This window comes from Scatophagus argus, chromosome 2, assembly GCF_020382885.2.
Source record: "Scatophagus argus isolate fScaArg1 chromosome 2, fScaArg1.pri, whole genome shotgun sequence".
Classification (NCBI taxonomy): Eukaryota; Metazoa; Chordata; class Actinopteri; family Scatophagidae; genus Scatophagus; species Scatophagus argus.
In genome coordinates, this window is record NC_058494.1 from 15,758,334 (window position 1) to 15,986,530 (window position 228,197).

The 228,197-nt window shown below is 41.3% G+C and overlaps 16 protein-coding genes across 33 annotated transcripts; 9 read left to right on the plus strand and 7 right to left on the minus strand.

Annotated features, from left to right (window-relative positions):
* Positions 1-2,421: 2,421 nt before the first annotated feature.
* wdr19 (WD repeat domain 19) lies at positions 2,422-16,412 on the plus strand. The gene is made up of 36 exons (XM_046413493.1): positions 2,422-2,566; positions 3,585-3,676; positions 3,784-3,849; positions 3,955-4,080; positions 4,209-4,324; positions 4,426-4,541; positions 4,803-4,883; positions 5,019-5,131; positions 5,219-5,392; positions 5,474-5,544; positions 5,636-5,808; positions 6,586-6,706; positions 6,798-6,904; positions 7,016-7,132; positions 7,417-7,572; positions 7,980-8,127; positions 8,526-8,739; positions 9,166-9,325; positions 9,445-9,555; positions 9,681-9,790; positions 9,893-9,950; positions 10,376-10,522; positions 10,642-10,724; positions 10,813-10,896; positions 10,977-11,123; positions 11,727-11,851; positions 12,021-12,130; positions 12,231-12,299; positions 12,392-12,469; positions 13,607-13,703; positions 13,806-13,930; positions 14,206-14,287; positions 14,400-14,550; positions 14,684-14,807; positions 14,917-14,993; positions 15,817-16,412. Exons 1-36 carry the CDS (start codon positions 2,561-2,563, stop codon positions 15,929-15,931), a joined length of 4,050 nt encoding a protein of 1,349 aa, XP_046269449.1. The 5' UTR covers positions 2,422-2,560; the 3' UTR covers positions 15,932-16,412.
* A 676-nt stretch (positions 16,413-17,088) lies between these two features.
* rfc1 (replication factor C (activator 1) 1) lies at positions 17,089-25,840 on the minus strand. 3 transcript variants are annotated; one of them, XM_046413519.1, is made up of 23 exons: positions 25,688-25,840; positions 25,120-25,278; positions 24,948-25,023; positions 24,561-24,677; positions 24,095-24,387; positions 23,835-23,909; positions 23,387-23,464; positions 22,937-23,305; positions 22,637-22,750; positions 22,373-22,552; positions 22,045-22,149; positions 21,209-21,626; positions 20,924-21,036; positions 20,661-20,775; positions 20,108-20,196; positions 19,808-19,945; positions 19,471-19,566; positions 19,115-19,368; positions 18,831-18,948; positions 18,436-18,581; positions 18,132-18,345; positions 17,788-17,973; positions 17,089-17,683 (listed from the first exon to the last, which is right to left on the minus strand). In XM_046413519.1, exons 1-23 carry the CDS (start codon positions 25,691-25,693, stop codon positions 17,588-17,590), a joined length of 3,555 nt encoding a protein of 1,184 aa, XP_046269475.1. In that variant the 5' UTR covers positions 25,694-25,840; the 3' UTR covers positions 17,089-17,587. The 3 variants fall into 3 exon arrangements, with proteins under 3 accessions (XP_046269475.1, XP_046269466.1, XP_046269459.1); XM_046413510.1 differs by having other exon boundaries at positions 17,089-17,680; positions 20,924-21,039; XM_046413503.1 differs by having other exon boundaries at positions 20,924-21,039.
* Positions 25,841-30,729: 4,889 nt separating this feature from the next.
* LOC124072286 (type-2 ice-structuring protein-like) lies at positions 30,730-33,240 on the plus strand. The gene is made up of 6 exons (XM_046413572.1): positions 30,730-30,825; positions 30,959-31,020; positions 31,702-31,853; positions 31,965-32,090; positions 32,415-32,523; positions 32,888-33,240. The coding sequence occupies exons 2-6, from the start codon at positions 30,960-30,962 to the stop codon at positions 32,956-32,958; spliced, it is 519 nt and encodes a 172-aa protein (XP_046269528.1). The 5' UTR covers positions 30,730-30,825; position 30,959; the 3' UTR covers positions 32,959-33,240.
* A 1,662-nt stretch (positions 33,241-34,902) lies between these two features.
* Positions 34,903-39,466, minus strand: rpl9 (ribosomal protein L9). The gene is made up of 8 exons (XM_046413559.1): positions 39,442-39,466; positions 38,736-38,782; positions 38,490-38,605; positions 37,649-37,744; positions 37,299-37,431; positions 36,707-36,787; positions 35,476-35,606; positions 34,903-35,065 (listed from the first exon to the last, which is right to left on the minus strand). The coding sequence occupies exons 2-7, from the start codon at positions 38,779-38,781 to the stop codon at positions 35,500-35,502; spliced, it is 579 nt and encodes a 192-aa protein (XP_046269515.1). The 5' UTR covers position 38,782; positions 39,442-39,466; the 3' UTR covers positions 34,903-35,065; positions 35,476-35,499.
* A 563-nt stretch (positions 39,467-40,029) lies between these two features.
* lias (lipoic acid synthetase) lies at positions 40,030-46,418 on the plus strand. Its single transcript, XM_046413545.1, has 11 exons — positions 40,030-40,306; positions 40,574-40,749; positions 41,081-41,174; positions 41,930-42,010; positions 42,348-42,504; positions 42,748-42,805; positions 42,900-43,028; positions 44,045-44,190; positions 44,282-44,352; positions 44,471-44,582; positions 45,574-46,418. Exons 1-11 carry the CDS (start codon positions 40,223-40,225, stop codon positions 45,633-45,635), a joined length of 1,170 nt encoding a protein of 389 aa, XP_046269501.1. The 5' UTR covers positions 40,030-40,222; the 3' UTR covers positions 45,636-46,418.
* A 7-nt stretch (positions 46,419-46,425) lies between these two features.
* On the minus strand, positions 46,426-53,395 carry ugdh (UDP-glucose 6-dehydrogenase). The gene is made up of 12 exons (XM_046413532.1): positions 53,136-53,395; positions 51,711-51,872; positions 51,184-51,285; positions 50,870-51,070; positions 50,596-50,793; positions 48,792-48,939; positions 48,582-48,676; positions 48,354-48,484; positions 47,961-48,100; positions 47,409-47,500; positions 47,206-47,316; positions 46,426-47,087 (listed from the first exon to the last, which is right to left on the minus strand). Exons 2-12 carry the CDS (start codon positions 51,870-51,872, stop codon positions 46,977-46,979), a joined length of 1,491 nt encoding a protein of 496 aa, XP_046269488.1. The 5' UTR covers positions 53,136-53,395; the 3' UTR covers positions 46,426-46,976.
* Positions 53,396-54,721: 1,326 nt separating this feature from the next.
* On the minus strand, positions 54,722-60,227 carry map9 (microtubule-associated protein 9). Its single transcript, XM_046413685.1, has 13 exons — positions 59,785-60,227; positions 59,602-59,692; positions 58,384-58,887; positions 58,138-58,310; positions 57,932-58,040; positions 57,774-57,841; positions 57,599-57,660; positions 57,310-57,472; positions 56,588-56,674; positions 56,327-56,488; positions 56,095-56,240; positions 55,312-55,447; positions 54,722-55,201 (listed from the first exon to the last, which is right to left on the minus strand). Exons 1-13 carry the CDS (start codon positions 59,854-59,856, stop codon positions 55,082-55,084), a joined length of 1,893 nt encoding a protein of 630 aa, XP_046269641.1. The 5' UTR covers positions 59,857-60,227; the 3' UTR covers positions 54,722-55,081.
* A 405-nt stretch (positions 60,228-60,632) lies between these two features.
* Positions 60,633-66,109, minus strand: smim14 (small integral membrane protein 14). 2 transcript variants are annotated; one of them, XM_046413756.1, is made up of 5 exons: positions 65,942-66,109; positions 64,393-64,484; positions 63,501-63,549; positions 63,227-63,381; positions 60,633-62,726 (listed from the first exon to the last, which is right to left on the minus strand). In XM_046413756.1, the coding sequence occupies exons 2-5, from the start codon at positions 64,465-64,467 to the stop codon at positions 62,688-62,690; spliced, it is 318 nt and encodes a 105-aa protein (XP_046269712.1). In that variant the 5' UTR covers positions 64,468-64,484; positions 65,942-66,109; the 3' UTR covers positions 60,633-62,687. The 2 variants fall into 2 exon arrangements, with proteins under 2 accessions (XP_046269712.1, XP_046269702.1); XM_046413746.1 differs by having other exon boundaries at positions 64,393-64,488; positions 65,942-66,108.
* A 1,468-nt stretch (positions 66,110-67,577) lies between these two features.
* On the plus strand, positions 67,578-73,637 carry ube2kb (ubiquitin-conjugating enzyme E2Kb (UBC1 homolog, yeast)). Of its 2 annotated transcripts, none has more exons than XM_046413699.1 (7): positions 67,578-67,866; positions 68,762-68,855; positions 68,959-69,017; positions 69,989-70,071; positions 70,196-70,295; positions 70,485-70,613; positions 71,316-73,637. In XM_046413699.1, the coding sequence occupies exons 1-7, from the start codon at positions 67,804-67,806 to the stop codon at positions 71,388-71,390; spliced, it is 603 nt and encodes a 200-aa protein (XP_046269655.1). In that variant the 5' UTR covers positions 67,578-67,803; the 3' UTR covers positions 71,391-73,637. The 2 variants fall into 2 exon arrangements, with proteins under 2 accessions (XP_046269655.1, XP_046269665.1); XM_046413709.1 differs by lacking the exon at positions 67,578-67,866 and adding an exon at positions 68,091-68,243.
* Positions 73,638-74,450: 813 nt separating this feature from the next.
* On the minus strand, positions 74,451-96,504 carry pds5a (PDS5 cohesin associated factor A). Of its 8 annotated transcripts, none has more exons than XM_046413637.1 (34): positions 96,391-96,504; positions 94,114-94,266; positions 88,333-88,536; positions 87,927-88,013; positions 87,743-87,840; positions 87,441-87,567; positions 86,775-86,855; positions 86,487-86,627; positions 85,649-85,764; positions 84,970-85,064; positions 84,711-84,856; positions 84,426-84,577; positions 84,149-84,262; positions 83,815-83,896; positions 83,659-83,707; positions 83,348-83,487; positions 82,890-83,005; positions 82,235-82,340; positions 81,875-82,035; positions 81,463-81,586; positions 81,126-81,284; positions 80,942-81,010; positions 80,620-80,756; positions 80,151-80,274; positions 79,523-79,727; positions 78,906-79,020; positions 78,601-78,733; positions 77,793-77,912; positions 77,462-77,524; positions 76,902-77,056; positions 76,714-76,795; positions 76,360-76,613; positions 75,887-76,151; positions 74,451-74,843 (listed from the first exon to the last, which is right to left on the minus strand). In XM_046413637.1, exons 2-34 carry the CDS (start codon positions 94,225-94,227, stop codon positions 74,805-74,807), a joined length of 4,173 nt encoding a protein of 1,390 aa, XP_046269593.1. In that variant the 5' UTR covers positions 94,228-94,266; positions 96,391-96,504; the 3' UTR covers positions 74,451-74,804. The 8 variants fall into 8 exon arrangements, with proteins under 8 accessions (XP_046269593.1, XP_046269584.1, XP_046269621.1 ...); XM_046413628.1 differs by lacking the exon at positions 96,391-96,504 and adding an exon at positions 95,873-96,003; XM_046413665.1 differs by lacking the exon at positions 96,391-96,504 and adding an exon at positions 95,198-95,352 and having other exon boundaries at positions 76,902-77,053.
* On the plus strand, positions 96,075-115,211 carry n4bp2 (NEDD4 binding protein 2). Of its 3 annotated transcripts, XR_006845471.1 has the most exons (18): positions 96,075-96,546; positions 97,327-98,320; positions 99,023-99,147; positions 99,343-99,431; positions 99,608-99,684; positions 99,846-99,986; positions 100,351-103,112; positions 103,564-103,649; positions 103,964-104,009; positions 104,195-104,418; positions 104,533-104,657; positions 104,775-104,901; positions 105,020-105,193; positions 105,376-105,544; positions 106,193-106,316; positions 106,407-107,094; positions 112,002-112,004; positions 115,200-115,211. XR_006845471.1 is itself a non-coding variant. In XM_046413585.1 (16 exons), the coding sequence occupies exons 1-16, from the start codon at positions 96,294-96,296 to the stop codon at positions 106,450-106,452; spliced, it is 5,562 nt and encodes a 1,853-aa protein (XP_046269541.1). In that variant the 5' UTR covers positions 96,075-96,293; the 3' UTR covers positions 106,453-107,939. The 3 variants fall into 3 exon arrangements, 2 of the variants coding, with proteins under 2 accessions (XP_046269541.1, XP_046269555.1); XM_046413585.1 differs by lacking the exons at positions 112,002-112,004; positions 115,200-115,211 and having other exon boundaries at positions 106,407-107,939; XM_046413599.1 differs by lacking the exons at positions 112,002-112,004; positions 115,200-115,211 and having other exon boundaries at positions 96,076-96,546; positions 105,023-105,193; positions 106,407-107,939.
* On the plus strand, positions 108,843-112,850 carry rhoh (ras homolog family member H). 2 transcript variants are annotated; one of them, XM_046413721.1, is made up of 2 exons: positions 108,843-109,153; positions 110,393-112,850. In XM_046413721.1, the coding sequence occupies exon 2, from the start codon at positions 110,874-110,876 to the stop codon at positions 111,459-111,461; it is 588 nt and encodes a 195-aa protein (XP_046269677.1). In that variant the 5' UTR covers positions 108,843-109,153; positions 110,393-110,873; the 3' UTR covers positions 111,462-112,850. The 2 variants fall into 2 exon arrangements, with proteins under 2 accessions (XP_046269677.1, XP_046269687.1); XM_046413731.1 differs by having other exon boundaries at positions 110,396-112,850.
* Positions 115,212-117,350: 2,139 nt separating the features above from the next.
* On the plus strand, positions 117,351-121,662 carry chrna9a (cholinergic receptor, nicotinic, alpha 9a). Its single transcript, XM_046378569.1, has 7 exons — positions 117,351-117,396; positions 117,512-117,699; positions 118,742-118,896; positions 119,046-119,226; positions 119,308-119,659; positions 119,924-120,525; positions 120,647-121,662. The coding sequence occupies exons 1-7, from the start codon at positions 117,351-117,353 to the stop codon at positions 120,815-120,817; spliced, it is 1,695 nt and encodes a 564-aa protein (XP_046234525.1). The 3' UTR covers positions 120,818-121,662.
* A 7,386-nt stretch (positions 121,663-129,048) lies between these two features.
* On the plus strand, positions 129,049-133,208 carry LOC124072363 (D(1) dopamine receptor-like). The gene has a single exon (XM_046413770.1). It carries the CDS (start codon positions 129,531-129,533, stop codon positions 130,896-130,898), a length of 1,368 nt encoding a protein of 455 aa, XP_046269726.1. The 5' UTR covers positions 129,049-129,530; the 3' UTR covers positions 130,899-133,208.
* A 4,142-nt stretch (positions 133,209-137,350) lies between these two features.
* LOC124072398 (intelectin-like) lies at positions 137,351-142,696 on the plus strand. The gene is made up of 8 exons (XM_046413809.1): positions 137,351-137,505; positions 138,508-138,600; positions 138,714-138,833; positions 138,951-139,198; positions 140,040-140,198; positions 141,043-141,160; positions 141,358-141,464; positions 141,564-142,696. The coding sequence occupies exons 2-8, from the start codon at positions 138,510-138,512 to the stop codon at positions 141,705-141,707; spliced, it is 987 nt and encodes a 328-aa protein (XP_046269765.1). The 5' UTR covers positions 137,351-137,505; positions 138,508-138,509; the 3' UTR covers positions 141,708-142,696.
* Positions 142,541-225,330, minus strand: slit2 (slit homolog 2 (Drosophila)). 4 transcript variants are annotated; one of them, XM_046413801.1, is made up of 38 exons: positions 224,346-225,330; positions 223,379-223,450; positions 221,796-221,867; positions 215,282-215,353; positions 174,194-174,265; positions 173,116-173,187; positions 172,162-172,233; positions 171,744-171,907; positions 171,155-171,293; positions 169,733-169,804; positions 169,463-169,534; positions 166,969-167,040; positions 166,559-166,702; positions 166,006-166,169; positions 165,652-165,675; positions 162,377-162,527; positions 162,139-162,213; positions 161,763-161,906; positions 161,362-161,505; positions 161,104-161,270; positions 160,860-160,992; positions 159,632-159,700; positions 159,238-159,309; positions 158,425-158,496; positions 158,189-158,260; positions 156,228-156,391; positions 154,847-154,971; positions 154,488-154,585; positions 152,821-152,960; positions 149,883-149,976; positions 149,475-149,612; positions 148,169-148,409; positions 147,741-147,871; positions 147,478-147,632; positions 146,382-146,721; positions 146,047-146,261; positions 145,732-145,775; positions 145,334-145,573 (listed from the first exon to the last, which is right to left on the minus strand). In XM_046413801.1, exons 1-38 carry the CDS (start codon positions 224,552-224,554, stop codon positions 145,481-145,483), a joined length of 4,569 nt encoding a protein of 1,522 aa, XP_046269757.1. In that variant the 5' UTR covers positions 224,555-225,330; the 3' UTR covers positions 145,334-145,480. The 4 variants fall into 4 exon arrangements, with proteins under 4 accessions (XP_046269739.1, XP_046269750.1, XP_046269744.1 ...); XM_046413783.1 differs by lacking the exon at positions 145,732-145,775 and having other exon boundaries at positions 142,541-145,573; positions 224,346-225,329; XM_046413794.1 differs by lacking the exons at positions 145,732-145,775; positions 159,238-159,309 and having other exon boundaries at positions 142,541-145,573; positions 224,346-225,329.
* Between the last annotated feature and the right edge of the window lie 2,867 nt (positions 225,331-228,197).

The following is a 228,197-nucleotide window of genomic DNA, read 5'->3' on the forward strand; positions in this document are numbered from 1 at the left end:
CAGTGAGGAATGTTGGTGTTGCGCAGCTGGCACTTCATTCCATCTCCCAGGTTTGTGTGGCAGATATAAGCCATCATCTTTCTTTCAAAGCTTGAAAAACAGGCGCAGAAGGTGCTGGGTCATCTCTGCTGTTTGTTAGTGAAGACATAACACAATCAAAAGGAACAGCTGACCTTGATTTATTTCAGAAGAACAGAAATATAGTGCAGTGAGCAGGTTTAGCATTGAGTTGGAGAACCTGAAGGTGATGAAAGATCATCATTGATTGCTTAAAGGTCAACTGAAAGAATAGAAGATGGGACAGGGCAGATGTTTGTAAGTCCTAAAAAATTGTACAAGGTTGCCATCTATTAGATCCATGGTGGAAGTACATCGTATAAGAATCACAGAATTTACTGTCCGGGCTGCTATTGTAACCTGCTGTCATATAATTAGTAATGTTGTGTGGACAAAGTATGATTTCCAGTAATTAGACTATCAGACAAACAGAATATACATATATAAAAATAAAGGCAGTGCTAAAGACAGTATCCTTCTTTTCCTTAGTATATTAAAAACTCAAGAAATGTAAGAGTTTTATGTCACCCGACAACTTAAAAATAGATAAAAACATGAGACTTTATTTGTAGAAATTTCTCACATAGCTTCTAAAATTTTAAGCAACCTCAGTAATATCACGTTTCTGTAATTTGAATTATTTTATATTGCCTGTGTAATGCAAAAAAAAGTTATAATCTACCACACTATCAGTCCATCACTTTTCAGTTTTTATCTGATAACTGCAAGTATAAATGTAACCTTTGTGTATTGTAAATATTAGGCTAAAGCAGAAGTATCAGGAGCCAGTGTTGTGGCATGAGACTTCAGTGACAGATGAATAAAGATGGTGAGAATTATTTTATAGAGAAAGCGAAACTTGAAAGCAGAATGGTTATGATTTTCACAGTGACCAAACACCAGCTGGCGTGCTTTATTTTACTCTACGCAAACAAAGACAAATTGTTTAGCAGGTGTGAAGACTTTGGGGTTTGTACTATATGCGACCCAATGCGCTTTGCATATGCTGTCCCTTGTGCAAGACAGAAACAGCGTAGCTTCTTTGGGTAAACAAGGTTTAGTGAACAGCTCCCTTCTCCCACGGCCCGCAAACAAAACCTCAAGCAGGTGACATCTGGTTGTGGTTATCCATTGTTTCTGTCATCACTGTCTTTAACTACACATACACCAAGAAACAGAACTATAATAAGTACTGGAGTTAATATACTAAACACTTGTTTACCTAGAGGCAATGTAGAGTAGCCAATTAATGTGCATGTTTTTGTGATTGTGGGAGGAAGCTGGAGTACCTGGAGAAAACCCATGCAGGCACAGGGAGAACATGCAAACTCCACACAGAAGGGCCCAGACCGGGATTCAGACCTGGAACCCTCTTGCTGTGAGGCGACAGTGCTAACCGCTGCACCACCTTGCTGCCCTATCTTCTGCTACTTCAGCTTCATAATGTGTTAAGTGTAATCCCCCTGTGGAAAGATTCCTCGTCCATAATTAAAGTCAACATGATTTTCTGGCAGTATCTCATGTTGTTGACTGATCACGTCGCTCAACATCACAATGAAAATATCAGATCAGGCTTTTTTACAGCTGATGTTCTAACTTGTCATGGTAGGAAAAGCATGGCTGCTACTGATAACATTAAAGGAGACAGTGTGACAGTATGCCAGCATGCACAGCACAGGAATTCAGCCGTCATTCATTTTATTCTTTACACCTTTGCTTTTTCTACTACAAGATGTCACAATGTCTTTTGTGGAAAAAGACACAGTCAGAGTATTAAATTTCACTGCCATTTCACAAGTACATTCACACCAGTTTCTGCAGGTCTTTAGACTATCGGATGACGTCCGAGCAAACTCCACACAGAAAGGCCTCACTTGGCTGGCGGTTTTGAACTCAGATCCTCCTCGCTGTGAAGTGACAGCGCTGATTGCTGCATAACACTGAAAAAATATATTTTCTCTTTCCCATTGGTTCAGTTATGTGTTTATTGTCTCACAAAGGAAATTGGACAGCATGCAGAATGGAAAAAACAGACTCAAAAGGGACTCATCCAACAATAAACAGAATAAATGCAGTCCTATGCTGTTAAAGGACTGCTTACATGAAGATACCTTATTCTGTTGTTTATTTATTTGCTTATTTGTTCAGGTTTCTGTAGCATGTTGTAAGAACAACGATTTTGCAGATGATGTATGTATGTGAGTTAAAATTCAAGATAGGCTGATGCTAGATATTATGATATGACTTTATTTATAGCTACTAATAACATGCAATATACAAAATAAACCTTATTCCTTCACATCAAACATCTTTAAAACTTCTGGTTTTTCCCTCAGCTCTGGTTTGAAGGCACCTAATTGGCTGACGGCTGTTGCTATGACATCCCCGTAGCTTCTGCAGACGCTTCAGAGTGAAGCATTGTGGGATACACACAACAGTCGTGTCGAAGATGCTTTGAACAGCAAAGAACGATTTAAAGTTTGAATTAATAAAGACCCTTAAGATGAAGGTTGGTACCGGTGCATTAATTTAAAATGCCGGCATTACTTCCTGTTTTGCGGTTCCGATGTCGAGTTTTATCGTTTGAAATGGCTTCAGCCAGCGAGCTAACCTAATTGTTTGCTAACGTTAGCTTCATTTAGGCAACTTGTGGAAACGAAGTTGTTGTAATGTTTAGCTTTTGCGCTGGTAACGCTGGTTAAACCAGCTGTCTGGTTAACTGTAGCATAAACTCATTTCTACAACCGAATTGCTTTTTACGTGCGTTAACGATCGTTTTTTCTAACTCGCGTGCGATGACAAGATGCAGCGTTTGGCTAGCTGAAGTCCTAACGTCTTAACACAGTTTGGTGCAATGTGGCAGCCTTCATTTTTCCTTCAACTGAGACAGTGTTAGCTGTGGTAGCTGCTCGTCGATGAAACGTTTTAAAATATTAGACAGTTAAACTAAAATTAATTTCAGCGTCGTAAAAATAATTTAGTTTATCGATCCAGATACATTTTGTTGGACACCTGTTGCAGATAACGCACTGTTTTGGAAAGTCTGGTTACTGACTTCTATTAAGAAAGAAAATGAACAAACCGGAAAGCAAAGAAGATTATAAACAGGCATCTATGCAAATGGTTAAACGTGTGGAAACGGTCTAAATTGACTTTGAGCCTCTAGAATGGATCAAACTCCAAAAGTACTAGATCCTATAGTGCAACTTAAAACTGTTTATCATTAGATCTGTCCTGCCTATTAATGCCCACCTCTTTCAAACTCCAGACCCCCTGTTCCTGTTAGACCTCCATGCCCTAAAGTCATGTTCTCAGACTTGGGGAAAAAAGGTCCTCCCTACCCACAGAAGATAATAAACAACTGCTGCTGTGCAATTTTCCTCCTAAATACTAAATTCAATTAGATGTGTGAAATTGATTGACACTCAAAAAAACAAAAAAAAACAGATAAAAAGATGGTCTGATGATCATGATGTGCTACTTTTTCCAAATAAAACCCACTTAAAAAGTAGTCTTTGTGTCCACAGAACATTTTCATCCTCAGTGACAAAGCCTGGGCGGGTTCTGTCCTGCTGTACAAGTGGCAGAAAACTCTTGGAAATTATATCGCTGTTGCAGGGTGAGTAAACTCTTGTGGTCAGAAATGTAATTTGAAGAAAACTGTGTAATAATAGCAATTTAGATCAGTACATGACTTAAAATGTACATGATATTCTGACCGTACAGGCAGGACAACTCAGTGAAAATATTTGATCGACATGGACACAAGTGGACTGAAGTCAGCCTTCCAGGGTAAGTTTAAAACAAAATGATTGGCTCCAGTTTAGTTTAATCAGCAAGATTTAGATGATTTCCACTCCTCATTCAGAAGTTACTTTCTACTTTTTCTTCCCCCAGACGCTGTGTGGGAATGGACTGGGATAAAGATGGGGATATTTTGGCAGTGATAGCTGCAAAATCCAGTTCCATATACCTCTGGGATGCCAGTGTCAATAAAACATCCCAGATAGACAGTGGCATGAGGTGTGACGGGCGTGCAGCAACAGAACAACATAACAGAGCTCAGATTTTTAGATGGCAGTTGCTATGAAGCACTTGTTAATCACTTCAAATAATCTGGGTTTGTTTCTCACCATTGTTGGTTTCATCAGAGATCAGATGTCTTTCATCCTGTGGTCAAAGACAGGCCCGCTGTTGGCAGTGGGAACAGCCAAAGGAAACCTGTTGATTTACAATCAGCAGACCTCACGGAAGATTCCTGTACTGGGTAATGCACAAAAAAACAACCATACAGATACTTGCTGATGCTTTTGTTTGTTTTTAGTAACTTACATTGATTGCCTCTCCCTCTCTGTCCACAAATGCCAGGTAAACATACCAAAAAGATCACCTGTGGGAGCTGGAGTACTCAAAATCTATTGGCTCTGGGAAGTGATGACAACACTCTGAGCATCAGCAACCATGAGGGGGACACCGTGAGACAGGTAGCCACACATGCACAGGAGTGTATAAACACACCGGCATTACAACCATGCTACCTTGTTAAGACACGTAACTTTTCAGGTTTAACGTTGGATTATAAAGGCCACATCTGCTTAATTGTCCAGTTCACTCACCTTACAAACAGACGAAAGTACTAAAAGTGATATAAGCTAAGATGCTTTTAAAATAACAGGATAGCCAACACTATCAGGAAGTAGAGGATTAAAAACAAGATCCAGTGTACCTTTCTTTTCTTTTGCCAGACAACGCTTCGTGGTGAACCTGCTGAGATTTTCTTTTCAGTGATGAAGACGGATGAAAGGTCGACTCAAGGAGAGAACACTGTGAGTTTGTGTGTTTTCTGTTGGTTTTCATCAGCTTCATTAGTACACATTCGTCTTTTGCATACTGTATTCAATTTTTCACACATCTATTATTACATGTCCACATATTAGTGTTGAGTTGTTTTGACCCTTCAGGTCAGTCTGTCTGTGGACAAGAAGATACTGATGCTTTTCAACATCAACGACCCTGAAAACCGGATAGAGCTGACCTTCCAGCGGCACTATGGAAACATTGTGTCCTACCGCTGGTACTGCACATGGTCACACATTAGCAGAGCACTGGTACTGTCATGACAGTGAGACGTTTGTACTAACGTTAGGTCTCTCTTTTCAAGGTATGGTGATGGGTACATACTGATTGGCTTCTCCCATGGGTATTTTGTGGTTATTTCCACTCACATCAAAGAGATTGGGCAGGAGCTGTACCAGGCTCACAACCACAAAGATAGTCTCAACAGTGTGGCCATTTCACCAGTATTAAACAAGGCAGCTTCCTGTGGGGACAACAGGTACACACTTTCAAAAGAAACAGCACAACCATTCCTTTTTACTTGTTCTTTTAAACAAAACCCTGCTGTTTCTTGTTGCAGCATAAAGATCCATGAGCTGTCTGAGCTCAAAGATATCAGCAATGTAGTTCGGCTGGATGATGAGACGAAAGGTGAGACGGTTCTCTTTTCTAACTTTCCTGTCAGGGGGCCATGTTGAACACAACACTTCTTACTTATCTGCCTTTCACTCTCCTCCTCCAGGTCTGGACCAGTTAAGCTGGACAGATGACGGCCAGCTGTTGGCAGTTTCCACACAGAAAGGGACACTTCATGTCTTCCTGACCAAACTGCCCATCCTGGGTGACAGCTTTGGTACACGGCTGGCCTACCTCACCTCCCTGCTGGAGGTCACTGTGTCCAACCAGGTGGAGGGGGTGAGGGCACACACACACACACACTTTATAAACCTATAAAACTTTCTTAGAGATGTAATGTAACAACACAACGACAGAATAATAATAAGGATTCAGAAAAGATCCACCAAGGCAGCAGAGTGTTTTAAGTTATTTAAAGGCATATCATAGATAGTAAATGAAGAGAAGGAGCAAGTGAATCAGATAGATAACACATTATTTTCTGATTGTTTCAGAGCTGTTACGTTCTAAAGCACAAACCAACACACCCACACCTCCACCACCTCACAGCCCTGCAGGAAGGCCCCACACTGCCAGATTTGGTTTGAATTCGGCCAAGGCCGCAGACTTCAACCTCTGCGCTGTTTACCTCCCTGTTCAGTGCGTGCGTGTGTGTGTCGTTCATCCCTGACCTCCACCAGCTCTCACAAACAGAGTCTTGACCTCACACTGATATTAGCTGTGGGCTACACACCACTGCCCAAAGGCTGATGCCCAGGAGCATCATCAGCACAGCAAAGTAGTAAGAAAATAAGACAGTACAGACAGGGTAGGATCTCTGCAGATACAGACACAGCGACTCTTTTCTAATGGCTTACAAATGATGGTTGAGAGGGATTACTTTGGTATGAGTTTATACATTACTAGTAGCAATAAATTCCTGCACATTGAGACAAGATGAGCGAGCTCAGGACTGAGGTGGTGGGAGGAGAGATTGAAGAGAAATGAGAGTAGGAGAGACAATGTGAGAGCAGATTCAGTAGATTCAGTCTCTCTTCGATGCTCTGTGTTCATCAGGAGAGTCCTGTGGCCATAGAAGTGGAAGTGGAGCCTACTTTCATTGCGATGGGACCGTACCATGTGGCTGTGGGAATGAACAACAGAGCCTGGTTCTACGCCTTGGTAGACCAAGAGCCTGGTCAGTGTAATTTGATAACCATGTTGTGTTTTGTGTTGATATTTAATTGTGGATGAACAACTATCACTAAACTTTTTTGTTTGTCACTCAGGTTATAACAAGCTCAAGGACATTGAGTATTTGGGGACAATAGCCAGCATGTGCCTTAACTCAGACTACGCAGCAGCGCTGTTTGAGGGAAAAGTGCAGCTGCACATGGTGAGTCGTCTGTGTGTCTTTTGTTTCTCTTTTTATCGACCGGTGAACGAGGATTGAGCAGACTTCACCCGTTACTGTGGGTTTTTTTTTTGTCTGTGTGCATATGTTCAGATCGAAGGCAAAGATCAGGAGGAGAAGAAGCAGATGAAGTTGTTTCCAGACGATGACAGAAAAGGTCGTATCCTTTGCCACGCCCTCTCTGCTGACTTCCTCTACTACGGCACTGACGTACGTTTTAGCAGGACGTGAGGATACATGATTCAGTTTAAGTCACGTTTTCTTTGTAGCCTGTGTGAATGCAACTTTCTCCTGATGCTAGTTTAAATTTTTTTTTTGCTCATTTATCATGCTCAGAGTCTTTGTGGAGAGTCTCTCTACTGCTGGTGCATTCCGTCCCTGCTTCCCTCACACTCTTCTGTGTTATCTCATTTCATTATCTTCCGCCCTCTTGTTTCCCTTTATGTCTCTCTTCTTCTCATAGAAGTTTTGTTTTGTCTCTGTCTGTTTCTCAGTCAGGTAATGTGGTGTGTGTGTTGGTGGAGGATTGGGAGACTGTGAGCAACTACAGCCACTCGGTTGGTGTGAGGAAGGTGTTTCCCGACCTAAATGGCACACGGTTGGTTTTCATCGATAACAAGAATGCCGGCTTCCTGCTCTCCCCTGCCAACGTCAGTATATAATGTTACCCGACACTTCCATGCATGCTTACTGCTGAACACATACACACAGTGTACTGTGAGTGATAAAACATCACTCAAATGCTAAGACAAGACATGAATGGCTGTAGGGGGTTGAGTTTCTTTAAATGCACTGTGTGTAGATTGTGTGGGCTGGGATCCACATAAAAACAAAAGACATAAGGTGCATTTTGTGCAAAAACAGAACTCAGAAAACTCTCACAGAGCCTAACCCTGATGTGTGTTTCAGACTATACTGTGCTGGGTACCTGAAAGTGAGGGAACTGGAAAGTCCTTGAATTTGATATTTAAGAAGGCGCAGGAACCCTGATGAGAATTCAGTTAACAAAGGTCTGTGTGTGTGTGTGTCTGTGTGTGTGTCTATGTCTCCAATCCAGGCAACAGAATCCTGCTTTGAGCTGCCCAACTTCTCTCCCACCATCACAGGAGTGCTGTGGGACAACTGGCATGCTGACAGAGGAGTGTTTGTGGCTTATGACGATGACAAGATCTATACCTACGCTCTGCATAAAACCACTATATACGGTAGGGTGACGACTCACCATCACACACACACACACATGCACTCTTACTTGTCTGACATTTAACTCAAGCATAATAAACAGACAAACAAATAAAACTCTCAGATGCCGCTATGGTAAATCAAATGTGTGCTCTCCATGATGTGCAAGAAAACATGACATGAGTGTTTTCATACTAGGACATTAGTTTTTAAGTTTTGCATTGTAACATGAAAATCAACAAAATAAACAGTACACAATACAATAATCAGGATTCTGTAACTCTTAAAGTACTCCTGCTACTGAAAGCCTGTGATAGAAAAGTAAGCAAGAGATTACAAGACTGTTATTTCAGACTTTTATTTCCTTCTCTCCTTCTCTCCCTCTCTCCCTCTTTCTCTCTCTCTTTCTCTGGCTGCTCAGGCCCTCAGGTCGTGTTCGTGGGGAGCACCGCACTCCTCTTTTCCCAGAAGCCTTTGCTCTTGTACAATGGGGAGCTGACTTGTCAGACAGCGAGCGGCAAGACCAGCGAAGTGCCTCTGAGCACACACTCCTTCCTCAAACTCTGCACTGGCACAGCGACAGTCTCACCACCGGAGCTCAGCAAGCAGCTCGCTCAGGCACTCATGCTCAAGAGGTCAGACATGCCGAAGACGCTGACAGTGTGTAAAACAGATCTGAGTATACTTGGTTTGTCAGTCTGATCTGCGTTTAGTTTCGTCAGGTGCAGCTGTTAATGGTGCATATGGGTACACCGACACTGCAAATGGACAGTTATGGGATTTTTAAGTGTTAGCTATTGTTGATATCAAGCAGCATGATAATATCAAGATTCTCCATTGCTAAAAGATTAATCAGTTTTCATTAACAAAGTGTTTTAAGACTGTGGAAAAAAGACAACATACCAGGAAAGAAAAACTAAACAAACAGACAAAAAAAATAAATATAGATAATAAATTTATATAAAGAATACAAGAAAATACTACACTACCTTTCACTCAGGTGAGTATTTTATTATAATGTATAGAACGGAAACAAAATTTGTGTGTGTTTTCCTGTCCAGGTTCCATGAAGCCTGGGATCTATGTAAGCTTGCAGGTAGCACCACAGACTGGGCAGAGTTAGGCAAAGCCTGTCTGGTCCACATGGAGGTCGAGCTGGCCATCCAGGTCTACCGCATGAGTGGCAATGTGGGCATGGTCCTGTCACTGCAGGGCATCCAGGTACAGCTCGAACAGACGACAGCTCTCTCCCACTTGAGAACAGACATTGTTTTAGTCTAATTTGACCTTTCTGTTACACCCTCCACCCCTCTCTCTCTCTCTATCGTTCTGTCCTTCAGGGTATAGAGGACATGAATTTACGGGCAGGACATTTGGCCATGTTTCTAAGTGACTACAACCTGGCCCAGGACCTCTATTTGTCCTCGAGCTGCCCAATTGCTGCCCTGGAGGTAAAAACATGCATACCAATTTAAGGATAGTAAGTTTATGTCTGTTTAAAAGAGCGGGGCTGATCACTTGTGTCTACTATCACCTAGTAGGAAATAAAACAGTTCCATACCGTACTGTGTTTTAGATGAGGAGAGACTTGTTGCATTGGGACAGTGCTCTTATGTTAGCCAAGAGGTTAGCAGAGGACCAGATTCCCTTTATATCCAAAGAATATGCTGTCCATCTGGAGTTTATGTAAGCACACACACACACACACACACACACACACACACACCATTCAGTAGACTTTATCCTGCTCCATTCTGCATTCAAACCTCTCTGTGTTTCTCTTTGTAGTGGAGACTATGTGAATGCTCTGGGACACTATGAAAAAGGCATGACCCACAATAATAAAGTAAGTGCAACATGCTTGATGTCAGCCTTCTACCGTGATGACAGTACTGGACATATGAAACTGTGATCATGACAAGTCTTGACAGTTTAGTTTTTCCTCTGTATTGTCCCTTCACTATCTGTTTTATCCCCCAATTTTTATCAATAATTTCACTGAGGTGCTTGCTTTAAATGTGATTTGCCTGCAAAAACAAATGTGCTTATTTGTGCTGATGTGCTGTAGTTTTCATTAACATTGTCATGAAGGTACTTGGTTCTTCATGACTGCTGTAGGACAAAGAGTCATAGCTTCACCACTGATGATATGTCTCATCTTGCTGGGCACACAAATCACCTCCATCTAGTATTTATAAGTAATGGCAGGTCAAGTCTATGTTTAATGTCTGGCGCGTCCTGACTGAAATTCCTCATTTCCACCGTGTTCAGTTCCAGGAGCATGACGAAGCGTGTCAGGCAGGCGTAGCCAGGATGTCCATCAGGATGGGTGACATCAGGAGAGGAGCCTCCCAAGCAATTCAGCACCCAAGCAGAGTCCTAAAGAAGGAATGTGGAGCCATACTGGAGAGTATGAAGGTAGATGATCACCTTACGTTTTATCGTGGGTCTTTCTGGAGCAATTATCTGAGCCTCAGCCAGTGGCTTTGAACGTGTTTTTGTTCATGTCCTACTCTGTTCTCATTTCTCTCTTAAAGCAATTCTCCGAAGCTGCTCAGCTTTATGAAAAAGGCCAGTACTATGACAAGGCTGCATCGGTCTACATTCGTTGCAAGAACTGGTGAGACAAACACCAACACACACAAACACTTGGACCTGCAAATTTCTCTCCTCCTTTACACGATGCTTTATTTTTATTCCGTGCTCAGGGCGAAGGTGGGAGAGCTGCTCCCACATGTGTCCTCTCCTAAGATCCACCTGCAATACGCCAAGGCCAAGGAGGCGGACGGCAAGTAGGTTCTTACGTTCAATCACATTGAAGGTAGTGAAGTGATTAAAGGAGAAGATGACGTACCTGTACTGTGTGCATCAGGTATGAGGAAGCCGCGCGGGCCTATGAGAGCGCCAAAGACTGGGACAATGTGATCCGCGTGCTGCTGGACCACCTGAACAACCCGGAGGATGCTGTTCGCATCGTCAGGGAGACACAGAGCATTGATGGAGCAAAAATGGTTGCCAGGTAGGACACAAAACCAGAACCAAGACATTTTATTTTCATTGTCTGCCCCAGTTGAGGTGATTAAACATTGACTGGATCTTAAATCAAAGTGGATACTTTAACTAATTTGATCTGTGACTCCTTGATCTTTTGTCAGTGGTGACAGATTGTGTTAAAAAATTAAGCACATTATCATTATTACTTTTTTTTTAAACCACATTCTGGTGCTGAGTGACTAACAATCATTTCCACTACTTATTAATCAAAGGCATATTTTTTTATTAACTGTTTAGGCTGTAAATTTTGCATGAGGTGATGTTTTCAAATTGCTTCTTTTGTCTGACCCAAAGTCTAAAACCCAACAGGGCAAAGATATTCAATTTACAATGACAACAAAGAAAAGACGGAAATTATCCCATCTGAGAACGTGCAACAAGCAAATGTTGACTTTTTTTTTATCGATAAATGACTTCAATGATTACTCAGTTATTTGTGTTGTTATTTATTTATTTCCTGATGAACAATGGCTCAACTATACCTTTAAACTCCAGTTCTTTTCCTTTTACTGCCTTTTTCCATTTATGCACTAAGCCTTTAACACACTCGTGTTTGTGCGTGTCTCAGATTCTTCCTGAGGTTGAACGATTACAGCTCAGCCATCCACTTCCTGGTTCTGTCTCAGTGCAACGATGAAGCTTTCCAGCTGGCGCAGCAGCACGGCCAGATGGAGGTCTACGCAGACATCATCGGTCAGTCCGAGTGTGAAAGTGTTTTACAGTGTGAAACGACCATTCTGAACTGGTCCAACTTTATTTTCAGTTGCTGTATTGGCTAGTGATTATCTGGCAGTGCTTTTCCGATGGAAGTGTTTGCAAGTTAAATTTTAATTGCGTGACTCCTGTGGTGTGTGTTCACCAGGCCCTGAGGCGAGGCAGGAGGACTACCAGAGCATTGCTCTCTACTTTGCAGGAGAGAAGAAACACCTGCAAGCTGGCAAGTTTTTCCAGAAGTGTGGGCAGTACAGCAGAGTAAGAACATCATTTTTTAAACAATAAAAACAGTGATTGACATTGACTCACTCCGACCAGTTTCTCAGTCTCTTCTTTCTCTCTGTCCACCGTCTCTCAGGCCCTGAACCACTTCCTAAAGTGTCCTAACACCGAGGACAACCTGGCTGTCGAGATGGCCATAGAGACGGTGAGTGTGTCCAGTGAATATTCCAGCGTGCGCACTAACTGATGACACCATCCAGTTAAGTGTTTTTGATTTTGTGTGTGTGTGTGTTACAGGTGGGTCAAGCCAAGGACGTTTCTCTGACTAATCAGCTGATAGATTACCTGATGGGAGAGAGCGACGGCATGCCCAAGGTAATCAATACTCTGGAGCCTCATCTCACTCTCTCATTTGCCTCAGTGGATATCAACACGATTTTGTTGTGATATATCCAGTATTAAAACGTCCTTTTATGTGTTTTTGTCTTAAATGTATTCACCACTCATTCTCCCTCTCGATGCCTCTCCTTCTCCTTGTCCGGTGTGTGTGCAGTGTCTCTCAGCGAGTAGCCTCGTCAGTGAGACTGACACTGCAGTTACTTGATAAGCAGTCATCGCAAAGAAAAACACGTTGCAAAAATGTGATGTCACACATTGCCATCCACCAATCAAGATTTTGCAACATTTACGTCCAAATATGATGACAGTAATTGTGGGGTTGTTATGTTATGTTGCCAGTAAACACACACAGTCCAGAAGTAGCAGATTATCTGAGTTTTAGAGGGTTAAATTGTTAAATTATCAATCAACTTAACTTTGACTTCAATTTTTTCTTAATTAGTTCCAAGAACAGACAAAAGTATCAGGACGGGGCTGTTTCCCGGGGGTTGGACTGGGCCACTTACTTCCAGTGATGAAATGAAAATCTTAAAACTTCAGCATACCAAGACATTTTGGACTATTCGAATTGGCAAAAATCCCCACAGAAACACTGCAAAATTGTGTCATTGTTATTGGTGTCATGAAGTGTCCCAACACTTTTGTCTATATAGTGTACTTGCTGTGATAGAAAAAGCATGTGGTTTCCAGGGTCTTTAAGGCATGACAGTGTTAAACATCAGATGAAATACTGTAAACATGGTTGTTTGTGTGTCAGGATTTTCTAAGTTTGGCTGATTTAAAGGGAAGGTGGGCATCATTTTGTCAGTCAGTCTCTTTTTTATTTCCTTGGAAGTTTGCTTGATATTTCGTGTTTTTTTTTTGTTTTGTTTTTATTTTGTTCCAGCATCACTGCTTTTGATTTCCTGTGCATTTGCTAAAGTGCAGTTCACACTCTCCCGTTGCAGCGTATGTCTGCACACCAAAAGAAGTTCCTGTTTGTGACCTTAAATCGGACAGAAATTACACACAGAATGTGGTCACAAACTGAATGAAAGCACAGCCGCATTTCACCCTGTGAATTCATGAATATGAATATGACCCGATGATGGTTGATTGACCTTTCTTTCCCAGGATGCCAAGTACCTGTTCCGTCTGTATATGGCGCTGCAGCAGTACAGGGAAGCCGCTCGCACCGCCATCATCATCGCCAGAGAAGAGCAGTGCGCGGGTACCGGCATACTCACACAAACGTTAACCAAATAGGTGTGTACCGAAGCTTTTGGAATTAATGTGTATTATGTTTGTTTGTTTTTGCATGTTACTCCATCAGGTAATTACCGTAACGCCCACGATGTGCTGTTCAGCATGTACACAGAGCTGCAGGCCCAGAAGATTAAAATCCCTGCTGAGATGGCCACCAATCTGATGATCCTCCACTCATACCTGTTGGTCAAGGTCTGTACAGATGAAATCTTTCACACACACATGCACACGCACGTAATTTGTGTGGTGGTGCTGAATTGCTTTGTATTTTTCTGAGACATTTCTTAGACATTGTAGACAGATGACAGGAAATGAGGAAAGGGGCAGGACGCTAAGTGTGGGATTAAATGTATTAACCTGTAATTAGCTTGTGATTATCAAGGCATTAGTGAGCAAACCAACTGCTTGTCTGATAGTGAAGCAGCAGCTGATGCTGATGTTACTGTTACTTATGCTTTGTCATGTAGATCCACGTAAAGAGGGGAGACCACTTGAAAGCGGCTCGCATGCTCATTCGTGTCAGCAACAATATCAGCAAGTTTCCCACTCGTGAGTCCGCGTAGAGAATTCACCTTTTTCACAACGGGGCAAAAAAATTTAAGTGGGGCTTAAATACTGCTGAGTCTCATCACTGTTTATGTGTGTGTGTGTGTGTGTGTAGATGTTGTTCCCATACTAACTTCAGCCGTTATCGAATGTCACCGTGCTGGATTAAAGAACTCAGCCTTCAGCTTTGCCGCCATGCTGATGAGACCAGAGTACCGTAATGAGATAAACCCAACATACAGGAAGAAGATCGAGGCTATGGTTCGGTGAGTCCACGCTTCCTGTTTGGTCTCTTTTTCTTTTTACTTTTTCCTCCTGCGAACATTTTTCAAACTCCCTCCTTCCACACACATGTTCTTCATCCTCTCCTTCACACTTCATTTGATTCCTCATCCACAGACGTCCAGATACATCAGAACTGGAGGAGGAAACTACTCCATGTCCCTTCTGTGGCTTTCAGCTACCGCAGAACGAACTGCTGTGTATCTCCTGCAAGAACAATCTGCCCTACTGCATTGCCACGGTACAGACACATGATTACAGACTCATTCAAACACACACTGTATTACTTTTTAACAGAATAGTTTCCCCGAATTTGATCTTTGTAACTTTTTTTGGGGGGGTTTTCTCAGGGTCGTCATATGCTGAAAGAAGACTGGTCTTTGTGTCCACATTGTGAATTTCCTGCTCTCTACTCACAGCTCACTCTGTAAGTGAAGAATGCATAAACATACACCAGCTGTAGCTTTCAGGTGGTTATATAAACTGAATTGCAGCGTAGATTGACACACAACAGACTGAGTGTTCGTAACCCGAAAATCACTACCAGCTTACGGTCCTTTTTAATCGGGCTGATACAGAGTACGCTTTTTTCCATCTTCGCCAGCTTGCACGCTTAATTGGCTACTCTACATTGCCCCTAGGTGTGAGTGTTGTCTGTCTTTGTGTGTCTGCCCTGAGATTGGCTGGCGACCAGTCCAGGGTGTACCCCGCCTTTGGCCCATAGTCAGCTGGGTTAGGCTCCAGCCCCTAGCGACCCTGACGGATAAGCGGTATAGAAAATGGATGGATGGATGGATAGTTACTAATTTTTATAGAATGTTTATAGGATTAGTTTGACATTTTGGTCAACGCGCTTATTGGCTTTCTTGCTAAGAGTTTGTCGAGAAGATTTAAAACCTACCAGTAAATCAGCGGTCCTGACAGTAAACTGGCAACTAATTCCTAAACTAACAGCGAAATCACAGCTTATCGCTTTCATATAAGTTATAAACAATCAAGCCAGCAGTCCAGTCCAGTCTTTTTTGCAGCTTCATATTTTATGTACGGCAGTGAGAGCTATCAATCATCTCATCTGACTCAGACAAAAATCAAGTGTGCATTCTCTAAAAGGTCATATTAGAGAACAGGGAAGCAGGCAAACAGAAGAGCCCAGACCTGGACTCGAACCCAGGACCCTCTTGCTGTGAGGCCCCCTTCGTCTTATTCAGTGTCATGTTCACAAATCTACACTGAACTGTTTGTGTGTCCAGGTTATTGGAGACGGAGACGGTGTGTCCCATGTGCTCGGAGACTCTGAGTGTCAAACAGGTGAAGAAGGTCTCTGATTGTTCTTCATACCTGCAGGCTGATGAACTGGATCAGTGAAGGAAAGAAAAATCACATGTACATAAATGTCATGTCAGTCCAGTTACAGATTTTCTATTTGTTTAAGTATGTATTGTCAGTGTGTGTGTGTATATATATATATATCTATATCTATAGATATATGTATATAGATGTAGATATATATGTATATAATTTGATGTTTTCTTTTAGTTTTGTAAGATGTGAAAATTAATTACATTAGTGAACTTTAAAGATGCTTGATATGCCATCAACCAAAATACACTAAATAATATCAAAGAATATATATTTAGTTCAAATGTTCTGTTTCTATTCATTAGTTTAGTTATTTTCTAGCTCCTGTGTGTTTTTCGATTAACAACATTGTAAGTGGAGTAGCTGAAGATGCTGAACATACAGTAATATTTCTGTCAAAGAAAAGTAAAACAGAAAATCAGGATGTGTTCATCTCTGCAGGTTACTGTCTTGTAAAACTATTTTATAATACATTTATTTTATTATTTTTTGTCTATTGTTCAATTCTTTTGTGCACTCAAAGATCTCAAGAACCATCTCATCTGCAGCGACAAGCTGTGTTGTTTGCTTTTCGCTGTGCAGATTGCGAGCTTTTTTGGTTGACTTAAGTTTTGGGACTGAAAGAACATCTCTGGCAACTGTGAAACCATCTGCTAATGAAGAGTTATAAGTGGATCTTGGGGTGAGTTTGTTTTGTCAACTACTGTTAAAGTAATATTTAATGTTTTAAGTCTAAAGAACAGAACTGCATGGAGAGCAACTTACCTGTAAAGTGCTGAACCTTGATATTTTAGTCCATTTCGGGTACTTGTTGGTGATGATTTTATTTAGCGCTGAAACAATGAATCATGTATTTAATTGTTAGTCATTTTTCAAGCCAAAAAGGTGACAGGAAAAACTGGTAGGATTTTGTGCTTCTGTAAATGGATTATATTTGGGTTTCTGAATGTTGGTGAGACAAAATGCAAAATTTGAGCTTTTGGTTCTTTCAGATATTTCATAGACCAAATGATTTTAAAAAATATTATCTGCTAATATCTCTGACTATTTAGTGACAGTTTGTCTGACAGTTTGAACATGATACAAATCTTACAAAACCCCCTAAACTACTTTATCCTTTCTTATAGAGCAAAAAAAAGAAAGAAAAAAAAGTTCACTAACACTCATGAGCAAGACATTTCTCTTTTAATCCTCATGAAATTTTTACAAAATTGCAATTTACAGAACATCAGTGCTAACCGTAGAACTAAAGCATTTCTGTCGTAACAAAAAGTAACAGTCTCTTACATCACATTATTTACAGCCTCAACGCCTCACAATCGCACACTGATGACAGAAGTAATGCACTACACTCACTACAGGGGTGTACAGACATGATAACGGATGGAATGAGCAGATACTATGCATCATTTGTTCAATGGAGATGCTCTGATGAAAACATGACGAGATGTTAAAAAAGGGAGGAAAGATATTTCTCACTCAAGTGTGGTTCGAGTCAAGCGTTTGGACTAGGGACAGACAGACAGATGAGTTACCTGCAGAGGTTAGGACAAGTTTCACTATTTTGTGATGCTCATTAAAGGATCGTTGCAAGTGCAGAGAAAAAGATTACAGTCTGTGGGGGTTGGGGGAGGCAGTTTGTCTTCCTCCCCTGGTCATCGGTTATTTCTTTCCTTTGCCTGTCCCCTTGCCTTTGCCCTTTCCAGAATCTGTCTTCTTCTCCTTCTTTGACACCTTGGTGTCTTTGGTTTTCTTCTGCTGCGGGGGGAGGGACGACAGGACAAAAAGAGCTCAGTAAGAAAATACTTACAGCATGCATCACGTGGGTTTGCACATTGTTATCCTGACTTAAATGCCCTTACTTTGATCATGGCGTCGGTTTTGAGGCCATCCCCCTCATCCTCAGACTCCTGCACTTCGTTGTCCACGTCCTCGTTTCCCAACTCTGACTCCGCCCCGCCACCACGCCGGCTCTTCTTCACTGCTTGCAGGGAGTACGGCGTCAGGTGAACTTCTTTGTTGTAGGTCCGTGTGAACGCTGCCTTCACCTGGGAGGAGACGACAGCAGAGGAGTCAAAATTCACTGAACGTCAAAGACAAAAATCAACATATTTTATGTTGTAAAATCTGATGAACGCTGACTGATGATGATTTCCAAACACTGTCTCTAAAACAAAAATTATTCCCCCTTCCATTTCCCGCTGACCTTAGAGTCCAGTTTGGAATAGGGGTCGGGCTGTCCGCCCCAGATGCTGATCTCCATGATGCTGTCCACGTCCTCCTTGATGAGCTGGTAGTCATCCAGCAGCTGCACAGCTTCAGCGGCGCCCTCCGCACCGTGCCTCTGAAGTGGGCTCAGCAGCGCCTGCCGCAGGTAGTGCAGGTAGTCAAGGTTCACCGCCTGTCTGCTGCTCATTGTCCTGCAGGAGCCAAACAAATAAAACAATCAAGTGTGATTTTTGGTTATGCTTATGTAAACGGTTAAAAGGCAGTGATAGAGGACTACTCACCTTAAACCCATGTGTGAAGCCAGCTCCTGGACGATGCGGGAATGTTTACTGGTGGAGGAGTTCTTGCCGAGCCAACTGGGAAAGTTGGGGAACTGACTCATGTAGCCTCTCATGAGCTCGCCTGGCAGCACGCTGGCATAGATGGCCTGCGTGAGCACGAACAGACCAGCACAAAGAAAATCACTGATGAGTGAGTGTGTATTTAAATATATTGGGTTATTCCAAGAATAAGGCTGCAATATGGCCCGAGTGTGCCTTGACTATAATTAACACGGAGAGAACATTTTAAGAAGTTAACGTGTTAATGTGACGCCTTTGGTTAGTCGACCTGCTGTACCTTGACTTACAATGATAACACAACCTTCATTTCTTAGGTGCGTGTGTGAGTGTGTTACCTGGGTGGGCAGCAGCGACCAGTTCTGTCTAGAGCGGATCTGTCTGTCCACCAGGTCTCCGTCAGAGATGGAGTCAGCCGTCTTGCTGAGCAGCACCAGGTGGGACTTCAGATTACCACTGTGAGAAGAGAGACTGTTCAGTTCAGAGAGTGGTAATAATATGCCCACTTGTTTAGTTTTCTTGTCTGTGTGCTACCGCAGCTCCAGCTGGGAGGCAGTTGGCTTAGCTTAGCTTAGCATAGCACAGATACTGGAAACAAGTGGAAGCAGCTAGCCTCTCTCACCCGGCAGCCGCTGGACGAACATATGGGTAATTCTCTTGGACAAAGAGCGGCGCTAGCGAGTAGTCGTGGAAGAAGAGGTCCGACTTATCGATGAGGCTCATGTGGGCGGTCTCCTCCCCTGCAGCAAACACCTTCCTACAAACATCAAACGGCCCCATTTTCAAGTCCTTGCGAGCTTTGGCCGCATCAGACTTGCACTGGTCGTACGACATCACTTTGTCTTTGGCCGACCACATGCTCAGGTTGTGCATCACCTGGAGATGAAACGTGCAAGATGAGAGAGAAGGTGGTGAATGAACAAACAAAAAAAAACCCTCAGTACAAACGGACTTTAGCATTACTTCATCTGACTTTACCTGTCGGACATCCTGATTGGAGGCCAGGATAATTTCCTGGAGAGCTGGGGGTGGGATCTTGATTCCCTCTTTGAAAGCGATGGACATCATGGCTCCCTGAATAAAAGGAAGAAAAAAAAAATTCAATTTAATACTAACAGACAGACAGCAGTTTGCTGTGATGTGTCATTATTACTGAGTGTCCTCACAGTGCATTAACACTATGATTCTTAATATTGCCAGCTTGTTATCAGCCATTATTGAAATTCTTTACATGTATTAACTAAATGCATTCAGCATCTATGTGGGTCTTGTATCCTTCAGTATTTGGCATTTTATTTGAACCTTGTGTGTGTACCTTGATCTGTTCCACTCGCGGCCTCTGGAAGCGCAGATCGAAGCAGTAGTTGGCCAGTGATCTGATCTTCATGTGGTTACGATCGTTGCACATGCAGATGATGGGAATCTTTGAATTTTTGATCAGGCCGATCATCTCCTACAGGATGCAAATGGTGGGAGGTCAGTATCGAGAAAACGTGACGTATCAGTCAACCCACTGTCACTCTCATCTTCAGTATTCCTCTGAAATTAATTTTTTTCTTTAAACATTACTATTCTGGTCAGACTCCTGTATACTATTTTTTTCCTTTTACTTCACCTGGATTCCTCCGCGGTCCTCATTGCCAGCCATCCCATCAACTTCATCCATGATCAGCACGTGTTTACTGCTCACTGTCTGAGATGTGCCTACGAAACAGTTACACATACCACATAGTATTCACTTTACTCCTGGATGAACAGCAGGCCATGTTAATTCTCCATCTATCTGATGTCACTCAGGCAGAAAATGTTCCTGACTCATGAAGTGAGTGAGTATTCACGTTATATTTAATCACATTTGCAGACTTCCCTCCTCTCTTTTCAAAGAATACTTTGAGTCCTTTCATTTTTCTGCCAACCTCGTGGCTTGAATGTGCTCCCGTTGTGGTTTTTGTTCATTGTTGTTATTTTTTTACCATCTTAAACTCGGGGAAAAATATTAGAAGGCTGCTTCACAAGAACAAGTGCAATGCTGTTTGGTGAACACATCAAACTCAAAATATGTCCTGAAGCTGCTTCACAATAAAAACCTTCCAGTGATTTTTCTTTTCTTGAGAAACAAGTGGCAGATTAAAATGTGTACAAGACGGAAACACAGAGAGGGGGATCACCTTTGTAGAAGTTCTCGATGCTGGTGTTGTTAAGCGACTCGGCGACCACCTCCTTCAGGCTGTTTTTGCTGCGAGTACAGCTGGCGTTCAACTCCACGTAGCTGAAGCCCAACTCCTGCAGGGGGACACATGAACGCAGCGGACAGTTTTAGACAGGAAATCAAAACGCTCAAGTTGAAGACATTATTCGTCCAAAATGGGAGTCACAAGTCCTGAAATATATAAGAATAAAACACTGACTGAGACTCTGCTTTCAGACTGACCTCACAGACCAGGGCAGCTGTGGTGGTCTTGCCGACCCCTGGAGGTCCAGAGAGCAGAGCAGCTTTGTATCCTGATCCATCGTCTTTCCCTCCTCCAAACTTACCAAACCTTGCTGCTGCACAGTAAGAACCAGGACAAAGCACACACTCTTCAAACACATATACTGTACATTTGCTTTAGAGCTGAACATTCACTGAAGCAAAATGAGCTCTGGTATCTTAGTTTTTATCATCACTCTGAATTCTGCTCAAACCCTCAAAATACAAACAAAAACTAGCTGCAACCTGGTGCCTTGGATGTGCTCCCGCTGTGGTTTTTGTGCCAGTTCTGCAGCCAACGCAGCAACTTATTGGCACAGCTCTGGTCTCCCTGCTGCCCAATCACAGTCTTCAGAGAGCGTGGGCGGTACTTGTCCACCCACAGCAGACTGGCACCCTCTTCAGTTGGCAATGGAGTTGATGGCCCAGAGGTTGACGGTGAAGAAGTGCAGGAAAGGCCCAGCTCCCTCCGGGCTGTGTGACGTGAGCGTCTGCCAGATGGAGTGCCGCCATCTCTGGCACCGTGGCCTTGAGCTAGGCCGGTCTTTGACGGGCTGGGGGTGTGGGGGGATGTGGAATTACCCTTGGAGGGAGACATTTTCTGGGCTGTGGGGGTGCTCTTTGACGTCTTACTGGGGGGAGTCCTGGTCTTTGAGGCTTTGCTCTAAAATAAACAAACAAACAAACAAATAAATAAAATTCCAGAAAAGATATGAAACATGATTGCGTTTCTTTCCATGTAGCCAATCAAGTGATTTCCATTGTGAACTATATTAACAGTAACATCAACCCTGCCACAGGCAGTCAGTGAGACTAACAGCAGAAAGAGACACAACATAAGAGCCTCAACACTTAAATCTCCTAAATTTCTGATGCACATTCAAATACGAACGCATTGCTTTCTTCTTCGTATAATAATAAAAATATTAAAAATACATTTGAAAAATCATTTTGCAAAAAAAGGCATAATTCCAGATAGATTTTAAAAAGTTTTTGACAATTTCTGTGTTAAAATTAAACGACCACCACTCATGAAATGACTTTGTTGACAGCATGATTTAAGTAAAAATGTGCGAGCTGACCTCAGCCTCTGCAGCGATCTCGTATTTGGACTTCTTTCCTGGTGTGGTTCTAACCAGCTCCAACAGACCATCCTCATCCAGGATCTTGGTACCCAAACTCTCCGCCTGAGTATAAAGGCAATTGTAAAAATAAACATACCGCTTTCGATGGGTAGACAGAAACAAATGGTACAGACAAGAGGCAGGGAGATACAGAAAGAGGTAAACATGTCTCAAATTTTTCAAAGTTTTCATATGATTACAAAGCCATCCACAGATCAGCATCTCATCAATCACACATATTTTCTTCTCTGGCTCTTAATTTGTTAGGATGGATCAGGTTGGTCACCTTCTCGAGCTTTGAGGCGCCGCTGTCTCTGCCCTGCACCAGGTAGGTGGTCTTCTTGCTGATGTTGGTCGTCACCTTGCCTCCATAGCGCTCGATGAGGGACTTGGCATCATCTCTTTCCATGGACTCCAGGACCCCCGTGATCACAAACACACAGCCCTCCAAACAGTTCTCTTCACCCTGACAGGAAGACACACAGACAGTCAGTGATTTAGAGCGACACAAGATGGTGGTCAGCTAAACGATGGATTTTCTCAGTGTTACCTGAGGGATTTCCTTTGAGCCCAGAGCTCGCGGTCCATCTCTGTTGAGAAAGTTCCTGAAAGCTGAAGCGTTGACCTTCTTCTTCTCTGCGTCATCAGGACTCGTACTTGTGCTCTGATTGAGAGGCAAAAAGTACATTTTTAACTTGTTCTTAAAAGCGTTTTACTTCATGTGGTGTGTTCATGCTTTTATCATTAGTTTAACTGCTCCTCTCACAGACAAATATACTGATTGAAAATGTCCATTACGACACTACCAGGATGTATTTTGACGGACAGAAAAGGAATCTACTGCACTCACCTCTGGTTTCTTTGGAGAGGTTTTAACTCTGGTGGGTGTGCTTCCTGTTTTGGGAGTGAACTTCTTGTCTGAGCTCAACGAAGCAAGTGGCTCCTTTTTGGGTGAGATTTTCATTTTTGCAGGTGAATCTGGTGTTTTGCTCTTTAGCCCGTTGCCTCTCTCTTCATCCTTTTTCTTCATCATGGCCAGTTTGGAGCTGGTTTTGACAGGAACAGGGTTCTTCTTAGGCGATGGACTAATCACATCCTCCGAAGTGCTGCCCTTTCGATTGGTCTTTGACGGACTGCTTGTGCTGCCAGCCCCAGAGTCTGAACTATTCTTTTTGGGAGACGTGGTAGGGACTGTTTTTTCATCAGAGCCTTTACGGGCCTGTTTGAGGACACATACGCAAAATATATTTACCTCAATCTTAGTGCTGTCGTTGTTGTTGCTGTTGTTGCGTTTAATTACCTTCTTTGCTTGAGGCTCCTCCTCCAGCATGGCCAGTGTTCTGGCAAACTCCTCATCCTCATGGATCTGCTTCTCCAGCTGAGAGAAGTCAGAGTGAGGAGGCAAAAGCATGAGAATGGGAAAGCAGAGGGAAACAGGTAAATTTTGTCACCCTTTCATTTTACATCCAATTATTCAAGCAAATATTATATCATCATCCAAAAGATAAACAATAATTTTCAAAACATTTCTGCAATCTGGAGACAAACTTTCAAGGTCCTTTACTTTTGCAGGGCTTTTATGACTTTCTGCATAAAATTAAGCATAAACATCTTCTACATAAAAGTGACAGGAGAGATGAACTAATTATCAAAAAAAGTTGCCAAACAGAATTTTCTGCCAATCCCTCACAGATTAATCAACTAATAGTTTCCGCTGCAATTACTAGTGCAATGAACAAGCAGTCTACCTCCATGTCCTCATCCAGCTGCAGCGCTTTGGCAATTTGCTCATCACTCATCAGGTCATCTGTGTCCTGAGTCGGCTGAGGAGAAGACGAGTGTTTATGAAGTTAGTCTGCTGTAAAAGGATCCATTTCAGTGAAGAGATTGTGAGTGATAATCAGATAACCCATAATCTTGACGGTTTGGATAAAAAAGCAGTACGTGAGAAGAACAAGACAGTTTGAAGAGAAGAAGTAAAAGCAGGAAAGAATTCATCAGTACTCACAGCTTTTCGCTTTGTGCTGGCTACGAGCTTCTTATCTGAGCGCTGAACAGTCGCATTGCCAAAGTAGTCCAAAACTGAGGTGGGAGTTTGTTTGGGCTGAGGAGGCGACTTAGGGGTGACAGGAGACTTAATTGCAGTTTTGCTCTGTGTGGAAGAGGGTTTCATAGGAGACTTCAACCCCTCTTTAGCTCCTGAGTGACAACTCTGTGCATCTGACTTTGTGGGTTTGGCTGTGCCATTATGCTTGGGTTTGGAGACCTTCTTCAAGGACTGAAAGTTGTCACTGTCTGAATCTACAACAAAACAGATAAATATGGTATCAACATACATTTACCATGAATGTCTGTGAAAAAAGATCACTCCTCATCATAAAGGTGCACTCATCTTCTTACAACTGCATCTCAGTCTCCCCTAATGTTTAACATGACTATCTGCCAAGCTGTATGACTGCAGTATGACCCATCACCTGTTTCAGAGACATACAGCACAGGATCTTTTTTGGGAGGTGGCTCTGTCTTGCTCATCTTGTGTTTCTCTTTGGCAGATTTCTTTGACTTCCTCACTAGCTCCTCATCCTCAGAGTCTGGAGGGACACAGAAACAAGACGTGCTCTTAAGAAAACATGCAGGGAGGACAAAGAGCAACACGTCACGCTGTCGATCAAAGCGGATCAAACAGTTGTCAGTTTGTGCCTCTCACACAGTGAATCGCTTTCTTGTCTCTGTAAAAATAAATTCTGGGAAATGTCTGAAAAGCCACAGGGTTGTTTAACAACAGATGTTATTCCTATTCTACTTTTCTAACCTGGACTGCGTGTCAAAGGGCAAGTAGAGGAGCACAAAATCATACAGACCTGATTCTATGACTGCATGCTTCTTTCGTTTTTTGTCACTATCCTTGCGTTTCTCTTCAGGTTTGGAGCTTTTGACCTGAAGCATATAAACCACAATAAAACCTGATGAATAAGATGAAGAAACAGTCAGAAGAATCACTACAACAAAGAGGGCATGACACCATTCCCTTGCCTTGACAGTCTCCTTCTTTTTCTTTTTTTCTTCCTCGTCTGAAGAGAGAGGATTCTTCTTCTTCTTCTTCTTCTCTTCCTCTATTTTGATGCCTCCATTTGGGGATGGTTTCTGCCCGGCAGGCTTGGCTGAAGTCGGTTGAAAGAACCGCCTGATGTCCTGCGTGCACAGACAACAAGAGCAAGCTATGTTAACCTAATTAGTAAATTGCAGCAAGACTGATTGTGGTTGAAAATAATCGACATTGCAATGTTATAGAGAATGCAAACTGATCCGAAAATGCCACATTCTGACATTGATTTTTTTTTCAGGAAAATGTGCGGCATTTGGTGAAATTTCGAGGACAAAACTGCAGGTTAATGTCAAGTATTAAACGATAACAGAGCAAAAGTCGCTGATAAAGTGTTCTCGTAAGTTTTCACTCTTTAGCTGTAGCTAACACTGCGCACTTGATGTGGGTTTCAAGTGCACCGCGCAGATTCAACAAGATGATTATTTAATTTTTGCTTAACCATTTTGTTCATATTGAGAGCTCGCGTTCAGAGCTGGAAAACAGTTTGTAACGTACCATCATGAACAGGTCTTCTCGCAACTTGGGGTCAGGTTAGTTGTCAGAAAAGTAATGAAATCCTTCAACTGCTTGGCGCGAAGCAGGATTCTGTTGTCGCCTGGAGATGACGCACGACCGGGAGTTGCTGGGACGTATCGGGACGTATACGTCGTCTGCGTCACTCGGGGTGCGAGGAGTTCATTTTTAAAAACAATTTAACTTGTACAAAAAGGGAATAACAAACATGAGTATATGATGTAGAAGAAAAAGAATAAAGCGAAGAATAGTAGCGACTCAAGTAAGTGAGAATATCAAAAGATAAATATGTAGGAATATGTTAAATAAAAAAATACATACAAGAGACAATAACATTTTTTATATCAGTGCACTATTTTTGGTGTTTATGTTCTTCACTATAAGATATTGCTTAAACTTCAACAACAAATCGAATAAATATTAACTAAAAGAAATGTGCCCGTTAGACCTCTTGGATGTTTCATATATTGCATGTTTATTCACTGGGAAAAGGTCATTGAGATTACAAAGGGGCAGCTCGCCATGCAACATAAAGCAAATAGGTAGGAAAACATATAAGACGGACTTGGATGAGTTAGATAAAATATGAGAACATTTAAGAATCACAAAACACAGGTCAAAAGGATAATGTAAAAATAATGATTATAACATCAATAAATATATCACACTATATACCATGAAAAAGAACAGGACAATAAATCTGATATATTATGATCCCTAGACTTCCCAGTGAAAATTTCAAATTATTAAGATTGAGCAAGATAGTTTCCAGATTATTTTTGCAATAGGTTAGGCAATCCATAGCCTAATATTTTATTTTTAAGGGCATCCAGTTCCGTATTGTTCTAAATACTGAATACTAAAATACTAAATGCTGAAGTTCCCATTATAGAAGCATGAAGGAATACAAGTGTGTCATTCATTCTTGAAACTCTCTTGTGGAAAAAAATCATTACTGGATACATATCACATTAAGAAAGTGGGAGCTTCATTGTTTAACAGGTATGTTGAGAGATTGGATAATGACACTGATTTGTACATTCAATTTGAGTCCCGATATTCCATTATATTATTTGTTATATTATTCTAGACATTGATTATATAACCTTGTAAATTTTAAAAAGATATTGTGTAATATAGTGTCCATTTGACCACTATTAAACTAAAGTAAAACAAATTGTGACTCACTGGACAATCTGTCTTTCTCTATAGCCAAGTCCAGAGTAGCAGTAATAGTATACCATTAATTAAATGCATTAATTATAATGCAAGTTATATGTAGCTTTGATCACAAATTTATAGGAAATAGCATCACATACCATTAATACACTATAATGCTATCGTCCATCACTACGTAATCAATTGTTTTCAAGACTAAAATTGCTTTCATGCTTTGAGAAATAAGAGAACACCATTTCTGACACTTTGGTAAATCTTGTTTTTTTTTGGTAAAAAGTCTGATAGAGCATTAAATCACATGTAGTTTTTTTCAAAACTACTTTCAAATACCTCCCTCACAATATTTGCAGGGGAAATATTTGCACAGTCAAACATTCAAGGTTCAAGGTTTTTTTAATGTGTCATCATACAATACAGGATTGCTCACTGAAATGCAGTTTAAAAAGAAAAGATAGTTACATATATACATAAATACATATCTTCATCATGTCATATCTTAAAGAGTTGATAGTACCCTAATATCCCACGAGAACTTTACATTCCCAAGATGCAGAATTACTTGTGGTTCCTAGAATCTTCAAAAGTAGATCAGGAACCAGAGCCTTTAGTTATCAAGGTTCTCTACTGCGGAACCATCTTCCGATTTCGGTCCGGTAGGGGATCCTCTCTATGTTTAAGGGTAGACGTAAAATTTTCCTTTTTGATAAAGCTTATAGTTAGGGCTGGCCCTGGCTGACCCCTAGTTATGCTGCTATAGGCTTAGACTGTCGGGGGATCTCCCACGATGCACTGAGCTCTTTCTTCCTCTCCCTGTTCTTCAGCACACATTTATGTCCCATTAATGCATATTACTAACTCAATTTCTTCCCCGGAGTCCTTGTGCTTTCTCGTCTCACAGGTTCCCATGGATCGTGGTTGGTCCTCCTGCCGTCCTGCTTGAAACTACTACTGTTTAGTCATAATCTATTTTAATTCTACTCTACTTTACTACTCTGTACAGCTACTACCATTATTGTTGTTTCTACTATTGTTATCATAATCACCACAGTAACTTCTATATACTTCATCATCATCATTATCTAAAGGTCCAATATTTCTGGTAGTATTGCTGTTGCTACCCATCTCTGTTTGTGTGCTTCTTCTTTCACCCCCCAACCACTTCTCAATTTCTCCCCCTCCCTCTCTCTCCCTCTTTCTCTCTCTCAACCCAACCAATCAAAGCCGATGGCCGTCCATCTTGAGCCAGTGTCCGCTCCAAGGTTTCTCGATAAGGTAGTTTTTCCTTGCCACTGTCGCCAAGTGCTTGCTCATTGGGGAATGTTGGGTTCTCTGTATCACAAATTTAATTAGTTAGTTTAATTAAGTAGAGTTTGGTCTAGACCTGCTCTAATTGGAAAGTGTCATGAGATAACTTTTGTTGTGATTTTGCTCTATATAAATAAACTGGATTGAATAAAATACACATAAAAATATGATATGTGTAATATCAGTGTAATAAATCTTTTGTGGTGAGAATAGAAGGGCTATGTGATAGTTAAATTGAGGGTAATGCAAAAGGTAGTTGTGTAGTAATGTTCAAAAACCAACCAGCACCTGTGAAGAATTTCAGCATCTCCATTTATCATGAACAAACAGGCCTTTTAGAACAGGCATCCCTTCCACAATGTTCATGACTAGTTACAGTGCATCCGGAAAGTATTCACGCAAAAATTCAAGCAAACTTGTTTCACTTTGTCAGTATTTTGTGTAGAATATTGAGGGAGAAATTTAATTTAATCCATTTTTGAATGAGACTGTAACATGTGGAAATGTGGAAAAAGCAAAGCGGTCTGAATACTTTCCGGATGCAGTGTACTTAACTACACTACCACAAAAACTTTTTAGCTAAAATTCTTCATCTGGTGGTTCTATTATGATAATCGTTACGTACAGCTGTTGTATAACTGCTACAACTATGATTTTAGTATGAATCTGTAAACTTTAACTAAATACTGATGTCAGTATGCTAACATGCTCAAAATGCCAACGCTAACAATGCTGATCTTTAGCTTAATTTAGCATATTAGCATGCTAACATTAGCTAACAAGAGCTGAACATTAAGTGCTGCCATAGCTGGTGGAAGTATTTTGTCATAAGCTGTAGCACTGGAATCCATGATACAGCTCTGTGATCCAAATCTGATGTGACGCCGGCCCTAGATGAAAAATCATGAGTCCCTCAGGTTGAAGGAGCACATTATGGAAATATATCCATTAGGTATCCTCAAGATGACACTACAGGAAAATCAAGGGGATCACCAAAGACAAGGTTTTTGATTATCATGCAGAAACTGCTTTTTTTAATGGTAGGAACTTCAACATGAACATAACATGGATTTGCCTTGGGTACTTTCACTGTCACCCTTTAGTCAGACTTTTCTCTATCAACTGTGGGCTGTCTTCATGTCATTTCCAATAAGCATGAACTTTGAGGTTGTATCAGTGAACAAAATTATTGATTTCAGAGCAAGAAATCAACCTTTATCACATGTCAGTGTCATTGAACTGGATTGCAGATAAGGTAGATTTACATTTTGGTTTTATATCCCAGTGTACCCAGTGAGCCAATGAAATGATTCTGCTGCTTGTGGTAAAAGGTAGTAACTGGTGGAGGAATAAGAAAGTCAGACCTTTGAAATTAGACCATCAAGTTTAAATACAAGACACGTTCATTTGGGTCATTCACTCTGGTTCAGCTTCTCCTCCCTCCTCTTATCGCCCATTTCATCCATCCATTTTCTATACCGCTTATCCGTCAGGGTCGCGGGGGAGCTGGAGCCTATCCCAGCTGACTACGGGCGAGAGGTAGGGTACACCCAGGACTGGTCGCCAGTCAATTGCAGGGCCAACACACAAAGACAAACAACCACACACTCTCACACTCACACCTAGGGGCAATTTAGAGTAGCCAATTAACCTAATGTGCATGTTTTTGGTATTGTGGGAGGAAGCCGGAGAACCCGGAGAAAACCCACGCAGGCACAGGGAGAACATGCAAAACTCCACATAGAAGGGCCCAGACCGGGATTCAAACCTGGAACCCTCTTGCTATGAGGCAACAGTGCTAACCACTGCACCACCATGCCGCCCTCGTGCATTTCACTGATCACTAATCACCACTTCATTAACCCGGTTACTTTAACTGATTAGAATTTATAAACTAGACCATTTCCCCGTTCACCATGTTGCAAAGATTTGATAGACTTTTTGTCTCACTTTCTGCCAGTTAATGCACTCAGTGGTACTCAATACATTGCACTGATACATTCATCAACCTATTAAATAAATAACATTACACCAACTTTAAAGCTGAGCCTCTGCTGAAAAGCAATGCATGAATAGATACATTTTATGGTAGAAAACAGGCAGTAATGTCGACATGGCACAGGCTGCAACAGACCACTGTCTGTTGCAGCTGATATGCAATTTGAAGAAAAAAACACTTGTGTAAAAAGTTTAACAATGTTATCTGGTATAATAATTTTTACTACAATGTATGCAAGCTGAGAATGGCTGTGCAATGGATTTTAAATGCTGTTATATCGAGAGAGAAAACAAATTTTGTTACATTGAGATAACAACATATAATAATTTATAATAACCAAATAATATTTTTTATTATTCCATTAATACCTAGCAGTGTCAGTAGTTCTCCTGTGCCAAGGAACATTTAATGGACCTCAAATATTAAATTAAATCAACATTGTGAAAGGAAACTGCGTAATGTGGTGCCCTTTGAGACTATTCAAATTAACACAGTGACAACAATAAAAAATCAATGAGTGCATAGCCTTGTGAAATGCAAGCCACCATATAAATAGCTGGTCTTTCTCAAACGATCCACACAGGAAGGCAGAGGCAACAGGCTGACGGCTTTAAGAAAGAAGATATTTCTCCAGCAGGTTTGTTCTCAGCCTTTTTTCCTTCATTTTTAAACTTTTTTTCTTCTTCCTTGCTTTCTTTGTCCAAAGAGATTTTATCTTTTATTTTCTTGTTAAAAACAATCATCTTAAACATTTGCACCATCTCTTCCAGGATGCTGTCTGTGTCTCTACTTGTTTGTGCCTTGTTGGCTCTGTCTAATGCTCAGAGTGATGGTGAGTCTCCATACATTTTTTTTGTTTGGCAAGTCGTAAGCAAACACGATTTATTTGTGTCGCACTTCACAGAAAAGCAAAAAACACTGAAACCATATATTGTACACATTATGAGATGTGATACATCTATCATATTCTGTTGTGTCCTACAAAGGCTAAACCAAGGAATAACAATATCGATCAAAATATGAATATAATAGGAATCTGGCATTTGAAATTATATACATATATATTTAAAAATATATATATAAGCCCAATGCCAATAAAAGCTCTATAAAACATAAATAATACAGAATGTGATCATTTTTTAATCTTTTGTTTACTCAGTGAAAACAGGAGACAATATTTCATGTTTTACTTCACGAACATCATCGATTTTTGTAAATATGTACGTATTCTAGATTTGATGACCGCAGCTCGTTTCAAACAAGTTTGGATAGGGGCGACAAAAGGCTACGATAGTTGTGAAATGCTCAAAAAACACTTGGTTAATTGGTAAACGGTTAAAGTATCGTCTCTGACTCTTCATACTTTGTTTACTTTGTTAATTTTAGGCAAGCAACGATAATCAAATAAAACAGAAAAACAACAAAACAAGATTAATTGCGATAAATAAGACCGGTTATGATTGGAAATGGTTTTCTGCATTCAGACGTTCTCCACTCTTCTGTTTTTCCTCAGACAACATATCTGCCAATGAAACCATAATTGCACCAATTGGTGTAGAACCTATCGTCAAACTGGCGGGAACAAACTGTCCTCTAAATTGGGTGTTATACCAAGGTCGCTGTTTCCTTTTTGTTCCAACACAAATGCATTGGGCCAAGGCTCAGGTAACAGGGAACATATGAAGTCATATTGGTTTAACTGTTCCGGTAATACCGACTTGCATGCTTTGTTAACTGACATCCTCCCCTGACTCTACATATAAATCTCCACTACAGGAAAACTGTCTGAAACAAAAAGGAACGCTTGCATCGATACACAACCTTGATGAGTACCAGTTTATTCAGCAGCTGACAACTGCGGAACACCTACAAACATGGGTCGGGGGCTCGGACTGCCAAGAGGTAATATTTCACTACACAAGATTTTCCATCCATACCGCTATACCGCTTATCCGTCAGGGTTGCGGGGGGGGGGGGTCAATCGCAAGGCTGACACACAAAGACAAACAACCACACACTCTCACACCTAGGGGCAATTTAGAGTAGCCAATTAACCTAACATGCATGTTTTTGGTATTGTGGGAGGAAGGCACGCAGGCACAGGGAGAACATGCAAACCACTGCACCACCGTGCCGCCCTTACGCAAGATTTTAAGAAATAGAATGAAAATAATGTTTATCATGTGCAATTTTATCATAAGTACATATGTTTTCTCTGTCTTCTAGGAAGGACTGTGGTTCTGGATTGATAGTACACATTACGATTATAACCTTTGGTGTCCAGGACAGCCTGATAATAGCCTAGACCAGTGCTGTTTACAGATCAATACTGGAGGTAAATCACAATACATTACTGTGCTTAAGAGCATACTTTTAGTGATGTTTTTGTACATTTTGTAAATTAACTCTGCAGTGTGGAACTTTTCTCTTCTTCCTCTGGTGAGAGTAATCATATAAATACTGTTGATGTTTTTGGTGATGCCATAGACTCCTTCAGCATAAGTGATGAAGGGAGGTGTGCTAGCACACATGGCTCTGTTTAGATTAATTGTGTCAGAATCAGATCTTCTTTGGACTTATCCTGAGATCAATACCTTTGCATTTCATTTTAATGACTGGTTCTTTCAGTTCATATGTAGCTTTTTTTCAGTATTGGTTTGTGTAGAACTGACTGGCTTCTGTGTGTTTTGTGTTTACAGGTGGCAAATGCTGGGATGATGTACCTTGCAAGTCTTTGAATCCATCTATCTGTGTCATGCCAGCCAATTAAATCTGGAGCTGACACGGAGGCATGCACAACCATCAACCACACAAGCAGTTTGTGTGTGTGCATATTTACCTCTGCTTGTGTCAACAGCCTGACATAGAGCCTGAAGGTTCAATATCAAACAGCACATCTTTAATTCTGTGCTATTGTTGCAACTGCACAAGGGATGAAATGACAAGTGAATTACAGAGGAGCTGGAGAGCCTTCTAGTGCTTTTAATTAGAAGAGATGACTCTAGTCACTTATGTCTTGTGTCAAAATAAAAGGATGAAGCATGGAAACAAACTGGTCTGTGAGTGTCTACTGTCCACCAAGACAAATAACAAATCATACTGATATTGATCAGTTATAATGTTTACCACTTTCATCATCTTCGTTTAGTGTGTTAGTGTAACGTCTAAGACTGGTAAATGCCTGGAAGTAATATTTAAACTGAGACACACACACTAGAAACACAGTGGATTAAAAATATAAACTACCTTAAATAAATATATATACATATACACACAGTATATGCCTATAATGTCCAATAGTAAAATAATACGTAAAAAGTGATAACATGATTTAAGATAAAAGCCACAGGTTTCTCTTGGCACACCTGACACAGTTTTCACTTGCATGGACACCTCTATGGACATCATGTTGAGTGTTCCAGTGAACAGCAACCAAATGCAAACGTAACAATCAGAAGCAGCTCCAGACTGTTATATCTGTGAGGGAACAGGCCATTCCTGGCCAAGAAACTGCTTGTCAGCCATTTGTCCCTTAATTGGTGAGCCTCCAAAAATGGGGGTGGGTGTATACAAATGGCTGTAATTCCTTAATGGTTAAAATCCATGTAGTGGTATACAGAGACCAAATGATAAAAAAAAACAAACGTATACTCATTCCAGTATATATGGACCTAAGTGTACCTGGAGAGTACAATGTCATTCGATTTGTTTGAATGCAGAATAGGGACACTGTAGGATTAATATATAATTCAGATATCTGAATGCTGACCATGAAGACACTGTCATCAACTTCAGTTTCTTTAGAGAACAAATTGCCATTTCAAATACAGCTAATTAATTTAATTAACTGTTAATCTCATTAAGTTTAATTAAAAAAACATTCATCTTGTGGCCTTCACATGAACAACAGTAGGATAAATGATCTCAAAGCCGTACAAAGATTCTCTTACATAAATCTCAGATACTGATCTGAAATTCAAACATGTCTAACCAATGATTTGTACAGCACAGCATAGGATTAAACTGATTTTGAAGTTAACAGCAGCTAAACTAATGAGAGCAACTTCATGTTAAATCACATGAAGTGTGGAGACCCATGTTTAAAATGATCAGGACTGAGCAGAAATAAAACATGTAACCAAGAAATTGCAAAATAAAACATTTTCATTTCATTCTTATTTCTATGGTTATAGTTTCTAAAGGCTAATTTCAAATTGAAGTAGTCATTATCTCAAAACCTACCCACCAGTACTTCTTAATCTATCCAATAACAATTTTTTTTTATCCATTCAAAACAAACTACCATTTCATGGGATGAATTTGTCAATATTGCTTCACTAAACAATTAACTTCCTGAAGCCTCAGCTGGTTGCCTGGTAACCACCTCCAAGTCACGTGGCACTAAAGTGACAGTGGAGCATCAATTTTTTGCCAGAAAGCAAAGATTATGCCCCAAGATGTTGAACTGCTCTCTAAACATCGTTTCATTAAACTTTCCTACAAAAATCAACCAAGATAAATAGGCAGCAGTTAGATGGTAACAATTGCTTCATTATGAACAAGCAGAATCAAACATTCAACAAAGACAACACAAAGTGTAAACAAAGCAATGACCTCTAATCTTAACTTTTATTTCGAATCCAATTTAACTTTAGCTTAATTTTGTATCTGAAGCTAAGTGAGTAAAAAGATAATAAAGGAATCACATGACAGATTAACTGGAAAGGTTGGTAGTTTTATTGGTCATATCAGGACATGGTGAAACATTTATTCAACTTCTTGTTCCACTGCAGTGGTCTTCTCACTGACGTAGATGCCATCCAGGAACTTCCTGATGTCCTTCTTTCTGACCGTGGTGGCCTGTTGGATCAAGGCCGCTGAAAAGGAGTAGAAGATCCAAACGTTAAGGGAGAGAACTGACAGGCAGTGGAACAACAACAATGAAAATATGTAAGCACAAAATGCTACATTGCTGAGGCCTGACAGCATTGCTCGTGTCATGGAGCCTGAGACTTGTTCCAAATACATCAAAATAACTAAGATTTAACAACTCAAATTTTAGTTACATGCTCTGGTTAATGCTCAATTAGGACATTAAAATGATGTCAAAAGGAGGAAGGAAAAGAAAGAGGAATTTTGTTGTTAACCACTCTGTGTAGTCCCAAAACCACATAACACTGAAAGACGTGTTTACATTGGAAAAAGAAATAACAAGCAAAAACAAAAAAAAAAAAAAAGAGAGAAAACAGATAGGCAAACAAAGGACGCTTCGACGGCATTGTCTAACCTCTACGAGTGCAGATGTTAACTTTTACTGATCCGGTTCCACTACTGTTCCCTTCTCAGACACGTAAATACCGTCCAAGAACTTTCTGATATCCTTATTTTTGACTGTGGTGGCCTGTTGGATCAGAGCAGCTGGAACAGAGAGAAGTTGGGATGATAAACAACACGTCACATCACATACAGGATCACAACAGAGAAGGTGGGCGGAGGGATGAACACTGACAGATATGGTGCACACAGGAAGTACTAACATGGTTACAGCACAGTTGACGGTGTTTTGTACAACAACGTCCAGTTTAGAGAATAAAAGGTGCAGCACATTAAAGATAACTGAAGTCATTGGGGTGCCTGTCTGAGGAGGGGTGAGATGATAAACTTCCAAACGTATAACGTCTGGACATCTTTGCTTTTCCCTGGTGAAATAATTAGTTAGTTTTGACTCTTCAGCTCCTTAAAGTTATTTAAAGTTATTGCTCAGAGTGCTCACAAATCAGCACATGTAACATTTGAGAGGAGACTGCAAGTTGATTTTATTCTACAATAAACTACAATAAGACAACAAATATTAGGGAGCCACTGACTTCAGTCATCTTTGCATTCAACCACTGAATAGTGAATACTAATAGTATTGGAATTAACCTAATATCATCATATACATTTCAAGTCACACAAAGAAGTGGCTGCAATTTTCTGCATCACAATATTTAAGACTTATCAATGACAAAGCTACCAGCAGACACTACTGGTAATGAGGAATACTATTACTTCATATGGCTGGAAAAGGATACTATCCAGCCATATAATGGCAGAAACATGTCAATGAACTCATTGCGACAGTTTGAGGAAAAATCTGTAAAAGGAGGTGCTACAGGATCTGACAGGATTAGCTACAACACCAAAAGACCGATATAAAACTAAACAGAGACTGTAATCAGCAGACTGTTGCAGGAACGTCTACAGGGAGGTGCCAGCCCTCTGCCAATCACATGTCACCAACAGATTTCATGATGTGTGTTTACTTTGACAGAATGGGAAATTATTTTACATCAAGCTGAATCCCCGAACTGAACTGATTATATCCCACTGTTGAGGCAATGACCAACAACCGTACGTGCGAGTTCAACCACTGGGAAGGATTTCAGCACTGACAGTGTTACGAATCCTTCGACTCCAACGTGATGAAAAACGACAGCCATGTAGAACAGCTGGAGAGACAAAGGTGCACAGCATACCTGAGTTTGACACCAGCTCAATGTCGTTACCCTCCAGGATCAGCTCGTCCTTCTGGGCAGCTGAGACTGAACAGTTAACACCTGGGAGACAGAGGGGAGAAAGAGTGATCTTCAACATCAATAACAGTGAGATAAAATTACTTCTACAGCACACTTAAACCTGAGGACAAGATAAAAGTGCATCTCAGTGTCGGATGGTGGAGGAGCTGCTGTGAAAAACGCATTATTTCTGTCCTCCACAGGTTGAAATATAACAAACAAGCTTTTGAAATAAATCACCATGGGCTGGGGCAAATTTTAAGCAATTAATCGAGAAATTAATCTGCAGCCCTATTTAGTTCACTGGTTTAGACCAAAACAGACAGCCCCATTTGGTTATTTTACACCAAAGCTCAAATAAACTGAAAAATAATAATACTCGTATACCAACACAGAAGTATTGAAAGATACAGAAGTATCAGTATTCCCCACCTCTACTGACAACAGCTAAATTTAGTCCCTCCCTTATTACATCTCAAAAGCTTGAATCTTACAGAAAATAAATACAATATTGTTCTCATAACTACAATATTTCCAACACTTGCAGACTCACCATTTCTCATTCGGACACGGCGGATGTACTTCTCGCCCAGGAAGTTCCTGATCTCCACCATAGTTCCATTCTCCTGAATGACGACGTTAATGGGGAAATGGGCGTACACAGAACGCATTTTGTACCGGAAACCCTGCAGTCAGAGGCGAGAGGGGCAATGAGGCGAACCGTGAAGGCAAACAAAATCCTTTTGTTCTACCAACAATAACCAACTGTACAGCTTAAAACCACACAACAGAAATCATGACTACAAAATATTCTAACTGCACCTCATAAAGGCTGGGCCCGGAGCCCGTTACAGCACCTTGACACTGGAATAATAAGTCACTCAATAATGAGTGTAATCTCACCAAAGTGACCCCCTTGATCATGTTCTGGACGTGGCTGCAGATGGTGCGGACTGTGGCCAGCTCCTTCCTGTTTCCCCACCATTTATCCACACGGAGCTGAAGAACACACAGGCACAGCAGCTCACATCATTTTCAAATTGAAACAACTACCGTATAAGTTCATTACCAGAAAAGGAATCAACATCAATGATTTAGTTAATTACCGAACAAATTAGCAAAACAAATCTTTAGCTTATTGGCTTGTTCCAGCCTGTTTTAGATTTTAAAATCATTTTACAGTAATTAACGAGCCGATTTCAGAATGAAGACACGCTTCTGTCTGAAAAACACTGTCTACATTAATCCATCTCTTGGTTGAGAGTGTTTAGAACTCATTTAAAAGAACATCCGTAATATACTATAATATACTGCTAAAACACTATTTTATTTTGAAGCAGCAATTTGCTGACTGTAAGCTACTTCTTTCATAAACTTTTATAGCCCGATTAATTAGTATATTAGGGCTATTTTCCATCTTCCTTGCGACGGTATAAACTTTCAATCCACAGAATGTATCAAAATGTACAAATCAACAGCTATGCTTAAGCCGCAATCAATATAAATGAGGGACTGAATTTTTATGTGTGCGTGTTACAGGAGAACGATCAAAGAACACTCCTTTCTCCATCAGTTTGATGGCTTGTCTAATTTTTAAATGGATTATCGCGGGAATGATTCGAGCATACCGCCTTGCCGTATTTGAACCCGCCTTCACATTATACCACCAACATTAACTGTAGAATTTTTCACAGTACAAAATATTTTGCATCACTTCAGGCAAATATGCCTTGCTCTTCCTTACCTTCTTCTGTTTCTTGCCCAGAAGGGAGAGCTCCAGGTTGATGTGGTTGAACTCCCTGACGAGTTTGCCACGGGGCCCCTTGACAATCACTGTCCGCCCCTTCAACCTCACCTCGACTGTGCCACCAAGCAGCAAAAGAACAAAACAAAAAAAAAAAGAACCACACAGAAGGTAAGCTACCATGCTCCTCACAAGTTACAGACTGCCTCAAAATGACCCTGTCTGCAAAAATCACAAGTTTCTTACCATTGTCGGGGATGTCAACAGTCTGACTGCTGAGAATGGTCTTCATTCTATAAAGAGACAAAAACAGTATGTGCTTAATGCTCTGAAGCTTGAATGCATCCCTTAAAACCTGAAAGCTTTACTTCCCAGAGTTACAAGGCTCTTAAGATTAGGTTAAAGGGGACAGAGTAATAACTCTCACTGGCATGCCATATTGTACATGAAACAGCTACAGTGTAACGTTTGGTCTTCTGTTTAAATGGGTTTCTGACTAACATGAGAACACTGTAAAATTCAGTGTCTGGCATGAGCAAATGAGCACAGCCACACTGCATTGTAGTACCTAGCATTTGAGCTAATGCTAACGGAGATCTACGTGAGACCGAAGTTGCTCATATGGGTCACTAAAGAGCAATTTCTGAAAAAGCATAGTATATGTGATTAAGAGCTGAAACAATACCAACACTATACTTAACAACACATAATGCTCAAACCGCTGCGGCCTCCAGAACGAACTGAGCCCCAACGTCAGGCCTGAGACAGCGGAATGTATGGCAAAACAAATAATATATTTCCTAGCTAACCTTAAATAACGTAAAAATGCAGCTTATGTAGTGAAACACAACACTGTCCATATCCGACAGTTCAAAATTAAGTCAAAAACATGTTAAACTGACACAGATGGAGTTAGATGAAACCTAGTGAACAATTTTTCAGCTATCCTCACCTCGCCGGTAGCAGAGGAAAGGAGGAAGGAAGGACGTCACGACGCAGTTGTAGAGCACGTATGCGTCGTCATCAGGCATTACTAGACAAATGAGGAGTTTTATGACGATCACAAAATTTATGTGGTAAAGGATGGTTACATTCATGACTGAAATTTAGAAATTAGCAAAACATTTTAGGTATAAAAGAGGGAACGAAATACCAACCAGCATACAGACGTTGTTTACTGTCTAGTGATTAAGTTTCCCTTCCATAAACTCTGCTGCGTTCACATCAGCTCTCGAAATTGACATGTTCTTCCGAATCGAAGAAATCCTGAAATGTTGACAGCTGTCTCTCTTAGTGAAAAAAATCTACAGGAATATGAAAAAAACATAATTTCTCCAAAGTCACCGTCGAAAGTCTTCATTATGTAGAAAATGGGTTTAGACATTATTAACATTTGATTTAATTTGTTGAATAGTAATGTGTTGCCTTGTTTTTCTTGTCTGCTACTCTTTAAGCTGCCACCTTGGCTGGGACATATTTGCACATGGGTTTATAACCTCATTAGGTCTCACCGTATTAAATGCTGAAGGAAAAAAAAAGATAGAAACTATAACATTTAAATTAATATTTAGCGTATTTAGCCCGTGTTGGAATGAGAACCGAACGCCCCAAGTCGAAAAACACGAGGTTTTCATATTTTCCCATTCTGCTGATATTACGTGAATGCAACACCAGACCGAAGCAGCCGCTTGTCGAGATTTATTGCCAATGACGGTCGCCTGCTAGCTAAAGTCATGGCGCTGCTTAAACAAAGTTGTTGTGTGTCTGGTCGGTTCTTCACAAACCACCTATGGCTGAGTCCCCGATGCATCCCACATGTGAGTATTTCCAGGTACTGCTCAGGTATTTTCCCGATTACAAACACTGACGGTATGGGTAATCTAGTACCGGCTACCGTCAGCTATCACCTAGTCACGGGCCTTGAATTGTCTGTTGTTTTGTAATTCGGCTCTTGAGACAGTTGGGCCGTCTATAATTTCTCAAATAAGTGATGTGGTGCACGGACTCGTAAAACTCGTGACAGTGTGACTGTACGAGGAGACACTGAAAGCACCTGAACTAACCATCAGTCCTTTCCCGTACAGGGTTACGCCAACAGTCTGACAACCGTGGCGAAATCCTCGTCAGACCGCGCTGACAGAAAGAGGGAGCTTCTGAGTGATGACGGGCCCGATCTACAGGACTTCATTTCAGGGGAACTGTCGGAGAAAACCAAGTGGGCAGAGTACAGAGGGAGGCTGAAGAGAGAGAAAGGAGAGAGGTAGGACAGGAAAGATATTGCAGATGTTGTAAACAGGACCGAGAAAGTGGGGAATTTCAGTTCTTGGAAGTATAAGTAAAAACCTGTGGTCTGTGAGTGTGGGGTGTTTATCAGAAGGGTCCAAAGACCAGATCAGACAAAACCTTATCTACCAGACTGTATAGAGCTTAATTATCCTAAGGGTCAAGGTGTCCTTGCTGTCACATTTTTAAGGGAAATGGTTAGAAGTGACATGCAAACCAGAACCTCTTAAATCTTGTGTGATGTTTTTGGGCTGCATATATATTTTGAGAATATATTTTCATTTTTGCTGCTGCTGTTTTTGTGACAGGCTGCGGCTTCCCCCATGGCTGAAGACGGAGATTCCCATAGGAAAAAACTACAACAGGCTGAAGAACACACTGAGAGACCTCAACCTGCACACCGTAAGTTAAAGGAAAAGTTCAAAGAAAAAGCTTGCCTGAGTGGAGAAACATAGTTAATGAAGATAATTCAAACAGTTGGAGAGAGTGATATGTTTTGGGTCAGCGGTCCTCTTTGATGGATGGGTCACTGGAAGTCAATTCAGCGTTCACAAACTTCTTTTGTGGTTATCAAATCATAAACATTAATACATGTTGGGTGGGATAGTGCACAAGAAAAAATACATAACATTATTAAATCCTAATTTATAAAAAATAAAAATGTTAGGGTAAATTAGGAAAATGTTTTTAGAAGAATTCCACTCTCACAGACTTGTATAATCTATGAGCCTTCAAACAGCCTTGATTCTGTTCTGGAGGCTTGTGGTGGGTAAAAACCTTACTAAGACACTATTTCTGTCTCCCATTTGCTTTAACTCAGCTTAACTGCATGTCTGTGAGTGCATATATGTCAGTGACTGTAAAGTAACTTAACTGCTTTGTGGCTATTTAGGAGTGAAAATGTAAAATTTAATGAATGATGAACTCTGATTACATCCTTATTCTGTCTTTAAAATACAGTGACTCCAGTCATTTAGTGAGCTTCACCTTGGCTTCACCTACTGCTTGTCTCTAATACAGACAAGACAACAGTTTTGCCTCAGATATCTATCCAATAACAAACTCAAACTCAAATGTATAAAATGTCCAGTAAACACTTCTGAGACTGAATGAATCCTGTGTGATTTTTTTTTCTGCACTTGTCTGTTTTTCCTCAGGTGTGTGAGGAAGCCAGGTGTCCTAACATTGGGGAGTGTTGGGGAGGAGGAGAGTATGCCACAGCCACAGCCACCATCATGGTAAGTCTTGTGGCGTGCTGTGACTCTGTGATGCAGCTGAATTCGCTGACAGTTATAAACAAACACAGACGTTTGAAACAGAAGCACTTTGATATCACCTTTGTACGTCCAGCGCATGTGTACATGTCTTCACGAGCTAATATCTTCCAACAAAAAGAAGAAATCAGTCATGTTTATTGTTTCAATACTTACACTCAATAACACTGCACCTGGTGTCTGTGCATCAGTACCAGACAGTAGAACGTCCAATAATAAATGCTATTGTGGATTATTTGTTCCGGTTCTACGACACAGATATAGCTATGGTTTTTCTCTCTCTTTCTCTCTTTGCATGTAGCTAATGGGGGACACATGTACCCGTGGATGCAGATTCTGCTCTGTAAAGACAGCCCGTCAGCCCCCACCTCTGGACCCAGATGAGCCCTACAACACAGCCAAGGCAATCGCTGCCTGGGGGCTGGACTACGTGGTTCTCACCTCAGTTGACAGAGACGGTAAAGGATTTCTAACTCAGTGTATCTCCTTAACTCCTTCCAGGTGCAACTTTACACTATTGCTTGCATTGCTTGATTTTTATAAGGCAAAAAGACTTGTCTGACTCAGATAGAGGCCCCCTTCCCCTCCTCCTTTCAGTACACAGCGTTTCCCAAGAATATGAATCTCCAAATATTGAAAATAACAGCTATGTCAGCAGTGATGGCCTGCTGAAATGTCACTTTCCTTCCTTTACTTTGCAGATGTTGCTGATGGAGGGGCTGAGCACTTTGCAAAGACAGTCTCTACCCTGAAGGAAAGGTATTATCTCCCTTTCCTTCTGTATTTATTAGGTGTTTTTATCTTAGTTTTGGAGCAAAGTGAATAAATGAGCACTTGTATCATCCTCATCTAGAGACCCTCACATCCTGGTTGAATGTCTGACCCCTGATTTTCGAGGCGACCTGACAGCAGTAGAGAAGATCGCCCTCTCAGGGTTAGATGTTTATGCCCACAATGTGGAGACTGTGCGAGCACTGCAAAGGTAATGACTGCCACTTAATATATCTCTGTATTTTACTAGCTTCTCAATATGTTGGCGTTAATTCTTGAGCTTTGATAAGATAATAAAAGTGAGAAGCCATGTATCTAACTTTTTTTTCAACATGAATGCCTCAAATCCATCAGTTCTTCAGTTCGATGTCGGTGGCCTCTAATCAGCCTTCAAATCAAGGAATGACATGGGATATTTCTTGTACAGGTTTCAATTAAAAAGGACAGCAATATACACATTTACCAGCAGGTGGAACAAGAGAGCCATTAGCTGATAGTGTAAATGTTAAGCTGTGTTTCCACCAAAGTGCTTTTGTTATAGTACCCTTGGAAACTGTGCATAACCAATAATTAAGGTACCTAAAACCTAGATCTGTTTCTGCTCTCCCACTGCAGACCACACTCTTAAACATAGGCGGGTTTGTTACACTTTTCCAGCGGATGGGAAAAAACAGATGAGACATTTCTTGGTCTTGAGAAGCTGCAGTGTTTATTAACTGCCACACTGCCTACAGCCCTCTGTAAGCTACATTACGGGCAGAAGGACGACATACAAACTGCTCACGTTTTCTTCTGTTCTGTTCCCATTCACTTTTCGGCTGCTTGCTTCTCAGTCTCGCTCGCAGAGGAAAAAAAGGCTGCAGGCAGCCAGACTGAAGACTGCTGAAAATACAGGAGATCGAGCACAGACGACAAGTCGGCTCTGGTTGTCCTGATCAAGCCATCAGTGGTGTATTGCGTGTTAGCTCTGCCTTTTTGGTAACCGAATGGAGTAGCCTTTTGACGTTTGATAATGGAAATGAAAATATTCTATTGTGTAACAAACTGAACTGAACCGAACCAGCTTCCTTGGTGGAAACAAGACTTTAGATTGGCTGCAAAACGGGAACACAGGGGAGATCTTGTCGCACACGCTCTGCTTTTCTGTTAATCTGGGTGTATGTTTTCAGTATAGGAGTATATTCACCTTTTGATAATTTGATTTCTGTCTGTCCCATCTGTTTGCAGACAGGTGCGTGACCCCAGAGCGAACTTTGACCAGTCTCTGAGCGTCCTGAAGCATGCGAAAAAAGTCAAACCCACTGTGCTCACCAAGACGTCCATCATGCTGGGACTGGGAGAGACTGACCAGCAGATACTTGACGCCTTAACTGGTGTGTACTCTCGCCAGTCACATGTAGACGTACTTGCAAAAAACTTTGTACAACAATTTCCTGACCACGCTGTTGTGGTGATGTGTTGCAGAGCTGCGTGAGGCAGGAGTGGACTGTCTAACGCTGGGTCAGTACATGCAACCCACCAAACGCCACCTAAAGGTAAGGATGTTGCACAGTGTGGAGTATGAATTCTGTTATTGGGGCAACAGTGCTGCACAAGAAAAAATGCACATTTGCTAAATGAATGCACACTGTGAAAATGTGTGTTTGGGTTTAGGTGGAGGAATACGTCACTCCAGAGAAGTTTGCCCACTGGGAGAAAGTTGGAAACGATATGGGCTTTGTTTACACTGCCAGTGGGCCACTGGTGCGATCCTCTTACAAAGCGGGTGAGAAATGTGTCGTCCTGTGCAGTTTGAACAGGCACATTTTATGAATAGCCTTTATTCCAGCGACATACAGCACTGCTTTATTTTACAGTTTGAGCACATTTTAGATGGAAACTCATTAAAAGTGACTCAGCGCAAATAGTACAACAGCAAGTTCAAAGGTCACTTCACCCATATTGGAATACAACAACTTGAAAAAATATATTTTCCCACTAACCCATCATGATAGTTAGACGTGGATGTTTTTAGGGGTTTTCTGTTCGGGTTTTAAGATGTTTGCCACCACCAGCGCCATGTGGTTTAGGTGAATAGAATTTTGTTCATTTGAAAATTCTGTAGCAGTAACATGTTTTGAGTGTCCAGGATGCCCTGATAATACACACAGAACTCACTGTCAAGAGTTGACATGGTAGTTGTTTCAGCAGAAAGTAGTGTCAAAGAAAATGACGTCTGTGTGTGAGTGACAATGCCATTTTCACTTCTACGAACTTATGACTGAAATCGCAGATATTGAAATGAAAAGGATTTGTGCAGCTATGATTGCACTTGAGGTAAACATACTGTGTGTGTTTTTGTAATTTCGGTGAACTGACCCTTTAAATTCTTAAATTAAATTCTTAAGCATATATGAAGAGTTCAGTTTTCTCACAGTACCCTCTCAAGCGCACAATGGCAATGTGAAAACACAACATGGAATAAGAGTCAGGATATTGTAAAGATATCGATGAGGTGTGGAACACACGGCTGTAGTTGGAGCTTTTTAATAAGGTGCCGAGGCTACAAGTCTGAACACAACATGTCATCTCTATCAGAGTAAGAACAGGCAGTGAACATGTTCAGATAGAGCTAATGCTGCTTTTGTCTGTTTAAAAGTTGATATACATCATTAAACAGAATAGAAAACATAATAGACAGACAAATATCCTCATTAAGTTCTTATGGGTCAGAGAAAATCTATGTTTCTAACTGATTCTGTCTTTTCTCTTTACAGGCGAGTACTTTTTGAAGAATCTACTGAAGAAGAGAAAAGAAGAAGTCACCGTAGCAGAGTGAAAAGCACCAGAGCAATGTCTAACTCAACCATAACCATACAGATGTCCAGTCACAGCTTTAATCCTGTAGCTGTAGCACAGGAGACACATTTAACATATATCAGCGATAAGCGGTATTTTAGAGAGAGGATCAAAGAGAACAAGCAGCAGGGGGAGGCTGGCAGATATTTAGATAACATGAGCGCAGACTATGCCCAGATAGTCATGCCAGCAGAAAATACAACCTGGTGTTGGCAATTGAACTGCTGGAATTTGCACCTCAGGGGAAGGGGGGGCTTCATCCGCCATGAACTCCCTCCCCTCAGGGCCTCTAGACCTCAGGTGAAGAGCTACTGACCTTTTAATCACAAGCTCTGTTTATGAGCTCTTTGATGTCTGCTGCTTCATGACTGGTGATTTAATGGAGCAAGATCTTTTATTTTTGTTCTGAGGGTTTTTGCAGAGGCTGCAAGGTGAAATTATGTATGACAGGAAAACAAAAAAAATCTATGGTTGCCGAAGACTTGTAACACTGTCAGATGGTCTGTTCTGTTACTTAAGAAAAAGTATAATTTGAGCCCAAAGTCTTTCTTTCATCACGTACAGAAATATTTATGACATATCCGTTCCAATTTCGGCTCAAACTAACCCTTTATTAACGCAATAAAATTGACATTTTACACCAAGAAAGACAAGAAAGATGAGCGTTTGTTTTACACGCTGATTGTATATAGACAAAACAAATCCTTTAAATGTACACATATATATAAATATATATATTAAATAAAAATTGATCTCATCAGCCCACATGGTTTAATTCTTGTACCACTTTTATTTTTTTTCCCTTGACAGGAACAAGTTAAGGACACACATCACATTTTATTGCATTGCCGATTTTTAGTAAACAAGTCACTGATGCGAAAGACAAATACAGATCAACATACAGTAAGATGATTTATAAAAATATTTTAAAAAATAGTATAAAAATTTCCAATAATACTTGATTATACAGTAAATACTGTAAAGGGCACATGTATGATTGGTTGACAAATGCTGCTTGACATTTAAGTGTATAAAATTAACTGTTTCTGTGTCTGGAATGGTTTAATCGCTAAACTTCTTCTGCCATAGTCATCATTCATGAGTCACATTCACACAATTTTGGACTGAAGGCTCAACTTATTCCTCTCCTCCAAACTACTGCAGGGAAGCAATTAGTCACACCGTTTGGCCTTTCTGACCACTGGGCGTGTTCCAACAGCGGAGGGGGGTGGACCCAAATTAAATGTTTCACCAGCAATAAGAAGGCTGAGAGAGGAATGTGTTGCATGTGTGTGTGGGGGAAGCCAAAGTTTCAGACTTTTTAGACTTTGGCTTTCTTAATGGGGGGGTCATTAGCAGGGATGCGAGGACAAACAGCTGCTGGAGTGTAGGGGATTCTCGTTGTGGTCACTTTCTTACCGATGGTCTCGATCTGCAGACAGAAAAAGCAGCCAAATTACAAAAGCTGAATGGCAGTTGTTCTCAGTTTACAAAAATATTCATTTAGGTTTTAATACGAGATGTGTACAGTGTGTTTTCCGTTTGCTCACCTGGAAGCCGATGTTCTGGAGGTGAGGGTGGAGGTGGTCAAGCACCCTGCGACCATCAAATATAAAGGCCGGCTTCAACATCTTCGTGTAAATCTTTTCATAGTCCAGTTCCTATGGTGGAATTAGAGGGGTATAACTTAAAGGGTTTTTTATTTATCCCTGACATGAAGGAATTTAAAGGAGAGTGGAAAAAAATGTGCTACCTTGAACATGTCCCACTCAGTGCAGATGACCAGTGCATGAGCACTCTGGCAGGCCTCATAAGGATCTGAGGACACAGTCACCAGCTCCGACACTTAGGAGAGAAAAAAACAAGTCGGTCAGTGAAGAGTCAGAAGCTCTCATCTCAGCAAGTGTTCGCTGCAGCTTAACATTCAAGAGAAACATGAGCCAAGTGTTTGATTTCAAATTTTGCAAAAGCAGTCAAAACTGACTGGGGAAAAACTGGGAAATAATTGGGCTTCTTTAAATGTGGCAACACTGAATGTGCCACATGTTCAACATGAACAACTTCTATCCACAGCTGCAACTAACTTTGTCAGAAAACAGTAAAGTTTATAGACAGCTTAGAAAACCAGCAAACATTCACCATTTAAGGAGCTGGACAGTGTTTTTATCTTTTGGTATTTTCCCTAAAAATAATTTCATTGTTAATTATCAAAACAATTTAATTATTTTTTAAAAACTTTGCCAGCTTTTCGAGCTTTACAACCTGCATTGTGAACCTTGGTACATGTACACACACACACACACACCTCTTTCAGGGTTGTCCTCTGAGATGCTGGGCTGAGAGAGGTCATAAATGATTTGTTCCTTAAGAACTTTTGGGTCATAGATGAACAGCTTGGCTCCCTCGTCCATCAGATATTTAGAGATGTAGATACTGGACGACTCCCTGAAATCGTGACACAAACATACTAAGCTCATCTCTAATCAAGGCCATAGTTCACCTCAGTATGTCCAAAGGTGACAAACAATGACACTGCAAGTTCTCTATGCACAAAGACCATACTCAGTGGTTCAAAGAGCTTGAGGCTTCTTGTGCAGAATGGTGCCAGTATGATGGTTAACATAAAGTTGATGAAAACAAATATAAAAGACATGTTTTTACAGCTGTGTTTAAATGAACAACATCAAATGAGACCAACCTTGTGTCACCAGTGTCTTTTTTGAAGGAGAAGCCCAACAGAGCAATCTTTTTACCAGTGACAGTATTGAAGAGGCAGTCAATAATCCTGCAGGCAAACCGCCGCCTTTGGTACTCGTTCATGTCTATAACCTGACGAAATGACAAACAGAGATCGAGAGCCAGGTGAATATGGTGAGCGGTAGACCCTCACAGGGAGAGAACAACGAGTTGCTATGCGGTCACTCACCTGCTGCCAGTAGGAGGCTACCTCGGGCAGGTTCAGGGCCTCACACAGGTACACCAAATTCAGCACGTCCTTCTGGAAACAGCTTCCACCAAAACCTGACCAGGGTGTCAGAGAAGCACAGAGACTGAAGGCAACAGTTCAAGTGTGTTTTAACTGATGTAAAATCTACACAAAGGCTCACTCCAAACATCTTTGGGATGCGTTTCGTACCTACGCTGGCTTTGAGAAACTTGCTGCCTATTCTCTGGTCCATACCAATTGCCTTGGCTACCTCCTCCACATCGGCCCCGGTGGCCTCGCACAGAGCGCTGATACTGTTGATGCTGCTGATTCGCTGTGCCAGGAATGCATTGGCTGCCTACACAAACACACACCATATTTTTCTGTGAAAGACAGTATTCAAGACATCTACAAAACAGTAAAGATAACTCAAAGGAAACAATAAGACGTGATGTGTTGTGATTAGTTGTTCAAGGGAAAAGGAACTGCCAACTATTCTGGTAACCAATCATTTCAGTCCTTCTTTAATCACACAAACATTTGCTGGTTCAAGTTTCTCAAATATCAGTTTGATACTTTTTATCATTATTTATGGACTATAGCACAACAGTCAATATATGGATATCATTATTTGCAGGCCTTGAAAGTATGATTTTTTTTAAACATAAATGCAGAAGATCAAAACAATCTTAATACTCTCGCCTTAGATTTTTGAATGAATTGTGTCCAAGATAAATAGTGCATGGGACATTTTACAGCGTAATTATCGACTTGTCAATGAACCAGTGCTGATATACTGTTTCCACAAAGTTTCCAAACCATTTTAAACATCAAATTCAAGGACTTTTCAAAGGTTTTCCAGTCCCAGTTCCCTCAGACTGAGCGTGGCAGCAAGTCTGAGACACGGATCAAGGTTAATTACTGTTACAACACTGAAAAGTTTTATAATGAGAACTAGTTTCACAGAAGATCACAGACAATAATTAAAAAGATAGAAAGGCTTGAATGAGTGAGCATTTCTCAATTGTGCTCTGTTAAAGAAAAGCCCATCTTTGTAAATGTGTAAATGTTCTCACGTGCTCGTCGTAACCTGCAACATCTGACTTGGATCACATTTTTGGATATTGTTGTATGATGCAGGCTATGTAAGATCTCCCTTATTTTTACCTCAGCAGTCCACTAAAATCTGTTTTTGGGAAAATCTGAGGCCAGAAATGAGCAGTTGCAGAATTGTTACTCATATTCGATCCACGAGACCTAATATAAAAGTTTGTTCTGATTTGTTTGTAAGGCATGGACACTACTGCACTGCTGGTGTTTTGATTTAACAAGGCCATGTTAACTGGTGATTTTTGGCCAAATGCGTCCGTGGTTGCGATAGATGTGTGGTGGTTACTGGTAGTTATTTACAGCTATGACAACTGTTGAAATTATGAACAACAGAAATTGCTCCTAAATGTACATTAATAAAATAATTAGTAATTAGTTAATAACAATAAGTGAATAACCGTCCAGTACCGCTGGTGCCTGTTTGCAAGATTAGCGATGTTTAAGCAACCAGTCCACTAATCGTGTACATCTCTAGCATAGACATCTTTATTAAACAACACTGTTGTTTCTTCACATTGTGTTGATAACATCAGCTCACTGTTTTCAAGTGTTTGAAGCTAAAATTCTGGCCATATCTTGCAAAGTGCACCTTTAAAGCATCATTTTATTGGCCTGTGATATTGGCTGAAATGTTCACTTCTGGCCAATGCCAACATTCCACTTTAAACCTTTATGAGCCATTTCCAAATACATGCCAATATCATCATGCATCTCCAGTTGGCAGAGCTCTGTCATGGACTGTTGGTTAGATTAAACAAGCAATTTAAATATGTGATCATGAAATTTTATAAACTGTGAACTAATTTTCTTATATTTTATTACCTTTTATAATAAAACAATTCATTAATTAAATAATAATCGGTAAATTAATTTAAAATGAAACGATGAAAATAATTACACTCACCAGTTTGGAAAGCTCGGACGACCATGTGTTGGTGGTGATAATTCGTGCTTTGGGTACCCAGTGTTCGTAGACGGCACACAGTGCTCTGATTGCTCTTTGACCTTCAGGTGTTTCATCTCCACCAATCAGGACGCGATCTGGCTCCTTCAGGTCCCGCACTGCGGTTCCCTCTGCAAGGAACTCTGGGTTGGACAGCACCTGAAGCAACAGCATGACTTCAGAAACTTGCAATAAAACAGATAACAGAGTTTCATTCTTAGACAGTGATACACACTTGTAGGTTGAGGCTGGGCTTGGTGTTGGCATCAAATATTCGTCTAATGCTCTCAGCAGCTCGAACCGGGACTGTGCTCTTTTCTGTGACAATCTTGTAGCCATCAGACACCTCCACGATGCGCCGAGCACAGGCCTCAATGAACTTAAGGTCAGCAGCACGACCCTTGCCCATTCCATAGGTCTTGGTTGGGGTGTTCACCTATGGAGCAAATATAACTGTTCTAATGAACTTATGCCATGAATTTATTTCTTTATATGGTCAAACAGCAGGAACTGCGTGTCAGTATGTGTGTGTGTAACTGATGGACTCACAGATATAAAGACAAGGTCTGCATCCCTGATGGCTGAGTCTATGTCTGTAGAGAAAAACAAATTTCTCCCTCTGCATGATTCAACCACCTCTTTCAGACCCGGCTGGAAAAACAAGACAGGGTGGGTGTGTCAGGGAATGCATACGTTTCACAAATGTAACGCACGCACGTTCAACATGACAGGCCGTGATTAACCCTTTAACACTGGCTGGAATGACGTAACTCCTTGTGGTTAGGGTTGACGAAAAGAAGTTGCAACATGGAGCAGTCTGGAACTAATTAGTGCTTCCTTCAGCCCATGAAGGAGTATTGCTCAGAGGGTTGCCTAGCTACATCTTTTGTTTAGACACTATTATTGAATTGACCTAAACAAACTGACCACTCCTTTTTGTGGATCTCGAAGGTGAAATAAGAATGTAGGGGGAAAAAAACACTATGATTCTAGTTAGAAGTTAATCAGAAATAATACAAATAACCCCGCTCTAATACTTTAAGCTTGCTTTCTTTGAATAAGGACACAGATATTACCTCATATATGGGCAGAGTGTCTGAGTTCCAGGCTTTGATGCGAGACTCGTTGATATCCACAACGGTCACTGTGATCTCTGGACACATGTGGGCAATCACACTGCATGTTGGGCCTCCTACATACCCAGCACCAATGCAACAAATCCTCTTTATCTGAAACATCTGCAAAATGTAGAAAGAAAGAATGGGGAAACCCTCCTCCCCACACACAAAGCATTAGAGAGTGGACCAACTGGAGGAACAACTGTGACCAACATACATACTGAGTAGGACATTCTTACAACTTAAAATTCTTGTCATTGCCTTAAGGTAAGAAAATTATGTAACAATGACACTGCTACTTGATTACTTTAAACCTTATTTGACTTTTCTGTAATGACAGTTATCAGCCAAATTATATAACTGATACAGATATATCTGCAGTACTCCAGTATCAGCTGATGCATCAGCCTGACTGACTTATTGGTCTACCTCTGCTCTGAATATACTGCCCTGTGCAGATAAACTCTACATTAAAACTTTTCCCATCCATCAGTCCTAATATTTGATGATTCTAAAAACTCAACTTTAACGGCATAACTTACATTTTCTGATTTGCTTCCATTAGAGTTAGTCTGGTTTCTTGACATTGTAAACCAGTCCACTTGCAAAGACCTTAAACCTCATTGAAAAATAGTTGGAATCTAGTTTGATCATCAATGAATTGTTTTATTCGTTTTTCAAGAACAAATGCCAGACTTTTACTTGCATCATCTTCTCAATTATGAAGATTTGATGCCTCTCTGAGACTTAACATTAGCTTTAGGTTTTTATTTGAATAGTTCTGATTGGCTTTTGGTTGTGAAAACAACTGGCAGCTTAAGGGATAAAGAAAATAATCTGTGGCTTTCAGTGCATTTCCAAAGATCTGGCCACATATATCATGGTGCTGTAAAGTGTATTTAAAATGTCACTTTAAAAATGTTATCTCGAGTGTTTTTACTACGACAAGCAAAACTCTTTTCAAAAAAGTTTGGTTTCTCTCTCACACTTTATCTTCTGAATCATCTACATCATCTTGATCTGGTCTTCTCATGCAATGAGTCACCAATTCAGCAGGGTTACACTACCAGTCGCACCGTTATACCCTGGTAAGAAATAAAGAGCCTTTCATTGCAACTGAGCCACGTCCAACCTTAGCGGAGATGAAAAGCGACCCTTTATCCCAGATACCTTTCAGCTAGTTCACGTTAGCTGTGCTAAGTTTGTCAGGTAAGGTTACACATTAACAGGACCGTAACAACACTAGATTACCTCTTCACACTCTTCTACTCTTCCCACTAAGTGAGCGGGCTAAACACAAGAAAGAAACGGAATGGATGTCTATGTTTGAATGGATGTTTGATAGTCTATCTAGCTAGCAACGGTTAGCTAATGTTACATTACCTCTGCCAACTCGACAGCCACTGAACTCCGGGAATGCGCAGATAATGTTAGCTCTTCTGTTAAATGTGTCTTGTCGAAACAGTCGTCGCTTCCTGAGCCGCTACGATAACTTAGAAATATCTTAAACTAACAATTAAACCAGTTCTCGACGAACAGACTCGCATCAACAGCGTTTCTCTTAGAACTTTTTCTAGAGTACCTCTACCTAAATAGAGGCACTTCTCCCAAGGTACCGTCCCATTCTTCATGACATCAAGCAGCGGGGGACATGCTTCCGGTGTGATATTTTCACAGTAAAGGCACCACACACGTCATTTGGTGTCCTCGTTAATGTACTGTGCATGGAGCCTTTCCCGGTTTACAGAGTGTACAAAAGTAAAAACAAAAAAAAAAACAGAAGTGGTCTTTCTAACTATCAAAATGTGTAAATATAATCAGGAAAGCGTACTCAAAGTATTAAAATCAAAAGTACTAACTGCAGAAAAATGATCCCATGTGACAGTTAAACTATTATATATCATTAGATTATTTTTCCTGATGCATTAATGCACAAGAATTTGTAGCTGGTTGAGGTGAAGCTCATTTCTGTTTTGTATCAGCCTGATTATTTTCACTGTGAAAACAAAGTTTTAGCCCCAAGTGATGCCTTTGCAATGATTGTTTTGTCCAATCGATAGTACAAAATTATAAACTATCCAGGATAAATTAAAATAAATAAATGGAAAAGCAGCACGTCACCACATTTGAGAAGCTGGAACCATGAAATGTTGTTGTTAACAAAATGATTGTCCAAACAGTTGCCAATTAATCTTATATCAACCGACTAACTGTTTCATTGGCTTATCTGTTAAATTGTACTTACTGCAAGGTAGTAATTTATAACAAAATATTTTTGTGAGCTCTTTTCATGTTTTCTATGCAAAAATCTGAGTGCATGATACCATAATTTTTTGTTCTAAAATTTGCCTCTTAAAATGTTCTGCTCTTATGGAAAATTGTACTCATATATTCTTAGATACTTGTGTCAAAATGCTTTGCCTTCAGTGGAGTTAAAAAGCATTGGCAGAGATAGTAGGAGCTGAATATTTTCCCAAGTTTGTGGGAGAGTCTTTTATTAGATAATAGAGTACAAGTAAGCCTAATAGCAGACCATAAACAAAGGCCTCAATGGCACTAACTCATTAAGATAATTAGGTTTCACTGTGTTTAAGTCGTAAAGACAAAATGCGTCTGTCTGCAGGAACTTGTTTAAAATGTCGTCTTCATTCTTGTGAGAAATCAGTTTACTATACTGGTGTATCACACTTTTAAAGACTACTTTTTAAAATTCTGAATAAATGTTTTGGATTAGGGAAGACATACAATAAAAACAGAAAGAATTGACATGTAAAATAATTTTTAAATTATATGTTTAAATAATAACAATTAAATAAAAAATTGAAATGTTTTCCATTAAATAAGTGCTTAACATCAACAGATCAGGCTCAAAGTTGGTCTGTTGTTATGGAAGTTTGTGTAATCTAAAGACAAGAATAAACTTTGTGTGGAAATCAACTGCAGTTCAAAAATAAAAATTCACACTTTAATTATATTTTACACCAGTACCTTTTCTTGTTGCTGCTTTATTCTAATGTATAACACAGTAAGAAGAGACCACACATTTTTTTAAAGGGTTTAGTTATTGCGTAAGTGTTTGAAATTGACATGTCACCATGTCACTTGAACACAACATCTTCTAAACGTACTGCAGCATTTTACAAAAAAGCACACAAATGTAAACTTAAACCAGAGCGGGTGGCTAATACAAAACCTGACAAAAATATAAAATTTAACATTAACTGTGCTTAAAACTCATTTTGGACACACCAAACAGTACCAAACTCATAACTTCTAAAGTAACATACAACCCAAAGACATTCTGCGGGTGGTATGTTATATTACAAATGTTATTTTTGAAATGGTATAGTTTTATTAGGAGGGCTCCATGGTGGAGGTGGACTGTCTCTGAGTATCGCCCGTATTCGCTGTTCTTCTTTTTGTCTCTTCCACTCTAAATCTTTCCGGGCCTGTTTGAAAAAGGAAAACCAGTAACAACAGATACAAACTCTTCAAGATGCTTTCACTATAAACACTTATTTTCTTCTCAGAAAACTTAAAAACAAATAGTTGTACTTACAAGCCAGTTTTCATACATCTCTAAAGACATTTTATCTCTCTCTTCCTTCATGTATCGCTCCTCTTCTGCTTTGTTTTTTCTTGCTTTGCGCTCCATTGTGACTTTTTCATTCACAACATCTTTCTTCTTTTCACACCTTCATCATTTCAAGAGAAAAAAGTAACAACAGTTTTAGATGAGAGTTAGTTCACTGTTTAAAGATTTTGTGATGGAGATATAGGTGCTGAAACACGGTTAAACGTTCAATTGGGACTACCATCTAGAGGCAGATAACTTGAACAGCTCTGTTAGATGTTGAACAAACTGTTGAGCAGATATTTGAAACACAAAACGTGAAAATGTGTGCATTTCACTTCAAAATCATAAGTTAATACTGAAATACAGTGAGACAATTTTATGAAGCAATGTACACAAATATGTGTCCAGTGCTGCCCTCTAGCCTCTAAAGATAATACTGTTCTATACAGGTACCATGAATCTCCTTTTAGATTAAATTAGATCTGACTGTTTTCTTTGTTTTAATTTGTTTTTTTTTCCTCAGACACGCCAGATGTGCACAAGCAGGCAAAAGCGGAAAAGAAAGGAAAAAAAGAAAAAAGTAAAATGAAATTACTGGGAAAATCTCTGATCCTGCTTTCAATTTCAATAATTGAAATCAAATTCTCATTTAGATCAAATTTCAATTTAGAAATAAAATTATGACACCTGAGGGGTTAATAAGTGTAAGGAAAGGAAAATTTAAGTTAAGGAAAGTTAGGGAAAAACTCAGCGATTTATACTCACCAGTTAGAAAAGGCAGATTTGCTGTCTTTCTTTCTTTCTTCCTCCTTTTCTTGCTTTTTTGCCTGAAGTTTACTTTCAGCTTCTCTTCGTTTTCTGTACTTTTCTTCGAGTAAATGATCATTCTCACGTTTCCATCTTTCAAACACCTGTAAAGGTTTATATCACTGTTTAACATTACATCCTCCCACAGCGAAGCGCTTATTGTATCTTTCTGAATGATGCATCGGTATACCTGTTGAGCAGATTGTCTTTTTTCTTCCTTCTCTTCAACTGCTCTTTGCTCTTTTCTGATCATATCTTGCTTTTCTTTGGCTTTTGCTTTGAGACTCTCCGCTTTCTTTTCTTTCCAAGCCTCGTATGATGCAACGGCATCTTCCTTTTTAGCTTCTTCTTCCTATTTGTTTTAAAGGCAAGATGACAAACAGCACATATGTTAAATCAACAGACATTTTCTCATTTACTGCATTTCAAATTTGCATAAAATATTGTTCACCCTTTTCTTTTTTTCTTTCAGGATTTCCTCTTTCTTCTTCAGCTTCATGTTCTCTCTTGACTTTTCCTTTTTTTTCTGAAGCCATTCCTGTTTGGAGCACATGTAAGCAAGCAGGGATTTTAGTTGACTGAGGACGCTCTGTCTGATACTCTGAAGACCTCTAATTACGTGCTTTTATTTAAGTAAGCAAGGTTTAAAATGCATGACTTTTACTTTATTTCCATGGCGTAGCATTTATACTTTTACTTAAGTAAAGGGCAGCAATACTTCTTTCACCACTGCTAACCTCCCTTTAAATGTTTTACTTCATTACATCAATACAAAGTTTGAAGTCCAAATTTGCTGTTCCTAATACCTGATAATAATGCCATACATTTTAACTATAATATTGTAACACAGAACATTATAAATTGGGCATTTAACAGGGTGGCAGAAGTCACATTCTAATTATATTAAGTATATTCGATGTATGTTGTTGTTATGTTATGTTATGTTTACATGCTTAAATTAATATCAGAGTCTGAATCAACAAGCATTGAAGGGTTTAGTGCTCCTGTAGCTAGTGCTTAGGAGAACCGCGCATCCAGCAGAGAACACAGAACACAGAACACAGGGAAACCACTGTCAGGTTCTTTAACTGGAGAAATGGTGCTTTCCTCCACTCAGCTGTTTACATCCTGCATGACACAACACAGACAACACAGGCACTTTATCACACTAACCTGATAAACAGCAGCTCTGAGTGAATCTGCTGCTTGTGGCTGAGACTCCTGTAGAGAGATTTTACCATCCAGAACTTTGAGAGATCCCAAATACTTTGATTCCACTTTCCTGGAGCACACACTCTGAGGTCTGTGAGAGGTCTTCGAGTGAGAGCTTGATGTCCTAATTTAAATAAAATAATTGGAAATTGTGATGAGCATTTTTCAGTTTTCTGACACGTTATAGACTAAATGAGTAATTTAATTATCATGAATCGATGAGATGAAAACTGCAGCCTTATTTACCAACCTAGTCTCAAATGATTTTTCATGGACTCGAGAGTGTTGATCTGAGTGATCTCCCGAGTCTTGCTGAAAGAAAACATTACACACATTTACTAAGATTAAAAATAATGAAAAAAAGAGGCAGAGCATATCTAACATGAGACTAATTAGCACAGTCACTCCTGATAGGAACGACTTACATTAAACTCTTCAAATGATGTGGAGTACTTTCTCCCCTGCTCTTTGCTGTCATCAGAAATAAAGCCATCTAAAACAATAAATTAAATAATAAGAGGATTAAAGAATTAAAAATAGAATAAAACAACATGTTTATGGTACTGAACATGCCAGTTGTTACCTCTGGATCCAGAATCAATTGTGGACTTGGTGAAGAGCTGTGACTGTTCGCTTTTGCTTACAGAGAGTTCGCTGAGGCTACGTGAAACTGCGTGACCTTCATCTGTCCACTGCATGATGAAACAACGTAACACACATGTGCTCCAATCAGAGAACGTTTCTTTGAATACACAAGCACAGAGACACATGTGGGCTGCAGCTTCTTACAGTGATGTTGCTGGATGTGTCAGTGGAGAGGGGTATGGATGCAGATGATGTCTGAGGCCTGCTGAGATCCTGAGATTCAGCGTCTTCAGCTATCTTCTCTGCAGTGTGAAGGTTCAGTCCAAGAGTCCTTTGCCTGGGTTTCGGTCTGGGTGGCTCCCTCTCGCTGGCACCATCTAAATGATAAGAGGTAATTAGTAACATGGAATGTGCCTGTTTTGACTTGTACATGAAACACTGAAAACTGACCTGCTGAGGATGTGTGTTTGAGTTCAGTTGCTGTTAACTGTAGAGTATGGGAGCTTTCTTCCAGAACAGCATTATTCTTATCTTCAGCACCAGGGGGTTCCATAACACGGTTGTCAGATGGCAAAGGTAAAGGCATTTCCAGGAAAGTATCTTCTGATGTTTGGTATGACAGAGATTTACTTGTGCTCTCTCCCCCATTACTGTTTTTAAATTGCGTGTTATCCTGACTGACATTTGTGGAGTGCTGTGAGGAAAATGAGTTATTATAATCACTGTGGTGACTGACAGAAGAATCAGGCGGTTCGTTTTCACGTGATTCTGATGCTGTGGTGTCTTCCGAGGGAAAGCTGATTCTTTGGGTTTTCAGAAATGAAACTCTCTTTGTTCTACTATGTTTGCCTTCATCGTCAGAAATCTCAAAGTTGTTGACTTTTGCTTTACTCTTCCCAGCCTTAAATGCGCTGGCCTTCTTTTTTCTTGATTTGAGGAGTTCATTCAAAAAATCTGTGAAAACAGAAAGTGACAAGTAACTGACAATATAGAACTGAAAATTAAACTGCATCTGCATCACATCACGGACTATAAGGACACCACAGCAGAGATCACCAACACAACCATCACCCTGCCTCAAAAGCTCAACCAATTTTATGCCTGCTTTGAGACCTCCAACAGCACATACACACACCTACAGACTGTTAAATAGTTGAAGCACTTACTGGCGCCAACATCACCCTGGATAGCCCTCCTCCACACGCCCACACACACACACACACACACTACTATACTGCAACCAAACTACATCTAAAGTGTGTCTTACATAGACTCCACAAGACCATAAATGTGCACTGCTGTCTATTGCACTATTATACGCCACCCTACATTATACTTACCACTGGAACCACTGGTAGTACACATTCTGCACCACACTGCCTTCTCTTGTACATATCATGTAAGTATCTTAAATTATTCTATTTGTTTTACTTTAATTTTCTACCTCTAGCGGCATTCACATTGGAAAGCAAAGGAAGAATTTCATTGTGCAAAGAACTTGTTTCTTTACTGTGCATATGACAATAAATGCTTTGAATCTTGAATCATCACTGGACACGGATATGCGTAATACACACCATTATTACAATGTAAACAAAGGCACCAAGGGAGCAAACATCTCGTGTGCAGTCTGATCTAGCAAGATATTTTGATGTCCTGCTACCTTACCATCCTCATCTTCATTGAAGTCATCGGAGTACGAGTAGTGGTCTGTTTTTGTTTTGCTTGCCCTGGCAGAAATAGCAGCCTGAAGTTCATCCTACGACAAAAAACTTAGGTTGAAATGACACTTGAAGAAAGCTGAAATAGCGTAATATAGCAATTCAATCACTCACTCCAGACAACTTTTACCTGAAATGTTGTCCTTCTCGACGTTTTCGGGCTTTTCGTGTAAGCCAGTGTCATGAAGTCCTGATTTGTCATTCTGTCAACTATTAACACTTTCCTGCGGTTGTATTTACTAGCATGCTAGCTAGCGTTCGCTAAGTTCAAAGTAACAAGCTTAGCAACTGAGCTTCCTCTGCTTCCTTTATCGCTACTTCAACAGTATGCAAAGCTCCATTGCCACACGATCGCTGTCTAGTTCAATAAATACTGTACAGTTAAATTTTACTAATTATGCAATACCTAAAGGCACACGAGAAAGCTACAATGGGCTAGCGGACTTGTTGACGGTAACCCAGGGAAACGTGGAAGGCATTTCCGTTTCGCCACTGCGCATGCTCAAGGGATTACCCAGAGTACATCAGGCCCGATTTGCGGCAAACAAAAAATATCAGATGATTTTATTTGACCAGCGGAATCCTGTTGAACTCTAAACGTTTGAGCTTACTGACGACACTGAACATTTCAGTGTAAAATAAACAGACACACACACACACACAATATGTAGTATATTTAACCAGATTTTTAAAGGTGCACTTTTTTCCTGAGGGACTGAATACTGCCAGAATGTAAGACACCGATTTATACAGTACTTATACTATATTTGTACTGACTCGAATGGTATATGCAGCATGCCTTAGATGAGGAAAGATTTTTTTCCAATACATTATAAGTGTCCCTCATGTCTTCTACTTACGTAAAAATATAAATACCACAATTACATCTACTCAATTACAAGTTAAAGTAATTGCAACGCTACAGAAATGCCTTCGTGAATGCTAGAACGCTTACAGTAAAACACAGGCAGGCAGAAAGAAGACTGAATTCTTTTTATTTTTTGTTTTGTTATAAGAAAAGTGCATAGTTGAAGCCCTTTTTCTCTTTGACAGTAACAGTGTAATTCAAGGTCTCTCCATCTCACCAGAGAGTCGACTTGTACATCTCAACAATGTAGTTGGCTTCCCCATTAATTGTGCAGCACTAATTACAGTTTGTTTTACCCTTTCCTTCCTTATGTCACCTCCCTGCCATCTCCCAAACAAGTCTAGAAAGACAAACAAAAATCTGTTGATACGGAAATGAGCCAGCAGCAAAAGACTGTCGGGATGAACTCGGCCCACAGTTGTTACAGATCACATCCAGAATCCTACTTCTTACACCATATATTTAAGAAATTCCTTCATATTAAGACTAATTCATGTTATTTCTGATATCACAGGAATGTACCCTGGAACACAAACCAAGAAACATTTTAAAAGCCTTGTTTCAACACATTACAAATTTTTTACAGGACCTCAAATATTGCTGTTCCCTAATTTGGAATGAGCATTGAAGCCAAGAGCTATGAATTCACATTGGCACTGTTTGAAAAGTCATTTCTGCGTTCAAATACTATTCACTGGATTGACATATTCTCATACAGAAGTTGTGAAGTAGAAAACTTTGGGTTGCTCCATATCAATTACAGACTGCTGTGATTCTCAGTAAGAATAGAAGAGGCCATCATTCAGACAACTGAAGTTTAGTACAGCACACCACAAGAAAAGTGCTACTAAAATATTAATGTCTACTAATATATAATTAGTTTTTTCTTCTTTTCCACAAAACAAATACAGCACATGTAATCTTAATATGATTAAAATTTTTTGCTTTACTGAGTATATTGTTTCACAATGACCACACTTGTTCTACCCTCTATGTGTACCTGCAATTCAGCTCATTTCACAAAGTTCCAATGACTGCATTTAACTGTCAAACGGCTGAGATCCTTCACTGTCATCTTAATCACCGACACCACAGTAACCAGACACACTGTTACATAAAGGGACAGAGATATAGTTAATGTAAGAGGACATTAGTATTTGCTGGCTGAGGGGAGTATGTCATCTAATTGAGGACTGGGCGTAAACACACAAGAGAAATTCACAGCATTAAAACCAGTTTGTCATGTTTTGTACACCAAATCCTAATAAAGAATATAACCATATAAATTCATTAAATGTAATCAGTCTAGTAATAGTTTTTAATATGCTATTAAAACATTGTGTGATATGACATCATTAATGGCACTGCTTAGAGCTGTAAAGTGTACAGAGTGGAATGCTGAGGAGTCTGAACAGAACCCGCCACCAGTCATTACCCCGCAAGCACTTGAACAAGACATTTAACTGCCCAGCGGGGATCTCTGTGCTGCCCCCCCTCTGTTCTCCTTCAAAGTATTTGACACATTACTTCATTTTGAGCTCCTTGTCTGAGATCCAGATCAGTCAGTGCCAGAGCTGGGATCAGGGACTGACTCACAACAATAACAGACATTCTGATTAAAAACATAAGAGCTCAGCTGGTATGATATCGAGCTAACATGGTTGGCCAATGTTATCAGTCAAAAGTGGCTCATTACAAATGTATCAGTGTATATATCTGCACATGAACAAAATATGATTTTCTCTACTTATTTAATTAAACTTTTGCATTTGAGGAAAAATTGTGTTTTGTTATAGTTATTAAGTTTCTCATCCCCTGGTCAAAAGTCTTCGTTAGGTATCCTGCTTCGGTCTATATCTCTGTCAATGTAACCAAAGCTGAAAAATAGATGCCAAAATTCTTTATGTTGTTTGTTTTTGTAAAAATAATAATATTGATCTTTATATTATCTGATTTTTTGCACCTTCAAAATATCATATCTGTATTGGCCTAATCAATCCAGTATCAGTTGAGTTCCATTCAGAAGAATCATAACAGGGAAAAAAAGCAAAAGACATTTGAAAAGAGGTTGACAGGGAGATGGCACTGTCCTGGTCACTATAACTAGCTAACTCTGCAGCTCCAGTCAGAGCAGGTGGGGGAGTGCTGGCTCGGCGGTTTCACTGCTAGTCAACAGGCGGTACTGGAGGTTCTCTTCCATCACTCTACAAACCGAGACAGAAAGATATTGTTTTTACACGAGAAGAAAAGTGAACCGTCTTGATGAAGGTCCATCATTAAGGTAACACCTGTGCTGTTCCTATTGTGACAAGTGAAAATGTCTGCTGTGGAAAATGCTTTAAAAGAACACAACAGCAGTAACATTATGTAGAAACGGGAAAAAAAAAATTAACCGCAGCTTGGTAGTGACGGCACATTCAGCCTATAAAAATAAATGATACATGATGAGAGCAATGTTCTTCACTCACAACCTCAACAAGCTCAAAGTCTATGGTAATAAAAGATCCATGATTGTATACTTTATGGGCTCAGTACCAATATAGCTAAAAATATTGCTTTTTTCTTTTTACTCATGCAAAACTGATTTTAAGTAAATTAACTCCAACTTTGTGGTAAATTGTCATGCCAAACAAAGGCAGGGCGGTACTGTATTAATAATTTAAAATGTTACTGTTATATAGATGATAGAGTGATCAGTACTGACATTGTGGGGTCCAGGAGATTTGCCTGTGGGACGGGGACCCCTGAGACTGGATGGGCGGAACAGGAACAGAAGCAGAGCCAGCACTATCCATCCCATCACGACCATGGGGAACGTCAGGTCACCTCCTCCGTCAACTGAACTGCTCGGGCCTGGCACTGAAAACAAACATCTTTGCACTTCACACATGTAATCTGTTCTAATGTTTTTGATTTGAGTGTAGCCATGCTTCCACACAATAGGACAAAACCATAAGGTCTAATGTGGTCATACATACATTCTTGGGGGCAGTCTGTGTCTGTGCAGTAGGACTGTGAATGCCTGAGCTGAAAGAGAATTCACAAAAGGAACAAATTAGAAGAGAAGGAAATACATTCGTATTCATTCTTCCAATGACAGATTACATATTTACTCTGGTCACCACCTCCCTCATTTAGAGAGGCAGAAAGTACAATTGATCATAAACACACTGCAGGAAAAAACTTCACCCATTAACAGCTTCCTGTTACAGCACATATTCACACACACACAAATGTCCCCACCTGAGCTCTGCCTGCCTCCTAAAATATACTGTACAATTCTGAATGGCAAATGGTGTGCAAATTCCTCTGTTATTTGGACAACAGCCTTTCCCACTGCAAGCGAATCAGAAAATCCCTAGGGCGGCTTCGAGCTCTGAGCTAGCTGCAGCTCGTCATGCAAGTTACACCTGAGGACAAAGAGCCAATGAAACCGAGAAACTAAAAGTACTAATTAAAAGTAATTACAAGCTGTATTCTTTACTTAATGTACATTCTCTTGATAATTTTGATCTCATCCTTCACAGCACACTTTACATTAAGAAGACCCAGAGAATATTTATATATACAGTACACACAGGGAAGTGACAGCTCACAGCGCAACAGAGCGTGACGTCTGTGCATGGCAGAACTGATAGACTCTCAAGACAAACACCAAGCAGGAACCAGGATATGCTGGCTCAATTTCCTTCTCTACAGAATTTTGTTTCCAACATTAATCTCTGCATCCTTCTCTTTCAGGAGATATTTTTACTTTAAGTTGCATACTTGGAATACTTTAACCTATACTTGTTCCTTGGCTCTGTTAAAATCAAGTCTGCCTCTTAAGATTTCAAGTTATGGCGAAAGCCTCTCACCTCCACGACTTACCAGGTTGATGAGACGCCTCATAGCATATTCATGGTTGCAGATGCACTCGCAAGGGTCAAAGCCTCCTTCTGCCATTTCTCACCAGACGGTGTCTACCTTGTAACAAGACATAAAGGATTGCATGCAACTAGGGTGTTCATAAACAAGTGTGAACAACCTAACGCTGCCTCTTGTCAGTGCTGTGCTCTATTGTTGTTTCACATTCACACACAGACTGAAGGGAGGGGACTGCTCAGTTAAGGACTGTCAGCAGACAGTGGCTGTATTATCTTGCTGTTTCCAATCTAGGTGTAAAGTAAGGCAGGACATGCTAAAATTAATATTATTAATAAAAGTTAACTGAAAAATATTTGTGTGTTTGTTTTATTAACAATATACAGAATACTTTCTGTGAGCTAATTCTGGAGCTGTCCATGCATTTTTGACATGCAAAGTCTAAAATGGATTATGTTTATGATGCACCTGTCTTTAACATATCACTAATTAGAAATGTCATTAGCTAAGAAGCAGTTAAGAACACGCCACTGACTTGGTCCACAAATGCAAGAACTGACTGGTTGAGATCATCATGAGAGGCTGAAAGCAAGCCGCTATTTCTCTGAAGAATACTGACACTCTTACAGAATTTACCGAAAGGAAAAAAATATTATCAAATGGTTTGGCATGCAGACCAGGCTTGCATTTGCTGTGAGACAAACATATGATCAAATACAAAGATGTCTGCCACATGTTAGAAGTCATTCAGGTCTATATCAGTATACTAGATACTGACTTCTGCAATACAAAACCCTAAATTTGTTTTTCTTTAAAGAATGATTACCAACATATGCACAAAGCAGTACGACTGAACAGTACAAACTGTTACCATTGCAAAAGACATAACTTTTGTGCTTTTTGCACATTTCTGTTTTTGTCTTGTCTTCGTACTGTGTAAGTCTTGTCCTGACAACTCATGTTCTCATTTTGCATCTTATGCCGAATGTCACCATTTCAACAACAAGACGAACATGTTTTAATCGACCTGTGTGGCTACCTAAAGCCATTAGTAATGTCAGAATTCTTACAGTAAAGTAACAATCCCTCTGCTAGTCCTCAAAATGCCAAAATACATTATGTTGAATACATTTTCAACATAAACACATGTTGAAAAATAAGACTGTCGATGCACAGCAACTCAGCACTGCCATACGACATATACACTTACAAACTGACTCAGTTCAAACTCACTTATACAGTATCAAAGCATGTACACGTTACATTTTGCAAGGCTGTCTGCCTATATATTTTTGGAATGACAAACAAACCAAGTGGACGGCTCATTTCGACCCTTCTGAGGGTTACTATCATCATTTTGAATAAACCAACCCTTGAGTTCTGCATTCACACAATATTGTTCCCCAAACAATTTAGCTTAGATTAGCAACTTGCTAACCTTGTCAGCAAGCCAGCCAACCGAGAAAAAACTCAAAGCGGCTGTCTTTCGACCGATAATGATCAACATATGATTGCAGACAGATGTGGCAGCAAACGACATCGAAGGACGACTTACTTGAGCTTTGCTAATGTTGAAAAAACGTTAAATATCTCCAATTGCTCCGGGCTGCACTGCTGCTCTGCTGTTGCGCTCGACTAAGCCTGCAGACACATCAACCTTCCGTCTGTTTTGTTTGTGGCACGTGAGCTAGCCAAACTTGCGTTTCTTCACGGCTGGCATCCGGGGAACTCATGAAGGTATGGGGAGGGTATAGGGCCCTTTAAACGTCTCTCATTGGTCCAAATATTTGATAAACATGCCTTCAAACCAATCAAACGGAGAAAGATGATAACATCTGGATAGTAAACAAACAGTCGAGCGACTTAACGTCGAGAGAGAGTTTTAACATCTGTACAGTTGAGAAAGTAAATATACTGCGCTAAAATATAACTGAGTACATTTACTGTACATTTACAAATACTGTAATTCAAAAGCACAATAGGCTACCTCAAAATGGCACTTATTATTTCTAAGTGCACTTACTTTCTACTTATACTTCAGAAGAGAACAGAGGGAAATAGGACTATACAGTGTGCCAGACGTTTTATATACATATCTGAACATTCGTTTAATTTACTGCCATACATAATAGTTCACAATTCACCTGAGCACTGTCTTCTCGGAGGAGAAGTACTGGTTTAATGGAATGGAAATCTAATGAAAATCTCATGAAACCCTAAAAAAACAATATTCTAACTATTAAAATAAAAGTTCAAAATTTTAAGTAAAAGTACCAAAAGTATCAACCGCCTTTCAGAGTATTATTATATTACTGGATCATTATTACTGATGCATCAATGTGTACATTAAAGTAACTATTCATTGTTGTATCTGAAGGAGATCATTCTGTTGGGGAGATCACCTTTAATGAACCTTTTTTTAATGTAAAAACCTGCAAAGCATTAACTATAGGGGTTAGATGAATATAGTGAATTAAAAAGCACAACATTTCTCTCAGAAATGTCACAAAATGTACTACAAAAAATCCCTTAGGTTAATCAAAATGTTTGCCATTCAATCAAGGGAAAACCTGACAGCTTCCTTTCCACCCTTTTATGTCACTGCTGGTAAGAGATGAAAACAATTTAACTGGCAGTTGGCGTCTAAGCCATGAAAACAATTAAAATGTCAAGTCATGAAATGTTCAGGTTAGACTGAAACACCAGAGATAGTTAACATCTGTGCACCATATAGCTGAAGTGTCAGCTGGAAGGGCTGTGTAAGGAGTAACTGCTGATGAAATGTCAGTAAGACATCTGAGCTGAAGTGCCAGACATTGAAAGGTGTGCACTGTTAATAGATAAAAGTCAGATGGCATGCAAGCACAGATGAATACAGAGTAAAAATGTGACGAACTTGACAGCTTTCTTCCCTTGCTTTTTCATTTTGCACCATAATTTAAATGTAAAAACAATGTGAATCCCAGTAACATATGGCAGTCAGATGTAAAATCCTTTAAGTAAATGAAAGTACTAGTTACCAGTGCTAGAAATCAGGTGTGTTCAGCACATGGTGAGAAATGCCCTGAAAGCAAGTTTAAGCAGAACATGAACCCATGTACTAGAGCTCATAAATGAAAGTTCCAGTTTCTACTCCATTTAGCTGCCCTCTGTGTGTGTATGTTCTGGACTGACTGACGCTGTGCGTTGGCTGGCAGGCACGCACGCAGGCAGGCAGGCAGGCAGGCAGGCAGTCGACAGAAGCGGTGAGCTGCTTCTGAAAGTGAAAAGAAGAGGTAGACGGTGAAAGTCAAAGGAGGGCTTCATAACTGTTAAAAAAAAAAAGCACCGCGCAGGCAGTCCCCATACTGACATACAACATAGGTAGAAAGGCCCCGGGTCTTGCTTCAAGGCAGCAGCAGTTCAGCAGATACAGCCATGGCTAACATCGCGGTCCAACGGATCAAGCGGGAGTTCAAAGAAGTTCTCAAAAGCGAAGAGGTGTGGTAACAATACTGGCTATTGTTTTTACTTCGATCCAGCTCGTTTTTCTTAACGTTTCAACCCAGATTAAATGTAAAGTCTCTGTAAGCCGTTATGACAGTGACCAAATTTACCTCTGCTAACGTCAGGTCCCAGTCTCGTGTTGCAATAGGTCAGGCCTAACCAGGAGAACTTTAGCTAGCTTTAGCTTGATATCAGTGTCTGGTCGAACCTCTCCTGTTGTGTCAGGTGGGTGTGTTCAGGAAACACCGGGGATTCAGCTGTGTCAACTGAAGGGCCCTCTGTTTTTAACAAACAATACCGCATAGCTTTGGTTAACTGCCCAGTTAAAATTAATGAACTTTGTATGGGCTGTAGCATACACCTCACACAAGGTACCCTAGCTGTTCGCTAGCATAAATTAGTTACTGACAGTCAGGGTTAGCAGTTTTTAGCTCGCTAACGGTTACGATGTTTTGATATCTCATCCACAGTTAGCATTAGCCTGTGTTGTTTTGCTATATCGTTGTCATTCATCAATACATTTGATAAACCTCACGGAGCTATCGGTTTAAATATGAAAGGATTTCGATCATGTAAACTGTTTATTTTGTCATCCTACTATCTGTCAAGCCTTGTTATTGAGGGTTTGTTGTTAACTTTTGTTAGCTTGGCTCTACTACCAAGCTATCTGTGTAGCTAACGTACGTAAATTACCTAACGCTTCCTGTAAAACTATTTTTTCAGTTTTTAACTGAAAATGTTAACAGCCATCATGTCTGGGGCTTCACATTTGGCAAATAAAGTTTGTGGTTTGGTACTTGACAGACACATGTCAAGACGTAGACTGACAGCTGTATCCATAAAACAAGGCAGTAGTCATTGTGTCTCTGTCGCTTGTCTTAACCCACAGACAAGTAAAAACCAGATAAAAGTAGATTTGGTGGATGAGAACTTCACAGAGCTGAGAGGGGAGATAGCAGGACCTCCAGATACACCATATGAAGGTATGTTCACTCACCTCTGTTATTATAACCTAACAAAATATTTGGTACAGGGCTTTGTAATTTGTCATGTTAAACCATTTTGCTGTATCTCTTTCTTTCCAAGGTGGTAGATATCAACTTGAAATAAAAATCCCAGAAACCTATCCTTTTAACCCACCAAAGGTAAATGCTTCATTGTCTCCCATCTGGTACTTGTCTTATGTCTTTGCCGCTTTCTCACTCTTTGGTACATTTATGTACATACTGTTATCCTGGTTAGCATTGTGGTTTTGGAATAAACACCATATTGGGGTTTCAGAATTCATAATGTTCATAATTCAGCTCTGAGGAGCTGAATATGGTCGCTGACGCCCTCTAATTGAAAGTTGTGGCCTGTAAACTCTGTAATCAGGTTTTTGATTCATGTCAGCCACAGGTCTGCCCTCAGCTCTAGTTTCATGTCAGTTTGTCTGTAAAGGAAAAAAATATTGTGGTAAATGATAGAGTGATGGTCTAAATGCCAAAATAGAAGAGAAAGTCTGATACTGATAAAATCAACAGAGTTCTGAGAAGTTGAGGAATCAGAGATGTATGTGCACACAGATGATCACAAACCATTATACTGTCAGACTCATTTAATACAGGGAGCTGAATCTTGATTTTGGATGTAAACATTATATCCAGAACATAGCGGCGATAGACAGTAATCTTATGTTGCATTATCAATGTGTAGACCGTTATATGTTGAGAAACTGCTGATGGATAAAAACCAGACAGGAATGTCTATTAGTGGTTTATGTAGTGGATTACATACTTAACAAGTGAAATGCTTGGTTCAAAAATCATATTAAAAAAATCCAGTATTGACACAAAGCAGCTCAGTTCTGCTCGTTGAGGACGTAGTGTCCTCCCAGAGATGTTAACGAGATGGTAACACATTATAAACAGTATGACAAAGTCTTTTGATGGCAGACAAATTTGTGTCATCTTATGATATATATTATCCTCAGTGTGCCCAGGCCTGCCCAAATATGATTAAAACAAGGATACAGCCTACAACCAGAATACAAGTGCATGTGAACTCAGTCCTTGCTTTCATTTTTTCGTATAATATCACTTTTATCCACATAACCTTACACACCTGTGTTTCTTAGGTGCGTTTCATCACTAAGATCTGGCACCCTAATATCAGTTCTGTGACGGGAGCAATATGTCTGGACATTTTAAAAGACCAGTGGTGAGTGAGACATATCTGAACTCGGTGACTCATTATATTCAATGTTCCATTATGTCACCGCTGTCTCAAAAAAGTAAAAACACTGACCACTTATCTACTCCAACTTTTAATCTGTCTCACCCAGGGCAGCTGCTATGACCCTGCGGACGGTGCTGTTGTCTCTACAGGCTCTTCTTGCTGCAGCAGAACCAGATGATCCACAGGATGCAGTAGTAGCAAACCAGGTGAGAAAGATGTTGGTGTGTTTTAGTGAAGTAATACTTCCTGTCTTGTATTCAGTAGAATAATTTTTGGTAACAATGTTTATTTTTGGTCGTATGTGTCATTGGTCTGTAGACCATCACACTGTTGGCTGATTTTTATTAAGGTATATTTTGGCTGTACTTACTGAGGTTTCTCTCTGCATCCCTCAGTATAAGCAGAACCCAGAAATGTTCAAACAGACCGCAAGGCTGTGGTCTCATGTCTATGCAGGCGCTCCTGTTTCCAGTCCCGACTACACACGCAAAATAGACAAACTCTGTGCCATGGGCTTTGATAAGGTCAGAACCAATTTTTGTTTTTGTGGTATCATAACGTTTGTACAGCAATTTGAACATGCACGGATGGTGTGGGACGTTAGAGTTTGAGAGTGTGGTTGTTTGACAGTATAGCTGAAATGGTAAGTCAGTGAAGTGATGACTTGGTCAAAAGAAAATTTATCCCTTGAGTAATTTTTCAGCAAAAGATTTTCTGCTTTCAGCTTGTTAATCTTCAACTTCATCACAAACTGGAGTGCTGTTAAACTGAATATCAAACTCAGCAATGATGATAATAATAATAATAATAATAATAATAATAATACTCATATAATCTGGAGCTGAAGTGGCCACTCGAAGTAATTGATAAATAAACATGAAACCGAAACTAACCTATACAACAACATAAAGAAAATGTAGGTGGAAGCGATTTTTAGTTTTTGAGCTGATCCTTTTCCCTCGCAGTCAGTATTTCCTGTTGAGAAGTTGAGTGTTGGAGGCTGTGCAGCCATTGGCCACAATCAGAGCCAGCAACCAGTTCCACCGATACAAACAGTTCATCCATGATTAATTGGCCAGTCCAGTTAGGCGGTCGATCATATTCAATGTTCATAATAGCATACGTATCTTTTGTTTAAAAAAAAATATTTCTTTGAATTTGTGTTAACTTGATGTTGGAAATGATGCACGGATTGTGATATGTTTCAATTTCCCCCTTGCTTACAGAATGCAGTAATAGCAGCCTTGTCTTCAAAATCTTGGGATGTGGAAACAGCGACAGAGCTGCTCCTCAGCAACTGAAATCCATCCAGGTGTGAGGAACCCAAACTCCCTTCATCATAGCATCAGCTCCTCCCCGGCAGCATTCCACCATTGCCTTTTGTTACACAGACAACAGCCCATTCACCACAGCAGTACGAGCCTTCTTTTCTAATAAGTTTTCTTGCTACAAATTCAACACCAGTATTCACCACAGGCGCCAATATGCACACCACCCTGTTGCCTGTCTGACCCCATCTGTCAAGTCTTTTCTGCCATTAACTCAAAATGTGTAAGCTTGTAATAAGCCACCAAAAACTTAAGATCGCTCATCTTGTCTTCCGTGCCTGCTCTGTAGTCATATTGGCTCTGAAACTTTTTGCAGTTGCAATTGCCTGGTGGATTTTCCAGGGTAAAATGTAAAAGAAATCCAGCATACTGTTCTCACAGTACATCACCATTTACTCCCCTTAGCAACCAGTTGGACCTTATGGCAGATAATTCTCTTTTATGGACATGAAATACTATAGGTCCAACTGGACTAAAGTAACTTGAACGGAAAGTGTTCTGTATGAGCGGTGTGAAGGATTTTTCATTAACAGTTTATCATAGACACTTCAATCACCTGCAGATGTTTGGATGTGCATGATTTTTTTTCTGTATGTAGAATTAGAAAAGCTCACAGGCATCCTAAAACATCTGCACATATGCACAGAAGGAAAAAGAGTTGTGTGTAAATAAGATGATGTGTGTAAATTTGAAAATACAACGGGGATATACTTTTTTTCTTACATGGCATTGTAAAACAAATTATTTTAAATATAATCTATAAGCCTAGTTTACAATTCTATGGAGAGATATCTTTTTATTCTTTTGTGATCCATGAGCAATGCCTCTGAATGGCCTTTTGTTTTCATTTCTCTTTTAAGAGTGTTGTTTAGGGGGTGGCATAGCCAAAATCCGGCCTTAATGGCATAGGAGGTGACAGCCAGCTCAGGCCCCTGAAGGTCATTACATGCAATCTTTACTGCTACACCACAATCTTACCTTGTGTTTTTCATTGTCCTTGCATGTTCTATGCTGCCTTTATTTTATTTGGCCAAATGATGTGGTGATGGGGTGTCTGTTTGCTTTAACGTCCCTTCAGATGTGTGGAACTCGCAGGACTATTTTCTGCGACCTGCGTAAAGGGACGTTCGGCAAGCCACTTAACCACACCCAGTTTGGCTTGATATCTGAAGGGAAACGAAGCCTTTCCTGTTGATTTGATGGGTTATGTTGCTGGAAATTTTTCTGAACAGATTTGACTGTTCTGACATGTGATCCTGAATGTTGTTAAGGAGTTTTAGTTTGCAATGCTGTGGTTTTGTTTTTCACACTCATTTCAGAGCAATCAGTTTCAACCATATACATGCAGAGTTTTGAGCCACGGGTTAAGGATCTGTTTACCCTCTCAGTCCTGATGTTGATCATTATGAGGAGGAACTTTATCATAAACGGTTGATCCAATGCAGCACTACTCAGTCCAGACTTTGGCTATAGAGAGAGAGCGAGAGCGAGATGTAGGTGATCTCTGTTCCCACACATGCTTTTCTACACAGCCAAATAAGATGCTCATTGAGGTTGTCTTTCAATGATGTCTTGTGAGTAGCGCAAGAGGCTGGAACTCCTCTGTAATCCTACCAAGCAGATAGCAGGCCTGCACAGTGTTTTCACACATTTTGATTTTAGGTACATGGACTGTAAAGAAATACTTAGCGTAAGTGGGGTGTTGCAGGATCCTCACACATGGCCTTTTTTTTTTGTTAATAAACCATATTTCTTTTGCTTGCCCTCCAGCTCAGTTCATTAACAACACAGTGGAATATTACAGTACTACATGGGAATTATTGTGCACCCTCTACACTGACAGTGAACAGTTTCTAGCCAGAGCCAAAAAAAGAAGTTCATAGTCAGGTAGAGAGCACACACCATCTCCTTTACTTGTAAATAGTCAGGTTCTTGACAAAGAGCCATCTCGTTATCACTAGAGTGCACCATTGATGGCTGGATCTATATTTTGTAAGAAAAATAAAGGACAAAAAAAACAACCCCCCTGTTCTCACCATGTACAATATTGCACGATAACGAAGCATTAAAAAAAAAAAAAGTGGGGGGGGCTGTTGCATTGTTTGGATTGAGACTTATTTTCCTTTTGTTTCCTTGGAAGCAAGCATCAGCAGTATAAAAAGCATGGTTATTTATTGTGACAGTGTCATGTTTCTTTGATTAAAAAAAAGTGGAAAATTGGGTTTGCTTTTTGTTATGTCTCAGCTTTTGAAAACTGCACTTCATAAACATGGTGATCAAGACAAATGCACTGCAAAGTAACATCTAAAAGCATTTATTTTCTGGAAAAAGAATTAAATATGATGAGCATAGGCATACTTCAACTACATCAACACAACCCACAAGGTTTCCACTCACTCAATGCTTAAAAACCAGGCTTTACCCAACAAATAACTGACAATAGTACAAAAAATATAATTGTAAAAGATGAACAAAAACCTGAACACATAATTGTATAGTAATATATCATTTATGCATTCCAAACTGAAGTACTGTTTCAGACTTCAGCAGTAAAAAAAAAAAGTTAATTCAAACCCAGCACTCCTGACCGAGCGTCAGAGGCACTGACCGGACTAGAGGATGAGGCAGCAACAGAGCTTGGAGCACAGTGTCCATAAACTGTTCTGACACCTTAAATTTGTCCTTTAAAACACTCGAAATAAATCAAAAAGGCCTTCAATAGCATTACAGTTGGCAGTTATGAAGCCACTGTGTGTTTCTCTCTGGCCTTGTGATGCTACAACCAAGCTAAAGCATCTAAACATACCTAAGTTTATAAAATTTTAAGTGCAGGTACATCTGTCAAATGTACAAGTTCTTATGCTATGATGTTATCATATTTTAACCATTTACTGTAGCTCTTAATGGTCTTGGGTATTCAAAAGTTTAACCGTGGAAATCCCATGGGTATTTCAAAAATGCAGTGAAACTGGTGAGCACAAAATAAAAATACTGATGACACACAAAAGGAGGAAGAGGTCAGGACACATACAGTCGGATTTTTCCCAGGGAATTTAATAAGCAACAATCATAACCAGATTAAAACGTTTGTAAAATGTCCATCCTGTTTTTTTTTTTCTTAAAAATGGCTCCACAAAAGAAGCAAAGAGCAACAAACACAAAGGGGAAAAAAAATAACATTTCTGGAGTAAGACCTACATACAATGAGCTTCAAATCATGACTATAAGGTATTTAAAACCTTCTAGGGTGTCAGTGGTGTGTGTTGCATTTGTGTGTACATGTGTGTGTTTTAAGAAAGGTCCATAATGTGTCCAGGAAAGCTTTAGAGTCAGAGGAGCGCTGTGCGTAGGGGTTGGAAGGTAGAAGGAAGAGTCTGGCCCATTTCTCTACAGTCTTGATTTCACCTTTACTGGTTTCCTCTTTACCTGAAAGACAACACAGCTTGGACTCAGGTGAAAAGAACAAAAATCAGGCTGACATTAACCCAAGTAGACCATCCTAACACAGAATGACCACCGGACACTGATGTAATTTTCTGTGGCTTGTTGCTTAAAGAATAGGAAACGTAAATGTGACGAAAACTTTCATCTTAAGGTTATGTTTTCTGTGAGATGTGTACCTAATAGCAGCAAACTGTAGCTGCAGATGTCTGTGGAAACTAAAAGGAGAAGCGTATATATACACTGAAAGTAAAGATTGAAATAAAAAAAAAAATAAAATAAACAAGTCCAGAACTCAATAAGAAAAACAGTACATACAATATACTGCAAGTAAACTGAAATCAATGTAATATGTATCTTTTGTCTATGGTTGTGTGATGACTGACACAAACTGCTTAGTATAAATCCTGTTAAGGGCTCAAAATTAGCATGTGTGGGTGATTTTGGAATCCACCAGCCCCATGTGGCAGGTGGACAAAAATGTTCATTTTCAACCCTGTTCTGTAATTATTCAGTTTAGGAAAAATACAATCCCAAGTGAAATCTTGTGCAGAAAAACTGATGTGGCTTTGTGTTGTACTGAAAACTCCAAGTCCTACATTTTTAAAATCTATAGCTTTCACGTGGGGCACTGCAGATCTTTGCACATCCTGTAAAATTGTGGAACTGATCTTTTTTTTCTTCCCATTTTTAAGTATATGTCCCTAAACTATTACACATACATTTCCCAGAATGCAACTCCCCAAAGTGAGTTTGTAATGCAGGTTGTCGGCTAAGAATTTGTCATGTCCAAGCCAAAACATCACACTTGACATCATCACTGTTGTTTTCTCAGACTCTCTTTAGAAAGCCCTCTTTTAGAGCCACGAGACGTTAGACGACACTTTATGTGTGATACCATTTTCATGCTTGTATCAAGTCTGTTCAGGGGCGTACACATGGGTGTACACACACAATTCCCCGAAACCAGTTTGGCCTTGTAGTGGGATGAGCTGTACTTAAAGACATACTGAACTAAATCAACTCACTGTTAACTTCTCTGCCTCGTCTCCACTCTTGCGCTCTCCCTGCCTGCCAGAGGGAAGTGCCCTCCTTGTACAAATGGTACCTCCCTGGAGGTATTTCTCTCTGTCCTTCCTGCCACAGATAACCGCCTCTGGACTGGACTCAAGCTCCATCTCAATGTCGCCATCGCTGCCCAGGAGGAGGGCACCTATCCCTACAGCTTTCCCTGTCTGCTCTCCATACTCAGACTTTCTTACTTTTTGATTCTCTCTGCTTACAATCTGCCACCTGAAAAGAAGAAACAAAGTTGACACGTGAAGGGGGATGGGATTTCTGTGCAATCGTGGGATCAGGGTGTGTTCATTTTAAGAGATGTGCTACAAAGTTAAAGAGCCACTTGTCAAACCTTTTCTTATTAATTTCCTTTTTCATCATTTATTCGGCAAAGCTACGATAAGCCAAGCTTATTTTTCCCTTCCCTCAGCTCGTCTCTCACCTCTGCAAGTCAATCTGTCTCTTTGACCCTTCATCGTTCTGCTGCTGCTTTGACATCTTGCTGTTCGTTGACTCTGCTGATGGGTTGGAGCTGGGGTCAGCTGCTCTCTTCCTGCCTCTACCGGCTCCACCCCCCGTCGGTGCCTCTTTTTCAGCCGCTGCAGGTGCAGCAGCAGCTTTAGGAGGGCGGCCGCGTCGTTTGACAGGTGATGCTTCTGTCTCGGCGTCAGTGGTCGCATTCTGACTTGCCTCCACCTGTGTGGGACAGTTGGGGAAAGCTTAGTTAAGGTAACTCTGCTCAGCGCTGCAGTATGTGCAGTCCCAGCTGACGTCTGGTTGTCCTGTTTGAGTTTACCTTCTTGACCTCGTCATTCTTGATGACCGGGTTCTCGTTGTTTTCCTGGGCTCGGCTCTCTGATGAGTCAGTGGCATCATTGCTGTTAATACAAGAAACGTTAAAAAAAATCCCTCAGCTGATAGAGGAATCATTTTTCTTTGTGTGTATGCACGTGTGAGCGAGTGAGTGTGTGTGTGTGCCTGTACCTGTTCTTGTTGATGGCTGAGGAGCTCAGTGGGGAAGAGTTGGTGCTGGTGTTACTGACTGTGTCTGAGGCTGTGGTGGTCTTGGTGAAGATCCTCCTCCCTGGCACCGTCAGAGGTTTGTTCACAGCTGCCAACACTGGAGCTGGTTTAGGCTGCTTAAAGAAAGGTGGGGGGGGGGTTGGAGGGTGTAGTTTTTAGACTGGTAAGCATTTGATAGTTGAGAGTCCCGGCAATTATGTTGTTGGTAAAACCAATCGGTGATTAGGACTCAATTTATCAATCTGTCCCCACTCCGCAGCTCCTTTGAACTTAACTATCCTTATGACAACTTGATGCTACAAATAGTCAATCAGTTATCAGTTAGTCGACCTTTTCTGACATTTCCGAGACTAAAAGATTTGTGGATTAATCGTGAAAATAACGGCCAGATTCTTTCAGAATGAAAAATAATTGTTTTAGCAGTATTAAGCTATAATGTGGATTGCTTAGTAAAAGAGAGCAATTTGGAGCAGTGCTCCTATTCACAACGTTCATGAAAGCATCGAGTGTTTTGCACGTACCTTTCCAGTCAGCAGCATTTGTCTCATCTCTGTCGTCAGATATTCTTTATCATTTTTGAAGTCCTGTTGGATAGAAGAAACGTCAGAAATCTTTGATTGGCATAAACTGCTAAACACAAACATCAACCACAAAAAGTTGTGATTTTGGCTTTGATCACACAAGTGTGAGCGAATACAAGTCGTTCTTATGAAGACTTTGAAATGGTCAGTGTTGTGAGGCCTCTTTTTTGCAAGGGGAAAGTCAGGGTTGTCTGACAGGCATTTGTTTTCAAATAATTATAATAATCATTCTTATTTTTAGGTGTTAGGTTTGTGTGCGTGTGTTTATTGCCTTGTCTTGTATGAGGAAGAACTTGGAAGGTAGGACAGGGTCTTTCGGAGAATCCAGATGACATGCAGTGCTCTTGTTGGCGATAACGAAGAGAGCAACATCACAGACAATGTACAGCTTCTGTAACCACAACAACATGAGACACACATCATTAGATAATGTTGAGAATGATGTTTGATAATTTGACGGGGCCCAGCAAGTTCTTATTGTTTTTGCTTCCAGACTGCCTTCCCATGAACATACACTCGCCATATTCCTCACAGTCTGTATATGATCAAAAAAATGGGAAACTCTGATGCTGGTGGTGCTATAGCTGTCATATAGTGTTCAAAATGTCAAACATTATTATTATAACCCATATGTGCTACAGATAAGCAAAAAATCAAATTTTATGTTTTACAGTTATACATCATCTTCTCTACTAGGATTTCATTTTGGTTGTTTATCCCTCTTTTTTCCCTGTTAGCTCAGGCACAATAATCATACAGTATGTCACAGCGTAGTGTCAAATCTGTTTCCCATTTGCAACCCTCCACATAGGGGTAAATAATTTTTGAAATTTAAAAACATAATGCACACCAGGAACAGAGCTGTTGGCTTTGCTATTAGTCCTAAAGTTCCGTTTGTAAGAATGAATGGAAGGTGTTTTTGCTTCATGCTCGCCGACCAGGCAGCACAGGCAGTAGCAGAGCTGAAACAATGTCTGTCTAAATGAAGTTCGGTCAACATGTTATGTCTGCAACCCTCAACTGGGAAATTTAAAAGGCAGCTAACGGTAATTAGCAGTTATATGTGTGTGTGTGTGTACCTCATTGGCCTTTGCATCATCAGGACATTGTGCATCCTTGGTCTGTTTGATGTTCTCTACCATCTTCCTAAGAAAGGCATGACTGTTGTTCTCATTCTTGGTCATCAGCACTTCCAGCATGAACCACAGACACCTACGCACATGAGCACAGGTACAGTAAAACAGGCTGCATGTCACTGCTTTAGTTATCACCACGAGTCCAGAGTATAAAATATATCTCTTAGAAAACTGACAAAAAAAAAAGAATATGAATATGAATATATATCAAATCCATGAAACCAAAAATACAGTACGTCAACACTCACTCTTTGATGTCTTTGAGCTGTTCATATTCATGTGGTTTTGTGAAGTCTGGGTCATGGGCCAGCAGGTGGATCATATAAGGGACAACATACTCAGGAAGGAGGGAGACAAGTTTTTCTGAGGGAAGAGAAAAAATGAATGTTTCCATCATCTGTTTTTTATGGACATTTTCAATTTGCCAGTCAAGAAGCATGAAAACATCAAAATATTGCATCAAAGTGCAATGGAAATAGTAAATAAATGCTGACAGATATGAAAAGTGACTTAAACATCCACCGAGTCTCAGATTCCAAAGCAGATGAAAACAGATGTGGTCTGATGAGGAGACAGTTACCTTCCTCAAATTACTACATGCAATAAATGCAATATTCAACATGTCACCAGTTAACAGCACCTGACTGGAGAAGTAGCTCCACTCACTCCTAATATGAGCGCAACAACAGAATCAGGCATTAATCTGCGTTGTATTTTGCAGATTTTCTCAATAATCCTGTTAATCCTGCTTTTAATCGAAACTGACTTTTGTGATCTGTCATAGCGTGAACTGTTGTCCAATAATAAAACACAAAAGCAGCCATGTGTAATCATGACGTTTCAGCATGATGGGCTGAACACTGACCCTGAGCGAGTGGGTTTTGTTTGATGTACTCTCTGCGGACGGAGATGTTCTTGAGGAGGCACTGTCGGGCGTGGGCGCGGCGCTCCTTCACCGGGTCTTTGGCACACAGGGCGAAGACGGCCAGGTACTCCAGGGGCAGCAGCAGTTTGACGAGAGCCAAATGTAACTTCTGAGCAAAGATCTGACGAACCTGGTAGCACTCGTCCTGTACAAAAGAATGGACAGACTCGCAGTCAAACTCAAGTCAAACGATTCCATCATACAAGAGAGAGAAGAAGACTATCAGCACTGACAAAAGGAAATATTTTCTTTTATTCATATAACACATAGCAAATGCATCTGACACGTAAACATTTGTACTCATTCTGTATACACAGACCACAACAGGCCTTTTTCACAGCAGACACTGTGGTTTAAGACTGTATGGAAAGTAGATGTTATTAAAAATATTAATGAGTAAATGTCAGTGATCCAAGATGCACAATACTAGGACCTCAGAGCAGCTAAATGGAATTCAGCCATCATTAAATTTTATTACACACTCCTGTGCTTCTCCTATTGTGACATGTCAACATGTCCGGTGTTAAAAAAGGCTTTAAAAAAAAGGTGACATAAATGTGAGACTGACATTGATAACGAGGCCGCAGAGCTGAAACTGTTCAGGTGTGATGATGTCATGGTAACAGGGCTCCTGGGCCAACTTCATTATGGCTCCACCTGCGGCCAGCCTCAGACGAGACATGTCTGACTTACTGCGAGGAGGAAGAAATAACAAAAGGGACAGAGGGACAGGAAATAAGACGGAAAGATAAAATAAAACAAAATCAATTTACATCTGGCTGATTTGTTCCCTCGTTGCATCAGTGAATCAGTGATAAATGATCAATTAACTTAAACCACTGTTCAACACAACTTGTTTTTCTAAAGAGCTGTTAACTTTTACTACTAAAGCTCCACATTTCAGAATGAATTAATTCTTAATTGTGCTCACCAGGCAACAAGCTAAGATGTCCATAGTTTGTTGTTTCTCTCTGGAACATCCCTACTCGATCTAAATACTCTACCAGATCTACTGTGACCTTTAACTCATGCGTTACCTGATCTTCTTCTGCTCTGTGAGGTCTCCCTCACTGACCAGCATGGCTGACAGCAGCCGCAAGGTGGAGTTTGCCGACTTGGATTGGTTGTTCTTCATTCCTAGTAACCAACGCACTAGCAGCTTGATGGCCTGCACCTACGGGAATAGGAAGAGTATGAACAATTAGAAAACGTGAGGTCCTTCCATATTTACAACATATCGTTCTTGTTTTATTAGAAATTGTCAAACAAGAGCCAAATCTTTGATTGTAGATGTGCACCTGTGACGTATAAATGTGAAATCAGTGTCTAGTAAAAATGAGTGATGCGTTTGCCTCTTACTTTAGCTAGGACCTCAGGTGAAACTTCCTCGTCAGTAGTCCACAGCTTCCCATTCTTGTTTCCAACCGACTGAGACACAAAGACACATAATAGTCACATATGTACTCTTTGCATGCAAAAATACAAAAGTGTGAAATTAAACGTGCAAATATCTGTTTTTGTACACAGTTTTATATCCACACACCCTGTCATTCATGAGCAAGTCCTTGACAATGAAATTAGCCACAATGGACTTCATTGGTGAAGCAAACTGATCTGGAGCCAGCATGGAGATGTGGCCCAGGGACACAAGTGGCGTGATGAGCTGCTCTGGGACGTCTGCATTCAGACTACGTGACAGAGGCTGGGAGTGAAAGAGAAAAAAAAAGAAAAAAGAACTTGAGTGCTTCCACGCAAAGAAATATCAACAACAGAGGATAACAACAGGAGACAAGAAATTATGGACATTTTAAGTTAAAAAAAAACAACAAAAAAACACACACTCTTTATACTACGAGGCACATCCCTGAATGGCCCTTTACCTCAAAGATCTGTGCCAACTGCACTTCCTTGTTGTTAAAGATGGCATGGATACAGTGAACAGCCTGCTTGGCCTGATGAGGAGTTCCCCGCTTGGCTTTCTGATGCAGGATGGGAATCAGAGTCCTGATGGACACATAAGAACAGACTTTAGAAAGACTTACACTGATTGATTATGAATAATTGTTCCTGTCATTCAATCCAGATGTGGACTGGTATGGCTGATGCCAAACTGACTATAGTCTTTCTGGCTAGGCTCTCTTCCTTGCCCAGTATTTTTCTCATATTTGGATGCAGAATCTCCTTTCTCTGTAGATTAATGAAGCAGCGCATAAGAATCAGAGTACTGTCCTATAGAATGTCTGTTGTTGGAATTCATTACTTGCACTCAAAAGTAAATAATTTCCCTCTTACGATCTTATCTGTTGTAGCTCTGTCTCGATCTTCTGTCCTGTGTTTCTGAATATCTGGATGGCTGCCTCGGCCACTTTTTCATCCTCCATCTTCAAACACTGAAGCAGAGACTCGTAGGTTTCTGCTGAGTGAAACGCTGTGGGGTGGGTGAACGACAGGACCTGGAGGGAGTGAAACAGTGAAATCATTTACTTTCTCACCTTGATTTGTTCATTAATCCTATTACTTGTGTGAAAGTTCACAGTCCAGTATTTTGTACATTTAAAACTGTTTGCACCTTATCAAACACATGTTATTCTGGGTATTTTCCCCCCATTTATTACAGAATGCTTGTTGCGATGCTATGTACATGCTATGTACCTTGAGTAGTTCCAGGCCAGAGCGAATGGCTGTATCAGGGGTAACGCCCTCCTCATCGTCATCAGCCGTGCCCTCAATAGACTTGTTCAGCAGCTTCACCAGAGCACTATAAGATAAACATTATAAATTATAACAATCCCCATGTGTGGTAGACAACAAACTGAAACGGTTTTAGACACCTCAAAATACAATTTCATGCATAAAACATAAGAAAAAAAACATCATGCTGCATAACTTTTGCATTAGAAGTCATTCAGCACACGTGTTTCCTCTCTCATGGTGTTTTTCCATAAAGCAGAAAGGGTTAAATCCGTTTCTTGTCTAATGCCTGCAGCTTCACCTCACCACCATTAGGTGTCTCAGTGAATGAGAAAAGCCTGCTTATGTATTACACAATGGCACAGGAAGCTTCATGTGCTCAATGTGACTCCATCACTGAGAGAGTGGAACACAGACTGCTGGTCTGAGAAAAAGACACTTAAATCTAATAGAACATGATTTACAATCCAAATTCATCCCTCTCAACTTGAGCCAAAATTTACTTTTATCAATTTTATTGGTATTATATTTTAATTTCAAGTTGTGCTCATATTCGTAATTTGCTTTACCCAACCATAATACTTGGTGTGTTGAACACATCAGGACTTTTTCTGACCTGATGGCCTCAGAGTCAATGTGGACAGGGGCGATGCGCTCCAACAGGAATTTAACCATCTCCAGAAACGGGTTGGTGGGCTGTTTAGGGAACGTCAACTTCCGAGTGATCTCCCTCTGCACACAGTACAAACAGCATTTAAACATACTACCATTAATAAAGACATTCTGATAGTACAATGTCCTTTGTTGGAATAAAAACAACTATCTTTTAAGTGACAGCACCCTGAAAATATAAAATGAACCATTTTCACTGACACTGAATAAACAAACAGTTCTCTGAGATTTAAAGCAGAGCGCTTTTTGACTGTGGCCACAGCACTGAGCTTTCAATGTGTTTTTGTGGCCCCATGTTAGCACATATGTATGTGTTACAGATCAGATCGAGTGCGAGAAGCAGACTGGCAGTCTGTATCTGAGGGTGTATGCTAAATGGACGAGTGTTCAGTATTCTCTCACCACACAGAGCTCAGCCTGTTTGCAGGAGCAGGTCGGGCTGATGAGCATCTCCAGCTGGACTCTGAGTTTCTCGTCCTCACCGAGAACCTGGTTGAACTTCTTCATGAAGTCCTGGGCCTTTCCAGCATCTGGCAAATTCTCTGTAAGCATAAAGCCCAAGTAAATTAAGATTTCAGTCACATTAAGCAGGGTGATCTTTTACATTTTGAAGAAATGGGTTGAAAAAAAAAAAAAAAAAAAAAAAAAAAAAAAAAAAAATATATATATATATATATATATATATATATATATATATGTGCTTTCTAACTTACTGGCAATACTCATCAGCTTCCCAAACATAGCTGTGTTATTGGCCTCAGACTACAAGGGGAAAGAGTGAAAATAATATCATGGATATGTCAGGACATTATCATCAGAACACATAGAGCAGGTCGTTATTTTTGTAGGCTCAGTGTGTGTCAACTCACCACTGGCAGTTTGTGCAGGTCCAGCAGCTCTTTGACGAGTCCTCTGAGCATGTTCTGACACTTCCACATCTCATTCAGGGCCCTGAAGACATCAATTAAACCAAGAGAGAGAATGCACCAGTCAGACAAGAGGAGGCGAAAACACAGGGGGGCGATCAATATGCTCTCCTTGTGATATGTACTTGTTAACCTAGTAGTGTTGTCTGAAGCTAAGATGTTGTATTTTCCAGAGAAGTGTGTTTATAAGCAAATGAGAAGAAGTCATTATCCATATGCGCAATCTAAAAATGTGTGTTTTTGCTCAGGAGAGCTAATTTATTGCAAATTTACTGACTTGACAGCATTTGTGTCCAAGCAGGCATACAGATAGTACAGACACTTCATCTTCTCCTCCGTGTCAAGACTGTGAGGGACCATGTACTGAGCAAAGATCTTCTCAACTAATAACCTAGAAAAAGAAGGGGAGAGTTTACATGAACTATGTGAAAATGGACAGCATGGAGCAACAAAGACATCCACAATTATTTTACTACATTAATAACCTTGAAATTTGTTTACAGTAATTCCATCTAGAGAAGACTCAAGATTTTTATGTCTGTGTGTATTCTCACTTGTCGTCGATGCTGTTCTGATAGTAGATGTGCAGCAGTTTGTCTTTGATCCAGCTGATCTTCTGGGCAGACTCTTTCCCAGCTTCATGGTGCAGACAGTATTTCTTATATAGCTGAGCCAGGCCCATCATGGCCTCCTTACGCACACGCCACTGAAAAGGGGGGAGGGGGGGAGACGAAAAACAGACCAGAGAGGACAGATTTAAACGGATATGAGGAAAGTCAAATTACATTTCTTGAAGTTTGAAGAAAGAAACCTGATGTATGATTGTGCATATGTCTCACCCTCTTGTCTAAGGTCCTTTCCCGTACAAAGCCCAGCAGCTGGTCATTGACCAAGTTGAGGTCTTTCTTCCCGGCATTGATGATGGTGACGATGACATCATGACGAATGGCTTCCTCTGGGTCGTGGGAACGCACTTTCAGGTACTCTGATTGAATAATAAAGAGAAAGGTGTGTAAGCCACATTTTTGTTTGGAGGATAACAGGAGACTCATGAAGAATAAGTGAGACAGCGAAATTAAAACACAAGCGAAAGCCCACCTGTGAGGTCTCTGGCAAGATCTGGATGGTTCATGAGGCAGTGGCTAGCAAACTTTACACACTCTAGCCTGACTGGGACATGGATGTCATTGAACCTGGAGAAAAACATCAGTTATAATTAATGAGATAAGCTGAATTATGCATCATACACTGAGAAATCAGGTGAGCAATCAAGTGATCGACTGAGGTATAAAAAAGTGCAAATAAACTATGCAAATGTTTCACTTGAATACTACTGTTAAGATGTCTTCTGCACTGCTAATTCAGTACTGTACTGTTCACCTGAACTGATTTTCCATTATAAAATTATCTTACAATTAGCAGAACTCAAAACTTAACTGGGCCTTGCTCGCTTTTATCTTCATAGACATTGAACCAGATGTGATTCCTGTGCTTTGTTTTACTGTTTCAAGTGAGAACTCGTATACCTAGGGCCATCTACATCTCAATTTAACTCCAAAAGAGGTCTCTTAAATCATCTGCAGACCATTACAACCCCCACTCTCAAGTCGCTACCAGGTAAATTCCTTCTTTTGCTTCATGAGTTAACCAGTTCTTGAAACAATGCAGTCTTTTCTCAAAACTTTCTGTGTAATATTTTGAAATTTCTACGGTGTGTGTTCTACAAAAGAAAGTATTGCATCACTTTTCTTTTGATTAGTCTCGACACGTTACTCACCGTCCTAAGAAGCACTGCCACAGTGGTCTGTTCTGCGAGGCCAACTCTGAGTCTTTGGCCCCAAACAACTTAGCTAGCAACCGTACAACAGCTAGACGCTCCTCGCCATCATTGCTCTGCGCACACAAAACAAACATGTATGTGCAAGTTAGAGAAACTAAGTGACAGTGACAGGAGAACTAAACACTCAAGTCTGGCTAAACTTCACTAAAGTTGATGCGGACAGTGGGCTTCGCCATAAGAGCATAAGTCTTTTCCACATAAGGGGAGAAACACAAGCAACACTGCAGAACACCTGGGGGAAGTGTAACACATGCAGGAGGAAAAATACCATTTTCAACAGCCTAGTGTGCAGTTCATCACTCGTTACTCCATCCACCTCAGGTATCTCATGTATGCTAGCAGCCTATAGCCCACATGAAATTAATTATACAGACATGGAATAATGATTTAAAGTAATCACTGGCCTGCTTGCTTAGGTATAAATGTGTTTGTTTTCACAAACTCAATAGGAAATCATCAGAGCATAATCCGAACTGTTCAGAAGTTCAGAGTGCTAAGTAATTGTTTATTTTAAATTTCAATTATGACAGTATAGTCTGTTGTAGTGATTTTTTCAAACAATGCTGCTGAAGTTCCTCCTCAATGGTGTTCTTTTATATACATTACATTTGAGAAAACAGTGTTTGATTTTTCTTCTAAACAAAAAAAAACAGATGAGAGGGCTGTTAAAGTACCAACGGTACCAAGTGGTAACAGCAGGATAGCACCACCATTAAAATCTTGACAATACCCAGCCCTAATCTCAGGTGACATGTACTGTGCATGGTGTGTTAACCTTTAGTTTGAATTCCAGCTGTGGCATGACAGAAGTAAGCAGCATTGGGTCAATGGCAAACAACTCCTGGATGAGATCAAAGACGTGCTCCGATAGGTCGCTTACTGATGACTTGCCCATCACTAAAACCTGATTGAAGAACTGAGGAAGGAGATAAATATTTAATTAAACAAGATGTACTGTAGATACAGTGATAAATGGAGACAGAGTCTGGGGACGAGACTGGGAAAAACAAAGATATAGGGGCAAAGTGAAAATGATAAGAGAGACATAGAAAATGTTGCTCACGTTTGCAATACACGTCTCTATGGTCTGGACGGTCCTCTTCAGCAGAGTTTTGGCAAGATCATACGCCTGCTTGTTCAGATTCTGTTCCAAGGAAAGTTAAACATTGACTGGTTAGTTCCACTGACAATGAACATCTTACTCAAACATTCACTGTTACACAGAACATCAGGCTTTTGGTCAGTGTCCAATGTGATGGCAGCTGAAAGTAATTTGCATCAGGAAAAAAAGCCGGTCTTGCTCCAAAAAGACGCCACTCATCAGAGCTCAGTGTAGTAAGTTTCCTTTTGTGGTGAGGACAGCTCAGAATAGCTTTCCAATATTAGAAAGAAAAGGCAAAAATCAAAGAGACCTCATAGAAGCTGCTGATTTTACACCCAAGCAAAACAAATTCATTAAATAAGCTATCAAACCACAAAGTGCTTGTGCTGCAAATGGTGGCTTTGTGTTATTTTTTCAGTTTTTTCAGACAGCATTTATATACTCAAAATAAATACACAGGATTTATTTTTGAAAAAATAAAATGCAAAGATAAAAACACAAATATGACACATGAAAAGGTAACCACCACAGTCACATAATTACTTCTGGAGATCTTTCTAAATGCTACAAAATGAATACAAACAAATGATATTATAATTAGTTGATCAATATGGATCAGTTTCCCACCTTGTGTGCAGGGATGAGGTTGATGAGGATGGTATCCAGCAACTCCTGTGTGACTCCGTCTCCCTCCATGATGATGGAACTCATCAGGTCCATCATGTGCATCTGCACCTTCTGGTTATGGCTGTTGCTGTGGAGACACAGTGAAAGACAGGCGCAGACAGTTAAAGTGTTAGCTGAAGAAACGACGAAGAAAAATTAAATTCATAACTGTACAAAAATAAAGAAAAAGAACATAAAATGGGTCTGAAAAGCAGTAATATTTCAGTGTGTGGAGGGGGGAAAAAACAAAGCAAAGGTCTTACTTGATGACAGAGAAGAGAGTTTTAAAAAGCTGGATGAAGATCTCGTTGCAGTCCTCCAGTTCAAAGCATATGTTGTAGGACTTCACCCACGCTAAGTTCTAGAGAAACGCATAAGAAACGTCATTCCTTCATCAGCAGCTTGCTATACTGTCACTTTAATCAAAACACACGTTTATCTCCTCACCTCCAGCAGATAGAAGTATCTGTTGAACTGAGGACTCTTGGTGTCTTCCAGTCCCTTTAGCTGTCTCGTGATGAACAGGAAGATGTCCTGGACACGAGACAGGAAAACATTTGAGCTTGTGAATGAGTTAATTGTTTCTATATTAACAGTGCTGAGTGCATGAAAAAAGAAAGTCGAAAGACTTAGACAGTCAGGGCCATTCTTCTTTTTAATTAAAATGATAAAACATTGCTTTGTAATGTAATTTAATAGTGGACTGGTGATATTTAACTGGCAGCTATTTGTCAAATGCGCTTATATAAACATCAAATGTGCCACTTGGACTACATTTGAATAATGTTCGAGGGTGAGCGCTTTAACACTTCAAAGACAATTTCATACAGTAGTCACGGGTTAGTTTCCTAACCTTGAGTTTGTCGTGGGAGGTGTAGGGGGCCTCCGGAGCATAGATCCTGAAGATGTCAGCCAGACAGCAGGCCACCAGTAGCCGCACATCTTTATTGGGGTTCCTGAGGAAGAACTCTGAGGCAAGGTGGAGTGCCAAGGCAAGATACTGCTGCTTCTCCTCTTCGGAGTCTTGATCCATGTCCATATAGGTTTTCACCACCATCTGTGAAACAGGGCAACAAGGGAGGAGGGTGAGATGACAACATCCTGAGTGGGCCAAAATTAAAAATAGTAAAGAAAACTGAAGCAGCTCTGCTTTTAAAAAATATAGTCTAAATGATAACTTTAGTTTGATGATTTCCTACAGAGCTTTCTATCTAGACAATGTTAAACAATGGACTAAAGCATCAGTGTGGAGCGCTTGTAGCAGAAGGTTTGGACAAGTTTGGACAGCCTCTCAAAATACTGACATTCCAACAGCTTTTCATGTGAGATGGGTGCTCCTGCAAAGTGACATGGAGCTAGACACCAATGATGCAGGGTGTCGTTAACCACTGTGGGTTCTGTCAAATTATTTTGTACTGCTCTGTAGTTCACTTGCACACAATTCTGTGTTACAGAAACAACATCTCAAGTTTGATTTTTAGCAAAATGGCCACAGACGGAATTGCGGTCACATGACAGCCACTTACCCAAAAAAGATTGTTCCCCATAAAAGTAAACAGAAAAACTTTTTTTTCCTGAGCTTCAACAAAACTTCAATGAAACTTTCTGTTATCAAAACATGTGCAACAAAAAAATAAAATGTCTCAAACAGCCATAGCAGAAAATCTTTTTCAACATATGCACCAGGGGAGAAACTTTCAATGAAATGAATGGGGCACTGTCTTGGAACACAGGAGCCAATTACACTGTAGTTTTTAACTATGATTAGTTGTTTTTGACAGTGATGTACTGAGAGCAAACAAGAGAGTAACATCAAGAGAGTCTGGGATGAAATGCAATATCATTCAAGGAAGCTAAAGCAATCATTCAGAGCACTTTAAAATCCACCTCAGTTACAAGCCTCTTAACCTGTCAGAGCTTGTGTGCTTGAAACAGCTAAAGTCAATTTTATATGAAGGGACAGAATAAAGCAGAAAGGCTCACCCTACAGCCACCCTAACGCTAATCAAAGCTAATAGTTAAATGGGGCTAAAGCAATGTAAAGCTTCAGAACTTGGTCATAATACTAAAGTTCTTATTATTAGAGTTGCTAGATTCAGTGACAACAATGCAACTTTGAGATATTCTAACACTTTTAACATAGGGACATTGCAAGATGAGAAAAACATTCCCCTTACTAGGAATGAAGCGAGTGTTATATGAGAGATATGAGAGTTATAGAACCAAAACAAAAAGGCCTTTAACAGCATACTGCAGATCGTAAAGTAATGTATTATTTCAATTTAGAATTGCTTGTAGGGGTTGACACTTTTCCCATTTGGATTATATTAAAGTAATCAAATAAGACCTAAACAACAAGAAGTATTATCCATATATATTTCTGTTAATATTAGTTCTTATTTCTTCTAGGTTAAGCAGGAATGCTCCTGCCTCAAGAGCTTGTTGGCAGTCTGGAATGTTATCGAGATCTCATTATGGCCAAGTGAGATATGCAAATTGAAGGAGCTTTTAATTTTTTAATTAAAAGTAAAATGTGTCACAACATACCACTATAAATAAAGCATTGTGGTGCCACAGAGATGCCGACCTGCACATAATATTCTTTGCAAAAATCACATCATGATCATTTATAATTGTCAAAAATAATGTTTTTTTTTTAATCGTTTATTAAAATCAGCTTTTCTTTACACTGCTGCTTCCTCTACGAGAATGATGGTTGCATGTGTGTGTATGAGCGAGAGGCAAAGCAGTGGAGCTCACTAAACAGCCAGGCAGCCAGCGGGGGTGGGGGATGGGCCAACAGCTCCAGCAGACTGCAGAGCACCACACTCACTTCAACACACACACACACACACACAGCAACCCTCTGCTGTTCTTAGCTGAAACAGTCACAACCCAGCTGGTGAAGGCTCTCCACTCAGAGACAAGTGTGTGGGTCTGTTAAGCTGTTGAGTGTATGTGTGTCTCCCTGCCTTCCATTTATTGTAATTTATTTGCACAGAATTTTAGCTCAATCTGAATATACATACACATACATATATACCTATGACATACTTTCAAAATGCCCGCTTGAGCTGTTGAGCAGTTTAACCATGTAATTCATGCAAGCAGCTCTGATAAGATCTCATAAACTGACAACTGTTTCCTTCCCTGAGCAGAAGACAAAAACGTATTTCTCTTCCAAACCGTCTTCATTCATGTCAATCAAACAGGTTAGCCAGGGTACTGAACCCTTCGGCTGTGTTCAAACAGAAATAGCTACATGAAAAAACTTGAAATAATGCCTTGTGGTTGTACTCTTCTGCAAACTAGTGAAGTCACAGTTTACATCTGTGTCTGTCCAGACTCATATACAGTATGTAGTGTAATTACTGACAAAGAGCTTTGTCACATGGAACAAACACTCAATATCAAGAGCTTCAAACATAAGTGTTTCACACATCTTCAACCTGGCAGCACAGAACATCTACAAAATCAGAACAGTTTCAAGGCTGACACCAGGGATTAGTGTCACCAATTCAGTATTTGACCACATATGAAATACAGTCACAGTCTCCACTTCTGTTCCTGAGCTATGCTGCTGAATAAAGACAAAAGCGTTTTGCAGAATTTTGTGATGCCACAGTGAAGCTGATCTTTGACCTTCTGGACCTTCTTATAACTCGTTTAGACATTTGTGTGTAATTTTGTCATATTCAGTGTATGAATAAAATGCATTTTGTGAGGTCACAGCAACCTTGATTTTTGAACACTCTTTCTTCTAAATGGAGAGTTTTTTCTCAGGAGAATGGGATGAATGGACAGACAGATGGATAACCCAAAGGTATAATGCCTTCGGCCAGGCATCATTGAGGTGACAGAGGACAGAAAACAACAACAATAAGTGTTTTCAACAAGGAAAACTGATAAATAGTCCAAATGGCATTTGGTGGTGGATTAAGCATCATGGATTTATTTTACAAAGTCTCTATTAAAAAAAAAGAAAAAAAAAAGAATGGGCCTGAACAAAGTCAATGATTCAAGTCCCACGAGTCAATGTAAACTGCAGAGATGTGTTTCTTTTTTGCCACGGTAAGATAAAATCCATACCCCCGTAGCCCTGTTTCAGCATTACAGGCACAGTGGAGTAATGGTGCAGCAGCCGTTGGATTGTGCTTCAGCGTATCACTGATAGTGGAGGCCACTCCAACTTTTGTTGGTGAGCACAGTACAGTTTTTGGTCTCAACACCAAAGCCAGAAGGAAACATCATTCCTGACAAGTCTCAGTATTAAAGGAACAGTTTCTCATCACAGCAAGAGGGTCCCAGGTTCGAATCCCAGTCTGGGCCCTTCTGTGTGGAGTTTGCATGTTCTCCCTGTGCATGTGTGGGTTTTCTCCTGGTACTCGGGTACCACAAACATGCACATTAGGTTAATTGGCTACTCTACATTCCCCCTAGGCGTGTGCGGTTGTCTGTCTTGACTGGAGATCACTTTCACCCATAGTTATTTGTTATTTGTGGTCACTCGCGTCAATATCAAAACTGCTTGTCACATAATTTCTATTGGAGCTGTGTCTACTGCCGAAGCATACTTAGAGGCTCATTTTAAGATTTTTTCATATTGAGTTTGTGGTCATTCAATATAATGCTGCTATCTGCGATCAATTAACTAGTGGACAATATCCCCACGTTCTACTCTTCCTGTCTGCTGACAATTGCACACGCCCTGCAGAAAAACAGAGAACGGGAAACAAAGACAGACACATTCTCTAGTATTATGTCCCTCTTGTAAAGGCACTGATTGTGCTGCTATTCTCTTCTTTAACTTGGGCTTACTTGTGCCATTTGTGAGGCAGACACTAGAGTAAGTTAGAAAAGTAAGAAGAATTGAAAAAATGTTCAAATAAAAAAATAACCTATAATAATAGAAACAGAGTAATGTTTTCTTTCCAATATCTTCAACTGACAAATAATACCAGCACACCTGCCACAGCACTGTCACAGAGATGACAAGTCCTCAACCTGCTGCTGGCTGCTTCTCATTTACCACATAGTAACTTGAGAGTGGTATCAGTTTTTTTCATCTAATTCTCTGCAAGAGCAAGGGAATTTATGAACTTAACTATTCCTTTAGCTAAAGGAACAGTTTCTCACTCTAAGAAATTAGTAGAGGTTTGAAACAGTCCTATCTACAATACATAGTCAGATCAAGCAGACATTGTGTTCAGAATGCTTATTAGAGCCGCCCTGATTAGTCTATTAATCGCTAAGTTGGTTGAAAGAATTAGTTGTTCTATTCTTTATGACAGTAAATGAAGAACATTTGGGTTGTGGAGTATTGTTTGGACTAAAAAAAAAATCTGCAAATGTCATACTAGGCTCTGGCAATTTATTTCACTGTTTTTGTTTTAAAGGACATTTTAGAAACTAAACGGTTAATCCTGAAATCCTGACACAATTAAATTGATATGAAAATAACTGTTAGTGGCAGCAGCATTCCTTTTCGTTCCTTTCTCTACACAATGCTTTTCTTTAATAGATCAAAGAGACCATAACCAGTCTGTGCTGGTGAAAATATTTTGCCACTGGGTCAGGTCTGTGAGCTATTACCTTTTCAACCCATAAACACTCTTCTCTGTCCTGCTTCAACAGCAATGTGAGCTCTGATGATGATGTGATGTTAACAATTCATATCTGTGTAAATCTCTAAAATAATTATTGTTGTTCCACTATTTGCATTCAAGGTGTAAGAACCACTTAAGAAAATCACATATGTAAGGCTACGGTATATTTTAATTCATATATAGAAATTAATATTTTGTTCTGGGTTAATATTATATTTTTATTTGCATTATCGTGCCATAGAATGCTGCAGTTGAAGCAACTATAACTTGTTTATGAAATTAATTGCACCGTATGATGTGACTGGCATTGTATTGTTGAGAGCTACTTGGTGCTTTTTGATTAACAAGGCAGCTCGTATAGAGTGGAACAGCACAACTTTTTGACTGTGCAAAGAGTCATTAAAAGTGCCTGTGTTTAGGAGGTTAACCAGGTATGGACATGTCACTATGTTCAGTAATGGATTGGGTTGAGACATTAATGTGGACTTGCTGTTGTAACTGAGGAATGATCAATAAAAGTTTGTTCAAGATACCTGCACAGTTCTAAGCCCTTTGGAATTGATCATACTACAGTGAGACACACGTCAATAAGTTTACCACCTATACAAGCTAAGTGGTCTTACGCAAGGTATTACTCACTATACACCATTATCACCCATGCGCCCACAATTCTTTATAAAAATGCAATAGACATATGAAGTCATGAAGCCAGATATGGATACAGCATTTACATATCAGTTCTTGATAACCATCCCTGAACAACAGCATGTCCTGTGTTGTGTCCAACTCAAATTCAGCAACACCAAAATACTATAGTAGTGATGGCAAGCTTATGAGTAAGAGAGAGAGAGCTCAGCAAAATGACAAAAGACTGGGGAAAATAGCTTACTAAAGGAGAATAATGACTTAATATACAGTAGTTCACAAAGTTAGGAGGATGTGGCATTGTGCCAATGGCCGGACATTGATAAATGAGGTTAGGGTTTGCAGAATACATATCTTGACGCCAAGAAACCCCATTAACATACCTTCAACCGTTTGACCACCTCATCGTTGCTGATTTTGTCCGTAATCTCCTTCACTCCGGGAGGATAGACGATCTTTCCGTCCCCCGCCGGTTTCTGCTGTTGTGGGAACTCCATGCTTGTTGATGTATGGTCCACACGGTCTTCTACTGGCCTCTATGGGTCAGAAAACAAAAGTTCAAGACAACCATACTACCGGACTTACCAAAACCTCATTTTAAGCATCATTATCATTTGCCCATCGTCACATTTGCCCGCTAAAATTGACAAAACCGTACCTGTACATTTAACGATATTCTAATCTAGAAAACTTTGGGGACAAAAATCCCACACTAAGCCAGCATTGTGCATATTATTAGCTTACATGCTAAAACACCCCAGCTAAAAATCAGCTCCATATTTTCCGTAAAATTCTCATCAAACATCGTATAGCTATACAAACAAGCTCGTCTGTTACTTCGCTAGAATTACAGCTATTTGAACCGACAAGTTTTTAGAAAACCGCTTAAAAAACAACAAGAGAACAGCCGGTACTTGTCTACTGTCATACAGGTTATCAAATTGGCTAGCTAGCTAGTTGCAGTGCAAACATCATTGGCTAGCGGCTAGCATTTTGCGGGAAGGAACTAATGCTAACAGCGAGCGGCTAATACACGTTAGCCGTGTAGGCTAAATGGTTAGCCTACTTTTGCTAGCCTAGGCCGCAAACTATTCAGGTACCCATCACATCACCAGCTATAGACAATCACAGAGGAAGTAAAGTATCCTATCATCCATGCCTAAAATAACCATGCTCGTGGTCAGTTCCTGTGGTTTACAACAAATGCAACTACTTTGGGAAGTTTAAAAACCAAGCTAATTTACTTGTTACTATCTTTTTTCAACTTCAACGCATCGCTCCCTACTGCCGCTAGTTTACAAGCGAAGAAGGGCTGCTACCGTCGCCCTGAGCCCTCCTCTCACCACCAACTTGCCCCCACGGAGGATTTAGAACACCCCAACAAATGCGAAATGAACCTATTTTCAAGTATACAATCACGGCTAACGCTGCGGGATGTTTGCCAAGCGTCTCCTCGTTAGTATTTACCTCTCAAGTGGGCCGTTTTAATTCATTAGTCTGACACAGGTTGGGTTTAGTTTTCGGCACAAAGCTCTCTGTCCGTTTAGTCAGTGCTGTCTGTGTGAAGCCTGAGTGAAGCGCGCCCCCCTCGGTCTCACAGGAGTACTGCAGTACCAAATACATGGCGGGAGTAAGAAATGGCTTGCACGCTCCATTGACTTTCTGTCTTTCACCTCAGGAAGAGTATATCTTTAAAACATCGTGCTTCTCAACGTCTGAATGCGAACACTGTTTGTCTATAGATTCACATCTGCTTAATAACATTTGTATGGAGAAAACCATGGCAAATATACAACTAGACTACCACTAATATTAACTATTATCGTTATTGTCGTCATCATGGTTATCATAAAGAAGTCCATCACAGAATTTTTGTTAGTACAGTATTTTAAGTTAAACTCAAAGTATGTCAACACTACTTGCAATGTGTTTATATTCCTAATTCATTTTTATCATAGTTATTGTAACGTTAGGCTTCTAGGCATGCCCTTACTACAGTTGCAGCAGTAGCAAATCCAGCACGTTCATTTTCTCTAGAAAATAATGCACTGAGAAAATAGTGATACCAACTGAGTCCCTAAAGTTTTGTAAAGATGTCTTTAACTAAGGCAATTAACCTGTGCGCAAGATTATAGAACTCACCGTTCGGACTTCAGGGGTTCCGTAAGATAAGATTTTGAGTGCATGATTTTTAGTCGTGCCCTAAATTATTGTTTAATTATTGCTTAGCTATTTTTAATCAAGCTGAAACCAAGGAGGCGAGCCAAACCTTGATTTCCCAGGAGAGCAAAAGGAAGCATTTTACTTTGAAGCGACTGTCTCGATTTCCGGTGTCAGCCTCTGTATTGGACTTTGTACAGTTCTGTGTATTTACTGGTGTATTTCTGCCGCTTGGTGTGCTATTAGATATCATAACCTTGGGTTGTAGCACTTTGGTCACTCTAGCCGACTCTACGATAGCATGTCCTCAGCTCCTTGCCACCTTTTTGTAGCCCCGTAGCTACTCAGTTAGCTTCGCGTGGTCGCTAATGAGAGTAACCGCCGCTTGAGCCTCGTCCACGGAATGCCTCGGAGAAAGAAGAACGGCCAAAGCCCGGCCAGAGTCCCCGGTGGGCCACAAGAAGGGGACAGCCTCGGCAACAACACGGGTTATCGACTACCTCAGGGATTTGACGGTGTCATGGCGAACAACTTTCCATCCAGCACCTCGGTCTCCAGTTCGGTCAAAGAGAACATCGTGAAAAACATGCAGGAAATGTTTTCACACCTGGACCCCGAAGTTATATACATTGTGCTGTCCGAGTGTGATTTTAAAGGTAGTTCTGAACACGGAAGCCCAGTTGTCCAACTGCTGTGTGGCTCACTGGAATGGTATTTAGTGTAGTTGTGCTAACCAATTAGCTGTGTAGCTTGTGAGCAGTATTAGACAGGATTGACGCATTTTACTGTATGGAATTACTTTACATCCCATGAGTGTAGTTGACAGTATTAACAGTCATCTGAAACGACAGCTTGCGCTTCTTTTGGTTCACCAACCCGCACACATTCTTCCACTTGTTGGACCTGTAGATGAGCTACATGTCAGTCCCCAGTACCTCTGGGTGACAGATGTATGAACGTTTTGCGATAGTGAGTCACATAGCACCAGTCAGTGTCACCAAGTGATTCACAAGTCAGTGCAACAGAACAAATACATAACCAGTTTAAACACTTAATTGCTGATTGATTTAAGAGTAAAAGGCTGAGCTTGGGGTCACAACCGTACACTCACAGTCGACAATAGTCAGATGAATTCAGGGGACTCTCCTCTTTAAGTCCCATGTTGTAATATTGTCCCTGTAATGGTATTCATTATTGCTGTGTGGTGGTGCTGATGGCATTTCCATGGTATGGCTTTTGTTTATTTTTACTATATTATTTTAATGCATTTTTATGTTTTTACAACTCTAAAGTATTTATGTTTTTCTGTGTGAGTACATCCATACAGAATCCGGGCAATTGATTAACGAAACATATTGTGAAGGTTCGATATAGTAAAGTGGACTCACTCATTCTTTTCTTTTTGTTGGTGTCTTTTTTCTTTGTTTGTGTCCTAGTTGAAAATGCAATGGACTCTCTCCTGGAGCTGTCTGTGGCCGCTGAGGTTGCAGCCCCTGTACCTTCTCCTATGTCTGGCTTTGAGCGCACTGCAGCAGCCCTGCTCAGCCCACACCACTTTTCTGAATCTAGAGCAGATTCTGACTCCTCCAAGCAACCACAGCTGACCTCCTCTCCTCCCTCTGCCAGCCTCCTGACAGAAGACTTGGACCTACTTGTTGATCAGGAGCTAGAGACACTAACCACGCAACAAAACCAGAAGGAAGAGTGCTGCAACAGCCAGTATTTATCCTCTTTCCCTCCACCACCATTCCCTCAGCAGGTTCTCCCTGAGCTGCTTCAGTCCAGCTTGCAGCCTGAATCTAGAGGGCCCTCTGGTGGCCTGGTGGAGCACACTTCCAAAGCTTCCTCTCCACTTGACCGGCTTAGTACTTGGGAAGATGAGACTGTTGAGGAGCAGCAGTCGGTAGTGGATTTCACACATCTAATGGCAGAGACACCTGCAGACAACCTGAAACCTCCTTTGGACCTGGCAGCTTCGGGACGTCCCTCGGCTTTCCAGGTATATAAAAAGCAAGATTCATCACACACTCTTTCAGACAAGGCTGGGTTCATGGCCTGTAAGACAGTGGTTGGAGGAGCAAAATCTAAGGTGAGCATGTTGAATCAGGAACAGCTTGGCTACATGCCATCACACTGGAACCTGAAAGCACCAGACTTTTTTCCCTGTGTCCATGAAAACAAGGGGCCAGCATTCATTACCCCTGTGGCTCAGTTACCTTCCAACTGGACCGGTCACTCTAGGCATGCCTCTCCCTGGCTGAGTCAGGGTCCTGTCAGTCAAGCACCTCTTAAACCTTCTGCCACTATTCCAAAGTCTTGGACCCTACCTGCACCTCAGCCTCCTGCCCAGCACAGCAGGCTTCGGCTGCAAGGAAAGGTCCTTGTGTTGCTTCGTGGTGCTCCAGGATCTGGCAAATCAACTTTGGCAAGGTAAGAATTATTTACTCTGGTAGCTTATCCTGTTCAGGAGTACAGGTTTGTACTTTCATGGTGGAGACTTGGTCGCATGATATTAATGCCCGGATAAGACACCTCCATTAATTAGAAAGTACTTGTTTTTAACAAGAAATCACAGATGCAGATTGTTCATTCTTGGGTTGTTAGCTTTTTAAATTTTGTGGAATGATTTTAAAATTTTGCTTTTGATATACAAAGCATTACAAGATCAGGCATCTGCTACCACTGTGAGGGCTCACAAACCCTTTGAGTGGAGACTTTTGACTAACGTCAATGTTTGCAGTTTGAAATTACTGCAATACAAAAAAATGTTCTCAACTTTATCATGATTCTTTGGGTTTTTGTAGCATGAAAAGGTCAATAGTTGTTAATTTTGTTTTACTCAGCACTGTAGTCCCTGTTCAGACCAGATATTTAATCACAGCAACAGTGTTTTTCTAAAAGGAAAGCTGCCTAAAATGATTACATTATCTAAATATAAAATAAACTGAATGGGTCAATAGTAAGATAGAGTCACAGTTAACAATGACAAATGTACTGTTCTATCAAGATAACATTGATAAATTTAGAAACACTTTAACAGCCACTACGATAGCAGTCACAACCTGTGTTACATCACTTAGAAGCTGTCATTATCAAGTGTGTGTTTGTGTCTGTCTGTCTGTCTGTCTGCAGAGCCCTGGTCGAGCATAACCCAGGTGGAGTTAGACTGTCCACTGATGACTATTTCACTCAACATGGTGAATATTGGTTTGATCCTTCTGCTCTCGGGGAGGCCCATGAGTGGAACCATAAACGAGGTAATCAACACACACATAGTTTTGATGAAAAGTGATGCAACAATTCAAAATTCCTTTGCTAACATAAATCATTTTTTTAATCGATGTAATTTGATCACCATTGTTGTTTCCTTTCTTCATTTGCACTAAAATGGCATATTGCTGTTTCTGTTTCTCTGTCTCTCCATTACTTCACTGTGGAACTTTATTCTGTAGCCAAGGAGGCTTTTGAAAAAGGCGATAACCCCATCATCATAGACAACACTAACATGCAAAGCTGGGAGATGAGACCCTATGTAGTTCAGGTCAGTCAACTTGTCTGCAATATGGAAGCATGGTAACAGATCTCATCACCAACTCATTCTGCTGTCACAGTAATTGTTCTGGACAGTAGGTTCATAAAACCCCTCTTAAATAACATCTAATTCATGACACAGTGCATGAGTTAGACTTGAGCCCCTGTTTGTCCCATGTGTCTTAGGCACTGAAACATGGATACAAGGTGCTATTCAGAGAGCCGGACACATGGTGGAAGAATAAGCCCAGAGAACTGCAAAGGTGAGACAGAAAGAGGAATTATAGAAACATTTGTTTTTAATGTACAATAGCAACTAAATTATTTTTTTGTACATATAAAGCAAAATGCTGTTTTGAGGCATTTTTATGTCTTCCAGTTTTATCTATTATAATTGTTTGTGTTTTTCTTTACATATATGCAGACGTACCACACATAATGTGCCACTGGAAACAATACAGCGCATGCTTAACGGATATGAACGCTTCGTCACCGTCCAGTCTATCATAGGTTCACAGATGCCTGAGATGAAACAGCGCCTCCTTTTGGAGAACAAAAGCTCACAGTGAGTGCCAGTGGTCTGCTTAAACACATCTGTATCTAATTGTGTTTGGATAATTCAAACAGCAGATGTTGTGTTGATTCACTTAGTTGCAAGCTATACAACATATGTTGATATTTGGATGATGCTAAGTTATACAAACTCACATACTGTATAATAACATTGTACAGCTGGAATGCAGTGGAATTGTCTGACTGTGAACTAGGGATGCACAGTATTTAGATTATTACTGCCAATTTATGAAACCTAAGTAGTTTAGAACCATCACGTCATTGTCATTTCACTGCAATACCACCAGGTGTCTTGTTTCTATCAGTGATTCATTAGTCATGTTGATTGTTCCATTCATATCTCTTGTTTTCTATAGGCCTGTGTCTTCTGAAGTACTCTGTCCTGACCTTGTAGGGCAGCCTGGACTGACAGAGGGATGTAAAAAATCCCAGCCCCAGCTGTTCTCCTCCCTCCCTGACGTGTCATCTATTGATTATTCTAGTGAGGTTGCAATGCTGGAGGATGGTGGCCACAAATCTACAGAGTCCCTCAATTTCCAACCTACTGAAAGACTCACGGAAAGCCCTGAAATTTCCAGGGACGACAATAAGGATTTGGGACAATTAGATCCCCAGTTGGGTGTTGCGTTGGCGCTAAACCATCCAATAGCAGATCAAGGAATCCCAGACTGTATTGTGGAATCAGTGATTAATGAAAATTATCGTGTGGATGAAACTCCTGTGGCTTTCTCTGAGTCTATTGGACAAAGAGTGAGGAGGATAAGACCAAGCAGGAGGTCTGGTTTTGACAGGTTGGAGCCTGCAGATCTGGTGAAAGATACTAACCAATCAGACAGCGAGGCAAAGGAGAAAGAAAAGACAAAGGGAGGGGAAGCAGAAGAAAATGAGATGGTGAGGGATGGGGATGACAAGGGAATGCCTGAGATGTTGGATTTTGTAGGAGATTGGCCCTCTCAAGGGTCCCTCGAACAGCGACAAGTGAGGAGAAGAGAAAGGCTGAAAGAGGGAAATGGGAGGGAAAATGAAGTTGTGTCTGAAGAAGCTAACCACAATATAACAAAAGCACAGTCACGACCCAACGTAACAGAGTTTCAGAAGCTTCTCGATCTTATTCAGACAGGTGTAGCTGCTATTGAAAGTGGCTCCTCCCCTTCACCCTCACTTTCCCCGAGCTCTCAAGGGGAATTGGAGAAAGTAGAGGAGGTTGGTGGAAGGTGTGAAGAATCCCATGGCAGTAGATCTAATAGTGAGGAGGGAGAACAAAACATGAGCAGGGTTAACACCAGCAGAGGTGAATTACCTGATTGTGTGTTAGACTGGAAGGCAGCTGACTCTTGTAAGGTCAGGGAATCTAGAATTGATCATTGGGAGAGCCTTAAAACTGAAAATAAAGTGAGTAGTACCACGGGAGAGAATGATCATTTATTAGAGATTGGCAGAGAAACAGGATCGTTGGATTTGAAATCAACCATCCCAACGATTCCGCTCTCAGTTCTAAGTGTTGAATCACTAGTTATCTCTAAAACTTTGCCGCCGGATGTATGCCACGATAAAGTGGGAAGCCACAATGTCGAAGGTGAGATTAACACAGAGCCTTCTTGTGGTCCTGCTGATGTGGACATGAATAACTTCATAGAGATTGGATGTGAGACTAGATTTGAGGCTGATGGCAGTCATATTAGTGATCTGTGTCAGAGTCCTGTGTGTGAGGGCTCTGTGGAGACAGAAAACAGTACTTTCAGTGGAAGCAGTCAGGACAGAAAGCAGCGTCACGGCCGTAGATCAGGGAAAGCGTGTAAACTGGCTCTTACTTTTACTCAAAACTGCCCTGCTTCTTCACTGAATAGCCTCGAATGTCTCAATACAACTGCCCAACATGTAAACAATAGTCAGAATAGCTTTAACACAGACATTGAACCTAATTTTAATCCTGACAACAGCAACAGCAGCGTTAGCCCTGAACCAAATTTTGACCAGTTCACTGAGTCCAAATCTGAGGCATACCAGCAGCCTCCTTCCCCTCTTCCTCTTGTGGAGAAAGGCTTTTACACCCAGACAGAACCTCAAGACTTTGCCCTTCTTTGGCGACTCAATTTTCAAAACAGCTCTGATAAAGCGGTCATCAATGCACGCAACCAGTCTTGTGACATTGTAGTTCTGTCTGCTTACTCGTCTCGTTTCGTGCCGGAGCTGTCGGCTGCTGTTTCTGCAGCAGTCGCAGTTCACCCCTGCAGCCACAAAGAGGTACCCTATCGCGTGGTGCACGAAAAAAGCACACAGGTGGAGGAGAAAGAACTTGGGGCAACTCAAGACCGACTAGGGAGTCTACGCATTCTTGGTCGCCATTTTAAGCTGGTTAGTTTTGATACATTGGAGGATCTGTATGACAAATGCCATCAGGACCTAGAATGGACTACCAACTTGCTGCTTGACTCTGGAGAGAGGTTCTTCAGAGATGAGGACGGTGATAAAGAAGAGGAGGATGACGCCATGGATGAAGAAGACCAGAACACATCCAGTCTGTGTGGCGCTTTAGGCGAACCTGGAGGAACCAGGTTATGTCCTGATTTATCAAACGAGCATCACCCTGAAGATTGTCCAATAGGGCTTGAGGATGGGACTCAGCATTCAAACTTTGGGGCAGATAGGGAGCCAGATGAGGGTCCCAATAATGCCAATGTGCTAAGTTTTGGAGGTGCAGCTGTTCTGAACAAAGATCCCCCTGATACAACCTCACCCTCTCCTCAAACCGAACTTAGTATTCCTCAAGCAGGAAATGAAGGAGAGAGATGTGACACTGAAAAAATGTCTGTGTCTGAAATCCTCCCAGAAGGTGGCGCTTGGGGTGGAAGTTCTGATGATGGAGTAATAATTGAAGAGTCAAGATTTGAGATTGAGGAGGACATTGCAAGCATGGACTTGGTCCACAGGCTGCTGCAGGCTGAGTTAGACAAGATAGAGAGAGAGGAAAGACAGAATGAGGAGGAAAGAACTGAAAGGAGGCACTCGGAAAAGGGAAGCAGTCAACACCTGGACATTCAGAGTGTGGAGCTGAAACTACCCACTGAGGTCGCACTACAGCTAACTGAACTGTTTGGTCCTGTTGGAGTAGACCCAGGTAACTAAGTCGCACGTGTCACAGTGAAAATTACCAGTTTCAACTGCTACATTGAATGCTCAATTGACAACAAAGGTCTAAAGGCTTTTGTGTGCTTCCAATCAGTTGTCAGAAATATCAAAACATAGATTCTTTTACTATGCCACATTTTAAAGAACACAATATCTTCATTTGATGGCATCAAGTGCACTAAGGCTGTAAAAACAGATCTCCAATTAGATTTTTAGCTAAAGACTGTGCAGATATTAACATTATTACAGATGTGCTGGCATAAGTTGAGTTACATTTTCTTTACCAGCACTGTGTATGAATTACATGTTAGGATCTGACATATATTTCATTTGAAATGTACTAGTTTTAAGGAATTTGTCATAGACAATAAATCTTCATGCACTTGCCTGATTCGAAGAACTGATCTAAGCTATCTATCCTTTCCTGTCCACAATATTAGGTACATGCTCCTCTGATGACTATGCAGTGCAGATGGACCTGAATCTGGCTAAACTGCTCCACCAGAAGTGGAAGGAAACCATTCAGGTGAGTGCTTTAAAGTGACTATAATCCATATTATCTTTTAATAATTTATCAAATGTAGAAGAGGTCACTTGCATGCTGAACAGAGAAATATTGCTGTTATATATATATATATATATATATATACTGTTTATACTGTTTACATTAACTCTCCTACCTGCACTTTATGGCAATCTCACACATTCCACACAGAACCGTGTTCTGGTCGGTGCTGCTCCTGCCGTGCAGTCATAAATTTACCACGATATTCTGATTTACTGTGAGTAAGTCTGAGTGGGTTTTCTTTTATTAATTTGACTGTTAATGCTGTTTTACAGGAAAAGCAGAGGCAAGCAACTCTGTCCTTTCATTTGCTTCAGGAAAGTAAGTTCACACACACAAATGTGACCACAAACTTAAATTATGTTAATGCTGGCTGTAGCAGTGTTTAGAGTACTGTCCCTGTCAAATAAATATATTAAATAAAGTACCATTACAACTTGGAAAAACATTTTGCAGACATAGCATGTTGTTTCATAGCCACTGATTGTTGAGCTTTGAATGTGTAGGTTCAGTACACTGGGGTGAGTCACAGGTGGCCAAAGCAGGCCCACAACACTGGACAAAGGGAGCACCTTTCCTGATTAGCACAGATGGCTATGCATCACTGGACACCCAACCAGAGGGTCGTAGTCAGATGCCATTCATGGATCACTGGAATGTGTCTCGCCCACACATCTCTCTTAGAGATATTATAAAGGAGGAGCTTGCTTTGCAGGAGAATATGGAAAAGGTATAACAAACACACTTTTATTGCACCTGCAGACTTTAGTATATTCTGAGGCAAACATTTTGAATAATACTATCTTGGTGTGTTCTAAACCCTTTCCAACCCTTCATCTTTCAGACGAGACAAAGTCGCGTAGACCTCAACCAGCGTGATGGAGCCACCCTGTTGAAAGAGAACCAATTGTACTCCCTCTTCCCCACCATCGACAGGCATTTCCTCCAGGACATCTTCAGAGACCACAAGTGAGAAAATAGCTCTGAGACTGAGACATTTGGTTTCACTGACAGAAATTTCATCATTATATGAGAATGGTGACAATTTGCTGTATAGCTCTGATACACTTGTATATGTGTTTTCAGTTATAACCTGGCCCAGACAGAGCTCTTTCTTTGCTCTTTGCTGGATGAAGAGCCCGCCAAGACAGTCGTCGCCCCAGAGGCACCTCGGCCTGTCCACTACAGAGCAGCCAGCAAGGAAAGAGATAAGGTATTCACAGTGGAACAGAACTGAACTGTGCATCAGGCGATCATATACAAGATCACATATAAGCGACTGATTGCTTTTTCCACCGTTAATTAGTCTATACCACTTAATTTGTTAAAAGCAGAAGCCCCCAGAGTCGATCATAACTGACTATCAGGATACTGAGGATCCAGAGTATGAGGACTTTAGGGCCGAGGCCAACTTACAGAGGCACCGACAGCTTGAGAGCTTCTCCAAAGCTGCTGAGGCCTTCAAGCAAGGACGCAAAGAAGTGGCCTCATTTTATGCACAGCAGGTGAGGAGCGGAGTATTTTACTGTGAAATCTTCCCTTGTGAAGCACTTTGCAAGTATTTTTTTTTTTTTTTGGTGATCTTTGTGTCATTCAGCTTTCCTCTTATTTGTTTGTTTTGAAGATGCAGGTCTTTTATTAATAAATTCTCTGTTCATAGTGAATTAATTTGTACCTCCTTTTGTAGGGACACCTGCATGGTAGGCAGATGCGTGAGGCCCATCATCGTGCAGCAATTCAGATTTTTGAGAGGGTCAACTCATCGTTGCTACCCAATAACATCCTGGACCTCCATGGGTTGCATGTAGATGAGGCTTTGGATTATCTTGCCCAGGTTTTGCAGGAGAAAATCTCAGGTAATGAACGATATGAGAGAGAACATTTAGGCATCTTAATGTTGGACTACAAATATACATTTGTATTGTATTTGTCTAGTATTGAAGTGGTAACCCTTCCCTGCGCCACAAACTGGACTTACACTGTCAATGAACTAGAGGATTGATGTGACATAACGCATAAGTGACCATAAAGCACTATTATTACACCAAAATTTAAAAAAAAATGAAATGTTTTGCATGTTATATTGGCGATGTATGATCAAATAAATAAAGACTGCCAGATGCAGACCTCTCTCTCCACATCTGTGCAAAGTAAAGTTTCTCATGGATCATCAGATGTGTGTGTGCGGACTGGTGACATGAAGGAGTCATTAAGGGTCAATCTGGTAAAACAATGATAAGTAAAACAAATAGGATCAAACAAATAAGTTTGGGGTTTTTTCAGCTGTTTAAAATGGTTGTGTGCCTCCAGTACCCCAAACAAAATTGCATCTCGCATTAAAAGGTTGTGTATAGAATTGGTTTAGAAATAGTTGGAGGTAATGGCTCAGCTCCCTTTCTGATTGGGTGGGTTCACAAAACAGTGTTGCACCCCCATGGCGACACTTTTGCTCACTGTTTGGTGTATGTGTGAATTTTGCTCCTCTTTGGCCTCTTTCTGTCTAGATTGTGAGCAGGGTTTGTGTCGACCTCAGCTCTCTGTCATCACAGGAAGAGGGAACCACAGCCAGGGGGGCGTGGCCCGCATCCGTCCCGCCGTTAGAGACTACCTCACCAACAAACACTACAGGTACACATTACACACATTAACAATTGCAAAACACACGTGCAAGACATGTTCATCCTCACCCACCTTTTCTCTTATCTGTTTATCTCTCAGGTTCACAGAGCCAAAGCCAGGTCTTATGTTAGTCTCCTTGAAGTGAGAAGAAACTGGTTTATTGGTTTCAAGCTGCTATGGAGGACAATTGTTACAGTATATACAGTATGTTACACCTGTTTCTTAGATCTGTTTTGGTACCTTTTCTTACTCATTATAGGTATTTTATGCATCTGTAAAGTGAGAATAGATGTACATTTTATATTTAAAAATGTTTTATAGTGTGGTGCATTTTGCTTTACATTTATCTTTATGCCTTTTTATGGAGTATGAGGAAATCCCTGTGTTTTGAAGGCTCCATATTGAGTAAGGTGTTGTTTAATCATTCAAACATTTGCTAAACTAGAGACATGTAAGGATTTTGAACTTGTATCATGATTGCATGCTGTAAGCTAGGAGGTTGTTCTCTGGGATTTTAAATAACATGGCATCCGTTTTTGATACACAAGTATTTTAGCGATTGTCCTCTGAGAAGTTACAAAACCAAATACCAAGAAAAAAAGAGCTTTTTCTATTTTTGATTAGTGCACAGTGCGTCTTGCTCACCAGCAGGTGAGTCTGAAACCCTTCAGATGATTAAAGGTCGTTAAACAGTTTGAACACCCTCCACAGTGAGTTTGGCAGCAATCAGTCTTAATTTTCACAGCTGCCTCAGCAACATACTGCAACTGTTCCTCTACTTTTGCTTGTGATTTAGTGGAAACTGGCGTTTTGGTTGTAGATTGCAACCAACTGAACACTCCCAGTCTTACCCTCCGCTATGGTGGAAAACTAAAACACAAAAAGTAAAAAGCAATCTCTAGAGATAGTGTTTGGTTTGTCTGCTTTGGGCTACTGCAGAAATATGGCAGTGCAAAATGACAGACTGTATGGAAGAAGAACTCCTTAAGTATAACTTGGTTCATTGTAAGGAAACAAAAGCACAATAATATTTAGGGTCACGTAATTATACCCTAATGAAATAATAGTAAATATTATGTAATATTTCTGCCAATAGATACTCCTAAATCCTACACACTTGACCTTTAAGGTTGGGCTCAGCTTAGCTGCTTATGTATTCATATTCCAGCTCAGGTAAAAATTCAACAATGTTAAGTTTCCCTTTCTTTCAAGGCCAGTGGATTGTTTCTTGCCCTTTCCTGATACCCTGTTTTAACCCACTATGCCAAATTTTGTAGCAGTTGTATTCTTCAGGTTGCTACACTAGTTTTGTAGTTTTGACATTTTTTTTTTATGTGTAATGTTTTTCAGAAAGGTGATACAAAAACGCTGACATTTTACTGACTGTAAATAATATAAATATATAAATTATAAATGGAAAATGCTATTTTTTATTTAGCTCTTCAAATGGTTTTACGGAGAATGTTGTATTGTTTAATAAAATGTTGTATATATTTACACTTTAAGACTTCATGTGTGGGTTAACATCACTTTTCTCTTGCAAGTAGCTGCTTCATGTAACTGAAGAGTTTGGATTCTAGATGAAAATCTATTTGTATTTGTATTTTCAACTGATAAAATGGGGGAAAAGTATCCTCTCAATTGCTCTGTTAACAAAACAAACCAGCAAACAAACACTGACAATCACATTTAGTTAGTTAATATTGTGTGTATCAAAGACCTGCCAGTTTGGGGGTATATCACATATTGTGCATTTTGAAAGAGGGACAGTATAATTAATACTGTTTACAATTGTACTTTATACAAGTCGATGTAAAGAAGCTGTGTTCCACAAACAATAACTGCAATTCGAATTGAATCACTTTCCCACTGGGGTAATAATCTGACATCCCATCAGCTTAGTTTTTGATTGACTTGAGATGTTTGGAAATCTTTCCGGTTTAGAGATGACTAAATGGACCAAACAATATATTTAGAACATTGCTAATGGAAAAAAAAAACAATATAATCTATGTAACAGACTATTTATAAAAGACTACTTACCTTAGATGAACAGAAAAAAAACATTCAGATTGATGCAACATTTTTATGCCACACACTCCCGAAGCCTGCTTTTCCCACAGTGCAACTCGCCAATTGGTGAGAGAGGCGTTTTGTGGTGTGCTAATATAGTTTGAAGTTGCAATACACAGGTCTGGTATACTCCTTTCTAGCTCCAGATTTTTTTTTTTTTTTCATTTTCAGACAGGAAAATGAAGACATGCAGTACTCCTGTAAGATTGGTAAGCACCCATTGATGGCGGAGTCTCCCTTTAAATATTTCAAACCTAATATTATGTGTATAAAAAGCACTCCACCTTCTTTATTTAAAACAATGGCTAGAAGTGCAGCCTGAGGTGTTTTGAAAAATATATTTTATCTAAGCCAGAAAAAAATGGTACAAATCCACTGCAGAAAAAAAAAAAAAACACTTTTTTTTTTTTTTTTTTGAAAGCACAGCTGCCGTGGGGGAGGCGAGCAGAAGACACTAACTCCTCCACTCTGACAAGCGGATGCATTTTACTTTTCTTTTCTCATGTAGCCTACTTTGTCGCTTCCCCCTTCAACTTAATCAGCTCGGCGTTGATAGACATGTGCCTAAAATATTTAGTCTCTGTCTCTATTTATGTCTCTAATTAATACAGACTTTGGGAATTTTATGGTTTCAAATTGTTAATATTTATTCTAATTAACACCAGACCGTTTCTGGAGCTTAGCCGAAAGGATTTGTTTTTTGACAAAGGCAAAGTCTTCAAAGGCGGCAGCCAGCATCCGCCTGCTAAAGATTGAGAAGACTGACAAGAAAGGTAATAATCTTTTTCTTTGTCCTCGTTTTATTTGTCTTTATGCAACACCATGTGGCTGAGGGCATCCAGGCTACTGTTCTGTTCTCTTTCATTTGGAAATGGAGCAAGACTCCATGATGTGGGCAGAAATCTAAACTTGTTTCAACATTAAATATTTAAAATGAGTTCTGTATAGCGTATTTTAACTCTCAGTAGACCAAAGAAAGATAATTATGAAAGCATAAGATAACATATTTTTGTGAACTACATGAAGTATGATGATTTTAACAATGGCTAATGGTTTGATCCTTGTTTTCTTACTTTATTTATCTATTAACTTCTGTCTACACTTCTGTCTGTCTTCTGTCTTTCTACTTCTGTCAGTAGGCTAAGATTTTAAAACTGAGACTTCTTCTAAAAAATAAAGCTGAATTGAGGGGAAAAAAACCCACACCGAGTAGTGTCCCATCTACGTTATGGAGATGTAGTTCTTTCCACCTCCTTGACTGTGTCATGGCAGGTGGTTTTGAGGTTTTGACTTGCTATATCTGGTGCTTTAATATAATTGTCAAACTAACATTTTTTAAATTAAATAAAATCCACTGGAATATCTAGCTGATCATATTAAAAAGATGATTTATATTACATTAATGATTTATCTAAAACTGTATCAAACTAGAACACAAACAAAGACATCGTCATCCGTTATGAGATGTTCATTTATGACATAATCAGGACTGCATATGAGGCAGATACATTAAAGTAATTTGAAACTGATGGGTCATATATATGAGTTAATACAGCGGATACGGATATATTGTGAATGATCCACTGCCTCTCCAGGGTCAAGCAGTGAATTGTGGGTCACACCCAAACACATGAATCTTTACTTCCGTATTGAATTAGTACTTTGTTATACATCAAATGCGTTATAATTTCACATTTCTCTGTAAATATTAATGATGTCTGTTATTACAAAAATAAAATTTGTCTGCCACATGTAGACTAGCAGTTGACTATTTCTAAACTGTTTAGGCAGATATTTTGCTTGTCATGCAAAACTTATTGCTGCAAGAGCTGCGCTGCTGTCGCTTTCCACAGTAGGCTGTATGTTGGATGAGAACAACTGAAGACATGTCTAAATAAGGTTAAATAAACAACTTGCTGAGCATTTCAGTGTCTGAACACAAAGTACGATGATAGACTGTTTATAGATACCTCATGAACGTACCATAACCTCTGTTCATCTCTATTCCTCAGCAGGTTTCCTTCCTCTGCTCTTGGATAGAATGACGGCTCTCACGATTGTCAGAGACAAGGACCGGAACCTTAACTCACTGAAGAGACCAGCCAAGAGGGCCTAAAGAACTGAGACTTAATGTGAAGTGTGTGTGTGTGTGTGTGTGTGTGTAAACCCAACTGCTGGAGAACTGCTGACTGTACATACCTACTCTACATTAGGGACAGTGAAAGACTCTGAAAAGAGAGACATTTTAGGTCAGTTCAGCAAGTTGAACGACCACTGGAATCTCCAGGAGTGGAGTTACCACAAGTTGCCAATAAAAAGCTATGAACGCTGCGGTCCAGACAAGGAAGTACAGCGCGCACAGAGCGAACAACCCCTTTCATTACTTTGTGGACCGTGCTCCTCTTCAGATCGACAAGATCCAGAAAAACCACCCCTGAGACTTTTTCTACCAAACCACAAGCATCTAGAGGGTTGAAACTGACAGAGGCAACCATGAACGGCCTGACAGACATGTCGGTGAAGTGTGTCCTGGTCGGGGACAGTGCAGTAGGCAAGACGGCCCTGCTGGTCCGCTTCACCTCAGAGACCTTCCCAGACGCCTACAGGCCCACAGTGTTTGAGAACACAGGGGTAGAGGTGTACATGGATGGAGTGCAGATCAGCCTGGGGCTGTGGGACACGGCAGGCAATGACAATTTTAGACAGATCCGACCAAGATCCTACCAGCACGCCGACGTTGTCCTCATTTGCTACTCTGTGGCCAACCCCAACTCGCTGGCCAACATCCAGCATAAGTGGATCCATGAGATTCGAGATTACTTGCCCAAGGTGCCAGTGCTGGTTGTGGCCACCCAGACGGATCTGCGGGAGGTGGGAGCGTATCGGAACAACTGCATCTCAGCAGCGGAAGGGAAACAAGTGGCTCATGATGTCCACGCTAAAGGCTATCTAGAGTGCTCCTCTTTAAGCAACCGTGGTGTGCAACAGGTGTTTGAGTATGCAGTGCGGATGGCTGTGAACCAGGCGAGGAAGCAGGCCAGGCGACGAATGTTCAGCATAAACCAGTGCAAAGTCTTTTGACCCTTGACTTGGTGGCCGCCGGAGTCTTCATGAGATGACTTTTTCAATAACAAGCATTGTGTTAGCATGCTGTTCACTCAGTGAGGGGTAGAGATACAAGAACCTAAACCTCTATTTCACTTATCAACACAGGGTGTTTTTCACTAACGGATGTTCTGCCCCTCAATTAGGCATACAGGCAGAATCTCAACTTTTGTATGATCCAGGTAGAAATATGAAGAAAATGTTTATGTTTGATTCTTCTTATCTGTTAGGTGAACCACAGTGTGTCGCAGGGAAGTATTTCAAATATTGCATTAGAGGATTTGTGTGTTTCAGAAATGCTACATTAAGAACTTTTGTAAAGGCATTTAAAGCTTTAATAATGTTGCAGCATGTTGTTCCTTGCTGAGGAACGCATCCTGATGTCACAGTTTGTGGTTGGATCACCAAATGAACATTTGAATTGTAGCGTAAAATAAGCAGTGGCCGAGCGCAAATGAAATTACACAATCAAGTTGGATAGGGGTTTGACGGTATTATTCACGTGTGTCAAAAGAGTAAGTCAGTTTTTATGCTTCTAAAACTAGTTAGCACATGTTGGCATTTATCAGTTATGACAACTCGGAGAAGCTGATGGTCAACTTCGCCGCAGCACACGCAGCATGTTGGCTGTTATAATGTTTTATAAGACGTGACAAGTGAATAAACTGTCAATAGGTCAAAGAGTTGACAAACACACTTTCAGCCTATTTGTTTCTCCAGGTTACATGTGTTTCTTACATGTAAATGTACCAAATCTATTTGTTTGAAATGTGTAGAAGACTCAAACATTTACAGAAAATCTAGAATAAAGAAAATGACATTTTGACACTTCATATTTTATCGAAACTATATGTCACATATTAGTGGCTATTGTTGATTTTTTTTGTTAATAGTTTTTTTTCTTATTTAACTGTATATGTCCTTTTACAAAATACAGTACAAATATTAAGACATGACTACATATGTATCATACAAACTGTCCACATTGGTATGTGTAACTGGATTAACAAATTCAATTTGTATAAATTTAAATTCAGAATTCAAAGCATTGACACAGTGTTGTTTTATTCATATGTGCACAGTTGTTCCTCATAGTGAAGGACTGTTTGAATTTATTATTTAAGTAGCTTGTTTGAAATATGTGCAGTTATTTTTCCCAGTAATGGCTGTGTTATGTCACCGTGCCTTTCTGTCTTTTTGAGAAACTTTGTGTTGGATTTTTATTATAGGTGTGCATGCATAATGAAAGCACACTTTTCAGCCTTACTTGACGTAACTCTGTCGAATAAACTAAAATCAGAATCATATATGTTGTAAAAGGTATAATTTAGATATTTTGCATATAAACATCTGGTCTGTTTTTTATGCATTGTCTTGTCTTATTGTGGCCATTTTCAAACATTTTATATATGTATTATCAAAATATATACAGTATGGGGTATTAAGCTACCTTTTTCCAAACCTATGAGTGAAATCTACAAGAATATACTTTAGATGTTAGTATACAAATAATTTATACATTTTTACTACGTGATTCTAATTATGAATTGTACTTGCAGACATCTGTGCTGTGTGTCTGTAATATTCATAACTGTCCGAATGAGTGGCAGTTGCAGACTTTATAGGCTACAATTATTTCAGTAAAAAACAACAAGAGACAGCATAGCCAATGACAACAATATACACACAAATCAAATAAGAGATGGAGATGTAAGCTGTGTAGATCACAGATTTGACCTTAAACTTTTTAAATCTTTCTTAGTTCAAGGTCAAGTGTCAGTTTTAGCCCAAAAATCACCAACTTGTCTCAGAGGCCTATACGATCTGTATATGTTTATGGCCTATCCTCATTGCGTTTGTGAAAATGTGACACTGTTGGGTGTCTATATATGTATGTATGTGTGTTTGTACGTTTGTGAGGTCTGAATATGTGGGATGCCATGGGGAAATGAAGGCAGTATGTCCGTGTTAAAGAGTTACTGTAGCTGAATGACTATGAAAGCGCAAAAAATGGCGAACAGAAACAGCCAACAACCAGGAAAAGGCTCTGAAGAGATGCTCTCCCCCCTACTTCATGCTCTCTCCCGCTCTTCTTTATGTCTGATGTGGTGTTCATAGCTGCTGAGGATGAGAGATAAAATACAGGCATTTCAAGGATACGCTGAAAAACGGCTAACCACATCCCAGCACACACACACACACACACATACACACACATACATACATATGTACATGCATGAAGTCAAACTTGTGCAAACACACACATGTAATGTGTAAGTTACCCTGCCATTTTGTCAGTGTCATTTGCGTACAACATTTACATTCATTTATTTACACAAGTCCTTGATACCATATATGAAGGAACATCAGATCACCTGATGAAACCTTTAAATAGAGGACTTAATAAGCAATAATAGTGCTTAAACTAACATGATTATTGTCTCTTTTACAGGTTTTTATAGTTTGATACAGGTGGCAAGACATCAGTGATTAACTCACACGATGGATCTGCTACGTGGAATCCAGTAACATAATCAAATTTTTAGTATTCAGTCTGTGATACTGTTGGTAATTGTTGAGTTAGAAGTGACAAAGTGCTTTGAGAACTTAGCGTGTTTGACTACCTGCTGTGGCCAGATCTTTTAGCTGTCATTGAGCTCTCTCTCCCACAACTACCGCAATGCCTATTCCTCACTATCTACAACCCCCCCCGCTCCTCACACACACACACACACGATGTATGCAGCTGAGCCGCCACTTCACAGTCAGTGGGTCGCGGTTGTTCTGACTTTCTCAAGGGCCTGTGATGTGTTATCCAAGGAGCTGGTGAAGAGACCGTGTTCGCAGCAGACATTTTGACATGTCATAGCAGAGGACTACGGCTGTAGCAAATAACATTGATAATGGCTGCATCTCATTTAGTTGTTGCTGTTCCAGAGTTCTGGTATTGCACATGCTGGCTTGTTGACAAGGCTGGGTGACGCAGCTAAATGGAATGGCTCCATCGTTAATGTTATTAGCCACATCTGTGCTTTTCCTGCTATAACAAGTAAATCGGCTAATTATTTAATATCATCCAGTGTCAACTTAACTGCTGTGGTGAAAGGCAACTAAGTACATTTACTTAAGGTACTTTTTATCATATACTTTATACTTCTAAATATAGTAATTCTAGTTCCTTTGCAGATTCAGAGTAATAATTCAAAAGAACTAATAAATTGTGATATGATAATTAATACATGATATGCTGATATATTAAAGTGAGTGAGTGCATCAGTAGACTTTTTCATGAGTGTCCTGAAATGGGCCATAATGCATTACGGCTACTTACACTTTTATACTTTAAGAATATTTAGGTGATAATGCTTTCATTTAAGTGATGTTTTGAGGGACTTCAGGGATTTTGCTTGTAACTTTTACGGCATTGTCTGAATGCTACTTTTAATCTAAAACATGTGAGCGCTTCCTCACCCACTACTCAGTTGTATGCAGCCTCGTATGATGTGTTGTAAGGCAGAGGCAATGTATTTTTGTACTCAAAAAATGATGTTCAGATTCAGGTTAGTGATATTCTATATTATTTATTATTGCGTGATTGTTATTGTAATTGAATCAATCTCTTATAAAGACCAAAACTAATAGAGGATCAAATAGGTTATTCAATCTCACAGTATTTTCTCACTCTCCTGTCCTTGTCTGTGGAAGAGCTTAAAGTGTTCACTGTGACAGCAGACATTTTGGCTTGTCATGGTAGACTGCACAGGTGGAACTAATGTCACAAACAGTGGCTCCTTTCTAGACAAGTTCCCCAGTAGGATGTGACACATCACATGCACAATGTCAGCACCCTGAAACTGAAGCAGCCATAAGCAATGCAACCATTCATCAATTTTGTTATCTGCACCCGTTCTTTTACAACAGCGGTGTGTCAAAATGCCTTCTGTGGAAACTGAACATGTCTTCTAGTACAACTATGTGGCTTATTAATGCCGTTTTTAGAAAATAATGGCTGTCTATGGCACATGGGATTTGCAGACTATAAGAAAAATGTGCCCAAGGTTAAACACTGTATACTTGTGCTACTGCAGGCGAGCATCGTTCACTAGATAAGGTTGATTATCAAGGAAGGGTGATAATCATTGTATACACACTCACACACACTTCCTTAGCTGTTACTACACCACTGCTCTTCACTTTCTTTGTCATTCTTGGTGTCCCTACATGTCTGTTTTTCTCTCGCTGTCTCAACCTTTGAAGCTCCCCCACTCTCTTCCTTTTCTGACCCAGACTCTCCCCCCGGTTTACTGCAAGAACACAGACGCACACAACCATAACGTAGCTATAATTCAAAAGCTCACGTTTTCTCTTCTTTTTGTACTGTGCAGACTTATGTTATATTATACTTTTCAATGTGCAGCATATATTGCATTTACACTGTCAGCCTACTGACTCTTCTATCCGTCTGTCTCTTTCTCACTCACACACACACACACACACACACACACACACACACACACACACACACACAGACAGACATATGCACACAGGAAACACCTGTCCTGTGTGAGCTCAGCACCACAGAAACTCAGTGACACATTAACACATCATCATGTGCAGTATTCTGCAGTAAATGAGTAGAACAGTGTCAGTATTTTTTTTTCAAGTGATTTCTGCTGTCTTCCAGTCTAATGTCTCACATTAACACAAACTCACAACTAGCAGCTCTTCTGCTGTTGCCCACCTTCATGGGGAGCTATGATAATCCTTGAAGGACAGTCGTGTAATACTCATAACTAAAAACCTTTTTGCTTACTGACATGCTTCTCTCATTCCTTTAATGTCTTTTTTGAAAAGTTACAAGCTTTTGAGGACCTTCAGGCAGATCCAGCTGCTGAAGAAGCCACCCACATTACATTTTGAACAAAATGCTGTTTCAGTGAGGTTGCAGTTGTTCTTGAATACGTCATCTGATTCTTTCTTTAAAAAAAGAGTACACATTTGTACCCTCCCTCAAAAAACTAAAAGAAAATCAAAACACAGATAGAGATATGAAGGCAAAACACTTAAATACATTAAAACGGAATGGAATTATACCACAGGATACCACAGACACTTTAAACCTGAAAGACAGTATCACAAAGGTCAGTTAGTTGGCCTTTGTTTTTGGAAGCTGTTCTCTTCAACAACCTACAGACTAGAGAGGGCAAAATCTACTCTCACTGATCTACAACCAGTGTACAGCTTTACTGTCCTTATGTCAAAGATTCCTATTTACAAGGTGAAACCTGATCCTGGATCTATGTGTAGTTCATTGCCATGTAGTGTGTATGACATGTGTCACATCCCCACTGACACACGTGTCTGTGCTCCTCTTGAATGACCTGAGCATAGGTAAGAAAGTGTCACTGCAGGTGTGTGACTGACACATGTCATTAACTGTGTAACGCAGTAAGGCTCAGTGTGTATGTGGTGTATGTGTGTTGTGTGTACAGCTGCTCGTGGTCGTGTACACAAGTGAACAGACCTGCAGGTATCACATTTCTCCCAGTGACTGTGTGCTATGTGATACTGCAGTCTACCTGTGTACCTGTGTGTGTGTGAACGATAGCCCAGGTCTTGTTCCAGAGCATCGATCACACACACACAGAGGCGCAGTAACAGAGGCAATCTGCAACTAACAACTAGCGAAGCATTCAGAGCTTCTGACAGGATGTAAGATTTCGAGAATTTTCTGTGGTCTCGGCTCGCTCAGCCTCAGCAGGGGAGAATGGAGATCAGAATGAAGTGACGCTCTGGATTTGGACCCAGGTTGTCTCAGCGACTTCTTTGCTGAATAATTGATCCCTCGGCTGTGACTGGCTGAAAATGAGGAAGGCAGTACTGATGGTGTGGGTCAGCCTTTTGGTGCAAGGTCAGTTCTGCATGATGGATCAGATTGATGTTTATATTTGATGCGGGCACACAAGTTGCTTTTGTTTTTGTGGAGCCAACTAGAACTTTTCTCTGATATTTACCTTTTGTGACCTTTACTGTTGTCTCCACCCTGTGCTCTGTTCTTGCCCCCTCAGTGTCCCATGGTGCTCAGGGGCATTATGCCCGCAAACTTCTGAATGATCTGATGGAGGACTATTCCAATGCTCTGAGACCCGTAGAGGACACAGACAAAGCCCTCAATGTCTCTCTGCAGATCACCCTGTCACAGATCAAAGATATGGTGAGTAGAAAGGAAAATCAAATAACATGATAGAACATGATATAAAACCCTGGGCACATATAACACCGGTTTACCACAAAAGAATCTCTGCAAATGGGTCTTTACATTAATTTTTAGCTTGGCTGACTATATCACATATACATATAGTATATTCTGTACCTTATTGTGTAATTAAAGCTAAAGGATGTCTATGATCACTGAAATACTCATATTCAGGACACTTGAATATGAGTATTTTAGTGACTGAATACAGCAGCCAGAGTCTGAGGCCATTTTGAAACTTTGAGAGTTTGGCCAAACAACATGAGTTGTAAAGCAGCCTTTACAGGAGGACAGAGATCACGATGTGTTGTTGTCATTTATGTCTCACTCCCATCTGTTTCAAATTCAAAAATAAAAGGGTTGTTATTTGTCACATGCTTATGCAATAACTGCAGTAAAATGCAGGGTGATAATATTAAAATATTAAGACAAATGAGAAATAAAAATATACAGATGTCAAAATTTTCTGTTAGTATGTATTGAAGGTATGCCATGGCTGATAGAACCACGATGAATGGACAAAGGAATGCAAATTAAGATGTAGTTATATATAAATTATGGTTCAACCTTATGTTAACGAGTCCTCAGCATTTCAGTACACCCCCAGTTTATAACCCAGTCTGTCAGTTACAAGTCTACACTTTCCATTCCTGAGCTGAAATACTCAGGTGATGTCAGACGAGACAAAGCTCTGCAAGCCAGAAAGGACAAAGTACAATAGTTTTCACTGGCTCTGTAGTCCTCTCAAATAAGTAATGACTTTGACTTTGACTTGTAAATCAAAAGAGTGTCCATTTGATTTTCTCACAGAGCAAATATGTGGCTGTATGAACTAACAGTGCTTCTTTCAGTCTTCTGTTCCTGTAGAAACCAGCAGAGGCCAGCACTGAATAGCACTGTATTGGAGTATAAAGCCTCTCATATATATATATATCTTTAAATGTGTGTGTGTGTGTGTGTGTGTGTGTCCATGTGCATGCGTGTGTGTTTGTGTGTGAAGGATGAGAGGAACCAGGTGCTGACCACATATCTGTGGATCAGGCAAGTCTGGCACGATGCATACCTGAAGTGGGATAAGGAGGACTACGATGACCTTGAGATGATCAACATCCCCAGCGACCTTGTTTGGAAGCCGGACATCGTCCTCTACAACAAGTCAGTAATGGGACAGACAGAGAAAGATGCAGAGGGAGAAACAGACTGAACAGCATCTGGAGTTCATGGTGTTCCTATAATGCAAGTGTGTGTGTGTGATTGAGTGCATGTGTCTATAAATGTGTCATTTGTTCTGTGTGTCTGTGTAGGGCAGATGAGGAGTCTGCAGGTCCATCCAGCACTAATGTGAAGCTGCGTTATAACGGAGAGATTGTGTGGGACTCTCCAGCCATAACAAAGAGCACATGCGTGGTAGACGTCTCCTACTTCCCCTTTGACTGGCAGCAGTGCAACCTCACCTTTGGCTCTTGGACCTACAATGGCAACCAGGTGTGTTTAAGGAGGGTAGGGGGTGAACAATAATGTTGATAGCCAACACAAAGACTGTTCTCATATGCATCCTCTACACAGGTGGACATCAGTTTGGGCATGGACAGCGGTGACCTGTCTGACTTTGTGGAGAACGTGGAATGGGAGTGTCACGGCATGCCGGCAGTTAGAAACGTCATGATGTACGGCTGCTGCTCCGACCCTTACACCGAAATCACATACACCCTGCTCCTGAAGCGTCGCTCCTCCTTCTACATCTTCAACTTGCTCCTGCCCTGCTTCCTCATCTCTTTCCTGGCACCGCTGGGCTTCTACCTGCCGGCTGACTCGGGGGAGAAGGTTTCCCTTGGGGTCACGGTGCTTCTGGCGCTCACTGTGTTCCAGTTGTTGGTGGCTGAGAGTATGCCTCCTGCAGAAAGCATGCCCTATATAGGTTTGAATTATTCTTGGCATTCAGTAACATTTTCAATCTAGGACTTGTTACTCCTGCTACTACTATTTGTTACTCTTTTTTTGATTTTTTTTTACTAGTACTTTAACTTCAGTAAATGATCTGGGCCAGACACCAGTAGATCATTACAGATGAAGTGACGAAGTTGTATGCAAATACTTAACCTCAGAGTCTAAAAATTCATTATGTTTCCTGTCAGCTATCTCCCCAATGTAAATCTGTCCCTTTCTTTGTTCTCTCTTCTAGGGAAGTACTACATAGCCACGATGACTATGATTACAGCCTCCACCTCCCTCACTATCTTCATCATGAACATTCATTTCTGCGGTGCCGAGGCCAAGCCAGTCCCTCACTGGGCTAAGGTGCTCATTATAGACTACATGTCCAAGATCTTCTTTGTCTATGAGGTGGGGGAGAACTGCACTACGCCGGACAGTGAGAGGACCCCACTGTACCCTGAGGAACCCATGAATGATAAGGGCACCTACCTTGATGATCGTTTCCACGACATATACCATAATGAAAGCGACCAATACCAGTACAGCAACGGTCATGGCATCCATCATCACAACAAGCCTCACAAAAACCAGGCAAACGGCAACGTTGACTGTCACCATTACAACAACCATAAGAACCATGCTTCCAGACTAGAGAGGGATGAGGGAAAGCGAGAATCCACACAGCACTACCACCACATCAGGAGGGATGAACTGGACTACCAGGCTCCACCTCATCCACAAAACCTCCAGCACCTGAATGGAGGGCTGAAGGAGCAGCTCCTCTACCCCACAGAGAAACTTCAAGTCCCAGCCTGCCCCTGCTGCTGCCCCTGCCTCCAACATAAGCAGGTGCATCACTAGAGCATGCTGTTCCTCAGTCTGCTCACTTTACCTTCTTACCTGATTACTCCTCTTCTTCTACAATTTCTTTAAGTGCCTGCTGTAATTCATCTATATGTCTCTTCCTCAGGTGGTGAAGAACATCCAGTTCATCGCTAACTGCTTCCGCGAGCAGAGAGCTACTTGTGTCAAGGTAGCAGAGTGGAAGAAGGTTGCCAAGGTGATGGATAGGTTTTTCATGTGGATCTTCTTTGTCATGGTCTTCCTCATGAGCATCCTCATCATCGCCAAGGCATCGTGACAGCCTCCCATCATCTTCTTACCATGATGATGACGTTTATCTTCGGTCACTGCTGGACCTCAGCCTTAGAGTCACCTCATTTTTACTAAAAACCTACTTAGAAACAGAAACTACTTTTCTGTGAGCTTGGACGTCATATGTCAGTAATGTGTTTGTGTGTGTCTGTGTGTGTATGTGTGCATATGTGTGTGCGGTTCTGTAAGTTCATTGTCTCTTTGTTTTTGTTATTGTTATTGTTACTTTGATATAAAGAGGACAAGGTCACTGCACACAATTCAACCCTTTAAATTAACACAGCCTCACAGTTAGTTAATGTCATGTGTGCTTGCATGTTTGACGGAGCAGTGGAGCGGTAAGACAATCCAGGTCTTGCCTTGAACATGCATGGACTGTCCATTATTGATGAGCCAACAGCCATAGGCGTTACATTACTTGCATTGCATTTTATGCAACCAGATGATGCTCTTTTCTAGAGTAAGTTACAATGGAGAGCATCTGAAGAATAAATAAATAATACTTTTGAAACAGCTATGATTGATAAACAAATATGATTAAAAATAGGGCAAATCCCATGTCCTTCCTCATGTTGATCATCATGGAAGAGCATTTAAGGTAATGATATTAAAACCAGGTGAGACTGGTGTTGTTCTACTCTCATAAATTGACTTACTTATGTTTCAAATACTTGAAAGTCAGACTTGGAGGGAAAAGGTGAATGAATGTCTCTCTAACTTAACAATATCCCTGTTTTTAATGCAATACTCAGACTTTAAAACCCACCTCCAGGACCCGAACAGTGGTTGAAGCCTAATGAACCTTTTGACTAATATTCGCTTTGCTAATTGGCCCTGTAAAAAGTAAACCTTTGATGTACTCTGTTATTAAATATGCTTTTTCTCACAATCCTGGCAATTTGCATTGTGGTACAAATCTAGTGTGTTATACATGATGTACAAATACATTTCACAAACAAAAGTGTACATTTATGTACTGATTTTGCATGTAGAGAAATTTCCCTAAAATTAATTGCCAGCATTAATTATCATACAGATAAATACATAAATCACATATATATTGGCAGATAAACCTTTTCAGGGCTACTGTAATGTATGTGATCACTGCAATCATATGAGCTATGATTCTGGACATACACTGTGACATGAAACTCCACGCACAGATCAGCAGGACAGTCGAGTGAATGAACTTGGCTAAGTTTACATTCCCCCAACACTCTATAAGAAGTTATAATCACAGAGGACTTAGTTATTTACTGAAGGACTGAATGAATGACCAAATTGATGAGCTGCATAACAAGTATACATCTAACAATATTTATTCAGAAAGTGCCTCATAGACAATTTAATGATATCAAAAGACACACAAGACTGGGAGTCTGTGGAGTATGAGCAGATCCTCTTGAAGTGCTGTAAGAGGTAACATTACAATACAGTTCAAAGAATAAGTGAAAAAGCACATAAACTAAATAAGAGTTGATTTTCAAGATGCATTTATTTTGAAGGTATTAATAAGGAAGAAATAAAATCCTTTGTTCCCACTCAGGTAAGCCTTGTTATTTAACACAGAAAAATAAGTAAGATAAATAAACAAATTTTAGCTGTTATTGTGAGATTTATGATACAATTTCTAGTTCACTATGAAATAACAGTAGTCAGATATATTATAGAATTTTACAGAAGTTAATTCTAATCTCTATAAATAAGTGTTTTAGAATTTACAAATCCCATGCCCCCCATGATTAACTGAATATTTTTCTTTAAACAGGATTTAAATAAATGAAATGAAAAAAGACATTAATAATGGTAGTAAAAAAGTAAAAGAAATCCACTCTTAATTAATTTTATTCCTCTGGGTTAAGTTTCAGCTGCACATCATGCTGGAAAGTCAATAACTTGTCTTGTTGGTAGACAGCTACTCAGCCAACCAGATAAAGAAGTCTCAGTTTCAATCAAATGACCAGCAGGACTTTGATCACACTCTTCACGAAAGCCTCACAGACAGCATCACAGCCTGCCTCCCAGGTCTTTGCCTCAGTTGGACCATGGCCTCTTGCTGGAGTTTGTTTACTAGAGATAAGTTCTGCTGTTCTGAGTGTTTCAGAGACAGACTATGGGGCCACTCTCCAGACTGATATTGGAAACACGGTGGTGGTGATGGCGATGGTGATGGCTAGACTTCATAGGACTTTAATATGTCACAGGGCAGGACACACCCACAATGTTGGGACCTATATAGTGATGGGATGTTTTCTGTTGTTCTCAGTTTATGAAGACAAGTGACCAGAAACAGCATGTCATCTATAAGCAAGCAGCTGTCTTCCATCAGCTGTGCTGGTAAGTTATTTCTTTCTTTCTTTCTTTCTTTCTTTCTTTTTTTTGAATGTAATGTTTCTCCTTCTTGTCTCTTCAGGCAGGAAGTCAACTTCCTCCTATTCTGAGACCAGACTGGTTTTGCTGGGGAAGACAGGCAGCGGGAAAAGCTCCACTGCCAACACAATCTTCGGCCGTAAAGTCTTTGACACGCATGTCAGCAGCTCCTCCGTCACCCAGCGTTGTCGCAGGGCCTGTGGAGAATTTCGTGGGCGATACCTGACACTCCTTGATACTCCAGGGCTGCTGGACACTCATCAGACTCCACAGGAGGTGCAGAGGGAGTTGAGGAGGAGTGTTAGCCTCCTGTACCCTGGGCCCCATGTATTCCTTCTTGTCATTCAGATTGGGAGGTTTACTCAGGAGGAGAAGGAGGCAGTGCGGCATATTAAACAGGCAATGGGTTCCCATGCTTTGAGTTTCTCTGTGGTGGTTTTTACCCACGGAGACCTTCTTGAAGAAGGGAAATCCGTGCAACAATGCCTGATAGACAGGTGCAAGGATCTGGCCCAGTTGGTGGATGGATGTGGGGGCAGGTACTGTGTGTTCAACAACCAGGGCTACAAGAACAAGGAGCAGGTGTCTGAGCTGCTTGCCTTAGTGGACAGCATGTTGCAGACAAATGGAGGAAGCTGCTACAGCAGCAAGATGCTACAGAAAGCAGAGGAGGATCTGGATCAGGAGCTGCAGGAGGAGAGAAGGCTGCTTGACGAGAAGGAGGAACTGTTAAAAATGAAGCTGGAGGCTGCAATAAAAGAAACATATGAAAAAGAGCTAGAGATGGTTCAACAAAAAACCAGAGAGGAGATGGAGGAGCTGAAGAAAATACACAAGCTGCAGAAGGAGAAGGAGGAGAAACTGACAAGAGTTCGGGAGGAGGCCTTCAGACGAGAGATGGAGGAGAATGACAAGAAGGAGAAGGAAAGGAAGATACAAGAGATGGTGAGAGTGATGGAGATACGTAGAGAGGAAGAGGAGAGGAGGGAAACTCTTCAGGAAAAGCTTCACGAAGCTATACAAAAGTTGGAGGAGCAGGCGGAGCTGGAGGAGAAAATGAAAAGAGCAATGGAGGAGAAAATCCAAAAGGGTAGAGTGGAAAATGAAAAGAAAGAGAGAGAGAGGGAACTTCAGCAAATTCAGAAAGAGCAGGCCATCAGACAGAGGGAGGAAATGAAGAGAGACGCTTTGCAGAAAGAGCTGGATAAACTCACAAACAGCTTAGAGGAGCAGAGTAGGAAAGAAGAGGAGAGGGAAAAGCAAATGGAGGACCTGCTCAGGCGTGAGAGGGAGGAGAACCAGAGAGAAAGGGACATACAGATGGAGAACCAGAGGGCAGAGAAAAGGAGAACCCTGGCCCTCCAGCAAGATCTGAAGCTCATCAAAATGAAATTTGAGCAGCAAAAAACAAGAGAAGAAATTCTGAAGAGACAGCTGGAGGAGAACCTGCAGAGGGAGAGGGAAAAGTGTGACAAAGAAATCTCTGCGCTGAAAAAGCAGTGTGACAAAAAGTGTTCAGAGCTGTGCACTGAGACGATCAAGAAGAAGTCTGCAGAGAGACAAGGCACGGTGTCAACTGTGACCGGATATATGCAGGAAATGGGACTGGTAGGGCTGAATGCAGCTTTAGAGAGTGTTGGGACTACCTGCTGCATACAGTGACAGCATGAAGATTTCCACTGTGTGTTTATTTAATGCCAGGACAAACATGCTCATCATAACTGTCGCCTTTTCATGCATGTGTGTACTGTTGCCTTAACTACCTTATGACTTCTGACTACTGCTAGGTACAATATGTTGTGACTTCTGATTTATTATTATTAGATTCAACCATTAACTCGCAGTTAAGAAAAGGAGGGACATTCATGCCCGTGAAAGCAATTTCATTTCAACAAATGGATGTAATTCCAGTGTGTCCTAAATCAGCAAATGCACAAAAATAGTACAAACTCTACAAAATGATGGAGATAATCTGATTATCATCATCTGCCCGCCCTCTGCTTCAGACTTTCTCTCTCTGTCTCCATCATCTAAATCTGTATTCAAACACACCCTGTTGACATTAATAAAGATCAGCTATTGCTTGAGTGCAATTTCATTGTTCCTCACCGATGCTCCGACTTCAGTTGTGCCATCTGGTTTGTTCCCAGCCAGCCATTCTGCTTTTATCCAGAGCAGCATGTCCTGATGTCATGTGTGTGTGTGTGTGTGTTTGTGTGTGGACACATATTTCTGTCGGTGAGGAGAATCTACTGTATAGACATATTAGTGGTAACCTCTCATTGATCTCTTGCATGAAAGTGAGTAAAAACATGTAGTACATGGTCAAACTATTCTTTTAAACCCAAAATACCATATTTTTTGGCCACTTGGGGGCAGCAGAAACAAATCATAAACTGCTAAGTGCCCTACTCTGTTACAGCAGCTAGCCACTGTCGGTGTGTTAGCGTACAGAGCCAAAAACAACACTAAGAGCTGGGAGACTGAACCAAAACAGCGAAGTTGCAGCCTTACAGCTAAACAAGGAGTTCAAATTCACTATTGGCCTCCATAAAACTGAGGAGAACTGCAGATTCTTAGATATTTCTCAGTAGATTCATTACTATGAGCAAGATTATTCACACTGTTTTCACAATGATTCTGTTATGATTAAAAATAAAGACTATAGCTGCTTTAAGATTATAGTGATATTATCACATCACAAGTAGGATGTGGAACATACTTTGAAAACCTTTAGAAAATACAGAATTTTAAATATGTATCCAAAGATTTTATGAGGATCTAAATAAAAGAGGAACTCTTTCCTTGAAGAAAGGGAAAATCATCATGTCTGTTGTGTCTGAACACCCTGGGCTTCACAAAACTGTCAGGAAGTGTTACCTATCTCTTGCCAAAGGTGCAGAGTGTCAAGTGAAGTAAATTTGGATTGATGAAGCTTGAGAAAATAATAATAATAATAAAAAACAAAACAAAAAAACAAACAGGACTCTGAACAAAGAACCAACTAGAATTACAGATACTAACCCTGTAATTATTTCCTAATGGGCTGTAATGCCATCATATTGATATATTTCTATTAGCAACAACCTACAATTCTAAAATCTACAAATATTATGCCTGATGTGTTTCCATTTCTTATGACCGTGTGCTAATTGTAACCTTCAAAATGTTCATAGATATCCCAGAATGCAGTGCTACTTGAATCGATGGGAATTTAAGGAAAGTCACTTTGGTTGCTGTCAGAACGTTTCAATACCCTTTCAGATAAACTAGTTGTGTGAAGTGCTTGACAGCAAACACATGCCCATGGGTAACATAGTACAGTATTGACTAAGCACTCAGAGGTGTCAACAACATGTATATACACTTCTTTACTGCGCATGCTCACTTTGAACTTTCTGTGTTACTTTTTTTCCATACAGGAAGTAATCAGAATCCACAGTGTGCTACAGTCACAGAGGAAGTTAGACAATTTCAGCCTGCACTAAACAGTATTTTTTTCAGAACAGTGGGGTCAAAATGACTGTCTATTGTAATGATGAAGCCCCAGAGAATTATCAGACCACTCTTCAGTTCCTCTCAGCTCTAGTTTGGTTTATGGTGTATTTAAGCTTTCTGTTTTGGTTTTATAGCCAGTAACTTTACTGTTAACCAAAAGGCTGTGATAAGTCCACTTTATGCATCTGATGGCATACCAGAAAGCAGACAACTAACTGGTGAATGCTGTGAAACATTTACAGAACTAACTGGCCACATGCTTCACTCAGTATTTGGTGGAGACCAAACTGAAGATAAAATTAGAGTAAATATTTTTCCAAGCGATCCAAAACACCTACGTAACTCCAAATGCTGAAGTGGTTGAGTTTCTGGCGGATGTGAAAATAAACAACTGTTTGCTTAAGTGTTAGTAAATTAGAGTTCTTTCTAAGAACATAAGGACATAACTTTTTAAAGTCAAGCGTGATTATAGTGAAGATCTACCCCTAGTGGCCAAAAAGGATCAGTGCAGGTTTGAACTTAATGATTGTTCCATGAAACAATCAACTTCTCCCACCAGATAAAAGTAAAAACAGTTGCCAAATATAATTTGTAATGACCATTGTTCCAGGTCTGAAAAATCACAAAAACAGTCTGGATGAGATGATGTGTTTTATTTCCTGATTTTATGCACTACTGTCTTATATTAGACAAGTCCACTGCCCATGGTTTAATCTGCCAATAGTGGACAGACATCAGGAACAAGCAGAATGGCATATATAAAGGTCCCAAATATATTACACAGTAAAACATATTTCATGTCAAAAATTACTTCATGGAACATCTGGTAATCTCCTGCCTACTGTATTACTATATATTCCCTGGTTTGATTTCAGCTGGGGTCCTTTGTTGTATGTGATTTTCCCGTTTGTCTCGCCATGTTTCCTGTCCACAGTACATTTACACATGATAATCAAGTTCACACACAATTATATGAACATTTGTTCATTTGGTTGGACACAAGACCAGCTTGTTGTCATAAACACTTGCACGTCTTCATTGCTCTCTGTGTTTAGTGTTGTTATAGGATTAGTGTGAGTTTCAGTTTGGCTCTAATGAGGGTACTGAAATCTATGGATCTAACCCTTCATTCTGCGTCAGGGTTGCTGCCTCCAAAACTCTGCCTGGATCCTAAACCCATCGTGGGCCACATTGGTGCATCAGGCTGTCACACCAATTTCAACACCAAGGAAATAAGAGGTGAAGGGGGACTTCTGTGAGTTTAAACCACAGACACACACACACAGAAACAATATCCTATGCTGCTGGTGCACAACCTGTCTGCTGGAAGCCCCTGAGGAAGATGATGATGAGGAGGGAGATTGTGACTTCTCATTAGGGGAGAAAGGCACACAAGACACCACATGGTGCAATAATGTACGACCAACTTCACATGAACTCGTGAGCCTTTGTGAAAAATCACACATTTGTAAGTTCAATGCAAAATGTTTGTGTTTCATGTGTGAGGTGAAAGATATATATATATATCTATATCTATATCTATATATATATATATATATATATATATATATATATATATATATATATATATATATATATATATATATATATATATATATATATTCCTGTAAACATATGCTGACTCTAGTCAAGTTTATTTGGATAATATTTCACAAGGAAAACAACCTGCGAAAGTCACGTAAAAGCAACCACAACATGTTAATATATCTGCAGAGACTCTCACGTCTCATTTAGCTTTTCAGGTCAACACAAAGATCCCATAAAACTTTCCAAACAGACCAAAGAATTTCCTCCACAACTCAAGAACAAAAGGACACAAAATTAGAAAGACATGCAGGGTTTTCCCATCACTGATGTTTTTCCCTGATTTTTTCCATCTTGGATGGTAGAGAAAATCACCATTTTTAAAAATAAATAGAAAAGTTCGAAAGTTTGAAATTCAAAATACGGTATCACAAGCTGTTTATGAGGATTGTCATGATTGACAAAACATAAATGTCCAATACACAAGTCACATCACGGTAAGTCTAAATTAGTGATTCTAATGTGTGAGTAAATTAGTCACCAGTTGGAATTACCGTTCGCCTCCCTTTTTCTGCACTACAGATACTGTGGCATTTACATCCAGCTAATCTGAGGTGAATATATTGATAAACGGGGTTGCCCTTGTTTTATCGTAAACAAAATATTAAGTGTATTATTTTTAGTGCAAATCAACCTACTATCTGTTTTATTCTACTCCTTTTTAAATCTTATTTCTTTGTCGAGTTCTCCTACTGCTATGTGCCTGATTTTATTTAATCATAGTGCTGAAATGTAAAGCAGAGACAGTAAAGCTTGTGTACTTTTGTTTTGAAAGGTGCTGTGTAAATAACAAAATGTGTCATTATCGTACTCTGATGCCGCCTGGCTGACGGCACTCAGTGACCAAACCACTCACGCCTGTTGAGTGGCAATTAGGAGAAACGGGACCAAAAGCCTGAAGAGGGGGGGGGATTAAACAATAATGGTGAATCATAGTAAATGAACACAGAGATCACTTAAAAAGACTCGGCGTGTTTTTTCTTTTGTCAGATGGCAAACTTCTCTCAACCCTGTGCGTCTCTGCGCCGTGTTGTCAACAGGGAGGACCAGCTGGTGGTGCATGTGGTCCCCAGTAAATCTGCTCTGCGCTCAGAGCGACAGAACGAACCAGTCCAGGACTCTCTCCACTCCGAGTGACTCCTCCTCTTCTGTTTTTTGTTCATGGTACGAATGGATGGTATAGCTTTTACTTTGTACTTGGCGTATGGCGAGCGCAGGACCAGGAAATGAATAAAACAATCGGCTTTACACTGGTAGGAGCTGACAGTCCGGAGGAGTTACCGGCACATCGAGCTTTAACGGGCTGCGTCCTGGCGCTGCTCATCATTTGGACACTTTTAGGTAACTTCACGGTGTGCGCAGCCGTTTTTCGCTACCGGCACCTGCGCGCCAAAGTGACCAACATCTTCATCGTGTCCCTGGCTCTGTCGGACCTCTTGGTCGCCGTGCTGGTGATGCCATGGAAAGCTGTGGCTGAAGTGGCGGGTTTCTGGCCATTTGGAAGGTTCTGCAAGACTTGGCTGGCCTGCGACATCATGTGCTCCACGGCCTCCATCCTCAATCTGTGCGTCATTAGTGTGGACCGATACTGGGCCATCTCCAGCCCTTTCCGCTATGAGAGAAGTATGAACAAGAAGGTGGCCTCTGTTATGATCGGCGTGACCTGGACAGTCTCCGTGGTCATCTCCTTCGTTCCCGTACAGCTGAACTGGCACCGACCGGAGATCGCTGACCCGGCTGCGGAGGATTTGGCGCCTGGTGCCAAGAGTGTTGATGGGAGCTGTGACTCCAGTCTGAGCCGCACATACGCCATCTCCTCATCCCTCATCAGCTTCTACATCCCCGTAGCCATAATGATTGTTACATACACCCGTATCTACCGGATAGCTCAGATGCAGATCCGGATGATATCCTCTTTGGAGCGGGCGGCGGAGCACGCGCGGAGTTGCCGCTCGGACGTACCTGAACAATTTCCACACCTGTGCACGGAAATTGGTACAAACTCGTATCAGTCTCATTTTCATCACGATTCTCGGCACTCTAGTCAGTCACAGCGGGACCTCAATGTCTCCATCAGAAAGGAGACCAAAGTCCTCAAAACTCTAAGCATCATTATGGGTGTTTTTGTCTGCTGCTGGTTGCCGTTCTTTATCCTGAACTGCGCTCTGCCCTTCTGTCCGGGACCAGAAGCTCCGGGGGCCCTGCGGGGGCCTTACTGTGTCAGCGAAAAAACCTTCGATGTCTTCGTGTGGATCGGCTGGAGCAATTCGTCTCTCAACCCGGTCATCTATGCTTTCAATGCGGACTTCAGAGACGCCTTCCTGCGCCTGCTGCGTTGCCGCGGACGGAGGTGCTGCGCCGCGGTGAACGCGGCGGTGGACACGGTGATGGCGAGCAACGAGGCCAGACACCTGAAGCAGGAGAGCCCGCTGAACGTGAAGCTGGGCGTCTCCTGTGCCATGAAAACCGGTGGAAGTGAAGACAGCGGGAACACAACGGTGACTGTGCTTTATCACAGAGGGGCAACCTCGGATCAGGTGACAGACACCGAGGAAAGTATCGATAAAGACAGATTGACACAGATACCAATTTAAGTGACTCACTGTCTGAAATCCCATGTTCAAAATCAGACAGCAAAGCGTGTAGCAGTAGGCTACAGGAAAAACGAAGCACTGCAGCACAGTGAATATTTTTCAAAGGTCAGTCAAACATCCATGTGAACCAAACGAACATTTACAAACAAAAATGACACGATCACATGATACAAAATAACACCCATTATCCATATAAGTATGAAAAACCACTTGGTAGTGTCGTTTTCGTCTTTCTTTAGGACATTAGTCGTTTTTGGGGATACTTGAAGGTGGATCTGGTGTGTGGGTTATAGCTTCATTTTGGTTCACATGAATGCTTACCTGACAAAGACTTTGTAAGGTGAAATGTTGCATTGTAAAATCTATGTTAGGACTACCTCTTCCAAATAATATTGACAAGTCCATATCTGCGTAAATAAAGTGAGGCCCAACAATAAGATTAAGGCAGGAGACATTGACTGGATTTTCCATTTTTTATGTTGTATGTTAAATCAAGAGACTCAAAAGAAGGAATTCAGTTCTGTCTTGTAATTTTCTAAAAAAAAAAGTCATAAATGACAACCAAAGCAAAGGAGACACCTGTGGGGTGGTCAGAGTTTCAAATCAAGTCAGGACTCATTTACAGGTTTCTCAGCATTAGCTTAGAATTTATGATGCACGTGGGTGATAAAACACCTTAAATTCACATTGCTGCCTGTTTCGAGAGAACTCTCAGTTGAAAATTAGCAGCAAGCAAGTGAAATATCCCACCCATTTTAGTCTACTTGAAAAACACTGACATTTAGCTAGAGAGAATGGACGTTTTTGCTGTGAGGCTTCCATTCACCATGGACAGAGAGTTACTGGAGGTCGGGATTTCACTGAATCTCTAGAAATGGGATTATGTAACTAACTCACATTAGCACCCGTCAGCTGTGCATCTTGGTGAATGCACTGTGCACTCTGTCCACCCCCCCCCCTCCTGAAAGAAACAAACATAAATAATTTGTAAAGGTTGTTCCTGTGAAAGATGCCCTGCCCGGTGAGAACACAGAAGCTTTTACGGTGACAACCCTGAAAAACACAATTATCTATGCGGTGAGGCTGATGCAGGAGCAGGGACTACAAATCTAGGCAGAGATCCGCAGTCTCATAGCCTGTGCAGTGATGAATTTCCTTCATATTAATATCTGTTCATTTTTGTTTAATGAGACTTCCTTGTTGTTGTTAAATATGAAACGTGTGTTGCAGCTTTGAGAAGCCACAAGCCTTAATGGAGCCAACAAGAGTTATGATTCCATCCTGAGCTGCAGATATTCTGCTGGTGGTTGCGATCACTTTACTGTGACAAGATTGAAATATTTCCTACAGGAAATGCATTTTTTGCTTTCTTGCAGAGAGAAAGGTGATAGGTTTAGGCTAAAAGCCGACTGATCTGTATCTATTACAGTGACAACCAGCAGCAGCTTAGCTCGTAGCTTAGTACAGAGACTGGAAACATGGGACACAGTCAGCATGACTCTGGAAAGTTGTATCTTCACATTTAAAACAATCCACAAGGCGCTGATGAGATTTGAGAGGTGTGTGGTTACCCATCCCACCCTTTTCTGTAAAGTAGTTTTGAAGCTACTGCTATTCGCAGTTAGTTTAGCAAAGCATCAAGCCTGGAAGCAGGAGGAAATGGCTACCCTACCAGCTTCTCTAAAGCCAACTAATTACATGTTATATATTGTTTTGTTAATCAAATACAGTTATAGTTAACCTGGCTCCAGCTACATTTTTACTGTAAAGGCTAGAGAGCGGTTTGGATCTTCTCAATTTAACTCTTTCCCCAAAAAGGATTCCTTTGAAATACACCACATGTCATGAATCACTTCATCAACTGCTGTAACAGCTCATCCTAATGTCCAGTTTCACCGAAGATGTATGCAGTTGACACATGTATTATCTCTATTAGGCACCAGTGATGACATGTTTGTGAACTGTTTATTCTGATTATGCAGGAGTGAGAAAACATAGAGATGGTATGCTGCGTAATTGTTTCCGGAGAGGAGGTGCGTGCAGCCTTATGGCATTCACGGTGTAATGGGCATGTAACCTACATAAGACTTCCATGAGCTGTAGGCATTTCCCACTGTAAGAACAGTCACCATACCAAAGATGATTAATAAAACAAAGGTCAGATTTTTTTTTTCTTTTTAAAAAAAGTTTCTCCCATTGGTTACATGTATAGTGGGGAAAAATATTACAGGTCTGACTGGAGTGCTGTTTAGAGAGAACTATGTGCAGTCCTCCCTCTGAGGAATAATAAAGTGATTACATCTATTCATACTGACTGACTGCCCTTGTTTCATTCTTTCATTTCATTCTCACGTCACCCAAAAGGAGCTCACTGCTTTAATGTGTCTCTTGGGGTAATTGTGTTCGCTTGGGGAAACCTTTAATGGGCCGCACTTACCCACCTTGAATGTGTGAGAGTTAAGGGAGCCTGTGAGGCTGCAGCATGGACACAAAGGGAGACAGACAAGGAGTTTCAGAAGGAGCTGTTAATGCACTGTTACTTCTGAATTTGGGTATATTGAAGAGGAACTTTCGAACATTTTATTTACACATTTATCCCATTTTAACAAGCACAATATTACCCGAACAGACAACAAGAGGAAATGAAACCTCCCAGTGTAACAACCTATTTGAGACAATCTGCCCAAGAGAAACTAAAGCATCAGTGGTTCCATGAGTTGCATAAAGGTGACATAGAGAATGCTTACAGTCAAGTGACAAAGCCCTCTAGCAACTGTAGGAATGATCTTGTGATCTTGATCTTGATCTTGATGCGAGCAAAGGTGGACGTCGTGTGATGCTGAATAGAGCCACAGAGTTCACAGACGGAGAAGGGTGGTGTTGTTGGAAGGGTCGACAAAAGGCCGTGGGGACGTGACTATTCACATGGCCGGTGGTTGTCCTCGCCAAGTAAATCTGATCACATATGAATGATTGTGTTTTTTTGGGTCTCGCAGCCATAAGACCAGCCACAGGAAGTAAACTCTTATACGTGATTGTGTCTTGTGTTTAGGTTAGCAGCAGTTTTTAACCTTTTTGGCTTGTGATTCCATAGAATGAAAGGATGACTTGATGCAACCCCGTCATCACAGGTTAAAGGTCATAGTGCTGCCAGAGTTCATCCAAAGATTTTGAAATGAAGACTTTATCTTCGTAGACTTTGTCATTTGAAGCAGTAAAACTCTCAGATGATCAGAGATAAATCCCCCCAATTTAACAACATTTTCCATATCAAATTATTATTTTATGGTTCCTGACGGTGTTTCAGTGTCCTTTTCTGGTAACCCCTTGAAAAACATCAACGTTTTCTTTTCAGCCCTCATCTTAGAAAACTGACAGAAGCGTAAAACCAATCATACTTTCACCAAACAGAAAAATGTGTAGAATCAGAAGACTGATTTTTTTAAACCAAAAATCACCACATGACCTCAGCAGTTTACTTGCAGTCTCACTGGACATTGACGACCACTGCGTGAGCAAGCACTTTTCTATCCATTCATGGCAATTCTTCTCACTAGTTGTGGAAAAAATATTTAGATTTTTTACTTAAGTGAAAGTAGCAATACTACACTGTGCAAATACTCCATGACATGACATGAAGTAAAGGTCCTGCATTAAAAACCTGTCAATGAAATGTTCTTAAAACATCAAAATTAAAAGTACTTGTGTCAAAAAATGTCAGAGTTTTTAATATTACATGCATATTTGCAGTGTCGCTGTTCTGTGAGAACCATGTACCTCTGAAAAGCCAGCTTCTCATGAGCTCGGAAAAAACAGCTTTTTTTAAATTTAGCTTTTAGGAGGTACAAAGGAAAACTTAATCCTGCTGTTTATCGGAAAAAAATTAAAATCAAAATCATCAAATTTGGAGATACACAGTTTTCACTGGACAGGAAGGATATGTAAAATTTTTATTTTAAATATATAATAACTAAAGCTGTCAGACAAATGTGGTGGAGTAAAAGGTATAATATTTGCCTTTCAGAAGTATAAAGTTGCATCAAAATGGAAATACCCCCACAGTTACAGGCCACCGCACCATCAAGGTCATTTGTTTGTGTTTTTTAAACTATAGGTTGCATAATGAAATGTAAGTGACAGAGTATATAGAATGTAGAACAAAATAAAATAAAATGTACTGAAATAAAAGTTTAGTTATTTGTGTACATATACAAGCAAAAAACAATAATTCGCTTGTCATTTGCGACACACAAAGAATTCAGTAATTCTGGTAAGAGATAACTTAACTAAACTAAAACTTGCCTGGACGAAGATTAAAACTTGCCTGGACGAGGATAAAAATTGTTTTCCACATCCTTGCAAATGTCTCATAGGATGAAAAATGTGCATTTAGATGTTATAGATGTTGACTGATGGATTTGCTGTGACCTGCCACAAATTGTTATCTCATCCAGTTTGTGAAGTCTTTCCATCTAAAAGACCTCATAATCCCCTGTGGTTTCTTTGGGGACGCCGGATCACGTCGTTGCATTGTTTCCTGAAATAATCCTGGTGCTCCAGAGGGGAGAGATCCTTGGACCCTGCATTATCACTAATACACAAGCACACATTTTCAGATAATTTAGTCCTGCTTACAATCATCTATAAGCACACAACACTGCATTATTCAGTCCTTTATATCCTTTATGTTTACACATGCTCAGAGGAAGTCTGAGAAGTCAACACTGCTTATGTGTGTGTGTGTTTTATTTATGAGTGTGCGTATTCCAAGTCAATGAATCTGAATGTTTCCGGCGGAAAAATGAATTAGGTCAGATAAGATTAGCAAAACGGGCAGCACTGGAAAAAGGAAAAGTGTGTTTTTGACCCTCTCTATCTCCCTGTGTGAGTGTGTGTGAGAGAGGAAATAACTATAAACTACAAACAAAAGAGTACAGAAGAATCATCAGAATTTGAGCAAGACATATGGAAATGTTTAGGGCCAGAGGAAATGCAAGTTCATAAAAATGTTACAGTGAAAGATGAAATAAGATAAGATTAAGAAAAATAACACAACAGTTAACCCATTCATTGTTTGCAATAAACTGTCATTTATTGCTCCCAGTCACAGATTTTCCTGCACTGGAGGCTGAAAAGCAGCCCCATAAAAAGCTGTGTCTGGATACTTTTGTCTATATAGTGTATCTGTATTTATGATATTACTCTACTGCATTCATTTTATTAAGTTAATTTGTAGTTTTCCGCTAGGAAGACATCAGAGGTCTAACTATTGGAAAGGAACTTCTTCAATAGTTCTGTTTTTTTTTTAAATGACAAAATGTGAGTTAAATCCACTCTAATCTTTATGACACATCACATTGCCTTGTGGACATGGACATGCAAAATATACCAACAATATGAGTTCACATAGAAATGATTTCTAGACTTTTTTAATAAGAGCTAAGTATTTCCAGCAGACGGCCACATGTGATCGGTGCAGCTGGGAGTGCACAGCTGGCTGCCGCTTCAGATTCCCGCTGCTACGTGAAACAGTTGAATTATTAGTGCGAGGCGTCAGGAGGCCTGCCACCCCACTCACACAGTGTCCTGCCTCCTAAAAATAGATCAGAAAAAGAGAGACACACAAAGACAAAAGGAGTCGTCGTGGTTTGGATCTTACTGGTCAGAAAATGACCCTGATACATTCAAGAAGATGGTGAAATCTAGTGGCAGAAACAGATATTACATTCACTAAGTTGCATACATAACAAAAACATTGTGATTAGTTAAACAAAGTGTGAAACTGCATCATGAAGAATTTGTCAGTCTAGCATTTGTCAGTGAAACAGGTTCTCTGCAAAAGAGTATTAGATTTGTCACCAACTAAGACATTCTGAATAGACAACCAGCAGGGGAAAGCAATTACACACAAATACAGCTTAAGTACAATTTTGAGGTATTAAAAATTGACTCTAGAATTTAAAATGTCTGCTACTATATACCTCTACTCCACTACATTGAACTCTTCTACGTTTATTTGATAAGTTTGTATATTCACATTAATGTACTGTACTGTAGGGCAAGGCACAACTTTAGTGACCCCTGGGGACAAATTCACAAACTACCCAGCGGTGTGTAAAGCAGTTAAAATTATTCTGAAATTATTCTGCCTTATTCTGAAAAGCGTTAGCAGTTCTGCATTATGAGTGTTTTTACTTTAGGTGCTTTGGTTTGATGCTGATGCTTTTGTGCTTTCATCTAAGTAAATTTCCGCAAATTTGAATGACCTTCCTTGTAAGAGAGTATTTCCACACTGTGGAACTGCTATTTGTACTTAAGTAAAATCTGTGAGTTCTTTTCCCAACGCAGATTGCAACACAGTAGAACATCTGGTTATGGAAAATCCAACATTTTGCAACGGTTAAAAAACATCCGACCGGTCTAGTTGATGATTAACAATCAATAGCTTATAAGCCCAGCTCAAACCTTGACTTCACAAGTGTCACGTGGCAACAACAAATATATATCAACTGCCTGCAATCTGCCAACAAAAAAGAAATCTTATTCCAACTGGAGAGTGGATATCTTTCAACCCAGGACAGAGTTTACAATTTGCACTTTTACTGAGGTAACACCAAGGTTTAACTTTTTTTTGGAAAGTTGAATTTTGTTCAGGTTTTATTGTTCATTGATATTAATGTGCTCAAGAGTGAGGTAATAAGTATGTTTTTACCTTTTGAGAATATTGACTGCTGCTCAATAGGGCTGTTAGAAAACGGAAGACATACAGTAGATGGTAGATATAGAAGGTCTTAGCTGTTCCTCTTCTTTATCCTGCTATTCATTCACATGCTCTTCGGTTCTTTAGGGACACACTGCAGCTCTTGGTTTGCATTTCCATTACAATTTTTGAGACATTACAACCGACTGTATGTGATGTGTAGCCCTGGGATGTGATCAAGTTTTTCAAAGAAATAGTAGATCAAAATGTCTCAAATGAGTGTAAGGAATTTTGCAGATGCATGGGAAAGTCGTGTCTGATGCAGGAAGTGAAGATGACGATGAAAAGGGAAAAAAAATCCAGTAGGATAAATAACTACGCTCATAAAGTTCATCTTACTTTGATTACATTACACGTGACCAGTTTTTTCATGCATATCAGTCTTCAGGTATGTGACGTTAAGGGACTTTCCTAAAGAGAAAATATTTTTGATATTGCTTTTACTAGTATGTTTAGATGTTTATACGACATGTGTCGAATCTTTAAAGTTTTTGTTAGGCATTTTTTTTGGATTTTCTGTTTCAGATGTCACAGTTTGAGGATGATTTCTGTCTCCCCCCGAGTTTGTTTCAGGCAATTCCCTTGAGATGTTCATCCTCTGAAATACAGGGCAGAGAGTCATTTACCAGCGAAACCTCTAGAGACTAAATAATTAACACCCAACTTCATGCTCGTTTATTGTCACCATCTTCATTATTATCGGTGATTGAAGCAGGAAAGACAGCAAAACACAAGATGCAAAAACTATTATTACAAATTCTCTTAACTCCAAGCTAAGTTCATATTCTGATGTATAACTTACTATATAGTGTCTATGACTTAAAGTTAATTCATATGTTTTTTTCACAGAGATGTTTCACCATATTGTTTCACTTTTGGTGGTTTTGGTGTCAGTGCATCATGCATCCTTTACATTTGCTCCTTCTTTGCATGATATATTAGGTACAGCGCACACACACAGTACATGTACAAATTGCTATTATTCCCATGCACTGTATTTTCACTATCACTGCTATCTAAACTTCTTCTTTAAATGAAACTGGCTTTGTTTTCAGAAAAGGAGACACAGAACCACACCAGGACAAGCTTTATAGATTTGGAGAAATTACAGAAAAGGTCCAGCTATGCTGTAAGGAGCTGCAAAGAGATCAAGGACACATATGGTGATCAAGAAGGTAAATGTTTCTTCTTTCAAAGCTGACAGATGTCACTCACAATGTCTCAAAAACGTATATGTTTCCTGAAAATAAACAGGCATTTTTGCTCATTAACACTAACTTTGATCCTTCCAGATGGGTTGTACTACCTGACCACGGCTAATGGAATGGTCTACCAGACCTTCTGTGATATGACCACTGCAGGAGGCGGCTGGACGCTTGTGGCGAGCGTCCACGAAAACAGCATTTATGGAAGATGCACTGTGGGTGACCGCTGGTCGAGCCAGCAGGGCAACATTGCTGATCTGCCAGATGGAGATGGGAACTGGTCCAACAGAAACACGTTTGGCACAGCAGAGGGGGCCACTTCAGATGATTTTAAGGTGCAGAAACAACTTGACTGTCACATGAAAAGTAACTTTTCTGCTATGACAACTCAAAATGTCTACTGTGAAAAAATAATGAATGAATACATTTATGTGCCACGCTGGAGTCACAGGGAGGTGGTCAGACAGCCATACAAAGCAGCCATACAAAGGCGGGACTCTGACACCAGAAGCCACAATTCCAGTTCAGGCTTTGGCTTATGGTTTGGTTTAGGCAACAAAATCCCTTTGGTTATGATTAGAGAAGTGTTGTTTTATGAATATAAAAAAAAAAATATCACCTCATATTTTTGGGACAAGCAATATTTCCTCATTATGTAAGTAGCTAACATAACTGGTTTTCCTTAAAAATGTGCTGCTGTTTGCTGTAAATTAGTTGCATAAAAATGTAATTTCTGGCAGACAGTTGGCTGGGCGTGTGTGCTCTGTGCTACTGACTTATCTGTTGAACAAGTATTAGGTTGGATATTCAACAATTTACAGCCTAAAATAACTTCAGCACTTCCTGTAACAGCAACAGACACCAGGATTTATTATTTTCTTTTGTCCAAGCAATTAACTGAATGATTTCTTGGATTTACAGATTTGTTTGTTGACAAATATAACAAAAATGCTTCTAAAAAAACCTTAACCTTAACATTGAAATAACATACATGATAAGATATGATAAAAAGCGTTTGGTGAAATTTCTCCTTGGGTCACATTGGGGTTACATTTATCTTTTTATTTGTCAATTAAAAAAACAAAGGTCAGGGAAGCTAAAATAAGCAAAATGAACAGAAGTTAAATGTACTAAACCACGATTAGAGTCATGACAATAGTGTGTGCACATTCACAGAATCCAGGTTACTATGATATAGTAGCAGAAGATATGTCTGTGTGGCACGTTCCCAACAACTTCCCCATGGAGCACTGGAACGTGGGAGCCATCCTCCGCTACCACACCAACAACCACTTCCTCAGGCTCTATGGAGGGAGCCTCTTTGAGCTCTTCAAGGTAACAACTTTGTGTTGTTAAGTTATAACATAGGTTAAAAAAAATTAATGAGGTATGGACAATGTGAGTAATAATTCCTGGCTGTACGTATTTGTATTAGACGACAAATAAGAAGCAGCCTCTGTGGAATCTATTTCGACTTAATATCCAGCTTATATCCCATGGTCGCTTTGCTATCAAATGCTGTATACTGTATAATTATATTTCAAAAAGCAGCCAGTTATAACTGTGTACGACTATTCTGTTTTAAACATCATAATCTGTCATTTGTGGTCAGTTGACCCTCAGACACAGGATACTAACTTGACAGCAGATGATTTTATTTTAAGGGTCCTTTCTTTAATCCTCCATCAACTGTGTTGTTTTGGATGCTCAGTTGCATGGAAATAACAAAAACATTTGAAATTCAATTATAAAATTGCTATAGGCCTTTTTTTGGTTGTTGGTGTTTACCAAAATAACCTTAAGACAAAGTTCTTCAGCTAGTCAATCTTTACCTGCAGTTTAATACTAGATTATTAATTTTTAACTGCCACACCTTCTAGCTGATCAGAGATAAGAGTTCCCAGCAGCCCAACACAATAACACCAAAAATAATTAACTCCACATGACAATCTGCAGGTCTATGCCCTAGTGACAAAGGGCATCCAAAGACTGGGACTGGCACTAAGCTGCACTTTGTTTACTTTACTCTGTGTTTTATATTTTTCATAACTGTTCTTTTTTGTGTGTGTTTGTGTTATTTAGATGTGTGCCTTTAAGCCGGGAATCTTTGCAAAATTTTGTTATGTTCACATAATGACAATAAAGACTCTTGATTCTTGAAATATGTCCCATCTTCCAGCAATATCCAGTGAGATACAACATTGGCTCGTGCCAAAACAGAGGACCAGCTATTCCTATTGTGTATGACCACGGAGACACAGAGTCCACCAGAATGTTGTACGGACCCAACCCAAGAAGTAAAAAGTTCAATAGAATTGTTGAATATTTAATTACCTTTCAGAGTTTAAAGGTTTAAAGGTTATCATTGAAACATCTTGTAACTGCTTAAGAAACTACCCAACTAAATGTGTCCAAAACCAAACTCTGTTGTCATTAAGCCAGCATTTGAAAAAAAGAAAACATCACTGTGTTGTCATTTCTGTTTGTGCGAAAGGGGAGTTTGAACCAGGTTTTATCACATTCAGAGCAATAAACAATGAACGTGCAGCCATGGCTATCTGCTCTGGGATCAAACCAGTCGTTGGATGCAACACTGAACACGTGAGTCTGAATCTGTCATTGCAATGTTGTCGATCAGTTGGCACAGAAAAGGACACAGTGCAATAATAATTGTTGTGTTTTTTGTGTGTGTGTCTCTAGTACTGTATAGGAGGAGGTGGATATTTCCACCCTGATCAGTGTGGGGACTTCCCATCGTTTGACTGGGACAGACTGGGTAGGGAGCAGGGCTGGAGCGCTTCCAAAGAGATGACCGAGGCTGCTGTCTTGCTGTTTTACCGCTGAAAGGATTATTTGCATACGTAGCTCATAACTGCACATCTTGTCAGTCTAATGTCACAACCGGACCTGAAATCAGTGACTAAAAAAGGGAAATACATACTTGTAGCCACTGAAAGCTCAGTTCAGATTTATTTGCATTGCTCTTAATGACGTCATACATTGAGAACATGAGAACCATACTTGTGCCTCTGACGTGTTGTTGGCCTTGAATAACACAGTGAATATTTGCTTGTAATTAAGCAGCACTCCAACAGATGGAGTTATGGAGCTTTATATTCAAATAACTATGCTGGCATTTTGATTTTTCTTTTGAGATGTTTTTTATGCCTCCCGGCCTTGTTGGAAGGTATTTGAGTTCTAGGTAGTTTTTTGTTTGTTTGTTTTTTTTGTCTCCTTTTGTTTTTAGCTGCTCAGCTCATTTATCAGCTTTAGTATCGTCTCTGTCCAATGATACGCTCATTCAGAACACCCTGCTGATGCTTACGTCTGTGTATCTGATCCCTGTCATCCTGTGTTATCCTGTGTGCCATCCGCCCTCCCATAAACTGCCCACATCGACCTTAACTGTGACAGGCAGACTGTCAGCTTAGAAGTGAAGGTGTTTCAGAGGGCACCTTGCTGGGAGCTGTCCTGTTGGCTGCTGTTACAGTTAGTTTTGACAGTGAAGGTTAGATTGATGTTAGAGATACATATTAAAGGTTGCACATACATATACATATTGACTTTTATCATACATTAGCTATGGTCTCATTCAAGTTTGGCATGATGAAATTTCCATCCAGACATGTGACAGAGTACATTTTCTTTGTTATGTTATTTCTGTTATAGTCTTTGTATTTCACTTTGTGTTTCTAAATGTCTGAGATACCCTGATGGTCTGTATACAGTTGTGGAAGTTGACTAACTTCTCTTGAAAACAGTAAATTCTTACAATTATGGACAAAAATACACAAGTATGTTTTTATGTATATAATAAAAACTTTAAAGGATAAGGTTGGCATATTTTTCTACATATTTGTTTTACTGTTAAAAAACAAAAACAAACAAACAAGCAAACAAAACAATTGGAAGGGCAAAACCAGCTTTGTGTTAGCCTGTCTGGGGCTCTCAACCTCAAACCGATTTGTGATTTGTTCTGACTGAAACTGAACGTATATCTCTAAAAAGTGGTCACAGATGTAGCGCTTCATTTAAAAATGATTGCCAAAATAATTTCTAACATACAAAAAATATAGTTGGGTGCTGAATTTTTTACAAAATGTTTCTCAAACAGGACAAAACAGTCAGTTTCTTGGGGACAATTTACATATAAAGATTAATACTCATCCCCCTTGCAACCCTGCACAGATAAGTAGTATAGAAAATGGATGGATGGATGGATTAATACTCATCTGATATGATATGGGCCCTTATGTATGGAGTTTGCATGTTCTCCCTGTGCCTGCGTGGGTTTTCTCTGGGTACTCCGACATGCATGTTGATATTAATTCAAGATAAACTAGTGTCCATGTTCATCTTAATGAAGGAACATTTCACTCAACATTTCATTTGAAAAGTGGACCCTGTTTGTCTGTTTCTTAACTGCTTTGGGACAACTGGGTCTGTGACACGGTTGTCCCAACCGTTGTAAAACATACAAAATGTAGACAAAAGTATTGAGACTCCTGACTATCACCCCAACAGGAACTTTAATGACGTTGCATTCTAAATACATAACAGCTTGTACCCTTCTGGGAAGGCTTTCTACAAGTGTTTCTGTGGGAATTCAGGCCATAGAGCATTTGCGCTGATGTTGGACAAAAATCCTGGCTCCAGTTCATCCCACAGGTGTTGGGACAAATGTGGGGATGAAGTCCCTGTTGTATTCTTCACTTTATGCACAGCACCTTTAAAAAATATTGATTGCTGTCCACATTACTGTGCTTCAACTCTTTAATAATCAGTCTCTGATGCTGAGGGAGAACAATTCTGACCTCTCAGTGAGACAAAAGGCAAAAAAAAGCAAAGTTGAGGAGTGTGAGGTAAATATTGTGTTTAATAAACAAACATCAGTCAGGGAACTGACATTAGTCTGGGGATGGAGGAGAAGGGAAAATATAAAGCACAATGCACATGTGTAGAGTTGGGGGGACATATTTATCTGTTACACAAGGTGCCCCTGTACAGTTGGAGCAGGAAGTTCTATATAACATACAGATCAGGATCCAAGTCTACGGTACAAAAACTTAGCAGCAACATGTTAACGTCGAAGACCAAGGGGCTAACAAAGTAGTTTCATTTAGAAAAAGTCACAGTATTCTTTAAGCATAAATTTGTTAAAAAGGTAAAAACAGTTCTAAGCATCCTCTAGGGTCAATGCTACTCACAAGATCTGTGTGTGAAATACATAGGTAGGGAAATTATCTATACATTTATACTCTAATATAAAGACCTTCTGGTAATGGCACAGTACAAACTCTCAGGAAACGCGACAAAAATATACAATGTCTTCACGTCACATTTGCAGATTAAAATGTAACTAAGGTCTCTGGCAAGCACAATAGTTTCAGTGATCAAAAAAAACAAAACAAAAAAAAAAAAAAACAACTTCTCTTCAACCAAAATAAAAGACACCATTTTGTTAGTTCAGCTATCTTGACAGATTATGTCTTTTTTAATACAAAAATAAGGACAAATATAAATTAATATATATTAAAAGAATCAGATTGATACATAGGGGATCTACTGAATAAGTACAGGTATTTATGATACAATAAATACTTGTCATTCATGACTGGGGGTAGATAAACGGAGAATAGTGTATTTAACCTGGCAGGTAATATGTATAACTTCTACAGGTGAGAGCATTTGTGTGTGTGTGTGTGTGTGTGTGTTTGTATTTGTGTTGTTCAGTAGCTGTAAAAAATACCACAAGCTGTGTGTAGGATCATGCACACAGTCTCAGAGGGTTCAGGAGGCCTGTTCAGGGAGACCTCAGACTACAGTGGTGGTTTCTTGTGTTGTAGGTGGTTATCACTGCCCTCCGTCTCCCGTGCCTCAATGCAGCTCCTCCTAGTGGTGAGTCTGTGGTACTACCAGTTAAGGTTACTCCTAAAAGAAGACACAACTCACAGACAGGAAGCAGGAAGTCTACAGGAGGTGGTCATCCGTCAATGACCGGTCAGTCCTCCAGGGAAGAGACAGTGTGGCACACCATTGGAGTCATCATGACCAACATAAAGAAGTAGATGTAAGGAAAAAGTCAACTCGTGTTTTTTTTTGTTTGTTTTTTTTGTTTGTTTTTTTTTTTGTCTTTTTCTCCACTTCATAATAAAAAATAAGTCTGTTTTTGTACTTTACAATACAATTCAAACATCCCCACCGAGGAAGCATCAATCATCAGTCCAGCACTGACAAGGAAAGAAACTCTATTTTAGTTGTTTCTCTTTTTTTTTTTTTTTTTTTAATGTGTTTAAAGGTTTTTAAAAAAACTGGGTTGGTGGGGGTCTGTGGAGGAATCAGGACCTTGGATCAGGGATAAGGGATCAAGTAAGGTGGGTAGGAACATAAAACATATCTGGAGGGGTGGAACTCTGCCGAGGGTGTTGTCTCTTTTTCTTGTTTTTTTCTTTTTTATGAGGAACACTTTGTACAGCCACACTTGACCACCTTCTCCACTTCCTGGACAAAAGAGGAGCCGTCAGTGCACTGGAAGGTGTATTTCCTACGTTTGCTGCGAAGGGGGGTGCAGCAGGAGCCCTGTCCATCTGCTCCCCCCGGGCAGCTGCCCCGACACTCTAGACGGGAGACCTTCTCCTGGGTTTGGCACGCCGCGTAGCCTTGCTGTCTTTGGTAGACATCTCGGACCCGTTCCCCTCGGCAGGCCACCTCTGCAGGCATGAGGAGGAAACAGAAAGGTTACTAGTGACTTAGTGTCTTAATGGTGAAAAGAACTAAAAAAAAAAGGCAATCCAGCATATCAGAGGACTACATAGAGGACAAGAGGAGGACAGCAAAATGAGACAAAGTGACACTGCAAAAGTCTCACCTGAGTAATCCCCCGCGAGGGATTAAGAGGAGGCTCAGGAGATGCTGAGTTGAAAAAGCAGCGGGTTAGAAGCGTTAATGCAGACACACTGAACACAGTTAGAAACACACACACGCACGCTGCTGAGAGATGAGCGTTAACAAACAGCAAAGCAGAGGCTTAGAAGTTCAGACGAGAGAAACATGCTTCAGATCCAAAAGCTCGAACTGCATTAGATGTTACTTTTAGAAGAACGTGAGGAGACAGTTTACAGTAAACATTGATTTACACACAGACACACTCAATATGCTGCATGTGCGTCTATGTTTTCCTCACCTCTGTCGCACGCCTCTCCTGTATATCCACTGTTACACTCGCAGTATGCCTTGCCCAGGCCTGACACTCTACATTTTCCGTGTTTACAGCGAGACAGACTGCAGGGGTTGGCTGAATCCTGATCCTGCTCATCACAGAGTACGCCAGCAAAACCAGGCTGGCAGCGACAAGAGTACGAGTAGGAGTTGATTGGAAGGCAGGTACCATGGATACACCTGAGGATGAAGAGACAAGAAAGATAAAGATGTGGACAATTATTTCATTTTCCCTTTGAATCCAAAAGCTTATAACTTTGTACTACACCACACAGTCATAGTAGCACAAGAAACACTCACTTGTTGCCATCGCAGGGGTTACTGACTTGCTGGTCACACAGAGCCCCCGTCCAGCCCGGGTGGCAGGTGCAGGTGAACCCACGATGCCCTGTTGGGTGGCAGTCACCCTGGACGCAGGCGCCTCTCTGGCAGGGCTGGCAGCCTGGCTCCACCCCGTGGCCCAGCCACTGTCTGGTGGTGCTCTTTGCAGTCCCAGAGCCCGGCCCGGCCCCCAGGTCCTGGAGCTTGCCGTTGATGTAAAGGTTACGGAGGCAGCCATGGAAACTTGTGCCGTTGCGTCCTCCTGAGCTATGCTGCAGGGATGAGAGACCCCCCGAGGCTGAGGCGCGTTCAGGCATACCTGGATGAAAAAAGGAGGGATTAGAGGTACTGCAGAAGTACACATGTAAGTATAAATATGAGAAGGGCACAGAGTAAACCAAAATCAAATTAGCAGAAAAAATTATAAAAGGTCCCATATGAGGACAGATTAAAGGGCAACAGATTAAATCGTAAAACCAGTTTTACTAGCTATTTGAACTAAGCTAAAAATTAATTAGATTTTATTATACTGTCAGTCGTCTGACTGCAAACCATCAACTGAAAGAATTTACACAATCTGCTCTCTTTGTGGTCTCGGTCAGAACATGTGCCGCAGTGTTCTGAATAAACTGCACTTCATCATTTTCTTGGCTAAAGAGAGCAGTAATCACGCCAGCCATCGATAAAACGGTGAACCCGTTTCTCAGAACCTTTCTGTGAGACAAATGGATGCAATATTTTGTTTGGCTGCAAATTTCAAATCAGGATTGCAGGAATACACATTAGTGTCACTTGTATTTGATGGTCTTTGCCAGAGATTTTAACTCTAATCTATCTGTGCCTTTGCTCAAATAGAAAACAACTTTTTTTGTGATTTTTGGCCCTCTGTAGGATATTGTGTGATGATCAATGCACTCAATCAGTAAAAATTTAAAAAATGCAACAGCACAGGAAGAAAAATTTGAGGAGAGCAAAAAAATATATATCTTATGTTCCAATATATATATCTATGGCACATAACCAACACATCACACACACACACACACACACACACACACTGTACTGAAGTCCTTACCTCCCAGGTAAAGTGGTGAATCTATGTTTAGCGTGGACTGCTTGCTGATGGAGTTGATAGATTTTGGCGGCCCGCCGTCGATTGACAGAGATAAAGTCTGGTCTGACGCCACCAACTCCACAGCGTGGAAGCTGCCATCGTTCACTGTCTCCACACTGAGGGAGAGAGTCGAGATATTCAGTGTACACGCTTGCATCATCCATCACAGCAACGCGGCATCACTGAGTGCACTGTTGGACATTTCTGCTTATGTGTGCATGGACCTGTATATAGCAGACGGAGGGTAAGATCCCGTATCGTAGCTGACCCTGAGGCGCCCCCTGTACAGCTCCATGGCAATGTGATCATCGTCTCCTTTATACAACAACACGCCACTGTCCTCATCTGTGGCAATCTGAAAGCACAACATTAGTGTTAAAACCGTAAGTACAAGTACCAGTCCAGCACTGTAAAATGACAACAACGATGCTATAATAATTTTCTGGCCACTTGGGGGCAGCAGAACCAAGCTGTTTTATGGCATTTACGTATAACCTTGTTACGTCCCACTCAAGTTCAATATTTACTCAAAATACTCTGTCATCGTATGTCCACCAGCTTGTCACTACCTGTGTGTGTACACAGTGAGTTTTTAGAGCTTTCTTCACTGAATGAACTGTTAAATAATGTGCTGAAACTGTAAAGCTCAAACCTGTAGGCTGATGTTGGTCTCCTGTGAGAGGAGGTTGGAGGGAAGTTGAAGGTACGATTCGCGGCTGACAAAGTTGACACTGACAAGCGTCTCACAGCGCTCGCCCTCGTAGCCGTGGAGACACTGGCAGCGGGGGTCCGATCCCATTACAACACACTGTGCCCCGTTGAGGCACTCGTGGTTGTCACAGGGGCTGGTGCGAGGCAGGACCATCGGAGGGGAGAACTCGCAGAATAACCCGCTGCAACACACACAAACACACACACAGACACTTTCAGTAAAGTATGGTTGTTTGTGTGGTATGGTATATAATGGTATGTTTCTATCAATGCTTTGATGGTGATTCATTAATTCTGAGTTGCAGCTAAGTAACTTACTGTTCTGAGTACCACAGTACTCCGATACTCTGAGTGAAAAATTCTCTTTACAACCTTTAAGGTGTTTTTTTAATTGTTATTCTGTCTCTATATCATGAACTTACAGAGACTTAAAACTTTCAGTGTGAGCATGCTGTTCTTATTGATGTTTGTCAGTAGATAGATAGATAAATAGACAAAAGTATCTAGACACACTTCATTATGAGGCTGTTTTTCAGGGGTTGGGCTTGGTCCTTTACTTCCAGTGAAGGGAAATCTTAATGCTTCAGCATACCAAGACATTTTGGACAATGTTATGTTCCCAACTTTGTGGCAACAGTTTGGTGAAGGCCCTTTTCTATTCCAGCATGATTGTGCCCCAGTGGAAAGCCTTCCCAGAAGAGTGGAAGCTGTTAGAGCTCTCTATGTATTTAGAAAGCAATGTCATTTAAGTCCCTGTTGATGTAAAGGTCAGGTGTCCCAAAACCTTTGTCTATATATTGCAGATAGATAGGTAGATAGTAATGCAATGATAGTCATGAGTAATTTAAGAGTTTGGTCTTATTATTGGAAAGTGTCATGGGACAACTTTGTTGTGATTTGGCAGTATATGAATCAACCGAACTGAATTGAACTGAAATATTGAACACAAGGGGGAGCCCCTTCTACACCACATGCAGCAAATACATTATATTCAGGTCTCAGGAAGAGGAAGCAGAGGTTTTTGCCACATTAAAGAGAGCACGTGAAGCACATGGTGACACCTCAGTTTGGAAAAAAGACAGATCAAAAAATATTTAAATTTGCTGAAATTAGTTTAAAAGAGCCAGCAGATGAAGTCAGCAATGCAAACAACTTTTTTATTGTAAGTCAATGTTCGCAAAGAAAATACGTACTTTTAATCTAATTTAATCAATACGTGTGATTTCCTGCTGGGATGTATACCTCACCTGTAACCCTCTGGACAGACGCAGGTGTATCCATTGACGGCGTCAATGCACTGACCTCCATTCTGACACTTGTTTTCTTCACAGTCGTCAAAGTCCAGCTCGCAGTGCTCACCAATGTACCCTGGAGTGCACTCACACCTAACACACACACACACACAGAATAAGGAAAGAAATGCTTTTTAATTCTGAACTCAGACTGAGCAGCGAGTTTCAAGGTGGCTGATGAAGAGTACTGGCCTCCAGAAATCATATATTTGCTTTGCTTATCTCTGTGGAGAAAAACCAGCAAATCATTTATTTCTGTGTGCGAAATGTTAGTATTCAAATCCTACGGGAGAGAAACAAGAAATCATTACTTTACATATGTCTATGAATGTGTGTGTGTGTGTGTGTGTGTAGTAAACTCACTTGTATCCTTGAGGAGTTAAAATGCATTTTGAGTCATGCTGACATGGGTTCAGCTCTGGAGCGCAGAAATCCAGTTTCTCTTCACATAGCTCCCCTAGACACACATACACACACACACACACACACACAGGCACGCACGCGCACACACACACACACACACACAAATCATCTCAACACTTTCTTAAAACTTTGCATATATTCAAAAATAAATTAAGTGAAATTACACTCTAAAACATCTTGATATTTCCCACTCACAGTGTGTTTATGCTTGTGCATCTTAGTATGATTGATCATCTCTGTGTGTATATGCCGTACTGTGTGCATCTGCACTTCAGTGTGTGTGTGTGTGTGTGTGTGTATGGCTGTGTACTCTGATGATGGATCACTCTCTCGCAGCCAGGACCAACACAGTGGTCTGATAAATGATCTCATCTCTGCGAATGTCATTTTCCTGATGATATTCCCGCGTGCATCCCGACATTCCTAACGCTCTGAACTCCAAGAGAGTCACTGATGAGACCTCGGGGATTAAACCAATACTCCTGACAGCACAAAGCCCTCTCTGGGAATAACTACATGCTATGCTACCTCACATTTTTTGAAGTAGTCATATTAGTTGAATATATTTTGAATTGTAAATGTAAATCCTTACATACGCAATAATTAAATGGGTGTCTTCTTTTCCAAGACAATTAGTTTCAGAGATGTTCACTGCATGTTCAAATATCTTTAGTCTAGAGGCCCCAGCTTCCATTAAGAGAACACTTGGATCTAAAAAACTGTGACAGCTTCTTTGTCAATCGGCAAGTTAAACCTTCTGTGAAATACGTAAAGTGCCTGTAGGGCTGGGTGGGTGCATAAAACAGTTTTTAGGCTCAGAAGTTTTACTTGTATTCATCTTCCTTCCTATTTTACATTGATACGTCAAGTATCAATAATGCATTTGTTCAGACATTTTACTGCGATTTTGTAGTAGTGTGTAATGAGACTTGTTGTGGGATGTCAAAATTACATTTAGCTAAATTGTAGGGCTGGTGATATTACATTTTCTTTTCTTATAATCAACAAATACCATGAAGAGACCAAAATCAACAATGAACAACACAAACAAACAACAAAACCTGTAGTTTGTTTTGAGTTGATCCCACATAGGCTAGCTAGCACGTAACCACGACTTCATCAGTTCTGAGTAAAGTTCGGTAGGAAACACAGTGCCCAGCTGTTTAAGGAAATTGCTGAGTTTTATCTGTTTTTACAGATTTACAGTTTCCACAGACTGGCAGTGGAAATTGTTAAGCATTGAAAAAGACCAACATCTTGGAGGTTTCGGTCTTTTCATGGGAAATTCTTGACCACAAAAAAAGTAGAATAGCATCAGCCGCCTCCTTTCATGTTAAAATGTTTACAAGGAATATCATGACACGATTTACTTTGACCTTAGGATGGTAACAACATATATACATAAAGCAGCAAGCAGAACAACATCTGAGAGGACGGATTACAAAGTCAGCAGTCTGTTTGAACATCAAGGACATGCATTGCTAACATGGAGCATGACCGCATACGGTGCCTTAAATCTGTGATGCTGAATATCACGGAGAAAAGAAAGAATGAAAAGAAGGAAAGAGGGACGGGAAGGACAGAGAGAAGAACAGACTAACCTCTCTCCACCTCATTGGTAGCAGCTGCAACCACACGAAAAAAATAAAAAAACAGACGACAGATGATAGAAAGCAGAGCAAGACAAGAAAAAAAAAAGACACAGGACAGCGAGACACAGAAACACAAAGAGAGAACACCGCCACAAAGGTTAGCAGTCAGAGATGGTTAGCACAGTGCAAAAGCAGACAAACAAGTAGCAACAGACCAGTGTTACATCTAAACATGATTTGTCTGTTTAATAAGTTCCATTTATTTTTCTCACGGTTGGAGCAATTCTACAGGTTATTGTGCCTGAAACTCATCGGTGCAACAGATGAATGACTGTGTTAGAAAATATCTGGTAAAGTCAAAGGTACAAGTCAAAAAAACCCTAATGTAGAACTACATTGTCCCAAATTGCATTTTGAAAAAAGACACCCAATCACAGAGCTGAAAAGAGTTTTAAATTGTAGCTTTCTTCCAGCGTTACTGACTGACGTGAGAAATATAATTTGCAGCTTAAAGAAACCATCTGCAAGATTTTCATTTAAATAATGTCTGTTGGGTCACTGTCACTAAGTGAGGTAGCACAAAGTTATTTGAACCCACTGATGACAGTGCTTGTATCATGAAATGGATGTCTGTGGTGATATTCCTGGGAAAAAATTCACAAACGATGCACAGTTAGTGATGCGTTTTCCACCACCCGGCAGTGGTTGGTCTGCCAGAGAGGACAGACGAAGTTAACGAAACAGACACCTCACACTCGTCAGCTCGCTTGTGTTTGAAGTGGTGTTCAGTTCGGGTCTCTGCTAGCATTTAGAGTAAATGATTACTATGGCGAAACAAAAGAAGAGCACCAAAACAAGCGCCTATCCAAAGAGGAAGTGACATCCAAAGGCACACCTGTAACTACCACTTATTGCCATAGTTACTGCAAAGGATCATGACATGGAGATCATTGAGATTATTACTTCATTGTTACTTTTGATCAATTCACTTTTCATTTTTTGGGTGAATAGTTTAGCAACTATGGCACATCGTTTCTTCACAACTACGCAGACAAAATGTTCTGAATTCGCTCTTATTCTGATCGTCTTCTTCTCCATGGCAACAGCAAACGATGCTCTTGGGCAAAGTAGTTGCAAACGAGCATGAAACATTTCAAACTGGCCGCCATTATATAATCCTATAGGAAAGTTGTCTTATCTTATGTCTTTGTGTTCGGTAAGAATGACAATATCTTTCAAAGAAAAATCTGAACTGGAAACACAGAGTGGGGAAAAAAAGTGTGTACCTGTGTACTCAGGCGAACACATGCATGTGTAGTTGTTGATTCCATCAACACACGTGGAGTTGTTCTCGCAGTCATTATCTTCACAGTCATCGATGTTGATCTCACACGCGTCGCCTTCAAAGCCCTCCGGACAAACACACCTGAGATCACACGGTCATACGCAGATACTTACACAGGTATCAAAGGAGAAACACATGTAGAGCCACATACTGAACACCGTGAACAGAAAGTCTCTGAAACCCCTGGATGACAAAGGCACACACACACACACACACACACACACACACCATCCCTGCATGCTGCTCATAACAGCAGTGTCAGCTCTATCTACATATCCCCAGTAGAGAGTCATTATTCTGTTAACGTGAGCGTGCCTCAACTCTATAACTACTACTCAGGTTTATTGCTGTGTACACACACACACACACACACACACAGGCACACACAGAGCGGTATATTATGGGTCTAATAAAGAGCTCTTATGCGGCACACACTCGGGTGGATTAATATCTCATTATATAGTCAACGACAGCTCTTCACAATGAATATTCCATCCCACTATGCCGGAGAGGGAAAAGAAAGCTTTGAGAGATGGAAACAGAGATGTGGAGAGGAAGACTGATATGAGAGAGAAAGAGAAAAGACAGAGAGAGGGCAAGAGATGAGACAGAGGGAGAGAAACAGGAGGAGTTGTGCAGGAGGGCTGCTCTAATTGTCTGTGTGGGAGGTTCAAATCTGCTCGGAGTGGGCAGACAGGCGTTGGCTCCCCTCCTGTTCATACTAAACAGCCTAATGAAGAGAAGGCAATTCTCACAGCAGGGTCGTCCAGCTCAGAGACAGACTGAGGACACATCTGGTCCCCTGAGTCCTTTATGTCCTGTACACTCACTCACACCTGTCATTAGTGGTGCAGCAGTATCATTGATGGGATTATCTCCAGAGGGTCTGCAGATCACAGGCCGCACAGCGTGTTTTAACTAACTGCTGGTTCACTGGTTTTAACTGGTTGATAGTGTCTGCTAACCGATGTCTGCAGTTTTTTAGGTGAAGATAAAGGAACATTCCAGTACTTTACGACCTGGAGCCAAGATGAGCATGAATGATGTTTCGTTCAGTCTTTCATAGCCACTTAAATCTCCTCACCATACAATGCAAAACCTTGCAACTGACACAACAGACATTTGGGGTTTTTCCTGTGCTGCCGTCACGTCAACAGAGGTGATTTAAATGACTGGTTTTAATTCACTAATTCAGACATCTGCCCTCCCGGCAATTAAAATATCAAAGGGACACAAATTGATGATGTTGGAGGGATCACAAAAGACAGATTCAAGATGAGGAAGGACAAAATAGAAGCAACATGTACCTTTAGTTTCTAACATTGTTCAAGCTAAAAATAAAAACAGTGAGATCCTCCTTCCAATGTCTAATTCAGTCTTTTTCTTTGTAGATTTTAAGTATCAGGCCCAATTTGAGATAACCATAATGACACCATCAGGATTATTTTTTCAGTCTTTGAAAAAGCTTTCTCCAGAGCCACAGACCATGTGTTGATTCATATCCCTGTGCAAAATAACTCGAAGGCCTATTCATCGTAACCTCTATGGGGATAAGATCTAAACAGCAAGAACTAAACAGCATGTAAAAGATTTTTAACAGTTTCTCACCAAAAGTTGCCTCCTTCTCCTTCCTTCAGGTGGCAAGTGCCACCGTTCTGGCAGGGGTTACTGATGCAGGCATGAATGGGCTCCTCACAGTTCTGCCCCTGCATGCAAACACAAACACACACATTCACTGAGTGCTTTCAGCAGCTCTTTGTAACTGCCACATATTGGGGCTATTTTTCAGAGACCTTCTTGCTATCTGTGTGAGTTGGTTTGTACTTTGTAGGAGTATGGAGCCAAAAGGCAGTCCTAACCACAGACTGAACCCCTGCAAATTACAGGGGTTAGACAAAGCTGTTCAGAAAGTAAAAGTGCATAGGACCTGTTTGGCTTTCCGTGTGTGTGTGTGTGTGCACGTGTACCTTGAATCCATAGGGGCAGGTACAGCGGTAGTAGTGCACCGGGTCATTGGAGCAGGTACCGTCGTTCTTGCAGGGGTTGGACAGGCAGGGTTCACACTTAGCCTGGATATTGATATCAACTGCACCTGTGACACACAAACACAACAACCCCCACACACGCCAACACACACGCACAATTCTTTATAATGTTCAGCTGTCATGTGAGTAAGAAGAGTTAGACATAGGATGACATACACTTAGGCAGCTGTACATTATGAGCATCCGGCATATACCGTCCCTCCTCAGAGGGCAACTTTTTGTTTTGTAGAAAAAAATGGCTGCCATGTATTTTTTATTTTTTAAATTATGAAATAGCCTATGATGTGAGCATCAAATACCATCAGTTTGTGAGAATGAGATGCTAATTTGATGAATACGGTAAATTGTCAGGATGAGTAACAAATTAGCTGTACTATACTGTAAGGTAAATTAAAGTTGTATGAATGTGATAAGCAGACGTTGAGATGTTACTGGATTATAAATTAAAACTAGCCTTTGCAGGGCCATGGCATGCACAGGAAACATGCATCTTCCCAAATTTCATGACAGAACATCAAGTTCGAACAGTCGGGACACACAGTGCAGGTGAGAACATGAGGAAGAAGAGCGGTTCAGTCTGGTTCAAAGGGCAAGGAAAACCGGGCTGGGGCTGAGGCTGAGGAGGAAGTACTGGAATATGATTAGCTGCTTTACCTGGCACCAGAAAACCACAAGGCCCCGGGACTTCTACGTCAGTTAGGTTAGGTTAAAAATAGGTTTCAGTCACGTATTCATAGTTAATGTGATATAATAAGGTTTAAAGTTTACGGTTAGCAGAAGTATTTTGATGAGTAACAGTCACAATCATGCTCGCAAGCAAGTCTGTGGATTTTAGACACATTTAAATTTTAACATATCGTTGCTGTCCTGTGAAAACCATGTATCTCAGTCAATTTTTTTAATTTTTGCAGGTGAATATGCTACTGCAAAGGTTTACAGTCCTGTAAAAATCACTGAATTGCCAAAAACGCACCACCAGAAATGTTTATGAATGCTGTTTTATCTTCTTTGAAAATGTTGCATTTTGGACATACATGTCCAATTTACAATTTGTAAATGGCAACTTGTGGTCTCCTCTAGGAGTCCTCTTCAAGTGTGTGTATATTTTTAATGGCAACTACCTCTGTGTGTGTATGTGTATGTGTGCGCATGTTGTATTTTGGATACCTAATAAAACGCAAGTACACTCGACACATAAGTGTGTTGGTACTGGCTATACCTGTATGTATGTAATGTCTATCTGCTGGCGTGCTTATGCACTCCTGTGCTTCAGTGCTTCATGTGTGGGACAGTGTATGATTACCTGTGCAGGTGAACTTCTTGGAAGGCGTGGTGAGCAGCAGTTTGTCAGTCATGTCTCCGGGCCCGGTGCAGCGGGCGATGCCAGGCTCCTTGTAGCCACTCTTCACCCAGTCTGACAGCCACTGCATGTGGCAGTCACAGTACAGAGGGTTGGCACCCAGAGCCCTGCCGGCCAGAGGGAGACACAGAGGACAATGACAGCAATGCTCAGTTGTGATAACAGGCTACACAGGACAAGTCAGCACTTTAACCTCAGAGTCCCTGTTTCATTTCAGATTCACGGAGTCAAAACAATGTGTCACTGTCTAAATACTCGCAGACGGAGTTTTACATCACTGTCAAATTAAGAGAGATGATTGGGATCATCTCCCTCATGCTGGTAGCAGTGCTGGCGGCAGTATTCCTTCAGACTTTAAAAACACTTCCCGTGAACTGTAACCTCTTACTGCTGCATTTGAAAAAAAGAAGCATTTCTCAAATTTTTAACATTCCTCTAGTAAGTCTAATATGAGTCTTTCTTTTTTCTTTTTTTGTTCTCAGTTTATATTTAACAATGACTCATTCATCACCTAACTGTCTACTACCTGACCAGTAACTGATCAAGTTCATGTCCCCGTCCCTGTCAGCACCTGACACTTGTTATTATTACTCAGCTGACAGTTTCGTGATCTTTTCTTACTATAGTCTTCATTTTAGAATAAGTTTTTGGAATTGTGATTTAAGTTATACATGTTCAGCTTCCATGTTCTCCCTGTGCCTGTGTGGGTTTTCTCCGGGTACTCTGGCTTCCTCCCACAATACCAAAAAACATGCACATTAGGCTAATTGGCTACTCTGCATTGCCCCTAGGTGTGAGTGTTGTCTGTCTTTGTGTGTTTGCCCTGCGATCGACTGGTGACCAGTCCAGGGTGTACCCTGTCTCTTGCCCATAGTCAGCTGGGATAGGCTCCAGCCCCCCCGCGACCCTAACGGATAAGCGGTATAGAAAATGGATGGATGGATGTTCAGCTTCCCTCAAAAAACAGACCCAACTGAACTGACATAGCAGTAAAAAGGTGAGTTAGAGCCAGTTGGATGCTTGTACTTCTCTTGTGGGTCGAGATAATATCAAATTAGTGGTCAGCAAAAGCTTCAGTCTGTCACAAGTGCTATCCGTGGTGCTGATCCTAGTTAATGTCCTGAGGACTGAAGTGCTCCCTCGCTGGCATTCGCACCAGCAGCTAACTAAAGTTATGAACATCAGTTTTCCATCTGTCACTTGTGTGCAACAAAATATAACCTCTGTGCTTTCTGTACAGAGCGCTCAGTTTTGAGATACATGTAACAAAACATCAGCAAACTGAATGGAGAGCAAAGAAGAGTAATATTCTTTAGTGTATGAAGTCAATTATTCAGTTCTTTGTTACCTCATTTTATTATTTTTTCTCAGATCTCCAGTGTTTTATGTTGCTTGTTTGACCATTTATTATATAACAAGCCCAAATTTTTGAATGTGCAAGTGTGTTTTTGTGCTTTTAACATTTTAAGCAGCAAATCAGTTCAGCAGATTTCCCCCAGTTATTTAGCAAAGAGAGTAGCAACAAATTCAGTTTTGCTATTGTAGCCACAAAAAGCAGAGCATTTCTCCAAGCAGGACGGAAATCTATATATCACCCTTTCATTTCAACAGAAAACATGTGCGTCAGGCGAATTTAGGATAGAAGAGCAAACTTTTAAAAGAGTGGGAGAAGAGTGGGAGAAAGCTGCAGATGGGTTTGTTGCTCAATTACTTTTGGCACGTTCACAGACGAGCTATCAAGCTATCTGCTCACCAAGCAAACATTTTCCATTCAGATGAGAAAAAGGCTTTTAGTCATGAGGATGTGTTTTCTTTATGTTGCAATTCTACAAGTTGAAAGGTGCAGACTGGAGTCCTAGAGAAAGACGTGATCAATGATGTTTGTGTGTTTTTATGTTACTCACAGGTGGGAGAGCGACGACAGGTCTTTGAAGGCTCCCTCTGGTATCAGCGATATGTCGTTACCATGGAGAGACCTGAGAAAGGTTGAGAGAAAGAAGAGGAAGAAAGAGAAAAAGGGGCACAGAAATGTAGACGAAGAGTCTGGATGTTAAAAGCCTGGATGCCAGTTATCAATCAACCGTGCGTGTGTGCACGTGTGTGTGTGTGTGTGTGTGTGTGTGTGGAGATGGATACTCACAGCAAACGGAGAGATTTGAGCCCGTCGAACGCCCTCACTGGTATGCATCGCAGGCGGTTGTAGCTCAGGATTCTTTACACACAGAACAAACACGTTGGCATGGAGACAATTGTAGACACATTTTTTGAGATATCATCAAATGCAGCAAGGTGTTTTCAGAGCACAGTCCTGTTCATAACTACATGCCACTGAGCAAATCAGTTGAACAAACACAACCACGTCCATCCAGTCGGATACACACACATACAAACATAACGTCTTAGAAGTACAAATGCAAACATCTGGCAACTAAAGTGGGAAGTTTGATCCTTTTCTGGCAATATTCCCTACATTTACACATTAAAGTTCTTAACTGAAAACACAATGTTCTGATGTATACAAGATGCCCGGTTTTTATTCTGCATTTTTTATTATCCATCGCTGTTTTGTTTTGTGCTGTTGTTAGTATGAGGTCAGCATTTCCTTGTACTTTTGCCTGCGTGGTGACATTTTCAACTGCTTCAGGCTTCACACACAGTTGTTTTTCTTGCTAACAGTGCATTAAAAAAAAAAAAAAAGAAAAAAAAAGCTCATTCATATATCTCCATGAGTCACCTACAGTACAGTGGCCCACATGGGACAGTATTCACGTCTGACCACAGGACAACTTAGCAACAAATATGTGCAATAAAAGGAACTCCTTATACAATTCCCCATTTAGTTTTGTTAAAGCGTCCCTGAGCCAACACACACACACACGCACACACACACACACACACACACACACACACACACACACACACTGCGAAGGGACTGATGTAAAGCCAGACTCACAGGGTAAGCAGCTCGGACATGTTACTGAGGCTGTGGTTGGACAACGTGCTGATCTGGTTGTTACTCAAATCACTGAAAAGGAAACAATAACAGATACACACAGGCAGCACTGTGAGTACATGCGTACAAAAATGCATTTCGTCTCTGAGGCAACACACACACACACACACACACACAAACAGACTGTATTACAGTACATATTTCCACAACAGGACCAAATGAGGTCTACTTCAAAAGTGATACAAAGCAGAGCTCTGCTAAAACACCAGTCAGTTAGTCTTGGTCTTTAAAAGCAGGGAACTCAAAATGCAAAACTGACTTCGTGATTTATGAGTTAATGTCTGAGCGAATGTGTGTAATGTCTGTTTGCTGAGGCCATGTGGGTGAGACTTACATGAGAGTTAAGTGTTTGTAATTGGAGAGCTCCACAGGAACCTGAGTGAAGTGGTTACCATCCAGATACCTGAGGGAAGGGAGAGAGAGAGGGAGGAGGGGAGGAGGAGGAGGAGGAGGAGGTGGTTTGGAAACAACAGAGAAAAAAGACAAATGTGGAAGATGTAAAGAGGATTGGGGAAGAGAGAGGAAGAGAAAATGAGAGGGGAGAAAATGAAGTTATTTAAGCATGTGGGAAATTCCTCATCTCCAGCGATGTGAGCAGTCATTACTGCTGCAGTCATAATAAACAGTGGAGTTTAATATCCCCACAGGCTTCCTAATACAGTATAACCACCCCCTCTTTCTCTCTCACACACACACACTTGTACGCACGTCTCCTACAACATGTGACAATGTGCTATTAATCTGGCATATTAATTAAGTCTTTGTTAACATTGGAAAAAGCACATTCCCCCGCAGGAGAAATAGTGAAATGATAGACAATACCACCAAGCCCGCAGTCTGATGTTTAATTTAGGGCTATAGTTTTCTGATCATCAGGGATTTTGTGTGTGTGTTCAGATGTGTTTCTGGAATAAAATCCTCTGTGAGCCTGCAGTGTGGGTACCTGTGTCTAGAAGGCTGTACGCTGTGTTCACCCACATTTCCCGAGCAAGAAGACTACGACTTCAGTAAGTTAAAGACTAACTTGCCATATGTTGCCATAATGGCGACTACATGTCTTATCCTAATTTCAAAACAGACACGAAGCATCAGCATGGAAATGAAACCTCTGATAAAGCTTCACTGTCTGCACTCGGTCTTGACACACATCTCTTAGAGACCCTGTGTATTGTTACACATGTTAAACTGGAGGTAAATCTGTGGCATAAAACAAACAAATAATGAGTGTTAAAAATGCTCCAGAAATCCTTCAAAAAATGCTGCCAATACCTACAATACATATCAATCATTACAGTGCAACAAAATTCTCTCCAAATATGGTGACTTTAAACTGAAGAGTGAACTTTCTCTTATAGATGCAATAGAGAAATATATAGAAATTTCTCACATTTCTCAAAGTTAAATTCAAAACCCACTGGATTGTCTGAGAAAGCGCATTGTCACAAAGCTGAAGACAGACTTGTTTTTATTAACTTTCATGGTTTTCACTGGACGATGAAAAAGCGTCTCGTCACTAAGGCAGCCATGTAAAATCGTTAATGAGTTCACTAAATTTGACTCACAGCTCGGTGGTCTCTTTGGGCAGGCCTTTGGGCAGCGTGGTGAGGCCCTTGTTGCTGCAGCGCACTACAGTGTCCAGACAGGAGCACTCAGCCGGACACCTCAGCACTGGTGAGCAGCTGTTCTCGTCGTTACCTGGCGGAGATGGATAGATGGATGGTGAAAGACGGGAGGGGGGAAAAACTGTCAGCAGTGTCTGGCAATGCAGAAAAGAACTGTGTTGTGTGTACATCTGCTCCATCTCACCATCTTCACAGGCAAAGTCCTGGACAGCTACATCCTGGATGGGGATCTCCTTCAAGAAATAAGGACTCTGGCAGCGAGGGTTACCAGTGACGATACGTTTCCTTCTCAGCCAATCACCGAGCCACGCCAGGTGACAGTTGCAGTTGAAGGGATTGGCCAGAAGGTTGCTGGAGAACAACAAGTAGAGATGGAAGTGTTGGCTGTTTTCTTTTGCGTGTGTGCTTTTGTACATTTGTGTCCGGGTGTGTGTGCACTCACAGCGTGGACAGGGAGTGCAGCGTGTCGAATGCCCCGGGGTTCATGGAGGTGATCTGGTTGTCGTAGAGCGACAGGAGACGCACGGAGCTCAGCCCCACGAAGCTGCTGTTGCTCACACAGCTGATTCGGTTACTCCTTAGCATGCTGTTTACACACACACACACACACACACGCTTATTGATGTGCAGTGTTTCACAGGGAAAAAAAACAACTCCAATAAAAACAGATATATTTATGATAATATAAACCTGTGAATTATGCATGCTCACATGTTTTAAATGTTTGTGTGAACTTTGTCACAGAATGTGAGAACACATTTGAATACTGCACGCCTACATGAAGTGATATTGTGACTGCATATGCATTTAAGTAACTCTGTGCGTGTGTGTGCGTGTACCCACAGTGTGCGGAGGCCACTGAGTCCCTTCAGCATGCGGTGGTGAATGTTCTCCAGTCTGTTGGAGGTCAGAATCAACTCATTGACCCCTGAGGCTCCTTCAAAGGTCCCCTCCTCGATGTCAGTGATGCGGTTATTGCTCAGGTTACTGCAAGGACGGGAAGCAGGGGGAGAGAGGAAGGCAAGAAGGTATTGAGAAGGAAAGAGTGAGAACAAGAGAGAAGAAAGATGAAGAGAGAACAGGAGGCAGAATGGCGAGTAGGAGGAGGTAGAAAAATACACGCGGTTCATTTTAATTTCTCCGTGTGACCTCAGTATGACTTTCCGACAACCACATGTGACGCTTTGTTCCTGTTATGTTTACAACGTGTCTGACTTACATCTTCCTCAGCTGAGGCAACTTTTTGAAGATCCCCGTCGCCTCCAGCACAGTGAATTCATTGTTGTTCAGACGCCTGGAAACAGAGAAGAGGTGGTCACAAACAAAGAGAGAGAACAACAGAGGAGACGGTGATGGAGGAAGAGGAGGAGGAAGAGGAGGAGGAAGAAATCAAGGCCGGAGTGAGGTTTACTCTATACCTCACGCAGATACACTTTGTAGTAGACAGTGTGACTCACAGTTCGGCTGTGTACTGGGGGATGTGATCTGGTATTTTGGTGAGTTTCTGGTTGGAGCAGTCGACTGTGGTGCCCTCACAACGGCACTTCTCCGGGCAAGCCAAGTCGGCGAAGCAGTCCCCTCCTAGCTTACTGCGGTAATCCTCCGTACCTGGTCACAACCACAAGCATGATGTCACAGAATGCCCTCATCACACAAGAGTCGAACCCCAGCTTTGACTGGTACTGGTTCCAACAAAAACACTGCGGCTCCTCAGTGAAGTGAAGGTCGTGATACAGTGGAAGAATTTTGAGATAATACAGATGGGCTGTGAAGCTTTTGTTTGGAGTTTGAGTTGTCAAAACAAACCAAACACAGTATGTTAAAAAACAAAACAAAACAAAACAAAAACATGACTGATTATGATCATATGCAACAGTCCCCATGAGCAATACTTCAAAATGCTGCATGTGTATCACGCCCTGAAAGAAGCCAAGCTCACGAGACACACAAACTGTCAAGACATGTATACAGGCGCGCACGCACCCAACAAGAACAAACATATTGTAGTGTTTCAGTCCTGTCACACTAGGAAGCAAGCTGTTAGAAACCACGCACGAAAACAAAACAGCATCAAAAATGAGATCATAGCAGAAAAACGCTCACTGTACTGTACTCACTCACACACACACACACACACACACAGAGGTTGTGGGGTGACAAGAGATTGCTGTCTCTTGCGTCTTGCTGTAGGGTTTTGCAGGGCCGTTCCATGGTGCTTGACAGAACCATGTTCCACTATAGGAACCTGGCAGCCACATGGTTAGATCAAGCACAAAGGAACAACCTGCTGACTGACTGCTCCTCCGCTGGAACACAGGGGTGGGAAGGACAGAGGGAGAAGAGGTGGAGGAGGACAGCGAGGGGGGGTGGGGGGTGTAGGAAATGGGGAGAAGATGCGAAGGAAAAGGAGGATGAGCAGGTATAAGGTGGGAGGAAAGGATAGCAAGCAGAGGAGATGAAAAGAAAGGAACACTGGAGTAATTAGGAGAGGAAACAAGCAAAGGAGGAGAAAAGGGTGACAAGAGAGGAGAAAAATGAGCAAAGAGGGACAGAAAAGGACAAGAAGGAGACAGAAGTAAGAGAGGAGAGGAGAGGAGAGGAGAGGAAAGGTTTGAGAGAGGTAAGGAGGTTCAACTGACACTGAGTATGAGGTGGGAGTGAAGAGGAAAAGAAGGAGAAAGAGGGGACACAATGATACGGGGAACAGGAGAGCAGAGGAAAGGAGAGTATGATGAGGAGAGGATGTGAAGGAAACGAGGAGAGTAGGGCACAAGGGGAGAAGAAAGGATGGGAAGGAGGTTAAAAAGAGAAAGAATCCAAGGAAGACAGATGCAAAGATGAGGGCTGAAAAGGAGGAGAAAGATGGAATTGTGAGAGAAGGGGAGCAATAATGAGGGGGAGGAGGAGAAGAGGAGCAGGAGATCAGAGGAGCTGGAAACAACAATAAAGAAAAATCAGGAGGGGAGAGAAGGGAGGGAGAAGGAGAGACCAGAACATCTAAAGACATCTAAATTCACAGACGAAAGCAGCAGGAGTGGGAGGAGAGTTACAGCAGCACTGAAGGCAAGAGAAGCCCTGACTTCTAGGAACACACACACACACACACACGCACACACACACTCTGTGCTCACACAGCATGAACAGAAAAAAATGCACGAACCATTGTATGATAAAATGTAAACCTTATGAATCGTTTTATTGTTGCAGTTTGAACACAGACAAGAGGAGTCACGGGGGGGTCAGAGGTCACTGTGGAAGAGGTCAAAGGTCAGAGGCCGGTTCAGGGGACGAGAGGTGAGGGATTTGGAGTTGACGCCTGAATCGTGTTTATTTGCGTGTGTGTGTGTGTGTTACTTACAGCCGACATGGTGTACTCCTGAGTGTGTGAGAGAGGCAGTAGGAGAAAGAAGAAGGGATTTCACTCGTTTATTTGAACAAGAGGCAAAAAGCTGATGAAAAACTGAGAAAAGATGCTGCAATTTTTTAGCGTTCGGTCCCCAGGCAGTGATTCATTTAAAGGGGTAATGACTCGTGAACAGTGAGAATCGTGCTGGCATAACGTGACATTTGGTGGGTGCTCTCATCCAACACGCATCTCGGCCCGGTTTGCTCGAAGTACGACTGATTCAAACTTGTTTTTGAGGGTTGTCGTGAGATGACATAAGGCACACATAGGCACACAGATAAAAGTACTATTTGCAAACGAACAATAGATTTTTTCAAAACACTCACAGGTGCCGGTGCATTAATTTTCTTCTGTGTATTCTTTGACATTAGTCATTTTCAACAAGAAATGGTTGGAGGGATGAAACTGGAATTAAAGCGCCAAGAATTCAGAATCATATGAGATGGCATAAGGAATAATACACTGTGAAATAGGGGACATGATGCAAATTAAAGTAGAGGAGTTCTAGCTGTATTGATCTACGGCGAGAAACCAAGGTTGTATACACAGAATAAAACATGTTTATTCAACTTTTCAACCGCAAATGTTCTTAAATTATTCAGCTCGGCCCCATATGTGGTATCTGGGCTTTGAAATCTCTGTCCCCCCGGTGAGTTAATGACTGCAGTGAGCACACAAATTCACTTGTACACACACACACACACACACTCTCTCATCCAACACACACCAGGCCCCCCCTGTGTGCTGCTGTGGTAATGACCGCCTTTAGCCCTGCTACTGATCTCATATGCATGTCTGATTTACATATTTCCCAGTGTCCCTCTAAGCATGGTAACTGCGTGACCTTTTGATGTTCTGCAGTGGGCGAAGCAGACACAGATGCTTGCAGACACACGCTCATACATTAGCTATCATTAGATGTGCGAAGAGGCAAAGGAGGACTAATGTTAAATATAGTCCCTGTGATCGCTGTACCAATATAATTTCATTTAGTCTCACATGCAGGCCCCAGCTCACAGCGGCCTGAGCTTATTAATCTTATTGTTTTTCTCCCTCCACTGCCAAGGTTACGGTTACTACTGACAAAGCCGGTGCAAGGACAACAGTGTGATTATCTGGTGCCTGGTTAGACGTGATGCATTCTGATGTACGTTAGATCATTAAAGGAAAATGTCTTATACAAAAGGTGTCAGTCAAGGCAAGTCACTCACGAAGGCAAGTGTCAAGAGTGGGTGAGTGTGCCGTGATGGACCACACTGTGTCTTACACACACACACACACACACACACACACACACATGCATACACATACACACATGTACAATACCTGGGATGAAATACTGTTCTCTAGCTAATGGAGAGACAGAGACAGAGAAAGTAACAGTGAAAAACAACAAGAGAACGTACTCACTGACTGTGTGTGTGTGTGTGTGTGTGTGTGTGTGTGTGTGTGCGGTCAAATGAGAAAGAGAAAGTTGCCAGAAATTTCTGAAAACAGGGAGTTGTGGTTAGTAAAGAGAGGACGAGGGAAAATCCCAGCAGGAAGACACAGAATGAACACAGGGCAGTGAACAGTGTGTTCCATGTTATGTGTAAGAGTCTGCACATGTGTGAGTGATCAGAAACAGAGATAATCTCTCCTAGGGGTAGATCAATGTGTTTGCAATGCGCGTGTTTCTACCTGAGCAACGGAACTTCTTGCTCTTGATTTGTCCGATTCGTTTGTTGGCGAGCCGTCGAGGGCTGGTGCAGCGGGCGCCGCTCGTCTCAATAGGATTGTCCTGCAGGTAGTCTGCCAGCCACTTCAGATGGCAGTCACAGATAAAAGGGTTTTGGGCTAAGTGACTGATACACACACACACACACACACACACATATCACACACAGGACGCATGGAGAACACATAAGCACACGGGTAAGCTGTTAGAACAATATGTAACTGTGAACACGTTCTGTTTCTTGGTTGTGCTGCAATTTATTTTCTCTGACTGCTGATTTTAACCTAAAAATGTTTCTTAACTAGTGGGAAGAAGAAACAACAAATGGCCCAAATATCCAACATGCATAAACAAAAGCTGCTGATTTTAAGTGTTTTTCCTTAAACTGAAGTTTTTCTTTAGGGCTATTCTGAAAATATCTGCAGCTGTTCAGTTACAATGACTACCAACTTCAACTTAGCTTTCATTGTGTGTACACTCAGTTGTGTGTGTGTGTGTGTGTGTGTGAGTACGCACAGTGTCTGTATGGCTCTTAGTGATGAGAAGGTCCCCTTGGCGATGGTCTGGAGCTTGTTGTCATATAGTGAGAGCAGATTGAGGTTGTGAAGGTCCTGAAATGCGTCTACACGAAGACACGCTATCTTATTAGCGTTCAGCAACCTGGAATAAAGAAGAGACAAAATGAAGGAGAGAGAGAGAGAGAGACATAACGGCTTATCTTGTTATCTATCTTCAATGAGTGTTTCAAATGTCGCAGGTCAGCGATGATGGCTTTCAGTCATGATGTCTCCACTCTGATGACAATACTTTAGGAAAGCACTTTTCAGCAGAATATCAATGAGATGTGGATGTGAGCTCTAAGCTGTGACTATAACTGTGTGTGTGTGTGTGTGTTCGTTTGTGTGTGTGTGTGTGTGTTTGCTCACAATAGCTGCAGAGAAAACAACCCCTCAAACAGTCCTTTGGAAATCTCCGTGATCTTGTTCCCATATAGCACCCTGTGGAGCATAAACACTGCATTAATAAGTTATGAATAAAACTGCACTAATACTGTTAATATTAACACTCAGCCTATACTGCAAGGAGAGCCAAATTCTCACCACCTTATGTTCCGCTAGCATCTGTTTCTGATGGGATAATTACTTTTTATCAAACATGAAATTAATAATTCGTTAGTGTTCAAAAAATGTCAGTCCTGTTAATCTTTGACAGTCATGTGCATGCTGAGGTCACTGCACATTGTTTCGGACCTCAATTATATGCAGCCTCCGGGTAAAATCGTTGTAATTCTGAGGCACACGTAGACGTAGGGGAATATCTGATAGCTACAATATCTCAACATTTGTGGCAAAATGGCTGCAAATTCAGTTCATCCTCCATCGCCAGTTATATTAACAAGAATAAAAATCATTTTTCTGGTTTCTCTAAATATGTAGATGCTCCAAATATGTAAAAGTTACAAATCTATGTGGTGTGACTACAACCCAAATAATGGGTGTGCGCATCCTAAATTAAGACTTTAATTCCCAAAGTGAACATTTTATAGTTTTTCCAGGACTGCCAACATTATGTGAATGCAGCACAAAACTAACAGGGTGGGACCTTACTGAGGTGAACACTGAAACATTCAGAGAGAAACAAAAAGACCTGAAGTGATAAGGTCTTAATCAAAACCACCCCCACCCCCTTTTCTTTATTTAGTTTTCAGCTTCCAAGTTAAAACACCAGCAAAAACACTGGCTCCGACTTTGTGCCAACACCGGGCTGAATGTCAACACAAAGGACATTAAGCAGTTATGAACACTCTTCATCTAAATGTCACAATAAAAAAAGCCCTCCATAAATCTGGCTCATGGTGTGAGTAATGTACTCTGTTATCGGAGAAAAGCTTTTTATAAATACATCAGATTACATACACAAACAGGTCAAGGCTGCAAGGCTGAGACTGCCACTGCCTGGCCCAGCAAATACCTTTGATGCACACACACACACACACACACACACAAAGTTATCAGTCATCTTTATGCTCCATGCTGAGTTGAACTGTGTATGTAGGCAGGCTAAAGACATGTGTTTCAGATTGGCTTTTATTTCATTGTGCTGAGTGGCTGTCCCTGAGAGACCTGAGGTTGGGAAATACAAGATCCCGAGAGTGGACGCTTCATTTATGTCTCACACAACTTTAGCACGTACTGTTCTGTGCACCCATACACACACACACACACACACACACACATACAGGCACATGCACAGACAGAATCAATGGCTCATTTACATCCACTCTATCCAAACCCTGACACACAATGAACACACGGTGCAGCCTAATGTGAAAGCCATACTGTATGTGGTGTGTCAGCATGAATGTGCGGGTCCCATTCTCTCTGTGGTGAATGTGTAATGAGGTGGCAGAAGCCTCCATTCAGCAATTCAGCATTTATGAATTATTGACTTTGGAGAGACGAGACCTTAATATAACTCCTTCATGAAATAACTCTACATCCCTCGCTCCCTCTCCTGCTCCTCCCTTCGTTCTTCCTTCCAAAAGCTTCACACGCTAAGCAGATGGTCCGATCTGAGATTGAGACCAAAGAGGAAGCCGGCAGCACCACCATTCTTGTCAACAGCGCATCAAATTCTTATTTGGTAATGGACTGCTTTCTGCATGGGCACATTTTTTGAGATAGGCACAGTCATTTTCGGTTGAATTCTCCAAACTCAACAGAAAGCAGGATAGAGCCGCCAATGTTCACGTTAGCTTAAACTTAAATATAATGGTTTCTGCATCTGAGATATCACTTATGTCAACACCACATAGTTCATAATATGCTAACTTTTGCCCTTGGAAGCCTGAAACTTCAGTGAAATAATTAGTAGCAGCCTGGGATGCTAATAATATATAAGTTTAAGTTGGAGGAGGCAAACTGGTTGTTTAAATTTGTTCTCACAGTTTTGTACTTGTGTTCCTGCATTTGGAAACGTGATTAAAAAAGGACACCAACCTCAAAAAAATCCCATGCACACAGTTTTCTCAGCTAAAGAAATCCAAAGGTTGACAGGCCTGCAATGTAACTGTAGGTTATGGTTGTGGTGCAATGACATTTCAGACATGCTGCTTTTGGGTGTTTCTTCCAAATAAAATGTTTTAGATAGTCTTAAACTCTCTGATTGTTTGACTACCTGTGTTTCTTGCCCTTCTTGCTTGTTTTGTTGTAGCGACAGTACATTGTTCCCAGGTTTCATAAATTAAGGCCGTGAGTGCACTACTAGCAGAAATGATGACTAAGACACAAACAAAATGAAATTATGATGAACCAGAGGTTTTAAGGTGGGATAAACAGATTTTGGAACAAGATGTTTTATGTTTCTTGATAAGATTGAAATGGCTAAACTGTGGTGTTTTGTATAAATACAAGTACTCACAGAGAGTTGAGGGAGCGCAGACCTTGGAAGGCGTCCGAGGCTAGCTCTGATATCTGGTTGTTACTCAAGTCTCTGTGAAGGAAAGAGCCAAAGAAAAAGGAAACCAGAGACAGAGCGCCACAGAAGCAGAGATAGAGTCAGCAAGGATGAGAAGAAACATCAAGAAAGTGAAACATGGAGGTCAACAAAAGCCACAGACAGGGCAGAAACACATTGTTTCCTTAGGTAGCTGACAGGGTACACAATGCATGTATCTCCTCATCTACTCACATCCTGCGCAGCTTCTTGTATGGAGAAAAGGCTCCAGCTGGGATCACCTTGATGGCGTTCTGCTCCAGTCGTCTGGAACCAAACATACACACAGACCACTGAGGAATGACATTAACATTCTCATATCACAGTGCTATCTCTGCTGTATCCTTGACTGCTGCTCATTCCCAGGGGCTCTGGCAAAAGGGAACATTTCCAGATAAGGCACTTTGATGACCGTTGCCAAAGTCTGTCACATCCCTCTGAACTTTTGCCCTTCTAAACGTGTACAGTCAGACGTACGTGCAAGTAAACACACCCTTAACTATCTGGGCAATGTTCCATTAAGTGCCGGTCTGACTCTGAGTCAGTCAGGGTCCAAACAATTCAAGCCAGGCCAAGAGAGAGAAAGCAAGTGAGAGGCGGCAAACAAAACAGACACGAACAACCATTCTCTAAACATTTCACATGTCTGGTCACTATGACAAGGAAAGCAATGGAACATGATTTGCAAACCAACATTCTATTGTGAAACATTTCCCGAAAATGAGTTTGGTTTTCATTTACTGTTCTCTTCTGTTCAGCTCCACTCCAGTTGTTTCTTCAGCACTAACAGGTTTGACTGATCACACAGGAGCACTGTATTGTATTGTTTTCTGTTTTATGCCATTTGGGGCAAGCCCAACTGAAGTCTTGAAGTCTTGCAAAAACACATCGCAAGTCAAGAGTCAAGTCAACCAACACAAGTTCAAGACAAATCTAAAATCAATAGAATGCAGTTCAAGTTTGAAGTCCTGACAAAGCAGGTCTCAAGTCCAAATAAAGTCCCAAGTCTTGTCAAAGCATGTTGCAACAAAAGTCCCAAATCAAATGAGACAAATCCAAGTGTCAAATCAATCGAGGCAGATCTCAAGTCAAATCGTTCTTACAGCTGTTATTTATTTTTTCCGGGAATTTTACCAGGCCAGAAGTTGAGGCTTGAATGTTTCTGTTCAATTCAAGTCTTTATAGTCAAGTCTCAAATCCTCATCTTTGTGACTCAAATCAAGTCTCATCTTTTTCACTTTAAATGTGCTGCCTCTAATCATCTCTCTCTTTTCTTGATGCCCACTTTAGAAAGAGATATGATCTCTCTTGTCCTTCAGATTAATCTTTCAATTCTTCCTCCCTCATCCCTTCATTATTTTCTTAAGCAGGGAAGAGCTGCATGACCAGCCTTTCTCATTTCACAGATGTGTGGTTTTATTCCACTGCACAGAGAAAAAGAGAAGTAGTGAAACAGAAAGGTGGAAGGAGACAACGAAGGAAATTGGGGAGAAGCACAGTGAAAGAGGAAGAGAAATATCACTGCACCAAGCACTGATGCAAGAGTTTATGTGTGCATGTAAATGCACGTGGAGCACAGCGGGCGTATGTGTGTGTGCTTGTACATGTATGCCTTACATCTCAGTAATGGTTTCTGGCAGGTTGGTGGGTATTTCTGTTAGTCCCTTCCCTCTGCAGTCTACGATGTTGTTACTGCAGGTGCAGGACTCCGGGCACTGTAACACACTGCAGGAGGAAGATGACGACGACTGGTGACCTACACAGAGAGAGACAGAGGGCCAGTATTATCCATGGATAATAGGTATGCTTGGTGTAAAACCCAAAGGCAAAGGACACTGAAGCTGACAGATTTCGGTGAAGAAAATCAAAGTGTGATACGGCAGCCAAGCAAAAAAGTGTGCAGGTGTGAGAGAGAGAGAGATACTGCCCCAAAATGTGATAGTGACCTTGTCTAGCTACAGTTTTATTTTTAATCTTGCGCCCTTTCAAATACAGTGATGTGCAGAAAATCAGCACATATTTTAGCATGTGGGGTCATAGCCAAGCTGTGTAATGGAAGATGAATACTTGCCTTCGTCCCCATCTTGAAAAGCATGAGCAAAAGACAGCAAGAAAAATGAGAAAAAGATGGGTTTGCTACTGTGAAACAGCAAGCGGATGTCAGTCACCAAATAGACAACGGAGCAAATACGTCAACTCAACCTACCTGTGCAGACAAATTCCCTCTTCTGCACCTCAGCTACGTTGTGCCCCCTCAAGTGCGGCGGGGCCATGCATTGGGTGTAAAGACCCAGGCGGGGGCGCTGTCGCAGCCACTCTGACAGCCAGGCCACGTGGCAATCACACTGCAGGTTGTTGGAGTGCAGACGACTGGGGAAGAGAGGGACGAGGAGGAGGGAGGAGAGGGGATGTGGCGATCACAGGAACAGGGGGGGCGGCAGACAGGTGGCAAGAACAGGTGGGGGGAGGGAGAGCAGAAATAATAGATTTGAGGACGAGGGGAGACGGGAGGGGTGGACAGAGGAGTACAGATCGATCAATCAATTGAACAAACAGGCACGGATGAGAGGAATATGTCCCCTCGAGTCGACAGTGTGTACCAAATACTCAGCGGTGGCACTTACAAGGTCCTGAGCTTCGGCATGTGGTTGAAACTGGCCACAGACAGTCGGCTGATGTTGTTGTTGTTGAGGGTGCTGAGGAAAGAAAAGAGAAAAAAAAACACAGCCTGATATTGATTCATTGGTCTCTTCTGCAATCACAAAGGTTGTTGTACTCAGACACAGAGAAGCAAAATATAGTAGGGAAGCTGAACTGTCTGTATGTCTGAATGTCATGTAATCAGATTTATTTTGACAGGTAAATCCTGTCAACTAAACTGTCTTTCAATGAAGTCATGCCTAAGACAATTAATTTGCTAACTGTAGCTCTCTTATCTGCAGTCTCATTTGATTAAAACCACCTCCTGCGTTCCCTGCTCTTCATCATTTTTTTGATTAATCTCACAAAATGATCATTACAGCAATATGTTGGATACACCAACAATTACACACCCTGAAAATCTCAAATTTAGGTGAAGTTGACTGCGGTCATAACTGAAATTTGACCGAGCTTCAAGCTACTCCTTGTGCATCTATTTACAACAGAGCATATTCGTTATTTTTACATTGTTATTTTTAGCTTGAAAATTAAATTAAATGGTGTAAATTAAAATTAAATTAAAGGTCAAAATTAAATGTACATCTATTGACTTTAAAGTCAAAGCAATGTGCTTTTGCCTCACAATACAGTGAAAATAATGATCTATCATTAAAAACATCAACAAGCTTTTCAGTCAGGCTAACTTTAGGACAGACAAGGGTTGCAGTGCCACTAAAGACGTGGTGATCAGTAAAATTAATTATATGCTGATAACGATTATATATGAAACTGCCCTTTTTCAGGAAGCCGCACAGGCAATGCAGTCTCTTAAAGGTCAACGAGGATATTAGCTGTTCCTTGTCCCGCTGCTGTTAGTGTTCATCATTCACCAAAGCTCTGCTGTTGTTAGCAGGGTGTCTGAATAAACAAGTACTCACAGCACTTCCAGGTCACGTAACGCTCGGAAAGCTCCATCTTCAATACAGCTGATGTGGTTGTAGTCCAACTGGCTGCACACACACACACACACACACAGAGAGAGGGAGAGAGAGAGAGAGAGAGAGAGGAAAGACAGAAAAAAGGAAGCGGCTGTAAGATGTAAAAGTGTCTAACAGTATGTCTTCAGGTGAAATTCAAGCCAGACAGACAGCTACAGAAGAAACTGCATCAACTGCCCCTGGTGAACTCATCTGCAACCTCTCTGTACCTTCCTTTTCACTCAGTCCTTTTCTCTTTTGCTTTAGTTCTGTCTCCTGAGCTCATTGTTCTTTGTAGATGTATTTCTCCATGTATTTATCTCTGTATCCATTCCCAGTTCCTGCTGTCTTCTATCTGAGGTCTAATTTGTATGCGCTGCTCTTTACCTTTTCCTCTCTCTCTCTCTCTCTCTCTCTCTCTCTCTCTCTCTCTGTCTCCCCTTTTCTCAGAATCACTTTGCTGAAACAATTTAATTAAGACATAAGGACAGTAAATCATGTGCTGTCACCCGCACGCTAATGCGCAGGCGCGTGCACAAACACACACACACACACACACACACACATTGCCTTGTCCTTTTATAATAATTGCAAGGCATTTAAAAAAAACAGGATGCGGAGAAATAGTCGAAAAATCCATATATCTAGAATTACTGCCGGGCAATTACTTTACCTGCAAAATGAACTACAATTATCTTTAATCATTATAGCTATGACTGAGGCAAAACAAAGGGAGAAAACAGCAGAAATGCCACATGAGGTGACATCCATAGCACACACACACACACACACACACACACACACACACCTACAGCTGCTAATGAGCAGCGGTGCCGGTCAATACAGCAAGCAGGAGGCACATGACATTTAACACAATGAAATATTGATGCGCAGGCACAAGGGGGTTGTGCACATTTGCAAACACATTGAAAAGCAAGAGGCACAAGCATGCACATATGCGCAAATGCACAAATGCATGCACACACTACACTCACATACATGGAAAGTATTGCAAAAGCAAAAAAAAAGTCCAACTTACAGGTTCTTGATCTCCACAGCTCCCCTGAAGGCTTTCCTCGGAACTCCCTGAATCTGGTTCTCGCTGAGATCACTGGACGCAGACACAGAGAGAGAGAAAAAGGGAGAAAGATAAAGAAGGCGGCAGAGAGTTAAGCCAAGCTGTCACAGAGCCACTTGCTTTGCAGCACAAGTACTTGATGTAATCACCAAAATGCAGCGGGGGAACTTCAGAACCAGACAGATCATCTGCAAAATTGAGTTCCTTGCACACAGTGTACACTCCTTCTCCAAATATAATCAGCTGTCTCTATTCATCTCTCAGTGACACAAAAAATGCTTCCTCTGACAGGTATCCACGCATCTGGAGCCAGACGCAATTCAATTGTCTGCTTTAAACATCCGTCCAGCTCAGGTACTTGAGGCTACAAGTGCTTAAACAACCTGTAGGGGGCACTAGTGACCTCTGCTTCCCTCAGAGCTTCCTCTTCCTCCTCTCATCTCCCCCACTCATCTCTCCCTTGCTCCCCCCCGCCAAGCCCCCGCCTTCCTCTGCTTTTAAGGAGTGAGTGATGGACGTGTGTGTGTGTGTGTGTGTGTGTGTGTGTGTGTGTGTAACTATGAGCACTGGGGCTTCACAAAGATTTAATTTTCAGCCACTTTGACCAAGCTGCAGCTTGATAGAAAACAACAAAAAGAAACACACTAAATTTACTGCAGTAATATGTGTTCACATTATCCTCACACGAGCACATAAATACACACATGAACAGGTGTCTCACATTAACTAAATCTGCTGCCTGCTGCTGGGTGAAAGACATGCTATCACTGGTTGGTATAGCAACTTGATTTAGAGAGGGACACACGCACGTAGGTGCTGAAGGATGTACACACAAATAGTTACATGAAACGAGGTGTGAAGCACACGCAAATATAAATAGAGTAACGTGAAGTAGAGAGAATGAATTCAGCTCTCTGGAAGATGCAGATGTATCAGACAATGTTAAATGTGGGTTTTAAAAAAAAAAATTAACCGCATCATCTCATCATGAGAGAAATGAATCAACATCACTGGAAACCGCACACTGCTGTGTGTGTGTGTGTGTGTGTGTGTGTGTGTCTGTCCTGCTGCCGAGTTCCAGACAGACTATTTGACCTTTCACCATTGACCTTCCAGCTCTTGACCTCCACCATGCTAATCGGCTAGCAGCTAAAGCCCAGCCACATTCCTCACATTCTAGTTGGTGTGATCATATAATCAGTGCTGCAGTGTTTTCCACCTGCTGCTTCTATACCTGTGTGTGGAGTGATGATTGGTTGGCATGAATAAGAAAAAACTGTCAGAGAGGGTGTTTAAAAGACTGAGAATACTTAGTGCCTGTATCCTTGTTCTTGAGGATCACGTTTTGTAACCTTAATGTCCAACTGAAGTGACAAAACTAGTCCTGTTAAGACATGAACCTAGTGGGACCGTAGCTTATTAGAAAAGGAACAGATGTTAGCATGTTTGCTGCTGGAGGAAAAGGACTTCGCTGTTCTGCATCTACACCTCCTGACTATGACATGTGCAGGTACATGCTGGCTAGCCAGCTAGCACCCAGGACTGTAAGAATTACAACTGTAGAAGTTTGTCTTTGCCCAGTTGCAGGACAAAATATGTGCAAAATATGAGGGAGATGTTGTGGTTGGGTTGCTGCAGTTAATAGTCTGACTTTTTTGACATCCATCTACACTAGATTCAGGCTTTAATATATATGTATATAATATTAGACAGCATAATTCAGCCACCAAATGCAAATTTTGCTCAGTGTCTCCACAGTATACTGCTGTAACCATTACCTCCCCCCAAATACCCTTTGATTTTGAATTTGTTTTCCAGTCCAGAAAAGTGTGAGTCACCCTAAATCATGAGTGAACCACAACGATGGAAATGAGCTCTAAATATTTTGGGAACCCATTTCACTTTGGGTCCTCTGCAGTCAACTCAGACTAAATGGGATTTGTCAGGCTTTGTTCTGCGATCCAATTCCAACAGTGCTAACACTAGACTAACCTCGTATTTCTGTTTTGAAGGTTTAAGAATAGCTTTGTTAAAACAACAGGCCTGTTAATTCCAGCATGTTATAAGCATTACTGGGCAACTGACACTAAAACAGGACCCTGTTCTTATTTAAAACTGCAACGAATTTAATGCTATGCTTCTGATATCTTTTGCAAATGACTGGATAAAATCGGATTTCTTTGACCGTTGGTTGGACAAGATGAGCAAGATAAAATCATCAACTCTGGCTCCCTCGGGAAATTATGAGGGGCAAAACAATTGTTATTGGCAGCAAACAGCAAAGAATTCAAGTGACCAAAAAAATGTAAAATGTGACATGCTTGGAAATGAAGAAATAAAGCATTGACAAGTTATTTAATTTCAGATGGACTTCACATACAGTATATAAATGTATAGTCACCTGGACACACACATACACACACAGAGCAAGTTCACATCATGTTTCAGTGCACTCTGATGCAGGGATCAATCAACAGGTTCCTGGAATAAGACAGCGCAAACAGACGTAGATGAAAACGAGGCTTCTCTTCTTTTGTTTTACACAATGCAAACACATGTGCTTCTCCTCATGTCTGTGTACACATACACACACACATACACACACACACACACACAGCGGCTGGTCTGAATCAAATCAAATAGAGTGTATTCTGATACTTTTACAGAGCTGGGGGGGTTTGGAAAACAGCCGTGCTGCTTTAGCTGCTGGAACTCTAAAAAAACCAAATAAACTTTCTGTAAGTGCTCCTTAACCCCCACAACCTCCCCTCATACCCCCCCCCCCCCCCCCCCCCCCCCCACACACACACACACACAGTATGTACCTTGCAGTCTGCAGCTACAGCACTTGCCTATCAGATTAGAAATAAGTAAAAAGTCATTGCCGTGACGAGTCATATGTGAGCAGTTGACAGTTTGACAGTTTTAATGTCTATGTTTTGGGACCTAACTGTGAATGGTGCAGCGCGTGTTCAGCTAATCCTGGCCAGAGTGTGTTTACACACACTTAACATATTCACTTGGGAATCTACAACTCTCTTCTTTGCCACAATTTTAGTAATGCATCTACGGTAAACACCGTCAGAAGGTGGATTTAACCCTAGAACACTAACGTCGGGTGATTTTCACCCACACAATTTTGAAGTGATCGAATTTTACAACCAAATGAAGGGATGTGTTGATACTTTCGACCAAATGTGTGCTCAGTACAGCTGTGAAAGAAAAACCAAGAGGTGGCCACTGTGTGTCCTATATGGCATGATGAACGCTGGTGTGATAAACTGTATTTTATCCGAGATATTATATCGGGTAAAATATACCCAACGTTAGTGATGGTGTTACTACTTTTAACGTTAGTGTTCTAGGGTTAAGTAAAAGACTGGTGCACGAGAGAGGTGAAGTTGTGTGTGTGCATGTAGGACCGCATATTCCTGTAGCTGTCGTGTCTAGTGACAACTTGCCTTACTTATGAGGAAAAAATGCAAGTCTCCATAATGTAAATCATTAAATATTAGGGTGAAGACTTGCCTTAAGGTTAGGTTGAGGTTAGAGTTAGGATGCACATACTCACACCTACACATCCAGCCGAACATGCATGCACATGTGATTGGCAGTTTGGGTTAGGTTTGGGGCTCTTAAGGAAGTGCAGGAGGCCACTCTAAACCCTATTCATCACTTAGACCACCAGAGAGAGAGTGAGAGTAAGAAAGTGGGTGAATAAAAAAGCTTTAGCCTGACTAGGAAATTGACTTCTCTGGGACTTAGGAGTGGATTTTTTTCCTCAGTTTGGCGCCAAGGCACCTGATTCAATTTCATCTTTAGTTAAATCGTTTGGTCGATGTCCCACCTACCACTTTCCTTCTCTTTCTCCCAATATCCCTCTCTGGCTTCCTCTCCTGTTGACCTTTGCCTTTCCATTCTCTTCTCTCTCTCTCTCTCTCTCTCTCTCTCTCTCTCTCGCTCTTCCTTTCCTCCTGTCTTGTTTTTGGACTTCCCCAAGGTTTAACCCCTCACCTCTGCCCCTGTGCCTAAACCAGGAGGTTACCTTCATTAAAAGAGGCTCCTGCTGGGTCCCGGTGCGTGTGCGTGTGCGTGCATGCAAGTTTGTAACTGTGTGTGTCTTTGTTTGAAGGGGCGGGAGGCATTAAATGCACACAGGAATTATATCACGCTGCTAGGTTAGGAACTGTCTGACGCACACACACACGCGGTCATGGTGCTACACCCCGATGATACACATGCTTTGCACTAACTGTCCAGTCCAGTGACTAAAAATCCTCGGCTTAACTTAACTCGACTCAGCAGAGGGATGGTGTCTCGAGCAGATGTTGGTTGTGATGCACAATTTGCTGACCAAAAGAGGAAGAAGATGAGGGGATTTAGCAGTTTTCATATTGCGCTGGTGTTTCACTGGCCCTACAAACAAAAGTATGAACGCACATCATTTTCACATGCGGTTTTAACAATGAGACAGAATCTTGTGGACGTAGTCTTTTTCTACATCCTCTGACCTTCCGCTTTGTCTGTTTTTCTCACCTCTGGTGGCCCTGTTTGTGTGTGTGTGTGTATACGTGTGTGTATGTGTGTCTGTGCGCGCGTTACAGAGTCAGGTCTCCAGTGTTAAGAGCTTAGTGCTGCTTTTCTAAAGGGTCTTTTCACAGTGAGAGGAGCTTTTGACGCCCTGCGTGTCTAAGAAGACCTGGGCATGAAAGAGCAGCACTCAATTCTCACACATGCACCCCTCATCCTTCCCCTCCTCCCTTCCTTTCTCTCTCACGCTGGACACACACACACACAGACACACACACACACGCATGCACACTCTTACCTACTGTTATACAGTTTCTGAACCTCTTTTGTACATGCCCTACTGCCACGAGATTCTTCCCAGGTCCAGCAGACTGGGGGTTCCCGTGGATCTATATACAAATGTGTGTCTGTGTGCGACCGGGTATGGGCCGAAGTTGGCAGAGCAGTAAACTAATCATCTTGTTCAAATCCCTTTCGGAGACCTTAATCCTATTAAGTATAAGAATGTGTGAATAGGCAAAGACAGAGCTGGAAAGAGTCAAAAAGGAAAAAGGAAGAGAAACTGGATGGACAGCAAAGGGAGCGAAATGTGAATTCATAAGAGAAGATGGACACTTGGTGAGGGAAGGAGGGAGTTTTGGTTTTGGTAGAGGGGTGTTTAGGACATGACATGTCATGGAAAAAGACCATGACTGAAGTGAGACTGGGATTCTCTGAGTGCGTGTGGATCCTTTCATTAATTCAGGGAGCAATGCCATGAAGTGGACCCCCCAAAGATCACACTTCTGTGAGCAATTAGAAGAAAGACTCCCAAAGAAAAGAGAGGAGATGAGGGGTAAGAAAAGGAGTGGGAGGAGCAGGAGAAGAGGAGGCTTGGTGAAGACAATGTAGAGGATTATTGAACACAGCCGGCCAGGACTGGCACCTGAGAATGTGGAGGAATGTGTGTGTGTGTGTGTGTGTGTGTGTGTGTGTGGTGGTGAATTGCTGGTTTTTAAGTGTGTCTTGGAAATCTTGGGTGGCAGAATTTTAAAAACCATCCATGCAGGATATGATAAGCAAAATCTTACTATTATCTCTTATTATGCAGAATCACACACACCCTCCCACGCACACACAGACAGCCTCGTCTTTCAGCCTCTCTTCAGTCGCTATCTTCTAAACTAATATTGACTCTGCTCATGAATGACAGATCTCCAGTCTTCCTCCTTCTCCTCCTCTTTCCATCTCATTGTCTGCTTCACTTATTCACCATCATGCCTCGCACACATACTTTAAATGCCAGGTAAGAGGGTTGCTATGGTTACCGGACCAGGGTGGACACCTGGGGGACATTTCGACTTGACGGAGAGGGTGTCCCCTGTGTGTGCGTGACTGTGGCTGTCTGGATAGCAGGGATGTCAATCTGCCAGAAAAGATCTGTGTGTGTGTGTTGCCTCCACAAGTTGTAACATTGCAAAGCACCCAGTTTACAAAAAGCTCTTGTGGTAGCAGCTGTGTTATTTTTGCTGGTTTTGTTTTGCAACGTTTCTTCCTTTATACTATGAATACAGGCGGCAAAGCCAAGATGATTGCTTGGTAGAAATGCTACATTCTGCCTACTGATTTCCTACACAAATAGCTCCTGCTCTTTCCATTCAGCTACCAAGCGTTTTTGTAGTGAGCTCTTAACAAAGCCAACTGTAAGCTGCTTGCCAGACTTGTAAGACAAGTGTCTTGTGGCTGAGGAAAGGACATAGTCAACAGACATCTCTTGTCACATCTATATTGTAAGATTAACTGGTTAAATAATAAAGCTGAAAAAATAAAGATCAGGTATAGTGTGTGTGTGTGTGTGTGTGTAAAAGTGTAAAAGCATGTTTAAAACCAGACTGATTACGTTGCTTTCCAACCCAGGAACAGATTAGTCAGCGGTCTGAGGCCATGACATCATCAGAAATGTTTACACATGTAATTATAGACAAGTGAGGAATACATCTGTTGCGCGCGCACACACACACACACACACACAGAGGAGAAATGGACAGCGGCTTGCAGTAATACAGTAATTGCATATGAGGAGAGCTGAGAAGCACTCCGTAACAGGGACACGGTTTCCCTCTAAATATCTGATGATGATACTTAGATTTAAAGCTGCCTCAACAGAAAGGCCTGTCACGCTGTGCACCTGTGCTCCCCTTTCTGAGACAATTTCAAGATATACTTTTACCTAGAAGGGGGCAGACTATCCAATAGGAAAACATTTTTTCCATGCATACAGATGGCAGGAACAAGAACATGAGTTTGCTGATCTACGCAGCCCACATGCTTACAGTCTCCAGGTACACGCAGACCCTCTCTGCATCACACTGAAATCAGTTTTAGTGGTAATGGATCATCATGAGAATAACTGTGCATAGTAAATAAACTATACAAACACTGATTGAAGCTTGACTGAAGGCTCTTCTTGCCACAGCTCAGCACATGATTCAGAGTGGGATTATCTAAAGTAGCAATTCACCACAAGACAGTGAGGGTTGCCTGATGTTTTTGTGCTTTTTGTGGAAATACGTTGTCAGCAAAGTTCATAGTTCTGCTTGCAGTATGTGTCATTAATCTTAATGAATAAATCTTGCTCAAATGGTGACAAAACCAGATCCTGTTGGACAATTGGTGAGCAATGATTTAACCAGAAGGCAATGCTAGTGAGCTTAGCAATAAGCAAGTACTGCAGAAGAAAATGGCATCCAACACTCATATTTCCAGGCCTCTAACTATGCTGGTTTGCAATGAGCTTAACAGATGAGTCGATCAACAGAAAATTAATCATAATTCATAAAAGTAAAAAAAAGGAATAACATGGTTCTCAGGTCTGCATTGTCAGTATTTGGTGTTTTTTACACTGTAGTAAACTGTTTGAGTGAACTCAAACTCTTTGGGTTTTGAACTGTTGAGACAAAGACAAAACAAGTCAAATGAAGTTAAGTGCAACATGCACTTTCGCTGTTTTCTTAGATTTTATAACCCCCCAAAAAATAAACTGATAATTCAAGACAATAACTGGTATATCAACCGACAATGAAAATAATCATTAGTCTAATCTACAAAGCAGGTGCTTTAGCTGCTCCTTCTTTAGTCGTCAGTCTTACTGCATGTGTCTGGGAACAGATACAGCTGCTACAGATTGGCACACCTGTGATCCAGAGGTTAATCCTCACTTTAAGTATATTTTCTGCCATTTAGGCCGCTTAGCTACAGCCTGTCAACACAGGTGAACGTGAATGAATACTTAATGCTTTGTCAGCACCATAGCTGACATGTTGCTTTTACCACTTCATCTGTATCGCCAAGGTGTCAGTCATGGTGCTGTTATGTAACTTTCAAAACACAACATGGCAACAGAGTCATGACTAAATGTAACAGAAATATGCAAAAGTAGTTGCTGGTTGCTGCCCATACTGTCTAGTAAAATAAAAATGAATTTGGGTATATCTGTGATTGACGTTTTGACCTGTCCTCTGATCAGTTTGCAGTCGGACCTTTTCCCAGACTCAGACACAGAACAAAGTAGTTGAGTTTGCCCTCATCCTGCTTTGATATTTTAAGCACAGAAGAAACAAATATTTTTAACGTCACATCCTAGATCCCTGCTCTCCGTCGATTTTTCTGGTCCATACTTTCCCTCCTCTCCTCTTTCCCTCTTTCTCCCTCTCTCTCTCCCACATCCTCTCCTCCCTCCACCGCCCTCCTTTGCCCTGCTCCCTGTGTAATGAGTCTAATCCATCAGCCAGACAGTATTAATCGTATTCCGATAGCAGTGTGTTCACTCGTTGCTCGCTGCTGTCTTGATCTCTACGAGTCAATAACCCTCGCTCTAACACCTACACACTGCATATGACAGATGTGTGTGTGTGTGTGTGTGTGTGTGTGTGAATTTTAAAACCAGCTCAGCACTATGACCAAATTTATTGCAGTCTTTGCCTGGAAGAGCATCCAAAACACACAAGAGATGTAGACACAGACACACACACCACAGCTAAAATGACCACCGCTGGATGTGTTGCCAGACCACTCGGTTGCCACAAAGTCTTGGTTAGTGACATCATATCCTTTTCCTGTTTGCCTCTTACATTGCCTTACAATAATAAATAGAACAGATAAATAGAAAGTGACAGCATATGGACGCGTGTCTAGGCCTGTGCACGTGTGTGTGTGTGTGTCTGTGTGTCTCTGTGTGTGTGTGCTTTGGTCTGCAAGTCCTTTGCCAGGTCAGAAAGTTTTTCACCAGCGCTTTTGACCTGATCTGCCACAAACTCCGTGACCCAATAAGCTGAAGCAGCCTCCTCCCTTCTTGTCTGCCTCCTTTCCACTTAAAAACCCCAACATATCACAAAAAAAATATCCTCTCACAACACGATAATGTATCAGTCTGGAAACCAACAATCCTTTGTCAGTTTCAGACTGAGCTTTTCCATCTATGTTTCTCCCCCACAATTTGCTTCATCCATCAGTCGCTGCACTATTCTCCTGATTGCTCAATGATTACATCGCTCTTTTGATACATCAATCATTCATTCTTTGTATTCATCTGTCATCTGGCTCCGTCAGTCGACCAGAAGCGACGGATTAAAAGTAAAACATTTAACTTTGGGTGGGGGGGAGCTGAGAGACAGTGAGGGCGAACCCACAAGGCCTCATCCTGTATGTGCATTGTATTAGTCTGATTCATGTCATTAAATCAAATTCATTAAAAGCCAACAGCTTCAACATCTGCTGTTTTGTGTGGCCCAATGTGGAAAACAAACAACCGGGGACAACGTCAAAATAAACAACTAAACAGCTCATAAACAATTCAACAACTATGCAATAAAGAGGTCAGTTTTTTCCTCCTCAAACTGTATTTTCAGTATGACTGACAGCTGAGCCTCAGATGAGATGTTTGTGGTTGGGGAGAGTGTTTGTACATGACAAATGAGGAGTAACGTAGTGTATCAGTGGAAAGAGCCGTCAAATGTGTGTGTGTGTGTGTGAGTGTGTGTGTGCAGTTGTAGAGGGTTGCAGTAGAGATGCCTTACTCACCCTGGTGTCATTATTCACAGTTTACAAACCATGACAAGACAGGCCAAGGCAATCACACACACACTTTCCCTCTTTCTCTTTCACACACTCACAGACACACATCCTCTCCTCTTAATTCAACACTGTGTGCGGTTTTGTCTTTCCTTCGCTGTGTTTACCCAGCAGCTTGGAGTGACATGCTGGCGAGGCCTCTTCATGCACACATGCACACAGACGGCACAGACCGACAGACGGACGGACGGACAGACAGACGGACGGACAGAGGGAGAAACTGATGAGTGACTGAATGGTTAACAAAATAACAGGGCAGACCCGAATGCTTCAAAGCTTCCATTGCTGCCATGGTAATCGAATGATTCATTGTTCCTTTGTTTTGTGTTTTGTTTTGTTTTGTTTTTTTTCTTCAAGGGGAAGGAGACATTGCGTCGTTTGCACCAAAACAAAAACTCTCTAAAACAAGCACACGCATGTGATATGAGTGGAGGACAGACAGGATGGTGTCTGCGTTCACAAATGCAGTCCAGCATGCATGGGTCTGAGGCGGCGACAGTGACCTCTCATTCATCTCATTGTTACGATAATATACATAAGTATATATAAGTGAATAACAACTGCAAGTTTAGGAAAGCATGATAGCTTGTGCTGATGATGATCAGCATTCGCCACCAACAGAGCGGATTATTTTCTTCGATTTAGAGAGGCAGCTTTTAGTAATTTTCAATGTTTGGATGCGCGCAGCAAAGTTACTGCAGCAATTACTGTGGGACATTTAAGGTGCAGTTTCTAGGATATGGCCTGAACTTCACTTATATAACTTTGTGTGTAACTAATACCACTTTGTCCTCTGTAAGGGACAACCCCAAGGCCCCTCCGCCCTGAGCTACAGCTGGGAGATGTAACCAAGCAACAAGTTTACTTATTTTCACATGCTCTCTTAGCGTTTAGTCTTATGAGTTGATAAAACAAACCATTGTTACAGCTGTTCTCCTTACTAAACCGAGATTTGCAACCGTCCACCTTCTGAATTAAAGTGTCTCTCTTTTACCAAACTAGGATGAGTTCAACTGCATTTTAACTCATCATAAAACACACTTCACTCAGTCAAGACATAAGTGAAATAACACTCACCAAAATGGTCTTGGTACATCTTTCCATAATCACCTTTTGGTTTTAAATCCTCAATTCACAGAGAAAAATGTGAAAATACTTTGCTGCTTTTGCCTGCTGCTGATGCCAGACTCTCTCTTACTTCTCTTTCACTTCACCTCTTTCCTGGACCCCGCCTGCCGTGTCCTGTTGTCTTGTCATACTCATTGTTGGGCCACAGTAAATCACCTCCGTACTATATGCCCTGCCTTCAAACTACACTCTGCCTGTCTTGGAAGTTGTGTCCAGTCCCAGTCTGGTGTCCAGTCTTGTTCAGGCTGCCACGGTGATTCCCCTGTGATCCAGTCCAGCCACAATCTGGTCAGCTACAGGGCTACTAGTTCCACAGCTTACTAAGCTATAGCTACAGCCACAGATAACTACAAACAAGACAGTGAGCAGCAGTTTGCCGGTAACATTGGTGATATGTTGCCACCTGTATTTTTGAAAGTAGCTCCAAAAATGACATTGCAACCAATCTTATCGGATTCTCAGAGTTCTAAATAATCAATTAAGTTAAGTTGCTGAATAATTCTCTGCCAACTAATTGATCAGTTGACCGGTAAAATGTGTTTTTATCCACTTTTCTACCATATCGTCTTTTCAAAACCCCTAAATTTCCATCTCCAGTCAAATGTGCAAACTTAGTTTTCCTTTCTTCTCCTGCTGTAGTTTCTTTATGTGCTAATTCAAAATGCACATAAAACAGGTGGCTTGAGACGTATTTATAGACAGAATGAGGGAGAGCGAGTCGCTCATCATTGGTTCAATAAGCACAGAGACAGATCACATTTCTCCTGTCAGGGTCTATTAGTGTGTGTGTATATGTTAGAGACAGAAAGTGTTTCCTCCCCCGAGGCCTCTCACTTGAGCTCAGTGTGAGATTGAACCTCTTGTCAATCGTCTGCTCAGGGCTGTTTAGGGCAATGAGGGATTCGTCAGACAGCCGCTCGGCTGCGCGAGGGCGATGAGGCTACGACAGTTTACAGTGTCTGACCCAACACCTGCACAGTGCTTTCAGAGCACAGAGACAGAGGGAGCAAGGAGAGGAGGAGAGGAAGATGGAGGGGAGGGGGCAGGAGGAGAGGACAAAAAGATGGAAGAACAACATTTGTTGCCATTAGAAAGAAATCCAAGCACTATAATAAAAGAACAAATTGGCAGAAAGGCATCGTTTCAGATTTTCTTTTATCACTACTCCACCTCCTCCTCCTCCTCTTTCTCGTTCTTGCTTCAAATCTATTCAAGATGTCTCCAAAGCCCCCTACCAGTCCCCCACCTCACCTCCCCCACCCCTCTGTTTGCCAGCTCCTGGCAATCACAGGCTAGCTGAAATATTCTTCTTCAAATAGTTTCTCTCCGTCAATGTTGTCTTTCTTTCACCACCGTAGAGGCTCGGGTCACACACACTTGTCACTCTGGACCAGCTGTCCTGCACCATCTGTCCACTGTCCGCTCCACGCATACAGACACACAAACACACACACGCGCGCGTGCACACGGCACACTGCAACGCTGGCACAAAAATTTGGCAGTTACTGGCAAAGACACCAGGCCCGATTTATGTTTACTGGGCTGTGTCAAAATAAATACAATAATACGTACATTCAACAATGATAGGAGAAATACAAAGAGTGTGAGACTGAGAGACGAAAGAGAGGTGAAGAGAAAAAAAGAGAGCAAACACTTCCAAACAAAAGCGGAGATCCATTTCCACATGACCAAAGATGAATATGATAAGTCATGCATAATCTGGACTGCTTGTAGGCTTTCTTGGTTGGTTCTTTGGTCTTTTTATGTGTTGACCCAAGCACCATATGTGTTGAAGGGAGCAAAAATGACTCTGAATGATGTGTGTGTGTGTGTGTGTGTGTGTTTGTGTGGGTGTGTGTATGCACACGAGTCCTGCATTCCTATGACCAGCAGCTTGGAAAGACGGGGCATGAAAGCAAACAGTGTTGGCCATTAAGTCTCCTGGACACCAGCCAGACAACACACGCACACACACACACACACACACACACACACACAAAGATACATACATATAAGTATACAGGAGTGTCATCAATAAAAACATTAGTGTTGGTGATTGGACATGGGGAAATATGTGTGAATAAAAAAACTACTAAATAAAATGACCTCTGAAACCATTAATTTGTATTAATCATTTATTTGCTTTTTTCCAAGTAGTTGATGTTAACTGGTGGAAAGCATCTGCCACCATTGTTCATAACCATATTCCAGACCCCCTGCTCAACTGAAAGAAAACATGTGAAGCAGCATGGAAGAGCCACATGAGGTCAAAGCTGTATGATTAGTATGTTTTCTTATGTTACATTTTGTCTTATTTTCAATGTATCACATCTAAAAGACAGCTCCCCTGTACGCCCCACAATTCTGTCTTTATGAAGTTTGACCACATACATCCTGACCAGCCAAGCTCTCATTAAGTGTGGCACGTTGCATTTCCACTGGACAAGTTCAGACATTGCAGGCTGAGAGCTGAGTTCAGACATGAGTGATGCCACTGTTCCATTTACTAACCACAGCACAACACGAGCTGGTCCGGTCGAAATACGACCCACCACGCTACAATGTCCACGATGAGGTTTGTGTCCCCAAATATAGAGAATATGTGCAGGTCAGAGCATGATGAGTGACATCAGACAGGCTACATTTCCATGGGATGTAGGGGGCACTATGTGAGCAAAAAGACAACATCAGACTGCTTTTTGAAGCCTACTGCTGTTAGCTAAATTAGATTAGCAGGGTGTGTATATGTGTGTGTGTGTGTGTTTGTGGGTGAGCCAGGAGTGTCATATTAGTTGGTAATGCATTGAACAGCTGTGACACACATACACACACACACACACACACACACACAGATACCAACACACTTGCATACACATAAACTGATTAACATTACCAGAATACCAAACTTCAGCCGTGACCTCCAAGAGACTGTTTTTAAATGCATGTGTGTGTGTGTGTGTGTAACTGTAACTAAGTGCACCAATGACACACACTCACACACACACACACACACTCACACGCACACACAACATTCAATGTGTGTGTGTGTAATGGAAGAAGTGGACTGATGTAATGAGGCTGTAATAAGGCTGAAGCTTAATCCTGGTGAAGACAGACATAGACCTCTCACCCCTGCCTACACACACAACACACACACATTTTACACTTTTTTCTTTCTTTTCTTTTTTCATACTTATCCATCCTTTCCATTTTTTCTCTTCCCTTACTCCATTTTTCCTTCCTTCACCCTCTTTCACTCCTTGTGCTCGGTTTTCTTCCTTCCCACAAACACCTTTCTACATACTCTTTTCTTTCTTCTCCTTCTTTCTTTCCTTTCTAACTTCCAGTTTCCTTCCCTCCCAGCGCTTCCTCTTTCCTGTCCTGGTATTTCCTACTTTCCCACTGCCTGTCTTCATTCTTGCCTCTTCTTTTTTGTTATTTCTTTTTCCCTGCTAAATGTCTTTCTTCCCACTTTCAATCTTTCCTGCTTCCTATTTTCCTTCTTCCCCACTGGCTCTCTTTCCTCCTTCCCTTCCTCACACTCCTTACTCTCTCTTTTGCCTGCCTCCATCCCACTGGCCTTTTACCTGCTTCTCTTTCATCTTCTGTTACAACCCCTTCTCTCCTATCCAACTTAGCCTTTTAGTCCTCTATCAAACCACTTTCTTTCCTTAATCTATCGTCTTCCTTCTGCTCCCTCCCTTCCTCCCTCCGCCCTTCTCCCTGTCTCTCAGTGGATGCCAAAGAGGACGCGCATGCTTCCTTTAAGTCCTCCACATTAAGCAAGGCAATAAAATACCCCACACAAATGAACACACACACAACATGATGTCATTATGTAGTTTAAGAGGATGTACTACTATGGTTTCTTCCAAATAGTCTCAGTCTATTTCACGCTGCAGACACACATTTCCCACCACAATTTATTGTCCTGAGGTGGCCAGGGCAGGACACGAATATTCTCTCTTTCACACAAACACACAGACACTCAGTATAAAGACACAATATTCTTGCTATTACATGTTATTATCTATCAATGCAATTTTGGCCCTGAAAAGTTCCCAAGGTTCATGCAATAATATGTATATTTAATGGAGCCTGTAGACTTTTTAGTAAATTTGTTTTTCTTGAGCATGACGTAGAAAGTGGCGAAAACCACAAAATCATTTAAAATTTTTGACAATTCTTAGACACGAGAACAAGGCAGCATTCATTTATGTTGTTGGTCACTTAGCAACCGTTTAACCACCGATCATATTGCGCACTCAACTTCCCATGTCGACAAAAGAAACCCCACAAGTTCTGTTTTAAAGTAACATAACTTTCTCCCAGGAAAAAGTCCAGTGTAGCACAGTAAGTATGCGTTAAATGTTTCCAACAGCAGAAACAGTGGTTTTCCTGGAATAAACAGAAGAACCACTGTGGCAAACAACAGACATAAAGTGTTTGACCTGCAGGGTTGCCAGGTTCACAACTTGGTGAAAGTGGGCAGCGTCCACAGGCTAGATTTCATGGAATATTATTTACAGAATGGTTTTTGACCATTTCGAAAGCTCTGACTGCACTGAAAAACCACACTGTTGTGGACTGACATACAGAAACTGCCCGGGAGGTGAATGCAATGCAAAGACGCCTCCATGTGGGCTGAATGACTGCTGGACTGACAGGTGATCTGCAGGACGTGCAACACAGAATTGAGTGCTTGTATTAAAAAGTCACAAGATAACCACTTAAACGCAGCACAGGCCATTTTCAAGGAAAATGGTGCAACTTTAACCACATTGGTTATATTTATTGTGCCAGTCACAGTAGGGCTGGTGGTAGAGCGGACTGGAGAGGTTGGTGTTGTGACATTGTTTCTTTTTACAGCGGGGGTCTTGGGAGGCCCCAGTTGAGGCCATAGTGAGGTGCTGGAGCGGGCTGCCTGACTAGAAGGAGAGCACTCTAACCACTGACAGGCAGCACTTGAGACAGGCCTGGGAGTGCAGGGGTCCTACTGAGCTATTGTCACCCACCACGCAGGTTAACAAGACACTGCACCAGCCTCTAACCTCTGCCTTTCACGTCTTGCACACTTTGTCCTCTTTTGTCGGCCTTGCTCGCTCTCTCTCTCTTTCACTCACTCACACACACACGCACACTCACACACACACACACACACCTCCAAACATGCTCCCCCCATAACCTTTTATCTATTTTAATTTTTCCCTCTGTGTATATTTCCTTCCTCCAATTTTTCTTTTTACAGATAAAGGAGAGAGGGCACAGTGTTGAATAAGAAAACAATTCGCTAGTAAGGAAATAAGGGAGCGATTTCTCACCTCCAATAATGACTTTATTCCCCCTACACGTTTCTTTTTTATTGAATTCGACTGTTGCTTTTTATTCTGCTCATCAACCATTTATATCTCTCTGTCGGCCTCTCATCTCTCTTTCGCTCCTCCTTTCTTTGCATGTCTCTCACTCTCTCACTTTCTCTCTCTAGCGTATACAACCATTCATAACTCTAGGTTATCATTTCAAAAGGCTTTCAATTCGAGCCCTGTACAGAGGAGACAGTATAAAGAGGCTGCTTCGGGGCAAGCATGCACCATCTCTCACACACACACACCCACAGGTACGCGCACATAAATGCACACACACACACACACAAACGGACACATGAAAAACAAACATGGAGAAGAAATGACTGCGCGTGTGTAAACAAACTTGACAGAACACACACATGGACATTATCAAGCAAACATTTAGATAAAAACGTACGCACCCTGTTCTTCTCAGGTAAATATACAGATGCTAAGTGGTATCTAAGAGACACCAGTAATTACACACACACACGCATACAGCAAGGGAGGGAAATCCCTGATTGCTGAGTTTATTATTCTGTATTGACTCCATAGAAATAATACTTTTCTTCCCTTTATAACCTCTGCTGTCCTCTTTCTTCCTCTAAATTCTTCAGTCTCTCCTCTTCTTTTTCTTCTTCTTCTTCTTCTTCTTCTTCTGTCTCTTCGTCATTTTCTTGTCTGTCTGACTCTTGTCTGTCAGTCACGCTTGGCTGCCATTCTGTCATCAGTCCCTGTTGCTCTTTCTCTAAAAGCTCTTAGCTGCCCTCAGGGCTCAACTTATAATATTACAGTAGACCTCAAATCTCTCTCTCTCTCTTTACCTTTCTTTCTCTCACACACACATGCACACACACTAATGGAAGAAAGACGTACAATGGCAGCACTAAGTGAGCAAAGAGCCAGTGGACACAGAAAAAGGAGCATCTTAAAGAGCCCTTTGGGTGTCTCTGTCTGTCACACATAAATAGCAGCGATGGTCAGATTAACGTCTCGGACTTGTGGCCAGATAAGTAAGCTCTATGATGTGTGCGGGCACATGTTGTATTAATGTATTAAAATGACCTTGAATTGAAATGATGGCTGCTCAGGAAATGATTAGTTTTACAACAAGCTGGAATGCGCCAGATCTGTCACACTTGGTCGTGTCTGTTGCTTATTTTGTATTTCTGTTTAATATTAATGGATCCCAGGGAGATTAGTATCTGCTAGACTGGCTAATAGAAATCCTAACAAAGCAGAAGGCATCACGCAGACTGAATATTAACACAACAGACAAACAGGAACAGAAAAAATAACACATTTAAAACCAGCCGCAATCAACCTAGACCGGTTTCTCTGCACTGCAGCATACTGTGTATGCATGAGGAGCTGTGCATCTGTGTGTGTCTGAACAACATAATAGTTAACTGTATCACACCTTAACCATGGGGAATACCCACCGCACGTTTCAATTACGTACACATACGTGTTTGGGTGTGTTTATGTGTGAGTGTGCGTATGTGCATGCATAAGCGTGGCGGGGCGTTCAGAACTGCTCTATTGATGAGAGAATGAAGTCATTTTTCAATGTGGGGTTAAGCGCTGCATTATTGCCGCCTCATTTGGCTCCTGTGGGCCACCATAGCCCTCCCGTCTGGTTTCCATGGCACAGAGAGAGAACAGAGAGGGGAATGTCCCTGCTTACCAGACTGCAAGTTCATCCATCAGCTCACTCACACACACACACACATGCGCGCGCACACACACACACACACAGCGGCAGGCAATAAGGGCTTATCCCACTCACAGTCAACTTTCCCACAAAGTTGCAACAAATCAAGAGCAGCAGCACTAAGTCTCCTAAAGCCAGCCAATATCACATTATACGCTAGTTGTGCTTGAGTATACAGAGCTGCACAGAGTGGTGTGGCTGCTGTAAAACCAATTCACCTAAAAGGATAGAGTTTCTGCTACCGCTACAGTTCACACAGTACTCAAGGGGCTTCATTGTAAACTATGGAAATCTTAGCGTCCATAAAGTCCATAATGCTACTGAAGGGAAACAGTTTTATTTCGTCAATCAAGTCCTGTGCTTGCTGCTGCGTTTCCTGCCTTGCATACAAGCGTGTGTGTGTGTGTGTGTGTGTGTGTGTGTGCGTTTTGTGTGTGAACAGATTTATTCTGCATTGAGCAACCTAAGCGTGTATTGGTTCACAAACACTGTAGGGATTGTCTGTAGTAATGGGATGGGATGAGTAGGTTCAATGTGCCCATGCACCTTTGTGTGTGTATGTGTGTGTTTGAAGGTGTGTGTGTGTGTGTGTGTGTTTGTGTGTGTGTGGGGGGGTATGTTGGCTGTTTGAACAAGCGCTGAACGTGAGCCAACCATGTCAGTGAGCATTGTCAGTTCACATAATAAGTACATTCCTCTGGTGATATCATACAGAGCGGACAGAGATCAGCTTCACTGTAAGGACGCAGAGAGATGGATGAACTGTCCTCACTCATTCATGTAAACTTTGCCAATTTTCCTGTGCTCAACAGAGTTCAGTAAAAACATCCTGCAAACAGGGTCCTTATTTCACTTCCCTTCTTTCGTTCTTCCTTTCTTTCATTCTTTCTTTCCCTTAATCCCCCTGAGGTCGAGTCACTCTCACTCTCTCAGTTTACTGTAAACATCTCCATGTATCACTGTCATATCAGCGCATTCATCTCTTATAGAGGGCCAGCGTTCCTGCAGTGCATCATTCACTCTCATTCACACACCCACGCTGAGCACGCAGCGCATTCACACTCTCTCTCTCACACACACACACACATGCAAGCAAGCACACACACGTATCTCTGTATGTATGTGCACAAGCACATACAAACTTCTACAACCTATTGTGCTTCAGCTTGTGTGACGTTCTTATTTTTCGGAATCCATTTATCATGGAGACACAAAAGAATATGAAAACACACGCAAAACGCACCTTTGCACGCACACGTACACAGTATACCACAGCACATTGTGCCTAATAATTAATGCGCGTCATTTATCCGAGCTGGACGAACTTCCTTACAGAGGATATGACATTAATCTATGAAAACATATTGTAAGAACCTCCAAAGAACCTTAAAGGGATAGTTCATTTTTTTAAAGCAGGTTTGCATGAGGTACTCCTACTGTATTACCTGCAGTAGAAAGCTGGCACACTACTTAGTTTGTAGGACACAAAGCAATCTACTGCTGTGGTCAGGGCCAGAAGCAAAACACATTTTAGCCACCAAGAACCTAAAAAAATCAATATCAGTTTAAATTTATGCTATATTTAGAACTTTTATACCACTTTACCTTGCCACCAGATAGTCTTTTCAAACAGAAAACTGAAGTCGTACTCATTTCAGTGCCACCAGACACAATAACAGCAATTTTATCCTGCAGAACAAAGCAGTTTGTCCTCTACTTTTGTCTCAGTCAATTAGTTTGAACTTAATAATGGCGATTCTTAAAAAGATTATTGGGTTTGAGATCCTTTCCTCCCCTAAACTGGTCTTATAGCAGACAAACTTTTCTCTCTTGCCAAAAGAAAGAAGGTGCTGCTTATCAAACTGGACATGTTTTCTGGTAGTAAATGTACTACTTTGTTACGGAAGACAAAGCAATACATTTGTTGTACAGATCCTCCATCTTTCTCTATGTGGCCTGAAGAAATTTCATGACAACGCTAGAGTCAAAACAGCACACAAGTCCCAAGTGAATTCAAATCAAGTTGGTTTTAAGCATATAGCCCCAAATGATAAATTTGTACTTGCAGTGTTATATGGCTGTGCGATCCTCTGTCTTTAGATCATCAAATCAAGATGCAGAAAAACTCCATCAATTTTCATACATTTCAGGAGATTAAAAGAGTTTCAGGCAAAGTACAGCAGTGTCTTGAGTGGGGTGCTTTGGTGGCTTTGGTGTTGACCATGAACTGATAGGTGACCTTTGGTGCATGTCACTCTCCTCTTCCCTGCTTTCATTTTCTCCCTACAATGTTAATTAATGAAGGCATAAATGAATAAAAAAAATCATCAAAAAAGTGGCAAAATGACATAAAGTGAGTCCCATTGGCACCTTGACCAGGAAACCTCTACTGCACTGCAATGATTTTGTCTGTTTTTGATCTTAAATTTGCTCAGTTGTTTTGCATGTCCGGTTGTATCTTCTGTGGTCTCTAAAGCGGGCTTGTTCTAAATGAGACCAGCTGATTGATCTATAACTTACATGACAAACTGGTGGAGGGGCCCCGTAAGGCAGAGGTGATCCATTTGGATCTGTCTTTACTTCCCGTGTCTATAAAAAGCCTGGTGTCACATAGTGAGATCTCCTGTCTCCTCTCCCAGACTCTCTGACGAGGTGTCAACCCTCCTCAGCTGCACCTGACACAGAAGCCGCATACCAAACTCTCTTTCCTGTTTGTGCGTGTCTGCGGGAGTGCTTGTTGCCCGTGTTCTCACCTTCTTATTTGTGGTTTCTCTGTTTGTCGTTTGTCGTATTAAGGCCTGATGGCACAGACACATGAAATCACTGCACACTCGTGCTTTGAGAAACATAACCAGACCAAATGGAAAACATTCTGTTTGTGCTGGCCTTCCTCATCATACTGAGAGGCATTCGGTTCAAGCCTATTGCACTGACAATCAAAATGCCTCCCGTAAGGCTATGATCACACCACAGCACCCCCGACAACTGTATTACACCAATTCAAAGGACATGTAACTTTATTAACTCACACACAGCATGACATGTCTCTAAAAGCAGCAGGCCATGCAGGCTGCCTGCCATCCCGATAACATAACTTTATTAGCCAGTCTATTGACACAGTCGCAGACAGCCGCCTCGCAAGCTCAACAAGTCCATTAAGTCGTTTGTGGCTGGCCTTCAAAACAACACAACTTTATTACTAGCAGCATTGCCAGACATGAGCACAGCAGTGATGCCAAAGTAGAGGTTTGGATTACAATACGGGGGGAAAAGATGAGCAGAAACAGCGGTGGACTGGAAAAAAGGGCTTTCCGTGCATGTTCAGCCAAACATGAATACACAGCGGCTCAGGATTCCTTCTTGTTTGGGCTCTCTTTTACAAACAAACTCTGCAGAACAAAATGTATATCTAGCTTAAGAAGAGGCTTGCATGTCCACACACACAAACACACACACACACACACACACACACACACACACACAGTTGGATTCCTTGACTCAGTACCATGTGGCATTTGCTTATTGAATGCTTTCCTCCGGAACACATTCATAATTTATGGAGAGATTGGATCTGTCTCCACAACACAACCACCCCCTCCCCTCCCCTGCCTCCCATCTTCTCCCTCACTGCCTCCATCTCTGTCAACCTCCCTCCTTCGTCCAACAACACTTCACCTATTGTGCGACAAAGAGGCAAAGTGTTTCTTTTGAAAAGTTGTACTGATGCATTTGATTAAATACAATGACCACATAGAAACTAATACAAATGGTTATTACTTCTGTTTTCTCTTTCTCTCTCTCTCTCGTTACTTCTCGGGGGATTTCAGAATAAGTGATGTTACTAATTGACCAATCAGGTTGCACTAACAAGGCTGTCAGACCATGTTAGGATCATCTGCCAATCGTGGCCCGCTGAGTTGTCTCCCTGGGCAACTGTTAGCCAATGACCTGCAAGAATTTGACTCGCAGCAGTCGCAATCAACCACCAGAAGCTGACATACAAAATCGAAGTACACAGAAACACACACACACACACACACACACACACACACACACACACACACACACACACACACAATGATGCACAAACATCACTAGTTTTTTACAGAAGGTTAATATTCATAGGTGTGTGTGTGTGTGCTGCTACTGAAAAACCATGTTACTCAGGAACAAAGACTTTGTTGCCCATTAGTGGCCAAAAGCTTGAGGGCAAGTACACACACACACACACACATACACACACTCACACACACACACATGGATCTTTGTTCATTCCAGTGTCTTTTAAGACCATCTCTGCCTAAGGCATGTAAAGAGTGAGAGCAGCCTTTTTATGCTACCACACAGTATACTATGGTTCTTTTTCTTCTTCATCTTTCTTTCTGTCTCCACAACTCTGCAGGTCCTTAACCTCTTTTTCCTCTTTTTTATTTGCCCTCCTAACTGCCTCTCATCATCTTTCACCATCACTTTACTGCCTCTTTCCACTCCTCTGCATCTTTGTCTTCTTTCTTCCCCTTTCTTCACCTCATCCCCCGGTCTCCTCTCCATCTATCCCTATCCAACCTCCATTTTGGTACATTTCTTGACCTTCTTCTCTACATCCTTCTAACTTGCCTCCCTTTCTGCCCGTCCCTGTTTTTGTCTCTCAGCCCTGAGGGAGAAGGAGTTGTAAAGATGCCATAGCTTTTAAGTGAAAGCGGGTTGCCTTTTCATGCCCCAGCCACGGTCAGTGAAGCCTCTGTTATTAACTCAAATACACACACGCACACACACACACACACACACGGGCACAGATTCAGCTCCTGTCCCACAACCACAGTGGTAATCAAGGATTGACACACTCACACCCATATGCACAGGCTACTTGTTAGTATGTTAATTTTCACTGTGCATATGAATGATCATCTGAGCGCAAACAAACACACACAGTGACCATCTGCTCCACTGAAGTGTGTGTGTTTGTGTGTGTGTGTTAATGTCTGAGTGTTAGTGTGTCTCCGTGTGGCTACATTATTTCTCTCCTTTAAATGTCACCCTTGTCTCAGGAGAGGAAACATTCTCTTCATTGTGAGAAAGACATTTTTCTCAAATCACACCTGAATCACATGTAGCCAACAATATACAAACACACACACACACATATATATATGCTCAACCACACACACACACACACACACACACACACACACACACACACACACTCACACCAGCAGCAGGAAAACCAGAGCCCTGGGATCAGCGGAAAAAAAACTGAGAGCATGACGAGAGCTGACATTCCAGGGAATGCTGCAATAACTCATCACATACACACACAGACACACACGCACACACACTGAAAGAGAAGACATTTGTGTACTGGAGAGAGATAGAGGGGGTAATCCCAATTTCATCTTTCCAGAAGAGTAGTGGATTAGAGGAGGATTAGGACAGTATCATGACAAGATTATGACACACATGAAGCTCTGCTGCACTAAGCCCATTACTCCCTTTTCTGTGTTTTGTCTGTACGTGTGTGTGTGTGTGTGTGTGTGTGTGTGTGTGTGTGTCCGTGTGTGCAATTGAGTGAATGAATGCATGTCTGCCTCAATACATTCTACAGGATGAAAACGTGTGGAGCCTGCTGTTAGGCCTTTTCCTTGGGGAGAGAATAGCCTGTTTATGCAGGGGAAAAAGTGTGTGTGTGTGTGTGTGTTGGGGGGTGAGTGTTGGGTTTGAGGGGGTTCAGATGTATTTCAGATGCTTCATACCACATATGGGTCAGTACTGTTTTCCCCCAGGGGTGTAGGAGGGGTCACATATTGGGGTTTCGGGGGGGGGGGACAAACATCGTCAGTAGCCTTAAATCAGTATTTCGAGCGAGGTTCACTGAGCTTTTAAGAGGCGAGGCGTTCACTTGGTGAAGCGGGTGGTGGTGGGGGGAGCCCAGTTCAGTCGCTCATGAATGAATTGCAGTGATGATGAGCAAGTCTGTTACGAGCAGATAGACAAACAGACTGCTGCCGGAGCGCTCATGACTTGGCTTGCACTTTGTGTCTGTATACAGTGACATTGCAGGCGGCGTGGAGAGCCGTTAAGTTTATGGGCTATGTGAGAAGGTAGCAGCGAGAGGTCGGACAGTGTGATGTTATTTTTGGTCTGGGGGGGGGTTCAAGGCTAGACAGACAGACAGACAGAAGGCAAACTGGCGGTTGACAGACAGACAGTTAAAGCAGCAGTTTCTGAAAGTTTTAGCTTGTTAAGTGCACATGAACTAGTTTACACTTTAAGTTGTCTTGTACTTTTCCAGGCATCCATTCATTATCTTTGCATGAGCTGCGTAATTCATCAGTGAGCATCACGCTTGTATTTAATTTTTTATCAAATTTTCATTGTGTGTGATGATACACATAGACTTTTTAAACGAGTCTTCAATAAAACTGCATATGTGTGATCTGTAGTGAATACAGCTTCACATGTCACCACTGTTATGGCGCTTTGAAAGTGTACAGACTGAAACAATTAGTCAACTAGCAGGATTCTTTCACAAAAGACATTCTGGCATGAAGGAAATCAAATGTGTAAGTAATAAAATTAATTACGGCTGAATTTCATTGAGCTGCTGGAGCTTGTTCATGCTGGTTGATAGTCACACTGTCACATGACTTACTGGGACACTTGAATAGAACTGAGCCACCTACCATGACAAGTCCAAGGCTGTGAAAAAGGCCACTTGAGTAGTTTAATTAATTCATAGATTCAGGAAAAAAAATGGCAGCAACTCACATGTTTACAAGTGCAATTTTGCACTTCTTATATTAAAACTGTTAGCTCCCACACCATACGTATTGTATTGTATTGTATTAATTTCTACCCCTTCTGACCTGTGAACAAGTATTTAAGTCTTATGTCTTTTGTTATTAATGGCCACAGGCACACAAACTTATTTTGTCCTATTCAACAGCAAAGCAGGGGCTATAAAAAAGATGCAGGACAAGATTTGTTCACTATCATTTTCTTTCTGTACCTACTTTTCAGTGAAGGTGAAGCGAGGGGGGGTGTGTGTTGAAAGAACAAAGGGATCGAGCTGTCTGAGATGTGGAGAGTGCAACATGAAGAGAGGGATGAAGGATGGGGTTGGCACAACGACGGGGTGGGGGGGGTGGTTGGGGCATGTTATGACATCAGATGTCATTAACCAATTAGACGTGGTGTTGCAGGAGAGTGGTTCCAGCAGCCATTAAAAGCCTTCATGTCACTGACCTCAGGAAGGGAGAATTTAATAATAAACAATCTCTCCTTTCTCTTTTTTCCCCTCTCATCCTTTCTTTTCCTGACAGACACTTCAGTAATGGACATCTTTTGTCTTTCCAGGCTGCCCAACCCTTATTTACATTGAGCTGAGTAAACCTGCCCATCTGGAACTGGAAACCCAAGGCCTCAGCTGCTTAAATTGTGTGTCAAGGCCACAGCTTGTTTGCCGATTGCTGCTGGGTTTCCACATGATCAGATTAGCAATTAGTTTTAATGAGTTTCGGTCAAAAGGTGAGAGTGCACAACGATCTCATTTGGATTTTCAATTGGGAAAAGGTTAAGAAACACTTGAGCTTAACTAAAGCAAAGACCTCGAAAAGTGTTCAAGTACCTGCTCAGAGAAGATCGCTGCGGTTCAGTTTATGCAGGGGAAACTGGGAAGATGATGCAGGCTTCTATGACCAGAGATTTCAAGTGTGTCTTTGTTTCAGTCCCGTTCATTATAGAGAAGGAAATCTTTTTCTTTGAAAGCTTCTTACGCACTTAAAAAGACGATCTGTCCCAGAGCTTGTAAGCATTCTCACAAACACACACACAAACGCAGTTACAGTGCAAGAACAGCTGAGCTTTAGATTGCTCCAAAATCCCCTGTGACCGTGAGTTTGGGCCAACGGGGTGAAATAAACTTACCACCTGCTACTGGTAGTCCACACACACACACGCAAACACACACACTTTCCCTAACATCTGCCACTGCAGTCCCTTGTGTTTTGCCAACACCGGAAACTTTCAGACTAATAGTCACAGCTCAAGGCAGTGCTTACCCAGTTTCCCAGCTTTTAATGGCTGTTCTCCTTACATCATTAATGCATATCAATCACCATAAACGCACACACACACACACAGCCCACATACAGAGGGATTTGTATCAATGAACTGTGAATAACAGAGCTGAAAGCCTCAGTAGTGAGTATTGAGCTGTGAAAGTTCACAGGGAGAGAGCGGAGAGTGGTGGAAGTGAAGGAAAAAGAAAAGAAAATGAGAAAGTGATTCGGAAGAGGAGAGCTGCCTGCAACACACAGGTGATTACAGAGGTGGACAAAATAACAGAAACACCTCATGATACAATACCGTAGCCCTGAAGTAAATACAAATTTAGTGAAGCTCATAAGCTGTGATTTTTGTTGAGACCATCAGAAGTGCTGACTTAACGTGTAGATGCTGTTTGTAGTGCTGGAGAGCAACGCTCCACACTTCATATTTAACATATGGTTACTACTGAATAAAGGGCATCTGCTACTTTGCACAGGTTGGCATCTGCACTCTTGATGCAGTTAGTTAATTACTGTAAAATGGCCAAAGAAGTTCCAATCCACACGGAACTAAAAGATGCACTTAAGCACTTACCTAACAGTGTAAAACTAAAGATATTAAGTTTACCGTCACATTAGATGAATATCAATATTAAAGAATATCACCAAATCCTCACAATGTGGAAGCTGTAACTGGAGGATGTTTAACATTTTTGTTTGGAAAATGAATTTAAAGTGAATTTCAAAAAATTAATTTCAGCTGCTACCAAATGCAGACGAGTGTAAATCATTACATTAAATCATTGTATACCAAAACGCTTCAGTGGCAAATAACTAACATAACACACATTTTTTTTTCTTCAGGAAAAATAAAAAACCTGTCAAGATCTTTGACTTCTGGTTAAATTCTGCCTTTCATGAAGCTCTAATCTGCGGTTGTTTTCCATGAGACGCCGTTTGGAATTTAACGTTTCCATCAAACGCCAACAGACCAACTCATACATAAAGAACAATTTGTGCTGAGCATCATGAATAATGCACTGTAGCCTGTGCCCAGTAGTGCTGACTATTTCTGACCAACTGGTGGATAGTTTGAAATACACACACACATACACACACACACACTGGAGGAGGACAAACAGCGATCAAACGTTCAGCCCCTCTCGTCTGACTCTCTTTCATCTTTGCATGCTAATTAACCTTGACCTGAAACCTCCCAGCACTTAATTGCTACCATGGAAACAACTGCCATTTGCGGACACCCCCCCCCCCAGCTTACACACACACATTAAATGCAGGGTTCAATTAGACCCATCCATTCTGCTTGACTAGCAACAGTCATCACCATCGGCCCATCAGATATCACCTGTCTGTCTGTTTCTGCCCCATCGACTCAAAGAGATGAAGAGGAGCTGCGGGCAGACGGGAGGAGGGACTCACAAAGGGACGAGAAGACAAGACGCATGCACAAGGCATTAATGGGTAGGACTTAAAAATTAATTAAGGATCTGCAGAAAAAGTCCTCAGCTCATTTACTTAAGTAAAAGTACCACTAAAAATACCACATTATAAGTTCCGCATTCAAATGACGTAAAAGTACCAATGGATTGTCAGATAAATTAACTCCAAAGTAAAAGTACTTTTTCTGCATTAAAATGTCTCCTGATGGACAAATCATAATGTTGAATATTATTAGATAGTTAATGTTGATGGATCAATATATAAGCAGCAGTTTACTGTTGGTAGCAGGTCAAGGTAGAGTTTGTTTTCAGTCCTTCATATGAAGGCTGTGGCTAGAAATTATTTAAATTATTCACACATCTGCCAATGGGGACAAAATACTGGAAAAAGGGGAATTTTTATTTTATTCAATGAAAAGTCCAAAACCCAAACATCTTGTTTCAGCTGTTCTTTATATGTGGTTTAATCCAGTGGTTTTAAATCTAAAGGACTCTTCTAAAATGTCTCAAGATATAACTGGAGAGTTGTGAGATTATTATGATATAAAGAAAATGAATTCTGCTTACCAAACTTGTACTCCTTCTAGGCTTTTCTGTAATCTTTTTTTGTGAAATATTAGACAGTCTGGGCCTTGTTACCTAAATCAGTGCATTTTGGAAGTCAATAAGTAGTTTCACTATTTGGTAATTTAAAAAAAAAAAATAGAAATGTGCTGCCAAATCTAATGAAGACAGAAAGAACAATATTTTTCTCTGAAATGTAGTGGGGTAGAAATATAAAGTAGCCTACAATACTTGAGTAAATCTACTTAGCTGCTTCCAGCACTGTGTGTCTGCAAGATATTCAGAGAATTTTGGCAACACTGCAATGAAAGTATGTTTGTGGCAAGAAAAAAAAGACTTCAACAATGAACTGAGAGAGTGTGAGAGTATGGGAAGTCACAGAAGCGAAGACAGACGGAGCAATGCAGGCCAGTCAAAATGCTATAAAAGTCAGCCAAGCCAATCCAACGGCTGCTAGAGAGAGAGCTGAATGAGGGAAATGAGGCAGGAGATGGAAGCACCATAATTTCAGAAATGCAGATTCAAAGTGTTTCCCTCCCTCTGTCTTAAACCAGCTGCACGATGACACAGCGAGACACTAACATACACACACGCGCATTTAGACTCAGTTCAAACAAGGCCTGTCACGCTTACAAAGCTGAACTTACGATCCTCCACAAACCTGCATGAGACACAGACACACAACTTTGGCATTATGACTTGCGGGCTTTGTCCGAACATGCAGGTTGTCAGGCGGTAATGTGTTGTGGTTAATAACCCTTTCCCCTCCTCCCTCCTTCCCTCCCCCTCCATCCTATTGCTCCCTTCCTCCTCTCTTTCCCTCCTATTTTCCGTATTCCAGGTGCTGAAGGGTCATGACAAGCACGCACACACGCATACAGACACACACACACACGCACACACACTATTCTGCACCTAAATCATCTTAACCAAACCTCTAGCTTGCTGGAAGAAACGTTCACTGCTCTGCTGCTGGTTGATTCGGGGCCGCTGAGAATATTATTGATCTAATTTAAAACCAGCATGAAGCCAGTGGCAGTCAGTAAAGTTTAATGAGAGAAGTCAGACATCTTTATGACACTGACACTTTGAATTCTGCACTAAAAAGATGACAACTTTAGCGTGTTATAGAGTACAGCTCTGTGCTGACGCGTCGGGTGAAGGACTCTCACGACTTGATTTCTGCTCAAATTGTGTCTGAAGTTAAACTTCACAAAAAGTCATCATCAAATGCTCCATCATGATTTTAATAATAATTATGCATGCATTATGCATTTTATCTATTTTACAGTTGCAGTCTGCTTGAAGAAAATTTCAAAATATTTTATGTTGCTGAAGTGAAGAAAAATAATTAAATATTCATTTCGGCAAATTTCTCATATTTTTTTTAAATCTATTTTTATTTTTTTATGGAAAGAACAAGTAAGAACAGTCAGTTTGTGTCCAGTTTCTCTGTGAACACACATGGGAAAAAATATAAAAATATGAGAACAGGTTTTATGTTAACTAACGGGACGTTCCACACTCTCTTCCTCTGCAGCTTGCGCTCTGCGGTTCTACATAACACACATTCAACAAGAACAGATGATATCGTGAGCCACTAAGATGTCTGGGAAACACCAACTGTTACCTAGCGGGTCACTACGGCAACTCTGACAGGAATCTTATGTGCACTGTTGAACACACACACACACACACACACACACACACACACATGCGCACGCACGCTGAGAGATACTCACCCACTCGGAGCACTGCTTGTAATTATGAGAGCTGTAAAACAGGCTGACATCATTGCCTTGGGTTGCTCATTCCCCTGCTCCTGGTCTTTCAAACTATATTATAGTTACGTGTGTGTGTGTGTGTGTGTGTGTGTGCACATGTGTGTGTGTGGACACGTATTCCTGTAGTTGTAGTTGTGCGACAAAAATCTGTTTACACAGTCACATTGTGAGGACCCACCTTACTTATGCAAATTCCCACAATGTAAATCATTAAATATTAGGGTGAAGGCTTGCTTTAAGATTAGATTGAGGTTAGAATTTGGTTAAGGTAAGGGTTAGGATTGGGCAAGTAATGTTTATTTTGATGGTAAGGTGCTGGTTAAGCCTCCAGGAAATGAATGTAAGTCTATTTAATGTCCCCAGAAGTGATGGAAACACGACTGCCTTCTGTTTGTAACAACCAGCAACAGTCCAGTCCGTTCCAAAATGATAAACTAAACTTAATTTTCTGCCCAACTCACCATAGAAGCAATTCTAATCAGCTGCTACACACAGACACACAGACCTACACACACTCAAAAAATAACTCAATGGTGAACTCATAGTCTAGTGAAGAGAGTCACAGACTAAAGTCGAGGACGATAAGAGAAAAACAATTGAATGAGGGGGGAAATTCAAGGCAGGCCAAAGCAGTAAACATTAAGAATGTGTCATTATCAATTTAGCTGATGCTGTTATTGGGCTGAAATGTGAAAGGCAGTCATAACTTTGAATGAAGACTCATAAAAATGCAATGACATTTGCAATATGATAGCAGGAAAGGAAGAAAAGCTTCAGCAGAAAGAAATGCTTTACCGAAGGCTTTCTGCAGCTGGATGAGACACGGAAAATGAGACAGATATGGGACAAATGTCATTTGTAGTCCAGATTAGAGAAAAAAAAACAACAACCTCACATCAGTTGTCAAAACAGCTTGAATAATGAAAAACAATATGGTCCAATGAGGAGAAAAACAAATTGTTAAAATTTTTCTTCACTAACTCATAAACTTGTCAGCCAATGATCTCTCAGGATGCAGGTGACCCTAATATCTGACCCCTAAACTAGGAACAGGAAGAAACCTGCACACACACACACACAAACACACACACACACATTTTTATCCTCTATGACTCCTATTGTTTACTCCAAATCTCCCTCCTCTGTGCTTCTGCATGTCTGCCAGTAATTCTTTATTGAATTTGCCTCGATGATGAGGATCTGTCTTTATGTTATCATCGCATTCAACCACACAAAGTCTTGCAATGAAGAGGAATACACAGACAGATATGCGCACACAAACAGGGAGAGGAGAGGGTGTGAAGCCCTCTAAGCGTGTGAAATATTTAAGAAGGAAAGTGTGGGGAGAGCTCTGTGTTTTGTTTTTGTGAAAAAGTAAAGAGAGAGAGAGAGCGAGAGAGAGAGAGAGAGAGAGAGAGAGAGAGAGAGAGAGAGCTTCAGGACAACCATAAACCACAAAAGCTCTCCTTCGACTCGGCCCATTTAGGCCCATTTAGAGGCAACACACTTTCAAGAGAGCGCGAGTGAAGGAGCGAAAACGAGAAAGGGATGAAGAGAGCAAACACAGGAGTCCCCCTTACTGTTAATACCAGACAGTGAAACAGACAGACAGACAGACAGATGAAGTGTGAGGAGGAAGGAGTGATATGATGTGATCAGAGTCCTAACTTGTCTTTGCATAGTTTGGCTGATCACTCTTTCAGATAGCATCTGTTTTATCTTGCATTACCCAATCTCCTTGGCATGTTCTGTGTGTGTGTGTGTGTGTGTGTTTGCATGTGCATGTGCAATCCTGAGAGTGTGTGTTCTCCTGCCTGACACTTGCTGAGAGGTCAGAGTTCTTAAGAGCAGTCGTCCAATTACGGGGAGCATGGTGTTGCTGTAGAGATGAGAGAAAACTGTAATTGGATAATGACACATCAGTGTTGGAACCTGTCATTAGACACTTGCAAGGACGCACACACACACACACACACACACACACACACACACACACACACACACACAGGGGTACGCACATACACATTGGCAGTTCAGGTACCAACCTGTGATTACAAACCTGCTGATCTATCAGCAGCCTGCAGCTACAGACCTTCACACTTGTGTCACACTTTCTCTCCTTTTCTCTTTCTGCCTCTTCCTAAATCTGCCATGTTTCTGCCATCTCCTCTGGCTCTGACAATATTTTATACATTAATGTGTTTTCATTTTAAATTTCTACCTTCTAACAAGTTGGTTTTAAAATGATTGTTTTTTTTAAAGCAGGGAATTCACTTAAAGTGACACTTGCTGATGTGTTGTGGGTCCCTTTCTGGTCCCAAGTCCTCACATTATGTAAACATAGTGCGTTTTAATGAGGCTGGGTTGCTGTGGTCAGTTCAAACACACTCAGCTTTTGATGAAATAATGTGAGAGGCTCTAAACTGGTGAGGAACATCTCTGGTAGGAATCACTGGTCAGCTCCCAGTTTCCTCTCTCGGTTCCTACTGCATCATTACCCTGGATGAGGGTCTTGCATAAGCCTCTCCAAACCAATGTGTTAGGAGAGAGATGGCCAAGGGAGTGAAGGGGGTGGGAGTGGGGTGTAGTGTAGGCAAGAAAGAGTATGAGAGGGAAAAGCCTTAAGAGAAAGGTGCTGGAAAGAGAAAGGGAAGATAATAGACAAGCAGGGACAGAGAGAGACAAGGAGGGGAAGAAAATGGGGGCACAAAAAAAGACCAAGCGAGCAGGAGAGGCAGAGAGGGGAGGGCCGAGAGGTTTTCTTTTGTGGTGGTTGGAGAGTGACAGGGGTGCCAATAGAGTGGCCAGCGATGACGGTCCCACTGGAGAATGCCGGCTATGCCAGTGAAGTGGCACTAATGGAGCCAGAGAGGGGATGCAGTTGCCTGCCCCAGAGGAGGGATATTGTGCAACTGGACAAGGCAGCTTGACACGGAGCCAAGATGGAGGATTAGAGGGGAGGGAGGGAGGCACCCAGGGAAGAGAAAGACAGCCATGTTAGGTCTGCTGACTGATTGACATAAACTGAAACCTTTCTGTTTTCCATTTGACTGGCGAGTCTCTGTGAGCGCTTAAAGTTTCTAGTTTTTGTTCTAGTCTCTGAAAGAGCAGAGACTTGATAGACAGAGTTTTCTCTTGTGGATTAGCATTAATAACCCGCTGAAATAAAGTTTCCCCTTGGAGTTCAGTTGAAGCTATATGATGTTTACAATCAGAAACACGTTCAGATGTATTCCAGACATATTTGGTATTTTTGGAAGGTTTGGGGTTTCTACATGATTTTCTGCCATTTTGAGCACCTCTTATAACTGAGAACATTACTTTTACTGATTGTTATTTAATATTACAGAGGAATAATGTTTGAATGATTATAAGAACAACATACTGTCGAGTGTGTGATTTTGTAATGGCCGGCCCAGCTCCACTCGTTAAGGGGTTAACTCCTCATAACTTGCCTCCTCCCCACCACCTTACACAAAGCACACACACACACACACACACAAACAACAACACTCCTCCACATGGATGCACACAGCAAGCAGGGGTCAATATTGCTGAGTGGCTGTGATTGGGGTGAGTAGAGGAGCATTGCATGATGAATCGTCCTGATTACTCCATAATCCCTCACATAATTCACTGGTCAGGCCTGCTCATCCATCAATACAGGGCCTGGATCCATACATGCAGGTACTCTGGAGAGGAGAATGGCCGCAGAGGGAGAATAAGAGGAATAAATCTACATCCTGCTGGTTCTTAGCTGCGTAACGTCAGCCTTAAAGTTATATTATTAAGTTAAGCACTGAGGGTTTAAGCGAACAAGAAGAGGAGAGGAAGCAGACTTAAAAAGACGCGAGGGAAGCAGAGAGGATGTAGGATGATTTAGATGCTTTGTTGGGAGGAATTACCACACACGGTGACCCTTAATCACACACAAGCAAGGTAAGGAAATGCTTTGATGCTCTGGAAGACCTCACACGCACACGCAGATTCACACACACTCTGCTATCGTAACTACCTGCTTCCAGGTAAGCTCTTCCTGGCGTTGCATAGGTATGTAACCCTCCCTAAATGATCCGCGCTCAGGTTACGGTACACACACACACACACACACACCTGGGCACTTCTTTCTGACAGACATGCCGGCTCCAGGCTTCAGGCTACCTGCCATCTACAGTAAGTACTGACATACCTCTCTGCTCTCCTTTCCACATGACTCTCCCCTTCTAGTTCTCCTCCTTTCTTTACTTTCTCTGTCCCTCACTTTACACCACTGCTTTGTTTTTTTCCTTCTTCTTTTCACAGCTAGCTCGCAACGGAGAAAGCGCTTCTGTCTTCACCTCGGCAAATTCCTCCCTGCTCTTTTTTTCCACACCATTTAAGAGAGCAAACACATCTCTAATCTTACTTTTAAATACCCTTCATTCAGTCAGTCTGTGTCGACCCCTCCCCCCCCCCCATGTCTCTTTTTCCTGGCGTAACTCTCACTCCTCCTGCAATCTGATGGGCAGAGCAGCGCCGTCACTGCTGGCATGTCCATTATCCTGGATATCTCATTGGCTGACACTGATGCTCCCTGACCTTTCACCCGTGAGCTCTGAACTCTGACACTCGCACGCCCTGGGCGACAGGTGATTAATTGGGCTTCGTTCAGAAAAATCAAAACGAGCAACATATAAAACATGAATTTGCATGGCAATTTCAACAAACAAAATTACAACAAAATAATTAGGTATTGCATTGTGAAAACTGTCTTTTAGAATTTAACATGCCATGTTTTAGTTTTTGTTTCTAGAAGTAATACTGAAATTAAAAATGAGATTTATTTTATTTTTTTAATTTATTTTATTTTTATTTATTTAATTTTTTTGTTGTTTTTGTTATTTAAGTTTTTATGTTTAAAAGCTGGGTTATGGCTACAACAATTCACAGTATGATGGTACTAACGTTAAAGTCATACATGATAAATACTGCATACAGAGTGTACAAGAGAAGTTTTTCTTTCTTTTACAGAATAAACTCACTCACTTTCTCCAGATAAGATCAGATTCAACTTTGTTGCCAGTGTACAAACAAATGAAGAAGATACTTCTGGGAACAAAGAATAAAAGAAAGACCACAAAGATTAATGTGTGTGAGTATACTGATGTTTTCCTCTTGAAAAAGACTTGCATAAAAATGATTTAATGTTCTTTTTTATGCCATGTTGACAATGTTTTTGTCAAAGCGCAGCTGTGATATGTCTTGTGAGTTCTTTGGACAGAAAGGAGAGCGGCCTGTGCAGTGGAGTCTGCAGATTCTTTTTATTGGCTGGAGTTCATCCCCTGATTACATCTAGGTGCACTAAATATTAAAAACACGTCTAAAGAAACTTCAGCCTCAAAGTACAGCCTCCTCGATGATCATAAAATTGAATCAACACTTCTGTGAAACAGTTCAAACAAAACATTTTAACCTTCATGAAGGTACGGCTTTAGCTTTAGCTCGGACTGTCTAATAAACGTGGCAGTTAAGTGTTTAATGTAGAGTCCAAGATGCTGCCATGCTGTCCTCTTCTTCTACATTTGTGTGGTGTTCTGCTGATATCTGTATCTCTGTTTCCAGTTAAAATAAACAAGGTTCATTAGAAACAACACATACATACACACACACACACACACACACACTTCCTGGGCTCCATTCAGAAACAGGTTAGCTCTGGCTATGGTAAAAGTCAAGCAGGGCGTTTCATATCTTTACATTCTGCCTGTATAACATAATCTTTTGTACTGGTGCCCTGTGAATAATGCCAGTTCGGCTTTGGCAGGCTCTCTCTGAAACACTTGAGAATGAATTACAGCATTGTGTTGGGATCTGAATAGCCAAATCACTTCTTTGGAATGAGTGGCCTTGAGCAATTCAGATAGGGAGTCATGTGATTCATACGATGGCGAGCGAGTGAGTCACTGACACTCAACACCTCGACATACTGTTAGAACTGGTGGTTTGCGCTCAAGGTGATTCATAATGTGTACGCAGACGACATTGGAAATATCGGAAAACACACAAATCCAACCACAAGAGAGAAAAATAACAACACTATGCTCATTTTCCACAGTTTGGCTGGATACAATCTGTGCCATCCAAAAGTTCTAATGAAAACATTTCTTGGACAATATGTCTTTGTATATGCTGAAAAGATCTGAAAAGAGTTATTTTCTTGTGTGAGTGTGCATTGGATGCATGAGTGTGTGTCAGTTTTTATATCTGTTAAAAGTGCATTCAGAGAAACAGGAGGGGGCAGGAAATATTGCTGAATGGTAAAGCGGTGTGTTTGTGCCAGTATGTGTCTATGTTTGTTAGAGAGAAAGAAAGAAAGAGGGAGAAAGGAACAGACAGGGTGAGGGGAAGGGAGAGAGTGAGAGGCCCATCTACAGACGCCTCGGGCTGCAAAGGCTTAACTCCATTTCCTCGGACAGACATAATGGTAGATATTTGCATATCCTATGTACACAAAGTCGCTGGCCAAATATCTTCTCATCCAAAACACGACAACTAACTTTACTACCAGCAGATACTGACTTTTTAAAAGCTGCATCCCAAACCCAAATAATATCCTTCAACATGCTTTGTTTTTTTCTTTCTCTTGCTGGTTCCCTCTACATGAACATCACAAAAAGTACAGCATGGCCTTGAACTTACCAAAGGAAAAGATCATTTACAAACTTCTACAGCGTGGATTCTGGCACAAACTCTGTTTGGAAGGTGTATGGACAACTCAAGAAGACTTAAAAGATCACAACTTCAGCACGACTTTTATTATAACCGCAGTACTGACGCCAGCTTTATGATGAGACTGATGTTGTGGCCTTCATCAGGGTCAACACTTTGCATATGATATCTAGCAGTAAATAAATATGTAAATAAATAAATAATGATTTTTTTAAAGCTCAATTTGGGAAAAGATGTCCTCTCTTAGATTCCCAAAAATCCAAACTACATGCAGCATTAACACCACCTCCTACCACTCAGAAATTTGACTGATCTAACACTACATACTCATGTTGAGTAAAATAAACTTTAATTAATTGATTTTGGCTTAAGTACGATACCTCATGGCCAACCATGCGTCCTCGAAAACAGTATTTCCAGATTGCAACAGGAAATACATTTTTTCAGTGTACATTGTACATTCATCTGTACATTGCAGAGCATTCAAAGACAACATTTTTTCTAAAATGCTCACTCATAGATTGTAAAAAGATTGCATTGTTGTTTAAACACAGTAAAATCCAACACTAACTTGAAGCAGGATTCGTTTACCTTATTAACTTTGAACTGACCCCCAGCTGATCTTTCAGTAACCTTAACCAAAGTGCTTCTGTTGCCTAAAACCACATACAAAATGCATATGCACAACATAACACCATGACCATACTTGGTCAACAAACAGGAGAAGTACTTGTGGATCTCGAGTACGGTATATAAAAAAACCATAATGCTATTATAAAATTAACCTCTGTGTTTATGTCATTAAAAGTATTTTCTTTGTTCGGCTTTTTACTGCTCATCTCATTTAATTGTTCCTGCGTTGTGTGACAGCTTTGATGAAGTTGTTCTGAATTTCTCCAACTTAGATCTTAAAATTAAAAAAAAAAAAAAAAAAAAAAAAAAAATCTCCCCGCAGACAACAGCTGTACAAGTTTAATTTGTCATGATTCCTGTTAATGAGAGGGAGGAGATTTGCTCCTCCTCACTTCTATAAATCACCTCCTGCTTAGATCTCCTGACTGGAACATTCTTCACCTTCGACCTCCGCGGGACCCGGAGGTCGTCGTCACTGTGGCAACTAAAACGCCCAGTGTTCTCCGTCTTAATTAAAAAGCTTTATTTACTCTGAGAAAATTTCATTTTCTCTACCTCTGACCCCTCTCTTCCTTCTCCTTTCTCCTCCCTCCGTGTTAGTTAACTGTCGACACGCTGGGAAAGCCCACATCCTCTGCGCTCTGGTGACGCGCTGTGCTGAGCCTGTCGTCTCGGCCGAGGTGGTATGATGTGTGTGTGCGCAAGTGTGTGTGCAGAAGGGTTAAGCTCTCACAGAAGACAAAGCCACAACCTCCAAGGCTGCTAAGCAACAATGCTGACTAGTAAAGCCTCATCAGGGCACCGTTTAGCAGAGGATTAGAGACTATTACACGCACAAGCACACACACACACACACACACCAAAAACGTAGCCTCATCAACTCATTAATTCAACCCCCCATACCACTTTAACTCAGGTTTAAGTCAAGTCTCAGTCAACTTGTCTATGTTGACTCTTCCTCTCAGCGGAGTGATGATGACGATGATGAAGGACCGAAGCACAACTAACGGTCTTCATCTTTCGCTTTTGTCTGTGCTAACCAAATGAACTCAGCAGAGCTTTGAAGTGTTAAGAACAACGAACCTCAAAGCAAAAATCAAAAGACAAGCAGTGATGAGGACACATGGAAAGCTGTTACTGATGGACGTTTACCAGAAGAGTCCAAGCAGCACAATAACACACACGCACGCCCAGAAACACCGTCAGCCATCAGGCCAGCCAGACTTTTCAGCTGTGGAAGCAGTGACCCATTCTCTTATCCTCCCATCACCCATCCCTTCATCAACCCCTCTTTCATGTCTCCCTCTTTCATCTGAGAGTGAAGAGAGAGAGAGAGAGAGAGAGAAACAGATGAGGAAAAGAGAGAAGAGAGGAGAAGAAATGCCACGCAAATGGAAATGTTCACCTTTTGTGTGTGTTTTAAGTGTTCGCATAAGGCAGAAACACATGTAGACAATGAAGGAGGGTGAAATAAGATGAAAAAATGTATTTAAAAAAAAAATAACATAAAAAAAGGAGAGAAGAGAAAATTAACGCCTCTCTCAAACATTTTAACCTTCCTGAAGGTGGGATTTATTGCAAGAAAGTTGTATTAGACTGCAATGGTTTTAGCTCGGCATGCAAAATAAACTGGCAGCTGAGTGAAGGTTCACCCTGCTGGTTTGTTGATGGTACTAATCACCTGCGTCTTGAGCTGCCGTCTGAAATCGCTTGTTCGTGCACTCATTCACTACTGAATAATTAATGCTATAGTAAGCAGTAAATCGAGAGTTCAGACAGCTATGAGTCATCAACACGTTGAGTCATCACTGACAGGTGTAGAGTCACACAACATTCATTTTCACAGCTACAAAATGAAGGACGTTGCATTGTGAGAAGCAAGAAGAAAAAAAAATCTAGATGGTACCCACCACAGTGTATAAATTTCACTCTATTGTTAGGATGCTCTCACTCTCATACTATGAACTGGACCTAAGCTTAACTAAACTAAGAAAGAGTCGTGTTGTTTATTAATGAACAAAATCAACACTGACCTCAAGTGACCAGATGTACTGGCATTTTAAATAACCAAGATTATGATTATTCCCTAATCTAAAACTGTTCAGTTCTCTAGACAACAAGTCATGCCAACCCAAACCAGCAGTAACACATATGTCACACTTCCTGGTTTGAAAAGAAGTCTGTGTTTCTGCCATTTTCTCTAGTATGTATGACACCTGACCTCAGCACAGTTTAATGTAGCCCTCAAAGTCCTATACCACGCTGGCGAGCAAAGGTTAAACACATCCAGCAAATTCTCTCTCTCTCTCTATCTCTCTCTCTCTCACACACACACACATTTTCCATGCTGCAAAAAGTGAAAACATAATTTTCATAATAGCAGGTTGAGCAAGTGTTCATTTATAGCCATACTGTCGCAACAACCAAAGTTGGTCCAGTTTGCACATACCGTCTGACCTCTACATAAAACTTAACAAGATTCCACTTCAGAGGTTCTCAAGGGTTTCTTGTTGTGTTTTCTAAAAATAAAAAATAGACTGTAGGGGGTGAAGAAGCAGACATAAGGTTTAATATTGACCGCACAGCCATAAATACTATTGGTTTCGCCTCCGCTGTTGTCGTTCATTCTGAATGACTTCCATACGTCTGGAAAATCTGCTGGACGTTTAGTGGCTGCAAAAGTGCCAGCGATTTATTTATTTATTTATTCTTGTCACTGAGCAATTTTCTGTTGATTCTGAGAGTTTTGATTCGTTCCCTGTGAATTTTACATCATAGTGTATCTCACTGGGAAATGAAGAACAATTAGAAAACATCATGAATGTTGTTATGCTGAATTAAATGTGCTTGTTCAGTGAAGATGCGCAGCCAACAAGAGACCATCTGCTAAGCAAATACACCTGGAGAGCAGACACACACATACACACACACACACACACACACACACACACACACATACAAAGAGAGAAAGAGAGAGAGAGAGAGAGAGGCCACTTGTCTGCGACAGCTGAGCAGAGAGCAGTATATCCGAGTTGTATTTTTACCTCAGCCCACACGGTGAGCAATATGCCAGCTCTTGGCCTTGAGAAACTCACACACATACACACACACACACACACACACAGAAATACAGATGCACATGCAGACACACACCCTTAGACACAACAGGTCAAGCCCAGCCAACCACCATAGCAGCCGCAGAACATAAACAACTTTCACACACTCTCTGAATCATCTGAGCATTTCAATATTGTTTCAGATAAATATATTCAGCCACACATATAAATATATTCAACCATAATTATTCCCCAAGACCACGAATGACCATGACGGGAAGTTAGTTCCCAGAGTTTCAGCAGAGTTGCAGCCCAGCCCTACAGTACTGGAAATCCACAGCTCTGGTTTACAACGCAGATGATCAGGCTGTGAGTATGGCGGGAGGATGTTTGATGACAACAAACAGCGGCTGACTGGTCTGAGTGCGAACTGGAACATTTATGATCTGTAACTGAAACTATTTTCTGCCTGTGAAACACAAAACGTAACCTCAGAGGAGAAACCTGTTTCTTTGTTTCACTTATACCTCCCTTGGTCTGTGTTGTTCACTTTCTCTCTCCATCCTCACACACACACACAGGCACTCACACACACACATCTCTCCCAGTGGGCAGCAGCTGTTGGAGTGCTAATCTCCATTAGCTACTGAACTGGCTTCTATGGAGAGGCCCATGTAAAATCTGTTCTCTCACTCCTTCATCCGAGTGAAACACCACGGCTGTGCTGCTGAGAAAACAAGATATCTTTCTCTACTTTATATTTCACTACATCATTTTATGCCACAGTCATCTGTACAAGCCATAGTGACCTATACAAAGTAGTGGCAATACACACACACACACACACACAGCATTGCAACAATTCCTGTGAATGATCTCAGATCTTCCTTGCAGTGCTCTCGTACAACCAAACACAACAGAAAATAAGATAAAGAGAAACTGGTCGAAAGCGAGAAATAAAAACGAGACTTACAGTCTGTAGAGCTTTGTCGTTCCCAGGAAAAGCAGCTCGGGGAAGACAGCCAGATTATTCCGATTCAGGCGCCTGGAAAAACACAGCATAAATTAGGGAATAAGCTCTACCTTACCCCTTCCAGACAGTGTGGGTGAAGCGGTTACATGTGTGTATAATTAGCTTTTTCAAGTGAGATTTTTGTTTCCTGATCTTCATATCAAATTATGTTTGGCTGTTTTGATTGTAATGCAATTCATCACAGAGAGGGGAAGTATGAACGAATGAGGAGATTGATGGAGGCACTTTTTTTTTCAAAAAACACAAACATGCTCGTGGACAGATAGGCAAAAAAAGCAGACTCCAGGTTACCCATGATTTAAGGGGTACAACATGGCTGCCAGACAAACAGTGAACCCGAGAAGGATGAAGGGAAAGCAGGGGGAGGAAGACTAGAGAAGGGGTTCAGATGAAGGGGAGGGGAGGACTTTTTTTTTCTTTTTTTTTATACCACAAAGGCAGAGGAGAGGAGATGATGTGGGAAAAACAAACAGGCAGTCTGGCCGGACTACCGAATGTGTGAAAAGGACCCCACTGAGTAAACAAGGCCCTCGCAGGGAAAGAACTCACAACAACCCGTCATCACACACACACACACACACAAAGACAGGAGCTGAGAGAACTCGGGTGAGTTTAATAATCTGGGTGCGATCATTTAACCCTGGTTGAGTGGAGTGAAGAGGTTTGTGTGCTGTTGGTGTGTGTGTGTTTTTGTGCCTTGATGTGAGTCCGAGGAGAGTGAGGCAACTGAGTGACACAATGAGAGACAGGCTGCTGAAACAGTTTAACCCTGACACACACACACACACACACTGACAGGCCCAGCGACGGATGTTGTGCTGGCTGCTACTGGAAGAGAATAAAGGGAGGGAAGAAGAAAATAAGGGATGAAGGCAGGATGAGGAAAGAGTGACTTCACACGAATAAGAAAAGTGCAAAAGCGCCACCTAACAGTGTACACTTTGCATGATTTACACACATTAATCCAGAAGTGACAGACTCAAACGAAACACTCCAAAATGGTCCCCAACTCCATTCAAACTCTCTCTTTAAGTCTCTCAATGACTTCTTCCTCTTCACCCTCAGCTTTCACCTCTTTTTGCTTCACTATAAGCTGCTGTGGACCCTCCCCAATAACGTCACCCCCTCCGTGTCCATCTTCCACCCACAAGTACACAAATATATGAACGTGCTTGCGCACATGCATGCACATTCACACTCCACAGTTACATCAGAGGCTACTTAAATATTTAACATCCCCCAGAAATGATGTTTGTAAATTATTCACTCCTCTTCCGTTAACGCTGGGCTCTGGCGGCTAAGAGCCCCACGTGGTCCCGCGGAGAGGCCCACTCCTCCTGCAGGTCCTGCCCAGCCATGAGCACCCGCGAGTGGGCTAGACCTCCCTCGGGTGAGTGCACGGACTGGTGCTGGAGGTGGGGAGGAGGAAGGAGGACTGGGGGGGTATGAGCTCATCCTCCTAAAATAGATGTAATGCTGTCAGACTAGGACACTGAGAGAATGAAGTCGGCAGTGGAGGATCAAACCCGCTCTGCTTCTTCTCAGGTCTCATTCTTTTAAATACACTTTATTATTTAGTTTTTTAACTTGAGTAGCTTAATCATCGTATCATCCTCCAGAAGTGTTCATCCAATTAAGGTCATTAATGTAACATGAGAAAGCTTGATTATTCATGGATTTTATGAAGGAGACTTGTCATGTGTGCCGATTGTTCAGTGCTTGAATGCATCACAAAGGACATGAAGAAACTGGATGCTTCTCAGAGGGACAGTAAAACAGCATTCAAGCCTCAGCTACCTCAGTTACCATGAAAACGATTCAGCTCGATTGTCTTTTCACTATTGATTAAGTGTAATTCTTCAGTTAGTTATGGTTACAGTTATGGTTACTCTCGTCACCACCCCACACTCACATTTTGAATGCAATTTATTTGCCAAAAAGGAGACAAAACAAGCAATAAACACAATTAAAGATGAGTTTTCTGTGGATATTGTGACAATATCATGATTGTTAATTCTTTTGGTCAGAATAATTGTGCAGTAGAAAGCTGATATCTTGACTGCACTAGTTTGATTTTTAAAATTCATTATGTTATTTTGACAATAATAATAATAATATAATAAATAATAGCTGTCTTTTTTTTAGGATTGACCCAGTTATGAAAGGTTTTTCATAAGATTCAGAAACTTGGTTTATGGGGAATATCCTAATTCTAATATCATTGATTCAGTCAGCGATGGTGCTTCTGTCCAATCAGTTCAGCTTGGAGATTCAGTGTTATGTTCATACATGAGCTGAACACCTCTAGTGTGCAGTTAAAAGCACTGATGCACTGATACTTCTGACTCATGTAATCTAGTCGTCTGTAGTGGTTTAGTGGTTTGGTTTTGGACCTGAACACATGTATCAATGTGTGTGTGTGTGTGTGTGTGTGTGTGTGTGTGTACTTCGCAGGCATGTTTCATTAGTCAAAGTCTGCCTGCCTGGAAGTGAATCCAGAATGAGTAGCCAGTAGTGTGAGGTGTGAGAGTCACTCCAACAAGCTAATGTCACACTGCAGTGCGGTGATAATCCCTGCAGTCATAAACAGATTCTAAAGGACCACAAACCACACAGTAAACACACACACACACTTTCCCACAAACACATACAGGGTGCCAAATCTTCATGCATACATGCATGTTTACCCACACAAACAGACAGACACACACACACACACACACGCACACACAGTACTACCACCTCAGAGGCTAGATGTGTGGTACTGCTCTACTACTATATGCTCGCATACTGGCTGGAAATGAGATAACAAACCACTTCAGAATCCAGTTATTGCTGCACTGATGCCGCTGCTGCCATAATGCTCTTTGTGCACTAACAATCAGTCACACACACACACACACACACACACACACACACACACACGTACAGATCTAAAGTGAACCTTCATCCACCGAAGACCTACACAATCTAATCTGTTATTTAAACACTAAAGACAGATCTGCCCTAAAAGCACAGCATAGCCGAAATCCAGTTCTTTCCCCTGACCTTTGATTTCCTCTGTTGTCACCAAACACATTTTTCACATTCAGCGACTTTGAAGAGCTTCGCCCTGAACTTTGAGCGTTTTAACTTCCACCTGGCGTTTACCAACAAATACAACAAGTGTTGGGTGCCGCAGAGCACAGCACAAACAGGCAGGCGCCCAGGAAAATCTGTCACAAATTACAGTTCAGGCCCAACTGCTGTAGTCAAAACGGCTTTTTGTGTGTCTTCACAGTGCAGATAATTTCAAGCTCTGTTGCTCAATAAAAATGGAAAGAAAAAAACATTTTATAATGATCAGCCAGAACAACTTTATCACTCTTGAGAACTAATCATTTAGCACTAATACAGTGCTTTTCTTTGAAATCCATACCCTGCTACGTGGGATCGCGCTTGCAATTATCTTCTGCTAGTCCGCAGCACGATCACTTGGTTAGAGGTTTAATTATCTACTTTGTAATCACTGTTGATAGACACATCTCACTACCTGTAATCAGTTTTACAATTATTCATAACTGTTTAAATTATCTTTGACAATGTGATCACTCAATTACAGGCTAATTATCTGAGGCTTTATCTCTTCTGAAATGATTGTCTCAGTGCCTGTAATTACTGTTTTGTTTCTCTGTGCATATCTGTGGCTCTTATCGCCTTCAGTCTCCCAGACTTTGAATTGGATAGGGGCTGTAAACCAGTAAAATAACGGGATCAGGAACTCCTCTCCATCCTATTCTTCATGCGCAGAGCGATGCTGAAGAATGCATGACATTCCTACATGCACAGGACAATAGAGGGAGAGAGAGAGAACAAGATGGGTGGGCATGGAAGAAAAACATGAGGAGAGGTTAAAGAATGAATGAATGAAAGACAGAAGGTGTGAGTAGGTGGGGGGATTGGGGGTAAAATCAAGATAAAACCAATACTGACAGAGCAGCCTTGCGTAAGTTAATGCGCATGCATGAGTGTACGCATACCCATGCATGTGGCTGTGTATGTGCGCGTGTGTTGTGACATGCCTATCTCCTCTACACCTCCTTCAACCACCTACCCCTCCTCCATACCCCCCGGCTACTGCCCCACACCTGACCCCACCCTGCCCATCCCTGCAGGGCCTGTTGCAAAAAAAAAAAAGGGGTGAGGGGGGTGAGAAGAGGAGCCGTTTTCCACCCCTGTGGGGGGTAGTCACTGTGGATCCGTCAGCCCGGCTTAGGGCCCTCTCCACTGGGCAGTGGTGCCCAGCAGGCCCCCTCCAGCCCCCCAGATGATGGAGGCCTTTGAAATGAGCCCCCAGACTCCAGACTCCGGGGACGTGCCTTTGTCCAGTGGCCATGGGGGGGCATTGATGACTGACTCCATCTTTGTGTTTGTGAATACGCCACGCCAGAGACGCTGAATTACAGTTGAGAAAACCCTCGCGAGGACAACAGAAAACAGCCATGTTGTGTCAGAAATTAAGCCGCTGTCAAAGGTGTTTGTTACAATCAGAGACAACACAGAGCTATTGCTATCACGGGCTCGTCTGTAACGCATGTGCAACTGTGTGTTAAAGCGGGTTAAGCTCATATGTATGTGTGAGATACTGTATTTATCAGCATTTACCATCTCTCTTTGTACAGAGGGCAACTGCTATCAAAGTTTACGGTTAAAGTCGGACCATACGCGGTTAAATACCGTCGTCTTTGTCTGCAGCTCCCAGAACTGCTTATCCGGACAGAACCCAACATTGGCTGCATGAGAAACACTAGCAGAGTCCCTATAGTGGTCCACACCGCTTCTCTCTCTGACAAAGAAAGAGAAGCCACAGTGTAGCAAAGAGCGGAGGAAAGCCAAGTACGACACGCCCAAGACAAGAGCGGTCTGGGAATCACGGTATTTCATCCTTTTCATCCCGGCGACTCTTGAAAAATTAACCCAAAACAGCTATCAAAAAGATTAACCTCCTTCATTTGGTTTTGTATCGTATGTGCGTCTGTGTATGTGTACAGGTGGATGTCTCTGTGTGTGTACAGGTATGTCTGTGTTTTTGTAAATGTGTGTTTAAGCACTACGGATTTTTATGTGTCTTTAATTAAAAGCTTGTGTCTAAGCCTGCTCAGACTGTCACAGTCTGCTGCATTCCAGTGTGTCATCAGTTAGCAGTCAGGTCACATAACGCACAAACACACATACACACACACACACACACATACATATGGACAGCTTAAACATCAAGCAAAGTTGACAGTCGAGACAATGGACATATCAGCAGTCAGGGGTCCACATCCCCCTTCTGTCTTACTCACTCACACACTACCAAGACTTAATTATGCCATAACTGCCTTAGGGTTGGATGCTGAATACCAGTGATTCCAGTCCAGCTCCATAACAACCTTCGCCTGCTCCTCAGTTGTTTCCCTGTCGCTCATTTTTAAAATGTTCCTCTTGGACGGCGATGTTGGCAGCTGCACGCCATGACAATCAGTTTAAACGTTTAGATGGATGGGAGAGAGGGGTGTCTCAATGGTTTTGATGAGTCATGAGACCTCAAACTAATTGACCAAAGTGGTTAAGCTCAATTTTTTTGTGCATTTTCTTGCTGTACAACGCAACAGAAAATATGAAACTAAAGCGGTGAAATCTTTGGCCTGGAAGTCAAAACAATGACCCTGAACAGCATCGTGCCTGGAAGCATCATGTGACAGGCTGACTGATGGATGATCTACAGCTTTAATCAGCACAGACATCCTGTGTCAAAATAACACTTTTGACTGTGTGAAAAGTACTGAAATTCAGGACTAAATTCACACAATATAAAAACTTCTACAACGCATAGAAAAAGCCATGAAAGAAGAATATACTTGCCAAAATGTCGCTGTAAACCCCGCTTTTTATTAAAGTAAGAAAGAAAGAAAAAAACACTGTTGATGCTATTGCTAAGGTTTCTTATCGCTTTGCTGCATTTTCAACACGAGAGCTGCACAGATGGATGACAAAGAATGATAACATGTCTCCTCAGCACTACGATTCACCGCAGCTAATCATAACACAATCTGACAACCCTCAAGAAGGATGTCGCATCTTCATATGCAGATTGTGATCAAGATTTTATTAACTCCATCTCGCATTGTGTGACATGCAGTGAACCTGCAAGCGTGCTGTTATGGCACAGTGTGTAAGGGGTTTCAGAGGGATGATAATGTTCATCCCTGCAGAAGATTCTAAAAAATCAAGGACAAGGAGTATTTAAGTTGTTTTGGGGTCCGATAACAATTCATGTTGGGTTTTTTCCTAACATTTGTTACCTGTCTGTCGCCTTTCCACACATGTGAAAATGAACATGTGTTTTTTGAGGATCCAGAAACATGTATGTGTACAGAAAATGTGTTCAGGCATAAAATGGCATCCGCTTCAGTGGCAAAATGTTACTCACAATCTCTCAAGCTCCTTCAGGTCCTGGAAGGCTCCTCTTTCAATGGTGGTGATTTTATTCTCCATTAGCTGCCTGAAGGAGAAACACCAGGACAGAGTGAGACAATAAGTAATAAGACAGAGCTGGAAAAAAATGAGAAGAGGTATTGAAAAGAGAGTGATAGAGATAGAGTGCGAGAGCTGACAGAGCGATTTGTACAGTGACACCGTGAGAGGCCAAAGAAAATGAGAAAGACAGCTGGATGGGACCACAGATAAGAGGGAGAAGAAGACGAGGAGGTGAAGAAGAGCGAGAGAGGGCACGAGAGAGGCAAAGAGATTGACATCGGAGAGGAGAGGGAGGGAGAGATGGAGAAGATAGGTGGCGGTTTGTGTGAAAGAAAGAAGAAAAACAGATTGGTGGAGATGGAAAGTGATAGACAGCAAGAGAGAAAGAGGGAGAGAAGACAATCAGCAGCGGCAATAGAGAGTAGGAATTGACTTTAAAACCGGCCCATCGGTGGGACAGCGACTCATCTATCATCCAATTTACCCTCTATCTAACCACGTAGCTGTGACTACTCATTCACTTGCACTAGCACAACTCCACCAGGAGCACCAAGCCAGGCATCCACACACACACACACAGCTTCATAAACTGTATGGTGAACACTCACGATAAGCAGATGTAACTGGTTTATACAGTGATGTTAGAGCTGCAGCTAACAATTCTGTTTTTCACCAATTAATCTGCTGATTTTCAGATTAAGTGACTTCAGCATATCTTCATGTCTGACGAGCTGGAGTTTGGGTATGGTGGCTCAAACAATGAGTAAATTATCAAAAGAACTTGGCGAGAAATTGGGTTTCCATTGAACACACAGGAAACCGCTAGACGGATGAAGACTGGAGCACACACACACACACACACACACAATTAAGGAGATAATCTCAGGAGGAATTCCAACAATGTGTATTCCCTGCCATTCAGTTTTAGAAGCTGAATAACACACACACACACACACACACTCAATAAGAGCAGGCTATCCATGTCCCACTCTTAACCTGGATCCATCCCAGGTAAGAAACCTGTTCTTACATGACTCTTTCCTTTCCTTTCCTTTCCTTTCCTTTCCTTTCCTTTCCTTTCCTTTCCTTTCTCCCTCCCTTCCTGCTGCATTCCTCCCTCCGCGGTTACACCTAATGACCGGTATCTCCTTCCCCTGTTGCCCGGTGGTTAAAATAAGCCCCTCCTGACACTTCCACTGGCAGATTAACACGACAGCATTAACAGGTGCCCCCTGATAGTTTGTTTAGACACACAAATACTCAGTGGAAGCGCGCCGCTTCAGACGCAGTGCTGCATGCGGCAGCTCCAGGGCTGGATGAGCCTGATGCTGAAACGGGATTGGAAACAGTTAAATCTGTGTGTGTGTGTGTGTGTGTGTGTGTGTGCTGTTGTTGTTGGTATTTTAAGGGGGAAAGTTGTTGGAATTGCAAAGCGCTCCTTGTCAGAGTTGTGTGTGAGAGTATTTTTTTTTTTGCGTCTTGTGAAAGAGGAGAGAAAAGAAAGGAGGAGATAAAATAGATCAAAAATACACTTACAACACTCGCAGATGTCTCAGTCCCGCAAAATCCGCCTTGGTGATTTTAGTGAGGTTGTTTGCATTCAGATCCCTAGACAGAGACACGGGTGAAGAAGGGATTGTGAGCAGCTTACACGAGATACGATTTCTTAATAAAGCAATGACAAAGCAGATGACCAAGTCTGCATCAGGTTATTTTTTTTCTGAAACTTGCTGTGTCGCGGCCACCGCATAATTGTCATTTGAGCGTTAGAGAAAACTGAGAATGAATTTCATCAAAGGCTCTCGGACTAATAAAACACGGCCTGTTTAACTCAAAGCCCACTTGTCCAAATCCGTTTTTGATTAACTTGCTGGTCTCCAGACAAACCGATGTGGTCTACGGAGGCTGTGCTAATGCAACAGTGCGAAACCACCGACACAACCACAGCAGAGCCACTAACTTCAGCTCCGCGATCAGCAGTAACGTCTCCTCACATTCAACACCAGCAATAATTGTTTCTACAGGTTACATGGTTACATGAACAGCCGGGACTTAACATCAGATGGGTTAAACAGCGTTTACACATCCGAAGGTGCAGTTTTTGACACGTTACTTCAAATGTAAAGCGCTGCGCTAAGATGTGGTCCCTTAGGAAAATACAATGTCAGCATGCATTTTAAAACGACTGAGAATCCAAAGGTGACAACAAGAGTGTTCATACAAATTTTCTAACACCAATATGATCATTAAAACACTGGGGGCGATATCATTTAGGGTATCGAATCCAAGAAAGTGCGTTAAGATTGCCGTAAACTCTTCGGGAGAAGCACAGCTCTATTAAGTACACCATTAAGCACACCAATAACAGCATAAGGTCATCACACCCCTGCTATTCAGCATCACTGACACCCAGACAAATGGATGATATTTCAGCGTTTTGCTCTGTTGTGCGCAGATCAAAGCAAAGCTGCGGTGTTAAAGCTTTGCTCCACTCGGTACTTACAGTCTCTCGGCGTTGCGGGGTATGTTCCTGGGCACGCTGCGGAGTCCTTGGCCGTGACAGTCCACTGTAGTCCCGGTGCAAGAGCACTGGGTCGGGCAGGGCTGTCCCTCCGCTCCGCTGGACAGGACCAGTACCAGAACAGCCACCAGCAGCCCCAGCGCAGTCACCGGGGAGCGGCCAGGGCCAACGGGACTCAGAGTTCCCATCATCACTGCGGCAAGTGGGGGGCCAATGTGAGACCCACAAAATACTGAGAAAATACAAGGGCGTTAAAAAAAATAAATAAAAGCCCTGGAATCCCCGAAAGAGCTCACCAAACTCTGCACGCAACGGGATGCCGTCCTCCTTTTAAGACGTGCGTTTCTGAAATTTCTCGTTCTGAATTTACATTTGGGTCTTCTTAGAGGGGTTTCGTTGTGCGTTTGAAGGCTGTGAACCAGGAATTTGGTCCCCCAGTGCAGGAAGAGGGGAGGTCGACGAGACGGTGGACCGGCTCTCTGGTTGCGCTACAGCGGCGCAAACTTCCACATGTCCCCGGCATGCGGTGCCCAAATCCTCTCGGTGTGTGTGGTGTCTGTGTATGTATACGTGCGCGTGCGGAACCAAGCAAGTGCAACACCTCGATCCTTGATCTGATCCAGAGAAACGCACTCTCTCTCACACACACTTCAGTGCATACACACACACACACACACACAACACACACGCACACACTCCAGGTGAGGCTGGTCTTGGTTATTAATTCACAACACGCGTCCGGAGAGGCAGCAGCGGCAGCGCTCGGATTTTCCAAAAGCTCAGCAGAGGTCACCGTGGTGGAGAAATATTGATTCCGATCATATATCAATTGCCGGTCAGTGGCAAGAGTGTAGACAACGTGAGGGAGGAAAAAAACCCCGTGAAAGACCAGCGCGCAATACTATAATCCAACTCTGCGTGGTGCGTCAAAGCGCTGCTCCCGAGAGTGTGTGTGATAGGAGAGAGAGAGAGAGAGAGAGAGAGAGAGAGAGAGAGAGAGGGACGGGAGCGGGCACGACTGCTACTGCGTCTGTCCAGGCGACTCTCTCTTTCACACATAAACACAAACACACAAACACACACACACACATACATACACTGGCACTGCGTTTTCTCTCAAAGTAGCAGCAGGTTTCCAACTGGCTGCCGGTCAAACAGCCACAGTTTGACCTCAGTAGGGACTTTTATTCTCACTGCAGTGTCCCGGTCACCTGATGCCTTATTCATCTGGCCTCAGGAAGGCGACAGAGCTTCTCCGTGAAAAATCCAACGTGGACGAAATGGGGAAAACCCCGTGTGATTGTTACCATTTCCAAAGCTGAACAAAGAACGAAGCGCTGCATCTCAGTCAGTTGATAGTTGCTCTTTGAGACTTAGGCAAAGCTTAATGCTCAGTGCCTCAAAGTAAGGCTTCAACACACTTGTTGATGAGCCCTCTACAGATTTTAGCTGCACTGGACGTGAAAACTCAACTGAAATTCCAATTTGAAATGCTACAATAGCAGCCTCATAAATTGAGAAATATGAGCTTGTTTAAATTAGAGCATTCAGTAAAGTGGAGAAACATTTGGTGGAAGACTCCCCAGCACTCAAACAGTCAGAAACGCTCCCTCTGAAGATGAAGATCAGTAACGCAACAGAACGAAGCAGCAACATACTGATGGATTGGCACACAGATTATCTTGACTTACTTTTACTGATGTTTAGTTGGTGTAACTGTACCAGCGCAGTACTCATCAGTTACTGTAAGGCGTCCATGTCATGTAGAGTTAAGTTAATCAGCTATTGAGTACTCACAAAGCTACACCACTTACTATACCACAACTTACCACAGCTACTCAAGTAGTGGACCCACATACATTTTTTGAAGTACTTCACTTATTTCCATTTTTTTTGTTACCTTATACTTCTACTCTATCGCAATTAAGAGAAGATTCTTAACTTTTTGTACTTCAAGTATATGTCAATGACAATTACTCAAGTACAATCTGGAATACATGTCTTTGTATTTCTACACTGTGGCATATAAATCCAGCTGTTTTGACCTGACCTCTTGCCTTATCTGCACCTTCCAGCATAGAGTTGTCACTCAGGACAGGTAACTGCATATATTTAAAACAGCAACAACAAAACAGAAAAAACATTTGCCAGAACAAGTTTTTTAATTCTTTGGAGATTTAGCATCATATCATAGTATGATTATTGAAATCTTATATGTCATAACACTTGAACTGAAAGTCTCCTCCAGGTCACCAAAACCTTTTGGGTGATCCACAGTCGAGGGGTGACATTCACTGAGGATTATGGTCTTCATGTTATGACTCCAACATTGCAGAACAACCTCTGAATATGAGACCCCACCACTGAGATATTTACTTCCTGCCCCAGAGACCATTTTTATCTCTTGGTTTTGACCTGTTGCTTGTTCCAACAGATCTGACTTTAAGCTCTCCTTGGAAATTGTTGTCTTATCCTCCCTGTGAGATTCCAGTCCAAACTGGATCTGCATTGTTTTATAACAGTGCAGAAATACTGTAGTGACTCTTCATCAGGGATCAGTGACATGTAAATATATCACGTGGATGATAAGTCTGTGGTGAAACTCGTCTTCTTCTCTGTTTCTCTTGATCCCTGAGCTGTGTGTGATTGTAATGCTGGTGTGTGTGTGTGTTTTATACTATTTCTCCTTTCCCTCACATCCCCCAAGCCATCCCTCACTCAAACTCACAGACACACACACATGCAGCCTAATCACACAGTACACTTAGGGAAATTTCATCCCACAGCAAATCTGAAAACTTTTTTTGTAGGTGGAGGATGAGAGAACTTTGCAGAACAAAGGAGAGCAGACAGAGGAACATGACCGCAGACATGTGGAGGAGGAGTAGGAGGTCGTAGATGGTGGAGTATCAGTGCCGAAGTGAGCGAGGAGAGAAAAGAAGGAAGGAAGCAAAGGGGAGGATATGGAGGATGACCCCTATGTCCTGCAATACAAGTGGGCTTCAGGGCACACGGCCTGTTTAGACAGGGCCTATCCTGACCTGCCTTCCTCTCTCTGTCTCTCAGATTACACCTAAAGACCAGGTTAAGCTACTAGATTGTTTAAATCTTGCTGAGGGCAGTACAGACTGAGTGCCTGATTTGCAGCTATTTTTTTTTTCTCCCATTTCTCCACAACACATCTGAATATTTTACTATTAAGTAAATCAGTTAATTACTGTTAACAAAGACAGTGACATTTTTTTTTATTAAGCCTAAAATCTCGAATGTAAAATCTCAGTATGCAGAAAAACACTGACAATATATAAATAGAAATATAAAAAGACACTTTTGGATGGTGCAGAATATGCTAAATAAATAAACTGGCTATTGAGACTAAAGTCTGAATCTTTAAAACACACGCTCAAAACAACAATGACACACTCATGTTTTGGAAATTATGAAATGTTGTGGTTATTCTTATGAGACTAAAATGCCATCAACCCTGCCGGGAAGATGAACAAAGATCTATTATTTTCAGGGTGCAGGAAGTTAAACAACATTAGCATTGTCAGTGAGGACAGGTGCAACTTGACAAACTTGATTTACATTTCTCTACAGAGGAGAACATCTTCAACCACAGCAGTGCATTTCTGGTGTTTTGCCACACTACGCCATACTAATAGATAGAACAATTTGATTGTTATTGAAATATGCCACACATTTGAGCGTTAAAATAACAATCACTGTGTCATCTGTTAGCCAAGGCACTGACTCACTTCAGTGGATGGATCCTGCCAAGCTCCAAATTTGTGTGAAAACGATCTTCTGGGTAAAAAACATCAATTAAAATCA

What these genes read in the sequence shown, in the direction of transcription:
- wdr19 (XM_046413493.1), top strand. An exon ending in ACTGAAGTCAGCCTTCCAGG is followed by an intron (nt 3,850 to 3,954) that starts GTAAGTTTAAAA and finishes TTCTTCCCCCAG; the next exon opens with ACGCTGTGTGGGAATGGACT. An exon ending in TCCTGCTCTCCCCTGCCAAC is followed by an intron (nt 7,573 to 7,979) that starts GTCAGTATATAA and finishes TCTCCAATCCAG; the next exon opens with GCAACAGAATCCTGCTTTGA.
- rfc1 (XM_046413503.1), bottom strand. An exon ending in GCTGTATGTCTCTGAAACAG is followed by an intron (nt 24,388 to 24,560) that starts GTGATGGGTCAT and finishes GTTTTGTTGTAG; the next exon opens with ATTCAGACAGTGACAACTTT. An exon ending in CGCGAGTGGAACAGATCAAG is followed by an intron (nt 19,567 to 19,807) that starts GTACACACACAA and finishes CCTTTTATTCAG; the next exon opens with GGAGCCATGATGTCCATCGC.
- LOC124072286 (XM_046413572.1), top strand. Translation starts at nt 30,960, where the DNA reads ATGCTGTCTGTGTCTCTACTTGTTTGTGCCTTGTTGGCTCTGTCTAAT. An exon ending in TGCATTGGGCCAAGGCTCAG is followed by an intron (nt 31,854 to 31,964) that starts GTAACAGGGAAC and finishes TCTCCACTACAG; the next exon opens with GAAAACTGTCTGAAACAAAA. An exon ending in GGGGCTCGGACTGCCAAGAG is followed by an intron (nt 32,091 to 32,414) that starts GTAATATTTCAC and finishes TCTGTCTTCTAG; the next exon opens with GAAGGACTGTGGTTCTGGAT.
- rpl9 (XM_046413559.1), bottom strand. Translation starts at nt 38,781, where the DNA reads ATGAAGACCATTCTCAGCAGTCAGACTGTTGACATCCCCGACAATG. An exon ending in TGGGCAAGAAACAGAAGAAG is followed by an intron (nt 37,745 to 38,489) that starts GTAAGGAAGAGC and finishes TGTGTTCTTCAG; the next exon opens with CTCCGTGTGGATAAATGGTG. An exon ending in TGATCAAGGGGGTCACTTTG is followed by an intron (nt 37,432 to 37,648) that starts GTGAGATTACAC and finishes CTCTGACTGCAG; the next exon opens with GGTTTCCGGTACAAAATGCG.
- lias (XM_046413545.1), top strand. Translation starts at nt 40,223, where the DNA reads ATGGCGCTGCTTAAACAAAGTTGTTGTGTGTCTGGTCGGTTCTTCACA. An exon ending in CCACCAAACGCCACCTAAAG is followed by an intron (nt 44,353 to 44,470) that starts GTAAGGATGTTG and finishes GTTTGGGTTTAG; the next exon opens with GTGGAGGAATACGTCACTCC. An exon ending in GCGATCCTCTTACAAAGCGG is followed by an intron (nt 44,583 to 45,573) that starts GTGAGAAATGTG and finishes TTCTCTTTACAG; the next exon opens with GCGAGTACTTTTTGAAGAAT.
- ugdh (XM_046413532.1), bottom strand. Translation starts at nt 51,872, where the DNA reads ATGTTTCAGATAAAGAGGATTTGTTGCATTGGTGCTGGGTATGTAGGA. An exon ending in CGTCCGAGCTTTCCAAACTG is followed by an intron (nt 48,940 to 50,595) that starts GTGAGTGTAATT and finishes GTGTTTGTGTAG; the next exon opens with GCAGCCAATGCATTCCTGGC. An exon ending in TAGCCTCCTACTGGCAGCAG is followed by an intron (nt 48,485 to 48,581) that starts GTGAGTGACCGC and finishes TCATTTCGTCAG; the next exon opens with GTTATAGACATGAACGAGTA.
- map9 (XM_046413685.1), bottom strand. Translation starts at nt 59,856, where the DNA reads ATGACAAATCAGGACTTCATGACACTGGCTTACACGAAAAGCCCGAAA. An exon ending in CATCATTTGAAGAGTTTAAT is followed by an intron (nt 57,661 to 57,773) that starts GTAAGTCGTTCC and finishes GTTTTCTTTCAG; the next exon opens with CAAGACTCGGGAGATCACTC. An exon ending in AAATCTGCCTTTTCTAACTG is followed by an intron (nt 55,448 to 56,094) that starts GTGAGTATAAAT and finishes GAAATGATGAAG; the next exon opens with GTGTGAAAAGAAGAAAGATG.
- smim14 (XM_046413756.1), bottom strand. Translation starts at nt 64,467, where the DNA reads ATGGCAGAAGGAGGCTTTGACCCTTGCGAGTGCATCTGCAACCATGAA. An exon ending in TGAGGCGTCTCATCAACCTG is followed by an intron (nt 63,550 to 64,392) that starts GTAAGTCGTGGA and finishes ATTCTCTTTCAG; the next exon opens with CTCAGGCATTCACAGTCCTA. An exon ending in AATCTCCTGGACCCCACAAT is followed by an intron (nt 62,727 to 63,226) that starts GTCAGTACTGAT and finishes CTCGGTTTGTAG; the next exon opens with AGTGATGGAAGAGAACCTCC.
- ube2kb (XM_046413699.1), top strand. Translation starts at nt 67,804, where the DNA reads ATGGCTAACATCGCGGTCCAACGGATCAAGCGGGAGTTCAAAGAAGTT. An exon ending in ATCCTTTTAACCCACCAAAG is followed by an intron (nt 69,018 to 69,988) that starts GTAAATGCTTCA and finishes TGTGTTTCTTAG; the next exon opens with GTGCGTTTCATCACTAAGAT. An exon ending in ATGCAGTAGTAGCAAACCAG is followed by an intron (nt 70,296 to 70,484) that starts GTGAGAAAGATG and finishes TGCATCCCTCAG; the next exon opens with TATAAGCAGAACCCAGAAAT.
- pds5a (XM_046413637.1), bottom strand. Translation starts at nt 94,227, where the DNA reads ATGGAGTTCCCACAACAGCAGAAACCGGCGGGGGACGGAAAGATCGTC. An exon ending in TAGAGACGTGTATTGCAAAC is followed by an intron (nt 86,628 to 86,774) that starts GTGAGCAACATT and finishes CTCCTTCCTCAG; the next exon opens with TTCTTCAATCAGGTTTTAGT. An exon ending in GAAGCTGATGAGTATTGCCA is followed by an intron (nt 83,488 to 83,658) that starts GTAAGTTAGAAA and finishes TTATGCTTACAG; the next exon opens with AGAATTTGCCAGATGCTGGA.
- n4bp2 (XM_046413585.1), top strand. Translation starts at nt 96,294, where the DNA reads ATGCCTCGGAGAAAGAAGAACGGCCAAAGCCCGGCCAGAGTCCCCGGT. An exon ending in AGTGGAAGGAAACCATTCAG is followed by an intron (nt 103,650 to 103,963) that starts GTGAGTGCTTTA and finishes GCTGTTTTACAG; the next exon opens with GAAAAGCAGAGGCAAGCAAC. An exon ending in CTTTCATTTGCTTCAGGAAA is followed by an intron (nt 104,010 to 104,194) that starts GTAAGTTCACAC and finishes TTGAATGTGTAG; the next exon opens with GTTCAGTACACTGGGGTGAG.
- rhoh (XM_046413721.1), top strand. Translation starts at nt 110,874, where the DNA reads ATGAACGGCCTGACAGACATGTCGGTGAAGTGTGTCCTGGTCGGGGAC.
- chrna9a (XM_046378569.1), top strand. Translation starts at nt 117,351, where the DNA reads ATGAGGAAGGCAGTACTGATGGTGTGGGTCAGCCTTTTGGTGCAAG. An exon ending in GGACCTACAATGGCAACCAG is followed by an intron (nt 119,227 to 119,307) that starts GTGTGTTTAAGG and finishes TCCTCTACACAG; the next exon opens with GTGGACATCAGTTTGGGCAT. An exon ending in CCTGCCTCCAACATAAGCAG is followed by an intron (nt 120,526 to 120,646) that starts GTGCATCACTAG and finishes TCTCTTCCTCAG; the next exon opens with GTGGTGAAGAACATCCAGTT.
- LOC124072363 (XM_046413770.1), top strand. Translation starts at nt 129,531, where the DNA reads ATGAATAAAACAATCGGCTTTACACTGGTAGGAGCTGACAGTCCGGAG.
- LOC124072398 (XM_046413809.1), top strand. Translation starts at nt 138,510, where the DNA reads ATGTTTCACCATATTGTTTCACTTTTGGTGGTTTTGGTGTCAGTGCAT. An exon ending in CACATATGGTGATCAAGAAG is followed by an intron (nt 138,834 to 138,950) that starts GTAAATGTTTCT and finishes TGATCCTTCCAG; the next exon opens with ATGGGTTGTACTACCTGACC. An exon ending in GCCTCTTTGAGCTCTTCAAG is followed by an intron (nt 140,199 to 141,042) that starts GTAACAACTTTG and finishes CCCATCTTCCAG; the next exon opens with CAATATCCAGTGAGATACAA.
- slit2 (XM_046413783.1), bottom strand. Translation starts at nt 224,554, where the DNA reads ATGATGGGAACTCTGAGTCCCGTTGGCCCTGGCCGCTCCCCGGTGACT. An exon ending in TTAACTCCTCAAGGATACAA is followed by an intron (nt 149,613 to 149,882) that starts GTGAGTTTACTA and finishes TGTGTGTGTTAG; the next exon opens with GTGTGAGTGCACTCCAGGGT. An exon ending in AACCCCTGCGATGGCAACAA is followed by an intron (nt 146,262 to 146,381) that starts GTGAGTGTTTCT and finishes CTTCATCCTCAG; the next exon opens with GTGTATCCATGGTACCTGCC.